Source organism: Acanthopagrus latus, chromosome 7 (assembly GCF_904848185.1).
Source record: "Acanthopagrus latus isolate v.2019 chromosome 7, fAcaLat1.1, whole genome shotgun sequence".
Classification (NCBI taxonomy): Eukaryota; Metazoa; Chordata; class Actinopteri; order Spariformes; family Sparidae; genus Acanthopagrus; species Acanthopagrus latus.
This window is the reverse complement of record NC_051045.1, coordinates 3,417,813-3,635,559: the sequence shown is the minus strand read 5'-3', so window position 1 is coordinate 3,635,559 and position 217,747 is coordinate 3,417,813. Positions and strand designations below refer to the sequence as shown.

The 217,747-nt window shown below is 42.2% G+C and overlaps 15 protein-coding genes and 2 long non-coding RNA genes across 41 annotated transcripts; 6 read left to right on the top strand and 11 right to left on the bottom strand.

Moving 5' to 3' along the window:
- Positions 1-16,489: 16,489 nt before the first annotated feature.
- On the bottom strand, positions 16,490-27,085 carry csrnp2 (cysteine-serine-rich nuclear protein 2). Of its 6 annotated transcripts, none has more exons than XM_037104034.1 (6): positions 26,499-27,085; positions 26,211-26,362; positions 22,591-22,763; positions 22,226-22,488; positions 21,821-22,117; positions 16,490-20,463 (listed from the first exon to the last, which is right to left on the bottom strand). In XM_037104034.1, exons 3-6 carry the CDS (start codon positions 22,748-22,750, stop codon positions 19,495-19,497), a joined length of 1,689 nt encoding a protein of 562 aa, XP_036959929.1. In that variant the 5' UTR covers positions 22,751-22,763; positions 26,211-26,362; positions 26,499-27,085; the 3' UTR covers positions 16,490-19,494. The 6 variants fall into 6 exon arrangements, with proteins under 6 accessions (XP_036959929.1, XP_036959927.1, XP_036959931.1 ...); XM_037104032.1 differs by lacking the exons at positions 26,211-26,362; positions 26,499-27,085 and adding exons at positions 22,953-23,047; positions 23,278-23,516; XM_037104036.1 differs by lacking the exons at positions 26,211-26,362; positions 26,499-27,085 and adding exons at positions 22,953-23,036; positions 23,278-23,293.
- Positions 27,086-29,568: 2,483 nt separating this feature from the next.
- On the bottom strand, positions 29,569-37,804 carry tfcp2 (transcription factor CP2). Of its 2 annotated transcripts, XM_037104037.1 has the most exons (17): positions 37,453-37,804; positions 36,915-37,117; positions 35,700-35,851; positions 34,952-35,028; positions 34,749-34,854; positions 34,399-34,505; positions 33,980-34,132; positions 33,775-33,885; positions 33,092-33,180; positions 32,903-32,954; positions 31,916-31,948; positions 31,663-31,756; positions 30,973-31,063; positions 30,744-30,850; positions 30,307-30,449; positions 30,165-30,216; positions 29,569-30,026 (listed from the first exon to the last, which is right to left on the bottom strand). In XM_037104037.1, exons 2-17 carry the CDS (start codon positions 37,034-37,036, stop codon positions 29,989-29,991), a joined length of 1,527 nt encoding a protein of 508 aa, XP_036959932.1. In that variant the 5' UTR covers positions 37,037-37,117; positions 37,453-37,804; the 3' UTR covers positions 29,569-29,988. The 2 variants fall into 2 exon arrangements, with proteins under 2 accessions (XP_036959932.1, XP_036959934.1); XM_037104039.1 differs by lacking the exon at positions 31,916-31,948.
- Positions 37,805-38,625: 821 nt separating this feature from the next.
- Positions 38,626-50,418, bottom strand: pou6f1 (POU class 6 homeobox 1). 8 transcript variants are annotated; one of them, XM_037103177.1, is made up of 13 exons: positions 48,104-48,622; positions 47,308-47,401; positions 46,696-46,740; positions 45,658-45,847; positions 45,388-45,524; positions 44,577-44,802; positions 43,868-44,127; positions 43,647-43,775; positions 42,864-42,960; positions 42,646-42,800; positions 41,588-41,723; positions 41,336-41,504; positions 38,626-40,317 (listed from the first exon to the last, which is right to left on the bottom strand). In XM_037103177.1, exons 2-13 carry the CDS (start codon positions 47,359-47,361, stop codon positions 39,972-39,974), a joined length of 1,944 nt encoding a protein of 647 aa, XP_036959072.1. In that variant the 5' UTR covers positions 47,362-47,401; positions 48,104-48,622; the 3' UTR covers positions 38,626-39,971. The 8 variants fall into 8 exon arrangements, with proteins under 8 accessions (XP_036959072.1, XP_036959070.1, XP_036959073.1 ...); XM_037103175.1 differs by lacking the exon at positions 48,104-48,622 and adding an exon at positions 50,292-50,418 and having other exon boundaries at positions 42,646-42,960; XM_037103178.1 differs by lacking the exon at positions 48,104-48,622 and adding an exon at positions 50,292-50,345 and having other exon boundaries at positions 42,646-42,960; positions 46,696-46,775.
- On the top strand, positions 50,409-57,271 carry dazap2 (DAZ associated protein 2). The gene is made up of 4 exons (XM_037103181.1): positions 50,409-50,542; positions 51,846-51,964; positions 52,066-52,314; positions 53,077-57,271. The coding sequence occupies exons 1-4, from the start codon at positions 50,530-50,532 to the stop codon at positions 53,203-53,205; spliced, it is 510 nt and encodes a 169-aa protein (XP_036959076.1). The 5' UTR covers positions 50,409-50,529; the 3' UTR covers positions 53,206-57,271.
- Positions 57,272-63,696: 6,425 nt separating this feature from the next.
- Positions 63,697-72,612, bottom strand: bin2a (bridging integrator 2a). Of its 2 annotated transcripts, none has more exons than XM_037105052.1 (13): positions 72,366-72,612; positions 68,305-68,412; positions 68,115-68,195; positions 67,808-67,862; positions 67,617-67,711; positions 67,340-67,435; positions 67,038-67,145; positions 66,855-66,940; positions 66,691-66,766; positions 66,514-66,596; positions 64,631-65,204; positions 64,473-64,542; positions 63,697-64,376 (listed from the first exon to the last, which is right to left on the bottom strand). In XM_037105052.1, the coding sequence occupies exons 2-12, from the start codon at positions 68,386-68,388 to the stop codon at positions 64,495-64,497; spliced, it is 1,386 nt and encodes a 461-aa protein (XP_036960947.1). In that variant the 5' UTR covers positions 68,389-68,412; positions 72,366-72,612; the 3' UTR covers positions 63,697-64,376; positions 64,473-64,494. The 2 variants fall into 2 exon arrangements, with proteins under 2 accessions (XP_036960947.1, XP_036960946.1); XM_037105051.1 differs by having other exon boundaries at positions 63,697-64,379; positions 72,366-72,611.
- On the top strand, positions 70,399-74,226 carry si:ch211-210c8.6. Its single transcript, XM_037105053.1, has 5 exons — positions 70,399-71,034; positions 72,645-72,750; positions 72,963-73,069; positions 73,302-73,474; positions 73,571-74,226. Exons 1-5 carry the CDS (start codon positions 70,878-70,880, stop codon positions 73,847-73,849), a joined length of 822 nt encoding a protein of 273 aa, XP_036960948.1. The 5' UTR covers positions 70,399-70,877; the 3' UTR covers positions 73,850-74,226.
- Positions 74,227-75,546: 1,320 nt separating this feature from the next.
- Positions 75,547-85,113, bottom strand: racgap1 (Rac GTPase activating protein 1). The gene is made up of 17 exons (XM_037105458.1): positions 84,921-85,113; positions 84,289-84,394; positions 83,967-84,169; positions 83,442-83,584; positions 82,876-82,945; positions 82,712-82,765; positions 82,543-82,620; positions 82,042-82,159; positions 81,678-81,823; positions 81,206-81,370; positions 81,015-81,110; positions 80,117-80,315; positions 79,613-79,718; positions 79,160-79,292; positions 77,052-77,178; positions 76,848-76,947; positions 75,547-76,557 (listed from the first exon to the last, which is right to left on the bottom strand). The coding sequence occupies exons 2-17, from the start codon at positions 84,371-84,373 to the stop codon at positions 76,482-76,484; spliced, it is 1,899 nt and encodes a 632-aa protein (XP_036961353.1). The 5' UTR covers positions 84,374-84,394; positions 84,921-85,113; the 3' UTR covers positions 75,547-76,481.
- Positions 85,114-86,141: 1,028 nt separating this feature from the next.
- On the top strand, positions 86,142-116,409 carry LOC119023493 (inactive dipeptidyl peptidase 10). Of its 3 annotated transcripts, XM_037105475.1 has the most exons (25): positions 86,142-86,315; positions 92,962-93,076; positions 94,535-94,630; positions 94,802-94,896; positions 96,811-96,882; positions 101,600-101,652; positions 102,313-102,394; positions 102,866-102,983; positions 103,060-103,214; positions 103,744-103,841; positions 104,046-104,169; positions 105,849-105,890; positions 105,980-106,084; positions 107,633-107,724; positions 108,490-108,537; positions 110,624-110,742; positions 110,847-110,894; positions 111,210-111,308; positions 112,324-112,390; positions 112,523-112,717; positions 112,807-112,861; positions 112,955-113,054; positions 113,156-113,214; positions 113,647-113,719; positions 114,812-116,409. In XM_037105475.1, exons 1-25 carry the CDS (start codon positions 86,277-86,279, stop codon positions 115,027-115,029), a joined length of 2,367 nt encoding a protein of 788 aa, XP_036961370.1. In that variant the 5' UTR covers positions 86,142-86,276; the 3' UTR covers positions 115,030-116,409. The 3 variants fall into 3 exon arrangements, 2 of the variants coding, with proteins under 2 accessions (XP_036961370.1, XP_036961369.1); XR_005076274.1 differs by lacking the exons at positions 86,142-86,315; positions 92,962-93,076; positions 94,535-94,630; ... (1 more) ...; positions 96,811-96,882; positions 101,600-101,652 and having other exon boundaries at positions 101,686-102,394; positions 114,812-115,157; positions 115,362-115,479; XM_037105474.1 differs by lacking the exons at positions 86,142-86,315; positions 92,962-93,076; positions 94,535-94,630; ... (2 more) ...; positions 101,600-101,652; positions 107,633-107,724 and having other exon boundaries at positions 101,683-102,394; positions 108,490-108,566.
- A 950-nt stretch (positions 116,410-117,359) lies between these two features.
- On the top strand, positions 117,360-129,886 carry cs (citrate synthase). The gene is made up of 11 exons (XM_037104763.1): positions 117,360-117,537; positions 120,557-120,607; positions 120,894-121,001; positions 122,837-122,902; positions 123,226-123,357; positions 124,097-124,285; positions 124,509-124,708; positions 125,434-125,563; positions 126,489-126,590; positions 126,811-127,020; positions 127,619-129,886. Exons 1-11 carry the CDS (start codon positions 117,487-117,489, stop codon positions 127,787-127,789), a joined length of 1,410 nt encoding a protein of 469 aa, XP_036960658.1. The 5' UTR covers positions 117,360-117,486; the 3' UTR covers positions 127,790-129,886.
- A 2,081-nt stretch (positions 129,887-131,967) lies between these two features.
- si:dkey-190g6.2 (coenzyme Q-binding protein COQ10 homolog A, mitochondrial) lies at positions 131,968-139,025 on the bottom strand. 2 transcript variants are annotated; one of them, XM_037104888.1, is made up of 6 exons: positions 138,418-138,554; positions 136,666-136,815; positions 136,374-136,566; positions 136,116-136,217; positions 134,820-134,998; positions 131,968-134,578 (listed from the first exon to the last, which is right to left on the bottom strand). In XM_037104888.1, exons 1-5 carry the CDS (start codon positions 138,552-138,554, stop codon positions 134,831-134,833), a joined length of 750 nt encoding a protein of 249 aa, XP_036960783.1. In that variant the 3' UTR covers positions 131,968-134,578; positions 134,820-134,830. The 2 variants fall into 2 exon arrangements, with proteins under 2 accessions (XP_036960783.1, XP_036960782.1); XM_037104887.1 differs by having other exon boundaries at positions 132,055-134,998; positions 138,418-139,025.
- An 849-nt stretch (positions 139,026-139,874) lies between these two features.
- Positions 139,875-142,481, bottom strand: hsd17b10 (hydroxysteroid (17-beta) dehydrogenase 10). Its single transcript, XM_037103875.1, has 6 exons — positions 142,325-142,481; positions 141,580-141,744; positions 140,866-141,030; positions 140,640-140,768; positions 140,434-140,542; positions 139,875-140,348 (listed from the first exon to the last, which is right to left on the bottom strand). Exons 1-6 carry the CDS (start codon positions 142,346-142,348, stop codon positions 140,158-140,160), a joined length of 783 nt encoding a protein of 260 aa, XP_036959770.1. The 5' UTR covers positions 142,349-142,481; the 3' UTR covers positions 139,875-140,157.
- A 2,187-nt stretch (positions 142,482-144,668) lies between these two features.
- Positions 144,669-145,579, bottom strand: LOC119022694. The gene is made up of 2 exons (XR_005076043.1): positions 145,379-145,579; positions 144,669-144,936 (listed from the first exon to the last, which is right to left on the bottom strand). It is a non-coding gene; the product is annotated as an uncharacterized LOC119022694 (long non-coding RNA).
- A 1,202-nt stretch (positions 145,580-146,781) lies between these two features.
- Positions 146,782-170,339, bottom strand: fam120c (family with sequence similarity 120C). Of its 2 annotated transcripts, none has more exons than XM_037103864.1 (17): positions 168,788-170,339; positions 165,693-165,939; positions 165,411-165,493; positions 163,151-163,279; positions 161,561-161,663; positions 161,383-161,456; positions 160,723-160,916; positions 158,476-158,638; positions 158,296-158,379; positions 157,968-158,139; positions 156,989-157,238; positions 156,124-156,238; positions 155,106-155,315; positions 154,703-154,943; positions 154,347-154,482; positions 153,270-153,333; positions 146,782-153,111 (listed from the first exon to the last, which is right to left on the bottom strand). In XM_037103864.1, the coding sequence occupies exons 1-17, from the start codon at positions 169,301-169,303 to the stop codon at positions 152,854-152,856; spliced, it is 3,039 nt and encodes a 1,012-aa protein (XP_036959759.1). In that variant the 5' UTR covers positions 169,304-170,339; the 3' UTR covers positions 146,782-152,853. The 2 variants fall into 2 exon arrangements, with proteins under 2 accessions (XP_036959759.1, XP_036959758.1); XM_037103863.1 differs by having other exon boundaries at positions 160,723-160,997; positions 168,788-170,338.
- Positions 170,340-170,491: 152 nt separating this feature from the next.
- Positions 170,492-176,943, top strand: LOC119022691 (isocitrate dehydrogenase [NAD] subunit gamma, mitochondrial-like). 7 transcript variants are annotated; one of them, XM_037103871.1, is made up of 12 exons: positions 170,492-170,736; positions 172,462-172,509; positions 172,877-172,882; positions 173,083-173,180; positions 173,353-173,468; positions 174,296-174,356; positions 174,467-174,599; positions 174,690-174,823; positions 174,938-175,040; positions 175,227-175,373; positions 176,065-176,220; positions 176,368-176,943. In XM_037103871.1, exons 1-12 carry the CDS (start codon positions 170,644-170,646, stop codon positions 176,467-176,469), a joined length of 1,197 nt encoding a protein of 398 aa, XP_036959766.1. In that variant the 5' UTR covers positions 170,492-170,643; the 3' UTR covers positions 176,470-176,943. The 7 variants fall into 7 exon arrangements, with proteins under 7 accessions (XP_036959766.1, XP_036959762.1, XP_036959767.1 ...); XM_037103867.1 differs by having other exon boundaries at positions 174,467-174,823; XM_037103872.1 differs by lacking the exon at positions 170,492-170,736 and adding an exon at positions 170,756-170,805 and having other exon boundaries at positions 174,467-174,823.
- On the bottom strand, positions 175,887-185,354 carry LOC119022693. Its single transcript, XR_005076042.1, has 4 exons — positions 184,637-185,354; positions 184,293-184,460; positions 181,240-181,300; positions 175,887-176,236 (listed from the first exon to the last, which is right to left on the bottom strand). It is a non-coding gene; the product is annotated as an uncharacterized LOC119022693 (long non-coding RNA).
- Positions 181,312-184,627, top strand: LOC119022690 (vasopressin V2 receptor-like). Its single transcript, XM_037103866.1, is given in 6 exon segments — positions 181,312-182,002; positions 182,109-182,354; positions 182,482-182,628; positions 182,707-183,007; positions 183,224-183,442; positions 184,280-184,627. Coding segments are annotated over 6 exon segments (1,407 nt in total). The 5' UTR covers positions 181,312-181,732; the 3' UTR covers positions 184,504-184,627.
- A 548-nt stretch (positions 185,355-185,902) lies between the features above and the next one.
- On the bottom strand, positions 185,903-209,395 carry LOC119022689 (monocarboxylate transporter 1-like). The gene is made up of 5 exons (XM_037103865.1): positions 209,195-209,395; positions 197,586-197,913; positions 190,402-190,545; positions 189,288-190,103; positions 185,903-189,137 (listed from the first exon to the last, which is right to left on the bottom strand). The coding sequence occupies exons 2-5, from the start codon at positions 197,800-197,802 to the stop codon at positions 188,848-188,850; spliced, it is 1,467 nt and encodes a 488-aa protein (XP_036959760.1). The 5' UTR covers positions 197,803-197,913; positions 209,195-209,395; the 3' UTR covers positions 185,903-188,847.
- Positions 209,396-217,747: the final 8,352 nt, after the last annotated feature.

Here is a 217,747-nt window from a genome sequence, read left to right as displayed (position 1 = left end):
CCACAACCGGCAGGGTGACACATGGACAACCCGGAACATTTGAGTAAACTTGTGTGTGTGTTCTGTTTCCAGGGGTAACAAGGAGGAGTGGACTCCTTGAGGAGCTGCTGTCATGGGCGCGTCCGGCTTTCTTGGACGGGCCCACGACGAGCTCATCAGGATCTGGCCGAAATCTCAGCCACGGAGGAGTTGGGTAACTCCTGGAAGACGTACCTTGTTGTCTTGTAACACCCCATGTGATGTGAACGGTAATAACCTCTGCTTCAGTGGAGGGGAAAAAAAAAAAAAAAAAGAAAACTAGTACTGGTATGATGGGAGGATCAGAGGAAATGTTGGATGAGCCTGTGAGAAGCGAGCGGCGAGAGAAATTATCATCCGGATTCGGAAATAATTGCATGGATCCTGTGAGAATCAAAGCCGCTGGCGTGGATCCAGAGAGAGTGACCGTTTCTTTGGCCCTGCCCTTTTTTTAAGCCAATTACTGCAATTTGCATGTATTTTTTTTTACATTCCTGCTCACCATTTGTAAAGCATACCAGGAGTTTTTGGATTGATGTGCTCGTCTTGTTGGCAGCAGCTTCAGTTACAGTATGAAGTCACACTTGTTTTCAAAGTTATGATCGTGTTGCATGGTGCTACTAATATTAGAAGACACTGCTTTGACAGTCTTTGTTTACAAAGATTAAACAACAACCATGTATTCCTGGGAAATGTTGCTCTTTTTCTGGAGATGCCTCTTCATCAGAGGCTATATGACGCAGACATGTTGGACATTTCAACACAGCAGGATTTGGTGACATATTGACCCTTCCTCCTTCTTTAGGATCCTTGGACTTTATCAGAGGCTAACATTAGCACAAAGCACACTGCCCCTGAGCCAAGCTAACTCAGTTAGCACAAAGCATGCAGCCCCTGAGCCAAGCTAACTCAGTTAGCACAAAGCACGCAGCCCCTGAGCCAAGCTAACTCAGTTAGCACAAAGCACGCAGCCCCTGAGCCAAGCTAACTCAGTTAGCACAAAGCACACAGCCCCTGAGCCAAGCTAACCCATTTAGCACAAAGCACGCAGCCCCTGAGCCAAGCTAACCCAGTTAGCACAAAGCACACAGCCCCTGAGTCAAGCTAACCCATTTAGCACAAAGCAAACAGCTACACCAGTAAAGCCTGGTAGCCTTTTCAAACTGAGGCATGTTCATGACGGCTATTTTGCCTGTTTATGTGATCATTGCATTTAAAAGAGTTGTTTAGTTGTGTATATGTTAAACTAAGAAAGCTATGAGAGCTTGCTGAACTTAGCAAACTAGCCGCTAACACATCTGCCCGCTGGCTAGTAACAGCTACAGTCAGGTAGTGTTCTTGTTGGTTTCCTCGATCTTATCAACCCCTGATCTGATGAGATAAAAACCTGTAAACGTCACATAAACTGCTTCAAGATGAGCACTACAATTTATTATTGCGCTTCCATGAAGTTGGAGACTTGTAAGACATAGATTGAATTAAAACAGGTTGATGTCCGGACAAAAATGTGGATCCTACACGTCACATTTCTTCGACATGATAGCATCATTAGACACCCACCCTGTTTAAACCCTACGTCTACCCTTTGTCATGCAGGCTTCTGTGCTGAGATAACCCTCATGACATCATCAGGGTTATTTTCGTCGCTTTGACTTCACATTGCTTCTCCAGAGCCACAGAGGACATTACACAGCTGAGAGGCACTCCACATAACCAGTAAACTGATCTTCATGAGTAAAATCAGAGTCCCTTTCACCAGCATTTGCTCTAATCCCCCATTTTCTGGTACATGACACTCATAAAAAAGTTTTCCTTTGCATAACACCGCTCTTCCTGACGGGGCCCTCCTGGATCAGCGCTCGGTGCGCTGGCATGCTAACACGAATAAGCAGAGCTTTTGATTTTCGTAGGTCGCTCAGATTTTTTTCGACTTCACCCTGCTGCTATAATTGCTTCCATGTCTCTCCGTTGTGGTGCCGGGCCATGCTGATGATGTTAGCGAGAGAGAGGGGAGGGTTTTTTGGATGAGGACAGCAGAGAACAGCTGGGTGGGGTCATTTACTGGGCCCGTCCTCTCAGCTGAGAGGCCTGCCTGCTGATGACACAGCTCTGGAGACCTCTGAGTGTGAGTAAGGCTTTCCTCCGCTCATAACGTGATGTTTCCATGGGAGTCATGCCGGGCGTCTTTACGTCTTAAACCGCAGCCTCCTACAGCTAATTACAGCCACCACACGCTTAGCAGAGAACAGAGGGGAATGAGGTAGATTCAGTGCGTGTAAACCGCTCGAAGTCAGATGTGAGCTGGAGATATATTGATTTGAAACACATTGGAAAGTAATGTATTAAGTACTGTGCTTCCAGCTAAGAGATCTTTTTGATCTCTGTTAAAAATCTGCAGACGCTTCTGAGGATTTTTTTTTATTTTTTTTTTTATCATCACATGTCAGTCAAAAAAAAAAATAAAAAGACACCCTCAAGACAGACAGGTATTTTTAAGCGAAACAGAAAGAACGTGGCGTCCAGATGATAGCCAGGTGTTTCGGATGCTACACACACACACACACACACACACACACACACACACACACTCCTGGCAGCAGGTGAGGAGGCTGAATTCCACAGGTGCACATCTGGTCAGACCAGGTGTGAAGATGCTTCTTTTTTTTTTTTGATAAGAGCAGATTCGAGGTGATACCGGGACAAACATGTGTGTTTCTCTCTGGAAAGAGAACCGGCGGCTGAAATGATTAACTGATACCAACCTCTGTGTCACCCCACATCACAGAGAAACTCAAGACGAGCCGGATCAGCGACTTCAGCAGAACAACAGCCAATTGTTCCCCCGACCCCGCTCAGAGGATCTGGAGCGTCTTCATTTATGACAGATCCGAGGGTGGTCCGCTCTTTCTCCTGCTGATATTTGTCGATAATACAATTGGATGCATTGTTAAAAAACGGGGTTCAGTCAGCCTGACAGATGAGGAAACTTTGCAGCACGACTCTTACTCACTTCCAGCGTCTGAAAGTCCAAGCAGACGTCTGTTCGCTCCGCTGAGTCGCACACATCAGTGATGCAACTCAAACAAGCTGTGGTTTCACAGAGAGGTTCTTATGTCTTGACCGGGACAAAGAGACTTTCTGGAGTCTTGTCATCAGTGTGAGGTCGCTGACTCCTTTCTGCGGTTTCCCTTTTAGAACATACTTGACAGAATGAATAACAGAATAACTGTAAAACTTTATTTGCTCGCTCATAGATAAGTCGTGCTGAAACTCTCCTGTGTCGGAAGAAAAAACGTCTCCCAGGAGATCCACGTGAGAAGCCGCAGAACATTTGGTTTTCTGACTGTGAGAACAGACGAGCATCTCAGACTAAAACATCATTTGTCTGCAACAGTGACTTAGATACACACTGAGTCAATCTGAGTAAATTAAACATCTAAACGCCAGATTAAAGCCAATTAGTGCAGACTTATCCACAAACCTTCTGTGGTGACTCAATCATTATGAAGTTAAGGGAACTTCTACATAAATATTAAGTATCATGCATAAAAGTGACGCATTTTAAAGTACTTCTCGTTAATCTAATTCATACACTTTTGACTCAACATGATAGAAATACGTTGCAATAAATGTGAAGCTGTACGTACATATTCTATAACTTCTGATGAGATATGAAGCTGCACTCCTGTCGAAGCTAAAGAGCAGAGATGACATGAGATGTTAGCGTGTTAAATACGGAGCTCTGGTGATGTTGTCGGGCAGATTCCATCTAGTCTTGATGCTAAGCTAAGCTAACTGTCTCCTGGCTCCGCAGCTCCACATTTAACCACAGACATTAATGACATTTAAGTATTTCCTGTTGAGAAAACAGCCACCACTTCTTTTTGTTGCAGCGAGGGCCGGAAAGAAAACAGGAAACGTTTCTAATTCTACAAAGGACATTTTATGTTTTGGAGGATGAAGCGTCCTTGCAGAAATATTCCAGTTCATCTCAGCACAGTGTGTGATATTTATTTTTTTATTTGTGCCCTGATCTTGTGCGCAGGACAGAACATCGTGAGTAAAAGAATGACTTTTTGCAGTCACGTAAAATCTTTGTAGAGACGTTTATATTAACACAAATAATTAAAAAAATCATATGTGTTTGCCACAGTCAACATAAACACACAACAACAACTGTAACTGTGTTTTGTTGCAACAACATCACTGCGGTTTGAGCACAGATAAGCAGAGCAAAGCTAAAAAAAAAAGGGTGTTGCTTCCTGTTTTTCATTCATACACATGCGTCACTTTAATCTTTTATCTTTGTCACGACTCGTTTCGCCCCTGGTGGCTCGTTTCTCAGTGACTCACAGAAAGGTCGGTGCAGAAGCTTTTTCGGGGTCGATTTTCTGGTAACTTCCCTTCAGCTGAATGCAACAAGAGACGGTGATGATGGTCGATGAGAGTGTGTGACTTTATTTTCCTTTTTAGGGATTAAAGAGATTTAATGCACTATACTAATGGCTATGTAAACTGAGATGATAAAAAAAAAAACATGAAACACAGACCAATGGCACTTTACTAACAGAACTGTAGCTGCAGAAATGAAGGTTTAAAGCGTCACAAGTACAGAAATGAATTTAAAGGAATGTAAAGCCTGTTAGCTTAGCTTAGCTTAGCATAAGGCCTGGAAACAAGCAGCAGCAGCTAGCCTTGCTCTCACAGCCTCGTGCAGGCCAAAATCTGAACGCTGAATATTAATTTTCTGATTTTTATGTTTTGTGTTTTTGTGTTTTTTGTTTTCAAACAGCGCAGCATGACCATAGATGAGAAAGTCTGTTAAAATGCCGAACAAAGCTGCTGTGGACTGATTTCCTCCTCGCAACTTACGGAGGAAACCAAAAATTGTCAGAAGCGGCCTCGTGTTACAGACAGTGAGACTCATCCTCCTCCGTCCATGTTTCCTGCAAATCCATTCAATAGTTGTTGTTTTTTATGTAATCCTGCTGACAAACCTCGTGGGGCTCGTGCCCCGCCAGCCTGAGCGGGCACGACGCCTCCGGGTTCTCACTGTCCAGCACATTTAGAGAAAAATCCCCCTTGTTTCAAGACTTCAAGCTCACCGGCCGCAGCTTCACAGTGGCAAAACAGCATTTGTCAGTTTTTAAAACACATTCACGCTGTTTTGAGGAAACACACGTATTTCATAACTTATCTCTAAACCAGCCCGAAGTTTCCTCGTCTCTCAGAGCGTGGAACATTTTCCTCAGTGCCTCTGGTCAACAAACGATCTTCCACTTCCTCTTTCTGCAGCTCGATTTTCCCGCAACCTTCTCCACATGCGGGAGCACCCATGCTGGGCCGAGGCACCGGGCGCCCTCATTAGCACAGCGTGGGGCTTTGGCTTCCCTCGCTCTCTAATAGGGACACGCCCTGCACCGACGGTGATTTACAGCCGAGCGTTAACAGTGAGGGTTCCTAAACCTTCCACACTCATATATCACCTGTCACAATCCAGCACTCATCACTCTCCTCCCTCTCCGTTCTTCCCGTATCCCCCTCTTTACACGGGATCTGCTCCATTATTTTCCCATCGCCTCTAATCTTTGTTCCATACGTCTAAATGCGAGTCATAAAATCAGGGTTACTCAGACGGTTGGACGACTGCTTAGTCTGATTCAAAACAGTCGAGAATACCACATAAATACAAGAGCGAGAGCCTCACAAGAGTCCTCTGCGATGACAAAGAAGGAAAAAGAAAACATTGAAAAGGTAACGACGGAGGAGCAGCTGTTAGTTCAAACCCAACACAAAGTCTTCTGTGACTCACTGGCTTTTTTACCCCCGCGATCAGCGACAACAAGAAAACAGACCTTCAGGTGATTCGACAAAGGCCGCGTTGATTCACCTGCCAGCTGCTGGTGAGGGGGGGTCTGGCTGCTCAGGCAGGGGGGAGGCTGTGATTAATAGAAGGCTGGGAGACGACCTCCCCTCCCCGGGTGAGCGGCCGCAACCTGCAGGAGTCTAATGAATGCTGAGGAGGGAGAGCCGGGTCAGAATCAGAGAGAAACTACAGAACCCAACACAGAGAGTGTGTGTGTGTGTGTGTGTGTGTGTGTGTGTGTGTGTGTGTGTGTGTGTGTGTGTGTGTGTGTGTTCAAATGTATGATTTTGTTCTCTTTAAAAAGGGTCAGTTCACTAAAAACACACATTTTCTGGCTGTTTTTCTCAGATTTTTTTCCAGATTTTCTCTGGACACCATCAATACTTAATCCTTACCTTAGGATTCATGTTTGCAGTCTTCATTTCTGCAAACCACAGATATGTTGAAACTGTGAAATGTCTTTATGTTGCTGCTACAACCGTACAAACTTCGTTCTGCTTGGTTCAGTTACCAGTTTCACGTTGTGTTTACGCTCTCATTAGCTTCACGTCACACACCTGGTTTCAAAAACAAGTCGGATTGCGTGTAAGCGTATGAGAAAATGACCCTACTTCTCCCCAGATGTATACCTCATTTAATTTATGATGGAATGGAATTTATGGTACCAATTACAAGTTTCAAGTCTCCTTCAACACAGCATGATGTTCAATCATGGTTCAAATTAGAGTAAAATAGACGATAAATGAGGGATTGACAAGCTGCTACCACAGCGTGCTCTTGGTCAAATCCAATCAGGGTGTTCCTCCACAGCTCCACGCTCTCGTCCTCATATGGTCACTCCTTCAAAAACCGACCCAGTCACCAGGATTTTAATGTCCGCAGTCAGCATTTCCATCCATTTTTGTGGCGTCAACACTGGCTGTTTTTTAAGGAGAGCTGCAGACTTTTACACCGATTTTTGTGGCAAAAACAAAACTGCCAATTCTGCCAGAAACCGTGACGCTTTCCTAACCCTAACCGAAGCGGTTTTTGTCCCTCAACCCTAAACAGAGCGTCAGCACAGTGTTGCAACTAGAGAGGAAAAAGAAAATTCAACCTAAACAAATGGAAAGTTGCAACATAAGGAAACATCCAGTTTAATTTATCTGTGATTTTGCAGGAACGTGCTCAGCTAACGTTTGTCAAAACACTCGTCCACAAGCAATCAGTGACATCACGGTGGATTCACATTTGGGCAAGATGGAGGGAGTGAAATGAAGAGGTGCTGGTTGGACAGATTTGGACAGAGCCAGGTTAGCTTTTTCCCTTTCCTGCATCTTTATGCTAAGCTAATAGCTTCACATTCAGCGTACCAACACCAGAGTGGACTCAATCCTCTCATCTAGCTCTTGTCATGAAATCAGGCGTGTCTCCCAAAATGTTGAACTCTTTATTCAACATGTTGTTCGTGAGTTTGCTCAGTCAGACTGTTTGCATGGTAACAGCACTGGAGGTGCGTCAGCATACGTGTTTTTTTTTTCATAATTGGGGTGAACCGACCCTTTAAAAAGGGCAATTTGGCTAAATCACAAGTCCAACCGACCCTTTAAACGGGAAAAAAAAGGGCTTTAATGGTGGAACAACAACAAGGAGAAAATGTTTCAGCCAACAATATGAAATATGGGGGATTGCCCGTCAGTCAGTGGGACGCGAGCCCGGGCGTCTGCTCAGAGAAGAGTTCGCTCACGTATCCAAAACATCCCTGAGAAACACACCTCCAACACAAAACATGCAGAGATCTCATGTTAACGTGTCATTAGGCGAGGACGAGACGACTAATTGCATCTAATCTGAGCGTTTGTTCCCACAACAAACAACAACTTTTCTTTGCTTTACAGCCTCGGGGGAAAATTGCTGGCCTGTGGGAAACAACACCAGAGGGTGAAATGAGGCGGATCAGGACATATTCTAATCATTAACCATCTCGCTGTTCGCCAGTTCACGTTACGCCACGAAGAATTCATGGCAGCGTGAACTCCTCGTCTCTTTCTCTTTCTCTCTCTCTCTCTCCCCCCTGGAGCTTAATCTCAGGGAGGGCGTTTTGAGTTTCTGTTGAGACATTTTATCAGCTCCCAGGATGCTGTCTGACATGGGAGTCGAGTGAATCTGCAGCGAGATCACGGCGGAGTCCTCTGATGTTTTTCAGGGAACGTCTCATCGGTCTCAGTTAACCCTTGACGGATGAAGATCCCCTGGTAACCAGATTTTCTCGACCGTTCCTTTGAAAGTCATCCCGTCTCACGAAGTGCTGAACCATAACATTTTGTCTGGGAGCAGCTGGGAGCGTCTGGTCATTAAAGGATGAAGACGGAGATCAGATTGACATTCAGCAGAGTTGTGACCTCCCAACTCTGCCCTCTTGCTGCTGCATAATCCCCCCCCACCACCCCTCTCTTTACCAGCTTTCACAGCTCAGGTGACTCTTCTTTTAGAGCCGAAGACTGTAAACAAAAAGAGCAGAAATGTTTCTCTGCGCCTGGTGATTTATTTGAGACATTAACGTGAAAAATGACCAGGACAGAGGGGTCGATTCAGCATTCCAGAGCGCCAGAGAGCTTTAACCCCTTACGTCCATTTGGCTGAACTGATCTGTGATCTGTTGCTGACTGACTCACACTTTAAAACTTGACATCAGCTCACAGATGCAGAGCAGATCTTTAAAAAGCCAAACTCTGAATGACCTCGCAGTACTTTTTTATAGTCCAAAAGTCAGAGGGGACGTCTCTCAGTGTCCAGTTTATTCTTAGAGAGCGTCCCCTGATGCTTCCAGTCCCTCCGAGGAGGGGGGGGGGGATCTCCTTTCCGCTAAAACCCCTCAGAGAGGCTATAAATAATCTTCCTGAAGTCACCCTGATGCGTAATTAATTTTCAGCGGCAGTTCCATGGTGATGAAGCGCCGCAGTGTTATGACAAGCCCCTCCATCGAAGCCCATCACCTGTTGGACTCACGCTACGCACGTTTTCCCAGCAGTAACCCGAGACTGGGCCCCGATTCCCAGCACGCAGTGGCACCGACGAGACAGCAGGGGGAAAAAATAGACTTTGTGTACGACGGCATGTCTTTATATTTAGGATAGGAAAGTATTTTATGTAATTTTTTTAATAGCTAACAAATTTAGGTACTTGTGAATGACGGCTGCAACGATGCCACCAGTTTTCCTTTTTGTTCCCTGTCCTGAACCTCCTCTGTTCTGTCCTCTCTTGTGAGTTGTGGTGATTCAGGTCCTTGGTGCTGATTGGTGCAACCTGCACACCTGTAATGTCTGCACACCTGCCATCAATCACCTCATTAACCCTGCAATACGCCTCTTCACTCACTCTGCACCAGCTCATCGTCATCACTCACGCTCAAACCTTCCACCGCCTCATTCAACATTGTGAAATAAATCAGCTTTGTTGCACCTTTAACTCGAGTCAGGTTGCACTTTTAGACCCACCAGGTGAATCATAATAGAACGTTTTTTCCGCTAAAAGAAAGATCTTTGTAAACCAGGAACTGCGTGTCTTCAAGCCTTGAAATTCCCAAACTGACTGCTGGAATAAATGCTGACGACTTTACATTTCTTTAGTTTGATTTTTTTGTTGTGACATTGGTTTAGGCTCAAAAACCTGTTGGTTTGGATCAGGAAAAGATCCTGTTTTGGTCTTAAATGCCTGTTTTTGCTGCCACGAACACGGCTGGAAAACGTCCCACGGTCTTTTTTTGGTTTTGTTGCTACAAACGCAACTAAATTGTCCCAAAGTTACCTCAAAATATCCAGTGATGTCACACTTACAAATGTTGAAGCGCCATCTTGAAACTGAAAGCTACAACCGTCAACATTTAAGTCAGGTCAGGTGAACAAGGCAGAAATCAAGTGTGAGAAACTTAAAGAGTTGACAAAAACAGTAATAAAAGCTTTGATTTGATCTCATTACTTGAATCCTTTCAATCAACTGCTTTTACAGTGAATAAGAAACAGTTAAAGCCTGAATACAAGTATTCTTATCAGCTTTATAATAAACTGAACCTGTAGCCTCGAGCAGCGCGTTTCCTGAACGCACCCCACCCTTTCAGATTATTCACAAATGGAAAGCTCTCCACCCTCCAACACACACACACACACACACACACACACACACACACACACACACACACACACACACACACACACACACACACACACACTTCTGCATACATGTTTCCATGACAGCGAGGGCGATGAGAGGAAAAAACTCCAACATACACAGTTTGGAAACTCTTCTCCACAGAGACGACGGGGCAAAGCTTTGTTGTTACAGGTAGTCCAGTGAACCCGTTTGTTGCAGGAAAAAAAAAAAAAAAAAAAAAAACCTGAATCTGAAATCTATAAACAAAAGCCGCTACTGAAAACTGAAGTACTACAATAAATGTCAGCGCAGTCTGGCCCCTGCTGGGAGAGACTACAGCAGCCAGCTTTATGAGAGTGAGACAGAAACAGAAAAAGTAGCGTTGGACCTGGTGTTAATTACAGCTGAGGAGTCAGTGGTCGTGGTCCTGATGGGGGTCGGACACTTAACGAAGCAGGGACTTTTGTTTTTAACATCATCAGGGAATAGGGCACATGCACAGGAAGTGATTCTACATCCTTTCCCAGATTTGAGAAAAGCACATATCCCTCTTACTCCCAGCACAAGGTCTGAACTCTACAAACACGCTATTGATCACGGGAGCCCGAGGCGACAGCAGCGTCGGGATCAATGGCAGGAAAAAAAAAAAAAGGAGCTGTGACATCATTGTTAGTGCGTTCACACAGCCACATGTGTTGAAACGCAGTTTAAACACTTCTCTTTTCTCTCTCTCTCAGACTTTGATGCTGGAAGACAGAGTGTATTGACACGAGCAGCTCTGTCACGATCGATCATTTCAGCTGCAATTTATTTGTGTTTTCTGGGGGGGTTTTTTCAGCGTCTTTCGCTCTTTTTCTTCCTCCTGTTCTCTTGCGCTCCTCACCAGCCTGATTTCTCCCTCCACACCTGTCTTGCATCTCCCTCGTTAGCTCGGCGCTGTTCCCACGATCACCTCCTTCCCTCTTCTTAATGCTTTTCAATTCATCGCCCTCACCTGTGTTCTTTACTCTCCTCACTCCACCTGCACCTCATCCTCTCGTTAGTTTAGTTTGTGTTAAAGTCCAGTAAAGTCTTCAGTGCATCCTTTAGTTCCTGAAGCCCGGCAAGATGGATTTGCAAGATTCGGCACCAAACGATAGCTGGAAACACTGAGAGACCAGCTGATGAAAAAAGAGGAGCATGGATTTATTAGAAACCAAAAACAGAGCTGAAAAGAGTGTGAATATCACACAGACAGGAACAGGACTCAAAATAAATGATTATGTCGCTCCAGAGCTGCTGGTCATATAATTAATCAGTCCTCTGCTAACACTTGGGGTGGACTGAGGCTGACTGGATGACAGTTTTTGGGTGTTCAGGCATGAAACAACAACAAAAAACACATAAAATGTTAAACTAGAAGAGACATCAGGGGAAGACATGCCCCGGTTTTCACAACAATCCATCTAAAAGTTGTTTGTCTGGGATCTATGAATATCTATACCAAACTCTGTGGCAGTTCATACAGTCCGTGTGAAGATATTTTCCCAGAAAAGTTTAAACACTGAGAGATTTCAGACGAGAGCGAAGCCGCCAACTCACCGAGGTCTTCATCCTGAGAGTGCCGCGGGATGTGGAGTGAGAGCGTGAACTGTATTGTCATCGAAAATGTGCAACAACATTATTTTAATGACATAATGTTACCTCATCAGAGGGATATCATCATTCATCCATCAGTCCGTGAACCTCGCCACCTTTTGTCCAGTTAACGTCATCCACTGTTAACTGTTTCCTGCCAACGTTTACCGTATTAAAAATGAGCCAGTGGGTCTAATTTCTCACCGTCAAAGCTTCAGAGGTGGAGATCCCTCTTCCATCAGATACCTCTGATGTGAAGTCACCGCTTTTCTCTCCGCAGGGGGGGGAACATTCACGTGAGGTTACCCACTGGCTGTTGTTTAAGAGGCTGTGTAATCATATAGATATTCTGCCTCCGAGGAAATCTGGGCCCGCAGCCAGCAGCTTAGCTAATGGGATGGTTTTTATTACGGGACTGAAAAAGAATCAAGAACATGTAACAGTAAGGAAAAAAAAGGAAACATCTGCAAGAACAGAAACTACATGCTGCTTTTTTTCTGGCCTTCTTTCTTTCTTTCAGGAACTTCCACAGTGTATATAGCGGTTTTGAGTTGTTTTTGGGGAAGTTGGATGTAGCGATGACGAACATGTCCTTGGGGAGCGGCAGGCAGCGCAGGACGCGACATATTTCATACAGCTGTGGACGCACAGCTGGTTTTCTGGTTGTGCTGGTCGAGTCTCTCTGCTGTGCTGCCATGCTTTTGCTTTCTTTCAGTTTTTTTTTTTCTTTTTTGTTGTTTGTTCTGGCGGTGCCATCGTACACCCAGAGCTCGATGGTGTAATAGAAATCTCCGTGGGCTTTTTTTAAAAATTTTTTTTTTGCACATTCATGATCTCAAACCTTGGACTGCATCGCCACGGATGAATCATATGGAATCATTTTGTTCTGTTATACAAACACAAAAATATGATTCAAGTGGTGTTGATGATGATTTATGGAGTTTTCTACAGCTGTGCCTGTAATACAGAGGAGCAAAGGGGTCACGGAGATGGTTTTAAAGCATCTACACGCTTGTTGAGGACAATAATTCACCTTTTTACAGGAGCTGATGTGCCGCATTATTCCTAGTTCAGGAAGCTTTTGGTCCAGGGCAAGAAATCTCAAGGTTAATCCCGCTTCTTCTTGTCCATTTAAAGGTCCATATGTTGAAAAAAATTGAATATAATCTACTCTTGACTCAATCTGTTGAGTGTCTATCTGTACATACATCTTGTTTTTCCTGCAGCTCTGATTCAGCAGTTTATGAACGGTAGTTTTCCCAGTAAACACATCAACCTCTTCGGCCTCCTTCCTGCTCTGCTGCTGCTGCTCTCAGTGTATCTAATCCTACAGTTTATAATCCGCTGAATCAGATTCAGACCAACCAGAAGAAAAACACAGGCTCCAATACCATTAACACCAGAAGATTATTCGTACAGTTAGGAAATATTACACTAGCTAGATCATTCTTGAGTAATTTGGGGTGTTATTAAAGCAAAAATTGAGGTGGAATCTGCTGTGGGATCCATATTAAGTCATTGCTTCATACTGAGTGAGAACCACTGCTACACAGCATACATTACACTTATTATATACTCGTAAAATAAAAAATAGCTCATATATCTTAAAGACCAGAGACCATAAAAGAGGATGGATTTTCTTTAAGCACCAATTATGTGAAGAAAAAAAAAATGCTCTTACAGATTTATTTCCATTTTCGCTGATGGGCTCAAAGAGAAAGTAAAAGCAGATTTAGGTTCTCAGTTTGACTTTTACTGCGCTCGTCGTTTCCCCCCTTGTCGTTTTGGATCCTCTCTCCCTCCGAGCACACAGAATGAACTTTACGTCGGGATGGTCTGGATTTCCCTCCTCAGTTCAGCCAGCATGTGAGGCAGCGGGACAGACTAGTGAAAATACCATGAGCCGGTTTTATGAATAGTGCCATTTAAAAGGGATTGGTTTCGGTGAAAGGGCCCTAATGATGCCATAGCGCTGGCGTCACACCGAGGGGAAAGAGGCAGCATTCTTTCCAGGCGCTGGAGCTGCACTTTCAGACTGGTCGACTGGAGTGAGGCGGTGTGGCAACTTTCCACCTCGCATACGTCACACCTAATGCCCGGCTGCTCTCCGAGGCTCCGGCCAGTCACAACACTAAACGTCCAGATAAGGCTGGCGATTTCACACATCTGTCAGCGCGCTCTGAGAGGACTGTGGGAGCCGTTCCCCTCCTTAAGATTATGATGTTTTTTTAATGTCTTCTCAAAAATCTTTCCACGGGCTCGGAGCGCCTGGCTCCGTCAGCAGCCCCGACACTATCAGACCCGGCTGAGTTCTTCCGGTCATTGGAGAGGTAGAACAATAGAGAGCCAGAGGCCGGAAAGGTTAAACAGATGATGCATGGCTCTCAGAGCTGCGTGCACCGCTGCCACAATTGTTCCACCGGTTCCAGAGGTAATTTGTTTCTGCATGTTTGTGGTGTTTTGTTTACGTGTGTGTGGGCCCAACTCTCAGACTGTTGGCTGACTCGATGATGGCACACGTTCAAACACAATCGCACCGTGACTGGCACAGAAGAGAAGGGGAATTTTAATCAGGTAACTACGAGTGAGGAGAAGCTTAAAGGGGCACGTCAGACTTCAACTGTTGCACCACAGCAAAGGACGCTGGTTCTGTCAGAGGAGTATTAGAGTATTTGCCTGATCTTGTGAATCCAGCTGGATCCTGGACTTCCCATAATGCAACCAAACAGCAGCAAACATCTTTAAAACTCCCCTGCTGTCAATTTGTCCTCTTAAAGGGATATTCCGGTGTAAGTTTTCCGACCGCTAGCTTATGTAGTTTTAGCAACCTCAGAAATGACCGCATGGTAACAACACACTGCAGTCGACGCCTCCAACCAAGAAACCGCCATCAAAAGCCACAAATAATGCTCAGAACAGCACCAAACTTCAGCAACAGTACAAAAAGGGTCCCAGCACATAGTTCGAGGCATCAAACATCTGCTAGCTTTGCTGGATTTCTATTTTAAAGAGATCACAGCTCACCACTCTCCTGCAGCAGCTAGTTCGTTGTGCGGAAGCCCTGACGAGTCGATTACTGAGTGCAGTTAGAAATGATCAATTCTGTTCTTTTCCCTATCACCTCTCGATAATAACTGTTATAAACTGGAAGGCAAGACACATATGAACTTTGATTGCATTTCCATGGAGTAATAATCACACATTTTCATCCTTGAGCTGCGGAACTCTACTGCACTCGGTAATCGACTCATCAGGGCTTCCCCACAGCGAGCTAGCTGCTGCAGGAGAGTGGTGAGCTGTGTGGTCATGCTAAAACTATGTAAGCTAGCGGTCTGCAAACTTGATCTCTCGAGGAGGGGTCTTACTCAGTGTCACGGTGTGTTAGACCATGGATTAAATTTTCCCCCGGAATATCCCTTTAAAACCTCAACATTTGTGAAAGAAACTTAATGATGTTTGGAACTTCATGTGTAAAATCTGCCCTTTAATAAAACAATATGTATGGCCTCTCTTAAGGTCCAGTGTGTAGGATTTAGTGGCGACATCTAGCTTTGAGGTTGCACATTGCAACCAACTAAATATCCCTCGCCTGGCTACGCAAGGTGCTGAGAAAGTGTTTGGTTTGTCCACGAGTTCCCCCTGAATTATACAAACCAGACCTCTATAAGATATTAGCAACCTTTTGAAGGAACTCTCACAATCACTGATGTGACTTGTTTTTTTTTTTTGTACCAGGGTCATTATCAGCACTTGATTTGCAAAAGCCAGAGGAAGGAAAGTGAACGTCAGCGCAGTGAGCCTGCATCCTGCATCCCACAGCAGAGACCTCGGAGCCGTGTGGGTAACACTGGCAACCGACCGCTCACGAGAAGCCGCTTCTGGCTCGGTCCGGCGGGGAATAAAGGGGAGACACTGTGTCACTTTCCCCCAGCGAGCGACTTCCTGCCATTGAGGAGAAAAGCGAGCAAATATTTTGGCTTCCACAATCAGTTGCTGTACCCGGCAGAAAAGCGAGGGATGTGACTTGATGGTTGTTCTGGGGGAATCGAACCTTTAACTGTCTGTGTTGATATCTATAATCCTGTGACGTGATTTCAGTAACAGCTGCAGTGAATATGTGATAACTGTGACACATTTATCTGTGTGCAGTGAGCATGTTGTGCTCAGGAGGAATGTATTGAGTTTATGCTGCCATCTAGTGGTCTGAGATTGTACTGCAGCCTGCAGACAGTCTTTGTCATGACCTCCAGTGTCAGAATGAGGACAAAGGCTTCACGTTTCACTCAGGATTCACATAATCCCCACAGCTTTAGGTCAATAACATCAGTCTGCAGTTAATTAATGAAATAATAAAATAGATAAAGCTCAGAAATAATAATTAAATTATATTTTTAAACTAGAAACACTGAAATATGAAAAAATATTTGCTTTGGAGCTGATCTCTCCTCAAAATCGTATCACAGAAAACATGCAAGATTTAAAGCTTGCAGTGTTATTGAACTGAGAACAGTGAAATTATAATTATTTTAAATAGATCAGGATAGATCTTGTGAAGCACTGAGAGTCACTGTGTCCATGCCTAGCTAAATCAAGGTCATGGCAAAAGGTCGTAAAAAAAAGGAGGATGCACGGACATCCAAACATAAAACAGTCCAAGGTGAGCAAGACATCACACTGAAACTGTAGTGCTCCAATATCCACTTATTAAATTCAGCGTTTAGCACATTAAATATAATGTATTGTATTAAATATGTGGATGACTTTATGGCAAAAGGTCATCAATAGCAGCACAACCTCTCCAATCATGCAAAATAAAGATTTATTACTTACTAATATCAACACAACACACAGAAAACGCTCTACTTTTTAAAATGAATGTTTTATTGTTCTTTATTTTTGTATAAAAAAAATGTTTTTTGTCCACTTTAGGCAACAGTTAGCATGAGAGTCGCTCTCACAGCTTTTTAGATGAAGAAGTCTAAACGTGTCAGTCTTTTCCAACAATCACACACTCTCCTTTCACACGGAGAAACACACAATCACGTAGTGTAGTGGAGTGGATATGATGCAGTGGTCCCAAACCGAAGTCTATTAGTAGAAAGCCGAGGACAAAAGCGCAACAATAGGCAGCTTGTAATCATCATCACTTCAAAGATGGCACTATGTCAAGGCAAGTCACGCAAACACAAAAGGGCCACAACGATTCTCCAGCCTCACAATAACGACATGAGACTGCTTTGTTAACGTCTGATGGATGAGAGCATCGTTTGTTTTTTTTAATTAAAGGTTTGAAACCACTGCTTTTGGCGCAACTCTTTAAGTAGATTTATATTAAGACGATTAAAGGAAAAAAAAAAAGAAGAAAAAAGGCAAAGAAATACATCAGACGTCTCATACACAGCAGCACGTCCTGTGTTACCGAGAGCAACGGCCGCAAAGTCCTTTTCGGCGGCAACACGGAGGACTGACTTTGTGTAAGAAGCGTCGGCACACTTACGCAGATCGGCATTAATCAGACGTAGTTTAGAAAAAGACATTTAAAGACCAGAAATGTTATACGATTAGCTTTTTTTTTTTTTTGTACATACATACTCGATGACAAAAAACACCTCATCCCAAAAACAAAAACAAAAAGAAAATCGCCACATCGATGATTTGCAGTGCAGTAGCTATTGCGTTCCTACGAGAGGCTCTCTGACACGTCGTACATCAGTCATCGAGAAACTTCTCCTCGAAATCAGACTCCTCATGATGGCGGGGAGAAAGATCGGTGAATTGTAAATCTATAACATCAGCACCTTTTTTTTTTTTTTTTTTTTTAATTTCAGGAATAAAATATGTATCCTCACTAATATACTCCCTCCCCCCCATTATTATTTCATAATAATACAGCACATACACATGTGCATGCACGACTCTCTCTCACACACACACACACACACACAGATGTAAAATAGGCACACACACACACACACACACACACACTGTACAGATTGAACATAAAATATACAAAATCCATGTCGTTGTCAATCTGCTTCATAAATTAGTAACATCACATCGTTTCGTAGAACAAATCTCTCGCTTTGACTCTTTGAGTGTCACTGTCACCGATCCACAATCACCTCCCCTCCCATCATGGTTTGACTCGTTAAAGGGGCTATATGTAAGATTCTTTTAATTTAAACCTACAAAATAACAGTGTTGCCGCTCTGTCAAAGATCTCGTGTTGCACAGGTGGCTACAGGAGCTAGCATGCTAACCATGTAGCATCATGTAGATCTACAGACGCTTGTGTAGAGCTGCTGCTAATGCTAACATATAGTTAATGCTAACATGTAGTTAATGAAGCTGCGATGACGATGGTGACAGCGGTTTTGTATTTTTTGAGTTTTTGGAGTGTGTCCTCTCTGAGTTACCGTACGATGAGATATACGCTGCCGATCAGTCTGGTAGAGTGCGAGGGATTCCAAGAGATATTTCAGAAATTAAACCTCCATTCTTGAGTATGTTGTGACATCTAGAGCTGCTGTAAACATGAGCGCACTGAGCTGCTGTAAACTGTAAAAAAATCTTTTTCTCCCCCACATGTCCTTTGAGGGGACGCCTTTTAAATCACAACGTTAGGATGGAACAGGATTCAGTAGTCCATGACTGTCAGATGGTGCCGGCGGACGATGACAGAAAAGAGCTATTGAGCATTTCCTTGTTTCTCACATGAGGGGTGGACGCAGGTGAACAATTCTTACATATAGCACCTTTTTTAAAAAAGAGGAGGAGGATTGTGAAGATCTGGCATTTCATCGTGACAGGACACGACCGACCACATGGCGTTTCACTGCAGCCGTGTGAAGAAATAACACTTCTTTCATTCATAAGAAGAAAAAAAAAAAACAAGGACTGCGAGGACTTCAAACCAACAGCATCTAAACCACAAACAGACACATTACTCAGAGAAATAATAAGTAATATCATAGGCATTGTAACTACAGGTAAACTAGGAGTTTTTCGTTTGTTTGTTGACAAATCGACTGCATCTGCACGAGCAGCCCAAGATGAGCAGGAGCAACAACTAAGGCCAGAGCTGATCTGCTGATCTGCTGCTCAGTGTTGGTTTACCTTCATCACAGCAGAGCCGCAACACTCGCTGCGCTCGGCTCACAATGTGCATACAGATCAAGTAAGCAGCGACCTCGGCTCTGCGGTGCACTCCGCAAACGCATATACAGTACACAAAAACAAGTATTTCCAGGATTATTAGGTCTATCTTCGGCGGAGGGTACGATCGGAGGCCTTTCATTTGGCATTTGGCTTACAGCACACACACACGCGTGTGCCGTCGTGGAAAGTGAGCCGACGAGCATCTAAATACGCCGGCATCTCGCGCACTGCAAAACAATTTGTGTTTAGTGTTGATAGCTTAATACATCACCAAACAAAAGGCTTATGTCAGCATTCACACATTGTGTTTTTTTCTGTTTGCTGCGCTGGAAATTAACAAAGCACTACTTGCTGCACTTTCTCATCGACAAATGACGCCTACACACACAAGTGTTGTTATGTTTTCCATTAAGGCCGCGTTCATCACCCCCAGCAGAATTACGTACAACGTTGCCCTGTAACTGCATCCACATTACTTCCGGGGAGTGATCTGTATGTGCTCTCAGCACCCCCAGCCCTTCTTCTTCTTCATGTATCATACTACTCAAGCTCGTTCTCCACATTATTCAACGACAGCCACTACAAGAGATTGCAACCTGTAATCATTCTTGATGATAGCGGTAATAATAATGTGAAACATGTAATTTTTTTTTTTTTTTCCATCTTAGATGAAGCTATTGTGCAAAACATCTGCAGAGAAGCTAGAACTAAACTTCAGGAGGCAGTGGATCGACTTCTCCCTCCAGGCAGGACCCCCGGTGGCACTGATCCTCGGGGAGACTCGAGGGCCTCTCCTCCTCCTCCTCCTCTTCCTCCTCCTCCTCTTCCTCCTCCTCCTCGACACCCACACGATCCTCTGAGCGCAGAATCACACTGGACGAAGGCTTGCCCGAGCTCTGCCTGCAGGTGATCTCTTCAGGCTTATCAACCTTCGACTCGTCTCCTCCTTCTTGTTTCCTCTCCAAACACTCGCCCCCTCCTGAATCTCTCACCTCCTCCTGCTCTGCCTCCTCCGCCCGCGGCAGGGTCTCAAAGGCTCCAGGCTCTATGGGACTGAGCTGATAGTAGAGCAGAGAAGTGGAGTCTTTGAGGAGGTCAGAGGGGCTCTCCTCCTGGTTGTCAGTGATGCAGAGCACCGTGGCCCCCGTGGGGAACGGCCCCTGCAGGAGGACCTGCTCCACGCCCGGCACCTCCGCCTGCTCCCCTCCCAAGCCGCCGGGCATGAGGCAGAGAGGCTGCTCCGTGAGACCTCCGGCGCCCAGCTCCTGCTGCACCGCCTCCCCCTCGGCCTCCTCCCTCTCCCTCCTCTCCTGCTCCTCCGCGCTCTGCAGGTGCAGAACAGCCGTCTCGTTCTCTCGCTCCAGAATGTCCTGCTCTGCCAGGAGATCCTGCACCACCACCGTCTGCACCTCGCTCTCCTCCAGCTCAGAGTCCAGGCCAGCCACCGAGGACACGTCCGGAGAGGTGGGGCAGGTGGACGAGGGCGAGGACAGCGGGTCGGATTCAGAAAACTGGTCCCCGTTCCCTTGTATCAGCATCCTCCTCTTCTCCAGGTCCAGCTTCATGATGGTGTGCAGGTAGTGCGTTCGGACACGTAGAGGGTTGAACTCGATGCGACCCGCCACGTTGCCGCAGCCGTCCCGAGAGCAGCCGCACGGGAACGACATTCTGTCCACCTGCGGAGGAACAAAGAGGATCTCAGCGCCAGTTTTATTTTACCTGAACGGGAAACAAGTCGAGTAAACGATCAGAATATCCTGATCTATTTACATAAGTGTTACATTATGAGTTACGTAAGAGTTTGTTGTGGAAAAGCACAAAGACAGATGACACACATGCCGAGATAAGATGAAAAATCACGGCAACCAAGACAGTGCCTGGTTACGGCGTAACAAGTCGGCTGGAGATGAGAGTTGTATTTCCTCCTAACGAGAGAAAATAGAACCAGGAAAGATAAAGATGATTTATGAAGCTAAACACTACAAACATTACCAATAATGAAGCTACATGAACGATTATTTCCACAGTCCAGGTCTATAAAACATTGAAAATGGTACAAGAAAAAAGAAAAGACAAAAAAATCTCTCACGTTTATGAGAAGTCTGAACATCTGAAACATCAAATTTTTGATATTTTTACTTGAAAAATGTCTTCAACTATAAATCCACTGTCAAAACATTTGCTAATAGCTGTTTAACAGCTCATCACTAAATGTTTAAAGGACCTATCGCAGCTCTAAATAATACAGATTATATGATACCTTTCTTTCTGAGCGAGCAAATCATAAATATCTTTGCTTTTGTTTATTGGAAAGGAAAAAGGATTTTAACATTATTAATTTTTGATCATCATGTTTGATTTCAGTAAATAGATGAGAGAGAGAGAGAGAGACGGGGGAAATAAATGACGGTATAATGACTGATTCCCGCGCTGCTTCATCATTCTGCTGATTTTACAGCATCGATCAATAAAACAAACATTTCATTTCAACCTCAGTGTTTTGTTCGCTTTCATTTTTCAAACAATGAGTCGCGTCTCAGTGGAACAATGGAAGCTGTCACACGCTGCAGGCCTGGATACCGACTGAAACTTTGTTTGACAATAAAATCAAATCATTCCACAGAACATTCAATATTTGTGTGTTAAACGAAATAAAGCAACCTTTTTCACAGCAGGTGTCTTGACTTGTCACAGCAGGAGAACCGCAGGCCGTACTGATAACGTTAATTAGTGCTCTTTTCTATTAAAGTGATCCAGTAAGATCGTTACAGTGTGACAGTGAGGCTGCATGCACGATGCTGAAGCAGCTAAATGGAGTTCATCATTCATTTTTATGATTTACAGTTTGTTCCTCCAACTGTGACACGTAAAAAAGATTTTTTTTAAAAACCTGTGGGAGAATGAACGGCACATATTACTGAGTATATTAGTGAAATGACTCAGTTTGATAAAGAGGGCACTCGTTTTGATGAACAGAGTCATTCGAGTCTCAGCGACCTTCTTCCTGCACACAGGCGAGCCAGCACCTCTCACCTGGCACTTGATGCCGGCCTGGCTGCAGCCACAGTGGCGAGGGTCGCAGTACAGGCGGCAGTCGCAGCCGCACTCCTCCCGCGAGAGCCGGATGGTTCTGAGCTCGGCCTTCTCGCGCGCGTCGATGCGGGCGATGCCGGAGGCTCGCAGCAGGGCCCGGCGCCGCTTCGTGGGCAGCGGCTGGAGGAAGAAGCAGTCGTCCACCTCCACCCCGTCCACGTCGAGGTCCTCGTCCGATACGTCCTCCAGAGTCAGCAGGTCGGCCTGGGCGCACTCCACCGTGCCGTTCCTCGTCAGCTGTGGACGACAATTAGTGGAGAACTGAGACTGAAACTGATGAATCGATTATTAAAATAGTCGGCGAACTAATCGCTAAATCATCGGATACCAAACTACTGATCTGACCTTCATCTTGCGGGCGTTGAGCTTCTCTTGGCGCAGGTGCTGGCGTAACGTGTGCCGGTGGCTCGTCTCCTGCTCTCTGGCGAACTCTCCCAGCGTGTAGTGCCTGATGGAGGAGTGATGGCGGGCCATGCCCAGGGAGCTGCCCCCCTGGCTGGGCACGCTGGTGAATCCCTGCCGCCGGGGGAAGTAATACACCGTCACCACATCGAACCGTACCCGCTTGCCCCCCGGTGACGGCTTGTGGTGTCTGAGGATGGAGGTGGCTGAAGAGAAGGGACAAAGGTGGAAACGTTTGGGATGTTGAGACACAAAGACTTGTAATAAACTCTGAGTGGTTGTAACATGCGTCTCCCGTCGGCGCTCACGGGTAAATGCAGTGCTAGAAGGGGGGTTGAGGCTGTCACAGCTGTCCGCGCTGTCACTGCTGGAGATGTCATCGTCTGAGTCCTTCGGTGTAGAGAATGGAGAGCTGTTGTCCACCTCTTCATATCGTCGTTTGAGGCTGAGGGACGAACCTGCCTCCATGGAAACTGGGAGTCTGGGGGCACAGAGCAGCAACGCGTGAGGCCACGAACGCAGACGACACCAGAAAATGTGAACAAAGAGATGTGCAAGAGTGGAGTATCATCAAAATCCCGTTAATCATCTCAGGAAACTGTTAGATTTATCAATTAATGGATTCTTGGTGCTATAAACCTCTTTAGTCCTAACTGAAGGAACAGTTCACCTGAAAACTGAATGGAATTTCAGGTTTCGTAGTCCCAAAAAACATTTCTGGAGCTTCACAGCAGAGCAGTGTTGCAGCGTCCTCCTGAAAAACAACTGACGGGGACTTGATTTTAAAAGTGAAAATACACAAAATGGCTCCATAAAACTCGTCCACGTCTCCCGAAGCTCTGAGGTCCAGAAGTAATTTGAAAACTCTGATAGGCAATCAAGCTCAATTACACAGATTTCAGCTTGAAAACGGGTGTAAATAACGTCACGGAGCCATTTCCTGTTTGTTTGTTTACATTTTAAACTTTACTTCAGCTGTTTAGCAGAATGCTCACCCGACTTTCCATCCGTGTGGAATCAAACACTCATTTTTCTGGGTTAACTGATCCCTTTAATTGACGAGCAGCAGGGTGGACGATCACTGGTGTGTTCGTTAATTGAAGAAGACAAAAACGCTCCCGCTTGTAACCGAGCGGGATCGCTCCGTATCAAACGGTTCCTGTGCGAGGTCGAGCACAGGAACCAAACAGTGACATCAGCTGTTTGTACCTGTCTCCTTTCATTTGTATTCCAGCTCCATCACTCCCTCCCTCCCTCCCTCCCTCCCTCATCTCGCATGAAATCCTACTTTGAAATCATCAAGTCCAGAAAACGTCACCATGGCAACTAGGCAAGCACAGTTTATGCGTGCAGCCTTGAAAGCGAGGGATCTCTGTGGCTCCTTCGCTCCACTTTTCTACCAGTTCTGACACAAGCAGAGCAGCGGGGGATCAATACCGAGTGCATCTGAACGCTGGAGCTGATCAAAAACGAAACCCCCAACAGGAGAAGGTCGAACAAGGTGAAGGAGAGCGAACTGAACGTACAGCGTTATGCTCTCTATGGATTTACGGTCAGACTGCATCTCGTAAAGTTTCATATCCTCCAAAACACGATCCAAATCAATGAATACTGACTGCATGAAGACAATATCTGTACCTCAGGCTTAATGTATTGGTATTCCCCGTGAATAAGGTATTCTCAGAGGTGATCAATAGTTTGCAACTCTACAACTGTGCGAGTCAAATGTTTAACCAGGCCTCGTGCAACCAGCGTTCCTACATGTGACGGCGCTAAATGAGCCATTATTTCAGTTTCTCACGGCTTTAAAAAGCTCTAATATGAAACATTTCGTCGGTCCTGAAGCTACAGAGAGGTGATGTAACGATGATGTCATATGAAGACAAATGCTGGAGCTGCTGTGTGGATTGTGAATAATGAAACAACTCCAAATTTTACTGCTGCGCACGGACTCCTTAAATGAGATGTAGTATCTTAGATGTGAACTACAGCTGCAGGCTGGGAAACTAATCCAGGACTTCAATGTGCGAAATGATGCTGCAGAAGTTTGTTTGTGCAAAAATCAGCGATCGACACATGTAATTTTTTTTGTCAGTGCCGATACCGATTATCAGAAATCAAGGAGGATGTTGAAAATATTCACATTGAAGAAGCTGGAATCAGAAAACTAGCCGACAATTAATCCATCAACTGTTTAATCATCAAGGAAATTATTGGTTTCAAACTATATTCAAAACCAAACCAGCTGCAGTAGATATCAGATCCTTAGCCTCAAAATCTTGATTAGCGAGCAACGGACTGTAATTAACGTCGGTTCACTCAGTTTTGAAGTAATTAAAGGTGCATTATGTAGTTTTGGGAAATTTTAATCAGCAGAGAAAAATCCTCACTGACTGATTTTTAAATGCCCAAACAAACTAAACTCATCATGTTAATAAATAAACTTAATAAACACACTGACCTTGAAGAACAACACAACTTCATACTGTCTTAATTTGTTTAAATGTGGCGGACCCCGCCACCCTTCTAGCTTCAATCACTGTTCTTGATCTTGTTTTTTTCTCTGAGAACAACTTGTTTACTCAGTTATGGAAAAAATAAATATTTCTGAGTTTGTGTAATTACCTCATTAATATTGCTGAGTTTGAACTTATTCTCTGAAACTACACACTGATTAATTTATGTATTTATTTAGTTTATGGTGATTTATTTGATAATTTTGCAGACTCTTTGCAGATTGTTCATGACGTGTAACCAATCAGATAAGTGTTTCAGACGGGACTACATCAGAGCCGACGGTGCAGCGTGTAGTTTTATAAAATATTATAATCGCTGAAATCAAACCCACAAACTCACAATCTAATGTGGATTTGCTCTTTATGCAGTGATGTTTTAACCTAACTGAGCACATGTGAACAGGCTGTGAGGAACAAGCACACGTCTGAAAGGGACAATATGTAAAAAAATTCAGGCGTAAACTTAAAAATATCAACGTCAACGTTCGTCTTGCAGAGATATCCACTAAAGTTAGCATGCTAACCAGCTAGCCCTGACCTGTGCATCTTGTCACAGTGTTGGAGGCGGAGCTCGACTTCACTGCTACGATCTTCTGTGTTTTACAGCTAACAGAGCGTGCTAGCTTCCGCATTTAGCGCCCCGCTAACTTAAACGGGGATAAGATCATTTAATTGTGCTGCTCGTCTTGACTTTCTGAATTGTAATGGCTATAATTTTATCCAGCTGCTCCTTTTCACCATGTGAGCTTGTGAGGAAACAGGTCTTTTTGGGCCGCAGCGCATCACGTGACGGTGTAATTACACGGTTTGGTGTCTTCAGAGCCTGAGGGGGGGGCGGTGGGCTCGACACTGTAAACACTGAACCCCTCCCTGGCTGCACGGCTGACTGAGCTAACGAGCTAACGGCAGCTACAGTTAGCGGCGCTTCAGTCTTACATACGGCCCCTTTAAACGTCCCGTGATGAAGCTGCAGGTGTGGTTCGCTCCACCTGGAGGGACTCCGGTGTGTAAATGGGGCAAAACACAAGAGCAGAGGCTGAAATCTTGGTTAGTATGAAAACGAGCCCGCTGTCCCGCTTTAAGCCCAGTCAGGATACAGTCCAGGTTACAGACTTACCTGCAGGTTACATGCAGTGTGTGTGTGTGTGTGTGTGTGTGTGTGTGTGTGCAAGGATGTATTTGTTTTAACTGTGTGTGCATGCAGCAGCTGATCAGACTGTGTGTGTGTGTGTGTGTGTGTGTGTGTGTGTGTGTGGAGGCTGGATTTTATCAGTCTGACAGGCAAAGACTCGACCTCTCTCTCTCTCTCTCTCTCTCTCTTCCTCTAGCTCTACCCATTTTTCACACACACACTCACTCACACACACACACACAATGGCAAGCCGCCCGGTAATGAAACTAAACCCTCTTACCTGAGGCAGAAACAGGGACCCTTATTCCAACCAGCTCGCAGGTCTGTCTCCAGCGTGAGCTGCACATCAAATCTCTGATCGACCTTCTCCTTTTTTTTCTTTCTTTCTTTCTTTCTCTCTCTCTTATTTTTTCCTTTTTTGGTGCCAAAACCCTGAAGAAGAAAAAACACACTTTGCACTCGCACTACGGCAACCCGAAGTGATCTGGCTTGAGAAAGCTTTGCGTGACTGTCAATTTTTTTTTTTTATTTTTTTTTTTAGTGTGTAGTAGTGAAATCTGAGGCTCACTTCACTTCAGGGCTCCATGCTCATTGTTCTGCACAGATCTGAGTGTTGGACCTGCAGGGTTTTGTTTTGTTTTTTGTTCCTGGAAACGTTGCATGCCTCTCTGTCTCTGTCTCTGTCTCTGTCTGTCCTGTCTTGTCTCTTATCTATTTAAAGGGCAGACAGCAGAAACAGGGACGTCATTGTGTTCACTTGGTTTCTCTCTCCCCCCCCAACAACACATGAATAATGTAGAATTTTAAAAAAAAAGAAAGAAAGAAAGAAAGAAAAAGCAGCAGCCTCTAAAATGTCTTATCTTCCTGCAGGAAGCCTTCATCAACTGCTTGCGATGGAGAGAAATCCGCTGACATCTGTGCTGGTTTTATCCCTTTCTGTCTTTCTCGGCGGGGCGGGTTCGGTTCGGCTGCTTTTCTTTCAGCCTCGCTTGTCTTCTCGCTTTGACGCGGGTCGGGTTTTTTTGTTTGGTGGTGGTTCGGTGTCAGAATGTTGTAAATGGACCGAGAGAGAGAGAGAGAGAGAGAGAGAGAGAACGCCTTTTCCTTCCCCCCGGTTCGCCCCGGCCCCGGTTGTTACAATGTAACAATGGAGGAAGAAATTCTTCCCTGTAGCCGTATATATACTTATTGTGACATCACAGGCATGCTTTGCGCCGGGGCATGCTGGGAAATGAAGTGATTTTTCTCAAATGTGCTGTTTTTTTTGGGGGGGGGGCTTCTTTGTTCACATTGAGCAGAAGCGAAGCACACGGGAACAATTTGACAGAATTAACGCGCAGATGTTTTAATATCAACACAAACCTGCATCTTATATTTTTTTATTATCATTATTATTATTATTATTATTATTATTAATGTGTCTTGTTAAAGCTGCAGTTTCCATGGCAACAAAATGACTGTGCAAGTCTGTCATAAGCCTGCACATCTGTCCAGCAAAAGGTACAAAAAAAAAAAAAAAAGCCACTGGTTTAATAAGAAGTGATGAAACATCCACTGCGATGATTAATACACGTTTTCTTTCATTTTTGCAATGACTGTAAGTGGGAATAGGACGATATGAAGATGTTATGTCGGGATTAAGCCGGACAGCATAATCACAATTCACGATATTAACCCGATAATCAAGAAAATAAACTTGTAACTCTTAATATGGCAGTAAAATATACTGAAATCTCCTCACATTTTGTTCCGATTGTGAACAGTTTGTTTATGTTTTGTCACGAAAATCACAGAATGAAGATTTTTCTCCTCTCTTAAAATGTCTTCTTCAAAACTACATAGTGCACCTTTAATTTACCGATATCGGTAATGGCTCCAATAATCAGTCGATCCCTCGGAAAATCTTGTTTCTTAATAGGAACGGGACGATATGAAAATGTTATGTCACGATTAAACCGGCCAAATTTATTGCAGGTCACGATATCGTCCCAATAATCAACAAAATAAGCTTGAAACTAAAACATCCTGTTTATTCACATTAAAAACATGTAGTTTCAGGTAAAAAGTCACCAAACTCAAATATTATTTACTCATATTGGATATAAAATGTCTTTACGTCATTATTGTATCCTGTGTGAAATATTTGTGTGAAACAGCATCATAACTTTCATGTGAATTGTTGATTCATAGCCTGCAAGTGGACATTTGAAATTCCCATGAAGCACAGAGGTATACACACTAAAATATTCATCGAATTCTCTTGTTTTTTGGGTAAAAATACTCTTTAAAGCTACTAAAGTAACTACAAAGTACCGTACCACCAGACCGCAGAGCAGCTTCTTCCCTTCAGGCTGTGAGGCTCCTCAGCTCATCCTCAGCACTCCGACGTAACAAAAAACATTTTACTTTAAGTCTAATCCAACCTTGTAAAGTCAGCATATACGACCCAGCGGCATTGAGAACAACTATTCCACAGATGCAGCCAGTCCTCTCCCTGAAAGTCCCATTTGCCTATGCAAAAAAGGGATCAGTATTCAAACGAGACCGTTTCATAATCAGATAAAAGTTCCTTGTTGTTAGTTTGAATTTGCAAGATCACAAATTATTAGTTATGTCTTAAACTAAGACACTTTGTGCAAGAAGTCAGTCAATTAAAGTAAGCTGGGATCTGAGTACTACAGGAAAAGATTATTCTCATCCTGATTATGTTTTACCTCGTTTGCCTCGCAGGGCTTCTCTTTAAAACACCTTTCTGCATCTTAACAACAGCAACGTTTTGTAAGAAGACACACAACAGATGGCGACAACTTTCATGGGTCAGTATTTTAATAATGCTGATGACGTGGGGGGGGCAAAGATGGACATCTAAAAAAAAAAAAAAAAAAGGTCAAGCTATCAATTCCATGTAAGCAGTACAACAGACCGAACATAAACTAATCAAACCTCTTTCACATGCAGCTCTGTTGTGACCAAAAAGCCCATTACATGTATATTAGTATCTGGAAGTGGTGACATCCAAAAACATTGATGAAGAGAGTCAAGTATGTTAAAAAGATTATTTTTAAAAAAGAAAAACCCAGAAAAACTGCCAAAGTAACGCACAATTCCTTTTGAAAACCCTTTGAAACAATGTCATCTATGTACAAATAAAGTTGGGAAATGGCTAAAAACAAACATGATGAAATGCTAAAAAAAAAAAAAAAAAACCAGGAAGAAGATGGCAGAGACAATTTGCTGGTGTTGCCACTGTAATCACTAACACTGACAGTGTTTCATCATCATTCAAGATCCGTAAGTAACAACCACGAGTACCAGTTTACGCTCTACATGATATTCAAGGACCAACTGGGAGCCTGGAAAAGTTAAAAGAAACAGTTCGATCCAGTGAAAGACTGATGGCTTGTTAGCTCCTAAAGGAATCGCAGATGTTGAAGGAGAACAGCTGGATTCCAGCAGTTTCTCTTAATGTCCCGTTTGCCTCCTGTGGTTCTTTGATGTGACTGCGATTGTGTTAGCGAAACCATGTTTCTTGCAGACTGCTTGACTGGATCCCGTAAGGCAAGACGAGAAAAAAAATCAAGCTGCGCTGCCGAGTTAGAGAGTCAAGACCAACGGACTCTCTCCCGCTTGAATTTATCTTTTTTTTTCTTCTTTTTTTTGGTTGCTGGTTTTTTGAAGAGCTGACAAGCAAAGCTTTGGCACAGCAGATGCTCAGCTAACGAAAACAGTGAAAGCAGCTGCAGCGCCACTCACTTCTTTCATGAGACGTAAGCGACGAGAGGGAAAATGCAACGATTTAAAAGTGGAGACAACTGAAGGAGGCGAGAAGGAGGCTGTTAATTCATCTGTGGCTCCCTCTAAAAGTAAGACAGTAAGGTAAAGTGAGGAGAGGGCGAGTTGCTTCAGTCACATAATCCTCCGAGCAGCCTCAAGAAGTTTCTTGGGAGGGGAGGCATCTCCATATATTCCAGGAAGAACGAGGAGTATGACACTCTAGAGGGGCTGACCGGAAAAAGAAGACAGCAACGCTTTTTTTTTTTTTTTCTCCAGCTCGGTTTTCACTTCAGGATGATGTGGTAACCGTCGTTTGTGTCATCTGGAAAGAAAAAGGCAAACGTAGCGGGGGAGAGGGTGTTATAAATAAACCTGCGATGATTGAGTTCATCAAGGCTCCGTGTTAAATATAGAAACGGATAAATCATCATCATCATTTATTAGCGCCGCGCTCGGATACCTTTCATTGTGTCCAATACAAAACAGACTTCATCCTGGAAGTTCTGAATCATCTGTGAAAAGGAGAGTAAACGTTGACGCGGGCTGGAATCTGTGTGGTTTTGAAGGTGCAGCGAGAAGAAAGAAAAAAACCTTGACCTCACCTCATCACTGACCAGCACGTGGATGCCAGTGGGACCCTGTTTGAAGATCTGATTGATCTGTCTGGGTGAGATGTTGAAGAGCTGAGCGATCTTCTCCGTCAGCTCAGCAGCCGTGAGCTCCTCAAGGTAAATGGCGTGATACACTGGCAGGGAATAAAACGGGTTACAAAATGTAGAGAAACACACAGTTTTGTCTTCCGTTTCTATAAAATAAGATCTATAATTCATGATCCTGCAGACAGAGAACCTTGAAAAGCTACGCCAGCAACGTGTTTGACATGAATTCAAGAATATTATAGCAGGCATGAACAGCAGCAGCTACAATTTCAAGTAAAAGAAAACTACCTGATAGTGATATAAAATCCTGTCATGAATTCAGAGTTTCTTCTTCACATTTTGCTACAACAAACACACGTGAACCTCAAACGTTCACCGACCAAAGAAAGTGTTGGCGGCAGCATCTCCGTTTTCATGTTTCACTTGCTGCTCCCGCGTCTGCTGAGACTCCTGGCAAACGTAGATGGTCAGCCTCGGGCGAACGATCCTGCGCACGGCACCCAGAGAGAGAATATTATACAATGTCCATAAATTGATGAAGCCCTTGTTTAGACAATAAAACAGGCAAAATACATACTGTCAGACGGGATTTAACTGAAGACCACCCACCGTCCTTTCAGTGCATTAAAGAGCCGTATTCCATCAGCGGGTCCACAGATCTGAATCACATCCTCCCTGGTCAGCTTCAACAGGTCTGCCCCTGGTACACAGAAACAAAAAAAAAACAGTGGTTATAAAACTACTTCCCTCTACATGTAAACATGAACTTTATCCCATCACCAGAGAGGTCAGCTACAGACCGAACCTTGGGGCTCGTGTCTGGCTAAAGGACACTTCAGCAGATGCTTTGTGTCGTGCAGGGTTAAAGTCTCTTAACAGCATTTTTTCCATCTTGTTTTCTCACATTGTCACCCTCTAAATACAACATGATGTCTTGTCTGCAGCCCCCTTTTCACACTTAGGACACGGCTGGCTTCATCCATCTCATGAAGTACTGACGTGGTAATGAGAGAATGTTTTGCTGGATATTCATGTATTCATCCACGCGTTTTGGAGTGATTGTAAAAATGACTATTAAATGAACAGTTTCTGACAGTGATACAGGGACGTTAGAGCTGTTGTGACTCAGGTGCTTATTCAGACACGAGACCCTCATGTGAAATTGCCATCACATTTACATAATGAGGTAAATGCCCGAGAGGGGCTCGTTTCCACGCCACATTTCTGGCTCTCCACTCGCCAAAAAACATTACAAATGATCAGAGACACAGCACGGAATATATTTCAGAGAAATTTTACCTGAGAAGTTGGTGAAGAGGCGACAGTACGGCGAGAAGCGGTTTATTAAAAGCCACTGTTGTGCATCTTGCGGTGTTGCTGTGGGTAACAAATTCTGAGAAGAAAGGGGGAAAAAAAAAAAGAAACAAGACAGGACCCAGAATTAAATATGTAATCAGAACATACAACAAAGAGTATCTCAGAGTTAGAGGTACCGCATTGCCAAATTTTGTCTGAAATCAGCCAAACACGTGTACAGTGTGCGTGTACTGACCAAGTCCCAAAGACGAGCGGCACACTGGGCAGTCTAAGGAGATTATTTGTAGCATCATCATCGTGCAGAAACCAACGTCAGTTCAGGGAGAATAGCATTTCAATGTTAAAACATAAATACCTCGACAAAACGTCAATGCTTTGGATTTGATATGTAAATCCCAAATGTGCAAAGAAATAATAGATTCGTACTTCAAAAATTGACAAGAAACATGTAAAGACACACACAAAAAATTGAGAGATTAGATCGAGGCTGCCTTCAGTCACCAATATATCAGACATAAACAAAAAATTACAGAAAGTCTGTTTTAAAGTGACTGCGAGGAACTTTGTCCTGGAGGCGAGTGACAGAGATCATACGATGGATTGCAGTGTGGTCATGTATTTAAATGTGACTGGACCCGAGTCGAGGCATTAACAACTTTATAAAATAGCAGTCTATTCGTTGATGGTCTCGTTTGCCGTTACAGGTCATTTCTAATCATCAGAGGAAACACGAGACTCTTTCATAAAACACTTTAAAGTTCCTCGTGGTCACTTTAAGCAGAGAAAGTAACAGGATGTAAGACTCAGGATCAACTTGTTAACAGATTAGTCTGTCGGTGTCAGTAACTAAAGCATGACGTCTCAGCAGACATCTATCCAAATATGTAGCATGCACAGCATGAAATATTCTGACAGGTCCCCTTTCAAGGTTAAACAATAGAGGCATTGAATCATTGTCTGGTTCCCGGTGAGAGGAGTTCTGATGTCATGTCTGTGATGTGAGCTGACCTTGTATTTCTGACTTCTCATTGTTAAATTCTGTCATGCACACCTTGAGGCAGATTAAGCTTATTTTTGTTTACTGCCTCAGAGGATCGAGGCAGCGGTTTAACACCCAGATGTCAGCTTAGCATTTGTGAATATTAATACACAATGCTTCAGTGAGGTAGTGAGGAGGAAGCCAGGCAGTAAATCCAGAGTGTGAACATGTACTTGTACTTACATCCGATACCTGAACGACCGGCTCAGGCGGCTGGTGGTTCGGTGATCCATTTCTATCAAAGGATGAAAAATTGACCGTATCAGAAATACACGATTAGGAAGAAACACAGTGCAACTACGTGGATTTTATGGTAAGTTAAATTTGAATTGCTGGCAAAAAAAAAAACAAAAAAACATGAAGCACTCATACCCCTCTGCAACGGGGAAGCTGTTGTGTGTGCTGTTGAAGCCAGGAGAAGGGGAGTTGCTGACGTATGTGACCTCAGGCCAGGGACAGCACTGCAGGAGAACGACACTTTTGTTACTGTGGCTTTGAAATAACCCGATAAATGTATCTCTGCTCTCAACCGATACGAACTGAAGCATTCCTTTGCATTTAATTTATCTAAACTGTTTGTGTTTGTTTCTGTCAGTGCATTACTCTAATTGTGAGTCATCCAGAATATAATTTCCAAGGAGGGGAAATCTCCATGAATCGATTAGTTGTTTGGTCAATGAAATGTTTAGAAAATGTCGAAAAATGTCAATCTGTTTCCCAAAAGCCAAAGATGACGTCCTCTAACATCTAGTTTTGTCCACAACCCAAAGACATTCTGTTAACTGTCATCAAGGAGCAAAGAAGACAGAAAATACACAAGCTGAATCAGAGAATTACAACTTTTTCCTCATCAAACAAATGACCCAATTAATCAATAATCAAAATAGCCAAATATCATCTGGTTACAGATTCACAGATGTGTTGATTTGCTGCTTATTTCTATCACTGTGAAGTGAATGTCTTTGATTTTGGATTGTTGGTGAGACAAAACAAAACATCAGGTGTTTGATTATGCGAAGAGCATTCTCTCTGTAGCAGGTCAGTAACAAGCTAACCTCTGTCAGGATTGTGGTTTCATACGAGGGCTGGTACTTCTCCTTCTCCTGCGGCGCCCTCTTCTCCATCTTCTCCCTGTCTGTCTTCTGCTTCCTGTCCGCACCTTTAGGCTGAAACGGGTCAGACGGAGGTCAATCAGGCGGTTGTCTCTGATAGCAAATGTTTTCATTGCCGTACATCGATGTTTCCTCTCATCCCCCTCACCTTGAAGACTTTGACCTGACAGGAGGCAGAGTGGAGGTGCTCTGTGTACTCTTCACTCTCATTTGCTTTAAATGTGTCGATCTGGATGCGGAAAGGCACACCCTTCTCTCCTCCATGCTTGCGCATGGTGAATTCTGTGCTGATGCAGTGTACCTAAAACAGTTTAAAAAAAGGAGCATGAAACTACAATATACGGGAAAGATGACATAATATAAAGCTGAGGTCAGTGAGATCAATAAATCAAATATTGGAAACACGGTTGTATTAGTTATTACTGTCTGCCATTTCTGCCAAACAGAATAGATGAGTGCGCTAAATGTTAACAAGCTCAGCTCGTGATGCTCAACACTGCCTCATCACTGTCGTTGGTTTTAATGAATGAAAGTAATTTAGGACAACAGGTGTGTCCGTCATGCTACCTGGATAAAAACTGAGGTTCTTTTTGATGGGTCCCAAAGGAACTCCACAGTGTTAAGCTGAGTAGGGTTAGCCCTGGGGTCGATTATGCCGACGGACATGGGGATATCTGCAACGGATCAATGTGAAACAAGCTGTTATCAAAAGAGTTCTTAACACAACTTCTCCATAATATCACCACTGTCTTCTAAACCTTGTACTCATAGATCCTTAACTCACTTTATCCAAAAACTGCTGGATGGTTAATACATATAAAAAAAAGGCTGCACAGCAACATTCTTCTCACACACACAAATCCAAAACAACACCCTCAGAACAAGAACCTTCTGGATTCATCAAAGTCAGAGCTCACCCAGGTCAAGGATGCGATCCCCGGGCCTGTTCCAGCGCCAGCCTTCCAGCTGCTGGTGCTCTGTGTACTGAAGTCGTCGGTCATGAAACACCACACGGATGATGCTCTGAAATGCAGTTTCACAAACGGTTCAAAGCCAATGTTAATGCTATGTAAGCTAACATGTACATAATAACTGTAAGTGCAGCACGTCAGAGTCTCACCTTCACCATTTTACCAGTGATTTCCGGAAGCTCCCCAATTTTCCGATTGTCAAGCATTCTAATTTCATAGGACTGGCCTGCAATGGAAAATCAATAAAATTGAGATCTCAGTTCCTATAAGAATGTCACAAAACACCAAACATTCACAGCTGAACTTCCAGAGTCATAAACATGACAATAACATAATTAATACATAATGTCTACACCACTGACATTTATTTTCATGAAAGGAATCACAGAGTAAATCATCTCCCTCTCTTTTGTTTGGGTGACAATTTGGACATGTTCTTCTATATACATCATCCCTGGACCCTCGAGACATAATCATGATACAGCATGTTGACCCTGGTCACACTGGGATGAATACAAACCCAAGTCTGCAATACCACATATAGTGGTAGATAATGATGGTACACCAAAATATCTGTGTAACAGAAATTAAAAGATATGTCTTTCAAACCTATCAGGAAAGAGTGTATCGCTCTATTGGCACCAGGTAAACACACACTCCCACAGACCATACGGCAATATTTTCCACATTAATTTCCCCCCTGGCCCAGACTTTAAATTACCATTAAAAATGTGTCTGTGAAGATTTGAAGTCACCCAAACAGTAAAATATCTGGAATTGCTCGTTCAAAAAGGCAACTACAACTCCTTTCAGTGGCGTTTTATTTAGTATTCTCAGACATCAATAAATTTACAGAATGCTGAAAACCACACTGTGGTTGTGAATTCTGATGCTGACCTTGGTTGAGGTAGGTGAGTGTTTCATCATGCAGTTTAACAGCAGGCGAGGTAGCTGCACACAGAACATACTGAAATGGAAGGATCTTGTTCTCACTGTCGGGAGGCAAATTCGACTCCTCCTGCTTGAAGATGGGGAGTGCAAGCACATCGCTGGAGAGACAAGAGAAAAACGCTTTTTGTAAAAACATTTGCATTAAAAACATATATATCCTAATATTTAATTGTTAAAAATGATTTAAACTGGGTTAAGTTAAATGGAGAGTGTACGTCTCCCATTCATTACTAGACTACACTGAATGGTGGATTACTGTGTCCCAAAGCTTAACAGTTCATTAATCATAATGGAGGCAACTGGGGCAACACTACTAAATACTCAGGTATCCAGTCAGGATCTCACTGCAGAACTCAACAGAGGAATTTCAGGAACAAGCGAGCACTTTGCAGCTCGTACCAGTATCATTTACCAGTGCACTTAACCAGCCAGAAAATGGCAAAAAAGCGATGGATCTTTCTCCGGCAAAGCAGAGCACTTGAGTCAGCAAAGTTCAAATGGATTTCACATCATTTCCGTCACAAAAGGCTGAGCACAAGCAATCTACTGTAACTTAAGACTTCGACAAATACAATAAAAAACACAGAAATGTGTGCAGATATATTGAACCGAATCTATAAGGGGATATGCTGCATAGTGAATTCTGGATTGAATAGTCGCTGCTTTGCAATGCACCTGCATGTGGTGATTAATCTTCAATCTATCAGTGCAGGACGTCACATATCGATGTACATTTTTCAGCTTGACTGTGGACAAAAAGACTAGCTGAGAGAAAAGTTCAGTCTTTCTCATCTTTAAAAGATACTACACAGTTTGGCAATGAATCTCTGATCCATTCCACATAATAGAGCTCCAAAGACATGTGCTGCAAATAGTTTTGAGGATGGATTTTCAAAAGAAAAACAGAAAAAATAAAAACATATGGTGAAATGTAAGCTTTAGCAGCTGACAGAGTGACAACTGATAGAAGGACACCTTGAGGGTGCCATTACTGTCCTTGTTTACATCAATAATTAAGCCCTCACACAAGAGAAATAGATATTAGTATATTAATATTAATGGCTGTAAGAAGTCACAAATTAGATGACTTGGTATCAATGTGTCACATATCTAGCTGGACCTCAGCAGGATACTAAAACCAGTCCAAAACCCGCACAGTACCTCATGCTGTATGCCCCAGCACCAAGCTCCTGACCGATGCCCGACAGACTGGCATCGAAGTCCTGTGCCAGTCCGGACTCGATCACTTCATCCGTGAGAGGCAGCTTCAGAGCCCACGCCATGGTGACGACGAGGAGATCTTACGGAGTGCAGTTCCGGTTAAAACTTTTAGTTTTTTTACGTGTTTCCCACAACCTTCCAATCTTTAAGAGAGAGAGAGTGAAATAAGTTAATGACCGACGAATGTGGCTGAAACTTTTAAACCGCACAGAAGATGTTTAGATGGAGAGTCAAACCAACAACAACAACAACAACAAAAAAACAAGACAAAAAGGATCAAATTAGCAAACTGCTTCAGGGGTCTCAAAGTGGTTATCATTCTTTAATACAGAGCTTCTGTCGGTAACGTTAACAGGAGGCGCGTTTTACGTAACAGTGCACCAAGATGGAACTAACTTGTGTTAAAGCCATGCCATTTCTCGTGTTTACTCGTTATTCAGCAAGTTAAGATACTTCTCTAAAAAAATACACAGCATACCTTAAGGTGAAAGTGTAGCTACGCGCCAGCACTGCGACAGTGTCATGCCATCATGTCGCGCTCCTTCACTCCAGCACTAAAATAAACATGTCGAGCTAACCACCACTACAAGCTGCATAGCCTGCCAGCTAACTCAGCAAGTACGATGCTAGCCCTTCTTTCCCTCGCTTATTGCCGCTTTACGAAAATTAATTATTCCTGGTAGACATATCCATAAATTTAATACATTTAATTTGGCTACTTTTTCCCCCCCTAAATTTATGGAATATAATGTCTTGCTTTTGTTTGTTTATCTAGCTTCGTCAGGAAAAGGAGCACCCGTAACATCCGGTTTGTCTTCTTCTTCGTGGGATTTAAACGTGCACGCACAGAGCGATAGCGCTCATTAGCGCCCCCCTCTGCTTATGGCCGAAACAACATAAGGATGTTTTACTGCTTTTAGAGGAAATACTGATATATTTTACCTTTAAAAAAAACTAATGTTTAAATTCTCTCAGATCAGTGGTCACTATCAAATATAACAAATGCAAATGCTGTTAAAAAAATAATAAATATCAACACACAACATGAGAAGTTAGTAATAAAGACAAGATTTATTCGATTAATCTGACAGAAAATGGCAAAAAAAAAAAAAAACATTTGTTTTTCCCTTGTCTCATAAAGACCTGAACTTATGTGCTTTGCAGAGTCAAATAACTAAAATAAACTGATATCTTATAATTATAATTTAGCTCTTTTTTTCTCCACTGATAACTTAGTATATTAAACAATATGATGTATTGTCTTACCATATCAAAACAAAAAAAGACAACGCATGTTAAAGCAAGACCTTTGCATTATTAATTATTTTCTATGTTTACTGTATGTCCACTGCTATTTAGGCCTACTGTTATTCAAAAGGCAAACATGATATGGACTATAAAATGCACCATATAACTCACAAACTGTGATTAATGCATATTAAAATGTATATTTAATCTGTAGTATTTTTTTTTCATTTCATCTGCTTAAAAAGTACATTTACTTAAGGATGCTGATGATTGCAATTTTGCCAGTACTGCTACATTTTGTAAAAGCAAAGATTCTTGCCATTCAAGAAACATTAAAATTCAGAAATTAAATTCCCTCACATTCATCACTGAAACCTTGCACCGGGCATTAACCATTTGTAACTCTAAAGTGCAAAGTATTCTTAAAGAATTGGCAAAGATAAAGAAAACCACCATTGTATTGTTCCTACAGCTAAGAAAATCTTACTGCACATGCAAACACTCTTATAACCCATTCAGGTAGAAAGCTGTAACACACTGAACCACACTCCTTCTTTCTTGGCTGAACAGTAAGTCTTTTTTTTTTTTTTAAATTAAGGAAATCAATTTGATATTTGGCTGAGTAAAAGTATCGCAAGGCGTTAACGTTCCTAGGCAACATGAGATTATTTTAAGTCGACTTAATAATAGTCCAATTAAGATCCTATTTTTTGCAAATACACTTTATCTAACTTGGAAACTGCAGCAGAAGCATTGTCAAGCCATGAAGGGAACAGTCACAACAGTGAATAAGGAGGAAACACAAAATACTCTCAGAGTATTATAAGCACATTAAACTGAAAGTATAAAAAAAAAAAACAGATTGACAAAACTGTGGTGAATTCACACATGAATCACCCACAAATGCAGTATAGTTGTGGCGTCATCGGCAAAGGCCATAGCTACAACTTTATTTTGATAAGAACCGTTTGTCCATGGAACATCAGAAATGACCCTCTTTATGGACACACAACAGCGTGAGCATCAACGCCACACAAGAGGAAATGACATCAGATTTTAAGCCCATCTTTGTGATTATCAATAAGAAACATGACACGATGATTGTCCCAAACATTGTTGCAACTACAAGTCCATAGCAAAGTAATTTTTGGCGTTCCCTAGACAACTAATTCTGATGAAAATAAGGTTATAGATTATCTTTTTCAGTCAGAATCTTCTATATGTTTACAGAGCTGCTCATATAGTACAAATACTACGCGAATACAAAACAAATGAGCAGCTAGAATGTTAAAAACATCTGTGGTGGAAAAAGCATGTTATGAAATATCAGCGTTAACGTCAGTCGCAAGTGACAAATATGTGACAAAAATCAATGTGACTCAATGCACTGCCACTTACTATATTTAGAGGGGTATCCTATAAAATTACTTGTATAAAAGTTCAAATGTTTTTAAATATTACATGTTATCATCACTGTATTATTATCGCTATGTATGATAAAAGGACCATGCAGTTTTCACTTAGTACCCAGCACACATACGTACTGTACACTTATACAGTCTCAAAATACAATAACTCATTTTTTTAAACTCTTTCATAAACACTCACAAATTTCATTTCCGCTCTTTTCTCAAAAAGTTCATATTCTCTCAACCGTGCTGGAGTTTAGCTTGTATTTACAACACAATCTGAATCTGTGCTGCTGTTTGAAATGTTCAACTTGTGGCGAAACCTCCCAAAACGAGGTGGCTATTGAACCTGGAAGACATTGATCTTGCTCGTGTTTTTCAACGTCTGTCGCCGGTTGCAGAACCAAACTCGCACAACCTCCCGGTCATAGTTTAGCTCTCGTGCAATTTCTGTAATCTCTTGGCCTGTTGGCAATGCATTCTTCTCAAAGTAGGAGTTGAGAACTTCTATTGCCTGCGGCGTGAAACTAGTGCGCCGCTTGCGTTTTTTGGATGGTTCGCCGCCAACAAACTCCATCAGATTCTGCTGGCCTTTCTGGTTCCAGTGCTCGGCCTCAGCCAGCCACTTCTCCAACACCGGCTTCAGCTTCTGAGCACTCTTCGGGGTGATATCCAGTTTTTCAAACCTGCGGTACAAAAGAAAGTCCAGTCTGAGCCATTTAATGACAATATACTCTGTATGAACTCTATCTCAGAATCAATCCTATGAATTCACATAGACCCAACGGAAATTAAAAAGTGACTGAGATGTTTTGGGTACTTTTCTCTTTATTTTACTTCATGTGCTTACTTACCTCCATATAAGGACAACTCCATCGCATTTGTGTAAAGGAATACTTTTACATTTTGGGAACTACGCCTGCTCTACTTTAAGAGACAGACAATAAGATACTTTTGGTAAATATGAAACTACAGCCTGTAACCAGTTAACTGTTTCCAACTCATGTGATCCAAACATTTCCAATAACTCCGGAGCAGTGTAAAGTCCAAAAGTCAAAACTGACTGACAGTCAAAGACGTATATTCTGATTCAATCCATATTTGTGTGTGTTTAGCCTTTTAAAATAAAAACATTATCACCTCACTTTAAAGACTGACTGAGGGAGTCACACACGTTTTAACAGAGCAGTCTAATAGTTTGAGTTACATTTATACAAGAAAGCTGATGTATTAACCAGGAGAGGAGAAACTAAATTAATCCAGTGAATCACTTAATTCAATTTGAACATTTTACTCCATGGTGGTGACATCATAAACTACGACGACAGAAGTTCAAAGCGTTAATCGAAAATCTGGATAGAAGCTTCAAATAAAAAAATTTAAAAAAGACTTTTCATCGCAGTCCTAATATGCTTAGTGGAGTGAATGAATCAAAGTGACATGACTGCTCTCGGATAATGACAGTAGATGAGTAGATGTTAGCATGACTGCCTTCACTACATTCATGTTTTAGAATTGTATGAATTTGTGAGATTTAATTTAATTTGTGTGCAAGGAAATCAGGTCAGCACATACACATTTGAAACTGTATACACCCTGTCGTTGTTCAATCACTGATACTTAATAAATAGATTTTGTTCCTCATAATACATTACTGAAGGAAGCTTCCATATGCAGGGTAGCATCAGCTGGGGAGTCACTTACCTGCAAATAGCAGACTGGCTGTAGGCCGGACCCTCGGTCGCAGTCAGAGCCTGTCCTACTTGTGTCTGAGTAAGCCCCAAGGAGAGCCGGCGGATCTTGAAATTCTTGGCAAACTCGCGAATTTCCTCCAGATTAATGCCTTCCTCACCGCTGACGACCTGCTGGGGTTCTACAATTGAGAAGAATCTGGTTAAAAATATCTACCTACTTAAAATGGATCTATGTTTAGATACATGAAGCAGGTGTACGCACTGCTGACAAGCTGGCCCACTTTGGCTATGTCTCCACAGGTGATGGGTACGGTGGAGGAGAGGGTGGTGGCAGTCTTCAGTACAGACGGCTGCGGGGCGATGACAACCGGTGACTGAGTGGCAGTTGTTACCAAAGCCTGAAAGAAAACAGATCAAATGTATTCTCAGATGTGAACTGCAGAGACGCAAATGTCTCAAGAAATGCATCATGCATAAATACCTTCAGAAATACTTGTGAACATCCACACTGATGAACAATAACGTTCTGAAAAACAGCAGCACCGAGCATGCGCTGCACGCTCCAGCAGTGTCTGCTGCTTTGGAAACTGGATATCAATGTTATGGCTGTATGTTGTACTGAGAGGCAAAAACAGAAAATCCCCAGAAGGATATGGTTTCATGAAATTCTTTAAAGATTTGAGGAGTTAGAAGAGTCCAAAACTCTGTTAACACAATTTTAATTCATACATTTTTGTATGAGTCTACACCAGTTATCCTGTTGATTGCTGTAAAGGACATCGAAACAAACTTCAGAGACCCCATCAGCACCAAAGAGTGTTTGGCAGTATGTCTCAGGTAAAGTTACATTTTTTGTATGTAATTTGCAGCCTAGTATACATTTAATAAACTGCATAATTAACAAAGACTGAGTAATTGAAGTAGACCATCTAAAAAGTGTCTTCTAAATATCATCAACTAGCTTAAATTAAAAAAAAGTTGGATACAGAATCCATTACTAAACGCACTCCCTCAAGAAAATGACCCTGAAATAAAGATAAGTGAACACGAGAAACCATTTCTGTGTTTGTGACGTATATTGTGCAAGCCAACGTACAAAAATAAGCGTTAATGGCACAATTAATGTCTCTCACCGTTCGCGACAATACACTTTTTCTGAAACAAAGGTCCGATAAGGGAAGAGAGGGGACTCTCCCTTTCTATTAACCAAGTCTAATCAAAGATCAAACCGTAATGTTCGGTCTGCTCTAACGTGTAAAAGTGTGTAAGATAAAGTGTAAATGCAGACAGACGATATTCAGACAGGTCTCTGTTGTCTACCTGCGTGTTAGGTTTGCTGAGTGTCGGAGGAGCACTGGCTTTGGTCAGAACTGCAGCAGAGGTTGCAACCGCTGTAGGACCGTTCCCCACAGTGGCGATGATCTGGCCCTGGGTGTTGAGAAGCAGCTGTGGGGTGACAGTCTGGACCTGGAGACCCTGGAGCCCCTGGAGTCCCTGGAGCCCCTGGAGCCCCTGGAGCCCCTGGAGACCCTGCAGACCCTGGAGTCCCTGTAGACCCTGGAGAGGGAGGGTGGATGTCGCAGCCCCTCCAGCCAGAGATGCTGGGTTCACCAACAGCGGGAGGGTTCCTATGACCTGTAGATATTATTGGAGTTGAAGACAATAAACACACACATACATAAAAGTAACTGAATGTAACCTCAGTCATAGTTTTTTCGCTTTCCAACATCAACAACCTGGCATGGAAGTGTTTCTGCTTCTTAGAAATAAATACGTCCTATTAGCAGTTTACTAAAAATCATGTCTGTCAAGATTAAACACCACACTATTAACTCCAATGAGCAGCAATAATGGTGAAATTGTGTACTGGAACTGTTTGAGAGGACAAGTCAGTTTTCAGGGAAATGGTCTTATGCTTCACTGACTTGAATTAACACTGTTGATTGATGTTCTCTGGAGGCTCCGGCTTTTATTCCCAAAACAGAAACACAACACAAAAACATTCTGATAGTCCTTGGAGAGAATGTGATTACCACTTGCTATGCATCAACACGAACACCTGCAAGAAGTGGCACTATATGTAAATTGTACAAATGAGTGTATAAGGACACTAATATCTGTACATTACTTGTTTTAACACCTCTCCTGTTTTGTAATGAGGTCTGTTATGTCTCTCTTGGCTTATGATCCACTGCTACAAAGACAGAGAGGACATGTTTATCTTCTTAAACCCATCTTCGCTTTTGCTGGAAGTATAAAGTAGAGTGTGGGGGTTGGCACACAAGACGGAGATTAAAGTCGCTGCAGTTTATTGGACTCACCTGTCCCTGGGCATTTGTGATGATTTGGCTGGTGATACCAGCCATGTTGGACATTGCACTGGTGATGATAGGAGTGGAGGTGAGGGAACTGAGAAACTGAGGCTGAGCGCCCAGTGAAGCAGCATTGATCTGCAGAGAAATTCAAAACGTGTTAAAACCGCAGGAGATATAAACAGTACAGAATCTATGAGCTGATGGCATTCTTGGAGCAGCATTCTTACAATGGCAGGATTGATTGAGAGTCCTGCTGTCTGGAGTGCTGCTACAGATATGTTGGACGGAGACACGGTTGTGGTGGCCGAGGTCACCTGGGCTGCCGCCATCTGAGCAGCGGTGGCCTGTGCGCTGGTCACCTGTGTTGGCTGAGACGTCACCTGCTGCACAGCGGCCTGCACTGGCTGTATGGAAGCTGCTTGAGGCTGGAACATCGTCTGTGCATTTGTGTGCAGCTGGGGCTGGACCGAGTTCAGGACTGTAGCAGCTGAGGAAAATAATGCAAGACTGAAGACATTTTGCTTTACTACCACGCATCGTGCTTGGAGCTAAATGCTTCTGTCAGTACACTAAGCAGCTCCAAATCACAATGTGAACATGCTTGTTTAGCACACTTGCATGCTAACACTTGTCACAAAAGTAAAGTTACCAGATCACTAAAGTTAATACAGTTCATCCTCATGAGAACGTGAATGTCTAGACCAAATTTCATTACAATCGAAAAGCAGTTGAGACATTTCACTTAAAATCACTAGCATGAACATCGAGATGGTGAGGGGTCATTAGGATTCTTCCTGTGAAAGTCTGCACAAACTTAAAAAAAAAAGCCACACTCTAGAAAAATCCAGTTATTGTCCATTTTAGAAGATCACAATTTTGAAGTCAGCAACTGTGATCTAGCCAAAATAGAGCTGTTAGATTGTGTTTGTGTTGTACCTTGGAGGCCAGCAAAGGGCAGTTTGAGGAGGTTTCCGGCCGCATTAGCTGCTGCGAACGCAGGGAGTGTAGCTACATTGGTGGTGGGCAGGGTGAGAACAGCCAGACCGCCCTGGCCACCGATGGAGCCGGCCATACTGAGGGGGATGAGCAGGGGCTGCCCCAGGGATCCTGTCTGGGCCATCATACCCGTCATCAGAGTGGCCAGACTTTCCTGGGTCAGCACCTAATATAGCATGAAAATGAAAACTTCAACATTATTTTGTGACCGGTGATGCTTTTCCAGACTATGTTTTTACCTCATTTATTACATTTGTACTGACATTCTGGTGTTTGTACGGGGCCATTTTTCCTGAGCTGTTTTCCTTTGTTCACGCTATTATTTAGTTGTTTTACTTTTTGTTGTTACAATGTTATGGTCTGAATTTTATCCATTTCCTGGAAAGCTCCAGCCTCGGGTTCTGCATGAAGGTGTTCTGGACCACATTTGTTCTATTTTTCACATTTACAATGCACTGGAGATGTTTGCCTCAGGCAGTGGCTCGAGTAAATCACCTACAGTAGTCTGTGGGTGAAAACAGCGATATCAGTTCACATGAATATTGGGCAAGAAATAATATGTGAACAGGGTAACATGCAACGGGGGTCCTCGTAAATCGAAGGATCTTTTGTTTCTGTCTCATTTTAAATTTCACAGACATTTCCTGCACCAGTGCACCCACAGCTCTTGTTAATTTCCTTCCCTGGTTTCTGATCAAGAAATAATCACGAGACACCTGAGTGTACTCACTGTGTAAATTCACAATCATACCTGTGGACAGCCTTGTACAGTGATGGGCATGGCGGCCTGGTGCTGTGACAGAGAAACGCTGACGGGAACAGCAGGAGTCAAGGTTTGGACAGCAGGGGCCGGAGCCTCTACGGACACCAACTGCTGCTCGCCCAGCACTGCGGGAGCACAGCCAGGGTTCAGTCTCACTGACATTTGAAGTGGTTTTCACAGCTGCGATGAACATTTCTGTGCAACTCTGTCATATATGTATGAATAATAAGTCATCTGCAATCCATCATTATGATTTACCTACTCCCCCTGTGCTCTGGGGCACAGCGAGGCCATCCTGTGCACTGCCATCCTCAGGTTGCTCTGCAGGCTGAGCGGCTCCCTCATCAGCTCTACCGTCTGTCTTCCCATCGGGTACCGATGATGGCAGAGACGCATCGACCTCTACCTCTAGCACACGAATAGTCTCATGACCAGACATCACAATGACCTGCACAGTAGTAAGGAGTAAAAGATGAGATTACATTTTCTAATAGATAAATTAGTTATAATTGTCGTATTTGTTAATGAAACACCTAAGAGCCCAATTACACTTATATCAAAGGATAAGTTCACCCAAAAATGAAAATTCAGTCATTATCTCCTCACACCAGTGCTGATGGAAAATACAGGTGAAGTTTTGTAGTCCATAAAACATTTCTGGAGCTGCGCAGCAAAACAGTGTTGTGGCATTCTCCTAAAATACTATGTCAGTTGTTCAGGAGAGCGCTGCAAAGTTGTTTTGTTGTGAGGCTCCAGAAATGTTTTGTGGTGCACAACATTTCAACCAACTTTCCATCGGCGTGAGGTTGAGTTGATAATAACTCATGTGTGCAGCTGATCTGCTGTTAACAAGGCGTATGATGTGTCTAGTCAGAGAAAAACCTACATGTGAGTACTAAGAAAGGATGATTTAGAACTTGTCATAGACGGCATTCTGCACGGTTTTTAAGAGAGTCTGGGGCTGATTTGTTGCCATCTGTGTTGTTTGTCATCTGGATTATGATTTCTGATACAGGTTCCATTTCAATACCAGGTGAAAAAGGGTTGAAAAAATAAAACATGATGAGTCTCACTTGATCTACCACCTGAGGGGTAACAAAAATATCCAACAGCTACATTTACTATTTATCAAGTTCCCCTTGAACTACATGCAGGGATTTTGACCACAACTTAACCCATAATTCATGGTATGCATAAATGAAAGGCCTAGAGGAGACACAGAGCGAGACAACCTGGGCTGGAGGACAAGGTGCAGAGAGACAAGGCAGGAAGATAGAGGAGGAGGAGGATGCATACCTGGTTGTCTTTGGCAGGGAATGTCAAAGTGCAGGATTTAAATGGCTGAAAAAAGACTTCTGCAGTCAGACAGTGAATGGCTAAGGAGAACAGAGAAGCCGAGCACATGTTAGGACACAATGACCCAAAACAAACACCAAAAAAGAAAAAAAAAAAGAATAAAAAAGAGACAAAAATGAAAAGAGCATGAGTACAACAAAAACACAACGATGAGAGCATCAGCCAACAAGCAGCTCAAGCAATGCTTTCGTCAAGCCTCCCTGCGTACACCCATGAACAGCATTGCTTTTGTTTGCTGACTATGTCTACACAAAACGCTACTAGAGAGAGAAAAAAAACGCAATCAATTATTAAAGCATGGCAGTTTAGAAACCATCACAAGGACAGAGCAGCAGGTATTATCAGGTGATAAAACACAAAAGTGGGTCCTGAGCTCAATAAACTTGCAAGTGGAAGTTAATCGTTATCATTATGACGTGGTATGGATGGAGCAAAACAGGAGCGGAGCACTTGAAGGCAACATGAATTGTCAGGGTTTTGGTTAAGCTCGGTGGGGTCACAGCTGGAAGACATGGTCCTCCGCTGTGCTGTAACAGACAGGTGAGGCGTTACCTGCTCATTGACAGTAAGTGGGGCATCTTTGGCAGGGAGATCCTGGGAGTTCATGGCTCACTGCACCACCACAGGTCACTGTCCTCCTGGCATTCTGGGTAAACAAACATTTGAGTCAACAAACTCTGGAAGATTTGTCTTTTTGATGTCTCACTCCTTCTGGTACTTCAGGGACAAAAATACATAACAGCTTCCATGTTGGTGGCCAGTTTAGGGGCAGATGCTGGTTAAAAAAACAGACCCACCATGCAGAGGACTAGTTTGTTTTTGTTTTTTTATTCGTGGCTATTTCTGTCATTGCAGGACCAGACTATTTTGGAGGGGCCTACTATAAACAGGCCACAGTGTGTTGCACTAAAAGCTGCAGACAAACGTGCCGAAACACGCTGATCGGAGGGGACACGAAGTGGCAGCAAAATCCCCACCGATCAACAAAAAAAAAAAAAGATCCACGACGGTGCATTTGCTACTGCAATGCCCCGCTAGAAATGAGGATCTGTCAAAACTTCAGCGGGGTGTTGATGGGCTCCCCACCCCCACATCCTGCCCAATAAAACTCTCACCGCGTCGGCCACTTTTGGAGACAAGCACTAACCACCAAGCACGGGCGACAGGAATCACCTCGACCCGTGCCTAGAGACCGAATATTATGTATTTCCCTCTCTTTATCATAAATATATAAATTATGCTAATTACGAACATTGCATATTAACCAAAACTCATTTCCTCTCGCCATTTCGCTGCTATGCGCGAACAGCAGGCTACAACAAGACTCCGGTTATTATATTCAACTTACCGCGTAAATGCAGCTTATTTCCTGTAATCCCCCCGCTCTTATATAGAAAAAAGGTCCTTGTCACAGTTTGTTTCAGTCACACATAATTAAAAATTCATCTCAGCTTCCCAGACAGGCGCTGTGACTGCACACAAAAGAGGTATTTGCATTGATAAGGAGGGCTGTGCAATGTTAGGATCTCCTTCTCTCTTAATATTTAATGACGATGCCCTTTCGGCAACAGTTCAGATCATCGGGAATCCTTCACGTGTCTCACAAAATCCTATCTGAGCAGGAAAGTCGGACAAAAATTGCCACAAAATTGGCCTTTTGCACTACGTCATGAACATAATTTATGCAAGGAAAAATCTTGCATTGAAAAATGTCTGCCTCGACTTGAGAGGTGCCATGGTTCTCTTAAAGGGGACGTGCCTCCAGTAAGAGCTGGGCACAACGAGGCACAGACACAGAATAACAGACAAAAACACTCATCTCATACTGCTCTCTGCCCATTACTAGTACTTTTAAACGACAAACGAGCTGTTTGCGTTCATAAATTAATCTAAACTTATAAATAAAAACAAGTGCTCTTGTATTTTTGGAAAGGAAATGGTTTGGTTTTTTAAAGGGCCTGATACGTTTTGTTATAAATCACTGAAAAGCTGAATAAAAACAGCCACATTCAAGGTTTTCCTTTAGTCTGGACTCCCCTCTGCCTAGTGTGACTGTGAAGTAAAGTGTCGCCTGCCGTCTTTATGTGTGTTTTGTTCAACCAAGAACAGCAACACACTGATACAACCTAAGTGTATGAAGGAGAGGTATTTTTAGTATGGCCAGTTTTTATAAATATATATATATATATATATATATATATATATATATATATATATATATATATATATATATATATATAAATATATATATATATATATTATTATTTGTAAATAACAATTCACTGCCAAACTGGTTATAATTAATGTTAATATTAACTTTGTACAATATCATGTTCATATGTATACAGGTGATTTGTTCTATGTATTACCTTTTAATTATAGTGTTTATTTTTATCTAATTTTGTTATTGTTTTTTAAAATGCGACTGTCCTTTGGCTGCTGTGGGTCAATAAAGGAATACTGATTCTGATTCTGAACTTCAACAACAAATGCAGCTGTTTTAATTACAAATGTATAAAAGAAGAAAAAATGTACAGACACTTATTATATGAACACTGTAAATATGCCTACACTGAACAAGTTGGGGACCTATTCATTATATGTCGGTCTGAATCCTGACATAATGAAAGAATCAATTCCATCCAACAGCATCTGGGTGAACCTAGTACCTGTAATTACTCATTTCATGAACATGAACATATGACCTGTGTCAAACAACGTGTTAATTACTTTAAACTGGCCTTTTCACAACAGATATTTTGACTTGCACAAGAAAAAGCACAGGTGTTTCTAATAATAACAATGCCCAGAGCCTAGGAAACTGAGGCACCTGAAGGCAGTGCAGCCATTATTTTCACAATTTACGTATGTGCCTTTCTTAATCTGACATGTCATGAAAAAAGTATATTATAAAACCATAAAGTCAAGACGATACAGGTAATGTGCCCGCAGGCTCACTGTTACACCTGTTTTTCTACCATGACAAGTCAAAATGTCTGCTGTGATGGAGGCCAACTGGGGCGAGCAACACATACAGTAGGGAAAAAAGAAACTATTAAAATTCTTGTGTTGCTAAATCATATTAATAAGACAAAACTAGGACTATAAATTAGACCTGGATTCACTATTGATAGGTATATTAACAGGCACTATCTTTTATAAAGTAGTATGGGCTAATTTGTAGCCGCCCTTCAGTTTCTAATTAAGCTATTTGAGGCTTTTTTCATTATTATATTCTTGTCTACCCTTCCAATGTCTATCTATCTATCTATCTATCTATCTATCTATCTATCTATCTATCTATCTATCTATCTATCAACTGTGACTGTTGATCTTGTTAGCTAGCTAGCTAGCTAGCTAAGGTTAGCAAAGTCAACTATCTAGCTATCTTTTTGTCGATTTTCAGCGTATATTCTCGACATGAACACACCTTTGTCTTGTCCCCTGTGTATTTAACCGTCAGTACGTGTGAACATATGCCTGTCTCATGAGGTTAAATCAGATTATTTAGTGTTTTACAGGAGTCAACAGTTCACCTTCATTCACTCTTGAGCTTCCCTCCGCTTCTCAACTGTAGGGGGCGCGCGCACGCAAAGCCCCGTGCGTCGTTACCACAGATAGAGAACGGCTGACGTCACCACTTCCACAACAACAAGAAGCTGAAAAACAAGGAAGTGAATGATTGTGAAGCCGTAACCAGTTATAAGGCCGTGACAAGACACGCAGAGCTCCGTTAAATCTGATATTCCTCAGTCTCCGGATCAGCCCAGAACAATGAACAACAAAGGTATTTATCCAGACATTTTTTAGGTAATAAGTCAGCTGTTCGCTCTGCGACGCTGACGTTATAACTAAAGATGAAGACCTGCCGTTATGGCTATTTGAAGCGGACTTCACGTTTAGCTACGTATGTGGCAATAAACGGACGCTTTTTTGATGACAGTGTGGCGAACACGTCGAGGTTTTGACATCTAGATTAATTATAAAATACTGTAGCCGTAAATAATGAGCAGTTAAATCTACTGTCACCTTACATAACCCGGTTTTTTTGTTTTTTTTTTTTTTTTGTGGCCAGGTCACATATTCAGTTAGCTAGCTTCACTCAACATAGGCAGATTTAAAGGCGAAGCTGACATGTTGTTTCTGTTTTGGTTACATCCATGAGAATCTGAAATCTGTTTCAAGAATCGTGCGGTCGTTTCTTTACCGTTACTTAAGATTAAACGGTGCAGTAAGTGTATTTTGTACATTATGTATCTTTTTTCAGTTTTTATACGAAGCTACATGCACCGTTTTTGAACACACTCAGATCTTTTGTTGTTAGCCACACATCCATGCACTTGAGCCGTAGGGCTGCAAATAACGGTTATTTCTAATTTACCGGTCAATCAACCGATTTTATTTCCCCCCCTCAACTAATTGCTTAGTTAGCGAATGAATGTCAGGTAAAAGCACATATTGATCATCGCAGGTAAGCGATGCCTTTTAAAGATTGTTTCTTCCGACGAGAATACAAAGAAAACCAGGAAGAAATGGACAAAACTGGAACCAAGTTTTTTTTTCTTCTTCTTGCTTTAGTAATTAGTCGAAAGATTCATCCTTCAATCAATATATTTTTGTGGTGATTAACTAATCTAATCATCAACTAGTATTTCCAGCTCTATATAGATGAATTTTGTTTTATGTGTTGATGTTTTATTAAAAACATTTTTTTTTTAACTGATAAGTCAGTTTTTAAACCCTGGCCCTAAAAAAATAATAATTAACCAACTTCACAGATTCTTATAGGATTTATTGGCATTATTAAAGAACATTGACAGAGCATAAAATAAGTTTAACTTATGGTTTTAATATGTGTCCATATCTGATATTAAAACAATTTAATGCTGTCAATGTGGTATTCTTTGCTTTATCCTTACAGTATATAAAACATATTTGTCTTGCCACCTACCAGATATTGTGTTGGTTCTAAAAAAATGTGAATTTACAACATTGTTTCACAAAAACATCATCACTCACTTTATCTTGGATCTCTATCAGTCACTGTGAAGATTTAAGGATTTGCTTAAAGAAAAAATGTTGTTTTGCAGGTTCATATCCACAGCAGGCTGTGTACCCTCAGCAGAGCACTGCACCTGTATACCCTCCTGCTATGCAAATGTCTCCTCAGGCACCTCCTTACACAGACACACCACCTGCATATTCTGAGGTAACTATTAAATGTATTTGTCATACGATAACTCAATTAATACCCGCAGCAAACAGATGATAACAGTTCTTAAACTTGGCTTTTCTTCTCTGTGTCTGCAGATATACCAGCCCAGATATGTGCTTCCACCTCAGGTGCCTGGTCAGTTGCCACAGATGTCCTCTCCCTACCCTGGTGCTCAGGTGTTCATGCCCATGCAGCCACATATGTCTGTTGGGGCGATGGGTCAGAATGTCCCCATGGCTTACTACCCCATGGGAGCTGTTTACCCCCCTGGTTCAACAGTGATGGTGGATGGCGGCTTTGATGCTGGTGCTCGCTTCACAGCAGGCAGCAGTGTTTCCATCCCAGTGAGTATCCACCGAGTTCAGTGACTTATAAATGTGCAATATATAAGAATTTTCCTTTAAAGCAGAATGGACAACTTTTTTATTTATCTTTAATGCCTCCTAGCATTTGCCTGTGATATTACTGTTGGCAGTTAGATGCAACATGGCTACCACTGGCAGCCTGGCTACTGTCCAAAGCAAAAAAAACAAACATAAGAATCTCAATTTGACCTAGAAGTCCATATTTCACTGCTATGAAAAGTCAGAGTAAAACACCTGCTAAGTATAACACATAGGCACGTTTTTTTTTTAGTTACTGATTTAGTGGTAAGGAAAAGCATATCAACGGGGGAATAGACTTTGACACAACACCACTGCGTTTCTATCACCCTCCCTCTTTGCCTTTTCCAGTGTAGAGTTTTCACAGTTATTCCAGTTCTTCCACCATTACCTAACGATAGCCCCCAGGAAGAAACGGTATCATTCCCTGTTTTGGATTAGTTGTGCAATGACAGACACGTTTCCTATATGAAGTAAAAATCAACGTTCGCTTTTCCAGAAAAAAATCCAGCCCAGTGGTAGACCAGATAGTACAGTAAGCAGTGCCTATAGGGAACCAGTCTATACACTGAGCTAACTAGCTAACAGCAGCTGGAGTTGGCAACAGTAATACTCTGGTCATATGTTGACCTCTATGTGTTTGAAGTATGAATTCTTCTTGTCATCGTAAGGACAGAATACATCAAATTTTAAAATGAATCTGTTTGTATTTGCCTCCTCTAGCCCCCACCTCCTGGACATCCCCCCAACGCAGCTCAGCTGGCTGCCATGCAGGGTGCCAATGTCTTAATGACACAGCGCAAGAATAACTTCTTCCTGGGTGGATCCAGTGGAGGTTATACCATCTGGTAACAGCAAGTCCTCAAGTCCTCCTCCATGCCTAAATCGTGTCCCCGTCCCAAACGAAGCCCCAGTTCTTCCCCCATCCCATATGCCTCCCTCTTCAGGCTGCTTGGCCATGCCACAATACTGATATCACCTAACGGAATGTAATATTTTAGAGCCCTCATTAAAGGTACAGTACTCCACTTCTGACCTAGAGATCAAATTAATGAGGACAAACGGACAAATGCAAATTTTTAATGTTGTAGAATTCATTCCATAATTCTCCATTGGGTCAAACTTCTTTGGTCATTCCAGATCGGACCTCGTTCAGGCATCTGTATTTGCTCATGAGACCTCGTCTCCTTTAATTGAATGGATCACAAATAAGATGTACTTGTATACCTGTAAAGCTACGTAAATGAAATGTTGAAATATCAGACCTGCATCATATAGTTTAGCTGCTTTATGGTAAAAGTGAAATGCATTTACAAAGTTGCAGTGAGAGCGTTAAAAAAAAAAAAATCACCATTTGTCTTTTTTGAAAACTTTTAGTGTAGTTGAATTAATAGATGTGTAACATTTCCATGTAAATACCAGTATGATGATCATGAGAAATAACATCTTGACTATACAAAAAAAAATAAAAGATTAAGCATCTTGGATGCTTTTTAGCTAGAATTGTCTTGTACTTGCACAGTATCCAAAATACCACATCAAATGTGTCGCACAGTGAACTGTCAATCTGACAGATTTGTTGTCTTTAAAATCACTTGTAAATTAAATAAATTAAAAATGAAAGCAAATAATTCAAGAAAAGATTTCATGCAATATCTAAAGTGGTTTACTGTACCTTGTTGGGCAACTTGTAGATGAACATAGTCAAGTGCCAAAGAGCACTGGGGATAGCCCTTATTTAAAGCAAATTAACTTCAGTAAACTTAAAGGAAAGAAATTTAAAGTAAATCCAAATAGTAAGTTGAATGGGAAGGGGTGGTTGGTGTAACATTTTAGCTTTTTTTTGTCTCCTGTTTCTGTTTCACAGTCGGATACCCAGAGTTTATACACTAAATGTTTTACTGTGCAGATTTCAAGAACTACTCTCCATTGTTTCTCTTTGTCTTTCCACACGAGTACCATCTGGTAAAGTATTTATTCACCGTAGGGAAAACGTCACCTTTGTGATAGCATTAGTTTTTAGGCAACATTTTTAAAGGTTGAGGAGACTTTATTGAATATATAAGTGTTTACTTTTTTTTTTTTCTTTCATTACTTCTCCACATGTAAGTGATCTACATGAGTAGTTAGGCTAATAAATTTGTTAGTATAACCAATGAGCTGGTTGTACCAAAGATTTGGTCGACGATGCACTTATGTTTGGTTGTGACCCTGAAATTTAAATTGTCACAATTTAAAAGCAAACATATCATGCAGTTATGAGATTGTTGGTACCTAAACCTTCAGTATCACATGTTAGTTAATGTATTAATGTCACTTTATGTGGGTTAATTGCATCTTTAAGTCGTTGCATACTTTTGCACCTTTGCTATGTAAAAATTTGATTAAATACTTTTTATCTGAGATGCACTGCTAAGCAAATCTGAGTGGTTGCAGATAAGGGGCTACTCTCTCTCTCTCTTTCTCTCTCTCTCTCTCTCTCTCTCTCTCTGTTATTTTTTTTAATTTTTATTCTGTTTTCATGACTTTTTAAAAGAAAGCTGTGAGATTTTTGAACATTTTAAGATAGTAAAATTCATCAAGTTTGAAAGTAACAAGATGTGTCGTGTTGTTCAGTAGCCTGGAAGTGTACGCAAACGTTTTCAGTGAGGCTATATCACTGTCCTCATCACGGTTCATTTAAAACATCGTTTTTGTGCTGGTTTAAAACTTCTTTAAAATATTTACCTTATATGTTGTGTTTCAAACTTAAATAAACTAAATCTAAAACTAGGTAAGTCAGTATAGATACCACGGACATATATGTGTAGATATTCTTCATTTTTGGTGTCTGGTAGCGTCAATGTGTCACTGGGTATCCGACACACCATATCAAGTTTTAACAGCTGTGGCCGCCAGAAAAAACAAAAGCTGTTTCTGTCAACCAACATCGAGCGATTTCAGCCGCATTTTAGTCCGAAAAGAGCAGCTGTCTGGAAATGTGCTTCATTCCATGAGACGAACCTTCTCTCATCAGCTCATACACAAACCTACTTACACCAGGCGTGACTGACGCGTCACTCGTGTTTTTAAAAAAATGGCTCAGTATTCATTTACTCTCACTCATGCTGCCATTTCATACAGCTTTGCTGGGGAAGAGGCCACAGCTATCAAAGCTTTTAAATTATGATTCAAACAAATGTTTCGTTTTACTTTTATTTTTATCCATCTTCTGCTCTGATTGTGTGTAAAGCAGCATGACGGTGGCTTTGTCCCAGCAATATGAAGTACTGTAAATTACAGCTGACCAGTAGATGCTATGCCAACCACAGCCAGCAAATGGATCACCCTTTGTTGAAGGATAATGGACATTTATAGTTCAGGGATTCTCTTTACAATATTTTGTAAAAAATAGATGTATGTACTAAAGTGATGTGGTAGACTTTGGTACACGTTCTATCTTTTAAGATTACTAAAGGAGATGAGTGTCAAAGATGGAATACTTTGAAAAAAAAAAAAGAACTTAGGTGCACTTAACTTTTTTATACTAAACTTAAAATTTAAAATGTAAGTTTAGAATAAAGGTTATTTTGGAAATTTGAAATGCTGCATGTTTGTTTTAATTTTATTCGTATATACAGTCGGGTCCAAAAGTCTTGAGTCCGCTAGTTTAAATACTTCTGTTCTGCATTTGTTTCAAATGTAATAATGTTTTCTTTCCTTAAAAAAATAATCAAATCAACTTAACAAGTTAAGTCAAATGTTACATGTTGTTAAAATGTAGATGAATTTAGGAGCATCTTAGTATTTGGCATGTCCCCCTTTTGCTGAAATGAAAACATGCACTTGAACTGGCACAGACTCCACAAGTTTGTGTGGAACCTGATGACTCATGTTATCGCAGCATGATTTGACCGTATTCCAGCGAGCTTCTTGCGACGTCAGAGGACGCTCGGCTTTCTCAATCTTGGAGTGCCCCCGTAACTGTTGAGTGGAACACGGTCCAATCATGCTGCGATAAACATGAGTCAGGACTGCAGGGACTCTGCAGCCGTGGGATTCCTACAACAACTCAGAAGATTTTCCACAGAATCGAAATAGGTAGTATTCTGCTCGTCAGACCCAGAACATTAACACATTCCCACCCATGTCTGGTTCGGTCGTGTGTCATCTTTAGTTCGGGTTAAGATGAGATGTTTGTGGTGCCGTGTGACGATGCATCAAAAACTGGATTTCTGGCTGAGGAACAAAACATTTATTTCAGCCTTCTTAAGATCATTTTAGGTTGTATTAATGTGTTATGTTTGCTTATTTCTTTCCTCAAAAAAAAAAAAAAGTAAAGAAAGAGACCACTTAATTCTGCAGATTTTCATTCTGGATCACCACTGAAAGATCAGTAGATTCTGTTTGGACCTGCAGGTATTACAAGAACTTGTAGAATCCGTGCCAGCTCAGGTGCATGCCGTCATTAGAGCAAAAGGAGGAGATATTAGGGAAATTCATGTGCATTTTTCACAACTGTTGAGCTGTTACTGTCGTTTGTAATGAAAGTGATGAAAAATTAGCATCGCATTCAAAACAAAGGCAAAACAGAAGTATCTCGACTGGCGGTCTCTTTTGGACTCTACTGTACAATGTTTCCGAACAAGGGGAGGTATTTATTTCAAGACTGCGATCTGAGATAACATCTGGGGTTGTGTGGGTTATTATGATGTTGTGGTTATAACTAAATGTGGTATTTTCCTTGCCAGATTCATCACAGGTAATGGATAGTTTGATAAACCTGGTGGATGCTTCTACTTGCTTAGCCTTCATACCAAAATCCTGAAAGATTTTTTTGTCAGAAGTCATTCTCACCTCAGTATATGTACTGTATGAAAGAACCAATAGTCCCAGCTAAACTATTGTCACTTTGATATAAAAGGTATTGAGTCAAAAATGGATGTTTATTTCTGTCAGAATCACCTAGCATTACACCGAGCTGCCAGTTTATTGCATCAAACGCATTTTGATCCAGCAGCCCATGATAAATCACACCTTAACGAGGCTCAAATTCAGTTTTTGCTGATGGTGTCAGACAAGCTGTGAGTCCGAGCCATGATCATTATTATCAAGCTGTGGTTTGTTCTCTTGTATCGACTAACTGTAGTATTTTATAAGCTAATCATCTCTCAAACGTAGCGTCGACAAAAACTGAACTTCAGCTCAATAATAGCAGGATTTATTGTATGACTGTACAAATTACAGCCAGGTGTGTCTATCAAACACAGTGAGACATGTGCTCTAAAACATTTAGATATCTATGTGCGCTGATCAACGACACAGAATGCATTAAAAGATCGCCGTAAGCAGTCAGGTCGTATCATGACACTTGTGTCCAAACACAAGTTTTATTGTCTTCCATTTTCAAACAGGGAAGTCCTTCAACAGCCATGTATGGCACACAAAACCAGGTATAACAAAAATCCAATACAACAAATAATATCCAGCTGTTCTGTTTTTTTTTAAAAAAAGGATGATATTATTTGAACTAGCTTATACAAATATTGCATCGAAAGGCCATTGTTTTTAAAAGCAAACCAATATAAAAAGGTAACAGCCCCAGAACACGTCTTTTATAAGATTTGTTTCGGGGGAAAAATACAGAATATCTGAATGTAATAACATGAGAAATACTAAAAGCGAATAACGAAAACATGGCTGATAAATAATGTAGCAAACAGGCAAATTTTTAACATTTTGATTGTCACTGAGTTTTCGGTGATCACAGAGCTGTGGCATTTTAAAAATCCCACCACCTGTTTTCACACCTAGCGCCGCTAATCTCAACACACCTGTTGTCCTGTCACCTGCTTCTCATCCATCAATATTCACTCCTACTATAACAATCTTATCTTTGGCATTGCTTGTGCTCCACTGCATTTTTCATAACAAAATCTTCATAACAAAAAGGTTTTGTTTTTTTATTCCCTCTCAGGCCCCAGTGAGTAGCAGACTTCCCTCAAAACACAGATATAGGAAAAAAAAAAAAACAGTCCAACTTCCTCTCAATCTTCCACGGACCCCTTTTTTTTTTCTCCAAGTCTTCACCAGGTTCATATGAAGTATTCCTTCTTTTCGCTCGTAGCCTTGTTGCTGTACTCCTCGTCGGGGTCCTCTCCTGGAGCCAGCTCTCCTGTCGTCCTGTAGTCTCCTTTGTTATGGCACAGATACCGGTAAAGCAGGAAGCCCAAAGCAGCTACCGTCAGCAGGATGAGAACAATAACCACTGGGGAAAAAAATGAGGCAAAAACATCTCTTTTTAAAAATGCCTCTTTGAGGTATTAAGGCTTTCAGGATAAGCTGCGAGAGTTACCTGTAATAATGGTTGAGTCTATGCTTGCGGGGGCTGCTGTTGTTACCACTGAGGGGAAGAAAAACAAAACAAGTAGTTTTAAACTGCTGGTGTCAGGTAACAGACGAGGAAGAGAAAGGTCATGAGATTGTTCGAATGTACAGGATCTGAGAGGAAGTGAACTGTGCCGTGTTTCACAGCTGTGTGAGTCCAAGCAGAGACCGGTTTGTGTGCCAGCAACATTGAAAAAAATATTTAAAAAAAAAAACAGAAAGTGTAGGAGTTACCCTGAATCATGGTGGTGTCTGCTCGTGTGGGATGTGATGTTAAAAGTCCTGAATCTGAAGCTGAACACAAAAACACAAGCATGACCATGTGTTCATGAAACAGCACAAACTATTAAAGGTTACAGTATCAGGATACTTCTTTTTTTTTTTTTTGGCTGGACTTCAGATTTGGAAGCCGAGTTAAACAATCATAACAGAGGTTTAAAAAGAACAAGTGTACTCACCCTCTGTCACAATGGTGTTTGTATAGGAGGAGAGTGTTGTCGGAGGCACCATGTCTGATTCTGGAAGATAAAAAAGTATGTTAAAAATGTCACAGGGGCTCTATCTTCAGCACACAGTGCGTCCGCCAGAAGAGACTTGTGTAACTGCATAGCTGCAGGCTGAGGAGGGAATATTAAGTGTTGGGACACAGTAATCTGATTATTGAGGGCCGGAACTGAAACAAACCTTATTATTTATACCATTATTTCATTTTAAATCCTCTGTGCTGTAATTACTTAATCAGAGAACACACCGGTGGCCAGAGAAATACTGAGATCTTGTGCTGAAAAAAAAAAAAAAAAAAGTAATACCGAACAATAAAAACGTTCCAGTTGAAGATAAAATCTTGCATTTAAAATATAACAAAAGAAGACGTAGAAAAGTATCTGCAACAATGAATACATGTTCTAGGTAAAATGCCACACAATCCTTGGTTAAAGCCTTAAAATGTGAAAATGTTCAGGGTTTCTTGTCACATATTCCTGCAAATGTAATACTTTCGTAATATTATCTTTGTTCAAACAAAACAAGTTGATGATGTCTCATTAGGGCTCTAGGGTAGATTTTTCACAGTTTCCTTATGTTTTACAGCCTAAATTCAGAAAACAATGCACACATGAGGGCTGCAATTTTAGACTACGTTCTTTATCAGTTCATTTGCGTGTTATTTTGGCCCTTAAGACAAGTCAGAACAAAGAAAAATGCACAAGATGACAGACCAAAACCCACAAAAGTTCAGTCTACTGTAATGGAAGACAAAAAAGGCAGAATATTCTTCTCTTATGTGAGAATCTGGAACCAGCAAAGATTTGTATCATGCTTGAAAACGACTTTAATGAAAATCTTGTTGTTGGAGCTCTAATGTAGTCAAGTGGAAATATAAAGCACAAAAAAAAGGTACAGCACTCCAGCACACGTGTATATTACTTGAGAAGACCATCTGCATTGTTAAATCAGTAATAAAAATAACCTTTGGTCACAGCCCTGATCAGGAAAATGTACTAAAAAGTAAAAATACTCATTAGGAAACAGAGTGATTATTGATACTGACACAGTTTATTGCTGTTTCCTGTCAGGGTGGACTAGTTTGAACTACTTTACACTGTTTATGCCAACTAAAACTTTCAAATGTACTTCAGGGGTGCCACTCAAGATTACTTTCATTGTCTGGAGCAAAAGGTGACCCAAATAAATTCAGTTTACTATAATGAAATGAAAGAAAAGCAGAAAATTCTGACTTTTAAGCCATCAACTGTTTGCCATTTATGACTAAACACTGTGGGTACAGATTAATTAACATCTTAATCCAGATTAAATGAGTGGAAAGTCTGGTCTGGAGTATAAAAGCAGCACTAAATCAAAACACTCTTGCTTCATAACTTACTGTACATATTTTTTTTAAAAAAACAAAAAAAAAAACATACCTACAAGAATAAAAAATACCAAACTTACCAGTCATGGTTCCTGCTGGTGAACTTCCTGCTGACAAACCTGAACAAACACAAAACACACAAACCGATAAACAGCCGCACATGTCGGTGACATTTCCGTCATCACGGTTCTGACCCAATGTTCTGTTCTGCGGTCATGACATGATTTACCGAAGCGTTCAGCACCTTCCCCTCCATTGTTTCAGACTTCATTAACCGCCTCTTTGTCTTCTGACTCAACCGGTTAGCAAATCCAAAAAAAAAAAAAAAAAAAAAAAAACTCCCTCAAACAAGTTAGCTAACAGTTAGCATCACTGAGAGTGAATTTAAAAAATAAAATAAAAACTGTGTGTGGGCTAAAATTTCCATATTATCTGATATTCTCCCGACTCTGAACAATCAGACGTTGTTATCACAGCTGCTGTGTGTGAGCTTACCTGGGCGGAGCGGGCAGAACTGTGTCACAGAACCGAGCCGAGACGAGCCGAGCTAACCAACTTTTCCCTCCGGAGCTAACTTCACCGTGTGTGTGTGTGTGTGTGTGTGTGTGTGTGTGTGTGTGTGTGGTGGAGAGAGAGAGCGAGCTCGCGCTGCTGCCGTTAAAGAGATTTAAATGTGATATCAGCTGCTGTCGAGGCGGTTAACGTGTCTGACCTGCTGCCTGCCAGTGAAACTCAGCCAGTCACGGATACTTCTCTCTCTCTCTCCCCGCCTTCAGCACTCGTGAGTCCGGCTCTCGCTTTCCGCCTCTCCCCTTCCTCCCCCCATCTGCCTGTCAGAGACCGTCTGTTAGCGCAGGAGGTGTCACTCCACGCCAAAAAAAAAAAGAAGACGAAGAAGAAGAAGAAGAAGAAGAAGAAGAAGAAGAAGAAGAAGAAGAAGAAGAAGAAGAAGAAGAAGAAACCCCTGGAGCAAGAGCAGTTCTCCTTTACCTCAAGTGTTGCTGTGCAGGATTTGTGATTGAGGACATTTTTTGATATTTATCATATTCTTTTTTTTGTTGTTGTTGTTTTTCATTTAAGGTTAATCAGAAGTTATTCTTATGCCAAACAATGCCTGGATAAACAAACTCACCCTTGAAGCGGCAGGTGTATTTTTTTTTGGGACGGCTCGCCACTTACCATAGATCCAGTGTCAAGGTTGTGCATCTGTGTGATGTCAGATTGGACCCGAGCACGGGCATTAATGAAATATATGCTGTGTCTCAATTCAGGGTCTGCATCCTTCGAAGGACCCGACTTTTGTGGCCTTTGAAGGCAACATGGCGTCAACTGTTGTTAAATGGGAGCATTTCCTGGTTGCGTCACCAGATGTTCCTGCTTTTACCGCTATGTCAGGATTTCTGCCACCCAGGCCCAGAAAAGTGGCAGTCTACACCCTGCGATGTCGCCACTTTCTCTCATTCTTACTTTCTTCAAATGCAGACTCCGAAGGGTGCAGCCCCTGAACTGAGACACAGCAATAGGCTGTATCCCAATTCTGGGTCTGTATTCTTCGACGGTAGCATTCAAAGGCCAATTAAATCACAACGCCACGCGAAAGGCTGTCCCATTTGTCCCCACAAACCCTGTTTTTGGAGGATGCACCACTACGATCCTCCGCGGCCTCCCATATCCCAAGATTCTTTGTGCACCCAAAAAAGAAGAAAGAAAGAAAATGGCGACATCGTGTGGCCTAGATCGTCACTTTCGTGGGTCTGAGCAGCAGAAATCGTGACGTAAGTGTAACACCGTCCCATTTAACAACGGTTGACGCAGCCTTCGAAGGACTCTGTGGAGGACTCGCCTTCGAAAGATGGCAGTCTTTTCACTTTTCATGGTCTCGTTTGCTGTTACAGGTAATTTATAATCATCAGAGGAATCACAAGATTGTTTCATAAACACTTAAAAGTTCCTCGTCGGTCTGAATGTACCGTAAAAAATATCTGGAGCTTCACAGCAAAATGGTGTTGCAGCATTTTCCTGGAGACTTGTTTTAAAACATAACAAATCAACTGAAAACAAGACATAAAATGGCTCCACACAGCTCGTCGGGGGTAACCCAAGTCTCAGGAAGCCCAGAGATCCCAATTTTTTATTTGAAAAGATGTCAATACACCTTCACTGTAGCTGCTGAGCTAAAAGCATTAGTGTGCACACCATCTGATGTGGATTAACAAGCTCAAAAGATCAGGAGGGGCGTAAATAATGTCTTTACAAATCAACCTAGGACTTTGGATGATGCAGAAGACACTGTATGTAGACATTTTGGGGGGTATTCAGTTGGTTTTGTGGATGTGGATGATCTGTGGATGACGAAACTTCACCCAACTACCAATCAACATCTGGGGTGAGTATGTAATGACGACATTTTTCTTTCTCTGGGAACCGTTCCTTTAAGTAATAACTTCTTTCCTTTCATTATCAGTTAATTTCCCCAATAATTTGGTCGAAAACCTGCCAGAAAATAGTTGTTGCCTTATTCGACCATCTGTCCAAAATCCAAAACAACTTTTTCTTGTTGTGACAGCTTTTAAGTGAGACAGACAATAAATCAAATCTGGCTCGTTTAACATCAGATGGGTTCAATCATCAGGATTACTTCAAAGACAAAAGGAGGGATTTGAAAAAAAAAAAAGGGTTCCCACAGTCAAATGTGCTTAAACCTGCAAAATGTCTTTCAAAGCATCTGTGGTTCCTCTTCACGCACGTAGTGACCCTGACACATAACATCATCATCAGTAAGTGGTTTCTGTTTTGTTTTTTTTATAATAAGAAATTCCTTGTGGTTACAATTCAAGAAGTGAGAGAGACGTTGAAGTCAGTCGACCACAACAAATTCCAAGCTCACGTGTAAAGTCTCAGTGTAGCTTTTTTTTTTTCTAGAATTGATCTGTGCTTTATATTTTGATCCAAATAAACTCTCTAAATATTTTAAATAAATGCTTCTTGAAGTAAAAAAGCAGCACATCTGAGCTACTCCATGCATGCATGCTGAGAAATCTGGTCAGAGTGAGAGCTCGCTGTTTTTTGGCCCTATCATTCTAAACCCACAGCTGTTGAGACAAAACTTTAAATTAAATGCATTTTTTTATTTATCATATACATCCATCCATCCATCAGCTTCACCCAGGAGGGTCAGTGCATATTCAACAGGTTATTAAAATCAAGTTCAGTGTTACACAATGTTTTATCTTCAGATAATTGTAAGTGTAGAGATAATTAACAGATTTTATGAGTTAAAGTGACGAGACATACGTTCAGTTATTAAGTTCAGATAACAAATCCCTGCCAAGAAAAAAGGAAAGAATTAAAAACTCAACATAGTTTCTGTCTTTCTTTTTGGTCGGTGGCAATAAGAGTTCAGCTCAGTTCCTTCCTATACAGTGAACACACCATGAAAACCTCATGTTTGTATCTCTGCAAACATTAGATTTACAAGACAACGACTCTGATATTTTCCTGTTTGCTGCAGAATATAATCTGTGGGATAACGTTCGAAAAAAAAATGACTTAAGCACAAATGTATCTGGATTATTAAGATGAAAAATATGACAGATTAAGTTTCACATCACTGTTTTTGCTGTGTGTACAATTGATTTCTAGAACAGATAAATAAGAAAACTAACACCAACAAGTCGAGGCACAGAACGTCGCTCCTGACAGCACAGTTGGACACTTCAGTGCGGCTGTCTCCGCATTTTTTTTTCCCCCTCGTGCAGCTGCTGACTTCAATCTCTGCTGTGTTTCTCTGCTGGGAGTCGACACAGGGCAGATGCGGATTCAGGAAAAAGCTCAGTCAGATGCAGAAATAAGTTCATTATGGTGCATGAAGTATCCTACAAACCTTGTGTTACAGTCTTAACACTTTAAACGGTTGTGCTTTTCGGGTCAGGAGATTTTTCTGCAGGAGCATCCTGGATGGGGACACAAAGAACGGAGGACTTTAATATTGACAGAACAGATTATTAACTGTATCAGCTGTGGGCTATCTAAATGACAAACCTTGTGAGAAATGCTGAGGTCCTTCACCCCAGAAACTTCCCCGTTCTCCAGGCCGTTTGGTTTGGACGTGTTGAGGCCTACGGGGCTGTCGTCTCTTTCCTCGATGTGCAGCGGGCCGTCGGCTGCAGACAGCTGGAGATCCAAACTCACTGAATCACAGGAGATGTTCAGTTCAGAGCTGCTCTCACTTGGAGCTTTCTCCCCGTCTCCCTTGTTGTCAGACTCTGCAGGAGGCTCAGACTCTTCCTCCTGTGTGCCCTTCTCCTTTTCCACTTGACTGCTGTCTTCCTCTGCGGATGAACCGGTGATCTCGCTGTGGCTCGACCCTGCGTCCAGGTCCCGGGACTCGGAGGACGGGGTCTCTATGATAGAGGACTGTGAGGAGACTCCATAGGTGCTGCCGTCTCTGGACAGAGTGCTGCCCTCCCTGGACAGAGTACTGTGGCGAGGTTTGTCCGGGGACCTGAAACTGAACCTCTGGCCTGTTTTAGGGCTGTAGCTCCTGTGAAACTCGGAGAAGCTGGCTTTCCAGGCCTTAGGAGACATCAGAGTTCGTCTCCTCAGGGAGCCATACCTGAAATATGTTCAAACATAAAGCAAAGAAGCTTTACAAATGTGTTGCTTCTATTCCCAGATAGAGATATATACTGTATATATAAAAAGCATGACTATTTTAATTATGTGGGATGTACAGCATCCAAGGCCAACTGTTAATAAGGAAATACATAACAAATAATATAGTAAATATCCTAACTGTGGACCTGCACTGCAACCACAAACCATGTGGCCAATAAAGTCACATAAACAACCCTGTTAGCATCAATAATTTAGGATTAAAGGGATATTCTGGTGTAAATATAATCCATGGTCTAACACACCGTGACACCAAGTAAGACCCCCCTCAAGAGATCAAGTTTGCAGACCACTAGCTTATGTAGTATTAGCAACCCCAAACTTCAGCAACAGTACAAACAGGGTCCCAGCACATAGTTCGAGGCATCAAACATCTGCTAGCTTTGCTGGATTTCTATTGTAAAGAGATCACAGCTCACCACTCTCCTGCAGCAGCTAGCTCGTTGTGCGGAAGCCCTGACGAGTCGATTACCGAGTGCAGTAAGAAATGATCAATTCCATTCTTTTCCCTATCAGCTCTTGATAATAACTGTTATAAACTGGTAGGTGAGACACATATGAACTTTGATTGCATTTCCATGGAGTAATAATCACACATTTTCATCCTTGAGCTGCGGAACTCTACTGCACTCGGTAATCGACTCGTCAGGGCTTCCCCACAGCGAGCTAGCTGCTGCAGGAGAGTGGTGAGTTGTGTTCACTTCACAATAGAAATCTGGCAAAGCTAGCAGATGTCTGATGCCTCCGACTATGTGCTGCGACCCTGTTTGTACTGTTACTGAAGTTTGTTGCTGTTCTGAGTATTATTTGTGGTATTATTGTGTGTCTTTTTGATGGTGGTTTCTTGGTTGGAGGCATAGACTGCAGTGTATTGTTATTGTGCAGTCTTTTCTGAAGTTGCTAAAACTACATAAGCTAGTGTTCGGAAAACTGGATCTCTCGAGGGAGGGTCTTACTCAGTGTCACGGTGTGTAAAACCATGGATTAAATTTACGCTGGAGTATCCCTTTAAGCTGTCAAACTATTCCTTTGAATTGACATTAAAAGTCCAGCGTGTAGGATTTAGGAGGATCGATTGACATAAATGGAGCACAATCACAGTAATGCACTAAGAATTGTTGTGATTTTGTTCCCTTAAAGAGGCCCTGACATAACAATTTGTAGAAATGTACATATATAAATCACTTTTTTATTGAACGTATGTGAGCAGATTGTAACATGATGTGGAAAAATGAGTAAGAAAGCCTTACCGCTGCAGTCCCCTCACTTCAAACACTTTGTCGGGATGCTGAGCCTGCAGCTCCTTCAACACATTCTGTAGATCCCCATTGAGCTGAAAGACAGAAGATGAAACAACCAGTCAAAAAAAAAATAAATCTTATTTTATATCAATAAGTCACTCGATGCTCCGGAGCGAACATACGTACCACACTCATCTCCTTATAGAAGATTTCTCGTAGATTTGATACAGCGGAGAAGACGGAAATGTAGCATCCAATACGGCTAAAAGAACATTATATAAAACATAATTTAAACAATTCATACACGATCACATATATGAATGATGATAATATATATAAAATCCTATCACCTTTCAAAAAGCCCAGGCAGCTCGTCTTTTAATTCGTTGTTGATGCCTTCATACACGTTTTTGGCAGCTTTCATCTCCTCATCTGCCTGTGAAATCATTTTAAAATGTGTTTTTTGAACAGACGCAGGGCAGAAGGGTAAGTAAAAGAAAGAAAAAAAAGACATGAATGTCATTTTTAATCACCTTGTTTATCTTGATATCGTCCCTCTTCTTTGCAGACTGCAGTGCCTCCAGGTGGTGACGGGTAGAGTCGTAGTCGACTAGTTTTCTTCCCCTTTTGGCTATTTTCTCCTGCAGATTGAAAAGGACAGAAGATCCAGATATATACTGTGTGTGTGTGTGTGTGTGTGTGTGTGTGTGTGTGTGTGTGTGTGTGTGTGTGTGTGTGAACTACTTTGTCTTTATTGGTTTTTCCACATTTGCTCTCCGGCTCTGTGTCTGTCTTTGTGTATTCACTTGTGTTTACTCTCTTCCTTTTGTCTTACCCTGACATCTGGGAATTGGCTCACATAGGTCTCCATGTTGCGTACGGCCTGGTCTAATAGCTTCACCTCGTAGTCGTTCCACAGGAGATCCTCCCCCTTATTAAAAAGACGGCAGCATAAATATCGCATTAATTATGTATAACGAGAGGGAGAAGGAAGGGGGCTCTGGTCCCCTGGCGATGACTGAATCTTTGCTGCTTCTGTGCTCGTGCAACAGAAGAATGTGCAGAGTTGTGGCTGCTGTGGGTTTTACGTTATCACGGATGATCACGCTCACCTCCACGATGCCTCCTAAGTCTTCCTCTCCAGCCCAGGTAGATTCATAAGAATCAAACAGAGACTGGGAGAGGCGTCTTGAAGCTTCACGCATATCTGTATAAAAGAAAAAAACAAAAAAACAAACAGAATTGTTTATATGATCCCTGCAGAGGACACAAATCTACAACACAAACAGAAAAGCATTCCCACCTCTGACTGCGTTGATGTAGTTCCTCAGGTCTTTGTATATTCTGTTCCCATCAGTCTGCAAACAGACGAGAGGCGTGCACAAGATTTATTACTTTTTATGATGTCTGATTCACTCATATAGTCAATAAAAAAAAAACCTCCCAGTGTTTCCATACATGGTAAGATATGTGGAGACAGCTGTGAGGATTTATTTGTGTTCGCTCCATTCAATTATTGAAACATTCAAATCTCTTTCAGTGTCCAAAATAAACCCAGAAAAAGTAACTGCACACTTTTTTATTTTCTCATTAAGCAGAGGAGTGATTACCTGCTGGTCGTTAAACTGTCGGAGACAATGTTCAAATTGTTCATCTCTGCTCTCCTCGGCCTTCCCCAGCTTCTGCAGCACCTGCAGGATAGAACGATACATCTCAAAAGCAGCAGCAGCAACTAAATGCTAATCAGTTCTTTCTCTCTTGTTATTTTGGAAAACTAAAATAAAACTTGCAGACTGTTACCTTTTCTTTGCCTCGGCTCAGCTGCCTCTGGACTTTTTTGGCAAAGTCACCAGAGCTGCCTTTGGGACTCGTGTTGTCTGCCATGTTCAGTATTGACTGTGTTTGTTCCTTGGTGATGAAGAGAAACGTACAAAAAAGATTATATCACAACGATATCTCAACACCGCTGAGTGTTTGGCTTTACAACAACACACCTGCAGCTGCACATCGATCATATATTAGCTGTTATTATCACTATGAGGCTGGTAAAACAAGTGGTAGTTACATAACACGACATTAAACTGCATTGTTTTCTACTGAATTTGATAAAATATCCAATATATACATTGTAAATATGTACTATTATTATTGCTTGTGAGCTAAAGTAAAGGTTTTATGGTGATGAAGGGTCCCAGACATCCGGGTCGTGGTCACTCTTGGTGCTGTATCGTAGGTAACTGGACTTGTTTCAGTGTCTTGAAGACGAAGTGAAGTATTCTTCACTTCTAACTAAGTGGACGGGAGTTTCAGGCTGTTAAACTCTGTGTGGGAGTGTCCTCACAGAGTCGTTAAGGACACGTGTGAGCTCTGAGTTGTCATTAGTGCCGCTTGTGGCTCGTTAAACCGGCCTTCATGTGGGTTGCTCGGGCCAGGCGAGCCCAGCACAGCACTGTAGGTGGGTGATGATGAGTGATGTCTTAGTCCACATGTTGTAGATAATTGTTCCAGTTTGACATAGACGGATTATTTTACTCCTCTTTTTAACCGTCTGTCCTCTCTGGACAAGATGTCCACACTGTTGTCCTCAAAGGAATTATTCATTTTGTGTTATTCTGATTATCAGAATAAGTGGTTTAATTCTCTACGTGCCAATAAAATTAATATAAAATGATCAGTGGATCTGATGCAGCATGAAATCGTAACCAGGAGATAAAGAAATCACATAAATGTACAATTCACCTTTAAAATGTAGTGAAAGTACTTGTAAATGTAACATTATATTCTGTGATTTTTTTATATGTTTATACATTTAGACTGTATTTCTGCACTTATTCTATATAGTCTGAGTGATGGTGTATAATATATTCATCTTTTTAAAATGTTTTCTCATTTTGTGTTTGTATTTATTCCATATGAATAGTTTTAAATCTGTTTTCTGTCCTCGTCTCCAGCCTCTCCCTGCTGCTGTAGCATGGGACTGGGTTTTTTTTTTTTTTTCAGAGGAGTATTCAAATGATTCAAATGATATTAGATGAGGTGAAAAATTGGGAGAGTGAAGCCCGTCCAAATAACCTCCCTGTACTGACGCCTCTGGGCACCTCAGTGAGCGCAGGAGAGAGAGAGAAAAAACAAAACAAAAAAAACTCTGATGGAAAAAAAAAAAGATTCACTAAAGTAAAAGTTACACGGCTCCATAAAAGTCCTGCGTTCAGAGCTTTAACAGTTGGCTGGAGATCACAAGCTAACGACTGAGTTTCCATCGTCTCATTTACCGAACACACATGATTGGAGGTTATGAAGCAATTTCATTTGTGCAGCCAGATTTAAAAAAAAAACCAAAACCACCCAGATGGATTGTAACATGATACAGAATTTAAACCAAACTGTCTGGATACTGGACGACGGAAGATTTCACTGCTGTCTGTTAAATATTGGAGATGGACTCTTTAACAAGGCCGTCAGACATTCAGAGAATCATCAGGTAAGTTTGAAAAAGCACAAACTTTTTCAGATAATCACAGTTACAACAATATATTTTAATTCCAACCGCGAAAAATGGAACATAATGAAATAACGTAATCAATGCCTTAGTTTCTTTTATTTGCTATAATAGATATTGTGTATTATATCATACTATATTACTACATTCCATCTTACAGGCTACTATATTTCATATCTCATACTATGATTATACAAATGTATTGATCATACATCATATTTGTTTCTATTTGCATAAAAAACACTGATATTATCGCCTTATCTTATAATATTCTGGTGTACAATGTTATATTAGATGGTATATTGATATACAGCATATTTTGTATTATACTAAATGTATTAATTATTGGGTACAAGTTCTTAATATGTACTATACTATAGTGTTGTTTATTGTTTTTCATACTCTGTGCTGTGTTGCTGCACTATATTCCATCTTATAGGCTCTAATGTGGCTATTTTATATTCCATACTATGATTATATAAATGTTAATATGTTTACACAACATCATATTATTTATAAATGCAGACAAACACTGATGTAATTGTGTAGTGATGTTATAGTAGATGGTATATTGTTATTTCTATTGGATAAAGAGCACTTGAAGACTTTGCTGCTGCATTATTATCTGTCTTTTTGTTTTTTATACCTTCTAATTGTGTATTTTATCTAAATATATGTGCTTGTTTGTGTCTTTTCGCTGCTGTAACATCGGAATTTCTCCTCTAGGGGCCTCATGGAAGCTCAGTTTGTTTGTCCGTGACTACACTACCCAGAGTCCCCCGCGGGTGAGGCCACGCCCACGCTGCAGAATGGCAGCGGTGAACTTTAACCAGAGTGTGTTTATTTCTCCGGGTGTCGGAGGAGGAGCGGCCCGATGACAAACCCTCAGTTTGTGGCGCTGCTGGCCGAGCTGCAGGACGCGATCATGGGGAGCACTCTGGTCAAATGTGCCGCCACCGACCTGGGGATCCAGTGGGCCGGCTGGGCCGTGGCGTCCGCCTTCAGAACCGAGAAGTTCTACGATCTGGCAGGTAATTAAAAAACACGACCAGGCGAGCGTTTCAACTCCTGACTTCTCATTTAAAACCATGTGCTGCTGGCTGACTGGTTTAACAGCCTCGACACAATTAATCAGTTTGAACTTGATTAGAAAAAAAAATCACATTTAAGCGACAAAACAAGCTGCAAATATGTGTTTTTTTATTCATAATTCAACCGTGAAGTTGTTGTTCTAATTAATTAAACTTGCATTATGATGTCGAGCTGTCGCTGTTATAAAACTGCTGTTATCTAAAGACAGCTTTGTTGTGAAACCAGCAGAGAGCTCCTCCTCCTCTCATCCAATCAGCTTAACTCAATGTCTGCAGCAGGGGCGCGCGCAGGAGTCCCGGGAGCCTCTGGAGGGAAAGGTGTGGCCCCCCAAACATCATGAATGAACTCCAGTTGAATTAATGCAACTTCATCTCAGTTTTCATCAATCAAAGTAAACAGTTAAAAAAAAAAAAAAAACCTCCTGCACAACAGTTAACAGCTGCAGCAGGAGAGAGTTAGTTAGTTAGTTAATCAAACGAGTGGAATTTTAGATTAAATTGCTGAAACGAAAGAAATGTAATCAATATCAGTGATGGATTGTAACTAAGTACTGCAGTTTTCGAGGTACTTGCGTATTTCAATTTTCTGCAGCTCCTCCTAACTGCAGTCTGGAGGCTAAAATAAGTCATTTTACTTAATTTAATTAGTAATTCCTTCGTAGATTAAATGTTAAATCAGAGCCAGTGACTTCTGTTTATAAATTCATGTATTTACATGACAATCAGATGATAAAAAAAGACACTGATTGAATCAAAAAGAGGCCGATATTGGATCTGTTGATATGTACAAGTTACTTTTTGTTACTTGAATACATTTATTATCAGACTTTAACTTAAATGTATTCATGTGAGTGACACGATATCTTTTCTTTTACTCCAGTGTGACTTTTACAACCCTGTTCAGTATGTTTTATTGTAATTTTTCAAGCCAAAATGACCTGAAAGTCACTTTCTTTTTGTTCTTATGAGATAATAAACTGAATACTTTTGGGTTTTTTTTTGACCAAATCCAGCAGTGAGGACGTGTCGCCCTCTGGCTTGTGATCTACACAAGCCAACAGGTAGCCGATAATCAATCATCGTCGATCATCACGATCTTAAACTGCAGCCCACAGTCTTATTAATGTGACTGACATTTTCGAAGCGGCGAGCAATTAAAAGTTGACACATGAGGAAGTTAGCGAATGAATTAAACCTGTCAGGTGCCTGCAGGCGCAAAATAACAAAACAGTCGTGAAATCAGCTGTCAGGTGTAGAACGGTGCAGCTTACCTGTCGACACCGATGTCCGATTTCTTTATAAAGTCACAAACGAGTCCGGCGACACTTCTCCCTCTGCTCGTCCTCTCCGGGTTCTCCGCCGTGCGCTGTGCTCCGTAAGATTTTACCCTTGAACTTTGGAACCAATTGTCCACAGTATCCTGGGTAAAAGATTTATTGAACACGCCTTTCTCTGCAACAAGTTGAGCCACCCGCCATGCCCATGTCCCAACTTCCCTGACTCTACAGCCTCTCTCTCTCTCTCTCTCTTTCTTTTTTTTTTTTTAACAGGGTCTGGCACTTTTATACTCCTCGCCCACCTGAGTCGGTTCTGGGGCGGAGCCAGTCACGTCCGTCAGAAGGTGCAGACTGGGCTGGTGACAACATGGGGACTCAGGTAATGTTATATAAAAAAATAAGTAAACAAAACTCCCACAGGTGAATTTAGATCAAATCCAGTTGCGTTAAATGCAGGCAGAGTTTTTCTTGTAAGTTTCCTTGTCGAGGTCAGAGGACGAACTAATGAGCGTGAAACCTTTAACGTCAGGTTAATGAATAATGCCTTTTGGTTAATGTGAACGGATGTTAACCGTGTTTCTCCCCCCGCAGGCTGGGGACATTCCTCTTCATGCGGATCTTGAAGGACGGTCACGATCGCAGGTTCAACCATGTCAGAGACAGCCCAGGGACTTTCTTTGTATATTGGACTGTTCAAGGTACTTGCAGGCGATGTAAAATGCCCTCTGAGTCCTTGACTGGGGCCCAGAACTCACCTGAAGGGAGGGCTGCCTCGTATAAATCACCGTCTGGTTGTCTGAGCTCTTTACATATGCATTTATTCTGCTAGGAGCTGTTGGTTTCGGAAAATTGGATGCATTTATTTCATGGGCGTATTAAGTCAGGTTGCAGATGATTCATTTTTTTCCCCCCTTCTGTTTTCTCCCTCAGCCTTGTGGGTGTTTGCGACCCTCCTCCCCACCCTCATGCTGAACACCGAGAAGCGAGACGTGCCCCTTGGAACGAGGGATTATATCGGCTGGACTATGTGGGGCCTTGGCTTTGCCACTCAGGCTATTGCTGACCAGCAGAAATGGCTTTTCAAGGGTGACCCAGATAATGCTGTGAGTCAACCCACCTCATGTTTTGCAACCTTTAAACTGCATTAATGCCCTCGCTCACTCGCTGTAATGTTTGATTTTGCGTCCGTGCGCCTGCAGGGGAAGTTCATCCGGACTGGACTGTGGGCCTACAGCAGGCACCCCAACTATTTTGGAGAGATCCTGCAGTGGTCGGGTCTCTGGCTCTCGGCCTCGTCGGTGATGCAGGGTCCGCAGTACCTGAGCGTGGCGTCCCCTCTGTTCGTCTGGTTCCTGCTCCGCTTCGTCAGCGGCGTCCCCATCCTGGAGAAGCAGGCCATGAAGAAGTGGGGATCGGACCCGGCCTTCCAGGACTACATCAAGAACACTCCTCTTCTCTGGCCGTGGCCGAAATTCTGATGTTACGGATTTGTTATGTTTCAACTGTTCAACCGATATCTGCCTCCACATACAGAACAAATACATAATGAAGTCATCAAGTGTTCAGAGCAGAATACTTCAAAATTACACGTAATCATTCCTCGACTTTACGTAAAAATTTCCAGTGTACGATCTCTGTGGGAGTTATATAAATGCACTGGAGTCAACACGATGAGGCTACATACTGTTTTTACCTTTTTAAGTCTCTGGTTTACAGCGTGAGAATCTCAACAATAAAGATGTCTAAAGGTGCTCTGCAGAAGCTAATATTCACTGTCTCCCACTGAAACACATCAAGCGACTCAAACAACTTTTTAACAAGTTGAATTTTACTACATTACATCCGTTTTTGCCAGCTTGCCGTCTCATTTACTGCCTTTGTTGGCACATGGCTACAATTTCTGCTGCAATATCTCCACAAAACTTTTGGAACAATGAGAAAGTGGCTGCAGAAATACAGAGCCCATAAAAAGTAAATCACCCCTGTTAGGATATTTCCCCCCTTTTATTGCTTTTATAAATGGAATTGTCAATATAATTTGGCTTTTTTGACCAAAAGTGTACTGAAAAAAAAAAAAAAATCCTCTGATGTTAAAGTCAATATAGATTTCTACAAAAATGTCAATATATGCATAAATCATGCCCCTTTAAAAGAGACTGACTTAATTCAACAGAGTTCCAGCCAATAACTGAGATGCAGATCAGCTGAGTGCAGTGAACGTGTCTCAGGTGATTGTAGCGAAAACACACCTGCGTCTGAAGGTCCAGTCACCACTTCATCAGTATTCCTGGCTACAATTACACCATCAGGACAAAAGAACAGGCCAAGTAACTGTGAAAGGTTAATGAAAGTATAAGTCCGGGGAACAGATTCAAAAACATTTCCATGTCACTGAACATCCCCCAGAGCTCAGCTGAATCCTGGGTGACGTCTGTAGTCCACAAAACATCTCTGGAGCTTCACAACATTCTCCTCAAAAATGTAAAAGAACTAAGATTTTAAGATATAAACGGGTCGAAACTGATGTTTGAAAGAGCGAAGGAGGAGATCTCTGTGAAACTGCAGTTACCAGTACCCGTCTGAATCCGACTCTGACATCCAGCTGTGTGAAAGTGGAAGAAGAAGCTGTCTGAACGTCTCTCTCAAGCTTTTTTTTTTTTTTTTTCAAATTTTGTCACATTAAAATTTAATGCTTCACATTTCCTGTTTTGGAAAGTCTATGAATGCCCTGAACGAGATGGTCTGATGATGTGCGCCGTTATATTAAAACACCATCATGACTCTTCTTTCGTCAGTAATAGCTGCTTTTCACCTTTGAATGTGGAACATTCACAACAGCTTTTAACAATATTGCTAAACAGAATTCAAATCAGTCCTTTGGAAGCACAACGTGACCCTTTTAGTGCTTTCTTGATGACTGCTGCCAGGTAATTTAGGACCTATTGACAGAGGTGACCTACACATGACCCCTAACAACTGAAGGTGTGAACTAACCAGAAACAAAACTGAAACCTTTTCCAAAATCTAAGTGTTTATATCCTCACTTTCCGATTGAAGAGTTTATTTTTTGATGCAATCATCAAGTCTCCCTTTAGACCCCTACAAACCACAGCATTAATGTTCAGAAAGCTAGAAAAAGGCCCCAAGGACTGAACAGAAACCACAGGACGCATTCTTGGAAAGGTAAGAAATGTATTTTATAAGTTACATACATTTTAGAGCGTGTATTTGTGTACAAAATTTGTGCTGAAAGTGAATCAAATAATGCCACAGCAACTGAACTGGCCAATCAGCGCGATTGCCTTTTTGCACAATATTACTTATGAGTGTCCCTCCCACAATACAAATATCACATAGAGCAATAAACGTCAGAGCAAAATGATCAGAGATAACAGCCTGTCACATAAACCTGTGTACAAATCACCTGACGATCACTGGCCACGCAGGATATACTGGAAAACACGACGACAGGGAAGATTTTTAAAACGATAAAAGGCCAAATCAACAAAAACTTGCCAATTACAAAAGACGCAACTATAGGAAAATAGATAATAAACATTTACTGCACAATTTACTGGGGGAGGAGATGAAGACAAAACCTAATGGAAACAAATTTCAAAACATCAAAACTAAAAGAAAACATTAAAGAAATGAAATGCCTAAGAATCAGTTCTTCAACTTCTGAGTGACACATGAGTTGAAGAGCTGGTAAAAGAAATGACTCAATGCAAAAGCAGATCCAAACTGTGCATATTACAGTACATATTTTCCCCTATAGAGACACATTTTTCAAAAAGAGTAATATGCAGAACATTCTCAAGTGTTATGAGGTGAAACGAGAATGTTAGAAGCATCAGCTCTAAAGACACACAAGTGTGCATAGATAGAAAAACTATTTGGTTGAAAAAAATAATTCTTTTAACACATAAAATCATCAAAATACAAGTGTGAAATATTAAAAAACGATTATAAGTAGGAAGACTAAGATGGAGGCGTTAATAATCGCTCTTATTGAAGCGGTACCATGCTATGTGTTACGCATTAATGCAAGAAAAGGTATTTGTTGTTATTGCAGAATCAGTAAAAGGGTGTAAGTGTAGCTGCTTTGGATTATTTGAGGAGTGGAGACGCAAAGAATTTTCCTTGGAGAGAAAATCCGACGGCCGATTTGCTCTTGCTTCCAAATCTGCAACAAAGAGGGGACGTAATGGCGGTTAATGGAATTAGGAGTCAAAGTCAATAAAGCGGAGTCCATGAAGGATAATGAGAAATTGTTCAGTAGATTAACTTCTATGAATGATGCTTTAAAGGAGTCAGCTTTTCTCTTAATCTAAAAAATGTTTTTTTTTATAGCCGTCCGGAACATTTGAATCAGCAGTACGCAGCAGTCAATCTCACGGCAATTAATCATGAGCTCATTGATTGTAACAACAGAGTGGAAGCAGTGCAGGAGGAAGAGTGTGCTCGTGTGTTTACCTGGGTGTCAGAGACGACTTCATGCGCTGAGACAAGGAGCTGGAGGAGGGGGTTTTATTGAGCTGATGCTCTGGAGTGGTCAGAGGTCCCAGCATGCTCACTGCAACAGTACAAACATTACCATGAACATCAAACATCGACCAGCGAGCTGAGCCCAGACTCTTATAATCACTGCCGAACAACACGAAGTTAACGAGCTCGTACTTCTCTCGGGGGTGGCGTAGCAGTTCGCGTTCTCGATGATCAGGTGGTCCAAGTTCGGCTGCTCGTGTTCTGCCGCCACAAACTGTCTCCAGTAATCCGCCGGCAGAGACAACAGGCGCTCCACCACCTGAACAGAGAGGGATTAGTGAAAACACAAAGGGTCAGGTCCGTTTCACTGTGTTGCCTCATCCTGTTCCCAACATCCTGTGTCGAGCTGGTTATGCAGATGCCTTTGGCAAAACACATTGGAATTACTAAAAATAAGTCTGTGGTGTATTGTGATGATCTTCTGAAGTGCAGTATTATATAGCAAACAGCGCTCTGGTGGGCTGTGTGTTATAATAAGGGCTGCAACCATATGAGATCACGAAACAAAAACCTGTCTGAAAATATCATAGTTTCACAAAATACTCACGTAATGTTATAATGTTTTTGTTATTATTTTTATATCATTTGTTATTAATTAAGATGTTTTTTGGTTGAATTAATACTTTATAAATGTTAAAATAAATCTGTTCTGACAGAAATGACACTAATACAGCAGAATTAAATTCTGTGTTTAAGCTAATGCACGTAGCATCATAACCGTCACGTTCTATACTACGATATACAATGAAATAGGTTTATCAATGCAACTCTAGTTGTAATAGGTCAGTTATAATTACAATTAAAATGAGTTTTATTGCCAATAGTTTGATAATGACCATTGATCTCATGTTATCTCAAGATAAAGAGACAACCAACAATGACAAAACGAAACATCGGTAACTCTTATCAGTCAGGGGTGCAAGAGATCAGGAGCTCAATACCAGCATGAAAAATGGCCTCTGGACCACTGTTACAACCAATTTAAACTAAACATGTCAGATCAAGGAGTACCCATTATTGATCACACTGTACCTCAATCTTATTTATATTCATACGTCATTATATCATTCAAACATCCACCAATGTAGGTATTCGGTTTTCCAGTTCCTCTTTGTCAACAAGTATTATTTTGGTTGAAACCTACTGGACAGTAACATCTGCTTTAAGTTGACAATATACAGCCATAATGTAAATACCCTCATATAAAATCACTAAGGAAATGACAAGAGTAATAAAGTTATAAATAAGAAGTTATTTGAAAACTCCCAAACCCAACCCGCAGAGCAGTGTTAGTATGTTAAGGTTCATTCATGAGTCTTAGGAAGCAGTTTTCTCGTGCTCAATCAAAAATCAGCCATCTGTTTCCACAAGACAACAAATGAGGTGAAATTAACTTGTGATCTCATGATAACGACAAAAAAAAATGAATAAAAGAAAAATGCAGATATGGCAGTTCAGGGCTTCCTTATAAAACGATTTAATAGCTTGTTAATATGTTAAATCTCATCTAGACCTTGTCGCATGATAAATATTTATGAGTTAAACTCACAATCTTTCAGATTTTAATGAAATCATCTTCAGGTTGGCAGCATTTCATTAGAAGACTTTCAATTTATTTACACTGTAATAACTTCATTAGGAGATAGTTTTCATGGTTATTGCTGATGGCAGCGTCCATCGTTCATGTGCTGTACACAAATTGCATCCTTATGCATGAGAAACTTACAGGAAACAATGTTTGTACCACACTGCCACGGTTCTTAATTCTATCTCATTAACATCTGCTTTACTGTTTACATTAGTTAGTTCACATTAAAAGCATTCAACTTGAAATACACAGGAGCCTACTGTTGTGAGGCAGCCGCAGGAAATACAGTGCATTTGTCACAGATGTTAACACAGACTGTCGCATAACGTGTCTGCATGCAAACAAGACATGAGTGTTTTTGGGGAGAAGCCACAGTGAGCTGTTAGATGAAGAGCTGCAGGCAACAGACTGCAGCAACACATCAGATAGCTGTTGTTACATGACATAATGTACAAGTTACAGCTACTTACCGACTTCTTAACCAAAGCAACATGAGTTTGTTGCTCTCTTATTGTAGTTCTGTTACTGTTTAATGAGTGTTTAGTGCCAAAATGATTCTGAGGCTTGTAGTTTTTAAGCGTAGGGGAGTTGTATCAGTAAACACCAAAGAAACACAATGTACAATAGATCGTGATGAATCATTCAGGCCTACCTTTGCTTGTCGTTTGGTATCCTGTAGGATTGTCATAGGGTCGGGGTCTGGAACTGCATGGCCCACAATGGTTGGACCGAACACTCGAGCCAGGTTAGACATGTCCATCCGAGTGTCCGGACTTTGAGCAACTCTGAAAGATTGATTCAATTAGTATGAGACTTTATTTCTTGCCTTCGTTAAATCAGCATACAAGATACACTTCTGGTGTTCATTAGATTAGGAATATATTTTTGCCTGAAGCGATTCCATCCAATTAGATTTACAGGATACAGCATAATAAAACAAATATCAGTTGCAGAGAAAACTAGACCCTTCTGCGAATTAGCAAATCTCAACAGATTTTGTAGCAGGCATATACAAGGCATCAAAGCAGAATTAATACATTTTAATCATTTAATAATCTTTGCAATATGCATGGTTCAAAATATTTAGAAGAGAGTATCTGCTAACCTCTGGAGGTGAAGGACCAAGAAAGCCAGAGTGTCTCTGTTGGCCGGAGGCAGGTCACTGACGGTTTGGTACATCAGAGCAATGCTGTTGTCGTCGTCTAAAACCTCTGAGGAGGTAAAGAGGAAAACAATTTCGTCAGCAGCGAACAAGAAATGAGAGGTTGTGTGGATTTATTTGCAACTTGATAGAAATTGTATCAGACTCTAGTGAAAAGTAAATAGTAGAAAGGCAAAAAGAAGAAGGATCAATCTTTCTTTTTGTTCCTGCCTGAGGTCTCCATCACTGCGCACAACAAATTGTAAAAACAACGTAGGAAGCTGCATTAAACAGGTCTGTTGGGTAAATGTCTCCTGTCGATTAAAAAAAGTTACACAAACTTCCACTTGTATCGATACTTACCATAAATTGCTTTTATTCAGTGTGCCATTACTTTTATTTTACGAAGCACTCCACATCAGAAACGGCTACCATCAGCACCATCTTATATGACACACTCGTACACACCTGCTGCGTTCATGAAGGTACGGTTGAGGTGGAAGGTGAGCAGAGGCTCCTTGAGGTTCCTCAGGAAGTCCTTCAGGAGGCCGGTGATGGCGTGGATATCGTCCACCTTGCTGAGGACGGGAACCGTTTTGCCACGGAGAAACTTCTCCTTCAGCTCCTTCACTGTGCGATCAGCGCCGGACAGACGGTACAGTCCAGTCTGAGAGGGAACAAACACAGCAATTCAACATCTACTGTTTCATTTACTTGAATGAAGCTCGGGAAACTCCACCAATCTCCCTGAAAAACAGCTTTCTGATTAAATATTTTCATTTGCTCAAATTAAACAAGATGTGTAGTAATTATTGAGCTGTGGTGATGCTGGTAGACATCATTTTGGACTAAGCTAGATGGATCCCCCTGCTTCCAGTCTTCATGCTAAGCTAAGCTAGTTGGCGCCTGAATCTGGCTTCATACTTGGAGAACAATTCTTCCAATTTAATTCTTGGCAATAAAGTGAATGAAAATGTTTTGTATGTTGTTTTTAAAGCCACAAAAAAATCTTTCTAGTCTAACCTTTCCCACCATCTAAAATAGAGAGAGAAGAAAATAACATTTGTCTGCTGACATTTAAAAACAGCTGACATCATGTGGTCAGGCTCATGGGCATTAAGACATCAAGACTGGAGCGAAACATAAAGCAGAAGGAAGAGACAGCAGCACAGTCATGGAGAGAACAACAGATTCGGAGCCCTTTCACAGTCCAATTATGAATTTAATATCCTAGGAACAGATTGCAAAGTCTTAGTTACAGTTCTGCCACAGCTTAAGGGAAAGACATTAAAGATAACTACTGGTATCTGAGGCTTTGCGCATTTCTCTTTTCTGCGTATTATTATGAGAGGAAAACTCAGCTCACCTCATGCAGCCCCCTTTGCTCGATCTCACTGATACAGTGGACTACAAGAGGAGGAATCATGGGTGATGAGTCGTGGACGTAGTCTGCAAGCACGCCCTGAAAACACATGAGATATTCAGTTAACTGTTAACATTGGGATAAATGGAAGCAAATAAGAGATCAATCAGGTTTTGGAAAATGTTCTCACACACCTCTCCGATTTTGACTGGTGTGCAACCCAGGTTGGGGATGCACGGCAGAGGGCAACGCTCACGGCACTCGGGGTGGGAGACCACCCTGCAGTCACGACACTTCAGGGAAATCTTGCCAAACTTGATTCTCTTTCCACAGGGTACGCATGATTCAGGCTTAATGACCTACAAGAGACATTCAACGTTAAGATTTGAGGGGGCTGGTAAAGTTTGTGGGTCAACTGTACATTCGGCTAAACATGACTATGTCTCTTGGCAACTCAAGTAAATGTGCTGCAGTAGTTTGACATTTTCAATATGAGTGCCAATAAGTTTCTATACTAAATAAATGAATAAATAAATAAGCAAACTTCAGTGTCAAGTTAAGTCAATAAAAAATATAACAGAATTGCCTTCACAACCAAAAAGAAAATGGGCTTTTCAATTGAGATGAATTCACTCTGCAATCCTCTCACAAAAATGTCACTCTTACCGTTTTGGAGACAAACTCATGAAGACGGACAGCCCCTTGCTTCTGCGGTGTGCTTGGTGGTGGCATTTTTACCTCTCCCTCGGGGTTGCTGGGCGGCTTGAAGATGTCGTCAGACCTGACAGATTCAGAGTCCCATTCCATGGCAGCTGATCAGGAGGTAGAAATTAAATAACGAGTTACACACCACAACCATTTTCCAGTTATGAGAAAATGGACTGTCGAATCACTGCTGCTGTATAATCAGACTCAAGATCCTCAAGATACAAATAATGATTTTTTTTATGTTTGATTTTATTTTGTCTGCATTAACAACAAGGCCCAGTACTGCACAATTTTACATACTGCGTCATAACAAAAACCTTACCCGTCTTTCTCCTGCTGCGAGTCCAGTACGGAACAGTCTCAATGGTAGAAACTGCCTCAACAGGTCCTCCACCGGGAGGGACAGTCACGGTGGTCCTCGTCACAAGAGTCTCATTTCCCTGTCACAGGAAATTAAATTAAAAAAGACAGAAAAACCACAACCATCCAAGCTTTGTAACAAGCTTTGAAGAGCTTTATACGAGTGAAAATTCAAGCATTTTTCAGGATGCATTTCTCAACAAATATAGTAAAATTAAACATATCCCTGACCTCGAGAAAAGGTTCAAATTAAGCATCTTTCTAACTTTCAAGACTTCATACAAACCCTGTCAGTCAGGACCAAACAGTTCATTTTAGGAGCTGGTTCAATGCTTGAAATTAACCACCAGCTTTTGTTTGGTTGCCATATTTTAACTGTTTCATATTTGGAGCGACTGCTGTCATGTGTAATAAAACCACATATTTCAGAAGTGACATGGTGATAAGGACATCCAGACCATACCATCTCTGAAGTTTTGCCTGTTGATCGAGTCCGTTTAGAGGCAAGTGGAGGACCATCGACATGATTTCTTGAGGAACGCTAAAAATCAAGACGACAGACACAACATTTATACCTCCAGTGAGCATGGAAATACCAAAAACGGATGTCTGAGGTAAAAAGGATCACGTACCCTTTTTTCTCGTTTCTTGAGGCGAACAGTCCTCACAGTGGAGGAGTCCCAATCCTGTCACAGATCAAACAAATAAAAATAAGATTTCAAAATCAAAGCCGTTTATCTTACCATATATAATGTTAGTTTAACTCTCTTTATGCTATGTCAAGTGAAGTACTTACAAGTGAGTCATCCGTCTTATCGTAGCTGATGTCTGACAAGATGGAGGCAGACTCATCTATTCTTGTCAGTCTGTCAGGAGCAATAGAAATGCATGTCTTAAGCAACTTGGCAGTATGTCCCTTAGCCTCCACCAAAACATTGTTTGCAACTTGTTTTGTCCTCTAGAAAACTCTGAAACATGAGTCTTTTTAAAAGTGTGCTTGAATGGTGCATTCATGTGATAATTAAGGGAGATGGAAAGTGAAAAGTGATTCCCTCTGTTTAAAGTCAGCTTGTGAATACAGTTCTGTGTCAGAGGCGTCAGATGTTCCCACGTGCAAATGAGACCCCCTATGAGGTTAACCACCAGGAACCATGTACTCTTTGTTTCAAAAATACAAACTCTGTGTGGCCGGAGACCAAAACTATCAGTCACATGTAAAAACATGTCTACGCTTTGCAGTATGATGTCAACAACAATGATATTTCATTAAACTTATATAGCACTTTCTAGTTACTCAGTGACGCTTCACAAAGGAGAGCGAAAGAGAACAACAATCTGTAGTTGAACGTGTGAGTTAATTACCTTCGGCTGGTATTCAGGTTTGCTCCTGCCTGGCAGTTTGTGTTCAGGAAGGCCAGAGCTGAGCGCTGCTCTGCACTCAGCTGGATGCTGTTACTGGATCCCTCACTGGTCAGCAGGTCCCGGATCAGCTGAATTTGACGATCCTGTTTTATAGAAATGCAAGCAGAGCAAAAACGAGAAACTGTGTGAAACAGGTGAAATGACAAAGTAGACAAAACCAACATTTATTGACTAGGGTTGCAGCTGTATACTGGTTTTGGTCTGAAATCTAATGATTATCATGCTGTGCATGTTCTCTCAGGTAAGGTATTGAATTTTACTGCATTAATGGTATTATAATCAAATATACTTAGATTTTATATCAAGTGTCAACTTATTTTGTGAACGTTATAATGAAGTGTTTGTTTATCCAAAGGCAAAATGTGGGGTAAACATGTACTGCAATACCAATAAACCACAATATGTATTTTTTTTTAGATGATTATCAGTACCGTGAAATCTAATATCATATTTAACTCAACATACCAACTTCTCGCAGTCAGCCTCAGCCTTTTGTCTGCGCCGGATCTCCACGTCGACTTGGTTGCGAGCATGTTTGAGTTTGACCTCCAAGGCTCCCCTCTCGGTCTCCGTTTTGGTGAGAACCTCTTTGCAAGAGCCCAGTTCCTGTTGGGACCTCAGCCATTTGCGACGGCACTCATCAAAGTTCTGTGCCATCTGGATGAAGTCTGTCACAGATGATGCACATACATTAATAATGTGACAGGGCATCGTTACAGAAAAACTAAGGGCATTCGCCTCAAATGATGGATCATAAAGATAAAACCAAGAACCATTAACTACTCACTGGGTTCAATGTTCTCATTGAGAAGGTCAACTTGCATCCTCAGCTTATCATATAAGCCCTGGAGGCTCAGCACAGCTGTATCCATGATGTCCTATAGATCCAGACCCTTTAAAAAACAAAACAAAACAAAAAAAAACATACATTACATATATTTAATTCATATGCTGAAGTTCTTTAAACAGCTTGAGCTATGGCTGCTTTTCAAGCTAAAATAGGACATATAGAAGCGGGATACGAACGAGATAAATCAAATTCATATGTTTAACGACAGTTATGGTTAAAGAGTTAGGCTGTCTTCCAATGTGTTTGCTACAGTTAAACATCTGGCAAACATTAAGAGGAAATCCTCATGTCCTCAGGCTAATAGCAACGAAAACAAGTCATCAATATTCATCACCCCTCTCCTCTACCCACACGCTCACTTAACATTATTTCTCATTTGCCACAACGTCTGATTCATCTGCTTATTTGGTTTCTTTTCTGGCTAAACTTAGCTTACACAAAACTGACTACTTAATCAGCTTAACTGTAGAAACGGCTGAAATATAACATGGCGGTTACGCGTATGTCTGACTAGCTGCCAACGTTAACTTTTGTTTTGTCCTCCATGCTAGCAAATATTAGCTACTCACCGATTACGTGCAGGAGAAACGTTGACACCACAACCCTGTGGATTGTGTTTAGGGCACTGCTGTATTTCCTTTTCTTTTCTTTTCTTTTTTCTTGTCAGTGCCCAGCTTGTCGTACGCTTGTCCGCATCCTTCCGCAGCCACCACTGCATTGACCGCTTAGCATTTCAAATTTCGCCGCTAGCCAATGAGTGAAGAGCGCGGCGCTGGGCGTCAGTTAATGACGTCCGAGTGCGTATTTTCAAAATAAAACCAGCGTAACGGTCGTTAGGTACACACGAGGATAAAAACTGAATGATAATTGTTCTTTAGAAAAATAGTAATTTTGTTCATAAAGTTCATAAAAGAAATATAGGATAAATTAAAAACAAAAAATCAGGAATTAAGAAGAAGAAAAATGCTCGACTTCCGGTTACATCCTTCAAAATAATATAATCCATAATATCTAGAAACGGTTTTTTACAGGAGTGCGTAAATGGAAAAATAACGAACTAACGGGTGTGTAGGCTGTTTTATTAAGTTACACGTGAGCTGATGCTGGAGGAAAGGTGCCTTGAATTATAGCCCTGAAGGAGCAGTCAAACTTTAGTTCAACTATCACCATATTTGTCAAAAACAAAGCCAGTTTAATCCCACAGAAACACGTGACTTGTCTGTGTTTTCGACTTTGACCAGGACCCCAGTAAGCCTCTGGAGTTCCTTTAGAAATAAAGACACTGCAGCATTGCTTCTCAACAATACACTACTGTAATTGTATAACACAACTAAACGATGAATTTATAATTATTTTGTGTTATGGAATTAGACTATATGTCAGTATTAAATCACAGCACCTACTCAAAATGAGTGGGTGTTATAAGGATATTTTATTGTGGTCACTATTTTGTACATATTTGTGTTAATTTGTCTTTTACTGCATATATGCACCTACATCCCAGTATCCCTACCTATTTTTTATATATATATCTAACATATATATGAAAATATCTGGATTAAATTTGATTTCTTAAATTTATTATTTATCATTATTATTATTATTATTATTATTTTATGGCTGTCTGTAGGGATGCTGAAACGACCTGGTAAAGCAAGACACACCCCCCCTCCTGTCATGATTAATTAATTAATCAATTTAAACAGATTGGACATGAATTGGCGAATGAGCGAGAGAGAGAGAGAGAGAGAGAGAGAGAGCGAGAGAGAGAGAGAGAGAGAGCGAGAGAGAGAGAGACCACCAGCCCGCTGAGGACAAACTTGAAGAAGCAGATCATGCAGAAAAAGCTCCGCAAGACAACAGTGCAGCAGCTCGGCGGGTTTTGAAGCTACAGACGCGGCAGAGCTTGTTGGGGATTTACAACAATGATTGCCACAACTCAACAAAACATGACCACGGAGCTGGTATGTGTGTATATTTTTTATTTTTTTAAATTGTTTTACTAGTTTTTCCTTCAGATTCAGAGCAAACTGTGTGTTGGTGTGTGTGTGTGCAGCAGCAGCAGGGGTTTCCTCATGTATGACCACAATACGATGACTATCGATTTGCGTTATGGCCATTTCACCCATTCAGACTTTCCCAGTCAATACTCATCTCCTGGACAGGCTTTGTGACTCTGTGCACTGCGGTAACACGACGTCCAGTGTGTGTGTGTGTCTCTCTCTTTCTCACACACACACTCTTGTTGTTTTTATGTCCCATGCAGACTTTAACAGGATAATATCTGCAGTCTAATATTCAGATATGAGGGATTGTCCCAGCAGCAGAGTGTGTGTGTCTGAGTGTGTGTGTCCCTGCAGCCTAAATGGACCTGCACTGTGACAAGAAAAGGGTCTTAAACCTACAGCCTGCACTGTATGATTGATTACCCCGCTGTTGTGTAGGTGTATTGTCAATGCACAACGACTGTGGAGTCTCTGTTCTGTCCTCACACTAACAACACATGACACACACTGAAGTGCATGGCTGAAATCTCATCACTGCTGACTGTAAATCATCATTTAATGCAGCTCCTCCAGTCAATGGGACTTTTAATGGATCAGTTTATGTGTCAGAGGCAAGTTTATGAGCAAAAAAAAAAATCAATTTGATGGAGATTACATGTGTTATACACCTGAGGTAGATATTGATCAAGATTCACACATAATTTTATCGGGTTTACGTGTGTAGAATTGTGGTTATCACTGTTTTAAGTGAATGAAAACTGATACAGGGATAAAATGCTTGCATCATAGAAATCATCACGCTGGTGTGACACTTGGGAACGCGACCCATACTGGATTATGGGGAGAAGAAAATAATACACAATGGATATAAATAATAAATAAATATGCACAGTTGCAATGATCCCTCATATATAGGTATTAAACTCCTGTGTCAAAGACATGTAATGGAGTGTAAGGAGTTTTTCAAATGGTGTACCAGGCAACATAATCATTAAAAGCAATATATCTGTGTCACACAAGACCCAACTCATGTTCGATTCTTGGCACCAGAACCAATATTGGCGAGTACAAATATTCCGATATCAATATATCAGCTGATGTACAAAACGACTTCTGAGAGAGGAAGGAATATTTTACAGTTGACATCAGTGCACTGCAACTGAACTTTACAGGAAAAGTGATAATTATACATTAGCCCGCCATAATTTCTGCGTTATGTTCAATACACGCGTACGCACCGATTCCGATATATCTGTGGCAGGCCAATATCGGCCAGCTAAACGATAAATCAATTGGGCTCTGTGAAACGCCTGTGTCAAAGATATGTAACGGAGGCAAGATATTGTACAATTTCACAATAACCTTTGTCCTCCAAAGTGACAACAGCGCACTGAAAAAGTAATGAGTTCTCGTATTGATACATATCAGCCGATAAAATCAGCCAACACATTAATATCGATCAGGCTCTAGGTTTTTAATAAAACCTGTTTCTCTACAATTCAAAGGTCCCATCAAACTGTCACCCTCCTTCCAATCATGAGATCATAAGAACACATGAGAGACGACAGGAGCAGTTAATTTATTAGTCAGATTACATCTAATTGGTAATAGGAGCTGATGTTTGGCGTTAAGTGACACACACCGACCTTTAGTTCTTGTTGTGTGATCACACCGGCTAATGTAATTAAACTAGTCTGAAGCATCTGAGCGGTAATCCTGCAGCCTTTAGTGTCTCCTTCAGAGGGGCCACACAAGCCAGCAGCGGCGGCGGCGCTTGTGGACAATCCATTACCGGTAAATGTCGCAACATTTCATTGCAATGATCTCCAATCAATGTGTTTTACACGGCTAAGCAATTAACGAGGGAGGCAGGGGGTTACCGACTGTCATGTTCGTCTCTGTTGGTGAGAAAATTGCTCCGGTTGAGAAGATGCGGGGCCACGAGACGGAGGGAGCGACGAGTAATTCAGCAGCCGACGTAACCCGACTTGTGATGCTGCTCTTTGTCGTATCCAACAGAGAAAGCAATTGCTCAATTTCATGCCAGAAAAAGAAAACAACATAATGCTTTGGTTCTGGTTCAGCTAATCCCCGGCATTAAGAAAGAAGATAGCAGTGATTTAATTAGTTTTTTTTTTCTTTTTTCAAAGGCAATATTGTGTAACATTCATCCTCAACACTGATAATGTGGCAATATGTCACAGTGAATTCTCACAGAGCACACCACGAGCATATTACAGGCTGTATTACTGTGTCAGCCATCGTGAAAAATGACTTATTTTATTCACATTACACTGTAACTGTATATCATGTCACCCTCAGCTCCCCCACCGTGTGTTTCCCTGATGCTGTTTTGTTTCCCCCGAGGCAGGAAACTCGGTCAGCGCGAGTGGCTGGACATGCTGAGGAAAAAAGCTCCCCTTCACACAGGACTCCTTTTTTTTTTTTTTTTTTTCCTGTAGAGTAATTTTCGTATGCGTGATGTGGAGCCTGAAATGAATAAGACAGAAGGGGCAGCCTTGCAGCAGTGGAGGCTAAAGCAGCAGGTCTTTCATTTCGTAAAGGCTTGTGCTGCATTGTCTGGCAAAAGCCTCGAGGGCGAAAAAAAAAAAAAAAAAGGACTGCCCAGTTTGTCCCATATGGTGTTTTATACCACCTACTGCTTCTTCTTCTCTTTCTTTTTAGAGATAAGGAACACAAAAGGGAGAAATGGTGGCGCAGTGAGAGCGAGTAGGAGCACACAGATTCCTCTGATAGCCTCAATATGAATCAATATTGTAGTATCTCATTACTACAGCAGGTTGGTTGCCATTTATTCCAGTCACACCGAAGTTAGCGCCCGCTCCTAATGATGACCTTCATTTCAAATGAGGCATTGAGAGGTATTGACAAGGTGCTACAGACGTGGCTCACTTGCTAATCTACAGCTTCCCCCCCTATCGTGAGCTGTTACAGTGAATCATTAAAATCAGGAGCGTATAGGTTACATTGAATGCTGTATGTGTCTGCCAATAAGATCCACCCCCGCCGCCCGCCGCCTCTTTGTGGTTGTGGTGATTTCATTGATGCCTCTGCCGATAAACATCGTCGGCCTGATGGTGAAAGAGAAGGTTTTCAAGGAGGGATGCAAATCCAGAACCCAAAAACATCCTGCATCTGGTCCCCCCCCCCTCATTCCTCTGCATGTGTGATTTATTGTCGGATTCTCCGCGCCTCAAAGACACAGAAGATGGAGTTAAGGAGGTCTCCAGAGTCTAATTTATGAATTCTTAGCAGCGCCTGGGTTTTTGCGCAACCCAGTTTGCATGCAGTGCACAGTGAGTAATTGTGTTTAGTGTGGCTCGCTTTTTTTTTTTTTTTTTTGCTTTTTTCAGTGTGCAAACTCAATCGATACAGTTGGAATTGTTTGATTTTTGTGTTCAGGAGACAGTTCGCTGGAGTCGGTTTGTCGGCAGTTTAATAGAACGTGGGTCCAGTCCAGAAAAGACAGTTCTTAAGATGAAATTGTAGGGGAAAAAAAAAGGTCAGAAAAAAGGTCTCGCTCTTCCACATGGAGGTGTCATGATTTGCCGGAAGCAGAGCCCAGCAGAGCATGTCTCTTTAAAAGACTTCTTCATAGCCGTGTTCTCACTATTAATTGTTTCCCTCTGGACCTTGTACGACTGTACACCTTATCGATTCTCTCATTTGGTGGAGTGAAAATCCCAGAGCTCTGCTGGCAAACGCAAAAGCTCCCTCTTCTCTAATGTAGTTTTGCAGGGTTTGCCAAAAAAGAAGGAAGAAAAACTCCCGAGAGGATTCCTCCAGGAGAGTTATCCATAAACATGAAGACGTTATATCTGCATCCTCGCACCCTTTGGTGTTTGACTGACGCGTCATCTTGGCTTCTTACTCCGGCTCCCGTGGGATCACACAGGCTGAATAAAATAGATGGCCCACTTATGAAGCTCTATGTGTGATTCATTTTTGTTCTGGCTCAGCAGAAAACCCGCTCTGGGATTTATTTGCTTGTCCATCAAGGTGCTTGACTGAAATAAGTCCGGCCCGTCATCCGGCGCGGCTCCTCGTCTGTTCACCTGAGACAGCAGTTTGTGCTGCATTAGACTCAGACCTCGGACATGGTGACTGGCAGCACTGGTGAAGCTCCGAGTTCTGATTCTGCAGAGACCATCTGTAAGAAAATACTCATTCGTACAAATGTGGGATTTCCTCCGATCCGTCTTAACAATGATGCGACCTTAATTGGAAGTACGGTCTTATGTCTGGGCTCAGGGGAACGACAGGAGCGCTGCATCCCATTACGGGGATGTTTCAGCTCTCACGTTGCACTCAGTAATTAGAGGGAGGTCTGGGAAATGAAAACACTTTGTGATGGAATCAGTCAAGTGGAGGAATTTAATTTAAAACGTCTATTTATACTGCGAGGATCAATGTTAGTCTTCGTATTGTGTTTCATGATATGATACGTCGCTTCTAGACAAGAATAAGCTCCAGAAATGTTTTGCGGACTGGGAAACGTCTGGTTGTTTGATAGAACCGACCAGGAAGTTGTCTGTGGATTTTAAGCTGATTGGGCGAGCTGTCTGTCTGTGGCCTTACATCACGGGCTGTTTTCAACCAATCAGATCTAAGAGAGGAGAGTGTTACCATCGCCAGAGTCAGTTAGCAAATCAAATTCTTGTAACAAGAACATCAACAACCGAGAAAAGCCTTCAGTGCTGCTCATTGTTCCACATTCAATGATATAAACTCTGCACTTCTGATATATCTGATGCTCCAGCGGCTACGCTAACAGTCGCTAACAACACCAAAACCACGGCCGTGCTGATTGGTTTAACGTCTGCATTGCATCATCACCTGATCCTGTGAATCCATCTGCCTCGACAAAGCAGATAAAAAAAAAACTGAACTCTCGTTTTTCGTGTGAACATGTTTCACTTCATAACAGTTCAGTCGAGCAGAAAAGTGCCGAAGCTGCAGTATTTGTCAGTATCGTCTGTGCACTCCCGAAGCCTTCGCAGGCTCCTTGTAGGTTTCTTTATCCGATGGAAGGAAAACGGTGGCTCTCTGAGATACTGCGAGCCGAGAGGGCAGGAGATTCGGTAGCGACTGGCATCAATCACCGAGCTCTGGCCTGCACGGAGAGTTCAAACACCGCTTTGGCTCTGCAGGTGCAACTGGTAGTGGTTTTAATTTGAACATGCTGTGGTTTCTCTAAGCCAAGGAGATCAATTAATGATGAGACCTTGGCAAGAGCTCTGCGCTTGGCAACCAGTCCAGATAGTATCCCTCCCACTCATCTCGAGTGTGAAGCTAAACACGCTTCCTCACAAAGAGAAGTTAAAAACTCCTCAAACCAATTCTTAACAGTGATAAATGATGTTTTTTTTTATCTCACAGCTTCTGAATCGACTGCGCTGAACTTTTAATCTTTAAATCCCTGCAGAATTCACCACTATGACTTCTTCTGTAATGCTGCTTTAAAGATATTTTGACTCCAGTTATGTAAGCGCTTTGTCAGTTTTTCGGCACTTTAACGCACCATGTGTTGAGGGGCTTTAACTCAGATGGCGACGGGAGATAAAGAAACATATGCTCGTGGCGAGGAAATGTGCAAGGTGGGTGCGTTGGCTGCGGCGAGGGAGGCCGATCAGCACAGACCGTAGGGACAGCTGGTGTCTCGCAGGGAGCAGGGAGGAGCAGCAATCTGTTGACCGGTGAACCATGGCGATGCCTGCCCTCCTTCCTTCCGCTGCCCGCCCTCGCCAAGGCCTGCTGCGGGAAGGTGATACAGCCGGGAGCGTGTGAGGGGTTAAGCGAAAAAGGGTGGCCGGCTATAATGAAGGCGAGGATTTCATAGCGAGTCTACGATTGAACTCTCGCCCTCACAGCGTCCTTGTGGCTCCAGCGGTTGGCGGCCACTCATTATGAGGGGAGCGGAGCGCAGCATGGGAACGCCGTGCAGTCGTGTTTAAATGTGACTGATACCGGTGCAGGCCTCATTCAATCACCCCCCCCCGCTGAGAGCGTAGAGGTTGAAGTTGTGCCGTCTGCTTGATTCATCGTATAGTTAAACTTCCCCATCCACTCCTCTTTATTTTTATTCCCTCGTTAACAAGCTGTTGAATGAACCCCCTCCCCGTCCACCAAAGCAGCGTGTCCCTCTATAAAAGCAGATTGTGTTTTCAGGCACCACACATTTCCTGGTAACATCACCCATCCCTCCCTCCCTCCCTCCCCCCCGCCACAGTCTCTGTTTTAGAGAACAACCTGGCTCATCAGTCATGTAACAGGTGAAATGAGGCGATGATAAAGAAAAATGATGGTGCGGCCAAAAAAAATTACTGCTGCAATTACAGCCTGAGCTCCCATATACGCAACAATTTTATGCGGTTCTCATATGGAAAATTAGTCTAATTCAGCGGGATCTGTGCAGATTCCTCCCCCCTCCTCCTCCTCCTGCTCCCCCAGGAGGTCGCTGTACTAACACGCCTGTCGGGGAGGCATTTCAGTGAGACTATGGAAATGAAGCAGCACTAATGTCCTCCTTTTCTAGGCCGTGTTTGCATTCAACGCTGTGTTTGTGTTTTTCCCGTGTTATCAGGACCTGGGGAGTTCAGACGGTCCCCCGCGGAACTGGAAAGGCATCGGGATCGCCATGGTGGTGATCCTGGCCGTGATGTCTCTGGTCATCCTGTCCGTCATCCTCCTCACGCCGGGTAAGAGAGAACCTGCTGGAAAAGTGGACGCAACAAAGTCAAGAGAGGAGCTGTAGATGTGGGGAATTAAAGGGAGGGGGGGAAATAGGCTCATGTGCGTTTTGATGGAGAGTTTACTGAGAAAATCGATCCCACTGTTATGTTTGTAGGGTGTATATGAAGCCGTAGCCAGTTAGCTTAGCACGAACACTGGAAACAGCGGGATACTCTCCGGTCTGGCTCTTCAAGGGTAACACAGTCCTTCCACCAGCACCCCTGAAGCTCATTAATTAACACATTTTATCTTTGTTTTATCATCTTTAGTTTGATCCGTGCAAAAACCACAATGTAAAACCAATTTAAAGGCGGGTTTTTAATCTCAGGGAGCAGTTTCCAGGCAACCAGGAAGCTGCTGCTCCCAGCCATGATTATAAACTCCTGTAAAATTGTTGTCCTTACACTTTGGTACAGATTAAACGAATTGTTGAGTATAACCTCTTCATTAGTGAGCTTTAGAGATGCCTGTGGGCAGGGCTGTAAATTAGCGGCAGCCACGGGCCAAGTGCTGGTGAAATATGCAAGTGGCTGGAAGATTTGCTCCTCTCGCCAGCTGAGGAACAATAAGTAGCTGGTAAGCCATTGGCCACTGCACAGAAATATTAATTTAGCAGCCTGCTTGTTGGACAAAACCAGACTGCTTCCAATCCTGATGCTAAGATACGTTTATTTAACATACAACATTTATAAAAGTTGAACAGTTGTTTTAAAATGAGGCATAACGTGGTCTGCTGTTTGACAGATGCTGTAAATGTGTGAAACACACAACCTATGCATTTATTTTGTATCGTTACTTTTTACTCTGTTGTTTTTTTTAACGACAGTTTTATTGTCTGTCATTATTATTTTATGCTATTTTATGTCGTTGGCAGTTTAGTTTTTTATCTGTAATCTTTTTTATTGTTATTTTTATTACTCACATTTAAAAAAAAACACAATATTTCAGAAATAACATCATTTCACAAAACAACATTTTAAACATCGGAACATCTTCCTCAGAGCCAAGGCAGCCTGTTTTATCTTCTGTTGTTTATCCTTTATTTCTTTGACTAGTCATATTTATTTCTGTCTTATTCGATTCACTTTTTTGTTTAGTTGTTTTGGGTTAAGGAGGGGGATTAGTTTCTAAATCCATGTTTGTTTTCCAGCCTCCTACACATTTTCAATCACTTGTAAAGCATTTTGAATTACGCTCTGATTCGTGTGGAGAGGTGCTTTACAAAAGAAAGTTTGTCTGACGGATGCCAACCGTGACATTTAAAAAAAAAAAAAAAAAAAAAAAAATGCAAATAATGAATCCGAGGCAGGAGCGGAAATATATTCCAGACTTTTACTTTTCTTTAGACGTGACATACTTTTTTTTTTTTTAATTTTTATTTTTTTGACGATGAACTAATTAACTCCGTCTCGTTGCCTCTGAAGATGAATCTCACTTGCTGCTCCGCTCCCATCTCACCATGGAGGATCTGGAGAGCGAAGAGTTCAAAGTTCATGACCCCTGCGTGGCCTGGTTGAACGGTAATAACCTCCTGTTTTCACTTTCGCTGATTTACTCCAGAGTGCCCACATTAACGATCTCGCCTGAGACGGAGCTGCAGGTTCGCAGACCTTGTAACCGTCTCTTGTGGATTTAACTCGTCGCCGTAATAACACGCGACCGTCTTCTCTGAACTGTCTCAACCCTGTCAGAGAACGAAGTGGCTGTTCGCACCAGGGAAGGACACGTCCTGTCGTTCAGCCTCAACAGCAACCTCACCACGGCTCTCCTGGACAACAGCTCCCTGGTGAGTATTTCTAGCATCACAGCTTTATGAAAAGAGAGAGAGAGAGAGACAGAGAGGGGGGGGGAGGAGGTGGTGGTGGTGATGGAGGGAGACAGATTTCAGTATTGATTGGCTCACATCCACGCGCAGACAGCTGGACAAATTGTCCGTCCAAAATTCAAAAGTGAATGCTTCCAGATCGAGAGAGAGAGAAGCTGTAGAGTCCCACCGTGCCACAACCCACAGCTGAGACAAAAAATAGATTTGGCAGTGACAGTATCAGCTCATTTCCCCCCCACCACCCCGAATCTGGCTGCTCTGTGAGCCCTCAACATGGGCCTTCAAAGAGAATTTTCCCAGCAAGAGTATCATCGCCGCCTCTGCGTAGACGCTGACAGACTTATATGGGTCATCACCACGAGGAGCGCAGAGCCCGGGTTGTGTTGTCAGGTTGAGAGGAAGTCTCTCCTCTGTGTTTCGTATCTCGGCGGCTGTTGATCATTACAGAAAAAAAAAAAAAAAAGATTTCTTGTGTGAATACCAAGCAAACATGGGGTTTCCCTGAATATGTAATTTGCTGAGGCAGTTTTTTTTTTGTTTGTTTTTTTTAACTGTACATAATGTCAAACTTTGGGATTCAGAAGTTTGTCAAAATCGAGGTCACAAAGTAATTCTCACTCACAGAAAACGTCTGTAGAAATATTGAAATGAAAGGGGAACGAAGAAGAAAATAAGATGATCACCTGGGCTCGTTAAGGATCTTTCCTCACCTGTGTTCTATAAACCAGAACATTTTATGGTTCATGTCATTTAAACGGCAACATCCGCTTAGATTACCAGTACAAACGTTGTCATTTTAAAGCTGTTTTCCCCAAAATCTGCTCAAAAAAATTACCTACCCGTGAGAAAACAGAGCAAAGTGTTTCATACTTTATCTAATGAGTCTGACTTTTACCATCTGTGATATTTTTTAAGCGAACCGGTGGAAAGATATAGACATAGTTTGTTTCTTAATCGACAATAACAGGACTGACTACAGGATTTTATCTCATTGTTCAGCTGTACGACCGACTTCCAAAGTCACGTTTCTGTAATGTCACAACTTTGCGACGTGGGGGAAAAAAATCCACATGCTGTTTTGAGTTTTCCTTTCAAAGATGTGTTCAACGTTGTAAAAGAGCCCAACCGTGTTCTCCTAAGAGCGTCAGAAAGCAGAGAATGAATAACAAGGTGGCCTTTGTCATCCTGGAGCAACAACAACAACACGAGTCACAAAACTATGACATCAGCTTGATCGGTCGGTTGCATCGATAGTCCTGAAACAACAATAACGATGATTTTCAGGGAACAATGCCAACGTGCCGATGTCAGATAGACGAAGCTATTTTTAGCTAAAAAGCTCTGAAGATGCTTCTTAAACTACTCGCTCAGAACGGACAGAAACAATTAAGAGACCTGATGGTGAACGTGATGAAGCATTTAGCAGCTAAAGAGCCAAAAACAGGTAAAATTGAGTGAATATTGGACTAAAGAGTCATCAGGTGGCTGGAAACACGACCCAAAAAGAAGTAAAAGTAAAAATAGGCCAGAGATTGTCTTTATCAACTTTAAAGGTGATGATTCATCAGTGTTGAGTTCACGTTTCTATTGTCCCCAAGGGAAACAAACATTAGTTACTGGAGGTCCAAGGTAATTAAGTAGTAGATTTGAAAGTTTCCCCAAAGCAAAGATAAGAACCGCCCCGCAGGGAGAAAACACCAGGAACTCCTCGTGACAAATCACACAGTTTGTCAGCGATCGATACGAAGCCGTTATGAAGAAAAACATCCAAAGTGCTGTGAACCCGACCCGCTTCATCCACAGCAGAACAAAAGTGAACCTGCTGCTGCTGATGTTGACTGTTCCCTTCTGTTCTGTTTTGCTTTTCACCTGCAGGACTTGACCGCAACTAAATTCCAGGTGTCTGCGGACAAGAGGTTTGTCCTCTTGGCGTACAACATTCGACCGGTAAGTTGTTTTTTTTTCCCCTCTAAATGTCGAGTTGACTCCAGATTTCTTCCAAGAGCGGCGGTGGCGGTGGCGGTGGCGGCAGCGGCGTCGAGCCTTTCAGAGGAAACAGCCAGGGCCATAAATTACCCTCAAGTATCAAAGACGAAGCTGTTCGCTGCAGCTCACACACCTCCACGTGTCTGACGGGAGAAAACAAACGAGCGACATGCATCTTAATCAGAGACCCGGTGAAACAACAGAGGAGAGGTTGAGGACCAGACTGTGTGTGTGTGTGTGTGTGTGTGTGTGCTGATTCTGCTACTGCAGCAGTCTTCAGCTCTGTATAACACTGACTGGAATAACATATGGGGAGTTGAATATTTAAACTGGCTGAGGGTGGAAGGTGCAGGCGGCGGGTGGGGGGGGAGGTTGAAGGAAAGCTTTCGGAGTGAGTGATCAGTGTGAGGTGGAGGAGGAGGAGGAGGAGGGTGGGGGGGAAGGAGCCAAGGAGATGAAGAGGTAAAGTTGGAGCTGCAGTAATGATGCCGCTCTAGCTAGAGAATTTTAATGAGGAGCAGCTGACGAGAATCACAATCGCAGGTGGTTTTTCCAAGATAAGCGTCGGGGCAAGGCGCAAAACACAGGATCTTTTGCTCCCTTTACTTGGTGCTCGGTGCCTCCACGCCGAGACCGCCGTCTGACTCTGTAAACAGCCGCACCATTAATAAACAGTCGAGACGTTCCTCAAAGGGCAGGCAAGTTGTGTAATGTGCAAGTAAATCGGCGAGGGGGAGAAAAACAGAATTAGCGGGGAAATGAAAGCCCCTCAGCACATTTCCCCCCCCCGCATTTTTATTAAAAAATCAGAGAGCCGATCTCGCTGCTGCTGCTGCTGCTGCTGCTCTCTCGACACTCTCAAAGTCACACTTCTTTCTCTCCCTGGGTTGTTTTTTTTTTTTCCTTCCTTTTAGAGATCTGCTGTTGCTCTGATCACTGCGCATCATATCTTTGTCTCTGCGTGGTGAACGAGCCTGTTGCTGTGTTACGGACGGCAGTCGCCACAAACACAGCGCGTCCGTTTTTTTTTTTTTTTTTTTTGGTAACTGAATTATTGAGCGGATTAACAGGCGTCCAATCAGTTGGATCAGATCAGATATCTAAGGGTTGGGGGGGGGCTCAGATCTTGATTCACGCCATGTCATTAGCATACTTCCTTTGATGTCAGCAGGAATTGTCTGCCCTCCTCATCTGTATGCTCGGCGTGCAGAAGAAGAAGAAAATCAGGGATGATGGTGGAGACGCCACCTGGAATCATTTGTGGTGTTGTGGAAACGGATATGTCTGTTTGTGTGTGTCTGTGTGTGAGGGTCCCTGTCGTTCTAGCTTCCCCGTCTTCTCTCTTTCTCCGCCGTTTCATCTTCCTCGCTCTCACTCACGTCTCTCTCTCTCTCTCTCTCTCGGGGGGGATTTGTGCTGACTGAAGCAGTTTTTGCGCCCAGGCAAACGGGCTTCTGCTGTTTTGGAAGCGGAGCAGGAGGCACGCTGTTCTGTTGAGAGTGGCAGAGGATGAAACAGAAGAGGAGAGGGAGCGAGGGAGCGGTGGGGGAAAGCCACAAAAAGAAGTGGGGTGGGTGGGTGGGAAGGAAAAAAAAAATGGGTTATGCACCATTTGCCCTTAGATACACTGCCCGGTGGAAATCAATCAGAATGGTTATCAAAGAATGACAGGGATGCTTAAAGGAAAGTGCTGCAGTACAGAGGGACGGACGTGTGTGAAGTTTAAAAAGATGCTTCTCTGGATCTCGTATCAGCTCCGGAGGCTTTGGGGAGGGTTTCGTGCCTGCTGTGTGAAATTAAATGGATTTTTTTTGATAAGAGAGGGGTAATACGTAGAAGTGAGTCCGGGATTCGGCCACGCAGGAACACGAGGAAGCAGATTTCCTGCAGGAGCATCGGTTTGAATTAAACAGGTTTGTCTGCAGGAGGGAGGGAGGGGGGAAGAGGAGACCTACAGATATTTCTTTTTTTAAAAAAAGGGGGGGATGCCGAAGAAGTTTTTGGAGTAGATGAGGGTGTCTGGGATTGATGAGCAGAGGCAAACGGACCGGTGTAGTGTCAGGACAAACAAACACTCACAGAAAAAATAAAAAAAAAAATATGCCCAGGGAGTTGAGTCTGCACTCTGCAGCAAACGCTGATGGGTGCTGTTACCAAAGACGGCGCATTGTGATGCTGCTCCGAAATGCTTGTGAGGCAGAAACGCCGATCAGATGGAGGGATGCTGTCAGTGTGCTCGTGTTAAAGGTGCTGTAATCTCTGCGCGTTTCCTTTGTCACGTTATCCCACGGCATCTTCTGAGTTTCTCCCCCACCTCCTCCTCTGTTTTGGAGGCACAGATTCAGGAAGTGGGGGGGGGGTGTAACCGAGGAGAAGAGCGATCTGGAGGATTTATGATATGTTACTGGCAGCCACATTAGAATTCACTCCTGCCTCTCGGAGACAGATGCTCTCGCTCTCTCTGTCTGTTTATCACGCGGACGCACAATAACGTACAGCCCTCTGCCACCGGCTCCATGATGTTAAATCATGAGCAGGATCTCTGGGTTCCTTAACAAATCATAAACAGCTGATTGAACACGGCGCTCTTGGAAATGCTGCCCCCTCTGGTCTCGACGCTGCCTCGCTGTGTGGCGAGGATCCGTCAGCTCTCCCTCCCTCCCTCTCTCTCTCTCTCCGCATCCTCTCCTCTCTTCCTGTCTTTGTTTCTTTCCTCCCACACTTTGTCCTTTTCCCGTTCGACCGATCCAAATCCTTCCTCTTCCTTCCTCCTGCTCTCTCGCAGTTACTTTCTTCTTGTAACACAGCTCTTTTTCCTGTGCACACTCAGACCTCCAACCGCAATTAGATTCCAATCTCATTAGGATAGCTTTAGGATTTATTTCCCCTCCTTCATCCCTTGCAGGTTTACTCCTGTATCACTCCATCCGTGACTTTCCTGACAACAGGCAAACAACAGAGAGGAGAAATCCAATTTCACTGCTAAGTGTGCTGTATAGAGGATGTGACATTTAATTTCTGCAGGGAGGGGAGTTTCCAGGAGGCTCTCCGGCTTCCAGGGGGGCAAATAACCTGCTTCCATCCCTTTGCTTGAGTGAACGGCACCAATCAATATATTACCTGGAATTCATCGGGTAGTGCTGTGATCAATCGCGGTCCGCACACACGTGTGCACATGCGCTCGTTCATTGATTCCAGTCCCTTAGTCTTCCTCGGCATGTTAATTTAATCAGCCATCGAGCTGCTGACGTCGGTGACAGTTGCCAGCCACAGTAGAGCTCAGTGGGAAGGATATTAGCCGTAATGATGCTGTTTAATAAGAACGCTTGTCTTCGTTTCGACATTTCGGGCCTCTTGTGTTGTCTCGTTCGCTCAAGTCTCAACGGGTGCACACGACTCAAATTCCCGTTATTCAGATATGATCACAACAGTGATGTAATATCGATGAAATGGCTGCAAGTGGTTTAATGACTGACACAAATTAAGAGTGTTAAAAAACAAAAAAGACCTGGTTTGATCAGAAACAATCAAAGCAATACTTGACCTGATGTACGGATATTTAACGAGAAAGAAGAACATTAAAGGCGGCAGTTTGTAAAATATGGTCATTAATTTTGGTTTTGAACATTTTCAGCAAAAACAATGTTAATGTTGTGTCAAAGATGTCTGTATTGTGTTGCAGAGACTGATGTTAGCATGCTAACCTGCTAGCCTCAGTCTGTACCGTCTCCTAGTACCACTTTGTATCGCAAGACGTAATATTCCTCTTCCATATTTTCTTTCCTCTCGTAGCTTTTAGCATTGAAAATCAACAGAATAAACTCAAAAATGTAAAAAAAAAATGCATCCACACACCTTCTAAATTCAGCTTTTTCTCTTATAAACATCTAAGACAAGTTTAATTGCTTTGGTAATTCAAACCTAACACAAACAAATTAAAGCTCAGCAAAACAGTCTTGATTTGTTTCTCCATGATCGTCTCTGGTTCGGCTGTAATAAAAGTGAAAATATTCTGCCTCTACACACAGTTTTTCTCCCCCGTTGTCCCAGCCTGCCGTATGTTCTCGTCCCCAGAGTCGGAGCCGCTGTAAATCACTTCCATATAATAAGATTTCATGATTCAAGTCTTTATCGTCATTGTGCAAAAAACAACAGAGCAAGCGAAGCATCTCCCTGAGCCGTGCAGTGCGGAACGTAGGAACAAAATAGTGATGAGAAAATTAAATTAAAAAATAAGATATCAAAGGTATTTTCATCACTTACATTTTCCACCGTCTGACGCTGTTGTTCAGTTCCGGCAGCTGTCGGCTACTCTGCCGATGTCGCCCATATTTTTTACGCATTACACCTTTAAACTGCATTAAAATGTAATTGATAGGACAGTTTAGGGCTCCTTCAACATTTTCCTCTCTGATTCTGAAGCGTCACGGTGCCGCTGCCCTTTCATTAAAGCACTCAGCCGCTCGGTGCTCTGCAGTGATTTCAAACACAGCCTCTTGTTGCTCAGTGCTTTACTGTAAGGGTTTTTTTTTTTCTTTTGCCCCTGCAGCGTCCTTCACAGCCTTTCTTTCATTTGCATTTGACTTCTTTTATACGTGTGTACGAGCATGTGTGAGCGCTTAAACAAAAATATGTGTGTGTTGTCATCGGTGTGCATGATATCCTCTACCTCTTTCAGGTGTTCTCTCAGTCCTTCACAGCCTCCTATGCTATCTACACTGTGGCTAATGGGTAGGTGGAATCATGTATGCTAATGCATGGGCTGCACTGGGCATGAGCGTTACCGATGCAAGCAGACCGGCGGATTGAAAAAAAAAAAAACCTCCCCCAGAGTGTGTCCTCATCGAACCAGAACCTCATGTTTCTGTCAGACATGCATTCATTTCGTCAGTGTCCTCTCCAGGTTTCACGTCCGAACGTAAGGTTTGCACTTTCTGTACTTCAGATTTCACTTGCCTGAGATTCATATCCAGCATTAGTAGCTGTGGCTGTTTTCTGGAACTTCTGAGGAGGAGTGGTTCAGGAGAGACCTGCAGCATTGATCATTGCCTGAGTATGCCTTGGAGGAACATGTCTGCCTGTCCTGAGGAAGATAATAAGCGCGTCTAGAAATAAGGAAAGAGAAAACGTTGCACTCTTGCATGAACCAAACCACCCTCCTCCTCCTCCTCCTCCTCCTCCTCCTCCTCCTCCGTTCTCTGTTTTGTTTCCTTCTCTGCATCTTGCTCTTTTTGTCCTCACAGTACAGTGTCTCTCTCTCTCTCTCTTTCTCAAAGTTCAGGGCCCGGGCATGGGTGGACCTCAGAGGGCTTTAAAAAAAAAAACCAAAAAAAACACAGGACGCTGGTCCCCATTGGACGGCTTACGTCTGGGTTTTTGTGTGTGTTCCAGGGATCTGCAGGAGCTTAACCCTCCGGAGAAAGAGAAGGCAGCGCTGCAATACGCTTCCTGGGGACCGCAGGGGAACCAGCTGGTACGCCTGCCGCTTCCTCGTTTACCAAATCGATGTGTTGTCTTTGTCATCTGCCCGTCAATATAATGAGAAGATTATAGACCGTCCATATAATACGTTCTGTGTATGAACCTCCATTGGCGCCGTTTTCACAAGTGTTTTCACGTCTTTGTCGGTATGAAATGAAGCTTAGAGGTTATTGCAGTGACTGTGCTGCTATAATGGGGTTGTTTTACACTCATAATATAATCCATCTAACCTTCCGGTTAATGTAATTGGCTGATGCTGCCGTGTCGGTGCTCATCTGCAGCATATTAACTGGAGGGTAAAGATGTGTTGGCTCTCACTTCGCGTGTGTGCCGGACGATGATTCATTCACTTCTTGGACGGCGTTCGACAGTCAGACTCAGGCGAGCCAGCGATGTGACGCCTGCAGCCTCGCTGTCACCTGATAATGGATTGGCACTGTCTTCTCTCCGCTGCTCCCTCCAGGCCTTCGTGTTCGACGGAGATATCTACTACAAGCCGAGCGTGACCGGCAAACCTTTGCGCCTCACGACCACCGAGGAGCAGAACGTGGTGAACGGGCTCTCTGACTGGACGTACGAGGGTGAGAGGTTTTCACAGCTTCATCAAAAAAAAAGGTTTGATAGCAACTAACTAACACGGTCTTTTATAAAAAACAGAGGAAGTGCTCTTGACGTATGTGGCCCACTGGTGGTCCATGGACGGGGCCCGGCTGGCGTACCTGACCATCAACAACTCCGCCACACCTGTGATGGAAATACCTCACTTCTTAGGCGGTCTCTACCCGTCCAATGTTGTCTTCCCCTACCCCAAGGTAAAAAAAAAAATAATTCAACAAGGCTTAAAGTGAAACTCTCATCAAAATGCAATCTGGGCTTTTTTTTTGAGAATGCACCCGAGTCAAACCTTTGTGTTGAAGCATAACTACGGGCACTTTTTACGATAGCATCAAAATCTCTATTTTTAAAACAGTAAGAAGTCTCGACACAACATGAAACTTTGCTTGTAGCATCACCAGGGTCTCTACACATGAACACCAGCACTGAGAACATTGTTTGTGTACACAGAGTTACTAAAAAGTTTTTCTAACAACATCACGATTGTCTATACAAGAAGATGGACAGATATTAGTGAAGTCAGACGAGCCTCAGAATCATCAGGATTTACTCCCTGGCACCAGATTTCATGGCATTTCATTCTTGTAGAGACATTAAAGTCTGGAACGAATCGACAGGCCGGCTTTCGAGCGCTAGCGTGACTAAAAATATTTGCCAAGATTCACACTCCGAATGTTTCATGAGGTTTTATTTGATCGTCTGTGTTCCCTTTTCTTGTGCTCGCAGGCAGGCTCGAGTATCCCATCAGTCAGTCTGTTTGTGGTGAATCTATACGGTCCAGCTCACACTCTGGAGATGATGCCTCCCGACTCCCTCAGGGCCAGGTACTACATCTCTGTGAATGTTAAAAAAACTAGAATAAACCTAGACGACTTTAGACACCACCTGCCAGAAATGATTGCACACCCAGATTTCTTCTCCCCTTCACTGCCTCTCTCTCTCTCTCTCTCTCTCTCCTTCTTGCACAACTTTCCAATCTCTTCTTTTTTTTTCTTCCCCGTGTATCATTTTCTGCATCGCCTCTTCAGAGACAGCTACATCTCCATGGTGACTTGGATTAGCAGCACCCGCCTCGCGGTTCGTTGGCTGAATCGAGCCCAGAACCAATCGGTGCTGTGCGTGTGCGAGGCCACCACGGGGGCATGCTCCGAGGTGAGCGGTCATCAGTCGCTCCGCATTAGTAATCCGAGCCGACCCCGCCGCTGTACGCGGCTCTTAATAGAATTTCTTTTGCTTCTTCCACTGTGTGTTGGGAGGATTGATTTCCTTAAGCTCTCGAACGTCCACCGGCCGGATTAATATTTAAGGTCATTTGCTGCATGAGAAGAATTTTCAGCGGTGTGCTGCAGTATTTTATTGCTTGTTTCTTTTTTTCTTTTGTCTTTTTTTTCTGTACAATCCTCAGAGATTCATTCAGTGATTCATTATTGATGTATTTAATAATCAATACGTGTAATAAGCTTAATTTATTCAATGCGGCTGCAGGTGTCCAGCGCATGAAGCCTCAGCCAAGAGGTGGCAAAAGCACACCGATTGTTTACTGAAGTAGAAGTACAGAGCTAACTGAAGCTCCACGTCATATTTATATAACTCAAAGACTGTTAAAGTTAAAGGCAGAATCAGTAGGATTTGTCCCAGCTGTCCCTGAACGCACCACAATGATCGTTGATTGTTGAGTCTTGTGTTGTTAAAACGTCCCGAGCAGCAACAAAGTGAGAAAATCAGAAACTCTGTGCAGATACGAGACACTAACACGTCTCTTCTCCTTATTTTATCTTTCCCTCTTACCGTTTCCATCTTCCTACGTCTTTTTTACGTCTCTGTCTCGTCTGCATCTGTCGTGCGTGATGTGCGCTGACAGGTTGAAATCAGTCTTGTGATGTCGGGAAGCCGGCGTGTAAATGAGGCGAAAATAATAATTGATAAAGCAACGAGCCTCTTTTGAAAATGTGAGGAGGAGAGAGTCCAGGTGTTTGTGTTCAGATGTAGAAAGTCAAAAGTTGTCAGAAAAAATAAATCTACCGAAGCACGATGACAAAATATTTTTTCTACCTCTGACCTTCACTTGATGCTCTGACAAGGTTTAAAAAAAAGTTTACTTCAGCCCCAGAAAAGGTGCAACAGAATAATTGTTCATTTCAAAAGTTGTCAGATTTACTGAAGCCAGAACAGTTTGACAGCTCGAGGTAAAAAATAAATAAAAATAAACAAATAAATAAAAAACTGTCTGACTTCACTCTGGAAACGACAGTTCTCAAAACAGAAAACCATCATAGTTGCCAACTCGGAAATATTACAAATGCAACATAAATGTTAAACTAAATTATTCTACACATTTTAAGACATTTTAACAATTAACTTACTTAATTAATCTTTGGAAATTACTTGCAAACTTAAATTATTGAATGCTAATTACTCAAACAAACATCAGATAACCAGCATTCAGGCTCCTACAGCTGCTTAACGCAGCGATTATTTGGTCCAGTATTCAGAATTTTCCCAGATTTTTTTGTTTTTGTTAACTTCTTGCCAGATTACAGAGAAAATAAACTGATTTAAAAACGCACTTTTATGTCCCGACAATATCTGATTGGTCAGAATTTACAGTCCTTAAAATCTTATTTGTAGCGGAGAGGAAGTATAAAGTAGCAGAAAGTACCTCAAGATTGTACTTGTGGTAAATTGTCACTCCATCACTGGTTGTTCACTTTTACTGCAAATGATTATCGGTTCCAGATATCAGTTATTTGTCCCCTTGATTTGTAATATCAGCCCTGAAAAAGCAGCGTGAGTAATTAACTTCTCCATATTGTGTGATTTTATATCAACAGAAACACAAAATGACCATGGACATAATGCAGAACCAGCGTCAGGTAACCACTGCTCACGTTTTTCATGAAGTTTGTGTGCGTCACCAGCGTCTCGTCTTCTGACTCAGGACTCTTTTTTTTCCCTCCGACAGGACGTGCCGTTGTTCTCGGCGGACGGCTCCGTGTTTTACACGATCCTGCCGGCGAAACAAGGCGCCCGGGGAGAGTTTCACCACATCGCCGGTCTTTCAGCTCAGGTCAGTTAACTTTCACTCCCTCGTGTCACCCTCGAATAATCTCAGACAAAATTGGTCGTTAACATTTCAGCGGCGGGGTCACAAATAAAAAACAGTGTGATTACAGAGGACGGACTCAAAGGTCACGTTCGCTCACAGCGTCCTCCTCTTCTATTATTACCGAGGCCGTTTGTTTGCATTTGTTTTCTCCCTAATTACTTAAGCACGGCTTTAATCCAATAAGACGTTTTACTCATTAATCCTTTAACGGTGGTTTGGCCTTTACATTAGTGAGGATATTCATTTCAGTTCATTTCAATTCAGAAAGTTATTCATCCTCAGCGGCGTAATTAAAAAATGTTTGATCCTTTTTTTTTCTTCCTCCATGGAGGAGAATGACATCGTGTTTCTTTTTTCTTTATTGAAGGATCAAGTGAATCTGGCGTTTAAAACGGGGAGTGTGTTTTAAAGTTTATTGTCAACGGCTGCTGCCAACGATTATTTTCATTTTCAATTACTCTGTTGATTTTTTTCCCCCTGATTCATCTTCTAGTCTGTGAAAATTAAAAACGACTATATAAAAATCTCGTCACAGTTTCCCAGAGCACAAAGTGACGTCTTCAGATCGCCTCTCATGTCCAACTGAAGCGTCCACGACCCAAAGAGTCTTAATTTATTATCATAAACGTCAAAGAAAAGCAAGAAAGCGTTACATTTAAAGGGCGACTCCATTAATTTTACACATTGAAGTGTGTTTAAAGTAATATAAAGCCTTTTGTGGCTCCAGAGGAAGCTGCGTCTGATGAATTATCTCCAGTGATGTCGCTCAGTGGCTGAGTTGCATTGTGGGTAACGTAGGTTAAAGAAATTAAGAGCAGTGCATTGAATAAGAAAGGTGATACCTCTGGTTCTGCTCTGTTCTTTTTAAAAACTTCATTACCCATAATGCCACTTAGCCCCTGAGTGACATCACCTGGAGGTGATTTATCAGAATTTGATTTCACAAATCCAGCAGTACTTTCCAAGACCTTTAGACACTCTTTAATGTGTAGAATTGGTGGAATTACCCTTTAAATGTAAGGATTTACAGCTTTACTTTGTCATTTATGATAAATCTTTGAGTTTTGGACTGTTTGTCTGCTAAAGGAGGTGATCTAGTGACACATTTTGGGCTCTGTGAAATTGTAATGAGCATTTATGCATGTATGCAGACTTAAAATTGGTGGAGTTACCCTTTAAAAAAGTCTGAGTTTGACATTTTAAGTTGACAAAAAAAGACTGATGCCATTAATTGGTTTTCCAGAATAGTTGGCGATTCATTTTCTTGGGATCTAATATCGACCTTTCCTCTCCCGTGTCTCTCTATCTTCAGTCCTGATATTTAAAAGAAATAATAATAATAATAATTGAATTACACTTTTTTTCTGAACTCTCTCTTCTCTCCAGCCGTCAGTGCCTTGAACTTCCATCCTGTCACACGCTCTCTCTGTATCGCGGCACCTATTTTTATTCTGTGTATCTTGCCTGCCTCGACGCTCCTCTTCATGTCTGTTCCTCTGTGCATCGCAGCCTGCCATCCCCTCCGTCCCTCCTCGCTTCTTGACATCAGGGAGCTGGGACGTCACCTCGCTGTGCGCCCTCGACGAGAAGGCTGGAAAAATGTACGTGAGAGCCACATTGTGTGGGAAACCAGGGGGAGTTGAATCACCCTTCAGCAGCCTTGGTATAAATGTGCAAGTGACGTTGGGGGAGGGGGGCAGAATAATAATGGCCATCATTAAAAGGATCACGTCTCGCTGTGAGGTGAGATTAAATTCGAGACCTGTCGGATCCCAGAGAGCAAATTAATTCCCTGGGTCGGACGGTCGGACGGTGAGTGTTTAAAAATAACTAACGGGGCCATTTTAACATGTTTCATCGATCTCGGTTTTATTCGGAGGCTTTGATCCCGACTGTGCTCGTGGCGATGGAGAGGCCAGAGGATTACTTGCACTTCAGCAGAGCAGATCATTGCTTAAATCTGTCTTTATCCTGCTTGTGGGGGCAGAAACCCCCTCGAGGAGTGATTGACTGAGGTGTGTGAGCATCACAGGGAATCCAGGACAGTCAATCTTAGATCTCGTTCGCGGGCCCGGAGCCCGTCGGGACGGTTCTGCTTTCACACAGAAGTCATTAGTCAACATACTTTGATGTACATCCTCTCCTCTGATGGGTTTTAATCACCATCGCTAAAGCTGATTTACAAATTAAACGCGATACCCCTTATTTTTATTAGAAACACGCCGGGGTATGTAAATAAGTGTAGATTGATCCTGTCCATGAATAATTGATATCCTGAATAATTATGATGAAGCGGAGATACCCCAGAGGTGATCGACGGAGTCGAGTAACTTGCTGCGTTTGTGGTTTGTTTGTCTCCTCGTCAGCTTCTTCCTGAGCACAGAAGAGTCCAGACAGAGCCGACACCTCTACAGGTGAGCATGACTCGCACAGCCCTGAACAGGTACAAGGTTTTGTTATTGTGTTTTACGTTTGTTTTTTTCATGCTGCTTTTTCATTCAGGCCTTTAAAGGTCCCACAATGTGTAAAGTGAGATGTCTTTTTGTGTCTTTTTTTAATTATAGCGCAAGTCTAGGTGATATAAAAGTATCAAAATGTTCAATCCAAGTACAAAACACACACATCCTGTGAGGCAAGTTTGTTTATATAGATCAATACAGGCCCAAGGCAACTCAAAGTGCTTTAGAGGGGCATGAAATTACATTAAGAGATGTTAAAAACAAGAAGGAAGACGTCAGGAAACAGTAAAATGCAGTGGCAAACACAAAGGTCTTCAGCCGTGAGTTAGAAAGTTTTGTTCCAGATTCAGTACGTCCATGTTTGGTTCTGATTCCACGGACCTGAACCTGACGACCTCAGATGTGTTCAGTGCTTTATAAACCAACCGCAGGGTTTTTGCAATCAATATTTTGACAGAAGGGAAGTCAGTGTAAAGAGAGAGAACCGCACTGATGTGATCTGCTTTTTTCGGTCCTTGTTCGGTGAAGTTAGTATTCTGAAACTGTTTCTTTATAAACGAGACCTCCGTAAGGCCGAGATGTCAGAACTAGACAGTCAGTATATACTATACAGTATAAACTCTAGCCCTGTTTAAATAGAAAACGCCTTAACCTTGTAGCAAATGTGCCACCTTATCTATCTAAAACGGAGGTGTAATATTCCTTCTATTCCAAAAAGCCGTCACATGGCCGCCACTGAGGTTGGCGTAAACATGTGACGTGACGTGGAGCACGAAGTTGGGCGTGAGCAGTGAAGCGGGTCGAATCTGTCTTCAAAATAAGAGCTTTACATTGCGCCCCATTGGAGTTTAGAACTGGGTTCTTAGTGGGGGGCTTTTAATTTGAAAAGTAGCGACCGTGTGTAGCTTGCTGCTACAACAACAAGCGGACAACGAAGACAGCTACAGAGACCGAGGAGACGCTGCATCTCCTGGATCTCAGCGGCTCATCTTGACGTCCACAGATGAAGTGATGGACTGACTGCTGTGATCAGCTGTTTCCTGGTTTTAAAACTCCCCGGCTGTGTGTCGCACAACAGTGCAGGTCATCGACACCTCCGCCCATCCCACGCAATTGTCGGCACATCGACGGCTCAGATTTAGATAGCAATGGAGGTGGAGAAAAGTGTACCCTCCAAGGCCAGAGGACCAAAACAGACCCCCAGTTTACCGCCTTCTGTCTCAGTATAAAAACAGCTACTGACTGGTGCCTGCTCAGGCCTGTGAGAGCCGACCAATCAGAGACAGAGGGGTGAATAGATGTGCTGCAGCAAGGGACAACGTGATAAAAAATGAAGTGTTTACTGAGCATTAAAGCAGGTTAACGGCTGTTGGTATCAGAAAAAGTTACCAAAATGATACTCTGCACGCTCGATAACGATCACATGAACATTTGTCACCTCCACATGTGACACTTTGGGCTCAAGTCCCTTCTTCTACAAACACAAAGCGCAGTGCAGGGATTCAACATCTTGGACCGACAAACCATCATCACCATCCCCGGAGCCGCACCGCTAACATGGCTGAAAAACGCATTCAGAAGAATAACTGCGCACTAATGTTTGGATATGTGAGTGAGAAGAAACACAAACCGAGTGGACGAGGACCGACTGAGCTGCTGAGTCACTCACAGAAACTGTCTGTTTCCTCATCAACCTCCGAGGTTTCATATCGTTTTTATTACCTCACATAGCTTCAGGCTTTAGACGACACAGTGTAATGGCGGCGGAGGGACGATGGCTTCTTTAAATGTGCTCTGTGATTAATATTGTATGAAATTGGTAAGCAGCTCCGTGCAGAGGGACATTAGAGGCTCGCAGGCTGTGTAAACACCATTATGTCTTACCTTATTGAACCACATCTGTTTCTTAAGAGTCAGCTGTCTGAATAGTTTGTCTCTCTAGTTTGTTAGAAATCAATCCCCTTGGAGCCAATCAAACCGCTTCAGACCGCCGTGTTGTTCTTAAGCGTGGTCAATAACCCTCGTGTCTCTTCCTCCCAAGCGTGGACCTGGACGGAGTGTTTCAGCGCCAGTGCATCTCCTGTAACCTCATAGATGGATGTCGCTTCTTTAGGGCTGAATTCAGCCCCAATCAAACCCATTTCACCCTCTACTGCCTAGGTAAGACGACGCATACAATGCACACACAGGCGCCAGCGAGGAAGATGAAAGCTTCACACCGCTCAGACAGTTTAATAATGTTGTCTTTTGAAAAACCTCCCCAGGCCCGGGAATCCCTAAAGTGACAGCTCACAGTACAAAGGACCCCTCCAGTGAGTGTTACATCTGCTTGTCTGGCTAATAGCATAATCACACACACACACACTTACACACACACACACACACACACACACACACACATAGACACACATACAGAGGCTGTCTGCAGTTCCCCCTGACAGCCTGCAGGCGGCGATAAATTCAAACCCTCCAGAACACGGATTCATTACTCTCGCTTGTGAACGCTGCCCTCTGATGGCAGCTCTCAGTTACAGCCGTCTCCTCAGTGATGATGGGGGTTTAGTGATGAGCTACGGTGATGTTAGAATAAAAAGAAACATGTCCCACTCTTGTCTTGTCTCCTGTAGGATATGTGGTGTTGGAGGATAACAGCCCTCTGTCTAAAGCTCTGGAGGACAAGAGGCTCCCCGAGACCCTGTTCAGGACGCTCCCAGCAGAAAACCACGGTACCACAAAGAATCACCCGGCTGTATTTCACAGAATGGTTTGACACGCAGAGACACACACGAGTTTGTTTTTCTCAAGCAGTCCGACTGCAGTAATCAGTGGAGTGGAGTGTTTCACCCTTGAAGACACAAATAAGGTTAAGCACCAACCAAAGCAGTAATTTCTTCTTATTTGGTGATTAGCTAATTAGTGTGACTCATGCGTGCTGGGCCCTCGAGGACCAAGCGAGTACTCTGTCAGAGTGTGGCCGCGCATGTTGGTTCATGTTTATGGTTTAGACTAAACGAAGGCCAAAGGGGTCGATATTTGACGTCCTCTGGATGTGATTCAACAACAAACTGTCTTCCTGCAGTGACGGTGCAGCCGGCCGTGCTGTCAAAACAAAGAGGCAAAGCAAAGTAATTGAAGTGTGAAGTGTAATTGTTCTTTTTGTGGACTTTCTTTTCAGTTATGGTTACAGACTCTGACTCCCACCTCCGTAAACCTGCCAAAAATAACATCGCAAAACACACAGAGAGCCCAAATAGAGATGGATTTGATTGATTCCATGTTCTTTTTTCAGATTTCTCTATATTGTGAATTTGTTTAACCGTGATGATCATGTGTCAAAGCTAACTGAACCTTCACGTGATATTAATATAATTCAGGATTAGTAGGATTTGTCCGAGCTGTTCCTGAACGCACCACAGAGATATCTGATTGTTGAGTCTCAGTCCCAGAGCGACAAATAGACTTGTTTCACGTTGTTTCCACCTCGCTGTGTCTGCCGTGTGTGACGGAAAGGCAACGTTAAGTGATGCTAAATAAAAATAACACGTGATGTTACACCCGTTTCTGCATGAGACTCAATGAAAGCACAGGGACACAAACAGAAAATAGAACAAGCAGGTGGTGGGTTACTTTTTAAAGGTTTCCACAGAAGATTTGTGTGCTTCATGTATTTCAGGCAGAGGCTCTAAATGTAGGAGCAGTCCTACTGGTCGACCTTGTCTAACCTCTGTTTGCATTCCTCAGATCTACACCTGAAGCTATCTCTCCCTCAGGGTTACGAGGCCAACCTGCACCCTCTCCTAATCATTGTGTAAGGACAAACACTGAACGGCAGCTAGGAGCTATTTGAATGACCTGTTGTAAAACTCATAGAAGCCTCTTTTTTTGTGTTATTTCCATGCCTAGCAAACTGTCAGTGGTCCTGTTTGTCTTTGTTGCTCAGCGATGGCGTTCCAGGCAGTCAGTCGGTGACGGAGGAATTTGCCCTCGACTGGCCTCAGGTTCTTTCCGGCACTCACAATGTGGCCTTGGCCTGGGTGGACGGCAGGAGCGGGGTCGGCCGCGGGCAGAAGACGACCGCTGTGGATTCACGCAAGCTGGGCTCGCTCAGAGTCAAAGATTATCTTGGAGTTGTGCAGTCAGTACAGTTACGCAACAGCATAAAACTATATAATAACGGACATGTGAGAGTAATTAAAGTCACAGGATTTTATTACATCTCCGCAGGTTGTTGATGCAACTGCCGTACATTGACGACCGCCGGATGGTCCTCTATGGCAAGGTTACAGGGTTGATTAAATTTTGGACACTTGATCCTCCGTCAAAGCTGTGAAGTGCTTTTCTTGTTCTAACATTTTCCTCTTTCTCCCACCAGGCCTTCGGTGGTTACTTAGCTCTCAAGATGTTAGCTACGACAGATAAGCTCTTTCAGTGCACGGCTGCTGTGGCGCCGATAACCGACTTCAGGCTTTATAGTGAGTCGAGATCACGTCTTTAATTATTCACACATCAGGGAAAGTGATGAAATCGAGGCCCGTTCTGCCAGATAGTTTAAAAGTTATTGCACATTTTTCAGGCGCTGCGTTCTCAGAGAGGTATCTCGGCCTTCCAGCGAAGGAGGAGCACGCCTACTCGGTGAGGCTTTAATGCTCTGAGGTGGAAATGGGTTTTTAAATCTCTCGTGATGGTTTCTAATGGTCAGTTCTTGTTGAAACTGTTTCCGAGAGGTGCTGATTCAACTTTATGGTCATTTTGGCAGTTTGAGTTCGAGGGGACAGTTGATTCGTGTGGTGAGGGATGTCTCTAATATTTTGAAAACTCCATTTATATAAACGGGGGGAGGACGAAATAACGGAAACATCTCTCTTTACAATTCAACGGCACTTAAGTCTACAGCCTCTGAGATGACCATAAAGTTAAATCAGCACTTCTCTAAAACAGTGCCAACAAAAACCGAACAATTAAACTTTCATGAAGGTGGAATTCATCGCAGGGCTGGTGTGTGATATTGCTGTAGTTTCAGCGAGTTCAGGTGCCACGTGATAATGTGATGGTGTATCTTTTCAGACTGCCTCTTTGCTGGAGGAGGTGAACAAGCTGAAAGATGAGAACTTCCTTATTCTACACGGGACTGCAGATGGTGAGGTTTTATTCAATATTATGCTGAATCCACACGCACGCAGGTGTCGTTGAAAATTGGGTTTGCAAACAAAAACAATCTCCATCCATCTTCCTGGATAGTTTTTATTAAAACATGCTCAGCAGCTTTTTTCTGCCTCCATCGTCGAGCGTCGTATTGTAAATATTTGCTTTTGTCTCTCTAAATGTAGACAATATGACATTTATTCCATCAGTGTGCAGCTGAAATACTCCACAGTACCTTCACACACACTCCCAAGTCCACATTTGCCAGTGAGGATACATAAACAACCAGTTAGGAAGCAAATACATGTGTCTGCGTCAACATTTCCAAAAATCTGTTTCTACCAGTCCAGATTTAAACACTGAAACTTGCACTTCTGAATATTTTATTTCTGTGGGGTCTATTTTTAGAGACACACAATGGTTTAAAGATATATAGAATTCTGTAATGAAATTTCATTAAAACTGCATTAGGTGGCTGTTGCTACTTCCAGGACAGGTAAGTCGGCGAACGAGACTAAATGTGAGGTGAATAAAACTTTAAAACAATACGTTGTCGAATCATCTGCAAAACTGGTTGTTTACTTGGTTTGATCACAAGATAATTCGCTTTTAATTGCCTTACGCAGCGTTTATCTGTCGCGAACGGCCAGATTACTTTTCCTACATTAGCTGTGTTGAGCTAACATGAGCCAGAGCAAGAGGAGAGTGTGTTTGTATTCAGGTCAACTCTCACTATGTGGCACTCAGCAGAGACTCAGACTGTCTTCTTCCCTCCTCTCCTCTCAGTAACGTCTCGGTGAAATAAAGTACATTTCCCCTCAGCAGTCGATATTACAGTAAGGTGACATAAACACAGATAACGGAGGGGGGGGGGGTCACCTCTGCGGATTACGGCTTCAGTCAGGTCGATAAAAGAGTGAAGATAAATCTATTTTTTAATCCAAATAGGTAAAAACTCATCTTGGAGCTCTCCTCAGTGATCACAGCAGAATCAGATCCCCACAAAACACACCTCCTTAGCGCCAGAAATGACATTCTTGTGTTTAATATCTCTTCACCTCTAATTTTATCATGTGTTTGCCCGAAGCGAGGGTCCACTTCCAGCACAGCGCTGAGCTCCTGAGCCGACTGGTGAAGGTGGAGGCCAACTACTCCCTGCAGCTGTACCCGGACGAGGGCCACGTCCTGAGAGATCCGCGCAGCGTCCAGCACTTCCAGCGGACAGTCGTGAACTACCTCCAGACCTGCCTGAAGAACAGCATCCTCATAGACCCCGTAGAGGATGACGAGGAGGAAGACGACTGAGCCCAGAAGGGACTAAATCTAAAAGACTGTATGCCATCTTATGCATTACCTTGGGTTGGATTATATGGCACAAGCGCACAGGAGTGGGGACCAAGCACATCAGATCACCTCCTACGACAAAAATTGATGTATGGTATACCTTGTTGCACACGATTATTTCCGCTGTTACACTGTATGTTTGAGGCTCCGTTTGTTTACAAAATTCACCCGAGACGATGTGGACCAGAGGGCCACTGGTGTGCCAAAAGTTTACAGAGATTTTAAAACATGCATGTCGTAATGGCTGCATGATGTGGATTAGTTTACATTGCATCTTCTTGTGTTTTTTGCAGGTCCAAGTCTCACCCATCAGGGTTTGAAAATGCAAAATCTGCCAACAGCTGGGAACACACTCGAAGACCTAAAACATCTTTATGACCTATGAAAAATAAAATACATTTAATGACTGCATAAAACATCTGTGGTTTTCAGTACAGGGTTCTGATTAAAGCAGAGGGGTTGGATCTTTATCTCAGATAAACTGGCCGCTCTGGTCCGGAAAGACTCCCCACAATCTTCAAGATGTCGTTATAAAATCTGAGTTATTTTAGGTCTGTTGTTCTGTGTGTTCCCGGCTTACGTTAAGTATAATGAAGCATACAGATCATTCTAAATGTGCCAATTACATTTTGTGGACTTTATCCACTGGTTTTATCAGCATTTACTTGCATCATGTGATTAAGAATGAGTATGCAAACTGAGACTATTTACGCAGCAAGCTCGGATTCAAGACGACCGCAGGAACGTCTGTGTTGTCTATGAACTGTATCTGGAAGTACAGTATGTTTGTGTTTTGATACATCCTGGCATTTTAATCATATCTTGTGTATTGCAGAATTAAATTATTTCTTTGGACAAAACCGTTGAGCCGTTATATTATCCACAGGGTTGGTGGACGGTAAGCCCGGCCATCAAACGATCAGCCGAACCATACTGGTAAACTGCATGCAGTTGGTTTAAAAATGAATGCCCTTGACTCTAAACGACCGGCTACTCCTTTATTTTCCAACAATCCTTGACAATAAAGTTTGAACTTCTTGTTTTACAGCAAAAAAATCTATTTTGGTTTCCTTCACTGAACATTGTGGCTGTGGTCTAACAGACATTTTGAGGGATAATTATTGTTATATAACAAATTCTCTATCAAATACGCCGTGAATATTGACTTTGATCTCTGTGAAATATGATTGTGACATTCACATTAATGATTATCTGCTATTACTGCTCCTACAAAGATCACAGTCTCTGATAATAGGTTTTATAAAGCAGGTCTCAAAGGGATCCATTTATAACATCTGCCAACACTGATTGATTGTAACAATACTGAACGTCAAATCCATCACAATACATATATAAATAATATATAGATGCCAAAATAACTGCTTTGATGCAACATTTTAAAATAATGGAGACTTTTAAAGGTGTGCTATGTAGTTTTTAATCAGAAGAGAAAGATATTTATTAACTGCTATCTAAATAAAGAAACTCTCTGACCTTAAAAAACAACACGATTACACTTTGTCTATATAAGGCGGATTCATTTTCCTTTGAGGACAGCTTGTTTATTCAGTTGTGGAAGAAAACAGATATGTCTGAGTTTGTGTTATTGCCTTATTAATACTGTAAATAACAACATTGTGCCGCCTTAAAGAATAAAAGTAAGAGTCACTTTTTTTTTTCAGCGTCATGCACGATGCCTTTAATTGCACCTGTGCATTTAAGCTAATAAATAAAGATGAAGAGATGTAAAAGTAGAAAATGTTAATGATCTATCATCCAGTTGTCATCAGTTTCTTTGTAAAGTTTGTTGTCCTTTTTTTTACTGAAAAGCGAATAGTTTACAAAGACTTCAGGTATATCGAACAGGAGCACCGATAAAACAAATATAAGTGAAAATATATCTTAATAAGGACATTAAACAAGGAAAATATAAATAAATATATGATCAAATGAAAATTAGGTACATTAAAAAATTAAGTAAATAGACAGACGGGTACATATATAGATCAATACAGACATTAGAAAGAGATTTCAGGTTTCAAAATAAATCTTATTTATAAAACTTTTTATTTCTTAACTTTAGTGGTTTAAGCAGTGAGTTTAGATCTTACAGATAAAGTGCACGATTGTAAAACTTGTTCTTGAACAGATCCTGATCTGCAGTTGTCGTCACAGTCAGAGGGTAGGCCTCTGATCCAATCAGCGTACACCCGATGGCCCTCCAGCCAATCACAGCCAACTACGCAATTGAACCGATCCAGCCCATCGTCCAATCAACAGTGCTGCTGCGTGCGGGCCAGAATCCCTCTTCAACCTTCTGCTTTCTGGAGGGGCACCTTCAACCAACTCCGCGGTGCACGGGCAGCGGCTTCCTTAGTTGTAAAGAATAAGTGAAAATAACACTTTTACACAGACACAATGTCCTTCCTCTCCGTCAGCAGGCTAGCGCCTAAACTGCTCAATTCAAAGGTAAGAGAACGATAAACGGCCTCGATGCCACTTTATCCAAACTGTGGACGTTACCTTGGAAGCTAACGCTTTGCTAGCCGGCTAACGACGTAGCCTAAGTGGCAAGCTAGTTATCGTTAGCTAGCTTAGCACCGTTAACCACATTGTGAAATGCTGGTGACCAGGAGCTTGGCTAGTACTTGCCACAACATTTGAAACTGTGTAAAAGTTGCCGTTGTTTCGTGTTATATATTTTATGTGGATGCTCGTTGAGTTACATGTGAACCGTTAGCTAACGTTAGCCTAGGAACCGTTGCTCCCTGTGTTGGCCTGATATTGTCACCGCCTGGTCATGTTTCTTTAACCCTGGAGTGAGTAGACCTTGTCAGCTTGGTGCTACGTTCAGCCCTTCCTTCCTCTGTCACGTTTCTCTTTTATTAGCAATGAATATTATTATTGCCAATCGACTATATACACTGTGGTAGATTAGAAACTCAGCCTTAACTTTGTAATTCTTCACCACCCTCGTTGACCTTCACGTTAAGATATCAGCCTATTATCTAAAGCCACCTCTTTGAATGAAGTCCTGAAAATAATTTGTGCATTTCTGCAACATTTCAGAGTTATGCAACACTAGAAAGGATTGTGTTACTGTATATTCTGGCGTCTGCACGCCAGGTTAAAATATGTAACCTACATTGACAGATCATAACAGTTTACTTTACTTAATTGAGCTCTTCTTAATTTTACCACCTTGATTAGTATGTTTCGTCCAACCTCCCTCCCTGCCTGTGATGAAGTAATTGCCCTCCATGTTGACCTTCCAGTCATTGTAACCTACTGTCTTACTCCACTGACCTCTCAGCCCAGTTTTCTCACACTATATGACCCCTCAGTATCATCCACTACTGAAGAAGGTCCGATAACCCACAAGATACCCACCTCCCCCCTCAAGCAAGTAGTAATGAGTGACACAATAGTTTCCTTCCTTGAACTCTGTACAGACCAGTGTGGAGGTGATGTAGCGTCCCTGTTATCAACTCTTGCAATTAGGGATATGTAAAGATAACCTGTGTCACGCTCACCCTGTGTCTGTTATCAGTTGTAGTCTTTGCTCTGGAGAGTTGTTCGAGAACTGTTGGATATCATGCTCCCAGCTTAAAAAAGCTTACTGCCTCTGAAAATCACATGATTCACAAGATACAGACAAGGATAGAAAGCATGTGGTTGTGTCATAATAGTTTCTCTCTTCATGTAATGACAAGAGAAAGTTGAGCTTTTGTGTAACAAGGTATTTTGTGACCAAATCCCCAAATCTTTCCTCTGGAAAAAAAGAGAGCAAATGGTTTCTGTAGAGTTTTTTTCTGAGGGATTATAGATTGATTTTTGGATTAAATGTGGAGATTCTCACATGTGGTAGTTAATGTGTCACTAAAGGAAGCTAAATTTGTCATTTCCATGACTAGATTTCACATCCAAGCCAGGTTGTATGTTTACTTGAGAGAATGTTTAGTCACTAGTATCAGTGTGTGTTTTTCCATTTAACCATTTTCTCAGGATGGACTATAATACCGTCCTGTCCAGTGTAGTAGCTTTAACCTTTCTCCCTGGCAGGAAGACTGGAGTGACTGAGGGAAACTGGCGCTCTATATTTAAGACCCTGAGCTGTTACATAATCTCTCAGCTGTGTAGAGTGTGTGCGGTGACGCAAGGTCCTACCTTTTGTTTCAGCAAGCCCCGTCAGACCTTTAACCAGTCTCACCAGTTGTAGAAATGGGGAGGGGATCCCTTTGGCAGTACAACCAGCCAGCTGTCACCCAGACTCCTCCCTCTGTCATTGATGATTTTAATAAGCTGACGGAGGAGTCCTGTTTCAGTGGCAGCAACAGCAGGCTAAACTTCTCACTGCTGTCACTGAGCTTCCAAAGAGATTACTGGCCTCCAGACACTTTCATAGCCAGGACCAGTAGTTTTTTAATCTCTTTTACATCCCTGAGTCTTGTCTCAGTTCCTGCAACAGTCCAAGGCTTAAGAACCCAATGGTAGAGGAATGTTTGGGTGACTTTACATAGCCTGTTTGGGCAAATAGCTTCAAACCATCCTTGAGATCTAAGCTAAAATCAACTGTATTTCCAGACTTACCTCAGTCATACAACAAGTTTTTAAATATTCGGTTGGTTCACCTCGGAGTCATATCTCATTTCAACATGTTTATACTAGTTGTCTCAATCAAATATAAGGCCCTCTGGTTACAATAAAGAACAATTGCTCTTATTTCCTGTTGTGTGTTGAAATCAAGGAGTTGATCAGCCGGCAACATTTCAGATGATTCGACTGACTCAGCTTATCTTTGAGACACGCCTGGAAACATGTATAAGAATTTGGATAAAACACTCTTTAGTTTCTTTGACACCATTGTCAGAATTATGGGAAAACTGAAATGGAAAATTTGAACACATAAATCAGTTGTATATGTGTCCTGTTGTTTGATAGAAAAGGAGCAATATTTATATGACTCGGAACATCTTCATGTCATTGAGAGTCAGATACAAGGTTTCGGTTTGTGAATATATTTCACCAGTTGTTCTGTTCGGTTCTTCTGCAGGGGGGAGATAAGGAAAGAAGGATCAATAATTTAGATCCTTGATTAAATGCAAGCATTAATGTCAGTCGTGTACTGCTGGGTAAACACTCACAGTCACAACTGAATGTATAATGGTCAGAAAGAACCTTTATGTGAAGAGCTGGAAAATGTTTGGGTCCGTTCTCAAGGATGATTGATTTCAAGTCTGTCTTGGTTTTCTCAGCTCATATATATTAACTGAAGGACCTTAAAAAAAAGCCTTGTAGTTGTCTTATGTGTGATGTGGTGCCGAGTGGCTGAGAGGACGTCTGTTATTGTCCAAAAAATATTGAACGAGTGAAAGGTTGTCTCAGCCCATCGGCTCGAAATGCTGCTGTGCCCTTTACATTTTTACGAGGGTTTGTGTTTGTGCGACTAATACTCAAAATCTTATTATATTTCATGTCTTTCGTACAGAACGCCTCCTACTTCCTCGTGGCAGCAAGAAATGCCAGCGCATCAACAACAGTAAGTACACTCTGTTCACTACAAATGTGTTTGTCTGCTTCAGCCGTTTACTCCACTAATATTCTGGAGTCGAAGTGGTAATATGTGAGGCACTGGTCTGAGCTTGTCTGTTTTCATGAGTATTAATAGAAAATGCTGACTGCTGTGGAACTACGGGTCAGTCTCCATCATTAAATGTTTGCACAGAGTCTGTTTAATTAACCCACATTGGAGGAATGTGTTGTGTTGTCTGACTGGATGTTTGATCGACTGCATGGCTGATTTTCAAAATGTCGTGTTTCTACAGAATCTGAAGGATGTTCTGTCAGACCTCATCCCTAAAGAACAGACCAGGATCAAGAACTTTAAACAACAGTACGGCAAAACCAACATAGGACAAGTTACTGTTGACATGGTGAGTGACTTTTCGAGATGCTGGACTGAATAAACAGGATTGTTGCCAAGAGGTTGTAACACAATTAGAACAAAGACACAAATTAGATTTCGAGAAGGAGCATGAAGGCTGTCAGCTGTGATGTCGATTAGATGTTTCCTAATCTGTCCAGGCCTGCCCGGCTGTATTTACTGTGTCAGGTATCACTGTTCGGTCGTCTCCCTCAGAGGTCACAGTATGAAGCTGCACTGCCTTCTGCCAACAGAGACATTTAGCTGAGTCACTCAAATCTTTACTGTACCCTGCCAAAACACACACACACACACACATCAGTGCAAAAACCACATCATCATGTTTTCTCAGCCACATATCTTTGTCCCCCTGGATAGCTGCCATGGGCTTGTTGGACACATTTCTTTGGTCCTGACGTAGATCTGTTTCACCTGTAACAACAAAAAGGAAACATTAGGCAGTGGCCTGTCTATGTTATGTAAATCTATTTGTGATTAGTATTAAATCATGCCACTGCAGGGTATTACACACTTTACGTAATATCGGATTTAGGTAAAAGACTTGGCAGCTGCTGGTAACCAAAATTGGCAGTTGTTGAGTTTCAGTCAGTAGGTTTTTCGCTCCAATGCTAATAACTGCACACACAACTGTTAACTGGGGGTGTCATGATGTCATTATAAATCTAAAATCAATTGGAATCAGCGTATCAGCAAAAGCAGGATCAGTGAGTCTGCCACTTTCCTTTCCTTCCAAGCGAGCCTTTCTGTCCGAAGAGAAAGAACAATATCACCTGCTGCTTCACACACACACACACACATGCACACACACACAGCGGCTGCAGCTGTGATGAACTATTCACCCCAGTAAATAAGCTTGTGTCAACACTGGCGTTACTTTTTTACAAGAGACGGTGCTCATCTTTAAGTTTACTGCTAACAAAAACAGAACATTTCCTCAAAATGAAGTCTTTAGCAGGAGACTCATGGGCTGACTTTTATTATGAAGTGGGCTACTTGCAGTATGCAGGGTGTTTAGCACTTAGTGTTATTGTTTTATCAAAATTCTGTCTGTAGCCAAGAACAGAGTTCATTTGTTGTCAGCGGATTAGTTTGAAATATGTCAGGTGTCGTTTAGTTCAGTCTGTGAGAGTTATGGAGCAGGAAGGAGCTGTTAAATGAAGTGCTGAGAAATAGAGAGAGAGGCTGCACAGCTCCCAAATTCTCAGTGTGGTACAGAACTCACTTTCGCTTTTATTAAGGTTGACAGATTCCCCCCAGCATTCTGGTGTAAATCTGGAATACTTGTGCTTCACTCTGACAGCTAATCGTCTGCCGTCATCTCGTCAGTCAACTCTCCTTACCCTCATCACATCACAAGTTAAAAATTGAGCGCTACTCTGTGCTGTTACTTTACTGCTGCTGCACGGTGCAGACGCCTTTAGTTTGTAATTGTAGCGTCCATCATCAGACTAAATATTGTTTTTTCAAAAAAATCACCCACCACCTCTACCACTCAGTGTTAGAGGTGGTGGGCGAATAATGAAAACGACGTACGCCCATAAAACAATTAACACCAGTACCACCAACAACCACTGCAATAATATCTGAAAAAATATCGAAAAAATGTGGCTGTTAAAACACACTTGGAGTTTAAAAGAAGAAAATGAAATGCCAGTTGTCAGAGCATGAACCCTGTTATTTTTACATTTTTAAGCAAAGTCTATCAATATCATAGCTCTCAGGAATGAAGTTGAAGAGTTAAATCTAATCCGGAATTTGGAGATTAAAGCTAACAAGACAGATTTCCTCTGTGTAAAATCTCTGTCTGCTTGTTTTCATCCACAGGTCTATGGAGGCATGAGGGGGATGAAGGGCCTGGTGTATGAAACCTCTGTTCTGGATCCCGATGAGGTCAGTACGCCTCAGAAGTGGCACAAACTATTATGATCCTTACAGCGATTCTGTGAGTGATCTGAGTCCGCCTCGTAGGCACTTTTCTTGATTGCCTTCCGCCTGAATCTGCAAGTTTTTGGTCCCAAAGTGGGATTACTGTTGCACATCTTGTTGGCAGGCCACCACATGAAATGAGATATTGAATTATCGTAATTCATTGTCCAGTGCCAGAGTCCACAGCGGCAGCTTGCCAACGCTCGCTTGAGGGGGCATTTCAGGATAATGTTAATATGTATATTCACATTGTGTCACATCTCCTCCTCTCTCCTTTTGATACGCAGGGCATCCGTTTCAGGGGCTACAGTATTCCAGAGTGCCAGCAGCTGCTGCCTAAAGCTCCAGGAGGTGACGAGCCGCTGCCTGAAGGCCTCTTCTGGCTGCTGGTCACAGGACAGGTGCCCACTGAGGAGCAGGTGAGTCAGATAAAATCACTGGAGCTGCAAAGATGATTTCTACACTAGTTATAATGAGGCAGCTGTTCATCCATCTGTCCATCCTGGTATCTCAACACACAGCTTGTCAGATTCTTCCAGAATCTCCTCACACCATTTCAGCCTTTTCAGAGAGAAATACTCGTGCAGAATAATGAAGGCGACAAGGAGCTTGATAGTGTGAGAGGTAACATGTCTAGTGTTACCTTCTTATAAACATGGGAAGGTTAATCTCAAAATGTTTGGCAGCAGAAGTTTTGGAAATGAGTCGTCAATTATTTATGACTCCAGAACATTCTTATATAAACCAGACAGTATTATGTAACTGTTAAACAGCTGGTCTGTACCTTAAATTTTGTTGCTGTCAGCTATCTCCTTGAAGGGCGATAGGAGGATAACGACTGATAAGCCATGTCCTCGTAGCTGACTGCGACATTTCCCTGAAGGAATAGCTTTCACCTCTTTTACCCTTTGGCCTTGATATGATTTAAGTTTAGTGCGTCTGTTGCTGCAAAAAGATGTCGGCTAAGGACAAAACGTTAGCTCACGTAGCAAATAGTTAAGTTGTAAACTACTGTGGCACTTTGATTGCATGTAATATCTGGTGGGAAAATGAAGGAACAACTAAATCTGTGCGTTTATCTCTGTGCTGCGCATTTTCAACCACAAATCTAATTCAGAAGGAGCAGAAGAGCATTACTGTGTGGTTCTGTTCCTCCAGGTGAACTGGGTTTCCAAAGAGTGGGCGAAGAGAGCAGCGCTTCCCTCCCACGTCGTCACCATGCTGGATAACTTCCCCACAAACCTGCACCCCATGTCTCAGTTCAGCGCCGCCATCACCGCTCTGAACAGCGAGAGCAGCTTTGCACGGGCTTATTCTGAGGGCGTCCACAAGTCCAAGTACTGGGAGGTGAGTTCACATCGACGCATCTTGTTTTAAGAGAGGATGGTGGAAATGTTTGTCCAAAGTGAATCATTCGATTGCCTTTGACTGTGTTACAGTTTCAAGGTCTTAAGAAGATGAATCCCTTTTTAAAACAATCCAACAATGTTGTTTTCTGCTTCATGGCGCTGATTTTTGTGGCCAGGTTTCGTGTTCTCCTTCCAAACCCTTCCACATTTGTTCCCTTTAGTTTGTCTATGAAGACTCCATGGACTTGATCGCTAAGCTGCCCTGCATCGCTGCCAAGATCTACCGCAACCTGTACCGTGAAGGCAGCAGCATCGGAGCCATCGACTCCAACCTGGACTGGTCCCACAACTTCACCAACATGCTGGGTTACGGAGACGCCCAGTTCACCGAGCTAATGAGGCTCTACCTCACCATCCACAGGTACGACTTGAAACGCCAGATTATAAACTAGCTTTGATTTTTTTTTTTTTTTAAAGGGTTTCTCAGATTTGTGCTGCGTTGCTGTTTCTGGTCACAGTTTGATCAAAGTCAGGCAATATTCATGTAAATTAAATCTCAGGTGAAGTGTTTGAAGAATTGGAAACCACTTCAGACAGATGATCTTCTTCTGTGCCCAGGATAAAAAACATAAAGAGTCAAAGGGATGAGATGCTGAAATGAGAATTGTTATTTCTGACATGTGTCAGAAGATGTGAGGCCCTGTTGCCTATTATTGGCTTTCTTATCTGGCATAAAAAAGCACATGGTGTGTGGTGAGATCGAATAATTCTGCAGAACACGATGTTAACAGAGGGTCGACTGCTCAGCTAACAACAGGCATGATACTGTGTGTGGGGTGATGAAAGCACAACGCTTCACCAGCAGCACTCGGTGTCTGACTGATCTGCTCCCACAAGTGGGCTTTTCTGTCTCCGTTACGTGAGAATCTGTCTGATAAATCCCAGAACCAAGCGTCTCCTTCATTTGCTCAGTTACCATGGAGACGGGTGATTGGTCACAGCCCATTTAAAATGGATTTCCTGAAAAGGAGCCTTTCAGTGTCTCTCTGAAAAGTTCAGATTCAAGCTATGATATCGACCAACAAGCTGTGTTTACCACTCAGACCTCAGCGGGTTTCAGTTCGTGAACGTTTTCTTGTGTTGCAGCGATCACGAAGGAGGAAACGTCAGCGCCCACACCAGCCACTTGGTGGGCAGCGCTCTGTCTGACCCCTACCTGTCCTTCAGCGCCGCCATGAATGGTCTGGCTGGTCCTCTGCACGGCCTGGCCAATCAGGTTTGTACCACAGTTTTTATTCATGGATTCTGCCTTCACAGGTTTGTGTGAGACGGTGATTTATTGCTCACCGCTCGAGATGTCTCCCAGTCAGCTGAATCCACAGGAGACAGTTTGACACGTCTCAGTAGGGAAAAAAACTCGGTTACATTGAATTTAACGATGGCTGAATTGATTTAGCTGCTTCACTTTAAGGGTCCTGGTAATTATGCATGCTGGATCGCTGTCACACTGTCAGAATGAACCCGGGGAATATTTTTAATGTTATAAGTAACACCCGTGCTTTTTCTTACAATGACGAGTCAAAATGTCCGTCATGGCGAATGTCTGTCGGAACAATTTTATGCAGGTTCTTTACACACGACATGACAGTTCAGGATAATGTTGTAATTTTTTTTTTTTTCTCCTCACCACGGTGGAACTCGTCAGTACAGCAAGAGAACAGAACTGGGGGGGATTAAAATAATGACACAACCGAGAAGTTTGCTGCCTCGGGGTTGAATTTGTAAAACTTATTTTGGGAGTTAAGTTAATCTCCAAAGCTTGTTTGCCGCTGCTTCAGCAAGCCCACAAGTTGTCAAAGCTCCCTGTTCCAGCTTTAATCATTTTAAATTAAACACTCCGACATCGACTCGGAGTTGTTCTTGTTGTAATTGTTGTTAATAAGATTAAAGTTTTGCTTCTTAGTTTCCTCACATATGGAGCCTGCTGATACAGTGCCAGAGTTTTATAGTAAAATTAATTGTGGCTTCTTTCAAACATGATGCCAATGTTCGAAAATACCAGACGCAGAGAAACATGTGGGTGTGAACCTGTTTCACACTCCCCTCTGTGGTGTTTTCACTGTTTGTACTCTAAACACTGTTTTGAACTTTGAGTTTTGACTCATCAGTGTTTTTTTTTGTTTTACCTCTTCGTGTCACAGGAGGTGCTGGTGTGGCTGACGGCCCTGCAGAAGGAGTTGGGTGGAGAAGTGTCTGATGAGAAGATGAGGGATTACATCTGGAACACACTGAAGTCTGGAAGGGTAAAGACAAAACTCAAGTGATGAATTGATGTTAATTTCTCAAATGAGGTTCGATTTGAATCAGAAAATCTGCAGTCTCCTTTATCCTGACATAGTTTCAGTCTTTTCTTTGTTTAGTGGACACTTATAAACTTTTACAATACAAAGATTTAAAAAAAAATGTTAAAAAAATCCTTGTGCAGTTCAGAGATTGAGACAAACTTGTCCTCCGTCTTCGTAGGTTGTGCCCGGTTATGGCCACGCCGTCCTGAGGAAGACCGACCCACGTTACACCTGCCAGCGTGAGTTTGCCCTGAAGCACCTGCCCAACGACCCCATGTTCAAGTTGGTCGCCCAGCTCTACAAGATTGTGCCCAACGTGCTGCTGGAGCAGGGTAAGGCCAAGAACCCCTGGCCCAATGTCGACGCCCACAGCGGAGTGCTGCTGCAGGTAAGACACCTCGTTAGAGTTATTATGGATTCTAGACTCTACTTGGTAAATAGTCCATTTTGTTTCCCCACAACTTCAAATCAGTTGAAAGTTGAGCAGTTGTTCAAATCCAGCTCACAACCACAAAAAGACACAAGTTGTATCTGTGGTCCCCACTAATAAATGCAAGATTATGAAAAACACACATCCAGCACTTTTCCTTTTCAGTCTTTGGTGCGAGTGTCCTCTTTTCTGGAAGACTTAAATTTAATAACGGGAAACTACATGTTAACGCTCTGGAAATTCATCATTTCTGTGACAAGTTTCCAAGGATGCACACACGGCAACATATCTCCTCTCTTAAGTGAGAGTGAATTATGCTCTTCTCTTGTAGTTAGTTAGTTTCAGCAGCAAAAAAAGCTGCAGCAGGATGGGTTGGAGTTTATTTGCTGCACTTGACATCAAACATCCTGTGATGTGACTGTTGTACATGTGCACATCATGATGTTGGTGCAGAAACTAAACATTATGCAGCCTCTCTTTTAATCCCCAACTTGCCACAATATGGAGGCCAGTCGAGATCCTGACATGCCCGTCTCTGTTTGCCCCGTCTGTGCAGTACTATGGAATGACCGAGATGAATTACTACACTGTGCTGTTCGGTGTGTCCCGAGCCCTCGGCGTGCTGGCTCAGCTGGTGTGGAGTCGAGCTCTGGGCTTCCCGTTGGAGCGCCCCAAGTCCATGAGCACGGATGGACTGATGACACTGGTGGGAGCCAAGTCGGGCTGAAGAACCACCTGAAAGGAGCTGTGTGTGTGTGTGGGGGGGGTGGGGTTAGTGTGAAGGGTGGGAGGAGGTGCAGATATCAAACCACAGACACAAGTTGACCCCCTTGTCATTTCCAACCCGAGGATTCAATGGGATTCAAAGAGACAGTACGCTTTTAATGTCATTTCACAAAAGAAGGGCCTTTTTTTTAAAATCGTCAACCATTTAGCGTTTGAGCGCGTTTAGTTAACCAAGTGACCAGTTCGTCTCCTGGTGTCTCCATATCTGGAGCGCCAGAGGTGAAAACGTCAGACACACATACATGTAACCAGTAGTCGGCTCAAACTATGTTCCAGTAGACGTCTGCTAGCATCGCTAAGATTTCCCCCCCGTGCAGTGCCTGCGTGTTTGTCATTGGGCACTGAGTCTGAACTATGAATAGGCAGTGGCATTCAAAGGGAATTGTGGGAGTGAAATAAACTTCCTTTTGTATTTGTTGAAACATCTAAAAGTTACACCAACCTTTTTCTTGCTGCTTTTGGCTGATGCAGTGATTTTTTTTTTGTTTTAGAGGTTATCCCCCCAAAAAACAAAACTACCTGTCGTGTTTTTTTGTTTTGTTTAGTTTTTTCCCCCAATCAAGACTCTAAACTTAGTTTCTTCTATGCAAATGTTGCCAGATGACATCCCACCCAGTTTCACTCCCATTTATTGAACACTCCAGTTTAGAAAAAATAATAATTAAAAACAAAAGGTCCTCAAGAGATAAATTAACAAAACACAACATTTTAAAAAGATGAATATCAGTTAAAAGATACTGCCCCTTTAAATCTTTGGTCTCCCCTCTTTTTTTTCTCTCTCTCTCTCTCCAATTTGTATTTTTTTTTTCTGTTTTAACGATGACCTGTATTTCCTCCCTATGATCAAAATAAGTCTCGTCGATATACAAATTATGTTCCTTCCTGTTGTGTATGGGTCTCCCTGCTCTACGGGCTCCTCTGAAGGGTAGATAAATCACGAATAATGTACAGTAACAGTAAATATTTGAGCAGAGGGTGTTGTAATCGGCAGCCTGACGTCGATCCTTAAGAGCAAGCTTGAATTTAAAAAAAAAAAACCGTGGGATAGGGGGGCTTTGTAGTAGTTAAAGTCCCTCTTATCTGAGTGTGTGTTTGTTACTTTATCCCCACAGGAGAGCGCTTTGAACATCAATTACTCCAAAAATGAGCACTTGCTTGATTGGAAACCCTAATTTAGTAGTAGTTAGAAGAAAAAAAAACCTCCCCAGGTTGATTGTGTCCCCTTTTTACTTTTTTTTTTTTTCTTGGTGTTGAATATGTATAAAAATTATAATCTTTTGGGGGTTCTCATTTTGTGGTTTTTATTTATACTTTGTGTACATAGGTATATATATGTATAGCTTGAATGTATGAGCTCTGTGCGATCACTTGCTTGTAATAACCACAATGATTACCGTAGTTTACCAACCAACCGTGTCGAAGTGTCCAGATTTGCCGTAAACGTTCAGTCGCACTGGGTCACTGTGAAATCCTGACAACGAACAAAAAAACAAAAACAAAACAAAAATAAGGAATAAAACCTGCAGCTATCTTGTACATACATGATTTCTCGCCTGAATGTGGGCTTAGCCGGTGCTGTTTTCAGGTGTTTCACTTGAATGTTTCAAGCTTGCTCTTAAGCTCTGGGTTTGTCAACACTCCATTTTTGTGTAGTTTAAAAAATAGAATAAAGCTCTCGCGTCTTTTTTTTTTTTTCCCCCGCCGTGTTTGTCAGTAGCTCACTCAGCGCTGCGCCGCTTTAACACCTTCCCTTTTTTTAGTTTGTGTTTTGATCGTAGTCTTCTTCCACGTGGTGGTTTTCACAGGAGACGTGGTTATTTTGATCGTAGAGGAGCAATGAGGGTTGTACATGATGACTGGGAGATGGATTCATCAGAGAACCGCTTGACGAGGAGGAGGAGGGTGATGATGATGATGATGATGATGATGATGATGGGGCTGGATGGGTCACAAGGGCAAGAAAAGCTTTGAAGAGTGAATATTGGAAAAAAAAACCTAACAAAAAATGAAAAACAATAAAGGTTTTTATTAACACTTCCTTTTTGTCTCATTTTGTTTATAGCGTATAACAGTGGCTGTAAAATAAAGCAGGACATTTGCTCTTTGATTCCCAGTTGTCTTGTAGTTTGTGAATAATAAAACGCAGAACTGAAGAGAGAGACGGGTCGGGTCGGGTGATGGATGATTCTGTCTCTGAGTTTCATGAGACTTCCTGTCATGTCTGTAAAGACAGGTTGACGCCGCTACCTCGTAAAAAAAACTCTTTTTGACTCTGTAAACAAGCGAATTCTCCCTCTGTAAACTTTGACTCACTTTTGTAAAGACATACAGCGTCACACTTCGGACCTGTGGAGCTTTTTAAATGTCATACCTGACATGATTCGAGTCTGAAGTCGAGTTGAGTCATGTCACTTTTCTCCTCTTACCTGCAGCATCAGGTCTTTAAAGAGATACAGAAGATAAAGTATCTGTCTCATAATCAGTTAATTAGATATTTTCTAAAGAGATTCTCTAAGTTGAGTCTAAATCCTTTTATTTTCTGTGGAGGCATCGACACGTCGAGGTCACAGTGACTCGATCCACATCTCTGTTTGCAGGATTGAAGTTAAAATGTGTGATTATTAGCATTAAGGTGCCGATTGGCTCAGGTGGTGGACTGGACGTCCCACGAACAGAAGCTTTGTCTTCGATGCAGCGGCCCCAGGTGACCCGGGGTCCAGTTTCCTGTCATCTCTGAAGCCGTCCTATAAATAAAGCCGTACAAAAGCCCATAAAAATAAAATGTGCGTCCCAATCATCAGGTGCCAGATACTCAAATCAAGAGGCCGGTGCCCTTGTCTCTCTTTTTTTTTTAAAAACCTGTAGTTATTCAGGGAAGGTTCACCCACATTCTCCTGTCTGGGGATTTGAACCAGTGACCTTTTGCTTACGTGCTCATTGCTCCAACCTTCAGGCCAACACTGCACCTAATTCAGGAGGATACGAGGAGGAAGATAAGATGCCTGAAGTACCTCTCGAGTAACTTAAACCCCTTTTATTCTCAGGGAGAAAAATCATCTAAAGGATGATTCTCTGAATTCTTTGACTGAAAATACATCTTACAATATTATTTACACTCCAATTGTTAAGTTGTGTCTAAATATAGAACCCAATACTCAGAAAATACCCCGGAGAGGACGGGTGTATTTTCAGTCACACAAAAAAAGAAAAGATTACACAATATTTCCAACATCTCTTATTAAGATAAATAGTTTTTACTCATCGTGTTTCCTGAGAATAAACAGATTCAACATATAAACGACTCTGCTCTTGTATGATATTTAGTTTTGTGTCTCCCTCTGTGACTGTATCCGTGTCGTGAGGCTTCAGTTCTACGTAATAAATACAATTGAGGTGATCAAGAAAGAGGAGATGTGTGAACACCCTCCTCTTCTCTCCTGTGAGCTGTTATAAATAACTGGCCCACATACCGTCGGCCCGCTCTGGTTTCTTGTCGGTCAGCTGCGTCCGACCTCTGTCACTGAACCTTCACTCGCTTCACTGCGACACAGTCCAGCTCTGCTGCAGAAACCTCAATTTAAACACATTAAACAGCCTCAAAAAAAAAAATGGTTTCCTATCAACATTACAGTGAGACACAACAGGTGAACAGGTGAAGATTTCTGACATTAAGATAATTTTATTTTCAACTGCAAGTTTTGGAGATGTTTAAATATGTAAATCAAAGTTTTAAACTTGTCTCGGACAGAAATGTGAATATGAAAATTCTGTAAAATAAAAACCTTTCAACTAGGAATAGGAATAAAAATAGAGTTAAAATGAAGTTTTGTGTGACTGAGATGAAGATTTCTGTCTTGTGGTATCAGAAAAATCTCTTTGAGAGGAAACGGCCTTTGTACAAGTGGGTTTTAAAAGGTGAAGAGGGTAAAAAAATATCTAATAATGTGTTTAAATATTCACACAAGAGCATCTAAATGTTCATTTTGGTCATTTTCTTTCTACTCGTCTGACAGAAGACGTGTTGTGGAAGAAAAACAGCTCCTCAAAATGAACTAATGCCGGAACATGTGGTCTTAAAAAAAAAAGAAAGAAAAAATAGAAACTGCACACAGACGAAGATTCCTCCTGCTTTTTTTTATTTAAATAACAAAGCTTCTGAAACACAACCACAGTATTTACAAAGATACATCTGAGCTTGCACTGTGAAGTGACTGGACTGCAAGACGACGGCAAAATATTCTATCGTACTGTAGCAACTCTTCAGTCGGTCAGAGTAGTGTGTCTCCTGCCTTATATACAAACCAGGCCGGACCAAAGTGTATTTATTCACCTGTACTGTGACAAAGTGTGACGATTCTATAAAGCCCTCTTTAATATTTCTTGGGTTTATGTTATTTATTATGTCGTCTCTTTGTGACACAGAATTGGCAGCTGTGATGATGAAACTTGGTGAAACTTGATGAAACATACTGAAAACAAAACTTCTCTGAACTTGAGGGGGAAGACGCTAAAAATCCAACATGGTCACAAATAAACTTAAAAGGGGGCAAATTCACCCACAAATGAATATTCAGTCCTCGTCTCCTCAACGCAGTGCTGATGGGAAGTTGGAGGTGAAGTTTCGTGGTCCTCAAAACATTTCTGGAGCATTTCGCGGAGACACGGTTTAAAACGTAAAAATAAAACACATAAAATTGCACCGTACAGCCCGTGCAGCGTAATCTACGTCTGCAGAAGTCCCGAAATTATGTGGAAAAAAAAAAATATTTACACCCTTGACACACAGTCTAGCTCGTGCTTTTAGCTTAGCAGCTACAGCTATTGTTAAAAAAAACATGTAAATAACGTCTGTCTAAATTAATATTGGATCTCGAGGCTTCTGGAGACTCTGACTACATTTTAGGCTTCTTTATTTTGTACATTTTAAAACAAGTCTCCAGCTACTTCAGTTGATTAGAACTATGCAACGCTGTTTTACTGTGAAGCTCCAGAAATGTTTTGTTGACTGCAAAACTTCCCCTGATGTTCCCATCAGCATCTGGACGAGGAGATGACGACTGAATTTCTTATTTCTGGGTGAACTTATCCTTTAATCTGCATCATCAACGCTTCAGGATGTAACACTCGCTTCAATGATCCTTTTAATAAGTTAAACTGCGATCGTTTCTTTACAGAACAGCGACTCACAGACCCATTCTGATTTAACAAAACATTCCTCATGCATAGATGATCAACAACAGAAGAAAACAAACCACGTCAACTTGCAGGCAAAAAATATGACCCGGTTTAATCGGAGTTTGGTGCTTTGAGCGAGTAGAAATGTTTAAAAATGCCTTTCGTGTCTTCCACCAACCTCTGGTGACTCCGAATCAGTCACCGCTAAAAATGGAAAAACACAATCTGTGGACTTCATGATGGAGTAAAGCGACGAGCTTCTTCGACATTAAAATATAAATCCAAACTAAACGTAGTCATGCCCCAACAACGCAACACATACACACTTGGAAATGTTGTTGACTATATTTGCCTCTATTTTTTTTTTTTTTAATTAATACATTCATGCATCATCATGTTCATAAATAAAAGCAGAAAACATCCCAAATAAAAATCAGCATGAAAGCGACAGACGATGATAAATGATGGATGATGTTTTATTCTACAGCCCAGCAGGAGGTGCGAGACGCAGGACCGACCGTCGCGTAAAAACAAAGCAGAGCAGGAAAACTTTTAATATAACCTGTTACAGAAGCGCTTCTATCACTGCAGCAGTCAGATTACTATCAATACATTTTCCATAATTACAAGCAGAGATAATCTGAATGATCCTTTAACGATCCAGATCTTTCTGTCTGATCTGTGACATTTTTGTTGTTTCTTGTTATTTCACAGTTTTTTCTCCAGCAGGTCCGTGGATTCATTCAGTCGCCCCCCCTTTTTTTCTTGTTTTTGTGCAAAGTGTTTTTGTTACGAGTGCTGGACTGTAAAATAAAGCATCGTCAAAAATTGGCAGGCCAAGTCTCACTGTCCGAAAACACAATTCTCACAGCAACAACAACAGCCGAGTTAAAGTTCACGTTCCCCCCAAAAAAACCCTCACAGCCAATCGAGGGCACAGTTAGCTAAAGAAGAAATGACCTTTTTTAAAAAATGTTTTCCCTTCAAATACTTCAGTGATACTGCGACAACTTCTCAAACATGGCACATTTAATCTGAAACCCAAATAAAAACAGTAAAAATGTGCATTTAAACTCCGATGGTAGAAATTAAAAAGGATGAAATGAATTATTGTTTTGCACCAAGTTCACTACTCTGTCAAAAAAATATATATTAAAACTTCCATCTGAAATAAAAGGGCAATGATAAAAAGAAAAAAAAAGGCAAAGAATGAGCTTTTCTAATACAGTATAATCAGCTGATCCAAGAGCTGAACTGAACTAAAACAAAAAATCAAAAACAAGACAACGTGTCCGCGTGGCGAGAGGCCTTCAGGTCGCAGTGGACTATTAGACTTGATCCCAGTTGAGAGCAAAAGTCTGCACCTTTTTATTGGTATAAAGGATTTTTTTTTGTTGTTTTAGTGTCACTTTGCTGTTCGTTTTAAATAAAAGTCGACTCTCTACCACTGGTGACGTGATGTTGCAATGGTTTACTGTTTCGTTCACATAAATACAGCTTGTAACGGCCATGGAGCAAGAGCAGTGACGGGTCCCTTCAGCTGACAGAAGGATCCCTGAGTGGAGGTAGACAGAGGGAGGACAGACGACACGAGGAGGAGGAGGAGGAGGAGGAGGAGGAGGAGATGATTAGCAAGAGTTCCAACACAATGCTTACAAGAGTTGGATGTCTCCAACAGCTTCAGGTGTGGCGGTGGAGACTTGAAGTGACGGGTGACTAAGCAGCATCATGCAGGTTTGGTGAGGATAAAAGGGGGAATAAAGGTTGGTGAGGTTTAAGGCCAGAGGAGGACGTACAGGTGCCGGGATCACGTCTGATGCACCTCGTGAAACATCAGCTCTCGAGGGATTCGAGTCTCTGGGCCGTAGAGCTTACAGGCCCGCCGCTCGAACGCGGCGACGTTCTGCTTTACAACCTCGTCGAAGAACATGGTGGCTAACTGGGAGTGCAGCAAAGAGCGGAACTCGAAGGAAATCTGTTAAAGACACAGAGATAATCATCTGGTTAGTGACGGAGAGGCAGACGAGTCATCAAACACGGCAACAACAGAGGCTGGTTACAACTGCATGAATAGGAAAAGTTCAGACATTTTGGAAGATTCATCTCAATTGTTTTCTAGCTGTGGATTAGATGAGAACATCACCATCACTCTCATGTCTGTAACGTATCTATGAAGTGAACTACAGAAGATGAAGATGGTTATTATATGTTAGCGCAATGACTGAAAACAAGAGGAAACAAGTCGCCTGGCTCCGTCTGAAAGGTAACAAAGGTTAATATCTAGAAACATTTCTTGGCACAGTGACTTCCTGATGTGTTGTCACTGCAGAGCCGAAGCTCCAGGAAGTCCAGAAATAGTCCCTCACATCGCAGCTCGTAGAACCACAACTGAATGTTTTTACACTCTCTGCTGCTTTCTTATATTTGCTGTACACATTCTGGAGTGTTATTGAATTTCGCAGAAAGCCAGCAAGTGTTTTCTCTATCTGTGTGTGTGAGTGGCTCATCAGCTCAGTGGGAGGCGGTCCTAGTCCAGCTGTCTGTCAAGACAACAGGCGTTCTTCATCAGTAAAGTCTTTTCTCCAGTAAAACTGAAAATGACTATGCTTGAGATGATGAAGCACACATTTATCCTTTATGTTGCTTGTCCAAGTTTGTTTGTTTTAGGTGTGGAACGAGCTCATTAATGCCGCTTAAGAAAGGAAAACCTCCCACTACAACTGAGGTTCTCACCATCGTTTAAAGTATTTCACTGCAGGCCAGACGGCCCCTGAAGTAAACTGGTCTGTCTGTGCAGAAGAAAGACGCAAATATCTTGAAAATTTCAGCTACGTGACCTTTACTCAAAAGGTAGAAAAACCAGAATGCACCTTTAACTTCAAGGATGAAGACTAACTGGTTGGTTTGGTAAAAATATTACCAATATTAGTCCATTAACTTCTCCACACGAGCATAAACCTGATCTTTTTTAACAAGATATTTTGGGAGTGTCTCTCTTCCACTCTTTAGGGGTTGATTATTACAAAAAGAACATCAAGAGTCTGACACACATCTGATAAATCACCACAGGACGCAGGCTGCAGGATACTTACAGAAAAGTCTACGGTGCAGGTGCGAGGGTAACCAGGAATGCCAGGACTAAAGCGCCATATCGTCTCCAGGTGGTTGAAGAGCTTACCGTCTGTACACACGGCCTACAATCACCAAAAAGAGAAAATCTGGGATTACAAATGAAAAATTCACTCGCTCCAACAAAAACTTGTGTTGGTGTTTCTTATCTAAACTGCGGCAGTATCGACACACACAGATCATCTTCAGTCACAGGACACACAGACTCCAGCAGCACTTACTTTAACTAGATGAGGCCGGACACAAGTGATCATAGACGTGTATCTCTCCACCACCGGAGGGAATCCCACTTCCAGCTGGGCTTTAGAGTGGCCTGCTCTCTTCATGATGGTCACGGACTTCTTACACCAGGGAACAAAGTGCTTGTAGTCGTCGACGTTGGCCACCACATCGTACATCTCCTGCATAGAAAACCTACGACAGCAAGCGTTGTATATATTAAGGACTTTGAAAATAAAACAACATAAATTCAAAAGGTTGAGTTATCACTAGCTGTAATGAAGAATTAATTACCCAATGATCCTACGCTCGGAGTACTCCTTCCTTTTGTTGGTGAGACTGATGAAGTTTCTGCTCTGAGGAACGGCCGTCATTGTGTCCCAGTCTTGAAGGCAAAGCACTCTGGGAGTTCTTGTCATCAAAATGCCACATGATGACAAGTGTCTAAAAGGTAAAAGAGGAAATGTCCTGTGAGCCGCATTCTGGAAAGATTCAACCTGCCACAGAGTCGACAACAGTAAATAAAAAGCAGCACCATGTTCCAGCTGCTAACGTCAAAGAGCAGACAAAGAACAGCGGACCAGGAGGTGATGGAAGGCCTCTGTGAGGCGAGTGTGCTGGTGTTTTCTGAGTTGGACCAGTTGTTCCGGTACGTGACCGGTATTGTAACTAGTGAATAACACGTGTGATCAGAAAAATCCATCATTGCTTATTGAGGACATGGATGAGAAATATTACCTTAAAACAGTGTCATGATATGAGCGTCTGCGTCTAACTTTTATAGAGACTTTCAGTAATTATTGTTCCTGTTACAGATTTGTGTAGTCAGATCCTGATATATTGATATTGTATATCTGACATGGTTTTAATATTAATTTCCTGCAGTACTGATGCACTACTAGCAGCCTCACGCTCTCTTCTCTCCAGCAGCCAGTGACGCATTATTTTTAAAACACCCAACCTAAAGAGAAAGTAAAACTAAATATTTCAAAAAAAACATGTGATAATGTGTGAAGAGCTACAAGCCAAGAAACGCTGAGTGTCCTAAACATGTTATAGCCTTGTTGTAGTAATCTTTGAATTTAAAAAAAAAAGTACATTTCCTCTCCTCAGTGTTGAGTAACAACATGAGTACACACTGTGCATTTGGTGTCATCACATATAAAACAGATCAGTCATGACACCAACAGATTAATCAATAATGAAGTAATTCATTGTTGAAGCCTTAATCAATATAAGCTTTAACAGTACTGGTCCAGCATTCTTCAGTCATTTTTCATGACTATATGATTATGGGCACTGTTTAAGAAGAAACATGATGGTATTTCCTCTGTCAGGTTATAATAAAACTCATGTGTTTTCTTTTGATTAAAGAAAAACAACAAACTATCTTATGATTAAAGCCGTCTGATATATCAGTTGGCCAATATTATCATCAGTACTGGCCAATCAATGACATGTCAGTATTGGTGGATATGTTGCACGATATGCATTGAAACTGTAAGGCAGAGAAAGATAATTATATTATCAATATTATAATAATGTGTCCTTTAAGACAAGAAACCCCACTATTACATGTCTTTGTCACAAGTGTTTGATAACCATAGCGAGAAAATTAATCTGCCAATTAATCCAGGGAAAAACAACCGTAAGTGGAAAGTCTCTGTACTTGTAATCTTTCAAACGCCTTATCAATATAGGCCAGTATTGATCAAGCTGTACAGCTTATTGGATATTGTCATTAGTATCTCTGACGTGTCAGTGTCTGCTTCTTGTACTAATTATAAACAACAATGTCCAGGCTGTGACACCAACTAACAGGGTATCAAAATATCACAGTTCCTGTCTTTATGGAGAACCGTCACACTTCCGTGATAAGGAAAACATAAACATGTTAGCTTGTAACCTTTCAGCTCCGAACCGCTCGGTCCAAAACGAGACATACTGTCACTCTGCACTGAAGGTCTAGCTGTATATATATGTGTGTGTGTGTGTGTGTGTGTGTCGTTATAATAATAGACTCCAGGGTCTCCATGAAGGTCTCACCTGATGTTCTGTCGCTGGCATCCTCTCTGAACTACCGTACGACACGACCGAGGGGAGCCCACAGTGGCGATCTGGAGAAAGTCACTGAACGTCCGCACACCCATAGGGAGCCGCCGGGCGCTCGCCGTGGCTGCCATCAAACCAGCCACTGTATGGAGGATCCTGGGTCCAAGACCGGGAAGTGGGAACTGGGGTCCAAACAGCCTGCTTCGATGCGGGTATATTAATTCGAAGCTAAAATGCTGCCGTGCCGGAATTCACTTAGCATTCGCTGGCTAGCTGGCTACCGTCACCGCCGCTTGTCAGCGTAGCTAACGACTAGCAACGGCTAACGTTAGCTAACACGGTTTCATAACGACCCCGGACCAAACGCGACGTTCAGCCGCGTCCCTCTGTTTTACCGGCAATACTCACATCACTCCGCGTCTCGACCACCAGCCCCGCAACAGAAATTACTTTGGGGTTTTTTTTAGGGCTAGTTTCGGTTTTCAGTGCTGTCAAATACCGCAAAGCTGCGGACGACCTTCTGCTGCTAAATAAAACGCCGGTGGGACAAACTGTCCCTTTCTTCTGACAACCAGCGCTCCGGGTAGACAAACGGCTGTGAGGCGGACTGCGGCCCCCTGCTGGTCAGGAGGGTCACTGCAGTTTTTTTTGTTTTTTTTTTGTTTTTTTTTAAAGAGAGTTTATTTGTTTTATTTCTATTTTATTACATTTTTATTTAATCCATATTTATGTTTTTGCATCGTTCACAGTTCCTGTCTTCTGATAAACAGCTCTCAATGTAGTTAAACGGCTGTGACTTAGACTGCTGCCCCCTGCTGGTCAGGAGGGTCACTGCAGTTAAAAAAAATATTTATTTTATTGTTTATTTTTATTATATTTTATTTCGTTTGTATGATGTAGACACAGATATTTCATATCTTAATTTGTTTAATTTAAATTTTTTTTTACATTGTTCACTGTACAAATGCACATTTTAAACCATTTCTATAAAGATAAAAGCTACCATTCCTTTCAGTGTGCATTTTGAGATTTAGCTCCCCTCCATTAAGACAAAGATAGCTACCACCCCTCCCCCTACTTTTTATTTATGAATCTATTTTATTAGCAGTAGTGACTTCTTTACATTTTTTCCTTGTTTGTGTCTGACACTGGCATTTGTGTTTTATTCCATTTCGATTTTGATTTTGGCGATCTGTAACGCCTGGTAATAATCACTGCCTAAGATTTCAAATCCTAATGTGAAAGTATTGAAAATTTGTAAATAGACAAATGAATTGTACAGCATCACTGCAGAAAGTTTGAGATGGAAAGAAAGAATGAAAGAACAAAAGAAAGATAGAAAGAAAGGACTTTTTCTAAAATGACATGTATGATCCACATGATTTAAAAGACACGATGATCACATAAAATTCTTCAGCTTTCTGGGTCTTCACACAAAAAAACATCCGTAATGAAGCAGATAATCAAACATAAGAGGTTTATTATTATCTGAATTAGTTTACAAAACAACCAAAGTGGAGTTCAAAGTACTGCAATGCTCTGAATGATGCATATTCTCACATTAAATGGTTCCAGTACAGTGTGTGTTTACTGTATGCAGCTTTCTACATCATATGTACACCAGGCACACAATCAGACATGGATAAAAGTGTTCTCTTAACTGGATGATCAATGCCTTTTGTTAACGTGGACACACACACACACACACACAAAGAAACGTGCACGTCATCGGTCTCAGGGCTGCATGCGGATGGCTCCGTCCAGCCTGATGACCTCGCCGTTAACCATGGGGTTCTCGGCCAGTGATGTCACCATGTGGGCAAACTCAGCGGGGTCTCCCAGGCGTGAGGGGAAGGGCACCTGGCGGGCGAGGAAAGAGCGCACCTTCTCTGGAAGACCAGCCAGGAGGGGAGTGGAAAACAGACCTGGAGGAAGAAAGAAGAGGATCAGATGCTAATGTCACGGCACATATACAGACGCAGAAAAGCCTGTTTATCTGTGCACACTCACCGGGAGCTATTGTGATGACTCTGATGCCCATGGGCGCCAGATCTCGTGCTATGGGGAGGGTCATTCCAACGATGCCACCTTTGGAAGCTGAATACGCTGCTTGGCCGACCTGGAGAAAAGAAAACGGAGAGAAGAACAGCTGATAAACAGAGCGATCAATGAGTGGTTTCGTTTGTGTGTCTCGTCTTGTGTTTGTATCAAACGACCTGTCCATCGAACGCTGCCACGCTGGCTGTGTTAATGATGCAGCCTCTGTGTCCGTCTGCGTCGGGCTCGTTCTTCCCCATCGCACCCACAGCGAGACGAATCACATTAAAGGTTCCTGCGATGTTCACCTGCAGAAAACACACAAAGAGGAGTCAGATATAAAAGTCTAACAAACCGCGAGTGGTATTTATCTTCTTACTGCACGTGCCTGCTTCTCTATCTTACATTGATGACACGCTGGAAGTCCTCCAGGCTGTGAGGGATGTCCTTCTTTGCATTGTAGGTTTTAACGGCGACAGCGATGCCGGCACAGTTAACAGCCAGGTCCAGCTTCCCAAACTTCTCTCTGGCCAGCGACACTGCCGACTGCACATCTGCCTCTGATGTCACCTAGAAACAGACCAGAGCGCTTTAGACGTCAAACTCACATGATAGAGATTCTTAAGGCCACATATAAATAATGAATGAGGGGACAGAAGAGAGTTCACATCCAATTATTATCAATAGTACTGGGAGATGTGAGAGTGCCATCAGCTAAACGGAGAGTACTGCTGCTGAACACCAGCACATGATAACATCAGAGCTACGGTTTCCAGGCTGAGTCCATGTTTTAAACTAATAAATGGCATTAACACTTGGCTGTGTGCTGTGCAGGAAGGAAGGAGATGCATCACATTTTTACTGCTCGATTATCGTGGCCAAACAAATTCACAATAACAATATTATCATGAAAAGTGTTGGAGTTTTTAAAAAAAAAAATTGTGCTTATGATGAAATGAAATGTTAAATTTTGTCGTGTGTGTAATTCAACTGAACAGTCTGTTACTGACATGAACTACAGTAGCAGAATGATTACAGGTGGTCTGCTGGGAAGTTATAGCGATTGATCTGTGCTGAAAGGCCAAATCAACTGTGTCCGGCAAGTTCTACTGGACTCACATCTGCAGGAGCGAAGGCACATCGGTCGCCGAGGCTGGCTGCCAGAGCGGCTCCATCAGAGGAGGGAAGGTCCAGGATCACAGCAGCCGCTCCGTTCTGCACCAGGCGCTCCACAGTGGCCCGGCCCAGGCCAGACGCACCGCCTGTCACCAGGCCGACCATACCCTACTCAACACACACACACACACACATGGACAGACAGGGACGGAGCAGGGGGAGGAGGGCAGTGCAGGAAATAAAGAAAAACAATAAAAACAAAAGAAGGAGCAAACATGGGTCACTGAGGACGATGAGTGGAAGGAGAGATTAAAACTGCTCTGATTAAAGAGGAGTGAGCTTCCATTGACCTCCACTGTATCAGACGTCAGAGAGGGAAATCTTAGAACCAGAGTGAATGAAGCCAAAACTACCTGCTCGGTCATGAAGCACAACATGTGAGAAACAAACTACAGCATGTTTATGATTTAGGTGGACTAACCCTTTAAACGTGTTAACATGTTAGTCTCCAGGTTACCAAGCACACGGCTGAGGGCGCTCTGTGTGTGTGTGTGGGACCCCATTGATCCCAACATGTTAGCTAACAGCGACACAATGAAACTTCTGAACTACAAGGAAAACAAACCAACAGGAAGGAAAAACATCAACACGCGTTAGTTTAAAGTCTCAGGCGTCACACTCCGTCAGAGTGGACGACAGAAGTGACGCAGCGTGCAGCAGCGACAGGTTTATCTTTCGCGTTCCTCACCTTGACACATCGAATGTTCGCCATGTTGGTTCGGGGATACGGCCGTGACGTCGCGCACAAAGATCGTGTATCTGACAGAGGAGTCACCTTTTACATCTTCTTCGCGACTTGTATTTGGCGGTGGGGAATTAACAAAATGGCGCATTACTGCCGCCTGTTGGAGCGGAGTGTAGGTCGTGACTCCAAACTATGTTTTAGAAACATTTTCCGACTGTAATTGTTTACATTAGGGATCCTCATTTGAGTTACATGTGATGTGTTGTACAGATTGTGAAGTATTATCATTCGTGACACTTTGCTTTGTTAACTAAACGGACTTTACTTGATTTTTCTCTACGTTTACTGCCCTTGTTATTATTTTTGTCAACCAAAAGCCTGAAAACTTTCTCATTCTACGATTCTTGGATGTAGTTGAAAATGCCTATTTTCAATGTATTAAATATAAACTCCCATTCAAGTCTAAATGTGATTTATCACTATATCTTTAAAAAAAAAAAAAAGAGCTCACTATACTTATTTTACAGAATAGCATTTCCTAATAATTACTTTAATTGGCCTTCCCATATAGTTCTTCTATTTCATTCTATATTCTAAACCTGTAAATCGTGTTGAGTTATAACTGGTATGTCAGTTAAGCTGTCTCTAAACGCAAATTCCTTAAAATATTATTTGTTGAGAAAAATAAGGCAACATTTTGTAAAAGCCCCAAGAAAAAAACAGAGTGAGAGCTCTGTCAATATTTCTCCTCTCCGAGCACTGAATCTAAGCCACACCCATTTCGGTCCGTTTTGACCAATGGCCGAGCGTTTCGGGGAACGCCCCCTCCTGCTATCGACTGATTTGCAGCACAAGTATGAGGGTGTTGTCCAATCAGAGCGGCCCTGCAGATCACCAAGGTCAGCTCAGGCGACCAACTGATGCTTCAGGAGCTCTTAGGAGGCCAGTTTACAGGTCAGATTCAACACTTTAACAAGAACAGCTGAAAAACTGTCAGTTTATGTACAGTTTTGATGATGAATGACCTTTAGTTTAAAACACTGGTACAGATTTCACACAACATTCAGGCAAAAGATCACAAATTAAACATCCCAATATAACATTAAGCCAAGCACATGAATCAGATGTACCCTTTCACAATATGTATCCTTTATTTTCAAGTGGATGGAGAAATGCAACATTTAAAATATTCACTGATCTTTCTCACACACCTTTTACCTTCTTTCAAGGACAACAGAGAAAAAATAAATAAACAGTAAACCTGCTAAATCTCAAGTATTATAATAATTACTCTTAGTATCCGTTTAACTGTCCTTTATGTCTTGATAAAATGATTCCAAAACCCAGAGGTGCAATGATTAGTCATCCAACAAAAAAATCAGATGAATAATGGTGTCACTCGAACACTCCAGTCATTCTCTTGTGCTGCTTTTCTCTGATTAATAATCACTTCAATCTGAATATTTTGCAGTTTTGTGAGTGTTGATTGGACAAAATAAGCATCTCAAAGCGTCTATTTGTGAGCAGTTTCCGTTAATTTCTTAAAAGCAAAAATAAAAAAAACAGCAGAGGACAAATGAGCCAACATTTAACAACACAATACACAATTTTTCACAGAAAATATAAACCAGTACAACCTTACCTCCAACGAGGGCTTTCAAAAGGATGCCGGCACAAAGCGGAGAGGCTGGAACAAAGCGCATTACGTTGCCACATTATGGAAGGCAGTAAGTTGTATAGTTGTATCTCCAAAATAGGGGTTGAAATATCCCACACCCCACAACAACACAACTTACTACCTCACCACAGCACAGCTACAGACACATCTGCCTCAGCACACCATAGAAACACAACTGTAATTCATTTTTTTCCATTCTACAGTGAAACTGAATCTTGATTTTAAACGTTTTCAACTGAGCAGCAGTTTTAATAAGAAATAAGATTAAAAAATGTTGCATTTGCTTGTATTTTAGTGCATATTTCTGCCATGTTTGAAACAGATAATTCTCCTTCAATAGCTGAAGAAAAAAAAAATGAATCAAGAAGAAAGACTGAATATTAGTCAGATCATTAATGAGACAGGTGTCCAATTTGTGAACAGCCAGGAACACACCAGGACGGCATGATACAGAATATAACCAGCGAAAAGGATCCAACATTCATGATGTAAATTTGGAGCACTGTTGGTCACCAACGGCAACAGAGGCTTCAGTCACCGTGGCAACTGAATGCAAGATGTAGACAGGCTGATGAAGGTGATGGTTTGGTTGCCGTGAGAAAGACAGTAGGCTGTATAGTTATCTCCCAGATCTGGTGTGATCCTAAAACTATACAAACTACTACCTCATCCCACAGCTCCCCTTCTCTTCTCTGGAGTCCAGATCATTTAGGTCTTCACTCTTCTACATTTTAAAAGCTGACTGCACAACATCAAATGAATATCTTCCTGTTATGGTGCTCATTTGCACTAAGTGTACGATGAATCATTTCTGACAAGGACGAGAGAGAAAGAATGAGATGTGAGAGAAAATGTGACCAATCCTCAGAATTTGATGTAGTCTACTTCTCAGCAGTCTTCCTGTCCTTGAGGAGGGTCTTCGGTGCCAAACGAGCTCCTGAGAACAAAAAAGAAAAAAAATAATACACTCACTATAAAAAGAATACCTTAGGAACAAACACATACTATAAAAGGAGCAGGACATGACGAGCTGGCTTCACCTCCAACGCAAATAAAATGAACCAACAGCTTTCACTGAGCGACCGCTAACATTTTCTGCTGATAGCTTGTTTCCTAAATCAGGTGAGGCTAACAGGCTAACCTGAGCACCATCTCAAGCTAGTTACCATTAGCTGCTAAGTTTAGCCAAATAAGCCCCTGCTGACATTACGACGCCATCTACTGAATGAGAAATGAGGAAAACTAGCTGCTGCTGTTGCGAGGTGGTTCATTTAGCCTCTCACTGCAGCACCAACAGTCTGCCTTGGAAGTCAGCTAGCCAGCTAGCCAACAGTGTTAACAAGCTAGCTGACAACTAGCTGGAATTGGCGGTTCCCGACCTCTCAGTCCGGCGGCTGCTGTCACATCCGCCGCCCCGCACGTCCGCCCGGGCCCGCTGCCGTGAGCGTCGTCTGTACCTGTACACACGGCGGGGATGTTCCAGTCGAAGCGGTCTACTCGCAGCCAGTATCGACCTTTCAAAGCAAAAGTATCGCAGCAAGATGTTTCGATGCCTCGCTTCACCACGCCAAAAATCACGTGACCGCCCCCCGAACGAGGCCTCGCTACGTCACGCTCGTATCACCGGGGTGTCTCTTCCACGGGTGTTGAGTGCGGGGTGTCCTCGTTCATCTGCCTCAGTACTTCAACAAAACAGATTTATACAGTTTGAAAGTCGCCCCCGTTATAATACATACTCTAATCAACAACATTAAATAGTTAAAACGGTGACACCAAGTATGGATGTGACTGTAAACCACAGAAACGCAGGACGACAGGACCAACGGTTTGTCCAGCAGATGTCGCCATTTTGACCGTTGAAGATGCTTCGAGTCCGTTTTGAACAGGTTGACTGACAGTGATTCAGAGCTTTATAAAGCTTTAATAAGTATATGTATATAAGTGTGTGACACATTTCCCTGAGTTAACGTCTCTTTAGGTGCCACAGAGGAGCGGCGGGTTTACTTCACGCCTTCATGTGGGATCCTCGGACCCTCCTCGCCATCTTTCCATCTAGCGGAGTGAGGCTGATGATGATAACGTGAGCAAATATCTCGAGATTTACGTCCGCGGAAGGCGCCTACAACGAGACTTCAAGTCAGTTAAAGGGCAACTCCACCAATTTCTCACCTTAAAGTGTGCTTAAAGGTCTGAGTGAGTACAACGACATATGTAGGAAAAATATTATAAAGGTCTTTTGCAGCTCCAGAAGGAAGCTGCATGTAATTTGATAAATTGCCTCGAGTGATGTCACACATTTGGCAAAGATGCATTGTGGGTAACATAGGCACCAGATTTTCAAAAGTAAGAAGAACATGTAGGATGAAGCTGGGGGTATTCTTGGGTTTGCTGCATCAGTTTTCTAACTGTCCAAAATGAGTCCAACATTGTTATATGTGACTGTTGACTGCTTTTCAAAGCATGGTGCCTACATTACCCACAATGCACTGAAGCCACAGAGGCAATTGATCATTTACAGTGTGAAATGCTTGAATTGTAGTTCAAAACATTTTCAACAGAATGAGAAGAAAAAACAAAGAAATCTGTTTTGTGTTGAAGAGATATCCACATAAATTACCAAGACTTCACATTTCTAAACCAAAAACATTTTTCTTTATAGATTTATTCTTTTCACTGACAAAAATATCTTTACAGCGACCATCCCTGGTGTCAGATCTGTCTTTGCATTTTTAAAGGTGAAACCAAAGGTGTATCTAAAAATCAAGACACCGCACACAACAAATACTTTTTTTTTACTAAAAGAATAAATTTTATTTCAGCACTGTAAGTCATTTCCCAACCAGTACAAACATGACTGCCATCTTTTGTCTCTTTCTGAACCATTCCTCCCCTCCCTCTGTGAGATCAGACCACCAACAGCCAGACAATTTAAAAAAAAAAAAAAAAAAAAGCTTTCTTTTTCTCGTCTTTCCACAAACAGTCTGGTGCTTCCATAATGCTAACAATGATGACAAATTATACCAACCATAATTATAACAGCAATAATGATGATGATAATATTTCTATAACAATAATATTATGGATAAATTTTAACCCTTTTCGCTGCACAGGTAGTTTTAGGTGGCCCTGGGTACAGAAGTACATGCATTGGCAGACTTGTGGCTGTGATTGACCGTGACAAGAACTGGCCCACAAAGATCAACTCGAGCCCTTTGACAGGGACTCTTCCATGGGGGGACGGGGCTGGGGGGATTATACTGGAGCTTGGGGAGCTTCTGAGGGGGGGAGTGGCAGTGTAGAGAGAGACAGACAGAATAGGGACCTTTATTCAAACTGGACAAAATGCTGTGAGAATCCTGCAAATAGATCAGAACAGGTACAACAAAACCGATGATTCCTTTCCACACTCTGTATGACAGACAATAACACTGTTTTAACGTCTACAACACTACATAGTACATTTCTATTCTGGGACTTTGGGTTCTCTTTACATTGTCGAGCTCTTCAGCGAAGCTCCCATCTGCGTAGGCAGCGAGGCAGGATGCTCTTATCATTTCATCATCAGGCACAGAGAGGCGGAATTTTCCTCGTGACAACTTAAGCTGAGATTTTTTGGCCGTTACGTCTTCCTGGAAGAACCAGAAATCCTTTTTTTTTTTTTTTTGAATGGTGCTCAAATTCATGGATTGTAAACAGCTGACAACTCCACACTTGTTGGTTTTCTAGTGCTGCAATGATAAGTTTCATTACAAATCAATCAGTGCATTATTTTCTCAGTTAACGTTAATAGTTTGGTGTATAACATGGCCACCAAAGCCCAAGGCGATGCTGTCAAATTGCTTGTTTAGATATACAGTTTAATGTCACATAAAGAAACAAAGTCATTTTCATGATCAATTAATCTTATTGTTTCAATTTAAACATTTTCCCAGTGTGATGAAATCAAATTACTTGTTTTATTCAACCAACAGTGTGGTAAAGTTCAGCATGAAATCGTCATTTTTCAGGCACTGGGACGAGCAAATATTTGGTATTTTTGCTCTAAAAGTGACTTAAATTAATTTCTGTTAATCAACTAATCAGTGCAGCTCTATAAAGCATTAAAAACAAGTCCACTTCTGACATTTTCCTTAATAAAAATAATCAATTTCATCCTTTTATAGACTAAACCGTGTTTGAGTCTCACTCTTCTTATTTATGCTGAGATGAAAACATTTTTTTTTGTGACTTCTACTTGAAGACCAGCTGATCTCAGATTTGTTTATTTGAGGAAAATCCAGCCTCTTTCAACAGCCTCCATCCCCACACATGTAGCGACTCGGTGTGGTAATAAGTTGCTCTATCATTCTGGATCTGAGAATTTAAAAGGCAAGCTTGAGAGAGAGCGCAACAATTACACGTGAGACAAAAAAAAAAAAAAATGCAAAAGAGGGCGCCAAAACCCCAGCACGTCTGAAAGCATATTTGTCAGGTGTCGTTCCTTCCTGTGTTATTAGTGTAGATCTGAGGTCAACGCGTGCGGCGGTTCACACAACCTTGAATTCAGTCAATGGAGAAGATACGACTGAGCGCGAGCGCAAACGAGCGAGTGAGCAAGCGAGCGAGCCTGAACATTTTTTGCTACTCGCTCGCTCTGTCCACACAAACACACTTCCTTCCTTCTTCCCTGTCTGTCTGCGTCTCCACAGTGTTTAAAACAAAACGAAAAAAAAAACCACCATTGCCTCACAGACTTGTCAGATAAATCACACGTGCTGTAATGTCATAATATATATATAATCATACTCATCAGAAAACTTGTTACTCGGGGGGGGCAAACCATCAACGTCGGGGGGTCGGGGGGCAGGAGGACTATGGGGGCTTTATAGGGGCGTCGAGGGGGATGCTAGGTGTACTTTGGTTCTCAGGTGTTTACAAGAGATGTTTCGCTGCTTTGTGCAAGGGCGCAGACTTCAGCTTAGATTGATAATGAGTCGACCACAAAATTGTTATCAGGGATATTATGAGAATAATCATAATACATAGTGCAGACGACGATTTTCAATTCGAAAAAACGGGCAATATTTACTTACGTACATAATAAACGGTGGTCTAAAGATGCCATATAAAATACAGGTAAGGAAAATCGCAATCATTACAGTTCAAATCTCTAGGTTGGCTAAGCGTATTTCAGTACTAACTGAAGCAATGGTAGAAGGATTAGATTAGAAGATGTAATAACATTAAAAATAGTAAGAAAAAACACATTTGCACAATTGAATAAAACCGTTTTTGATTTTTTTTTTTCTGATTTTTTTTTCCAGACTCTGGCTAGATACATACAGAAACTGATTATCAACGTTAATATAACCTTTACTGTTAGTTGGGTTGATTAAGGGGCGGGGCAGCCCACAGAGAAAAAGAGAGAGAAAAAAAAAAAACGGCCAATAGAAACGGTCCTAAGGGCTAAAGGAGAGGCAGAGAGGGAGGTGGAGAGAGTGAAAGAGAGAACTGAGATACAGGAGGGGGGGGAGATTAACTGTGTGTAAAATATCTGAGTGTGTTTTATGTGTGACTGTTTTTTATGAGAATCAGTGGGTATCGGTGTGTTTGTGTGTGTGTTGTGTGTATGCATGGCTGCGTGTACTCTATGGGGGATACTGGAGGGCGGAGAAAAGAAATGAATGAACAGTTTGGGGGTTGTAGAGAGGGACGGGGGAGGTGAGAAAGTGTCGTAGCAGGGTGGGCGGGGGAGTTAGGATAACAAGCATAAAAATCACTGATCAAATATCTATCGAACTAAAACAGACAAGGACAAGAGAGGGACACTACATCATGTATTGTGTTGACTTTTTTTTTTTTAAATCCATACTAGCTACTGTGTAACTCAGGGTTTAACATCTATGTATCTGTGTGTGTTTGTGTATGTTCGTGTGTGTGTGTGTGTGGATGTGTTGTGGATATATGGTTGCTTCTGTGCCTACCGGACACCTCTAACGTGTACTGTTTTTTGTTGTTTTTTTTTTTTAATCCGTCCATGCAAACTCGAACGTGTGGGATTTATTTTATTTATTTATTTATATTTTTTTTTATTTATTTTCAGAGTCAGTAGAATGTGTTACCAAATGATCTCTGATGAACTGACGACCACTCCACTGGGAACTGAAACTGCACAAAATCACTTCAGCACAAAAGCAGAGAGAATGCTGCTGGTAACAAATGCAACTGAATACCTGTCTGTCGTGTGTGTGTGTTTGTGTATATATGTATGTTTATGTGTGTGAGTGTGTGTGTGTGTGTGTTACTGTTGTCTGGCGAGCGAATCAAGAGAGGGCATCGTATACCAGATCACACTCTGGCTCGCCGCAGAAAAAGCCATCTTCTAACAATGTACTGTTGCGATACACGTATTTGTACTAATGTCAAAAGTTGAAAGCAGTTAAGTATATGACTCCTAGTAATTCTAGACTTAGTATTTCGGCCAGTGGAGCTATATTCTCTAGCCTAGTCTTGGTGTCTGTTTATTACAGTCCTGTGTTAAGCCCGACGCTGTTACCTACTCTTAACCTATGAACACCTACAGCAATCACATGCTTCATCTCTACCGATATCGGCTAACAAAGTCCGAACCTCTGGTTTCATTTGGTGTTGGTGTAAGAGACGGCGGCGTGGCCCAGCCCTGTGACGATGAGCGTAGGCCTACACTCACGGCTGGCTGAACTGTCAGCATTTCACTGTAATGGTTGAGTTCATAACTGAGGGGATGTCTGACGCGACTACATTAACACTTACATATATAGTCAGGGTTTTGTCCTTCAAAATGGCATTTCAGAAGAGCTTTTTCCATGTCAATTTTGTGGCACACGATAGAGCACAAGTCATCAACATAGTAAGAAAATAAGGTGCTTCTTGTTGACTTGCCTTTTTTTTTTTTTTAACATAGTGAGCTCATTTCAACCTCTCTTAGTAGTAAGTTTATAGAGATTACAATGTTCATGGCCAGCATCTCTCAGGCAGTTATCTGTCGGTCTACTGCTTATACATTTGCAGTTGTGCTACCAGTAAATGGTAAGTTGTATTTCCGTAGTCAGATGAAATCTACTATGGGGGACACATCTCATTCTCTACAAACATAAGTGCTCTAATAAAACAATTCATTATCTTAGAAGTCTCAGATTGTGAGCGGCACACTCGGGTCCGCCATGAGGCCTCTCTCACTCTCTCTCTTCTGTCATGTGATCCAACCCATAAAGCCTCTGCTGTGTTGGGCGGAGGTACTTCAGGGCAGGGAAGTGCTTCCTGTTGGTCTAAAGTGACACACCGGAGCTCCGCGGGGCAACAGCTCTCGGTGTTGCTCAATCACCACCAGAAGGTGGGGGGATCTTTGAGGCGTTGTTGCCACACCCCTTTTATATCACTGGCTGCCTCAGTCGGCTAGCCGTATTAAAATACACTTTGGAAATAACTTTTAAGAAATCTGATTTGCAGGAATCCTTGACATGGAGATCAGGAGTCCTTTCAGCTTCATTGCAAAGTTCTTGATTGAACGTGAGGCCAGTCTGAAGGGAACTCTGCCTGGCAGCAGTAACCCAGATCCATACCATTCATTTCCATCTTTTTGCCGGGCAGCATTATTCTTTTTCTTTTTGGCCTTTAACTCCAGAAGGTGCCTCAGAGTTTTTCATTTCTTTATCACCTGGTAGAGGACTGTCCAGTGTGGTTTAACATTTTTAAAACAAAGTGCTTCTTTGTCTGAAACCACTCTGTTCACATTCTGACGTCTCTCAAATAGATCTCTACCTTTAAATGTAGTTCTACATGTCATAATGATTTACTTATGCGCGGGGGACACCCCTCACACACTGTCAATTAACCTGTATAGGGGCTTTTTAAATTTTCCATATATTTAAATACAACATCAAGTGCATCTGTTGGGGAAATACAATCAAAGCTTTGGGACAAAGGGACATGGGGGATGGGAGGATAATATAATAATGCACTTTTTCTTTTTTGAGGAGCGGGGTAATATCTTGCATACTTTGGGGCTTAAGGTGCATAAATTCATGGGGTCTCTTAGCACAGATAAGCACTAGGCTATGCTACATAGGTCAAAGTGAGATAGCACGCCAATACCATGGTGGTGTAGAAGTGCTCCTATGATTAATAACCAATCAATCAATATAGAGGTTTGTTGTTAGTAGGTATACTAACACTGTGTGTTTAGCAGTGCTGCTAGCCTGCAGAGTTTGGGGAATGAGGGTCGCTGCACATGTCCAGAGTCAAACTCTGAACAACTCTCTGAATTCATGTAAGACAAACCTCACACAAGATGGCTATGGCAACAAACCGCATCAACACACAACTACCAACCATGGCGACCGGGCCTAGATGCTGTAACCATGGAAACCACATCCATTCTGTCACCGTAACCGCAAGCTTAACATCTGTGTGCAGAGATTCATACAATGGGACCATTAAAACACAAAATAATAAATTCAAACTGTACAGATTCTCATACGTACTAGGGGGCTCGTTTAAAAGGTGGCTTTAAATGGGGGGGGGGCTTCAAGCTTATCTTACTTTGAGTGCAGGAGGGAGGCATTTAGGATTTTTGAGGGGTGGGGCGCTTACAGACTCATGGAGAAAACCTCTCTTCATAAAACAATGTAAAACCACATGAGAAAACTAAAAAGGAAGTAACAGCTAACTGCTTGAGCCTATCACATGGAGCAGCAGGTAAGAGGAGGAGGAGCCTCCGATCACTTCCTGCTCCATGTGACGATGTGCACAGCTAGCAGGCAGGGCTACAAAAACAGGGAAAGGCAGTCGAACACAGAGAACTCTCTCAGAGCAGTGCATCCTGGGAGGGATGCCTTCACTCTTCCTTCTGTAGTGCTCCGTCTGACGGGCAGTCGTCAAGGCAACAGGGGGCCTCCACTTCCACCCCCTCTGATTGGTTGTCTCTGCTGGCTAAGGCACACGGGACTGGCTGGGCCAGGGGGGCCAGCTCCAAGGGCTGGCCGATGGCGGAGGCTGCTGAGCTGCCATTCAGCTGCTGAGTCGCGACCTCTGGCGTGGAGCCCGCCTCCTCTGAGGGCTTTGGGGGAGAGCTGGGTGGGGGCGGTGACGACGTCTGGAGGGGGACAGACAGGCAGAATCTTAAGAGAACAGCAGGAGATGTGATGGAAAGTAGGAATGTGACGTTCCCTGCCGATCACAACTCCTGAGGGAAAATGTATTGCAAGATTTAAGAGCTTCGTGTGAGGGTTTGGCCCGCGTCTCGTGACGTACCTGTGTTCTGTTGGCAGGTGTCTTTTTCACTCCCCTAACTTTCGCTGGAATCTCTTTACCCCTCCTGTGATGAAGACATGGAGAGAAGTTTTGATGTGGCACACAACTAGTATCAGTAGTCTGCTTTACATTTCTGAACTAGATGGCTTTGCAAGATGAGGCCAAAGCATTTAGTGAGTACACTGCCACCTAGAGACGTGTTGGTGACATGCTGGCCAACACACACTGCAGCAAGTTACAAGACTTTAACCAACCTGCTGACTAAATTATTATCTAAGATCATGACATTGTCAGACAGAAACATAAATGCAGGTAAATGACAGTAAGTGTGCTCTGTAATCAGCTATATTGACACTGATCAAAGAGGGAATTGAAAATTCGATTGAAAATTGCAGTAAAATAACTACAAACTACATTATAAATGTGGCTGCTGAAGAACAGACAGTCCTCTGTAAAAAAGTCTTGTAACTGTGACAGAGGACACAAAAGATGCTTCCAAACTGATGTGGATAATTTTCTGAAATCTACTTTAACACACAAGAAAAATTTCCTTCGCCGTTTTTGCTCCTCAGGCAGTAATTTAATTAAGATCACTTAGGTTAACTGGCAGATTGCATAGTTACAATTGTTAGACTGTCAAAGATTCCCACCTTTACAAAAATGCAGTTTAAAAGCACTTTGGTGTGCTTTGCAGTCAAGTCTGATACATAATGTAGTGAAATGTGTTCTTCAACGTGCTTTGTTAGCCATCTAGCTAATGTTGCTGCCTTAATTGAGTTTGTATCTTCAGGTAATGCCGGTAACAGCATTGACTTGCAAAACATAAATTACTCCACCACTCTCTGAGACTGAGGGAATATTTTCTATAAGCATACTGTCTGTAACAGAACTATACAGCAGCCTGTTTGCCTTTGAAGAGAAAGATATTATTAATGCATGCTAATGCTATTTGCTATGACTAAAAGGCATTTCAATGTTTTGAGAATAGACTTAAACATTGTAATAATGACAAACAACCTTGGAAAGCTGGTGGTTTAATGAGCGAGAATGTCGTAGTTGTAGCATCATCTTACTCACCCTCTCCCTGCTCCCACCGACACCACCTGCATGTTGAACCCCCCTCTCCCACGGATTGGTTTGTTTCCAGCCCACTGGCCAACGACCATGCCAGCGATCTCCAGTTTCCCTCCCTGAGGGGGGATGGACTGGATGCCTGAAGACATAAGAAAAGACAACTGAGACGGACTCAAATAACAGTCTTAAGATATACCACTTACAAACGACAAACTGACTATTTTGCACTTTAATTTTGATGTGTTATCCTCTAAACTGAGCATAATGCAAACTTAAAAGCCTACATCCATTCCAGTCTAAGTATGCTTTAAAATGTCCATGTGGAGAAAGCAACAGGTGGAAATAGAGCATCAGTGTACCTGGGAAGGCTCTGGGTCTGTGCTGTGCTGGGTGATGTGGATGATGTGGGTGATGATGAGGAGGCATGCCGCCCATGGGGCGAGGTGGGTAGATTGGAGGCATGGGGTAGAAAGGGGGCACCATGGTTGGTGGGAGGAAGGCAGGAGGTGGAAGAGGAGGTGGAGGAGGAGGGGGGCGGGAGAAGTTGATGCCCTCGAGGATCGCCTGACGCATCTTCTCCACCTTGGACACCAGCTCCTCCTGCAGAGCAGAAAGACAAGTGTGGAAAACCTGCGACCATCTAAACGGCTGAGTGGTTGTAGCTGATAGGTGTTCATTTCAGTTCATTTCTGCCAATACACACACACACACACTCATTCACAAAACCACATGGACATACACACAGTAAACTCAGGTTCGTACCTGCCCCTCACACATGTCCAGCAGGGCGGCCCGGTCACGAGCAGCCCGGGCCAGTTTGCTCTGGAACAGTTTGCCGTCAAAAAAGCCCCAGGGACAGCAGTGTTCCCATGGCAACGGCTGGCCGCAGACATCATTGATGAACAGCGCTGTGTCAACGCCGGCCATAAAGAGAGAGGCCAGCTGCACACCACGGGCATCCACTTTCTCCACCTAACAGACACCCACAAATGTAGAATTACACCATTTTTAAACTGTAGGCAGCCAGAGACGAGTAGTAGAGAAGCTAGAAGAAGAAACGGCGCTGAAGAGTTGTGAATCGTGAAGTCCTGAACACATGGTATGTGGGCACACGTTACATCGTGTCTCAAAGGAGACAAGATGTGAAGTGTGAAACCTTTTGTTGCTTATTAATGAACAAATTTTGCTTGCAACACCAAAAAGGAGTCTTCTAAGATTACGACAACATACCGGTTCCCAGAAAAGTTGGAACACTCTTTCAGATTAAAAGTATAAATAGAATGCAATAATTTTCATATATACACTCTGTTTATTTACAAGAAGTGTTCCTGAGCCTATCTATCAACGTCATTTTTACATTCATGTCTCACACAGTGGTGAACTTGGCCCCATCCTCGCTGGTGAAGAGCTGAGCCTTTCAAAGATGCATCATCAATCATCATACTATCACCTGTTTACCTTACAAACAGGTGAATTTAGAGTGTTCCACAACTTTCCCAGTCTTTTGTTGTCGCTGTCCCGACTTAACTGAAACGTGCTGCTGCCATAAAATTCACAAAAAAGCATAATTGTACAAAAATACACAGCGTCTTCAACATCAAGCAGCTGCACCACTGAGTCTGCTGATGCATTATTCTTATGCAAATAAAATGTGTTTATACTACACAAAGGTGATGAATCAAAACCACAAAAAAAACCAAGGTAACTCAAAATAAATATGCAGAAATCGCCTGTATTCTGTTGCCTATTATTATCCGACAATGAGGGAGTGTAGTCTTACCTTGAGCTCCTGTAGCTGGTCGGGTTCGTAGAGCTGACTGGAAACAGCCTGAGCCAGAAAGGCATCTAGCTCATGTCTCTGGAGGATCCTTCCCCCAGGCCACTGCATCATATACCTGAGAGGGAAGAAATACAAAGCTCTCTTTAGAATAGGGACACAGAGCTGAAGTGAAAGCAATACAGGCTCCAACACAGCGACTCTCTCTAGACAACGCATCTGTCTGACAGGGAAAGTCTGATAGCAGCTTTTCAAGGCTGTCAATTCTACATCGCTCCTCATGCTACACTGAGTGATGGTCTCTCAGTCTAAACCGTGTCCACTGACCCTTTGCATGACACACTATTTGGGCAATAAGGCCTCCTTCAGTCGCTGCTCCCCCACTCCTCTGCTGCAATTCTGAAATATGTTGAGCCAGTTTTGAGGATGTCATGTCTTTTTCTGCTGTGACAATTCAAAATGTCCCCCAAGGAAAAGGCAAATTAGATGGCATGTGCATGCAAGGCACTTCAAACTAAAGTTTTGTGCCTTAAAATGGTTGAATATTTTCTGTCGATAGAGAAACAAATTTCAACAAAAGAATATTAATCAGTTTTTCCTCGAGCCAAAGATGATGATGATTTTAAATGTCTTGTCCAAATTAACATCCTTAAACCCAAAGATGCTCTATCCTGAAACACCTAGCAGCAAATCCTCACATCTGAGAAGCTGAAACAAGCACATTTTGGGCATCTTTGCCAAATGAAAACTACTCAAGTGATTAGTAAAAATAGTTGCGCATAGAAATTCATTTATCTGCAAACATTTCAGCTAAGTAAGAGCTAAAAATTGAAACACACACTCTCACTGAGAGGCTCGTGAGTCATACCTGAGCACACAGCACATGAGCAGCAGATGCTGTGGGACCTGTGCTGGGTTGAGGAGGGCTGGGCAGTCAGAGCGTAGGCAGGCAAGGAAGGCCCTGGTTCTCCTGGAGCGGTCCTCACTGGCACGGCCCAACCACAGCCGCCGCAGGTTGGGGCAAGTCCACTCCCGGAAACACAGGGCCGGAATCAGCTCCGGAGTCAGGGCCGACTTGGCTTTACCGCTGCTCCACTCTTTGACAATCACTGGAGGAACTGCATCACAGAATCAGCAGAAGTGTGTTGGTATAAAAATGAACAATATGAACTGAAGAAGAATATTTTGTTAGATAAAAACACGATGTACGTTTTGGAAATGATTACATCTATTTCAATAAATTTGGTCAGTCGGACTTGACAACCCTCTGGAGTTATTGGAAATGTTTGTATCATATGAGTCAGAAACAATCCTACTCCCACTGCTGAAATCTTATTCAACAAATAGTATAATACTAATAAAATTAGTGTAGACTGATCTTTATCTATGACTATGGAATAAAATCCTAGCTTCTCTCCTGCCAGGCGGCTGAAAGATCCACTCGACAAGTCATCAACCTTTATGGAGAAGCCTGAAAAGCTAATGATTATTATTTATTCAATATCCCAATATTCTAGGTTTATGTGACATAAACAATGGTTGCAACAGCTACATTGGCGAACTGTCGCACAATATAACCTGAATATAAAAAAATACCCATCCTGAAGTTAACTGGCTGCCTGGAAGACATTTCAGAGTACATTTAGCTAAAACACCTTTTCAACGTTCTTATCGATCCCCCGGCTCAGAGAAAAAATACTTTTACCTCTATGTTAAAGTTCTGTGGAAAATTATCTAACTATCAATGAATAAATCTGAGAATATCTAGAGTCCACATACACAACAATGATCAACATATCTCCCATACTGCCCTCATTTATCTCTTCTACTTCAGTCCCAGGACCTACCTTCCAGGGGAGCCCTCTTGCGGAGAGCGAGCCTCTCCAGGCGACGGTGTGTTTCAGCCAGACTGAAGAGGACGCCGTATGCATACTGTCGGGCCGCACGGAACAGCAGCGAGGCAGGAGGCAGCTCAGAGTTACACTCATCCTCTATACACACTGGCATCTTCATCTCTCCCTGAGGGATGCGGTGGGTAGAGTGAGAAGGAAGGACAGGGTGAATAACAGGAGAGTTTAAAGTACCGTGAGCTCTGACCTCCATTGCCATTTTTGTAACTCTTGTTTAACTCAAAAAGAGATGGCCTTTCAAAGACACAAGTGCAAAGAAAAATACCTTGGTCAATATGTGGAAAATCTGGGGGTACATCAGTCCTCTTCTGTGTCTGTGCTCGGCTACACGAAGAACCTCAGCACTGACCTAAAATGAGCAAACACAGTGACAAAATTTTTCCGGACACCATACAGCTGTGTTTAGTTTGAAAATGTCTAATCTAAGTCTCTAATGGACACACACCTGAGGCAGAGGGGGTGTGGTAATGTCCATGTGACTCCGCGTCGCCATAGACAACAGTGACGGAATGTTTGACCCGCTCCCGTTGCCTTGGGAACCGTCTCCAGAGGCTGAGCCCCCCCTTCCGGCAGGATCCTCCCACCGAGAGGGCTTGTCTGTCAAATGGCTAAGAAAAAAAAAGGGTTGATGGGAGAGTTTAGTCATCCTGGCTGGACTCCAGAGTTTCTGCACGGAAAGCGTTTCCTCAAACACATTTTGCATAGATGTTCATTTTGTTTTACGGCCTCTCAGACACTTAAAACATTCTCCACAAGTCAAAGGTATCCCAATTTGGACTCGTAAAGCTTTCATTTAAAAAGACTGATGGATCAACAAAACATGAAGAGAAAAAAACAAAAAAAACAAAAAACAAAAAAACAACAACACACGTGTCTCCTCAGTAGATGATTTCCCCTGCAGTTGTGATCCCTGAAACTCTAAGCTGTGGCACTTAACACCATAAGGTTGTTGACAAAAAGTCAGCCAACAAGTGTGTGATATGATATAGAGCGGCTATGGATGCATTGCATTCTGGAAAGAGCTTTCAGCTCTCCAGCTGACTTGAGGGATGTCCTGATCAAGTAACTTTTTGGCCCCAGTCCCATTTCTGATATTTACATAACGGTTGGATAAACGTATCTGATTTGATCAAAAATATTACATTAATTATCATATTTATAAGCTTAATTTATGTTGATATTATATGGATGAAGGTTTATTTTGGAGAATGCGACTCCTGAAATTGATGTGACCTGATCTGCTACAGAGAAGAGAGATCGCTCTGTTAGGGTTCTTGTTCTTCCCTCATAAACAATCTTCAGCCGAGAGCTTTCAGAGAGCACTTTAACCGCACAGCTGACAGGTTTAATGTTGGCCTGTCACCAACTTAATGCTAGAATTAACATAACTTAGTGACGGCTGGTATGATCTGCTACCATAGACATTTGACGTCAGGCTGAGCAATATAATCCATATCATACTGTTTTGGTTACACAAGTCTTTTCTTTGTTTTTAAGGTTTCATTACAGTAAAGTGATGTTATTTTCTGAACTTTTCAGACTGTTGTACTTGCTCATATTCAGGACAGGCTCACACTACAGGAGTTCTATAACCCTAATCGAGTTTGAATACAGACTACAACATGCACATAAATAGAATTATCGCAGATTTTCGTGTCTCTAATCTCAAACATGTAACTGCTTGAAAATAATGCCGCATCAAACACTACAGGATGTTATTAAGGAAGCAATGCACCACCTCACAGGGACGCAGAAATAAACAAAATGGAGGTTGTGGCATGACACACTTGCTGTACTAACATCAGCACGTTGCTGTGAGAAGGCAGAGCACATTTGTCTGAATGAGAACATTTTGGGGGAAAAAAGATCAACATGGAGGTGAGCTGCACCACCAGCTGCTGCGGGATATCGTTCTTGTAGGCTTTTGCGAAAGCACTGATGTAATGACAATCACAGTCATCTGGATTTAATTAATTTCTTACACATTTGATATTTATAGACACATCCCCAGTGAGTCAGTTAGCAGTTTGGGATTTCTCTTTTTTTCACTGGTTTATCTTGACAATACTGCTGAAGACTGGGGGCATCCCAGCAGCTAGAGAGGTTTAAGACTGGAATCTGTACAGCCATCACACTACCAGACAAGCTGTGCTGACCTTCTGGACCGAACAAGCTCTGGACCAGATTTCTTCTCTGTTTATCAGCAGAGCCAATCTGGGTCAAATCAGCCCAAAATTCCTGTAGCGTGCACCCTTAATTTTCACTCATGTATACAGTGAAATGCTCAAGGAGATGAAATTTCAACACTCGCAGGCTAAAGTGAGAAAAACACTTTATGCTACGGTAAAGAAAGGATCGACTTTGATCAGGTTTATTTTAGCTGAAAACAAACCATTAAAATATATATGCACACTGCATGGATTTAATTATTGCAGCATTTAATTTACAATCTGGGATTCAGCTGCTTACTCTCTCATGTCAAGCGCCATTTTCCTCATGGGCACTACTGTTGTTAAGTGTAAGCTGTACACATACCTTGAAAGCTAAGCTCTTCTTGTGTTTACTCCAAACAAGTGTTATGTAAAGTGCTTTGCTCCACCTAAAAAGCCAAAGCCCGCCCTTCGTTTGATCTAATTAAGGAGCTCACTGTCCGCTAAAGCCTGACAGGTGTAAACATGGCTGTGTGTCTTACTTTGTGTTATTGTCGTTGGGTTCATCTCCATCTGATGACGAGGAAGGAGACGGAGAGGGACCAGACTGAGTGCTGGTGTGATGGTTGGGTAATCGACTTCCCCCCTGAGTGGAATCATATGGAGCTGACCAATCAGAGAAGCCCATCTTGCCCGTCAGTGAATCATTGCAGTCTTGGGACGGCGGCGGTGGGTTCTGGAACAGAGGGGTGGAGCCAGGTCCATATGGAGCATTTTGATAGGGTGGCTTAAACCCTGGAACCTGGGGAGGTGGGAACTGTGATTGGACAGAGAGGAGAGGAGAGGAGGAGAAGGAAGAAAAGAAGTGTAGGAGCAGACAAGAAAAGAAGGAGCAGAGGAGAGAAAGAGGGGAGGGAGGAGGAGAAGATGTCTCAGGGACGGGAACTACTGCCCTATTTTATTTCAGATCAAACTAGAAGCATCTAATCAAGGCTGGTGGGGGGCTTTGGGATGGAAAGGACTGCAACCCCTCCCTCCCTCAGCCAGTGTTTCCCCTAAATGAGCACATGCCACAAAGGGATTTCAAAGAGCAAAAAAAAACAAAAAAAAAACGTAATCCACTCTACTACATGTAGATTCATGCAGAGCAGAGAGCAAATTACATCAAAGAGGACGAAGGATTACAGAGATTTGGAATCTACCTGATTCTTTCCAGGCTGCATCGGTCCCATGTGACCAGGTGGTCCCCCAAATGGATTGGGTCCAAACCCAGGTACTGCAGCAGGGATAGAAAAACCAGGGACGTAAATTAACAAAAACGATGACGTAGTGATGTAAACTAGTGGTGCTGTTTTCTAAAGCAAGCCGTTTACTACTCACAGATGAAAGACGAGGGCCCCATGTTGGGCGAGCGTGGTTTGGAGGCAGCTGAGAAATACTCCACAGCTTTCTTGAATCGCTCCACCTTGTCCTCCATACGAGACTGGAAACGAAGGCAACAAAGCATTATGTTGTCTGAATATCACGCTGGGATTCTGAAAGTGAAACGTCCTGAGTAACTGCTGAGTAATTCCCTGAGTAATTTCACAGTCAAAGCGGTGATTTATTAACTCAATGTTGGCTAAATGAACAATTAATATCGCAGACTTCATCCAACTCCCAAAAAGACACTCAGTTCACCGCCACGTGGGAAAGAGGAGCATAAAATACTTACAGTTGGGTTGGGATGGGTCCTGAAACCCAGTTTAATCAGGCCCTGAGGCTAAACTATAAAATGCTGTAGTATTGATAAGCTCTGACGTTAACAGTTATTTATCGGTGCTTTGTAATGTTCTGATGTAATTTAGTCTCCCCTGCAGTGCTGCTGCTGCCACACACACACACACACACACACACACACACACACACACACACTGAGGTCAGCAGCGAGGCAGCGGCTGAGACAGTGAAGTGAACCAGATGGTGATGACTCGAAATACACTTGAATTGACGACAACAACCCTAATTACTGTAAGCGCAATAAAACTTTTGCAAGTAAAAAGCCAATACTGTATCAATATACATACTGTTCAACACGGATACGTAGAAAGCAATCATGTCACTGATGTCAGGAATATTGTTCATTTTAGTGACATCTTAAATTTCTGGTGAGATGTTATACCGATATTATATTCCTGTTCTGAATGTATACTTTTATATAATAAAGATATATTCTTGAAAACATAATTATTTCATAAAAGAATAATCAACTGAGGGAGTACTGATAAAGCAGCAAATCAGTGGAATATTAATGAAAGATGCAATATTGAAATCTTATCTTAAATACCGATCCCTTACACTTTCTCTTTTAAAATGACACTTGTTGGTTCATTTTCTGATGATCGACAGACCAATTCATCGACTGACAGTTTCATCGCATTAGATTTCAGCCGTTACAGCTAATGCAGTTTTAGCTTGACCGCCAAATGAAGCAAACATGTTTCACAGTAATACATATTGTGTAAAACTGTGATACCATGACACTATATTTCCAGGAAAGGTTATTGCGTCACGATGATGGATGCAGATCGGACAAAAGTCTCCTCACACTCACACAACATGACTGCAGCCCATTTCACAGACATGTAGACAGAATGTGACTTATATGAGTAATCGACACTTAAAACACTGCTGCAGCTCAACGCCATGATGAACTGAAGCCAGACAAGCCTGTTCGGCACATGGATTAATGTATAAGGCGTGGTGTAATTCTATGTTTCAGCCCTGATGTGAGAGGAAGTCCAAATGCTGACTCAGATCTTGTGTCAACAGCCCTGACCGATTCAACCATCAGCAACAGGATGGTATGCTGGGTCAGAAACAAGCTGTCAGATATAGTTTCCTTTTAAATTCGGAAACGTAGATTTTATATTTACTGTAAGATTTCACAGCACAAAGTATTGATCAATGACAAAGGTACACATGACCTACCTGTGACTGTTTGAAGACATCTCTGGCGATGGCATCGAGGTTTCCCAGGTCTTTGATGGAGGATACGTACTCTGAGACGGCCTTGATCACCACCTCGCAGGGCGGCAGCACCAACTGATGGGCTCGCACCTGAGAGAGAACAATACAGGTTTTAATCCCCATATACCTGACTGGGCGGGGTGGACACTTTGAAAGTTACTGAACATTTTATTTCATGCAAGTAGACAAAAACATGTTGCTACTTATTACACAGTGGTGTTGTAGAGGACAGGACTGACGGTTATCTAGTCAAGAAAAAGCAGCAGAGCCCAACAGATGTCACTGAAATTACAAGTTGATGATAGTTTACAGATTTTGGGCATTATTCCATTGACAGATCATTGCAGAAGGCATTTGTTGTATTGTGAAAGTAAAGACATAAATCTATCTTTACACAAGTCAGACTCACTACATGTTTTGTAACTGTTCAAGTCTCACTTTTCTGACACAGTTTGATTCAAAGATAAATTCTGGCTATTTAAATATTCCTATGGAGCCAATAAAAAAAAAAAAAGAGAGAGACAGCATTGAGAAGATGGCTTCACTTCAGGCTCTCTCGCTAATTAAGCTGCATCTGATTCTGATCCTGCACTTGTCTGGCTCATTAACTTAAAAATGTAATTCAGATGTTCGGTTTTATGAGAGATGAGATGAAAGACTAGATTGCGAGTTTTTCACAAGTCGGCCAGATATCTGAACATTTACACATTTTAAAACATGTTCTTACTGTTTCAAGTCACGTCTCTGTCATCTTTTAATCACATTTTTCCTATTTTATTAACTATATCTTTAACAGGATAAAGGATTTTAAAGTCAGACAGCTAGATTTAAAGATATCTATCTAAAATAACATCAGCAGCAGCTGTTGTTCACTGCTAATGTATTTTCAATAGGGATGTTCCGATACGAGTCAGAGTATCAGAAATGCCTCAGATTTGCTATAAATGCACGAGCCTATGCTCCAATCCAATACAACATTATTAATCTATTCGAAAAAGGGACCCTGCTAATTCACAGCTGCCTCATTTTTTTACTGGTTAAGTAGGCAATAACTTAAAACGGCCAGCGACTTGTGCAGCTTGTCATCCAGGATCTTCAGGATGTTATCTTTGGTAAGCGACTTCCTCAGCTCGTTGCGCTCAAAGACAGAAACAATTACTGCCAAAAAAAGTATAAATATGTCCACACAGTCGCACACGAGGAACACATGTGCAGCGCATCAATTTCTTATCATCTACAGCTAGTTGGCTTACCATGGTTTGTCAATGTTTACAGTTTTCACGATAAATGACTTTTAAAGAATCTTATTTGCTCCTCTTTTTGTTTTCCCTGCTGTACTGAAAACATATCGATCTGTGACCCTCAAATCGAGGTACACAAGGAACTGCTAATTTTGTGTACTGCTACGAGACGGGACTGGTGTCACTGGTTACCAATATAGCACAACAGTGTGTTCACATATATGAAAATAAGAGACTAAGTGAAGGCAAAGAATGCCATGGCAGGCAGCGAAGTGGCGTTTTCTCTCCTCAGTCTGTTGTTTTCATACATCACACCACCTCCAAGTCTGCTATCACACTTACACCACGAACAAATAGCTCTGAAAAAAACAGAGGTTCGAACAATTTTTGAACACAGTTAATCAAACAAGGCCCAATTTGTCTGGACCATGCACGAAATATTCTAACATTACAAAAAAGCTCTCAATCGTTTCATACTTCACATATGTTCCATGTTTGCAAACAAGTGTTGGGAAATGACAAAATATTCTTCTTCTCTATTCTTGTCTGTGTTTATCATTTTACATTTATCTGGATGATATTTCTCCTGATAACTATACTATCTTTTCTTCATATCACGCATGCATTCCTTCTAATCATTTATATAAATGTCAAGTTGTTAAGAAAAATAACCATTTCCTGTGACACTATAAAAGCCTTACATCGTTTTGCCCCATAATCACTTAAAGGATTTTACTGTGAAAAAGAAGCACTCAGCATCAGCAAATTGACACAGTAGTAAGGAGAATAACAGAAAACAAGGAGGCTTTTCTCTGAATGATAATGAACTAGAAGCAAAATTGGATATAAAAGGTCTTTTTCTGTTTACATTTAAATCAAATCAGGGCTGATGCATTTAAGTAATTACTGTATGACATGATCATGACAGTTAGTATCTTCTGAGAGAGAAGCTTATTGTTTAAGAGGACTTAGAAACATACCTTGAGAGAAGCTAGTGGGTGTTCTGGTCCCAGCAGACTCCAGTGGAAGGCAGCCAGGTCCTCATCAGGCAGAATATGATTTCCTGCAAGAAAGGAACGTTCGCAAATGTTTGTTGTGTCAATGAACAAGGGCGACAGACGAAGAGGGGCGCCAAAAATACAAATCACAGGTTGGAGTGAGTGTGTTTCAGTGACAGAGCGTCAGAGAAATGTGTGGTACATGTTTGATTTGCTGTGTTTGTGTGTGAAGCCTGATGTGTGTGAGTTTGCGCTGCTCCTCACCCAGCAGAGCAGCGAAGCATGGCAGGTGCTGTGTCTTGAGCCCGAGCTGCCTGGCGGCCTCAGACAGCAGGTACTGGTGTGTGGTCAGGTTCTTGCCGTTCCAGCTCAGTTTGAGCGCGTGTGAGGAGAAGTAGGCGGGGACGTTGCAGAGGGCGAACTCAGAATCCTGAGCAATCAGGCCAGCAAATCCAAAGTCCCTGTAGAGAGACAGCACTTCCTGGTGGTGGTCCTCCAAGGTCTGTACAACCTGTAGATGCAGAGAGGACAAACTCTGTCTGCTGTGTCATGACTAGACAAACTCTGGTATGGCACCTCATAAAATGTTAACATCCTGCTCGGAGAAATGTGGCTTCCTCCATGTCCCATTTTGATCTTGTATTCTCATTCTTTTTTATTAAAATGTATTGCAATATTACAGGTACAGGATATAAATCCTCCACACCAGAGTGTAAGATTTAGAACAATCATACAACAAAAAAGAAACATACCATAGTATCAAAACATTTTTTAAAAAACTATTACAAATGGCTTTATAATTATATAAAATATGCTATATTCCAGTAGATTCAGTTACAGTAATTTATAAAGAAAAACTCTGGTATATTGGGTTTTAAAAATCTATGTGTCCATCTAGACAAAACAAGATGTTTGAAGATGTCATCTTGGGCTTCAGGGAAAATTTTATAGACAAAACAACTAATTGATAAGAACAAAAACTAATCAACAATGAAAATAATCACAAGTTTCAGCCCTGATCACAGTAGTTTAGAACTTCAATGATGAGTTGATTAACTGATTAGTTTATCAGAAAATGTATCTGGAAGTATCTTGATTATTGTTCAAGTCATTCTTCAACCAAATATGTCCAACTTCATCAAAATACCTTCTTGATTAAAGATTCATGTAACAACTGGCCACCTGTAGAATTCATAAATAAAAACAGCGGCAACATATCACCAGTATAACCACTAACTGCAGTCAACTGGAGCTGCTGATGGCTAGTTAACTCAGTTAGCTGCGCAGCTAGCGCTGTTAACTGGGACACAGCGGCGAGAACATCTGAAGCACTCAACAGGTTTTGACTTCAGATCAAAAGTGTTGTTTCCTCAAATTCTGCTGATCATTTTGTTATATTTCAAACTTCTTAAAAACTTTCCATCCTTAGACATGTCTTTAAATCAAGAAAATAATAATCATTAGTTTCTGTACAGTCTCACAAAGACCATGAAACACCCCAACACAGCAAAAAGATGAACTGGCATCTGTGAAACTGATGAGCTACCATGCTGGCAGTCGCTGCTGCATACTCGGTTTATTGAGACGATAGAGATGACTGACAGCTGACACACTTGGCATACCAACAACATACTAAAGCTCAATAGCAATGAAAAGAAAACAATAAAATTGGTCTGCTTGCAAAAATAAGTGTGTGGGAAAATTAGTTCCAAATTACTGGTTGCGATGCAGATACCTGGGCTTAGGGCAAAACAATTGCTTTAGAGGACACTCATGCAGAAACCTTATGGTGAATGAGGTGCATGGTTATGCCACAAAACTAGAACAGGGGAGCTTCATGATTAAGCCAGAATCGTTATGTTAATCTTGTTAATCAACGTCAGTGTTAATCAATGTGGAAACTAAATAATTTGATATAGTTACTTCATTAAAAATCTATTTAACAAGCTACAATTTGGGGCAGGGAAGGCAAGGCTGATTGAGGAATCGGTTTCATGACAAAGTTGTTCAAACTGCTTATTAATTCTCGTGTCACGCACTAATAAATAAAACTGAAACGGATAACCAATTTCACCCAGAATAAAAATGTATGCAATCATTCCAAACAGACAGACCAAACATGTGTGCAGTACTTGTAATGCTGAGTAGGACACCAAAGCAATATCTGCACAGAGGGGAAAAACAGTGACTTTAGTAAACGTGTAATCCAAGCAGAGGTGAGATACTTGAAGGAGCAGAAATAGGACTGTATTTCAGAGCACAGGAAGGAAAAACAAGCAAGTACACACGGGAACTGTGAGTAATGATGCCATACGCGCACAAGGAACATCAGAACGAGTTGTACTGTAATGTGGGTGGGATTTTTCTATTCTAACAAGAATCATCTCATACACTATTGCATTGTCTGTTTTTTCTAATACTAGCATGCAAGGAGATGGGAGGGTAGATCAAAAGCAAAAAGCAAAAAAAAAAACAGAGACCGCTGGGTAAAGATGACAGGAGGGAACCTTGAGAGGCAATCAGCGGTGTAGCTGCATTTACTGCAGGCCTTCAACGTAACGTTATGACTCACATTTCCTTTTTCAAACATGTTATTCTTTAGCCTATAACCCGTCTGCTTTGGAGAGTTGGATGACACAGTCTTCATTTCACCTTACTGTATTCTCTAGTAATAGGGAGAGGCAGACATAGTACATCCACCTTACTCTACTTTATTTCATATCAGATAAAATAGTAACAAGCCAATAGGTTAGAAATAAATATACTCAATCACAAACCAAAGGAAATGCACAAAGTAAGGCATTAGTAATGCACTACTTTCAGGTACTGGGGGCCTATAAATAGTCTTTCCACTCAGCAGTTCCTCAACAATGTATGACAGGTTCATTGAGTTCATGTTATGTAATATATAGGCTAGGCTAGGTCATGTTGAACAAGGATGCACATGCTGGTTTAGCCAGTAGCCACTGCTTCTGATATCTAGAAGAAAAAAAAAATCTGTTGCACTGGATGCATTCCTCCTCCCAGTGGACCATCCCAAATACAAGAGGGCAGAACAGGCCCGCTACAGGCACCAGACAGAGGCAGAAATATATGCTGTTAGAGGCAGTGAGAGCAAGGCAGCCCGCTTATCAGCAGATTAGATTTGTATTTGTTTAAACCTTAACATAACAAAATTCCAGATTGACTCATTTATTTGTGCTGGGGGGGCAGGTAGTTACAATCGGTCGCCAACTGGAAGGAGTTAAAACAGCGCTACATGATGTCAGCTACTATATGGGCGTGCAACAAGAGAGTGCAAGTGTTAAATGAAATGCACGCCATATGACCACAATAAAACAACTTAACAAATTGCTCACCCGCACTCGGAAGCGGAACATAGCGAGGCGGACGCAGTGGCTGAGGCAGGCCGGGGGCAGGAACCATGCCCTTGGAGGCGGGGTGGCCTTGCTGCCGACGTGGTTGACTATCAGCTGTGCCGTCTGTCTCTGGCCCTGAGCTCGCCGCGCCCACTCGGGCCAGCGCTCCTTCCCCAGTGTGCCGTTGAAAACCACGACCAGCTCCAGGCCACCCTGGTACAGGCACGCCTGTGACAGAGCAGCCAGGTAGCCCAGCATGGCGTTCCACTCACCCCCGCACACCCAGTCCGTCTGGTAGCCGCCGTAGAGGCGCTGCAGGCCGGAGTCAGCGTCGATTAGGATCCTGGCAGGCGGGGGCGGGGGAGGCATGGGCCCGGGGTGATGTGGGTGGTGGTGTGGGTGATGGTGGTGAGGGGGCTGGCGGGCCGCGGTACGGGCAAGCTTCAGGAGGTCCACCGGGACTGCGGCCCCGGGACACCGCTTCTCTAAATACTCTTGAAAACCCTGCACTCCCATGACGGTGTTGTTGAGCCTATGTGTCTGGCCGGGAGCAGGCTCTGAATACGTTCTGTACGCCGTGTTTGAAATGTGATGTGGGGCGAGACTGTAGCTAGCTGTGCACTTCAGGCAAGCTAACTGGTCTCCGATGTAGTGACTAACTGTAGTTTAGTTAACCCTGCAAAACAACTTATCTGTCACCCAGACTATTGAAATGAGTCACCATACACCGCTGAACTAGTGTGTCAGCTAGCGTTACTTATCCAGAGATATCAAAATGCCAATTTCTCAGTTTTGGTCGTGGGTGCTCAGTTTAGTGTCCATCGCTGTGGATTTTTGGTTAGATGCCAGCAAGGCCAGTGTAGCTACCTACTACCAGAAAAAGTTCAACATTTTTCCTGATCCCATAATTTGGCTTTAACACAACCAGCTTCAAAAATGTAGTTGGCAGCAAATAACGGAAATGCAGCAAGGTGGTGGATATTATCGAGAAATGCCTACAAAACAGTTATTCTGCTGGTTTGTGCACATGAATCAGATGCAATACTGCGCATTAGTTAGCAACCCACAGGCTGGATGGCCAGTTCGCGGACATGATGTTAACCGAGCAGCTTGCAAAATCTTAATTTCTACCTGACAGCTACAGTATTTGACATTTACTCTTGCACTACCTCGGGCAAATGTCACCACGTGCGTAGCGGTAGCTTGTTGGGTCGCAGGTGTCAGAATATCAATTAAAACAAACTAACAAGCTGTGTGCCTGGCTCACTGGCTAGCTGTACTAACATTTGCTAACTGTGTGGCTAGCTGTTAGCTGCTGGCAGGGTCCCCGGCGTGATTTGACGCGTCAACTCCCGAAGACAAGTCCGGGGCGGACACGACGCGGAATGAGATGGATGTTTGACGAAATAAAAGAAAAGTAACTAAAAGAAAAGAAAAATAAAAGCCCGATGGTGCCTCCCTCGCTTTCTTCCACACTCACGGCTTCATGTTGCAGAGGGGAACATTACTTCCAAGCGACATCAGCCATCTTGCGACTTCCTCGCGGCCCAGTGGAGTGGGAGGGAAGGCGGAGGGAGTGGAGGGAGGAGGCGCGGCCGCGGGGAAGCTGGGTAATGGAGTCCACAAACCCTATCACGTCCAACTGGGAGAGACGCGCTCAGGAACACAAAAAAACTACAACTACCAACATGACGATACCGACGGTTGAACGAGGATAAAAAGCTGGAGAGTAGAATTTCTCCAAGTGGCCCACAAGTGATTCAACTACAAACGCTTATATTTCTCCGTTGGCCACCCTGAATGCTGTCATATCAGCATGTATATACACATAACTACGCTAGCTGAATGCTGCTGTGATGGTTTTCTCCTCATGTCACATCTCCTCCTTGTCAAAAATACTCAACAAATACTTCACTCGCGATGAAGGACGCATATGCAAAACAAACCCAGTGAGTTTAAAGGAACCAAACATGAATGAGCGGTTACTGGGTGAAAAAATGACTTGAGAGGCGTAACAGGTAGAATGGCGCTGTCCCGTTCATGTCAATCTTTGTGTGTATGTCGCCTCCCTGTGGTTCAGGTCAGTGCTCTCGGATGAAAAAGTGCTGTGAGAAAAAAAAAAAAAAGAAAGAAAGAAAGAAAAAAAAGGGGGGGAACAAACTAGCTAACTGGGCCAAGACTGTCTGTCAGGGTTACCATGGCGACGGGAAGCTAGCTTGAAGGACTGCAGATTCACTGTGTGTGTTTCTATGTGTCTGTGTCCTCTCTAATGATAAAAATTACAACAAAAAAACTATGCCGAATTGCAGTCTGTCGGGCGACTGAACGTGTGGATGATGTGGGAGTTTGAGAGAGAGAGAGAGAGAGACAGAAAACAGGAGATTAACGGTGAGCGCGCAGCTCGCCCCCGTGTCGTCCATCTGCATCCGCGGTGAGAGTGAACATGACGGCCCGGTCTGTGCGGTCCCTCCCCGGAGTCCTAAAGTCCGTGTTCAGCAACCGGTTGTCAAGGGTAGGAGCAGCCTCTGAGTTCACCGGCGGACTTTTAACTGCTGCACAGACTTTGTTGTGACATTTAAAAGGAGTTTTAACGTGACCAGTTGTATTTGCCAGGACAGCGGTGAGTGTAGCTAAGCTGATTATCGGTTGGTTAGTTGGCTAACGGAGCTAGCTTGGTTAAATGTCGCTGTCCGTTCAGCACCACTCATGTCTGCTGTCAACTTAATGCCAACTGGGAACTCCCTGCGGAGAGAATTTACTACTACTTGAGCAGCATTCCTCTATTTCTCCCAAGCGAGATAAGGTTGTAAATGCTCACTGAAAGTGCTCCCTGCAGAGACATAAATTATTCAAAGACTGTTGCAACAGTGCTTCCTCTTCGAATGGTGGCCAGTTAACAAGTTTACTTCCCCGCAGAAAAAAAAGGGCTGAGGAGAAGTCTGCGGAGGAAAATCTGCAACCAAACTTTAAAATACCTAGTATGCATTCACACGAGTGCTCGGAAAGTGTTGATGCATTTATGGTGCAACAGTTGCAAACCTTTTTCTAGCATGTAGGACACCACAGAGGGCACTGCATCGAGTTTTCTCCATTTAAAGGGCATCCACCAGTGCATTGCATCACATTATCCTCCATTGGAAGGGCTCTTTATCATGTTTACTTGCATGTTTGGCCACTTTTATGATGTTTATCTACCATAGATGAATACAGATGGTGTAGCATACAAAATAAATTGTAAAGAATTTTGATAATCAGCTTAAAAAAATGTAATGAAAACATTTTAGAAGGCAAAAGAACTAAACAAATCATCCTGATCCAGCTCCTTACCTGTAAAAATGTTTGTTTTCTATGATTGCAAACTGATTTTCATTTTGTTTGGACTGGTTTTTTGCACAATATGATTATGTCAACTTGGAAAAGTAACTGCAGATAAACACTCTTTTCTGACATGTTGTGGACAAAACAGTCATTTAATTGAGATAATAATTAGGTGATTGATTGAAAATGAGAATACATGTTAGCTGGTGCCCTAAACTCGCCTTGAGTTGTTGACAGTAGTGATAATATAATCTTATCAGCTCCTAAAGAATGATTTAAGTCCCTAATTAAATGATTTGCTTCTGATTTATCGCTTAATTTTAATGAATACATTCACCTTCTCTCTGTATTTGCAGGTTTATGGCGCAGCTGCATGTAATCAGAGACACATGTCCACTTATACCGTAAGTTGTTGATACAATAATGCACGAAAAAGGAGTAGCTTTGATTTATGAGGATTTAACAGCAGGTTTGTCACTTCAGGAGCTCAGTCAGCACACCCACACTACCTTTACCTTATGACCTTCCTAACCCAGAACCCCACTGTTACACCCCACTGGGAATTCCTGAAAAACAAAGATTAAATACCTCAATGTGTCTTTACTGCATGTCCACAGGAGTATCAGCTATGTTTTGTCTAATTAATGTGCTTGTGATGCCACCAGGAAGTTGCTGGTCAACACGTGTCTGCCTCCTCCTCACTGTCCTACTAACCTCCCTGTTTTCTCTCCTCCGTTCTGAATCCCTCCTCCTTCCATCCACCCACACCAGACCATAGTGAGTATGGCTGCTCACGACACACACACAAGACAGCGGGGTAGCAAAAGCTGTGCTTTAGAACTTCTTACTAAAGTCAAAAAGATGATATGTTTCTGCAGTATCTCTCTAGCTTCGTCTCAGTAGTTTGGAGACTCAGTAGTCTCTATGGGACTCTGCGGAGAGGAGTGTGACTTTCTGTACTTGTGTATGCATGATAGCCTCCACCGGCGCGGTATGGAGGCAGGCACACTGTGACTCTGATTCCCGGAGATGGCATCGGACCAGAGCTGGCCCACCACGTGCGCGAACTATTCCGGTGCGAATTCACACATCCTGCACACAGACACACACACACACACACACACACACACACACACACACACACACAGAGACACACTGTTGGAATGAAGTCAGTGACCGACTCATATACTGACTAAATGACTCAGCTCTGTCACACCGAAGTGAACTCCATCTGTTTTTATTCTCAGGTTCTGCTGCGTGCCAGTGGACTTTGAAGTTGTCAATGTGGACTCATCTATGGCGTCAGAGGATGACATCAATGATGCCATAATGGCCATCAGACGCAACGGTGTTGCACTTAAAGGTAAGTGTTTTATATGTACATATGTCTCTGAGTCTGTGTATGAAACAGGTTCCTACCAGGGCCTAAGAAATCCATAAATCCCACAATGCACTGGATATAACAGACACTCAGTTGCCAGTTTAAGGTACACCTCGCAAAAACTAACAGTCGAACACTACAGTTCTGCAATAAAGGATATAATGTTCTGTTTTTGTTGAAACTGTTTTCGAGAGGTGTTGATTCATCTGAATGATTTTTTTTGGAGGCAGCAGCTTGTGGTGCAGATTAATTGTCTGTAACGTGACATAATTCAACAGCAACGCAAATGGCAACCTCCAAAATGATCATACAGTTGAATCAACACTTTTCTAGGCAAGGCAAGTTTATTTACAGTGGTACAGAAGTAAAACATTTGACATTAAGACATGTTAAAAATTTCATAGCAACAACAACGAAAACATCAGAAAAGACAGTAAAAACAAAAAGTAAGAATAAGCAATTAAATAGCTGCAGATTCAAAATAAATGATTAATATAATTATTTGAAATCCACAGTGAACAGTAACGTTTAAAGCCCTTGACTTAGCTGACAGTTTAAGCAGATTTCAGATATTTAAGGATCTTGTTCCACAAGTGGGGAGCATAGAAACTCATCTTGCTTCAATTTAATCCTGGGAATTAATCTGGATGCTTCATTACAAATTAGTAATACGATCTCAAAGTCCATCCTTTTACACACAGGAAGCCATAGACAACATTATAACCTTCATGAAGGGAGGATTTGTTGCAGGAATGTGCTTCTGTCTCTGTTTAAGTCGTTGTTCTTTAGGTGCAACTTTGTTTATCCAGGTAACATTGAAACCAACCACAACTTGCCACCATCCTACAAGTCCAGAAACAGCCTGCTCCGGTAAATCCGCCATGTTTCACCGCTTTCCATCTTCCTTATCTAATCCTAAAGTCACACAGTGTGAGTGCTTCAGCTTCAGCATCTCTCTTCCCATTTCTTTCTCTCTGCAGCACCACTCTGGATCTTTATGCTAATGTGATGCACTGCCAGTCTCTACCAGGAGTGAGGACACGCCACAAAAACATCGACATCATGATCATCAGGGAGAACACTGAGGGAGAGTACAGCAGCCTGGAGCACGAGGTATGTAATCATCACTTTGATCATATACACGGAATTAAATTAATCACCTCAAATCGACCTCCATCTTCACTCTTTTCTCTCCCCCTGCAGAATGTACCAGGTGTTGTTGAATGTCTGAAGATCATCACCAAAACCAAATCTTTACGCATCGCTGACTACGCATTCAGGGCTGCTCGGGCAACAGGACGCAGACGAGTGACTGCTGTACACAAAGCTAACATCATGTTCGTTTGTAATGGCTCAAGGCCCTGACTTTTTTGTCTTTGTCTCGTTATTTATCTTCCTCGTGCTCTAAAAAGAAGCAATACATCTTAACATGTGTGTGTTTGTTGGAGCAGGAAGTTGGCTGATGGCCTCTTCCTGGAGTGCTGCAAGGAGGTCGCCAGCGGTTACCCTGAAATCAGCTTTGACAGCATGATTGTGGACAACACTACCATGCAGGTATTTACGGCATGTAACAAGTATTTCTGAATTTCTGCCAGAAGAACACAAACTAGCACTGCTCTGCTGGCACTTCTTCAACCCCCACAATAATCAGATACTTAAAGTTAGTGCCTTTTTCATAGTTTAAGACAAACTTCTTCAAACAATCATGTTCTGAGATTGTGTTTTGGTGTTGTGTGTTAGCTTGTTTCCAGGCCCCAGCAGTTCGATGTGATGGTCATGCCCAACCTGTATGGAAACGTGGTGAGCAATGTGTGTGCCGGGCTGGTTGGTGGACCAGGCCTGGTGCCTGGAGCCAACTACGGGGAGGACTACGCTGTGTTTGAGACGGTGAGAGGATTCACATCAGACAAGAATGTCAGGAATAAAAGGCGATATGAGAGACAGGAAAGTGATAACTGATAAGACTTGGAAACACGGTGACTATGTACGAGTGCCACTGCTTCCCAACTGTGCAGCAAATCCACTGACAAAAGTAAATATCCAGTGTTAGAATACTATTTGCACCACGTAAGCAGGATGCAGCTTCTTTTTTTTCTACCTAAGAAAACCTAATCCTTCATCAATTTTAAATGACGACAGGCTGTTACTACATCAGGCTCTCAGGTTACAGGCAGCTCAACAAAAAACTGTATCAGGACCCAATAAGAGAATCGATTAAGAATCAGACCAGTAAGCAGAATCATTAACGGCTCTGGTATCAACGACATCATAGCAATCCCTAACAGAATATGGTAACTGTTTCCAAGTCTTTGATTATTTAGTTGTTGAATGTATACCATAGACAAAGAGGTACGATTAAAAAAGGAAACATTTCCATAATTACAATAAAAGAAATCAGAATATTTTTCCCTTCACTCCTTCGGTATAAATATGCAAACTTGAATGAGTAGAAAAAGTATTTCCTTCCTCAGAGTTTAGCAGTAGCACATCAGTGCTGCAGTCATTTTTTGAATAACCAGATATAAATGCTGTGACATGTACCTCTGTTTATAAAGTCAACATGTTCCTCTATGCGCAGGGCACCAGGAACACCGGTAAGAGCATCGCTAACCGTAACACAGCAAACCCCACGGCCATGCTGCTGGCATCCTGCTTGCTGCTGGATCACCTAAAACTCCACGCCTACGCCAGCATGATCCGCAGAGCCATCCTCTCCACGATCACCGAGACTCGGGTACGTCCTATTCTCACTGTGAAACAATGAAAGCAGAAAAGAAAACGTTATTGAATTGTTGTACAAACTTCCACCCGGTGATGATGCGTTACATTATTGTGCTCCAATATCTTTGTGTCTTCATGCGTCATCTCCATTATTCTCCAGCTGCACACCGCTGACCTGGGAGGCCAAGGCTCCACATCTGAGGTGGTTCAGTCCATCATGAATGCTGTTCAGAGCACTGGGCCCCAGACCTTGAGCATCTAGAAATACTGTAATCTCTCTCACAGCAGAGACGTTTACTAGTGTGCCTCTGTTCAATGAGTCCTCTATGCAATTTCATAAGGTAGTATTACTGAAATAAAACTGTGTCCACCAACACTTCAGGTGTCTATTTAGCAGTATTCTTCCTTATCTTAACAAAGATTGTTTCCTCACCTCCCAACTGTTATTTGAAGTTAACTGAACATTTTGTTGTTTGCACCCCCTTCTTTACTCTTCACTGTATGAATCACTACACAATACTACACCTGTTTGAGTCACACCAAATCCTTTCAATATTTATTAGTTTTATTAATTCATATGTGATCAAATAATAACAATGATGAAATAATGAAACCAGCTATTGAAATTTAACTTATTTTAAACCAGCCATAGATGTTGTTCAGCTACTGAATGACAGCTGTCTTACTACTGAATGTATTGGGCTAAATTTACCTCTAATAAAGCTCACAAAGCTCATGTCTCTGTATTTTATTCTCTTGTCTTCAGAAGTGTCTGTGCTGAAGCAAACATGCATGAGTGCCTGTTGCACTGTCTTGTCTAGACCACAGGGAGGCCACATTGTCTTGTGTAACCACCACGTTCAATCTGATCGTTGTGACAGACTCAAACTTTACTCTCTAATAACTTCCTTTGCAGCAGGAGTTCCTTCAGTAGTCGCACTCGCTGTGCTTTTATGAGCAGCAGAAATGAAAATATCTTGATTCTAAATGCCCACTCTAAAATCCAAAGGGAGGGCATACCACAAGAGAGGCTTAAAGGAACACAATCAATTGCAATCAATGTGACTGAACCATTGATATTAGTACAAATCAGAGTGAGAAGGCTAAAGGCTGTGATACAATGGTCGTCCTTAAACACAATTTTGAGTGCTGACACTTTATGACTCAGTGTTGTAGTTTATAGAACAACCAACAGCACAGAGATGAGAGGTGAATGAGCAGACTGACAGCGAGGGGAAAGTCCAGTGTGGGAGGTTGAATTTTATGGTCAGTGCTTTAACATGTAGGCCACTGCAGCAATCAATAATTTAACAGCGTCGCTCTGCAGAATCTTAACTTTTAGTGTCAAAACTTTTTTTTTTTCATGAGTACATTTACTAAGTAACTGTACCTCAGAATGTGTTTCATATACTTGTACTTTAATTATATCTAAGGCCACTTTATACTCGACTACACAAATATAGAACATTTTACTCATCTAACTGTATTTGCTAACTTTAGTTACTTTAAAGATTCAGATTACTTATGCAAAAAGTAATAATCAGCAAATACATTACGATGTATTAGGGTTATAAAACTGTATCAATCCCTGCAGGAACAGGATACCCAACAATATATATATTTCAAATGAGAAATAAAATACTAAACAAACAAAGGCATTAATATGATCAATATAATCCTATAAAACAAGGCCATTCTGCCAAGTAAGCAGTTCTATCACTATGAAAAACACATAAATTATCTAAATTATAGCACTTGATGAAATGTTTCTTTGCTACCATGAAGGCAGAGTTTATTTTGTCTCCATGCCACATACACCATCCTGCTGCCCTAAATACTTTCTATAGCACCAAATGTGTGTCAATCCACATCTGAAAATAGTCCCCATCAAATGCTTGCTTGACGCTGAGCAGCACAGAGGATGTCAGTCAAAGCTTTGCTGGTTTTGGACTTTTCAAGGGATTTCTTGACAATTTATAAAGACAAATTTTTGCCAATGTTTGTTTGTTTTCCCTACAGCTAATTACACCCATTCATCAAGGTTACTGACACCCAGATTCTACTTAAAAAAAAAAAAAAACAATGGAAACCTTTTTAAGAAAAATATCAGAAGTTGGAAAGAAACAGCTCAAGCAGCGACCAGCGTCGTGTGTGTTTTGTGTTTCCATGTTTTTGTGTGTATGTTTAAGGTCGCTCAGCGGGCCCCTCGATAATGAGACGCTTCTCCGAATGAGGGAGTAATTGAGGGGAAGCAAACAGATTACTGCACCGTCAGAGAGGGACAGAGAGGGGGAATGCAGGAGCCTGACAGAAGAAGGAAGGGGGGGTAAAAAAAACAGGGAGCGGGGTCGAGAAAGAGAAGGCAGCTCTCCTCCTGTTGCTGCCGTCTTTACATCCCATCTGTCACAACATCTGACACTGACTCTCCTCTCTCTCCGTTCCCACCCCTCTCTCTCACCCGCTGATGCAAAATCACACGTACACATATCAGTTTAACATGTGTGTATGAAAGGTCTTTGATCATTATGGGAGGCTAATAACAGAAATCTCATTTGATCTGCTGGTGTGCACTTTAGTTCTGCACTGAATGCGGATCAAAGTCGGGCCGAAAGCATCACCGTTAGTATCTAAACAATCAGCAGGAAATCACATTAATTCACCGTCGCAGCCTGGGCATCACGTCCTTTGAACAACAAGCCCCGCTTTCCATTCAGGAGCCCCGTCTGTCTTTTTCCCCCCTTTTTTATAAAATACATGAAGGGGCGAATAGAGGGAGGGATATGTTAAAGAGGAGGGGTAGAAGGGAGGAGATGTGGAGACAGGAGTCAGCAGCGAGAGCTTGCAGAGGTCACCATCAGAGTAACAAGCAAACTGAAAACTCACACACACACACACACACACACACACACACACACACACACACTCACACACTCACACACACAGACGCAGCATGGATGCAGCTAGTGTGTGCAACAGCAGATCAGGTTGTCCTGGCTCCTGCAGATGCTTCACAGGACGCTGAAGAGGAAGACGAGGTGAGTAAGTCATCTACGTTTACTTGCACTTTGCTTCTGATTTTCTTCTCTTCGTTTGCTGCTTAAAAGGGAGATTAAAATCTGTAGAAATTGCTGCCGAGGTTACAGGTGGATGTTTGGAAGGTTTTAGAAGAATCAGAGTTGATAAAGGAGTATTTCTGGCAATGATCATGTTCATGAGAACAGTTAAAGAATACTCTGGGAGGGATGAGAAATTGATTTGAGCTTTTTGTTTGGGGAAAAGAAAAATGAGTGTTGGACAGCAGGTGTTCGGTCTTGTAATTGGATTAACATCGCCAAAAGATGTCAACAAACTTGCTGTAGCAGTTGCTGACACGAAGAGAACCTCGGATGAACCGACCATCAGCAAGTTGATTCTGTATTTAACGTCTGCATAGTCTTTTTTAAAGTGTATCCTCTGGCTAAACACACAGATATGAAAGCAATAAGTTTCTCAGCTTCAGTCTGAAATATTTACATCCCGTTGCCAGGACAAGATTTAATTCCAGCTGACTTTGGACCAGTTTTCAAAAGGAATTATAAGGAACAGATGATTTCACCTTAACAGGTTTGTCATTTTGTGATCAATGGTCTCATGATTTTAAATCAAAAACAGGTTTTAAGATGTTTCACTGCAGCAATTGGAGCAGAGGAAAATCTTAATTTCCTGTACAATTGTTTCCAGTCTTGTGTTTTGTGGCAGGATTGGAGTCAAAAGGCTGTTTTTCAAGACACAGACTCTGGAAAGAATGTCTTTTGTTAATATAGATAGATGAGAGTGCCTTTTCCTGTTGACAGTGTTGGAAGAAGAGCTCAGGTCTTTTACTTAAGTATTATCATCCAAACAATCAGAAGTAAAAGTACTCACTCTGCAGAAAAATGTCTCCTGTGGCTGAAAAATTATTAGAAAAGACATAATTAGATTGTTATGACTGATGTATCGATTTATAAAAAATGTTTAAGTATGATACTGAAACTTAAGAACAGATATTGCCAGAAATTTACTTTTGATACTGAATATTTGTACGACTTTTGCATACTTTTTAACCACACTGGTGGTCAGGACTCCTCCAAAGGATCACCAGATAAATAGGAAAGGAGAGAAAACTTATTTCTGCTTCACCAAGTTCTATTCAAATCAGTGTTTTATTGAACATATGGTGGATAACTAAAACTCTGTTGTATTTAATGTTTTATAAAAGTTGCTTATTTGCTGTTTTTATTATGTACACATCTCTCTGAGGCTTTGTGATACTGGGTGATGACAAACTTTTACTTGACTTGTCCACATCTGTGAGAGGAGAACAAGGACAATATTATCCTCTGAGATTTAGTGGAGTTGAAGTATAAGGTGCCATAAAATGTAAACACTCAAGTAATTACCCACAAAATTGTACTCGAGTACAGCACTTGTGTATATGTACATAGTAACTAACCTGCCTTACTGTCAGTTGGTGTGTGAAGCTGATCTCTGGACACTGGTCAAAGAACTCAGGGTGACATTTGCCCTCAGTAAATGGTCCCACATGAGGGGCCCCCTCTGCATGCCACTGCGATTGTGTGTGTTGAAGTGTAAAAGTGCACAGGCACTGCCGTAAACATGCCTCATTGTTTTGCTAACTAATGTGCGTACACACTCTACACACATCCCTATTAACTATAGCTGTGTGTGGGGGGTGCTGCCAGGCAGAGGTCAGGTAAAACAGACATGGTGTCAACGTGGTCGATACTCCGGGGAACAAGCGATGGTGATTATCCACGAACCATGAACTAAATGAGGTACAAACTTGTTTCATAATCAGAGATGTTACAATACATCCTGTAATCATCTCTGGCAACATGATCGAAGTCTGCAGGGAAAAGATTACCGTGAACTACTATGTGGAATTCACTAATTGGGTGAACTAACATGCAAAAAATGAACAGGACATTTACTCAAGTACTGTATTTAAAGGATTAGTTCACTCTAAACTGAAAATCCAGTCGCATCTACTCACCCTGAAGACGATGGAAAGTCGGCTGAAGTTTCTGGAGCCTCAAAGCAAGGCAGCATATCTCCTGATCAACAGAAGCAAAATGTAAAAAACAACTGGGAAAAAAAAACAACCCCACAGAAGGAAGAGAGTTTTCTCAACTCTTAAAGAACATTTCACCCTTCAGATTATTACAAACATTCAACATCAACACATCTGGAGATATATAGACACTAGACAGGAAGAATCTGAAATAAGAAATGTGAAAAGCACCTAGTAATTAATCTTGGCATATAAATGTAGTAAGTGTTGAGTGAAAAGAACAATATTTTCGTGGAGTAGAAATATAACATTGCAATAAACAAGGGAAATACTCAAGTGAAGTACTATATATTCCTGTAGAAGTACAAATCTTGGAGATCCACTAAATTTTTCTTTTAATGATTTCTTTAACATTTCCTCTGCTCTCCCCCTCTCTTCCTCTCCTCCCCTCCTCTTCCTCTCCATCCAAGCCAACATGTCAGTCACCATGGTAACCGACGTAGACCCCTCCATCGACTGGTCGGTGGTGTCTGTGACCCCGGCGGGTACGAATGTCACAGACTGGGAGCGTGACGCCCTCCTGGCCGTGGGAGAGGTGGTGGTGTTGGCTGTCATCTTTGTGATGGCGCTGCTCGGCAACGGGCTGGTGCTGGTGGTGCTGCTCAGGCGGAGGGGACACCACAACCCGCTGCACCAGTTCATGCTCAACCTCTGCGTGGCCGACCTGGTGGTGGCGTTTTTCCAGGTAACACACACACATACATACACACACACAGGTGCACACACACACTAAGGGCACCCCCTCCCTGCGTCTCACCCCACCCTTCCTCCCCCTCCTCTTCCCCTCTGAGGTGTTGCCCCAGCTGGTGTGGGATGCTAAAGGTCGCTTTCCTGGCCCGGACTTCCTGTGCCGGCTGGTGAAATACCTGCAGGTGCTCGGGATGTTTGTCTCTTCCTACATGATTGTGGCTATGACGGTGGACCGGCACTACGCCATCTGCAGTCCCCTGCAGGCCCACCGCAGCGGGGCCATGCAACGCTGGAACACCTTCATCCTGCTGGCCTGGGCGCTGTCGCTGCTGCTCAGCCTGCCACAGGTACGGTGACACAGTCTGTAGTCTGTTGTCTGTATGAATCTTCGTCAATGCACTGATGCAGATCCTTGAAATACTCAAGGCAGAAATATGTCATTTAGTTACTTCAAAAAGATTTAAACCCCTCCAGGTTTTCATCTTCTCCCAGTCAGAAGTGGCTCCAGGTGTCTATGAGTGCTGGGGAAGCTTTGCTGAGTCATGGGGCCTCAAAGCCTACGTGACGTGGATGACCCTGGCTGTCTTCATCCTCCCTGTCCTCATCATCACCGTCTGCCAGGTACAGGAGGAACACGCCAGAACAGAATTCACACCTAGAATAACAGTACTGGAATTTTCATGTCCCTTTTCCCCTTAGGTGCGAATCTTCATGGAGATCCACAACAATTTGTACCTGAAGTCAGAGCGCCACCTGTCTCCCTCCTCCCTACCTCCATCCAGGCGGGACAGCCAGAGAGGAGGAGGAGGAGGAGGAGGAACCAGCAGCAGAGCGAGGTCCAGTCTGCCTGCGTATGTTTCACCAATTATGTTCAACAACCCAGCCACTCACACCAACTTTGGGCCCGGATCCACCTATCAGCACCTGCCCATGGGTCCACTCAGGTCCAACAGCATTGCTTCACATTGTGATATTCACAGCTACACGGCTGTTCATTCAGGTGAGACCTACACTCAGTATACCTGCAAAAATAATGACCTTTCCACCAGCCACAGATGTCCTTCTGTCCAGCAAATGCTTGCTAGACATCAGCGTGACGCTGATGTCTAGCAGGTATGTTTACCGAGTTCACCATCTTACTGTAGCATCTGATCATGCTAACGTTAGTATTTAGTTCAAAGGACCCTTTAATTGTTCTGACTGTGTTCCCTGTCAGCTGAGCTGCAGCCTGATGTGCTGCCTGACCCAGCAGCGCCCTCTGCTGTCTGCTGCCCCCCACCCAAAGCGCCCCCTGCCCGTGGTGGAGAGGTATCCGCGGCCATGTCGAAGACAGTGAGGATGACGCTGGTCATAGTGCTCGTCTACTCTCTCTGCTGGGCCCCGTTCTTCAGTGTCCAGCTGTGGGCCGCCTGGGACCCCGACCCACCTCAAAACGGTGCCCACATTTATGTCATACATTCCTCATTTTCCACCACTTTACCAAACATGTGACAGTATTATGTGCGGGCTGTGGCTAATGATTTCACACGTTTTAAAAGGAGCTAAGATGACCTGCTAAATTCTTCCCCTTTTAACAAAAGAAATACTGAGATTACAGACAAGTCACATTAGTATATGTCTCAAAGTGCTTAATAATTAACTAGTAATCAATCAAATTCACAAATACATCAGAAGTACTGTATATCATTGGAAATCCTTGCTTGTCAGATGTATAAAAAAAAATTGAGTATGATACAAACATACATTTTATACAAATAAATACTAACATTTATCAATATTATTAACATTTCGGCCATTTAATAGCCTCAATATGAGTTCAGTTTTATTGAGTCAGTTGTTGAATAGTGACAGATGAGAGGTGATTGTCACAATTCTTAAAATAAAGTCATAATTCTGTCATTTAGTTCAATTTAGTCATTTAACTTGGTGTTTCGTGCATCTTTATCCATCTAAAATCTCTGATTTTGCGCCAAACACTGATCATGTCAGTGAGTAAAACACATTTCTAATGGAAAAAAAATGTCCAACATACTTAAAACATTAGTAACCGATAATCGATTGTCAAGGTAGTCGATTAGAAGTTAAGATTTTAATCTGTATCGCTGGTCCTAATGTGTTCTTTCAACCTATAAGTCACTGAATCAGCGCAACATCAGTGCACAGATGAGGAGTATTGTAATATCAATACATTTAATCAATGAAGCCTGCCTCTCTCTGTGTGTGTGTGTGTGTGTGTGTGTGTGTGTGTGTGTGTGTGTGTGTGTGTGTGTAGGTGCTGTCTTCACCTTGCTGATGCTGCTGGCCAGTCTGAACTCCTGCACCAACCCCTGGATCTACTCCGCCTTCTCCAGCAGCGTCTCCCCGGAGCTCCGGCTGCTGCTGCTCTGTCGCGCACACACGCCGCGCCGAGGCTCCTTACCGAACGACTCAACCACCACACACACCTCCGGTTACTGAACAACATCCACCAGAAAAACACAGTCAACAACACTGTGACGGCCACGACACGCCATGATGTGCCACTTAAAATACAGAACTGACTCAAAAATAGCGTGATTACTTTTCCACATGTTGACTGTTGTTAATGAAAGTAGTGTTTTGTTTTTTACATTTTTGGTAATACACTTACTTGCTTTTCTTGCAGAAAGTTGCATCAGATAATAATATATGACTCTCACGGGTGTCCATGGATGGGCACGAGAAGGCTAACAGACAGCCAAGAGATTAAGCTAGCTTAGCATAAAAACTCGAAACCAAAACAGCTAGTTTGGCTCTGCCCGATTGAAACTCAGTCCACATGTATCAGCACCCCTAAAACTCACTAAATAACCAATTACACCTCAAATTTCACGTTATAAAACAAAGTGTAGCTAGCAACAACATTTCAGGATTTTTTCTTTTCTTATTTGGTGACCTTTCAGGACTTCGAGCTGTTGCTAGGTAACCAACAAGACTCCGGCCAGGGGACGAACGTTAGCTTATCCAAGAAATAGACAGACCCATTATAACGTCTAGCTGTCTTTATGCTAAGCTAATCGACCGTTAGCGTAGTAGTTTGACCCTGAGTGGTCAAATAGTTAACTTTCCTAACAGCTTCCCCTTTAAATTTGTTGTTGTTGTTGTTAAAAGGACAGTTTAACATTTTTGGGAAATACACTTATTGGCTCTTTTTAAAAGAGTTGTATCAGATTTGTCTCTCATGGCTCGCAATGAATTATGACGTAATATAGCAGTGCATGGCTCAGGTACAGCCAAATGATTCAAGCTAACTTGGCTTAAAAACTGAAAACCAAGCAGACACAACTAGCTTGGTTTAGAAATGTTATAATAATATATATTTAAAAATAATAATAATAAAATCCACATACCAGCAATTCGTTTTATGTTTTAAAACTAAACGTGGACAAAACTAGTCACGTTTTTCGGTAAGCTAACCTGACTTGGAGCTGTTGCTAGGTAACCAGCAATACTCTAGCTCTAGCTAGTTTATAGAATAACGTTAGCCTATCGAAAGACAGGCCCAAAAAACATGTAGCTATGAGACAAACTGTCATTTTTCACACCGATTTTTTAGTAGAAATTAAACAAATAAAATATGGCATGTCGATAAGTGAGGTTTCTCGTGCTGGGAGACAGATTTGGCTTCTTTTAGATACTGCCAGCTATCATCTTGCTGTCTTTATGCTAAGCTAACCAGCTGCTAGCGTGGTAGTTTGACCATGAGTTATATTAATCCTAAATAGGCTAAGGGTGTTTATCACAATCCAACTATTCCTGTGAAACAGAACGGCTGTAATTAATTGTATGAAGTGTAATTATTGGAAATGCATGTGTCTGGGTGATTTTTTTTCCCTGTATTTGTATTTTTCAGCAGGACAAAACAAATGCAAGGAGATTTGTCTCAAAAACACTTTTTTTTTATTCATTCTCTCACCAGTCATAAAACACTTTACACATAAAAAAAAAAACATCTACCACTACTAAGATAAAATAAAAATAAAAAGTCACGTTATTGTCCAGAAACTCAATACTATTATTTGTTCGGGGTTTCTTTTCTTTTCTTTTTTTAAACAGAAAGGTGCTGTGGATAAACAATACAGTTTTCAAAAAAAAACCAACCCTGCACTGGAAAAGACTCACATTCAGGGCTTCAATGAAATGTTTTCATAGTATCACCTTTCATTTTCAAAATCTTCACCTCTAAAAAAGGTAAAATAAATGAAGGTTCAAGTCAATTCTGAATCAGAAAAATAAAGTCTCCCATTGAAAAACACTATAATGTCATCATGAGTATCAGTCTGCTGTAACTGAATGTGGACGCAGAGAGACAGCAGGTCTGTCTGCAGCATGTCTCTCTACTTGTTCCCCTCAAACACGGACCTGAACAGAAATCTGCTTCAAATTCATGTCCATAGACGGGCAGACACAACAACAGGGAACTCTTCTCCCATTGATACCAACAATACCTTAAAAAGACTTCTGTTAAAATAATTACTTTTAGAAAACTTTGTAATTAATTCTCTCAAAATCTAATACATTTGGTCAGTATGATTACCAGAAAGTCTGTCAGACAGACTCAAAATGGTGTGAACGTACACACTTTTCAACACATTCATTTACATTCCAACGTAACAGAACTGGTGATGCATGTTGGGTCTGCAGACGTTTCTCTCTGAAGAGGGAAATCGACTTACAAGAAGCAGCAGGACAGCGTATGTCTGTGTCGAGAATCACTAAATGTTGCATTATATTGACTTTCCGCCATTTTAGTGGCTGAATTGAGAGTGTGAAATCGTTGCACTATGGAGTATGATGTCCTCAAAAGTTCATACAACGGCACAAAAAGCTTCCTCCAACAATCTCACAATGCTACGAGTCGCATTTTATAGTTATGTCTGAAATATCAATTTACCTGACGCTATGGAGAGAAACCATTTAGTGTCTATTATAAGCTGGTTTTGTTTTTTTTGCCCTCATATTTTATAGTATCTTTATAAAGTTCAGAGCAGACATCACTTCCACTTCAAGACATGATCACTAAATCTATAAATTAAGTCCGTAGATAAGAAACAGGTGAAAATGCTGAACTTTCCTTCATCAAGCATAATTTAGAAGAATAAAATATTAAAAGTTAAAGCATCTAAATAGTGAATTGTTTAAAACCTCCATTTAGTTTCCCAGAAAAAGCAAAATAAGGAAAGTTTATCCAGAGGGGGAAGAGGTCTGGACACTAAAACTGTCCTCCAACAAAAGCTTCGTCGGTTCATGTTGGCAGTAAACCCAGTCGTTGATCAACTGATAATCATTGAGTGTCTTTGATCGATTTTAAACTGAAACATTGTGGATCTGATATGACACATTCTGTACAGTTTAGAGACAAACTGCGTGATGTATTGATACTGCAGCGGCCGAATAACAGACATGACATGATGAAACCTGGCTACAGTTAAAACTGTCTGCTGACAACAGACACACGCACACACACACACACGCCTGCTTTCATCCAAACACATTAAATCCCATTATAAAGATTACTTGTTGTCAGATTGTCATTATACAGCAAGCTAAAATAGATCTCTTTTTAAATTTACAAAGGTTTTGCTGATATAACTGTAAACTACAAGTGTTATTCACAATTTTTAAAAAATGACACTAGGATGCTGTGAGGCCTATAATCTGAAATGATGACACTTTATCATGGTGTGTGGTTCAGAGAGGGATTTGTTCCTGTAACGGCATCACAGCCGGGCTGGTGACACCAGGTAAACCCATCGATCTGGTACAAATCTCAACCTCTCTCTCTCATTTCACCCCAAAACCAGCGCGTGCTGTTATTTAATACTGCGAGCGGTCTCCTCCTGCTGGGAGCCCAGCAGACACATCCACGGGATGGAGGAGCGTCGCTGTGTGATCGTTTTTTTTTTTTTTTTGTCCAAATGCGTTTTGTCTTTGTCGACGCAACCACGAGCAATGATCTGCTCTGGGTGGAGGGTGTATGATACAATATTACACGCACAAAGTGCACACTTATTTATGTACAAGCGCACCATCCACACCACACTAGCATTGTGACCTTGTTTGCCTCTATATTAATTTTCACTTCCGTTACCGTCTTTGTATTTTTAAGCTCCATTTTTTGTACCAGGTGACCTTCACTAAGAGTTAAATATGTAACAACTGCTGACATTAAAACTACTCCCTTTGTGTTGGTGAACTTCCAGATTATTTTCTGCAAAGTTTTACTTCATTTTTTTGTGAAAAGGTTCTCGACTCCATGCCCTTAACTAGCATGTGAGCAGATTTACTGTGCTGGCAGTAATGTGAATGTGTCCTTTAAATGTATGTCCAGCCCTTTGTGGGGTGAATCAGCGTAAATGTGAATACGTACGTGAGGGAAAATCTCTAAGTACTGCAGCAAAAAACTGTTCCTGTGTGTTTGAGGTTCTGAACCTTTACTGCAGCTCAAGACCCTGAGAGTAAAGTCCTCATTAGTTTACTTGATTTTTTTCTTTTTTTTAATCTTACAGTCATTCTGTCTGTTGTGCGTCTTTATGGAGTTTATATAAGTGCTGTTCCTGGAGGACTTGAGTTTACCAAAGGCACGTCAAATACCGAAACCAGAGGTCTCAACACTGCTCGACGAACTTTACACTCAGGTAAGCTTCACGTCACAGCAGCAGGTCTCACGTTATATTGATAAAAGTAAGTGCTTCTATGGCTTCAGGGTTGTGTTCGAGGGTATTATCACTCTATAAAGACAGTGTGAGGTTGTACTGCAACGTCTGTGTGTTTCAAAGCGTGTGATGCGTCTTTCTCAAGTCCCTTTTGTAATTTTTCTTTCTACACAGTGTCCTCGTCCATCCTGGCGACCTCATCCAGCGTGACAGCTGCCGGTGCGTTCTCCTCCGCCTTGTCCTCGTCCGATTTTGACGGAGAGGGAGGTGTCAACATGGCGGTGCGCTCCTCCTTGGGTTGCTCCCTCTCTCGTCTCTCCTCCTCTTTCCTCTCTCGATCCAGCAGGCGGTAGTTGATGCTCATTCCAATAAAGAGGATCACACTTGAGACAATGAGGATGATGCCACAGGAGATGTAGGTGTAGCTGTAGTGGTGGTAGTAGTTATAGAAACTACCTGGAGGTGCACAAAATAGAGAGGGACGATTTAGATTTAACATTTAACTTTCAATATTTAAAAAAACTCCTTGAGACCCATCTCTGAACCCTCCACCCCTCCCTCTAACGCAGCCCTCCCTTTCCCAGTGATGCATGTTCAATCTCTTACCTGTCAGCGGTGGGCCAAGTAGCACCGGGCCACACTCCACTATGGTGACCAACCCCACAGCTGAAGAGAACCTCTGAGCTCCCACCAGGTCCATCAGTGTCTCAAACAGCACTGCACTCAGCCAGCCAAAGGCGAAACCAAAGAACATGGCGTAGATCACAAATCCAGTGTAGTCGACTGACAGTGGCGCCAGTACGTGACACACTCCGTTGTAGAGGATGGCAGCGGCGAAGAAGTACTGTATCCTGGGCCGGACCCACTTGGTGTTGGCCAACATGCCCATGGAGGGCCGGGCGAACATATCGACAAAGGCCAGAACCGACAGCAGGAAGGCTGCCTTTTCTTTGCTGATGTCTTTATTCTTGGCAAAATTGGAGAGGAAGACGAGCGGAGCAAAGAGGCCGAAGAACATGAAGACGTTGCCGCCGAGGTACAGCAGGAAGCCGCGGTGTTTGAACAGCGTCAGGTCGATGAAGGAGTTGATGGTTTGCATGACTGTCTTTTTCTGCTGTGGCTTCACTTGATCCACTGCCTTGCCATCGCCTGCCTCAGAGTCGGGCTTCTGCGGCTGAGGTTTGGGTCCGATGGGGCGCATGAGGGATCCGGCCACGCAGCAGTTGAGCAGAAGTCCTCCCAGGATGAGGAAGCTGCCTCGCCACCCAAACTCATCATACAGCCAGGAGTTGAGGGGAGCCAGCGTAGACAGAAACACTGGGCTGCCTGCCATGGCGATGCCGTTGGCGATCGGCCGACGTATGAAGAAGTATTTACCGATCATGGTGAGGGCTGGATTCAAGTTGAACGCCAGTCCCAACCCTGGAGGGAGGAAAACAGAAAAGTAGGGCTTTGTAAAAACAGAGAAAATGACATGTGGGCTAAAGCATCAAGATACAACAACACAACACAAAAAAGGAGTAAATCTATCCTACTGCAGCACATTTCCTGTAAATTAAATATCTCTTTCCTTAAATATAAGGTCTATATGAAGCAGAAACAGCCTCAGGCAGCACCCTGATGAAGGGCTGCCAACAGTAAATATTATCATTTGAACAAATCACGACTACTCAAACTCTACTTTGTATATACAGTATATGTTTATCTGTAAACTACTGACCTCCAACTACTCCTATAAAGAAGTAGAGCTGCTGCACTGTGTTACAGAAGGAAGCTGCCACCAGGCCGGACCCTGCGAGACAGCCGCCGAGGATAATGATTGGTCGACTGCCAAATTTGTTCACCAGGATACTGCTGATAGGGCCTGCAGAGAAAGGAGGGACGGGCAAGAAGAAGAGGAAGTGATAAGTCAGGTGAAGCAAATATGCACAGGTCATTATTAAGAAGGAGGAAACAAACTGATATAAGATTTGAGTTTCTGCTTTTTCCTGAGAAAGTGTGATGGACATTTTACGATTCAAAGACAGTTTATGAACAAATGAATAATCATAAAAAAAATAAATAAATAAAATAATTGGACTGAGCATTACTGAAAGTTTACTGAAGCTGCAGCCTTCACCCCTTCACCCTGGAAATTCAAGACAGCTTGAGAGCCACTTTTCTTAAATTCAAGATTCAAGATTCAAGATTCAAGAAAACTTTATTTATCCCGAGGGAAATTGTCGTGCAACAGTAGTAAAACAAAGTGAGAAAGGAATACAAAAGTAATAAATAATGGTAAAGTAATAAATAAACAAGTTACTAAGTACACAGAATGCAATCCAACAGTGAGCAGCATAAACTGAAATAAAAAGTACACAATAAGATTGAATAAAGTGACAAGTGGTATAAAGTGAAAAAAATAGTAAATTTAGCAGCAGCATGAAATAGCAGCAATTTACTAAGTCCAGTGCAGGAGATTTACAAGGTCCAGTGCACACTCAATAAGTGATGGAAGTGATAGGGAATGATATTGATTTGATTTGGCTCAGGTGACAGTGTCTCCACTGTCCCTCCCGCGACCAGAGGTGGATGCATCAAATTGTTAGAGGAATAAAAAATAAAAAAAACTGCAGATTAATCAATAAAGAAAGCAAAAAGAACACACACAGGTAAAAGGCTGATAAACTGTACTAACGCAACATTTCATGTGATTACATCAGTTGATCGTGTCAGCTGTTCACCAACAGGTGGAGCTGTGGTGGCAGAAATAGAGAAGGGACAATGAGTGATTGTGTAAGAACACCACTGGTTGCATGGATGTTACATGAGAGGGAAGAGGAGGTGAGAATGAAAGGGGGGCAGTCGGTACAATGAATGGCATGTCACATGTTAGTAGGAGGAGAGGAGGAGAAGAAAGAGAAGAGGAAAGAGAAGTTTAGATAAGAAGAAGAAAGAGAGGGTAATAGAAGAAGAAGAAGAAGAAGATAATGTAAGAGGAAGAAGAAGATGATAATGTAAGAGGAAGAAGAAGAAGATAATGTAAGAGGAAGAAGAAGAAGATAATGTAAGAGGAAGAAGATGATAATGTAAGAGGAAGAAGAAGATGACAGAACACAAGAGTGAGGAGAGAAGAAGAGAGGAGGAGAGCAGAGAGAAGAAGGAGGGAAGAGAAGAACGTAACGAGAGAAGAGAGGATGAGGAGAAGAAAAGAGGAGTGGAGTCAGGGCGATCCACGTGTCTGAGTTTGCGTGCCAGCCTCAGCCTGAATGGGCCTTCACATGGATGGAGGCTGACACTGGCTCTGCTGGATATGAATACAAAGTAAAGGCCGCAGCATCTATACAGCAGCTCTGTGTGCAACTGTCCCAGATCATCGTACCGTACTGAATCTGGATTTGACAACTCTACTTTCTCAACAAGTCTTCTTAAAAATAAATACAAAGATTTTTTACATCAACAGCTTGAATGTATTCTGGTGTCTTTTTGCTGGTTACGGTGAGAAAAGTTCAAATAATATTGAGCAAAATAATAATTCCAGAATTCAACAAAAAATACCACACTCCAGGAATTCTAGTATAAACAACAAACGATAGAAATACACCATGGCACAAAGTTTGTTTCCTCAGATCTGCCCAGAGTAAACCCTCTCTCCCAAACAAATAAAGGATCTTTGAAAGAGAAAATAAACCCATCGTCTCCAACACTAACACAGTTTCCTCCGGTTCTACACAGTTCACTGCCTTAATTCAGACAGGATATGAGTGTGGAGGTGCGGCTGCAGACTACCAGTAAGCCAGATGTGTCATCTCTTAATTGTTTGTTCGATTTTATTTCCTTTGTAAGAAAAAAAAAGAAAAAGGACAGGGAGAACCAAAGATCCTGATTTTCATTTTGATGAGCAAAACTGAAAATGTATTGAAGTTCTCTAGTTATTCACAATCCATTCATCTTTACTGTATAATCAACACGTAATAATGAATCATGAAAAGAGGAAACAATTACTGGTTAATTATGTGTGACAGATAGTGGAAACCCAGAAGATAACACATCTATTAAATATTATTAATCTCCGTAGACACACTCTTGATCTCAACCGGGTCACTCTCAGCCGGCATCCATTTCCTCACACCCAGCCCGGGCCCTTCACATGGTGGCTTTGCCCTTGAAACTTGGCAGCTGACCACAGTGACCGGGGGCGCTCTGGATGCACGAGCATTCATTCACGTACTCACTAAATACCTCACTCAGACACCTACTATAGTTTCTGTGTTGTGTCTGACCAGCTGGCACGCAGCCCGTCCTGGTGGGTTTCCATGTTCGGGGCTTGGTGGGTTTCCACGTTAAACAAAAACATGCACGGAGGCTCGTGCTCGACCCCGAACACACACACACACACACACACACACACACACACACACACACACACACACACACACACACACACACACACACACACACACACACACACACACACACACACACACACACACACACACACACACCAGACTTCGGCATTCTTTCTGAGCTCACTGGAGCTCGGCGCTGAACAGAAGAGAACCTGTACAAGGACAGGAATGAATCTGCATCCACTCAACACTCACGCTTGCATTAATAAATCAGGAGTGACAGTCTTTGTTGCTGTCTGGCAAAACACAAAGAGGGCAGTGAGTAGTGTTCTCAGAGATATTATATAAACGATTAGTTCTCCCTCCCCCTCCCTCCATCGTTTGCTCTCTTTCTCCCTCCGTGACAGAAAGAACAACACTGAGCGGAGGAGACTTCACTCGGCTTCACTCTTACGCAGCATCCTCGAGTGAGAAAAACCCGTCGAGAGTGAACCCAGCTGTGAAGAGCCAACCTGAGTCTAATTTTAGCTTCTGCTTCTTACAATACAAAATCAAATTCCATAAAAACAATCGCAAACACCCAATACTTGTTTTTGTTAATTTCATTACATCAGAAAATCTTCCTGATCAGATTCGGAGGCCGACTGAGGGGAGACAGGGAGAGCGGCAGCTGGTGATGAGTCACACCTCCCAGAGAAAACACAGAAGACGGACACGAGAAACAGCTGATTGGATTTGCCCCAACAGATCAATGCATCACATTTTATCCACCCGTCACATTACAAGCAGACCAACATCCGTCCATCTGGGCTGAGCCTTCGTAAACAAATGCCAACATGAATCATACACTTTATGGCAGAAAAGTTTAATTAAATCCTATTACAGTGTACAAGTGTATAAGAAAGTTGCCACTGGGAAAACGACTTTAACAATATTTTCACATAGTTCTGTTTTTTCATTCATTTAGTGAACTGGCATAAATCCAGACTCTCCCTCTGCAGGCCAGTTCAGGGCTTAATCATACCAATATCCTGAGACTCTGAGCACTTATTATATTAAAACAAGCTGATGTGCACTCACGCAAAAAACTCTCACACTCACACCATTTCTTCAGGCTCTGAAAAGGAGGGCCAAGTTTTTTAAATAATCCTCTTGTTCGGTTTATTTCAGATCACTTTGAGTGCTTCTATATCTGCATTTTCTGTTGTTGGTGTTCTCAGGCCATAAAAAAAAAAAAAAAAAAAAAGACTAACTCCTTCCCAAGATTGTTTTGCTGTACAAACTACGGCCAAGAAACAAAATTGGCACCGGGTTCCTCAAAGAAAACAAGAAGAGGATAAAGATCCACGGCTCCTGCCAAAGTTGCAAAGTTTAGGGACATTTTTCCATCACTGAAAGGGTGTGACCGTGAAAAAGCACAATGCAGAGTGCTCTATGACAATTTACAAAGAAAGTGCCAAAAAAATCCTGAGATCAGTGTTGCCACTGGTATTGTAGTTAATCTGTGAAGCACCTTGTGAACTCTGGTGTTAAAACTCACTGCTGGTACATACGTCAGTGTTTTTTCCTTCCACATATAACAATTACTCTTTTTCTGACAGTTTCCACAGAAGTATTTACACGAATGCTAAAAAAACACAACATACAGCATCCTGTTTATATCCTCAACAGTCGGCCATCACAAAGAACTCTGTCAAACACACCAAATTTAACTCGACATGACGAGCGGATTTTTAAAAAGATGAACAAACATCAGGCGCTTGGCACCATTACTGATTTACTGCTGTGCTTTTGTACTGAAGCATGTAACTGAGCTGTGGGGGGAGAAACAAACAGAAGGTCTCCTGTTTGTTTTTCTCGCCCTACATTCTGCCAACTCAGAGAAGGATGCTCCTGTTCAAATGACAGCGGGCGTCAGTGGGAATTAAAATTACACACACAAAAAGAGTTCTTCGTTCAACTATCACTTAACTAAAGCAGAAGTGGTAAAGACTTAGAAAATGCTCATTTTTTGATCAGGTATCAACAAGGTGTAAACTTCTGTGGGGTTAAACACATCAAAGAACTGATAGAAATAAAGTCTTATTACCAAGCATCTAGATACCAATGTTAATGGAGCTCCCCCATCTGCCATTCTCTCACACACTCCTGTAATCCTAAATGCATGCAAAAATATGCAAAATACTTAAGAGAAGAAATGTGCACAGCTGAAACACACATCACAAGCTTCAGCTCCTATAGTTTTAGCAGCAATAATCCGTATTCACAGGTGAAACCCAGAGAAATCCATCATTTTGTGTTTTTTAGTTGACTGCCCCATAAGTTCCAGGAAAATGTCAGATTATGCGTCACAGAGTGAGGAAGGAAGTTGGCGAGCATGACTAAACATAATGCAAAGAGAAATTAAATATATACCCCATCCATGAACATTTCTCACTGAGTCACGTCAGACAGATTGTTATCAGCTACGATGGTTACCACAGCTTACGTGTGTTTCTGCTCTGTGGCATGAAGGGACTCTGTTCTGTTTTGCAACCCCGGTGTTAAAAAATTATAAATAAATTAACCTTGGAATACGATGATATCTTGTTAAGCTTGTTGTGGTCGGCAATATCTTTAACTATATCACACTGGAGAAAACGAGAAGCTAAGTCCTTTTGTTTCTAACATTAGCATATCTAAATGTATTTATCTAACTATCCTATCTTTTTTGTTGTTGCTGTGTTGTTTGTTGGTCTGTTACAGTGTTGACTGAATAGCAGCAGCTTAAAATGATGCAACTCCTTCCTCTTGTTGCAGTTTGTTCCCTGAAACTAATATACATATGCGACACACATCTTCTTTTTTTCCTCTACCTACACGATGTGCAGAGTGTGTGTGTGCAGTTTCAACCAGCTCACACCATTAGTCAGCTGCTTCTGACGTCATCCACTCACAGTTAAAAAAAAAAAAAAAAACCTTTGTGGAAGTACGTACGTGCTGCGCCTCATGTGTTACCGGGGAGTAACTGTTTTGGTCATTTTTGCCCTGGTTTTGTTTCACCGCACAGGCGCAAGCAGGCACGATGATGTCATTAACTGGTGATTTAGAGAATTGTGAAACAAGAGGGAGGGAAAAAAAAAAGAAGAAGAAAAAAGAAAACTACTCCAACATCTGGCTGCCATTATGCAACACTCCTCCCCTCTATTCCTCCCTCACCAGTTTCCTCTTCTAAACGAATAAACCTACCGAGTAAGGCTGCAGGCTGGCACACAGCTCTGACGACGAGTGAATGAGTAAGTGGAAGGAGCAGATACCATTTTTAGATGCAGAGATTTTAACTGACAGAGAGAGGGAAAGAGAGAAAATGGGACCATGTGGGATTTGCTGGAGAGAGGAGAGACTGTGTTTGTCTCCACCAATTCAAAGAGAGAGAAACCTGATCTGAAACCTCACCAAACCTGAAACTTCATCAGTCTCTCTTTCTTTAATCCAGCCTCGACATGTAAACGGTCGGCTTTTGTTGCAGCAGTGCCAATACAAGGTTAACTGAGTGCAAGAGCCGACTGTGTTGAAATCATTTTAATGAAACCACCAGTTCTAAAGTTGAAGCAGCGCTGCAGACCATCCTCTGCTGAGTTTGAGGGATGGCAATGTCAGTCAACCACTTCACTCCTGACTGATAAACATTACAGACATTAATACTTCCTGGAGGATGTATCCCACAGACTTTGGTGATTCCTATATGTTTTCTCAAGCGCCACCAGCTCTTTTTAGGTGAAATATCTTGACTACTATTATCTAGATTGCTTTGACATCTGATCCAGACTTGGATGTCCCTCTGAGGATCCTCTGAGTTTTCATCTATTGCCACACTCAGCTAAGCGGTGAAAATTTTACCTGCTGAACATCAGGATAAATGTAGGGAAATGTAAATCCTGTAAAAGACATTTACTTAGTAAGTCATTCAGTGCGCCATTCTCCTGCAGCTTTATATGGATTACGACAGAACCAAAATGTCCCAGTGCTTGTTTTTATAGTCACCAAGTGTTATTCAAGATGTGACTGAACCGGAGAGATGACGGACTGATAAAAAGAAGGTTTGTGTGCATTTGGTTTTGCTTCAGTGAAGGGTGAACAAAATAAAGACAAAACAAAACAACAAACCTCTCCCTGTTTTTAAGAAAAATCTCAGAAAAATCTCTCGTTTAATTTCCTTTCACTTTTTTTGTAGATTGCTGCATCAACCACAAAAGCCACAAGCTGTGCAGCCTCTGTTTGTTTTGATGTCGTTATTCACTACAGAATCCATCCGCCTGCTGCTCTTTTGTTTATGTTCACTGAGAGTCTGCTAATTACAGTTATTAAGCGTCTGCCTTAACCTTTGAAATGTTGCTCAGCTACCGTTGGATTTGAAAAAGGAACATTTCTGATATTTTGATGGATATTTTGTTGTGGAGATGCTTGAACTTTAATTTAATCGTTCCACCGATTTTAAATGTTGGCAGAGGCATTTCAGTCCACTCTGACTATGACCACTTCAATTCATGACAAAGTAGAATAATTACAAACTTTCATATACACACACGCGACTCACCTCCAGCATACATGACAGCCAGCATGATGGAGGAGATCCAGGACACCTGACTGGGCGTGGCATCGAAAATCATCTCGATCTCCTTGAAGAACACGGTGATAGATTTGGGGAAGGCGTAGGAGAAGCCGATGGAGATGAAGGCTCCCACCACCACAGCCCAGCCCCAGCCACCCTCTGGAGGGGTGTACCCCTGGGGCCCACCCACAGCTGGAGGCATGTCCGCTCACGAGGAAGAAGACGATGAAGAAGGAGACGAAATCAGCTGCAGCTGCTGGAGGACGACTGGGTGCAGAGGAGCAGCAGGTGCACCGGGGTCAGGAGTCAAAACCTGTGTGGGAGAAACAGAGCAGAGAGCTGGTTAAAATCAATACAGGTGGTTTAAGGAGTGAAGGACAAACACATAAATCATTCTTTCATCCTTGTCAGCATTTTTATCTAATATGCTGTCAGCTAAGGGATGAATTATGGCAAAAAGGAGGAATGAGGAATGAGAGGAGGAGTACAGTGGTGAAGTCAAAACACTGAGAAAAAAAAAAATTTTCTGAAAGCCTATCAGCCAAGCACTGTCATGGTGAGAAAGACCATCTGTGCCGGGCCCGGGCCGCATGCCAACATACCAGAGGTAGACAAACATTTGTCTTATTTATCTTACGGACCAATAATCAAAGACTAAACCCTGAGCGCTTCAGTGTAAATTCTTTCCTCGTTTTACCAGTGTTGGTGGGAACGATTGAAACAAACTAAACTTTTTATGAACTTTCACTTGAGCCGGTGTAAGTACACTCCTTTTTCCATCACACCAAGCTACAGCCTGTGATTTTTGTGATGGCTACAGGAGGGTTGATTACCTACCTGTTTTTAATACAAACTCGATATTCAAATGTTGTGAAATGAAAAATTTGTTTACTTAAATGCACAGTCTGTCATATCTGCCACTAGGGGTCTGTCAGCCAAATCAAAAGATGTACAGTAAGTAGCATGAGTTCGTGGAAAGTCTTTATGATTAAACAACCACCATTTTTAATTAAAAGTTTTCTCTATGATTCTGGCAGAAACGTGTAAGGACAAAGAACTGTCTTAAAGTTTCATTCACATTCTATCACAATCGCTGACTTCCTTCCTTCCTTTTTGACTCGCTCCATATTGCGTAAGGTGACCAAAAGGAAACACATCATTACTTGATCATTCTGTTGTTAGAAAACGTCCATACATTTTGAAAATGCCCATCACAACTGCCTCATTATAAAGGGGATTGTTTTGTCAGAGTGTGCATAAACAACCTTTTAAAATACAAAAATGCTTAATCATCTATTGCCTTATTGTGTTCGGCCAAGACAAAGAAGGGAGTCATTTTTGGGATGTTTCAATGTGAGACACAGGCGCAGCAGCAAATCCTCCAAACCAGAAGCTGGAACTCAAGAATTGCTTGAAAACTTAAATGATCAATTATGCTGACTCATCTAGTGTAGAAAGACTAATCGTGTGGGAGAGAAGTCTATCACAACTCTGCCCTTTGTCTTGTAAAATGAGGTGCAATTTCCTTCTAAATGTATCATAATGTAACAGCATACCAGTTGGTGTTGGCTAACATTTGAAGGAACCTGATGACTCACTTCTTGTAGTGCAATAAAAAGATACCAAACCAGTTCACACTTCGCTAAGAAAAGTCTGTAATTACACACTTAGAAAAAGGCTTCATGGAAAATGTTTGGTACACGTTACATTTGATCTGTTTGCTCTTTGAGGCAGAATTCACTTAAAAACAACAAATAGCCCCCTAAAGACTACAACATATCTGCTGAGCTCAACCTCAGCCATCAGCATTGGAATCAAACTGTTTTTATGTCGAATGCTGTACAAATTCACATGACTAAGTATTTCATGCACTGTTGCCAAAACAGCCTCTTCTTCCTCTTCGATGAATGCATCTATCTAAATGTTCTCTTTTCCACTTGGGGCGCACATTACTGAGCTATTTATGGCCCCCTCTCACATCCACTGCGCTACTGTTTGGGCCATTTACCTTACATGGCCTCTTGGTGGCAAAACCACAAACCACACTGGTACTTCACACTAAATCTGCACTAGATTGTAAGGAAAGCTGAGTAATGCTATCATGTTAGACAGAAAGAGAATTTTGTTAGGGGTGGAGCTGGCTGACAAGCCGAGTGTCCTAAAACACTGATTCAGCTGGTCTCGTATTAAGTGATGACCAGCAAAGTCAGGCATTTAACCTGGAACATGGTCTAAACAACAATGCTCTCCAAATCATTACAATGGTCAGCCTGTTACAGTGACTGGTTAACTCGGCTGAGCTCACAGTGTGTGCAGACAGATCAGGCTGCTGACAGCTTTCACTTCTTTCTACTTATTTCCCATCTCTCCACCACAAAGAATGTTTGCAAACTATTACAAGGACTGACAGATGCCGCAGATTTAACTTGACACATGACTATAAATGTATACATAACGACACATATGCGCACATCGATTTACACAGCCAAACTTTTCTCCTCACGTAACACTCAAGTGTATTCGTCTCCAGTTATCTAATGTGCAATTGGCGACAGTTTCCGGTGGTCTTGCATGTTTTAGATCATTCTCTTTTATGGTGAACTTTCATTTACTTCCTTTGAAACACTTTGAAAATCTTGACCTTTCTTTGCTTATTAATATTCGAAAATGTTTATATTAAGGGGTTTTCAGCGGTTACCCGGTGAGAAGGATCATCCATCTCTTTACCGATTTGATGAGAACATTGTTAAGGTGTATCTGGTGTGCACACAAGGACTGAATGTCCTATGACTCTGGCAAGAACTCCCATGTAAAACCAACAGACATGATCTGAATGTGTGCTACCTGCCAGCACCAAATGACAAAGCCGAGGCAAATCATCCATCAGCTCTTCTTTATCATCTCTCTCTCAGATTGTTCATCAGCAAACATGACCGTGTGATTTTAAAGCAATTTAATACAGAAGAGACGAAAACTTCATCTAAACATTAGCTCACTTATCAAACACGGGTCCTTGCTGTGTGACGTAGCATCTCTGCTCTTGTTCCCTGAAAGTTCGTGCTGCATTTCCTAAAAGTGGAGTATGCTGCTGACATTGGCGGGGGCTGTGTTTATATTTGACGAATCCTTCAGGAGTTGTTCTGCTTTGCCTGGTGACCCCACACACAAACAGAAGCTCACACACACACACATACACACACACACCCAGAAATACACACACACACACACACACACACACACATACACAGGAAAACATGTTTATGTGTTTTTTAAGAGTTGGTGGATTAAACCAGATTCACTAAAGGAGTGAATGATGAACTTAGGCTCTCATTTGCTAACACCTAGCCATACCAGCCATAAATGGTGTATTAAGTCACGTGTAGTTACAGTGTAAGAGTCATTACACGATTGCCTGGGCTCCAAATCAAGACTGCAGGAGCTCAGGTTAAAGAGTAGTGGGTAAAGATAGAGCCTGCACAGTCCCTGTTGGACTGCACTCTGCATTTCATTTAATGAGTTTAGCAGATGGGTTGGTGGGAGATGGGAAACCATCATATTGAGGCCAGTGCATTTTTACCTACATAGAAATAATTTGACCTTGAAACACTCTCGTGTAGCTGGACATGAACTCTTCTGCACACACACATTAAACTGCCAACTCATGATGAGCTGTGAAAAGCTCCTCATGACTAAATGAATACTGCAACTCTGGAAAAAAAATGATTAATGGATTCACCAGAATTTAGTACCAAGTTATCAAACAAAGGGAGAGTATTTCCTTCTATTCATTTATGATTTACAGTTACATTGTATTACAGAGACAGCTTTTCTGTTTTTTTAAATTTTGTGTACCACGTAGTCTGGGTCAAACTCTTCTGACTACAGTCAACAAACGCAGACGTGTGCAGGGCTCAAAACCAACAAACAGTCACACTGATGACGTCAGAAAACCAAACAGTCAGCACACCCAGAAATGTGCACGAGCATATGAAGTTCCACTTCCTCAACACTCGTCTCCTCTGGTGGTGTCAGTTACCACACTTTGGCGCTTGCTAACACACAGCACAGACCTAGACCTGAACCCTAACAGTTACACGATAACTTTGAGTTGGACAGTCTTCAGAGCTGGATCCTGTGCAGATGGTCAGACTCTTCACCAACAGCAGCACCACAGACATCCACAAAGACTGCCAGTGTGTGTGAAGTGTCGGAGTTCCACTAAGGATTACTTTCATCACTCAATCCGCCACTTACTACTTGGATCAAGTGAAATAGAATCAAAAGACGCATCTAGAGCTGGTTTAGTTTAGGGAACTAAAAATGCTTGGTTAGGTTTTTGGAAAAGTAAGATTTTGTTTGTTAAAGGGAACTTAAATTATTGGTTAAGTTAAGGGAACTAAAATACTTGGTTAAGTTAGGGGATCTAAAATGCTTTGTTAACTTAAGGGAACACAAGTTATAAGTTAAGTTCAGGCAATTAAAATTCTTGGTAAAGTTAAGGGAAATAAAGTTATTGGTTAAGTTAAAGGAACTAAAATTCTTGGTTATGTTAAGAGAAACAAAACTATTGGTTAAGGGGAGTAAAATACTTGGTTAGGGACAAACAAAATGTATTTGTTAGGTTAGGGAAACTGTAACACTTGGTTGGGTTAAGGGGACTATAATACTTACTTAGATTTTGGGAACTGTAATATTTGGTTGGGTTTATGGGACTGAAATGCTTGGTTAGGTTTAGGAAAATATTGTTTTGGCTGAAATATAGCCTTTAACAATGTTATAGAAGTGTCAGACTGTGCATTACAGAAATTATACCAATAATGTCTAGTGAGCCCAGAACCCAGCCCAGAAACTTAGAGACAGATAGACCAAGATATTGGAAATCCTTTCTCTCTGTTCTGTTCTCTTCCTCCTCAACACTAGATACGCAACAGACCATCCTTGAAATACTCGAGGGTGGGGGATTAAATCGTAACTAATGTCATCCCTTTACACCGTGGCCTTGGCCTTCAATTTATTGAAATCTTAGAAGAGTGTGATTTAGTCTATCAACAGGTCAGCCAGTGGCCAGAGAGCAAGACTGGCCAAGAAGCACGGGACTTATGTCTTGACTCATGTTTCTCACAGAACTGTACATAGCTCTTCCTCCAGTGACGTCACCAACATAGCCATGCATACTCACACATGCTTGTGCAAACACTCATTTATCTCTGTACTGCTGCTGCTCCACCTTTCATCTGTTCCATTAAAGCCTTGATATTCAAAATACACAACTTTATGTGGTATTGAGCCAAACACAATTCAGACCGTCTTACAAAAACAAGTCCAAAAGTGGTGACATACACATTAGTGCTAACTGAAACAACAGTATGGTAATGACCAGGTCCTGACCTCGGCTGCAACTTAGCCTTCCTGTACCGTGAAAGAATGTGATGACTACAGGAGGACCTATTAAGCAAGTCCTCCTTTAGTTCAGACATGGAAACCTCCAGATTGTGTTAACTAAAATACAAAATACACTTTTTGAAGTTAGATTTTAATAAATTCACAAGGCTGCCCTTCATCAATCTTTGAGAAAACAAATACTGAATGAGCCAGAGGGAAACTTGACTTTGGACTTGGACTGTACAACATGCTTTATATACCATTAGCATACGTGATAAAACCACAAAATTCAAATACTTATGTGGCTAACAAACAATGTGCATACTGTGCCTACAGAACAGTGTAGTGACAACTTCATTGCCTCAGTGGTCTGATCATGCACATTCATATAATCTAGGTCTAGGTCATACAAGGAAAACTGGGGCAAACACACAAACGCACATCTTTTTACAAGCCCTCAGTACGATTTTATGTGCTCATGTACCGGAATGTTTGTCGGCAGTGATCAGGGAGACGGTTGCTATCATCATGTCATAACTCAGTTATGATGCTGACATGAAGTTCATAAATGTTCCTCAAACTAGGACTATAAAGGAACATGTGCTTGTATTACTAAAAACAAACCGGTGCTGAAAGATAAGGTTTTACTGAGGCTCAGATAAAGGGTTTCCATGTGGCCTGTCAATGGAGCTGATGCCATTTATAATTAAAGATATCAGTCTCTTAAACACTTCCACTATCTACACTTCAGTGCAACCAAACCCAGTGTTAGTCAAACGTAAAGAGCAACTTCACACCTTATTTCAGCTTAAACACGCCCACTTCATACATTCAAAAAATGCATTCAAACCCGGCACCCCCACCTCTACTCCCCCCGGCCCCTCTCAAAGCTCAGATTGTGACTCCCTCCCTCTGACTTTTTCTACATGGCCTGTGCCTGCCATGGTAATGCCTACATATAACAGCTGGCAGTCATCCAGAGGTCAATGAGTTTAAAGCGGGCTGGCAACGTTTCCCATTTCACTCATGTGACCACAGTGTCTTTTATGTTCAACATGTATGGCGGCGACAGAGACTTCAGTCCTTCCAAGTCTCCCTCTTCACTGACAACCAAGACTTGGGTTCAGAGCCTTACGAAATGCTAGTTTAGCTAAGCTAGAGGTGGTAACTTGCTTGTTTGGATCATTAAGTTGTCATTTAAGACCATTTTATAGCAATGACAGGGAAAACCTGTCCTGAAAAATGACCACATATAAAACATCTAAACTGGATCAAAGAAGTTTCCTTACTCTAATGTCCTTATACCTAGCTTTCCATTTGACCGACCTGCGACCTTGTCAGGGACTGACTCTGGACCAAGAGCTGTCTATGAACTTGGGACCAGTGAGGTCATCCAAAGCCCAAGCTGTCAGCACAAATCAACCATCTCAAGTACTCACAGGGTGGGAAATGGAAGGGGAGGTACTGTGGGCTGTAACTAGATCCTTCTGGTTGCACAATGATTCTGAATTTAGCAGGACAGGACCAGATAAAGTTATGCTTCTGAGTAAATCAAAAAAACAACATGACAAAATGACATTGAACACTAACGGGATTTGAGTTAGAACTGAAGAAGCCTTTTGGATGAGAGGTGAAACATTTTTAAGAAACTGAAGTCCAGTTGCCTATGATACAGCACTTGAGCAACTGAGGTGAGAATTTATTTATTTTGGATTGTTGTCCTAAATTCAATTGGCTGACCCCCAAAGAGCTGTTATCTAATCTACTACAGTATTGTAGTAACCTAACCTAGTAATTTTCAATCCTATTTGTAATCCTAGAACTAATTGGCTCTGCGGTGCAATAAATTAACTACGTGAATAAACAATTGTTGCTGACATCTTGTCTGGAACATGTAGCTTTGGCCTCATGCTTTAGCATGATATTAGTTTGTAGGCATCATGTCCATAATTGGGATGTTAGCTTAATTATCTAACTGGCTAGCTAGCTAGCTACCTACAACTGTTATTTCAACACTGTAATGTTTGTTTCTTATCAAAGCATAGGAGTGCTTGTCAAATTAGTTCTTTATTTAGTTAATGTGGGGGTTGATAAGCAAAAAAGAACTAATGCATGACTTATTTCTTTTCTATTTAAAAACAAAAACAAAGAAAGGCTAAACAATAGTGGGGGAGGTACTACTGTAATCGTTTCTATGTGTGACAACGCCCACGACTGTTGCAAGCCTAGTAAACCGCATATGTGCTGGGTGAGAGCAGAATTATTGACACGCTTAGCAAAAAGTAACCCAGCAGGGGGCAGGGCTGGACGAAAGGTCAATGGGTGTGATTCAAAAATGTCCTGTTTAGGAGTTCAAGTACAGCTGGCACCATGGAGCACAAAGTGGGTTTGAAACCTTTCAGGGGTTTTGTCTGTCTGACACAGTTAGATCCACTTCAGCTGCACCAGGTTTTAAAATGGAAAAAGACAGAGGAGGAATACGATATTCACTTTGGGCTTAATGTGAAGTATTCTTCACAAGTGAGAATGGATTTATGCTGCCATCTCCCCTGAGGTCCCACTGCTCTTTCCGTGCTGGAGCTCAGTTAGGTATCTGTCCGAGAGTGTGTGTGTGTGTGTGTGTGTGTGTGTGTGTCTGTGTGTGTGTGTGTGTGTGAGCTTCTGTTTGTGTGTGTGGGCACCAGGCAAAGCAGGACAACTCCTGAAGGATTCATCAATGAGGCCATTCATTCTGCAGCAACAAACGCTCCCTTTACCAAAGTGTGTCGAGGGGCCGGAGTTACCTGAAATCCAAAGTTTTGGGAAGTCCTAAGTATCCTACGTATACCTACGTTTTATTCCCAGTCATTACAGGGTTCAATCCAGGGGAAACACTGTCACAACTACTATTAAAGATGCTTTGTTCTAATGGAAAAAAAATCTCCAAGTAGTGCACATAAAAAACAGGACGCTGAGGCCTCTTAGAAAACCTATGATGAGTGGGAAGGAAGAATGAAGGCAGGAAGGAACCTTTCATTCCTTCCATGAATGAGTCGCCATGACTGTGTGAAATTTTTTCCTGCATGGAAATAAAGACTGATAAAAGAACATTAGAGGACATTTATTTATAAAGCTGAACAATTTTAAATCTATGGTGAAATCCTCTGAGTCCAGACTGTCTGTGTGCAAATGCTACAATTTGATTATTTACAGCCATTCATGTCCAGTTTTCCCTTGTAAACGAGATCGACTATCTCACAAAACTGAACTTTCAGCTGGGTTAAATGCATCAAACAAGGCCACTCAAACAATTTAACCTCATTACCGAGCATTACAAATGTGTTTTCGGTAGCTCAGTGGCTTTGTAATACTTGCTAGATTAGCACTAAATTAGCTCTACTTAAACCTCATTAACTAATGTTAAGGCCACCCCATATATCCCTTTCGCACACACTTGTAATCCTGAGTGCACTCAAAGGGCGTGCACATATAGCTCTGCTACCACGCTGACTCAAACATGTGCAGCTGTGCTTGACCTTTACATGCAAACACACATGTAGCCGCACATGAAGACACCCACCGCCACGGACACCGAGCTGCTCAGGTTTTTGGTTACTTGTAAACTTCAAACACAGTATTTGTCCACATTCTCCACAACACACACCAGGCGTTTTAAGTCTTCAAGTGTACGTAGTTTTAGAGGCTGTTCAGACCTGCATTTAACATGCAATCTGGGTGATCTGATCTCAAGTCAGTTGCTCTAATTACAGGTGTGAACGCCCCCTAAGATGTACTGAGGACGCATTTGAGAAATGATCTCTCAGACCGCATTCGGAGGTAGTCCACGTGTAGTCCATTCTTTTGGAAGTTTGTGTCCTAGGCCGCATCGAAGGACCACCAACTAAACTGATGTCCACTGTGAAACAGGAAGAAGCCACAACAACAAGCAGAATGGATTACTCACTAATTTTTTTGTCCGTCATGTAGATTACATGTTTAGGTTCTCTTTTGTCTATGTTAACAATAGATGTTTGTCTGCTTCTGTGTCTGAAGTGTGTGATACCTCCTAGCATTTAGCAATTTAGATGTTAGACTAAGTTTATGAGAGAGGGCAACATTTTGTTGATGGTGAATTGTCAAACTTTACAAACACTGTAAACACTAAACATTGGAGAAAGTCCCCAGACTCTCTTAAAAACAAAACAAAACTCAATTTTATGAGTTGCTGATATATGAGAAAGTTTATCAATCTTGTCAAACATGCATACAACAAATTTTTTTCTTCCTTTTTGGCCTTCCTCTCACTGTTCCAGTGTTCATCCATCAGTGTTAATGCCAGGTGTGAACTGATGGACATAAAGCTGTCTACTTGTGATCGGTTCACTCAAAACAGATGTTGACAGCAGGTCTGAATTCTCTCTTAGACCCAATTAAAACAATGGTTTGAGGGCTCTTTCCTCTTCCCCGAACCCAATTTAATCTCTAAAATGCTGAAATGTGGCTAGTTACCTCTGGGATTTAAAGGCCTATAAATGAATGAACGAATGAGGCCTGGCAGACACTAACAACTTCAGACACAGACTCGCCTCACATCTGGTTCTACTAGTGGTTTTCTGTTTTAATCATTACCACGCTTCACTTCTCACAGACACACAGTAAGAGAGAACACACCACAGACATATTTCCAGTCATTTGCTGTCCCCTCCTCCAAGCCTTGACCAACATTTCTCATTATGAGCTTTCATATTTTATGTTGCATCTTTTCCATGTCAATCCTCCACTCACGCTCACCTATAAAAGCTCCATCTTTGATCACGATATCCAAACAGCACAGTTTCTGCTACTCTGCCCACATTTACTGATTTATGGATACCCTCCAACAAACACACACCAAACGCTAACAGGCGAGTCAGCACTAGTGAAGGTACACTCGTGTTATGAGGCATTTGAACTCGAGTCAGTGACAAGTCGAAACAATAAAGATTAGGCAAAACTGGATTGTGCAACAAGGTACAACTAAGCGTGTTTTCAGCTTAGAGCCGGGTGCGAGAATCAGAACAAGTAAAATTAAACCCACAACTCGACGGCAGCAACGTGAGCCTTTTAATCAAACCCGTGTTGACGGACATGGCTTTTTCAGGGCCAAAACCAATTATTAGAAATGAAGGAGACCAATAACCGATATCTGGGACATTCATGTGTGGTAAAAATAAAAATCAGCGTCAAAATAGAATAGATAAAACCTATTAAAAAGTGGTACAAATCCAAGCGTCTGGCCCTACACAACATCCCTGGTCTGGTAGTCTACAAAACATATCATGTAAAATATCTCAAAGTTGATACAGATGTTTTACTGACGTCCACAGGGAAATATTCAGTCCTCCAGGGGGCTCAGAGGAAGACACCCGTGGAGCTGATGCATCCATCCCCTCACCAGAGGGGGAAAAAAAAAAGTTTGCATATAACCAGGTCCTGTGCTTCTACATCCACTCTCTGCACTACAATTAGACAACACCTCCCCCCTTGGTTACACAATTATTAATAGCCAGGCAGCTCTGGCCGTTTAGGGACAATAGGGACTGCACGGGAGGCAGAGCGTGTGTCTGTCGTGTGATCCCTCCATTGAGGTCTGACCCTTAAAACAGCCACCATGTGAGGCACATTCAGCTGTGGTCAGGACCGATAACACATGAAAGAGGGAGAGAGGCCGCGGTCACATGCACCGCAGCGCCGAATGGCAATCATAGTCCTGGCTGCTGCTGATCACCTTCTCCCCTCCGAAGCTGATCTGGCTCCGGGTCCAGTGACCTTGAGGGACCGGTGCTGTCAAACGAGGCAGACATCGCCTGGGTCAGATGTGCAGCCACAGTGAACCAACATGTGGATGTATTAAAAAAATAATAATAAATAAATAAATAAACATAGCGCCAGCATCATCACGCCTCACTGCATGAAGCTACGTCGACTCAAACTGCCCTACAAAAACCACTTTACTTGAATCATGTGCGTCCGGTCGGAATGAAAAGGAAATAACGGCGACAGCGCGAGAGCAACGACTCGCAAAAAAGCTAACGGAGCTAGCTAATTAACGTTGGCTAATTAAACAACTTAGCTGCTCATTCAGCTCAAGTTCAGATGTGAGGAGGAGGTTGAAAAAGCAGCCGTTTCATTCAGCAGCTGCCTCTTTGTCTGGACACATCGCGCGCAGGGCGGTTATTCAGCCGTTTACTCACCGTAGAGGGGAACCGGGATGGAGGGCTGTGTGTCCGGCGGAGGCTCGGTTCGAGGTTCGGGGTTCGGCGTGTGTGTGTGTGAGAGAGAGAGGGAGAGAGAGTCGGCCGGGGCGCTCCTCGCTCTTGACAGCGGGTCCACGTTAAGACGATGGCAGCTCAGGGTACCACAGAGACTGATAGGGCAACTTCTGCGGATGGTGATGAAGACAGGGACGTTGTGCGCGCATGCGTACGACTGTAGAAGAATCTGCAAACCGCACGTGCGCGTAGAGGGGGAGAGGCCACGAGCCGTCGATGTGCACCCCGAACACAGCTGCTGCGCGAGCAGGAAGTAATCAGATACCTCAGAGTACATCTGCAGGAGAAGTAATCCACTGCTAATGTGTGTTCAATACAGTCACGTAGTATTATCATCAAGATGTACTCAAGTACTCCATCCCAGTGATGGAATGTAGCTGTTTACTCAAGTACAGTGAGTACACATTTGAGGTATTCGTACTTCCATTCCAATATTTACATTTCCTCTCCCCTTTCATTTTGCAGGCAAATATTGTACTTTGTACTAACCCTGCACTACATTTATTTGATAACATAAGTGACCAGTTACTTTGCACTTTAGTTTTCAGATTTCTTGTTGCATCAGAGTGAACAAGTAAGAGTATTTTTAAATGAGTATATTTTGTTGGTAATTGGGTAAAAAAAGAAAATTGCTAAATATCACATCCAATGATTAGTCGACCCACTGTGCACAGTAAATACAAACATGTAAACACTTGCTTTTGATACTGAGGTACATTTATTGACAGAAAATGATGTGTTATACTGAAGTAAGTACATTTAATATCAGATACTCTATGGCTTTGGTTCTACTAGTATGATAACTCTCACTTTACCAAAATAAGACTTTAGCACAATTACTTTTGCTTTTATTCAAGTATTACTTTTTTGGTACTTTTGCTCAATACAGGCAATGTCAATATCAATGCATATAGTATCTACATGCCAGGGTTGTAGGGAAAGTACCCAAGTTGCAGAAACCAGCTTCAGGATCGCAGGGGAATTCAAAATTGTGATTTTATAACTCTACCTAAGAGTTTGGAAACAGAGAATTACCTCCAGACATGACGGGCTTTGCCATTTTATAAAATCATTGTTAATGCATCTCTTTTTGTTGTTGTTGTCAGAGCAGCCTGTCATTCAGTAACTACCTCACACTGAAGACCTACTTGGATAAATCCAATATAATGCAATCCAGTGACACAGCCCTGTAATAGCTTTGTGAAGCTTTGTGAACGTTGTGCAAGCAGGATGATGATTGCATGAATTTAGAAGACTGATGCCCAGACTGGGTGGGTCAGAGAGAAACATTATGATCAAATCAAATGAGGGTAGAAAACATTACTGAGAATTGCACCACAGCTGTAGATTAAGTCAGTGGCGCCCTCATTTAGATCCTGCACTCTGATCCTTCTTATCACAAGGAGCTCAGATATGCGCGCTGTATATACTCTATAGGTTTATCAAACAAACTGTTAGTCTGCGCGTCCTCATTTGAAGAACGTAAAGGTGAAAGTTGCTTTTTCTATCATGTGAAAACGCCTGTGCTGTACACTCCCACACCACACACACAAGCCACTCCTGAGCTAAAGTACAGCTCATTAAATTAACATTCCTCGACCGCCATCACATGCTCCAGACCCTGTAACAGTGTAAAAAAAAAAAAACTAAATCGGACCTGACCCTGCAAGAATACCACCAGAAAGACGATGAACTCTGAAGTCATGTCTGGAAAGGCTCCAACGCTTTAATGTGCATTCTGTTTAATTACCACAGATTTCACCGTCTTCTCTCAAATGTTTTCCAGCTGACAGCGTGTGAGGATGCTTTTGGCAGAGCGATGTGAGTGTCCTTAATTGGTATAATCACTCTGTTTCTGTTAATGAGGAAGACGAACAAAAGGGGCCAACAGTGAGTGAGGTGGAGCCTGGATGAGGACACTTTTGTCTTGATCTGTCCTTAAATCCCTTATCTGGATCAAAATACTGAGACGGTCACAATGTAGTCCTGAGAGGCTACTATAAAGTCTGTTGGCTTCTGTCCCACAAGGCAGCTGACTTCTCCTCAATATTTATCTGCCCCTGTGTCCTGCAACAAGCAGGAAGTCTGAGACCGTTTGCCTAATGGGTGTTTCTGCCTGTCCACAGGGCTCGCTAAGACAATAAACAGTTCAACGGAGATGGGCGCACACACTCCTGTGTTGTTGCTTCATTCCAGAGGGGGGAAAGAGAGAAACAAAGACATGGGGCGAAGCCTTTAAGAGAAAAAAGTTGTGGGGGGATGGGAAAACACAGAGAATGAGAAACAGATTTTGTTTTGAGGAGGGTTCAGCGGGAGATTTCGGGGTGTTACGGACGCATGCTGTGAGTGAGAACAGCGTTTTGTGTGTTGTGATCTCTTTTTGCTTCTCTCTGCACGTGAAGGGATCTCAAGCCACATTAGCACCCTGAGAACAAAGCCACCATAGTTAACATGTTTATCAGTGCCAGATAAACTTTGAGACCATTAAAAACCGCCGATGTGCAGAGTCCAGTATGTCACCGCACACATGTGCCCATTGAAGCAACAGACACGAAGAAGAGGGGAGGTGCTTTATCAATTTAATTCAAGATCCCTGTCTTACACACATGTATTATCTGTTATTCCTTCTTGGCTCTCAGTGTTTGTTTGCCTGGTCCACACCTTTTACAGGTGCAGTATTTGCTCAAGTACTCAAGTCCATCTGAGACCGGACTTCCTCCTACACACATGCACCCACGCTGCTTCTCTACTGCACTCGCACCTGTATGTGCTTGTATTATGCTTATATGAGATTTTAAATGCAATAAAAAAAAAACATTTACAGGGTGAGGATTGTAGTTTTGCGTGCCAGACTGCCAGTTAGTGTGCCACATGTCAGCTGACTGATGTCAGCTGAAATACTTGAACTGATGTCATTTTAGACAATGACATTGATTGTTAACTGTAAAAATATCCGGCCTCCATTACACATCTCAGAGTTTGATAACACATCTGTGGCTCAGTGGTAGAGCCAGTGTCTTGTCATTGGAAGGTTGCTGGTTCGATTCCCCTGGTCTGCACGTTGAAGTGTCCTTGGGCAAGATACTGAACCTCAGATTGCTCCTGATGTGCTGGTCAGCATCTTGCATGGCAGCCACTGCTATCAGTGTGTGAATTACTGTAAGTTGCTTTGGACACAACTGTTAAATTGTGTAAATGTAAATATCTCCCCATTTGAGAGATTATATATAAATCAGATTTTTTTGTTCTCTATCAGCACTGGCTCCCAAAAATGACAGGCGTTTGAGTAGGTCTTTCTTTAAGTTGCATGTTTACTATATAGGGCCTCTGCAGTACATACTAAAAGTTAAAAGAAGAAGTGTACGATTTGAAACGCAGGTATGTTTTGCCGTGGAATAAGAGTCTATAGACGTGCTTTTTATGTGAAGCTATACTGCAGCTAAATACTCACAATGAATAAGCAGATGCTGATTTTTAGCAGGTGTAACGCTCACCTTGTTTACTGCCCTAGTTTTGCAGGACAGAATGCTAATATTGACTGCTGACTGGCAGGAACACAGAGTGCAGCTGAGGAATTAGACCTGATGATGGCGCACGATGAGCTCGATGCTGTGACCTCAGCATGTTTAAAAAACTCAACGTTCATGGGTTTATTTACTTTAGTTCTTATCATTAGTTCTGCAGATGATTTGTCATCGAATGCGTTTTTTTAATGACAACTCACTCAGTAGTTGTCAAAGTATTTCACTCAAATTTTAACCTCATGTTGGCTTCATCTTCTTGGGACTGTGAATGTCAGAGGGTGTGAAATCTTTTGGCAATCAATCCGACAGCTGTTGAGACATCTCAGTCAAAATAAGGTGTTTTCTTTTATATCTGTGCTGAAGCTTTGCTGTGCCAAAAAGCTACAGCCACCGTCCGGACAGCAATGTCAGTTGACCTGAACCGTGACTTTGAAAATGGACAACATGCAGTCGTTTAAGGGCTCGGACTTTGTCTTTACTTCATTATTCCACGTACAAAATAAAAGTACATAGATATCAGTTCAATACGACCTCTACCGTGTGTTTGTCTGCACACAATTGAGTCATTTTCCCAGCATTGATCTGACTTATGACGTCCACGGTGTGAGAGATTAGGGGAGTTTTTTAGGTCATCGCTGGACGTGATCAGCCTCCCAGTATTGATCTGTTTATCTCACCCACTGTGCTGTTGAACTCTTTGGCTCCCTCACCTTTGTCCTACAGTCTATGTACCCACTTACCTTTGTCCCACTTACTTGTGTCCTTATTTTACTCATCCTGTCACTGCCTCACCTTTTAGAAGAACTGCGAGGAAACACAAAATATTCACGTATCTCTTTAAACCAAAACAATCAGCAGAATGAATATTAGCAAAGTATGTTTTAGGCACAAAAACACTTTGGTAAGGGTTAGGAAAACATCATGGTTTGGCTTAAAATACCTGTTTTGGTCGCCACAATCACGGCTGGAGATGTTCCGACTTCCATTCAAAAACATTTTTTATTCAGTTTATTTAGCTAAGTAAGAGCTTAGGACGAGATTATACACTATTGAGGCATAATTCTGAATGTTTTATTAATTTTTTTCCTATTAATTCGCCCTAAACCCTTCATAATGGGCCTTTAATTCCACAGTTTACTCGAGTTATTGTACTCAGTTACATTCCGGCGCTGCTTAAAATAAACATGCCAGACATAGAGAGAGATAAAGCGAGTGGGTCGGAGAGTTTTTAGTGTCTCAGAACTCCCTGAGCTCTTTCTGGACGCGGCTTATTCAGGCATGAAACCACACTGTCATCACTGCACCACACAAGGCAGCGAGCCACAGCTACAGAGCAACACAATTACCGCGGCATTCCTGTTTTCATGTGTTTTGAATCTGCCCGCTCATAAAACAAGTAAAAAAAAAAACAAAAAAACCCCAGCCTGCTCATCCTACATCCATCCAATTACCTTGAGTTTGACAGATAATGCTCTTGAAATAAAGCTGTCAAGATAATGAATTGTTTGAAGTGAGTGGGTGTCATTTAATGAATAATCTGGCTGAAGTAGATGATTTGCAGGAAAAAAAAAAAAAAAAGGATGAGTGGGAGGGAAAGCTGGTTGTTTAAAAAAAAGCAGTGCGGCCTGGGGGGGATAAAAAAGGGGGTCTCGACTCTGAGCCCAGTTGCTGTTGGACACATGACATTTATCTGGAATGGTGGCACATGAATAGATACACTTGGATGTTCAGCTCTGGCAGTAAAGAGTTTGAGCTCAGGTGGATCACATGTTTTCTTGCTGAAGGTCAGACGTTCCCACTGGTACAACACATGAGTGTCACATTTCTGCCACAGTGGAATGTCAATCCACTCAAGTATTGTGCTAAAGTGCAAGTATTTCTATTTTATTCAACTTCCAGTCCACTCCTGGAGACGAATACTGCACTTTTTACTTCACCACATTTGTCTGACAGCTTAGTTACTTTTGAGATGAAAATGTTTTCAGACGTCTCCTCTCCACTTTGAAGCATTGTATCTCCAAATCTCAGTGTTTGTTTATAGTTACAGATAATTCTCCTTCTTCTTAAAGGATAAGTTTACCCCCCAAAAAATAAAAAAAAATCAGTTATCATCACTCTACCTCATGTGAAGTTTCATAGTCCACAAAACATTTCTGGAGCTTCAGAGCGAAACAGCGATGGAGCAAGTAGTTTGAGACTCTTACGCTTCAAAACGTAAAACAACAGAAAGTAAAATGGAAGGAAAAGACATTATTTACATTATCAACACACAGGTAAGATTAATAACACACAGGTAAGATTAATAACTTATTTTTAAATCAATCTGGAATCTCAGGGCTTTGGATTATGGTGGACTGTCTGCATGGAGTCAATTTTTGAAAATTAATATTATGTTACCCATAATGCAACTACCACTGAGCCCATTAAGATACAGATTCACTGTATTGTCGTTTCCCCACGGAAAAGTAGGGCAAACATTTCACTTGCACAGTGTAAAATGTACTGAATGTTTGAGGTTTACTCAGCGAGTGCAACAAAACAAGTTTGAGAAAAACAAACAAAAAAAAAAGGCTTAATCTGAACCAGATGAAACAGGCTGCCAACGACACTTTGTGCACTTCAGACCAAAACTATTCACAAACTAAAACAAATAATCAACGTCAGACTGCTGCAGAATTAAAACATGGCACAGAAGGTCTGTTCGTTTTTTTTTTTTTTTTTTGATAGGCATGTTTCCTGTACCCTGAAGACCCTAAACTCCAAATCAAAGCCATGTGCAGATTCCACCCAAGTCTTGCCTCCAATCAGAGCCGAGCTGGAGCTGTAACTCTCCCCCACACTGGGTCGTCAGTGTGAAAAACAACTCTGCTGCCTTTTCAGACACGAGAACATGTGTGTCTGCATGTGATTCAGCTGCCTTTCCTTCGTGTATTCAAGTGGACACAACCTTTAAATCGTTGATGTCAAGGTCCTGGACTGTCCATGCAATGTGAGACAGACGCACACGCAAACACGACATGGACATAACCTATATTTTCGACATTTAAACACAGATGTGTATTCTCAGGCCAAACACATTCATACTGTACAACAGAGTGCATACATGGTCAGATCTGGGTCAGTTTCAGCATGGACAGTTCTGACTCCCAAAACACTGACAATGATATGTTATTAAGACAATACATATGTTATTCCCTGAATTGTGATGAAGACACGAACAGACGGGGACATCTTACAGTTAAAAAATGTTTGTAATTGTTGGATGATATCACTGGACAGGATGACTGAGCCTCATCGCTCCCTCGTGATCAATATTTTTGAGTCTTGCATCAGTATGAACGCTGAGAGAGTCTGAAGTCTTCGTGTTGTTTTCGTCGAGTTTCCGTGGGGAAATTTATGAGCAAAGAATGCGTGTTTGTGTGTGTGTGAGGGGGCCTTATAAAAGCCACAGATGTCCTTCTGCAGCACAGGAATGTCATACATGTGTGGAGGGAAACTCACACACAAGAGTCCTTACATTAGCCCCAAATGTTTTCTGTCACGCCTCCCTTTGAAAAGCTGAAAAAACTTCACTTCCTCCTGGTCAGATTTCTGTCCATCATGTCCATCATGTACTTTTTTTATGAATAGATCTTCTAACTTGGCTGTTGAAAGTCTTTAAAGTCTCAAAAGTAGTCTTGTTTATCACTTAACAAACTCAGAAGACATTTTGACTTGTCGTAGCCAAAATATTACAAACACAGATAACTGACGCAAACATATTGATGGATCAACTGATATAAACACCTTCATGTATATTTCTGGCAGTTTCCTTCCTTTGGTCATGGAGGCAAAATAGCTTAAAATCTGTTAATAAAAGACTCACTGACACCAAACTAAATGAAATGTGGCCCTAGTGTATTTTGCTATTTTGATGCAAGTTTAGCTGTTTTTTGTTTTTTTTTGTCACTGGGGGTTTAAATCAATGCACCAGAGTCCAAGATATCCTGTCTTTATATATATAGTTTGTGACATATCCCTGAAAACCGATCTGACAGTTTCCATAATGCAGGTCAGTTCTTCATGGGCTCCTCTCTGCCTGCTAATTAACCTTTTCTTTCAACCAGACACCGCCTGTGTGCAATAGAAGCATCTTCTTAGAAAGAATTTGAGTATTTGAGAGCAGAGATTACATGACTTTGGCTTCCTTCGGTGCCATCGGCTGACAGTAAACTGACCTTCATGTGTAGTTTTGGCAGAGTTCCCCTTTAAAATGGCAAAGTTATTAATGGTGACATTTATTCTCTGCTCAGCTGCTTAAAAGGTTGGTATACTTCTCATATGTTCCTGCGTGGTCTCATATCTGCTGCTGTTTTAAATGTTAACCAGTGACCGGACTAAATTTAGAAGTGAAGAGAGAAGCTGCAGGACATATTATGCAAATATGTAGGTGGGTTGCCAGGTATGTGCAATGACACAGAGTACAGGCCAGTTATTGTCTTACTGACAATATCCTGGCCAATAAACAGCCTTGCATGTGTCAGTCGGATACTTGTTTTTGTCTGCCATCTAGTGGTAAAATAGGAACTTTACATTATTAGCTCCTTGAAAACTTAAATGTTATTGAAACAGCGCCACCTGTTGAGTTAAAGTGTAATTTTGTGTAGGTCAACATTTCTGTAAAATCCTTACTTTTGCATTGCTTGAGTATCCATTTTATGCTCAATTTCAAAGGAAAGTGGTGTATTCTTTACAGCAGTACCTATATTTTCAGAGGAAGACTTTGTATTTTATTTATAAGACACAATTCCTACATTTGTGAGATTTAAATTAGTGGTAATTCTCTTAGTGGTAATTCAAATATCCATGAGCTGTTAAACAATATAATAGAAAAAGGTAAGAAACAGATTCTTATATACATAATATGTACAAGTGCCCCGCCCCTTTCTGTGACATCAGAACCTACTTTACC

Bases quoted from the DNA above. Each gene is read 5' to 3' on its own strand.
- tfcp2 (XM_037104037.1), bottom strand. From the start codon at position 37,036: ATGGCGTGGGCTCTGAAGCTGCCTCTCACGGATGAAGTGATCGAGTCC. The intron at 33,181-33,774 runs GTTAGCTTGTTA...GTTCTCCTGCAG, and splicing joins AAACCACAATCCTGACAGAG to TGCTGTCCCTGGCCTGAGGT. The intron at 30,851-30,972 runs GTGGGTGGTCTT...TGCCGTGCGCAG, and splicing joins TTTAATGCACTGAAAGGACG to GATCGTTCGCCCGAGGCTGA.
- si:dkey-190g6.2 (XM_037104887.1), bottom strand. From the start codon at position 138,554: ATGGCAGCCACGGCGAGCGCCCGGCGGCTCCCTATGGGTGTGCGGACG. The intron at 136,218-136,373 runs GTAAGTGCTGCT...TGGTGATTGTAG, and splicing joins TCCGGCCTCATCTAGTTAAA to GCCGTGTGTACAGACGGTAA. The intron at 134,999-136,115 runs GTAAGTATCCTG...TGTCTTTAACAG, and splicing joins CCTGCACCGTAGACTTTTCT to ATTTCCTTCGAGTTCCGCTC.
- si:ch211-210c8.6 (XM_037105053.1), top strand. From the start codon at position 70,878: ATGACAAACCCTCAGTTTGTGGCGCTGCTGGCCGAGCTGCAGGACGCG. The intron at 71,035-72,644 runs GTAATTAAAAAA...TTTTTTTAACAG, and splicing joins GAAGTTCTACGATCTGGCAG to GGTCTGGCACTTTTATACTC. The intron at 73,070-73,301 runs GTACTTGCAGGC...TTTCTCCCTCAG, and splicing joins TGTATATTGGACTGTTCAAG to CCTTGTGGGTGTTTGCGACC.
- LOC119023493 (XM_037105475.1), top strand. From the start codon at position 86,277: ATGATTGCCACAACTCAACAAAACATGACCACGGAGCTG. The intron at 101,653-102,312 runs GTAGGTGGAATC...TGTGTGTTCCAG, and splicing joins ATCTACACTGTGGCTAATGG to GGATCTGCAGGAGCTTAACC. The intron at 108,538-110,623 runs GTGAGCATGACT...CTTCCTCCCAAG, and splicing joins CAGAGCCGACACCTCTACAG to CGTGGACCTGGACGGAGTGT.
- csrnp2 (XM_037104031.1), bottom strand. From the start codon at position 23,095: ATGGAGCCATTTTGTGTATTTTCACTTTTAAAATCAAGTCCCCGTCAG. The intron at 22,118-22,225 runs GTCAGATCAGTA...TGTCGTCCACAG, and splicing joins TCAACGCCCGCAAGATGAAG to CTGACGAGGAACGGCACGGT. The intron at 20,464-21,820 runs GTGAGAGGTGCT...GTTCCTCCGCAG, and splicing joins AGGCCGGCATCAAGTGCCAG to GTGGACAGAATGTCGTTCCC.
- cs (XM_037104763.1), top strand. From the start codon at position 117,487: ATGTCCTTCCTCTCCGTCAGCAGGCTAGCGCCTAAACTGCTCAATTCA. The intron at 124,286-124,508 runs GTGAGTTCACAT...TGTTCCCTTTAG, and splicing joins ACAAGTCCAAGTACTGGGAG to TTTGTCTATGAAGACTCCAT. The intron at 126,591-126,810 runs GTAAAGACAAAA...CCGTCTTCGTAG, and splicing joins ACACACTGAAGTCTGGAAGG to GTTGTGCCCGGTTATGGCCA.
- LOC119022691 (XM_037103867.1), top strand. From the start codon at position 170,644: ATGGTTTTCTCCTCATGTCACATCTCCTCCTTGTCAAAAATACTCAAC. The intron at 174,824-174,937 runs GTTCGTTTGTAA...TTGTTGGAGCAG, and splicing joins GTACACAAAGCTAACATCAT to GAAGTTGGCTGATGGCCTCT. The intron at 176,221-176,367 runs GTACGTCCTATT...ATTATTCTCCAG, and splicing joins CCACGATCACCGAGACTCGG to CTGCACACCGCTGACCTGGG.
- bin2a (XM_037105052.1), bottom strand. From the start codon at position 68,388: ATGGCAGACAACACGAGTCCCAAAGGCAGCTCTGGTGACTTTGCCAAA. The intron at 67,436-67,616 runs GTGAGCGTGATC...CTTTTTAATAAG, and splicing joins ACTTAGGAGGCATCGTGGAG to GGGGAGGATCTCCTGTGGAA. The intron at 64,543-64,630 runs GTTTGTCATTTA...GTCCCCATCCAG, and splicing joins ACCTCAGCATTTCTCACAAG to GATGCTCCTGCAGAAAAATC.
- racgap1 (XM_037105458.1), bottom strand. From the start codon at position 84,373: ATGGATACAGCTGTGCTGAGCCTCCAGGGCTTATATGATAAGCTGAGG. The intron at 81,371-81,677 runs GTAAGAGTGACA...TGTCTCTTGTAG, and splicing joins ATGAGTTTGTCTCCAAAACG to GTCATTAAGCCTGAATCATG. The intron at 80,316-81,014 runs GTGAGCTGAGTT...GTTCCCTCTCAG, and splicing joins AGCAAAGGGGGCTGCATGAG to ACTGGACTGTACCGTCTGTC.
- LOC119022689 (XM_037103865.1), bottom strand. From the start codon at position 197,802: ATGCCTCCAGCTGTGGGTGGGCCCCAGGGGTACACCCCTCCAGAGGGT. The intron at 190,546-197,585 runs GTGAGTCGCGTG...CTTTCTCTGCAG, and splicing joins GGCTGTCATGTATGCTGGAG to GCCCTATCAGCAGTATCCTG. The intron at 189,138-189,287 runs GTAAGAGATTGA...GTGCACCTCCAG, and splicing joins ACTTGGCCCACCGCTGACAG to GTAGTTTCTATAACTACTAC.
- fam120c (XM_037103863.1), bottom strand. From the start codon at position 169,303: ATGGGAGTGCAGGGTTTTCAAGAGTATTTAGAGAAGCGGTGTCCCGGG. The intron at 158,380-158,475 runs GTGTGTGTCCAT...TGCTCATTTTAG, and splicing joins CCACACCCCCTCTGCCTCAG to GTCAGTGCTGAGGTTCTTCG. The intron at 153,112-153,269 runs GTACGTCACGAG...GTCCCCCTCCAG, and splicing joins CACCTGCCAACAGAACACAG to ACGTCGTCACCGCCCCCACC.
- hsd17b10 (XM_037103875.1), bottom strand. From the start codon at position 142,348: ATGGCGAACATTCGATGTGTCAAG. The intron at 141,031-141,579 runs GTGAGTCCAGTA...GTCTGTTTCTAG, and splicing joins GTGCCTTCGCTCCTGCAGAT to GTGACATCAGAGGCAGATGT. The intron at 140,769-140,865 runs GTAAGATAGAGA...TGTTTTCTGCAG, and splicing joins ACTTCCAGCGTGTCATCAAT to GTGAACATCGCAGGAACCTT.
- pou6f1 (XM_037103175.1), bottom strand. From the start codon at position 47,361: ATGAACTCCCAGGATCTCCCTGCCAAAGATGCCCCACTTACTGTCAAT. The intron at 46,741-47,307 runs GTAACGCCTCAC...GTCTTTTTTCAG, and splicing joins CACTTACTGTCAATGAGCAG to CCATTTAAATCCTGCACTTT. The intron at 45,848-46,695 runs GTATGCATCCTC...ACTACTGTGCAG, and splicing joins TCCCTGCCAAAGACAACCAG to GTCATTGTGATGTCTGGTCA.
- dazap2 (XM_037103181.1), top strand. The intron at 51,965-52,065 runs GTAACTATTAAA...CTGTGTCTGCAG, and splicing joins CACCACCTGCATATTCTGAG to ATATACCAGCCCAGATATGT. The intron at 52,315-53,076 runs GTGAGTATCCAC...TGCCTCCTCTAG, and splicing joins GCAGCAGTGTTTCCATCCCA to CCCCCACCTCCTGGACATCC.